The sequence below is a fragment of the Lytechinus variegatus genome, chromosome 2 (genome assembly GCF_018143015.1).
Source record: "Lytechinus variegatus isolate NC3 chromosome 2, Lvar_3.0, whole genome shotgun sequence".
Classification (NCBI taxonomy): Eukaryota; Metazoa; Echinodermata; class Echinoidea; order Temnopleuroida; family Toxopneustidae; genus Lytechinus; species Lytechinus variegatus.
The window spans coordinates 65,475,769-65,750,923 of record NC_054741.1 but is presented as its reverse complement, the minus strand read 5'-3'; the positions used below and the strand labels follow the sequence as shown (position 1 = coordinate 65,750,923).

Genomic DNA, 275,155 nt, shown 5'->3' with positions numbered 1-275,155 from the left:
TTCGATCTTTAAATAATTCAGTTTCTGACACGCTAGGAGCACCCTGCATCTTTTTTGTTGGCTTACACAGACTGTTTTCATATCAGTTACCATGTGTGTGTGTATATATTCAAGATCAAACATATGTTGTAATATGTAAATATTTTGTAAAATAAATGAATAATGTATATTCCAAAAATAATAACAGTTATTTTCACGTTGTATTGTATTGAATTTGGTTATTTTAAAAGCTTTATGAGAGTCAGTAAAAAAAAAAATGCAGTAGCATAGGCAATGTATGAAATGGCAATCTGAAATAATAATATAATACTGTCTTGAATATTGTTTATTTAGATTTTTTTTTATATGAACAGTGATCAGTTTTACTTTGTCAATATGCAACCTGAGACATGGCTATTTTTTTAAACGTTCAGTAATACCTGATAAGGATGATGATTAAACCAGATTGCAGTCTTGGATATTAATTTTTGGAATCATTTCAGATTTATGGAAATAAAATGGCCATATTTGTCACACATGGGTAGAAAGTAAACAAGGAAAAATATATCAGTAAAGATATTAGGTCTTCAGATTTTTTTATTGTTAGAATGTTTTATCTATGATAGTTTTCTTAATTCTACTGCTATGTGTATTAAAACCCTCAATTTACTTTTATGCCACTAAACATAAACTATGTATATTTTTGTAAAAATAATCAAAATTTGTATATCTGGCTTTTTAAAGTATATGTATTTAAATGTCTGGGCAAATGAGTAATAGTTTTAAGTTGCAACTTTTTTAAGTTTGCAACTTTTTTCTTTCTTGTTAAAACGAGGCCAAAACTTAAATTGGGTATTTAAAAAATGGCATTCAAATAAGAATAATAAAAGTAACGTGTCAGAAATTTTGCCAAATCCACTCTGTATAGAGTACTCAAGATGCGAAGAGAGTATTAAAGTGAATAAAAAGGGTGAAGAGGTAAGGATTTTTTGTACAAATACTGTGAATGCATGTGAGAATTTGAATATGATGAACAGATTTTGGGGGCATCAATCATTTTTTTTTAGTGTTTATGAAGGTTTATGTAGTAAGATGAGAATAATCAGTCTTTTGTTTAGTTTGGTGGGTAGAGGCGTTATATTTGCGGGCTGTGTGCCTGTCTGTTTATCCTTTATCTTCTTTAGAGTATTATCTGGTGGTTTTAGGAAAAAAAACAGAATTTGAGATGATGGTTAGGTATAACACAAAATAGACCTTACTGCTGACGTGGAAAGAAAGTGAAAAAAGTCCAGACATAATCTATAAAAATTTGTACAAGAGCAACTAGAGGTATATTTTATTGTCTATTTTGGGGATTAATCATATTTTGGATAAATTACAGTAGATTTCAGAACATAAACATTTTTAGTTTCCATAATGAACTAATGATGATAGCTCTAATCCCAATCTGGAAGGGTGTTACATCAGATTTGCCCCCCCCCCCCTCCCAATCCAAGTTGGCAAAAATATGTTAAAATATTCAAGAATATAAAGAAACAATGGAGCAAAGTGATATGGCTGATTGCAGGTTCCTTGTTGCAGTTTTATTAAAAATCAATTATTTGTTGCAATATTTGGGTGAAAATCTGTGAAACACATTTTAAACCCACTAGCAGTATTCTACATCGACTTTGAACAGCGCCACCAGAAGATCTAAACTCTCATGTTTTTATATCTATCTATATTGGGGTTGTTTTTTTTTTTGGTGGGGGGGGGGGGTATTCAAAGGATAAGCAAATGATCGATATTAAGATGCTAGAATAAGTCTTCCTTCATGAAATAAATCATAGTGCATCGCAGCCCACATGATATCACAATATGTATTTATCATGCTTCCAGGTATCCATGTTATTTCATTAGAGAAGAATTGACTCGTATTAAAAAAAAAAATCACATATCTTATTCTTGATGAAGGATACAAAATATCCTGTAACATACATATACCTATACATCAGAAGATTCACTGTGCCCCCTCCCCCGCTGATCGGCCATTGCAAATTTTTTTTTTTTTGGGGGGATGTACACACAAAAAAGGGTACCTCAAGATTTTTCCCCTTGAACAATTCAAAGACAGGATGAATCATTATGCCATGAAAGCGTCCTTACATCTGGTACACTTTCGCTCGGAGCTTCAGTGAGTTCTGCTGGCGGCTAGTTGGAAACGGCCGTTTTCATTTGTATACAAATGTAACTGGTACAAAAAATGTTAAATCGGTTGTTCTCGACTTGCCATACGGCCACCGAAGGGGAAATGTGACTGCGCCATTAATGTGTCACCTCGGGTGTCGCCCAGGCCAGTAACACTACGCCCTGCTAAAACTGAAACTAAAACATGAAACCAGGGGAGGACTCGATAAGTGGCATTTAAAGTTTGCAGTTCTTTCGTGGATATGCTCTTCATTTAAAAAAAAATTCCTCCCTTTTCTTCTCCCCCAGTCTTCTTCCTCCATATCAGTCCTTTTCCTTTTGAATTGTACCCCTGAAATTGTCACCCGATGTATTGTCCCTAGATGCGACTACATAGGCTAGCGGCCTATAAGTGGCCCACGTCTTTCCTTTTTTTTCCTTCTCACTAACTGCCGGGTAACTAGATAGACATTTTCTCAATTTCTATAGGCCCCCACCACCATAGGCGGTTCCAGCCCCCCCCCCCCCTGCCTATTGGTGGAGCAAAAGAAGGGAAGAAAGAGCAGAAAAAAGGATGAAACATGAGGAAGATGAGTGAATAAAATATGAGGGGAAGATTAGCTTATAAAATATTTTTTTTAATCTTCCATCTCATAAAATTTGCGCTCGCATTGTCTTTTAAGTGATTTATTCTTCTCTGAGCGGCTTAATATGTAGCTTAAAATATTAAATTGTGAAATCAGACCATGAAACATAATTTTTCAGCTCAGAAATTGAACTTTCATTATTTTGTTTTACTTACAAATTGATTTTTTAAAAGGACTGTGTAACAGATTTGTTTTATGGTCTGAATACTAATATTCTGCTCACGCTGCGCACTCGCAAAATTTGATTTTTCAGGTACCTAATATATTCCTGCATGTATTCCATAAAGTTCTCAAAATATCTCTGTTCAGGACTGTTTGTCAAAACGTATCAGCTATATAGCGCTGCAGGCTCGCATTTTGCTGGTGAGTTATGTACATGTATATCTCAATGATAATATAATAACAAACTACTTAAAATCCCAATTGCATGACAGTTTATCAAAAATTTGGCTCGCAATTTGCGCTCGCATTGATTGTTGAAAATGTATGAACTGATGCATCTCATTCATTATTAAAAAGGTACTTAGATTCCCAGTTTTCAGGTCGTAATATGAACAGATTTCGCGCTCTCATTGGGCCTATATTAGATGAATAAGATATTAATTTATATAATAAAATTGTCCCTTTTTTCAGGATGTAATATCGACATGTTTCATCTCGCAGTTAGGAAGTGGAATAGGAGATACTCATCATTTTCATATGATGACATAACGTTCTTAGAATATTCCGGTCCTATGTCAAAACTCAAAGTAATAATCAGCATTTTTTTAACTGTGATCCATATATCCACCTCACAATTTTCAGACAAAGTGTTTGAAATAAAGAGCTTAAATTGACTCTTTAAGATCAGAATATCAAATATTTTAATATTAGAATAGGCCTAAGGTATTTAGAATGCCCACTAAAGATTAAAAAATCTGAAAACACGTGCGCTCATGTTTATTCAGATACGGCTATACATGTATAACTTGCTCTCTATTTAAATCATCCAGTTTCAGAATTTGGGCTCGCGCTTTGACCTCGCATTATGTAGGAGAATTTCCAATTAATCATCCTATTCATGGTTTACAGAATTGAGTGTCACATTTTTAGGTGTAAATCTCCAATATTTCCACTCGCGCTTCGCGTTCGCATCAATTGTTTAGTTCTGTACTTATCCTTTTCATGATTGCAAAAAGTGCTTGTAATTTCCATTTTTCAGTTAGAAATGTAAAAAAATTTCAGCTCGCGCTTCGCGCTTGCATGCATTATTTGATCGTTGAAATATTTTAACGTCTTCATGGCAACTGCAAGCAGCCGTTAACAGATCCCTTTTTGATCAGATCAAAACGTATATTAAAAATTTCTAATCGCGCTTCGCGCTCGCAGTAATTATTTAGTTGGAACATCTCGTTTAGGATCACAAACATTGCCCAATGATGTTTCAGGTTTTTGACAAAATACATGAAAATCACTAGAAGAAATAGCTCGCGATCGCAATATAGGCTTCTGGGATTATTATACATTTATGTTGATTTAGAATAAAACTTAGAAGTGACAGGACCACCCCTTCAAAGAAACAAACAAAAATCAACTTCGAGCGCCCGATCCGGGAAAATGTGGCTGACAAAAATCCGCCCCTGCCCGCCACAAATCCCTTTTGTAAGACACCCTTGGCCCTTGCCCACCCCCCCCCCCCAAAAAAAAGAGAAACCTGTGAATCTAGACCTGATCTATCATAAATTGAATAATATCTAGAAAAAGGACGCGAAGGCCTGAACCCCGCGGGGGCCGGGAACACCTGGGGGACACTATACTACAAAAATAATGTAACTAAATCAAACTGATCTGATTGCGAGGGCAAACCATCCTAATGGTTCTTCGTGATCGGAGTTTATTCTCGAGAAGGAAATATTAAAATATGTATAAATAATTATGAAATTCAGCGAACAACCAATACCAAGTTCTTGGGTTTCTATTTAGATGAAAATGATATTTGTTCCAAAATTTCCAAAAGTATTGGTGCAATGAATCGTCTTAAGAATGTAGTACCCAAACAAGTACCCAAACAAGTCTTATTAACTTCGTATTATTCAATGATCTTGCCATATATCTCTTACTCTTGTATTGTATTTTTTAAGCGGTCAAAGCCATTAAGTGTCAACCAGAGTGGGATACCTTCTTTAAGTGTGTGGAGACACTGTGCCGATTACCTATTGGATCGTGTTTTAAAATTACAAAAACGTGCAGTCCGTATCATTAGCAACGAAAATGCATTTTCGCACACTGCTAATCTTTTTAAAGTTCTAAGGATTCTTAAGATCACTGAATTGTATGAACTACAGGTTACTATATTCATGTTCTCATATTTTAAAAACATCTTGCCTTCAAATTGTAATGAATCTTTTAGGCTTAACAGTTTTTTCCATTTTTATGATACAAGGACCAGTAGCCATTTACGCTTGCCGTTTTATACAAATATCAATTTTCTCGTACAACTATATCTTTTGTAGGAGCGAAATGTTGGAATGACATACCAAATGATGTAAAAAAATATGCCCACTTTATCGTCTTTCAAACGTAATTATAAAATGTACCTTTTCTCTCAAAACAATGCACTTAAATCTCAAAACAATGCACTTAAATGATTTTTTTAACCAACTAAAAAATATCGATTGTTCGTTTGTCTGTTTTGTTTTGCTATTTCCTTTAAAATATTAATTCACACATGCAACTCAATAATTTTACTGATATCCTTTCGGGGACTAGCCCGTGATAGGCCCTTGGCCTTTGCTAGTTCCATCATACTCTCAATTGTTATGTTCATGCTACTGTTTAAATTTTGAATACTCTCGTTTGTACTTGTTTTGTAAATTTTGATTGTATTTGATGTTTTTTATTGAGATTATGAAAATAAATGAACTGAACCGAGCTGAAATTCAAACAGTGCACTGCGTACCCCCAATTTGTCAAAAAACAGAAAACAGAAAAAATACAGTACTTGGGTTTTTCTTCCAAATAACGTACGGACCCTAGTATTGGTGGAATGGTGAAGGCATGGAACCAACTATACTACTAGTTGGTTCCATGCCTTCACCATTCCACCAATCAGTTACCAGCACTCAAAATTGGTGCTTTGTTGTTCCTGATGCTTGGTAGTAATTCCAACTCCATTCATAATAAGAATAGTCTGCATATTCAAACTCTGAGAAAAGATATATATTTTAAAAAAATGTTTTTTTCCGATTTGCTTTATGTTGATAGATAATTAGAATGTCCCAATATATTCATTTACATTTTCTTGTAGAATATCACATTTGATGTCTGAAGAGTTTGAAAAAAGGTGCTTATATATTAACAATACGTACATGCATCATATAAATCTAGACTAGATACATCAAGGAAAAAGCGTGCCTTTCGCTCGCCTATAACCATGCATGCCGCGCCCACTCGTTGTATTACACGGTAACTTGGGCAGGTTTTTATCCATCTTCAATGGATATTCACATTGAGCTTTGCCTTTGAGTATAACACATCACATGGCCTGAAATCGAAACCATCTGGGATTCCATTAATTCTGTACAGGTAATTCTTCCATTTGTTTGAATAATTGGTTTACACATTCCAAAAAATCGGGTTTGAATGTGGTTGAATAAAAACGATGGAATTGTCATAATAATCTTACAATACCCCCCGGGAAATACTTCTGCTGTCTTGCCTTAGCAACATCACTGTGCACCTGTATGTGTATGGAACTTGGAAGCCGCGCCCTTACTTCTCGGCCGGCCTCGCCTTGTACTAAGTTGTAGAAGCTCCTTAGTCGCACCATGGACTACAGCATAGATTAGATTTTAGATATCTAGACTAGTAATACCTCAGTCATATTTGCTCTACAGCAGCAGTTTTAACATTTTTTGTACCAGCTACATATTATAGGTGATTGAAGTGAAAATGAATATTAAATATTGCTGTTTTTGACTCACCGTAGAGCAAATGTGACCGAGGTATAAAAGTCTAGGCCTAGATCTATACGATTTTGCGAATATTCAGGTTGGGTGGCCCAGCCAGGTGAATACTCAATCATGTAATCCCATGTATATGTGTATATAAATGGTTGTTAATGTTTATATTAAATGTGAATGATTGTGTAAACAATCACACCAGCATTGGTAGTTGGTACATACACTTTTTGCCAGTGTTTGTGTCAATTATAACACCAAACATAAAATGAAAAGTCTGCACTCACTAGTTGTTTGGTTGTCAATAATAACGTGATCTTTATCAGTTATACAAACTCTAAATATTAAGTTTTGAAGCAAGGGGAAGCAATTCAAATTTCAACACCAAGGGCAAGGCAACACCAGACTTATGAAATCGCCCAGTGGCGTGTCCAGCATGTACATGGTGCAAATTGAAGTAGCAAATTTGAAGATAGACATGATGATCAGCAAGAGGCTGATCGATGGGCGTAGAAATCCTAATTTGCAATTTTCTTAGATTTTGTTGTATGGGCAATTTTCCAAATATATTAATATACTAGGTGGCTTGTGCCTCAATCTAGATGCACCGCTGCAGCTGCAGTGATAGACTGAATATTTTGTGGTAACGATCTCAAAATGATTTCGAACAGAATCCAGTGAAATTATTGCCAAGTGTTTGTAAAAAAATATTCAAATAAAAACGTCCAGAGTATATAACTCTGGAAGAAAATGCATTATTGCCGAGGAATGAGCAAAATAAACACAGAATTCCATCCAACGTCTGGTATTTTTGAAGCAATATTTAATACATTGTCCCACATTTGCTTTTCTGTCCAGTGTTTATAGTGATCATCAGAATTGATTTTGAGCCAAGATTTCATGATTTTACGAAGTTGAGTTTACATCAATGTACAAGATCGAGATGTTGATATTTTGACAACCTTGATTTAAAACACTTTCACACAAAATAATTGTTTGCTGCAATTTCTGTCTTTTAACGTAAAGTTTGTTTAAAAATTCTGGTCTACTAGGCGCAACCATGTAGGCCTACAGCTATGACAGCAGCCAATGTCATAAACATAGAAAAATCGCAAGTCCACTCCAATAGAAAATGGATTGAATCAAAAGAAAGAAAAATGAAATGACCATTAGATCTAGATGCTGAAAGTTTCATTGAAATCGGATGCAAAATAAAATAATGACATTTGGAAAGATAGTTTTTCATAAAACAGTTTATACACAACAATTATTTAAATGTGATAGTGATGTCACTATTTCTTTTGTATTATTATTTTCTATGAAATGCAGGATATTTCAATTCATGCTGGTTTGACAATAGGCAAATAGCATCTTGATAAATAAGTTGCCACCATGGAAGTCTTACATATTCAAGGACATGTCAAACCTTGTTTCACATTATAATGAGTAGATAGTTTAGTTTACATACACTATACTTCTTAGGTTTGGAAAACCTGAAGTAGTAGATTTTAGATAAGTAACCGAAAATGCATCCCTTGATCATAAAAGATGATTCATGAAACCATAGGGGCAGCTGCATAGGGGTATTAGAACTCAGACTGCATCAAAACTTTGCTCAGGTACACGTGGTATGTATGGATATTCCAACCTTTTACATGCAGACCTGTAAAGCTTGCCAGAGGCTGTTCAAATGACCAAAATTATAGACACTCAAGCTTAAAGTAGAGAGAAGAAAAATCCAAAGGATCATTTCCAACAAGCCATCTGATCCTTCTACCAGAGGTTAAATTGTTTGTATGCATGGATGTATGAAATGTTTCTATCTTGAAGTGGATCACTCAATGAATTTCTAAAGATCACAATATACTGTTTTGTGTGTGAGTACAGTGAGTCACTGTACAAAGTGAAGGAGAAAACAATTACCCTGACTTATACCACTTAAAGTAGCAAATGTGTGTAAAAGACTTACAAGTCAACAGTAATTTCAATGGTGCAGGTACAAATGCCACTGCTTTCACCACATTGCGGAATGACACACCTGTCATGTCAATGATGTGGGTTCAAATCCCATTGCTGCCACCACTACATCAAGGAATGACACACCAGTCATTTCAACGGTGTGGGTTAAAATCCCACTGCTGCCACCACCACATCAAGGAATGACGCACCAGTCATTTCAATGGCGAGGGTTTTCATCCCACTGCTGCCACCAGTACATCAAGGAATGACACACCAGTCATTTCAATGATGTGGGTTCAAATCCCACTGCTGCCACCAATACATCAATGAGTGACACACCAGTCATTTCAATGGTGTGGGTTAAAATCCCACTGCTGCCACCACCACATCAAGGAATGACGCACCAGTCATTTCAATGGCGAGGGTTTGCATCCCACTGCTGTCACCACCAAATCAAGAAATGACACACCAGTCATTTCAATGGTGTGTGTTCATATCCTACTGCTGCCACCACTACATCAAGGAATTACACACCAGTCATTTCAATGATGTGGGTTCAAATCCCACTGCTGCCACCAATACATCAATGAGTGACACACCAGTCATTTCAACGGTGTGGGTTAAAATCCCACTGCTGCCACCACCACATCAAGGAATGACGCACCAGTCATTTCAATGGCGAGGGTTTGCATCCCACTGCTGTCACCACCAAATCAAGAAATGACACACCAGTCATTTCAGTGGTGTGTGTTCATATCCTACTGCTGCCACCTGTAAAAGCTGTTATTTTCGCGTACAGAATTTTTCGCGAATCGTGGGGGTCCCGACTTTTTCGCGTTGTTAAATTCGCGATCGGAAGATGTACGAAACATCTCCAAAGCATTTTAAAGAAGCAAAACTAGTGCAATTCATGTGCAAATCTACACTCCTCAAAGACACCATGCTGATACGTCTTTTGTACATAAATATGTCCCTGTAAAAACAGTTACAAATTGTGGAAAAAGGTGGCTTAAATTTCACTTTTTTAACCTTTAGTTCTAAAAATTCATCATGCCACAGGATCTATAGGGTTAAGCAATTTTTGGAATTTGTGTTTTGTTCAATTCATTTTTCAAAAAGTTGGTAAAAAGTGCAAAATTGTGGAATTTTGTGAACAGAATGTTCACCTCCAAAATTCTGATCATGTGACTTATGAATATTAATGAGTATGCAAATAGCTACCAATACGTGTGTATAGAGTCAATCAGATGACAATAAAATCAAATTATTTCATGGAAAATACATCTCAATATTACAGTGAGTGTATAAACATCGATAAAATAATGTTAGAAAATAGTTTAGGCCCTGATTTTGTTTGAGAAATTAAACAAAGTGAAATCCTAGCTAACTTTTTGAATCACTAACTGTACTTTTTAAGCCTTATTTTTTGTACATATAGAGGTGCAATTCTCCATTATTGCATTTTAGAAGATGGTTTCAATAGCAAATCTTTGGTGATGGGGGCATTGGCACTGACTAAGAAATGTGTCAATATTTTCGCGTGTTGTTAAATTCGCGGCCAATCGGCCGCGAAAATTACAGCTTATAGTATATCAAGGAATGACACACCAGTCATTTCAATGCTGTGGGTTCAAATCCCACTGCTGCCACCACCACATCAAGGAATGACACACCAGTCATTTCAATGGTGAGGGTTCAAATCCCACCTCTGCCGCCACCACATCAAGGAATGACACACCAGTCATTTTAATGGTGTGGGTTCAAATCCCACTGCTGCCACCACCACATCAAGGAATGACACACCAGTCATTTCAATGGTGTGGGTTAAAATACCACTGCCGCCACCACCACATCAAGGAATGACACACCAGTCATTTTAATGGTGTGGGTTCAAATCCCACTGCTGCCACCACCACATCAGGGAATGTCACACCAGTCATTTCAATGGTGTGGGTTTAAATCTCATATCTGCCACCACTATTAAGGAATAACACACCAGTCAGTGTGGGTTCAAATGGGAAACATCAAGATTTCTGCACTTTGTCAAACGTGCAATGACATGACATTCCCATGTCACCCTTTTGAAAGGTTTAGAAGAAAATCAATCTAAGCATATCAAGTGAAACATGACTTGAAGTAACTAGACATGGAAAACAAAACAGAATGGAAATAGATAGGTTGAACAATTTTTACCTGAATTGTGTACATGAATAACAGAAACGAAAAAGAAAATTCAAATTATTAAAGTATCAGAACTGAAAAAATGAAAATACAGACGATATTGGCTTGAGCAGAAATTGTTTAAAAACAGATAAAGTATGTAAAATATACACAATTGGAGGTGTGCAAGTGTATCATAAAAACAGTTACTTTCGTGGACACACACAGGCTCATTCAAATAAATAGCACTGCTATCTGTTTGTGCATCCTTTGCATAGAGCTACCTGCAGAAATGACTATAGCGTAGGGAGAATGGTTGATATTATTTCTCTAATATGTTTAGCTAAAAAGTCACTAGGTACATGTAATGTGAGTGGAAACGGTGCTATCCATGGTTATTTCTTTGGAATTATTAAATATGACACTGCTTTGATATTTGTTAATATAAAAAAATAACACAAGGTAACAGAAGTAAAGAAGACTGGTTTTGATTGGTTCCAAAAGTGTGAACATTGCTTTGTCAAGGAAATGGATGCAACATGTATTCAATCTGGTACCTGCACTTTTGTTATGTGCCAGGCATGCTAAAATAATAGCTGACTTCATTCCAACAAGACCAATGATCCACATTTCCACATAATTGCAATATATCTTAGTTAACTCATGTTTTGTAATCTGTTCATTTATCTCAGTTTATGTAGAAATTTTAATAGTCCATATGACTCAAAAGTTTAGCTGCCCAATTTAAAACTTTCCACTTATTCGACAGATGGACAAGAAATCGGGCGGATCCAGGATTTTTCGAAAGGGGGGGGGGCATATTTCCTGGGGAAAAAGCCCCCCCCCCCCAAAAAAAGGCATGAAAAATTGAAATAAATGAATGGTCTTCTCTTTAAAAAAAAAAGGGGGGCACACTTTAACAGCGTTTTTACGGCTGTACCCCACCCCCCCCCCCCCCCCCCCCCCGATCCACCAGTGGGTGAAAATATAAAGTATTTGTCAAAATAAATAATTTGGCATCTTTGTCAGATTTTTTTAAACAAGTGCACACGTAGTTACCAATAATGCATATAGCATTTCCATTTATTTGAAAGCAGGATAAGAGAGCATTGTAGATTAAATGCCTTGCTCACGTGCATAGGTACTGCGGCCAGGAATCGAATCCCGGACTTTCCATAATAGCCAGGCGCCTTAGACCACTCGGCCACGGCACCTCCTACCATCTTTGTCAGATTAAGAAACTTGTACAGGTCTGTCAAAGTTGAAAGTTTATCAAGACGTTTTTCCATGCTTAAGCGGGCAATATTTCCTGTCACTGTGACAGGAAGAAAAATATAAAATGGATAAGGTTCATTTTTTTATACTAAAAAAAGTCTTTGCCTTAACAAAGCAAGCAAAAAAAAAAAAAAAATGTTCCCACCTCAAGGACGGCATCCCTGTTCATCTCACCCCACTAATAGTTTTGGGAAATAGGCCCCTGGATGATAACATCTTCTGATGAACTCTCCTACAGTACACAATGACACCGTCAATGACACTGATATGATTGGTTCATTTCTGGTTATGTTTGGCGCATGTTACCAGCCAGATGTGATGTCACAATGTGTTGAGTCCATGGTGCACTCTGATTGGCTACTAGTATAAATCTAGGGGGAATGATATCAGCAGTAGTTGGTTAAAAGTTTAGCAATCACCTGTTAGCCCCATGCAAATGTTTGTTTTGCTTATCATAATGCAAGTGCACATGCATACATGTTTGTTCCTCCCCCTATTGTGTTTCCCTGTTGTGTAAACACATGGAAACAGAAATTGCATTGTAATTCTCAAATATTTACAAGTAACAGTTTTCCTGTAAACACAGAGTAAAGTGCAGATACATGTACTTGCAATCTAATTTCATTGTTTATGAGATGAAATGATGTATTCCTTGATGTCTGTAAAGTTTGTTCATTTCCATCTCTAATATTTGATCTCCTAAAGTTGATCTACAGTACCAACCAGTACAAATTTAGGAATGTTAAATAGAATACCCCCAGTATGTAAACATCAGACCAAAGTCCAGTATTCTAGGCATCATTATTTTTATCATTTCCTCTGTTATGGAATCCTATGTTTATAGAATCAATCCGTATTTACTTTAGGTACTTGATTGTAGGTTCTGAAATGCCTACGAGTGTTAGCATTGTCCTGTCGGCTTCTATGTTCTTTTGGATAGGCCTGCTTTGGGACATCAGTATCGTCCCTGGATATCACCCTTATTCAGTTCTGAAATAGATCAGTTTAGCTCGGAGCTTCTGGAAAGCAGGTTCAAAAACTGCAACTGTGTACCGGTATCTCCATAATTGCTTACATTTAATGTCCATTAATGTGACATATGATAATCTGCAGCAGTAGAATTCAGGAAACTATTGTCATTTGAGGGTCACAGGAAGTCTTGTATTTCCATCAAAATGGGTGAGAAAGGAGAAGAACATGATTTTGCGGTGGTCAATCCAGCTCTAGTTGAAGATGAAAAGGACTCTCATGCCACCAGGTAAAGAGGTTACCTGTGATTTTTTTTTAATACACTTGTAACTTTTTATTCATTTTTTGATATTTTTCAGGCACTTTTCCATACATTTCTTCTTTAAAAGATTATGGTACAAGAACTTTTAGTTCCATCTGTAAAAAAAAAGATTAACCATATATTTTATCTTAATTGTACGCTGATAAATTCGGATCACACATGGTTTAATTTTAGATAAATTGAATCAGCCTACACACATATAAGAATAAAAAACAATAGGTTATTTCCAGTTTTGATAGGTCCTTGCTATTTTGTCAGATTTCCTTCATTTTATTAACAGGGAAAACTTCGTTGCAAACCAAAGAAACTTTGAAGAAAGTCTTAGAAATACATTCCCAACAGATATTCAAAATTTTCAGTCAGTTGAAATAGTAAAATCGCTGTGCTAATTATTTGTGACCGTAGAACTCTTTAGTTGGTGAACTATATTTTTCCTTTCCTTTTGGTTTACCGGTACTATAAAATAAATTTGTTTTTATTATTCAGTCAGCTTACCAGTGCGATTTAAGACATCGCGTTCTTTGGATTATATATTTATTATTATGGATGATGCATTAATTTGTTATTATTTATTATTACCGTATTGTGAATTTCAGGAAGGAAGGGATCTTGCGTACATTATGCATATCTGTATATTCACACTGACATTTGCAAGTGTAAAAATTCTGTTGTACTGGAGTAATGCTGTTTCAATCTTTGCAGTGACTGGTCAGTAGTGATGTACATAGTGTGCTGTTTGCCTTGATTCTCAATAAACATTTGATTCATATGAGATATTGTGACGCATCATTTTGCAAATAATGTGTTGTAATGTTATGATTTGAGTTTCTAGCAGTAATACATGTCTTTTTGAGACTATGTCAGTATGTGGTAGGTGTAGTAGGTTTGCATTTGCATATCAAGATATACACTGTACAGTAGAAAACGAGAAATGAAAAATGCTGACTCATGGTGATGAAGCAATATTTCCTCCGTCCATGATCAAGAATTACAATTAAATGAATTCCTTGGGTTTCTGTTTCGTCTGTTTGCCAAGAGACAATGACTTTTGAGTGTTTTTGTGTGATATGAGACCTTTGGGTATCTTGGTGTTGATTTTGCACACAGTCCTCCATTCCATAAGCATATCGCTAGTTCCAAATAGTGCTTGTTCTCATGACGTGTGGTTGTGAATCTTTGAAATTATATTTTTTCGAGCGAACCAGTGGACCAATCAAACTGGGAAAATTTACTGTGAGTATTGAGATTGACCAGGGGCATTGTTGAGTAAAATACCATCCATATATGATCAAGTACACTGTTTGCTGAATGTTCTATTGTATAATCGAGTGATATCGCTTTGGTATAATGTACAATGTACCACATGCAGGGTCTGTTGCGTCTTCTATCTCCTTGGTTGCACAGTGCTACATCATAACATGTACATTTAGAGGTTTTCATATAATTTTTTTCATCAGGTTTTTTTCTCTCTCTCTTTGATCACTGTTTTGTAGTCCTATCAAAAGTCTACAAAAAATGGAAATTAAGAAAAAAAAAGAAGACTCAACTGCTATAACAAGTAAAGAGCTTTAAAAAACAAAAGATATGACCAAGGGTCAAGAAATTTAGTTCAGCTCAGTTATGTTGGTATTAGATACAAAGAAAGGACATTGAGGTATGGAATTTCATTGGGGGTTTTCTAACCCTCATTGAACATTTGTCCATATTCTGTCAGTAAGTCAAGCAATGCTCTAAACTTTTTTTTAAACCATTCCATTTATTTTCTGAAATTCCATGGACAAATCAATGTACATTTTATCCGTTGATTCTGTGACTTTATATTAATTTTTGGGGTATCGCTTTTAAAGAGGAATGTATGAATGTACAATAATGTTTACATGTGCATTTATTTTAAGTGTAAATAACTTGAGAAATCTGATTGGAATGTGTACAATTTTCTAAGGCAAAAAACTTGCATTAAAAATAAAAAAAATATTTTTCTTATTTTACTTCCGATTTTGATAAAACTTTCAACGTTTTGCTAGTTTGATTTTTCTCTTTTTATTCAAATCAAGTTTTTGTTGGGGTGCACTTGACCTTTAAAAAACTTGAATTCATTATTCCAGGTCAACCAAAGATAAGTAATTTTTATTTTAGATGGCATCAAGTTACTTAGTCATTTAGTCAGTTTTTCTTGTCTAAATATGTCAACTGAGAGTAGAGCTTTCTAGTCTGAATGTGTCTATAAGTGGATGATAGCGTGATAAATCATATTTTGGAGTGGTGTTTGAAGGGTTTATTTCCCATGCTGTACTTCATGTACTTCAATCAGAGCTTTTTTTAGTCTCATTGATCTGTTAGTAATTACTAATCGATTATGTTTCAAAATCAGAGTAGGCCTAGATAGTTTCACATCAAGGTTCAATTCTTCTGTATTATTCTAGAGCAAATCCACGTGTGTTTCCTTTTTGTTCTTTTTTGATAAATTCTCATTGTAGATTTAAAAATATATTTCTACTGAAATTGAAACTCTTGATAAATTATACACAAGTACATGTTAACCTGTTGTGTAGTACGACATATGCATTTTAAGATTGTGATTGCATTTCTTTTTATAATTTGTAATATGATACAGTGTAGATTGATTGCATTTTTTTTTAATAATTTGTAATATGATACAGTGTAGATTGATTGCATTTTTTTTATAATTTGTAATATGATACAGTGTAGATTGTTCTTTTTCAATCATTTTGTTCTGATTTCTTTCTTTCATTAGTTCCATGCTCTACAGTGCATATCAAAAGCAAGTTTACACTTTGAAAAAGCCCCGGGAATAAAAAAATACACAACATGTGGGTAATTTTTTCACATAAAATCTTGGGTTTGGGTCTCATCTATCCAACGAAAGTAAAAGTTTTGACAGAATGTTACACTTGAGTGAGCACTGTCCATTTTTGTAAAGCTCGCAGAAATCTGTTTGCGCAAAAATGCTTGTTTTCACGCTGTGTCGATGGGAAAGGCGAAATCAAACTTACCCAGCGAAACATTTCTCATACATTTCCCTTGCACTTTTAGTCAATTGAAATAAAAACAGATACATTCAAGCATTTTGTGACAATTTTGCCACCCAAATTGAAATTTCGACACTTAGTAAGCACAACCTTTACCCTTTTTGTGCCAGCTGGATCTGAGGACAACTGAATCTCAACAAAAGACATCTCCAGCATTTTTTCACTAAGTTTTATCATTTAAAGTGGGTTTACATTTCATATTTCATTTAATACTTGTTTCTCGACACTTTTTCCTAAGCTTGACAATGATTAACAAAATGAAAATCAAGCCTATGCCATTTCATGTAAATCACAGCTCAGTGTAAAGCAAATATCATCATGATGGCCTCAGTTTGTGGGGGAGTGGGGTTGGGCGGAATGTAATCTTTGAAGTGTTTAGGGCAAGGAAACAAGTTAAAAATGGTAAACGATATCTTCAAATCAATTTTACTAGCTAAATTCCATGTGTTCTTCATGATAAAGGTCTACTTTTATTCGCATAACTATTTCAATGTTCTGCGAAAATCATTTTTCACTAACTTTTCAAAAGTAAGTGGTGCTCACTCAAGCAGAAATATTTTTGGACAGTCATATTGTCATTTGATTAAATGGATCTGTACCAATGCTAAAATGTGGAAAAATCTTGAGGATATTACAGTATAAGATTACAGGTTTTTTTCTAAGCCATGTAAACTTTTTATTGATATGCACTGTACACGCTAAAAACTAAAATGTTAAATTTTAACATTTACTAAGTGTTGGATTCAGTAAGTGTTATTTTACACTTTGAAGTGTTAGAAAATGTGACCAGTCGTGGGTCCGGACGTCTTGAAACGATCGAATAACACTTTCGTAAATGGTATTTCAACATTACCATGAATGGTAAATCATAGTGCATTCTGATTGGACCGTAGTTTGATAAAAAGTGCGATGCGCGGTCGAAATCCTAGCTCGGCTCGAGGACGAGGTTATCGTGTGCTGCATGACTTTTTCAATCGCCTTTAATCATCGAATTTAATGGTAAGTATCCCCTCTTACTTGAAACAGTTTTATATTTTCATCAAAGTCTTGTTTATTATTACGTGTTTGATCCGAAAGTCTAGGGAGGGGGGTTTAAATACGTACCGGACATGCATGTTGTCTGGGCCTTACTTAACCCAGGGAGCTCCCGCCCGCGCAGCGGGCGGGAGCTCCCTGGGTACCGGTTAGGCCTTACTTAGTGTGCGGTACATGATGTGCATGTACTGTCAGTAGCACTAGCAGGTCTGTTGAACGTTTGTCATGCATATTATGATGGACGCCATTTCTGGACACTTGAGAAATACGCAATTTCATAGCACAATTTATAACAAAACAGAACAATTATGATTGGCGAAAATTTGATGAATAGATCGAGAAAATGCCTGTGTGAGAAGTCGGGTGCTATCTTGGTTAAATTAAGAGTTTATTAATGTGAATTTGAACGTCGTGCGTTGGACTTTGGAGTCTTTGGACAGAGTTGGACCAACTTTCACTGTTCGCGGGCCGGAGCTCCCTGGGACTGGGTTAGCTGCACCTAAAAGTACTTACAGTACTCTAATGTATGATGGGGGACACACCTAAAGCTGCACACTTTGTTTCCAGAGGCTTCACCCTTTCAATTAATCAAGTGAATTCAAGTGAAGATAAATAAAAAATGCCAGATGTGGTATTTCAAAATGAGTTTGTACAGATATCCAATATAATGAGCACCAAAGTGTCTGTGTATAAATAAAATTAAAAACATGTGCCAAAGGATTCTGGAAGAAATTGTGTAATTGCTGAGAAATTAACAAATTAGCATGGGATTTTGGTCAAGCGTCGGGCCGATATTCAAAGCAATAATAATACATTGTCCCACGTGCATTAATCTACATATTAAATCCCTGAAAAAAAATTATGACGGACAAATATCAGTAACAATTGAAGTCACCATCGACACCCATGTCAAATTTGGTTGTCGTAGTGAAAGGGGTCCTACATGTAGAACTGCGCACACGTATTAAATTAATGTAATTCTAAATCTTGATTATGAAGCTGACTGAATTAAGTGATTTTCACCTCGAGTTTTAAATAATGATAAATATCACCAAAAATAAAGGAAAATGACTCATTCTTTCTGGCAAACAAATGGCAATCTGGTTGCTATTCACAGCAGAAATTTTGCCCTCTGAATTCTTCGTATTGTGCATATTTTTGCAGGGTGCAAGGACCTGCACAGCTTTACTTTAGTTTAGGACCCCCAATATATGCAAAGTGAATGGGGGATCCTGGGGCTATGTAATGGGAAATATCCTTAATCTATGTTTATTTATTACTTATTGGTTTTATGCCAATTCGTCCAATTACCAACTCGTCTACTATCATTTGGTCTAGTGTCAGTTCGTCCACTATATCCACACGGTCTAATTGCCATTCGACAACTTACCATTTCATCTGGGCTAATTGGTCCATTATACCAGTTGGTCTAACTCTAATTGGACTCTTGTTAATCAGACAAAATGAATGAAAGGAAAATGGGTACCAACTGGTCATAGACAACCTGGTGATTAAACAAAGTGATTATTAGACCAAATGGATGTTAGACGAAATGTTGAACGAAATGGCATTAGACTAAATGAAGGTACTAGATCATGCGACGGGTGGACGATTTGGCAGTAGATGAATTGGTAATTTAACGAAAAATATGCATAAAAAGGCTTGCAACAGCATGAAAATTGATTTATCTAGATCTAGGTGATAAAGGTGCTTTTAAAGGAACTGGTATGATATCAAATGAGATATTGTATAATCCCAAAATGAAGAAGTTACACAGAATTCTCTCATTCATTTAGATCATTATATAAATTTATGCAAAATTCTTCATAAATACTGTAAATGCTACTTCTCTATTTTGCAGCTGATTTTGATCTTGTATGTTTTATTTGAAATGGCTTGTTTGGGCCTACCAAACTTCTAGTTCTACACAGAATTCTCAAATTCATTAGATATGCAAATTTCTGGAAATTTATTAAAGATTGACAAAGATGCTAATTCAGATTTTTATCCTGTTCTATCTAAATTCTAACTGAGGGCTTGGTGGGGGGGGGGGGCATCCAAACTTCTACACAGATTCAAACACATGCAAATTTATGAAAAATTATTCAAAGTTCATAAACAATGCTGCTTCTACATTGATTGGATATGCAAATTTAATCAAATTTATTGAATATTCACAAAAAATCTACTTCTACGTTATGCTGTTTTATCTAAATTCTAATAGAGCTTATTTTAATGGGGGCATCCAAACAGATTTCTCAAATTCAGTACAAGTAGATGTACAAATCTACGACACATTCAAAGTGCACGAAAAATGCTACTTCTACATTCCTTAGCAGATTTTTATTCTGTTTTATCGAATAGGGCTGGGGGGGGGGGGAGCTTCCAAACTTCTACACAGAATTATCAAATTCACTAGATATGCAAATTTATTTAAGATTCACAAAAATGCTACTTCTACATTTTTTTTTTATTCTGTTTGTTTTATCTAAATTCTAATACATGTACTAGGGCTTGGTGTGGCCATCCAAATGCTGAAGTACCAGCTTAACAAGGTGAGCCTTTGATCATGTTCTTGCATAGGGAGCTACATATGAGACATGAATTTGAAATGTTTTTGTGTCATATGATATTTTATGGTGTTTGTAAACTCTTTTCTCGCTTACATGTACATCATGCCATGCTTTGTTTGATGGCCCTGGACTGATTTTGTCTTGTAAACAAGGAGGATGCCCAACGAGGGAACGTCAGTGGTGGGTAAGAAGTGGCTTCCACTAGCAGCTCCCATGAGATCAATTCTGACAGCATAACAAAATGGATCTTCAAAGGTATGTGCCCTACCATCAAAGTGTTGCCAAAACTGACAAGTGTCTACTTTTCTTGAAATTATGATTGGATCATGTGGGGGATTTGTCACTAGTTAATAAACCCTTGTACTGGAGTTAAAGCATAAGACCTACTAGTCCAATGGAGAGAAGGCGATTCACAGAACACACACAAACACATAAAGGGTGAGAGCTTGGAACAACCTCCCCTATCCTCTAAAAGACCACAATAAATAAAGCTAGGCCATGTTATGAATTTTAAAAGAGTAGACTAATGCTGTTTTTTGCATTCACTACGTTGTACATCTTGTGGTCTTCAGGATGCAATTTACCTTTAAAGATGTGCTTATAGGCGCAATTTTTGACAAAATCGTTCAAGTGAAGTTTTTGATAAAATTTCTATACGTTCAAAATTGCGACACAAGCTGAAATTTGTTTATTTCAAAATATAAGCATTTTGCTATGCAAAACTGGGTAAATCCTGGTTTTACATTTCTAGGTTTGCTTTACTTTGTCTTAATATTTCTATGTTTGCTGTATTTTGTCTTGTATTTCTTTCCAGTGCTTCAATGTAAAGGATATTATCCAAAGGCATCCCCGTGGGAAAGAAATAGTATAACACAAACTCGACGATAACGACAGAAACCAGATGCCTTCTGACAACTATTGTGTTTGCGGAAATGGTCAAGATTTTCACCTAGTAAGTAGCTCCAATTTGCACATTTAAAACAAATTCCCCTACCCCTTTCTCATTATTATGATAATGCACTATCAAAATATCATTATACCATTGCAATGTGACATGTTATGACATCTACATGTGTGTTACTGTGCAAAAAGTTCGTCTCAAAGCAGTGAAAAGTTCAGAATGTACATATATTTTATTTGATGTTTAGATTCCTTAAAATAATGAAAAGGTATGCCTACGAAGTATTGAATAGCTCATTGAAACTCTTCAATCTGTTAGCATTTAGTTGTTCATTTCGTTTTCTTTATATCCCCCTATCATTTTGCAAGGCGAGATAGCACTGTTCTCATTCATCATGGCAATATACATGGTTCCAGCTCAAACAGCAAGAAGGAAGAGTTCACTGGCAGACTCCATGGGATACTTTTTGGTGACTAGACCAGTAAGTTTACATTGAATTGATAAATCAAAAAGGTTTTATAAACAATATTGAAATCTAATGGAAAATTTACATTTAAGCACCTTTTTAGCTCACCTGAGCTGAAGGCTCGAGTGAGCTATTGCGATTCTTGTCTGTCGTCATTATGTTTCTTTTACATTTTCATCTTCTCTACAACTGGTTGGTCATGTGGCCGGGGGGGGGGGGGGCAGGGATTGGGCTCCCAAGGGAAAAAAATATCCTCCAGCCCCAGAAGCATTACAGTCAAGATATGTTTTGTGTAGATACATTATAGATAAAGAATATGTGACAATACCTAGGTAAACCACCTTGGGGAATGGGCCCATAAAGATGGATGAAATTGGGAGGGGGGGGGGGGGGGGCGGGGGTAAATTACATTTTCATCTTCTTCAGAACCAGTAAGCAGATTGTACCCCAAAGTGGTGAGAATCATTCTTATGGTATGGGACCCAGTCTTTTGAAAGGACCATGTACCCCCAAGGGAAAAAGGGAGAGAAATAATTCTGTTTTATTATGACAGTTGAGCCATATTTTATTGTTGAAGAATATATTAAGCTGTTCATTGCAACTATGTAGGATGGCCCCCTTAGGTTCCTACAAAAGGGGGGGGTTACATTTCTATATTCTTCAGAAACAATGGGCAGATTTAAACTAAACTTTCTAGGAATCGTCATTAACAGGAGAAGGATCCAAAGTTACTTGTATGTTGGGGGAAGGGGGGGGGTTCCTAGCAATTATTGGAGTCCCCCAGTGACGTACGCCACATTCTTGAAAATGAATGCTGTAGAGGGGATTAAAAAGAATATGTTTACATGTACCTGTCTCCCTAAAGACAACATCAATCAATAAATTTCATAAATAAAAACAAAATTGATACAGATTTGGTGCCATCATAAGCCTGAAAATTTGAATAGGGTCTTCCAAATATAATAGCAAAGTGATGGGGAAATAATGTTTATTTTCCCCCTATTTTTGTGTGCCAGTGATAGGTGAAGATGCTTTGTTCGGAAATGAATTGTAAAGTAGAGGTATGCAGCAGTTTCGGATGAAGGGGCGGGGTCTTTTTCTTTTCCTCCTGCAAAAATTGAAATGTGTGTAATACAGAAATGCATCTCGATTTCTGATTTTGGCATTTTCTAGGAGCTCTTGCCTTTCACATTTGACTAATTGCTTTTTGTCTCCATTTATATTACCTGTATTATCCCCCTTTAGATTAGTACAAGTGTGGAATCCCACCTGGCTGAAGAGATGAATGACAAGCGGAGACAACCATACCTTTTGGGCATAGGAGATCACAACAACTCATCTCAGTTTTTCATTGTTGTGGATGATCTAGCTATCCCCTGCGAAGGTGACATCACAGAGACTGTTGACAAACTGTTTAAGGTCCAATTCTTGTTCAACATCCACTATGCAGATGAAGTCTATGGATTTTTTCTGGGGATTTTTTGCATTCATACAGAACTTTGTTTACGGCATAAGTGGACAAGAAGCAGTTCCAGCCCATGCCAGAGAAATGATGGCAAGCATCACTGCCTTGGAAGTGACGGCAAACAAATGACTGACTTCAGTATTGCCTGTCCTCAAACGAGCATAATTAACTCAAAAGGGTGTGGAGGTCACATGGTAGGATCAAAGATCATTTGTATTCATGAAGTGCTGGCTGATATTTTTTTCTGTTCCCACTTGGAACATTCTTCCCTGTTAAAGTTGATAGAGGATGTTCACTTTTTAAATGTACACAATTCCATAATCAATGGAAGATCACTGTTGAATAAATTTGGGTTTATTCATCCTCAAATATTCCAGGATATTCTCATATTTTTTAAAAGAAAAAAATCTTGGTCAGTAATGTATATGTTAAATAAATTTACCTTGAACACATCTCTTACAGTGCATATATATAAAAAAAAATTAAACCCTTTTTAAAATAATTTTCACAATCACATTTCAAAATATGGAGATGATTTTTTTTTTAATGGCTTTTGGTACTCTATAGTCTCTTCTATCAAATGCTGCTTGAGCGAGCGGTGACCATTTTTGTCCAGAGTGTCAAAAAGTGCTTTGTGCCAAAATTGAAAGAAAAGGAAAAATTAATTCAGCAGTCTGATTAGGATTCATACTCAAATCACTTGCTCTTTTGCATACATTTATGATCATTTCAGAAATGGATAACTTTCCTAACCTTGGAAGAATGGGGGGGGGGTGTTTAATTGAAATGATAACTTCATTTTAGGGGGAGGGTGTCCCACTTCTGACAAAGCCCGATATATTGAATAAAGATATAGCAAAAAGCAGTCATCATACATTCTTCCGTCTATTCACTAAAATGGGTGGAAAGGCTAAAGCTGTAACAACAAGTTGTGAAATACTTTGGGGTTTTTTGGGGTTGTTAAATACTTTCTTTTTTAGCTTATTGACCCTATACATGTATAGCATGGCTATTTTTGAATTGTTTAGGCAGGGATTGGCTGCTAATGGTCTCAAAAGATGCATAGACTTAAAAAGCCATGAAACATAGCGAGAGCTTGTTGAGGTTAAGGGCTACAGCCCCCCTCCCGGCCGGAGAGGGTTGAGTGGCAAAATGACATACCAGACGGGAGATAAATACACTCAATCGGTAGCATGGGTAAAAAGTTAACAGTGTTAGAGTTTTGGAGAAAGTATCTGAATGTTAATCATATTTATAAGGATATTTTCAACTGTTAGATTACTCTGCAATTTTGAAATGTAATGTGTTCAATTAACAGTGTTGAATGCATTTAATGTGATGGCAGTTACTAAATTTGTTATCTGTTAGATTAATGTGCAATTTTGAAATTTAATGTGTTCAATTAACAGTGTTGAATGCATTTAATGTGATGGCAGATACTAAATTTGTTATCTGTTAAATCACTCTGCAAGTTAATTATCTTCAATTAACAGTGTTTGAATGCATTTATATGATGGCAGTTAAGAAAGTTTTTTCTGGTGAAATGTATTGATCCTTACTTGAGTAGTATTTGTGTTGACATGTAATGGAGCATGTTCCCAGCTTTTCTGGTAATTATTTGGACCTGAATGGTTTGAAGGCAATATACTGTATTATGGCAATCCATTGTATTATGGTATAAAGATCTTTGGCTCAATGTAAGAAAACTCTTTCAGGGCATCAGCTCATCAAGGAAATCCCAGTGGCAAAATGACAGATAGACCAGGGCCCCGTTGCATAAAAATATGGTATCTCTCAAAACTATCGTAACTACCATCAATTATTTTTTAATTTGATTGGCTATGGTTGCTATGGTAGTTAAGATAGTTTGCAGAGATACCATATTTTTATGTAACAGGGTTCAGAAAGGAAACAAATATACTTTACACTCAATCAGTGGTATTGGTCAAAGGTTAACATGAATGTTAGTGGAATTTGTATAGTTTTCATGGTTTTGGTAAAGAAAACTTTAAAAATAGAACTTGGTCTACATTTGATAGGCTACTATATCCAAAGTATTCGGAACAATTTCCATTTATACTTTGAACCGAAGTTAGATAACAATGCATACACTATATAGATTTGTTCAGAGGCCCTCTAAACAAGATGCAGAAACGGTATATAATAATTATTTGTAAAGACTGAAACACAAGTTAACAGTGATTTATTACAAAAACTGAGTTTGAATACATTTGGAATCAGACGTAAATAACTCCAATTGTTTTTATAAACTTGTAAATGGTATATTCAGTTTTAGAAATAATCCTCATCTATTTATAATACAATTTTCCTTTCACAGTTTTTATGTTTATATTGTGTGTAATTATGTTTATGTCATACATTTTTATATTGTTATCCAGGAAGCAAACCTGTATGGGTTAAAAAAAAAACCTTTTTAGCTTTTCCAGAGACATGTATATATTTTACTTGTCTGAATTAATTCAATTAGTTTCAATTCAAACAATTCAAGAATAATTCAAATCAATTGTTTTATAATATTGTACATAATATGCTGTATTATTTGGACATCTATTACAGATTCAATTGTTAAATTGTTCCTCATTTGACTATGTATGTGAATTGCTTACAAATTAAAATATAATTCAGTGATAATACAGTCTAGTTGATCTATGCAAGTTAATTGTTTCTGTGTTATCAAACTGATTTTGCAATAAAGAAAATGAATTACAATTGCCTTGGTGCATTTAGGTTACTTCATTATTTCTCAATCATTCCAGTTGTGCATGTTTCAAGTTTAATTATTCCATTATAGCCAAAGGTTTCTTCATTTTAGTCAGATGTATTGTCAAGTTTGCATTTTGAAAGTGTTTGATTTTTGCCTTTTGTACGATTTCCCATCCCAAGTATAAAAAGTCTCCTATCAACCCTCGCAAAAGGCAAATCACAATTTAAATATGTAATTTCATCAAATTGCACGTGTTAATACACCATTCTGAAAATTTCAGAAAAGGAGGTCACCATGTGATAAATGCACACCAAAGCAACCCTTGGCAAGGTAAATGACACTTGTGGGAATGTTATTTTAACATATTAAAAATAATTTTTCAACATTTTCCAAATGTTATATTCAAGACTTTAAAGTGTTAGACTTGTAACATTTTCCAAAATGGTAAATTAACATTCAGTTAAAAACGCATGAAAGCAACCTTTCCGAATAGTAAATTACATTTTTAGAATGTTGTTTCAACATTTTACAAATTGTATTTACACATTTTCCTAATGTTACATCTAACACTTTAAAAATGTTAGATTCGTAACATTTTTGGAAATGTTGAATTAACATTTAAAAGGTTGTCACTCCTCCAACCTTTGCTAAATGTTAAATCTAACACTTAAAATGTTGGATTTAACATTTCAGTTTTTAGAGTGTATAGTGAATAAATTACATGTAAGTGACACTTTAATTGTATATAGAATGAATTGGAATAAAATATTTTTAATTTAATAGGCCATCAATAACAACGGGGTTATCTTAAATAGTCCACATTCTTTTCACACAGTATTTTTGCAAAGTGGACTAACCTTTCCTATACAGTGCGTATAAAAAAAAACGGGACAGATTTGAGAAGTTTTTGTAATTTTTATGTCACTTTATGATGTCTATATTTTGGCATTGATAAGTGCTCTAAAGTCCTATATGAAAAATGCGATTAAAAAAATAATTTTGTTCATGTTTGAGCGAACACGTAATGTTTTTCTCTGGGGTTAAAAATGAGGCTTGTGCCAAAATGGCATAACGTGATAAATATGATTATCATTTTTATCACAAAGGAAAAAAGGATTGCAGAGTTTAGGGTAGTATGGGGTACACGGAGGAGACTACTTAAAATTAAGAGCATTCACTCTTTGTGATATTTACTTTAGTTTCCTTCTTTATGTTTTTTCAAGATTATGTCACTGTGTCAAAAATCCTTATTTTCATCTATTACAGTGCAACCGGCATTGTTCGTTATCATTGTTACTTTTAAATTTAATAATTTTTATTATTTTCAGTATTGTTATTCTCATATACTGTCATTGTTCCTTATCATTTACATTTGGAAATCTGTATTTGTAAACAATATCTTTGCTTTCTTTTGGTGCAGTACCAAGGAGCTTGAAATCAACATGCCATCAATGTTAGTTATCATTGTTACATTTCAAATTTAATTATTTTTATTATTTTCAGTATTGTTATACTGTCATTGTTCCTTATCATTTACATTCGGAAATCTGTATTTGTAAACAATATCTTTGCTTTCTTTCGGTGCAGTACCAAGGAGCTTGAAATCAACATGCCATCAATGTTAGTTTTCATTGTTACATTTCAAATTTAATTATTTTTATTATTTTCAGTATTGTTATACTGTCATTGTTCCTTATTTACATTCGGAAATCTGTATTTGTAAACAATATCTTTGCTTTCTTTCGGTGCAGTACCAAGGAGCTTGAAAGCAACATGCCATCGTCAAAGGCAAGCTTCTCTCCCCTCAAAGGATCGGCGACGCCCAAGGCAGGTTACCCCGGTGCCAGCAGGGAGAAGTGGGGCAACAAGGCTCAATTTATCCTTGCGTGTGTGGGATATGCTGTTGGTCTCGGAAACGTCTGGAGGTTCCCTTATCTCTGTTATAAGAGTGGTGGAGGTGAGAAATATCAATCGCTTTCTGTTGGTCCCCATTTCATAAAATTTGCATATATGCACAATTTCTATAACAAGTTATTTTGGCTAATCAAATTGAATAATTTCAGTAGCTTTGAACTGTTATTGCAAATTTCTTATTTTGATAAGTTTTATGAAACCGGCCCCTTGACTTTACATATATAAATGCTACAGAGTACAGACACACCAATGAAACTAACTCCAAACCGATAAATGGTCTGTCATTGCATAACATTTAGCTTTTGTCAGTCTCTATTATCAGTTTTGGGAGTGTGGCTGTAATTACAAAATGATTTTGCCTTGATTGCGCAAGGATTCTTCCTTTTCATTGGTCAAAATAAGATATGGAGATTGATGTTTGATTTTAAAAACTGCCATGTCATTAATCACAGCTACCAGATTGACATTCAATGTAGCTTTATAAACATTTGTCTGTCTTGTGTAAACATGACGGCTGGCTCCCTCCCAAGAAACCTAGATCATGTGAAAGAACTTTACATGTTTATAAATTTACATAAATTTGTTTTAAGAACAGTGCTTTATAAAGAAAAAAAGAAAACACTTATATTTTGATTAACCCACTTAGCCTGTGCCAGAGATGACATGGGCTAGGGACTCAGGTCTATGGGAAATGTGTATTATACTGAAATTAAATGGTGGTCAACGGATAAAGGTCTGTACCTAACGGATATCTGATTTTAAACAGGATCTTTTTATATTTTTGTTGCCTGGTCCTAATTGAATTTTCTTCTTCCAGCAGTCGAGGATTTCCAAATTGTGACTTGGAATTTAAAGGACTTAGGTCCACCCCAAGAAAAGGTTGTTTTGAATAAAAAGAGAAAAATCCAACAAGCATAACGCTGAAAATTTCATCAAAATCAGTTGTGGAATAAGAAAGTTATGAAATCTTAAAGTTTCACTTTATAAATCACAAAACAGTTATATGCACAGCATCCTGGTTGGTATGCAAATAAGGAGACTGGTGACGTCATCCACTCACTATTTCTTTTGTATTTCATTATATGAAATATTCTAAATTTCTCCTCGTTGTTAAGTGATACGATTAATTCCTACCTGAACATGTTAAATTAGCATTGTTATGGTTTCAGTCAAGTTGGTCCTTATTGTCAAATCTATAAAAAAAATTTGAATATTGTATAATTCAAACAATAAAAAAAACAAAAGAAATAGTGAGTGATAGACATAATCGAATGACTCCCCTAGTTGTGCATAATCACTGTTTTGTGAAAAATAAGCACAATTTCAAAATGTCATAACTTATTTTACATCCGATTTTGATGTAAGTTTCAGCACTCTGTTAGTTTGATTTTTCTCTATTTATTCAAGTCAGCATTTTCCTTGGGCAGACTTGACCTTTAATTTTAGCAAATCTTGCAGAGGTATTTGCATGATCCAAATCTAAACCACATTCCAAATGCCTACAGTTTTGTACAGAAAAAAAAAGTTTTGAAAATTTAGAATAATTTTGAATGATTACAAATGTTTCTACTTTATTACATTCATGAAAATGATAATAAAGCAAGACAGCGGCCCATATTCTGAAGTCTGATTCAACTTAGACCATGGTATAACGCTGCTAAAATTATAAGGAGCAAAAAAAACTACTTTAAAAAAATTCTGCTCACGTTGTATATTTCTTTTTCTTTCCCTTTGCTGTCATCATGAAGACAATATTTCAGTTTATCATTCTGAGACAGTTATAAATGATTTGAGTGTCATATGGGTTAATAAATTGAACATGTGCTAATAAAGATTTGTTCCCCAATTGGCTCTCCATAGTCAAACCATAACTGTGTTTAAATTAAATCCGACTTCAGAATACGGGCTTCGGAGTTCCAATTGACTTTGATTATTCCAATGGTTCTCTGGTTTTTCGCTAAATTGGATAATGAATCCTTTGTAAAAATCTTATCAGAGTATATATTACTAATTCTTGTTTACATATGGACAGCGTTTCATAACCTTAAATAATGTACATACTTAAAAACAGATTCATTTGATTCAACTTTAATTTAATCCCTGCACACTCAGCAATGATACATCTAAGGTCGATTTCTTTTGTTATTTGTCATCAGGTGCCTTCTTGATACCATACTTCCTGACATTGTTCTTGACCGGGATACCTCTTCTACTGCTTGAGTTTGGTCTTGGACAGTACATACGCCATGGTCCAGTTGTAGCCTTTAAGAAGATCACCCCTTTGTTCAAAGGTGAGAATTCCAGGGGCCTATCAAGCCAAAACTATCTTTATTTAAAAAAAAAGAAGATTTGCGATTGATCCAATTAAAGAGGAAGTTCGTCCTTAAAGGAGAAATATATTGATTATGAATGTGGTCTTATTATATATCAATGGAAAGGTAATGATGTGGGGATCATCAGTGGGTCATTCAAAAATACCGAAAATAATACAAAAAGGTGAAAATCGCCGATTAAAAAATGCTAAAATGCCCCTCCGAAATATGCCTCGCATCGGTCTCTGAATTGACTGGAATTTGATGACGTCACTGTCTGTACGAGAGGCGTGATTGGCTCTCCCACGTGAAGCTCCACTTGCATGCAAAACCTGTTGCGTGGGTACGTTTTCTCCACACTGTCACTGAATACTTCTATCACGAAATGAAAGAAAACCCAGAATTTTATCTAGATTTGGATTTTCAAATTGATGATTTTAAAGATGAAGAGAATGATGATGAAGTGAACAACACAGTGACGTAGTTGGAGGTAAATTGGGGGAACTATGGCGATGATGATGATGATGATGAAAATTCAACTTGCCTGACGATCACAAGTCATGTACATGCCGATTCGCTACCAACTCATGCAGCTGCTGCTACAGTGGTTATTCATGTTCAGCATGAATTCAATTTGGCCTGCGCGGTGTAGCTACAGCACTTCCAGCAGCATGAATTGGTAGCGAATCAGCATGTACATGACTTCACTTGTGATCGTGTTGCAAGTTGAATTTTCATCATCATCATCGGCGTATTCCCCCAATTTACCTCCAACTACGTCACTGTGTTGTTCACTTCATCATCATTCTCTTCATCTCAAAATCATCAATTTGAAAATCCAAATCTAGATAAAATTCTGGGTTTTCTTTCATTTCGGGATCGAAGTATTCAGTGACAATGTGGAGAAAATGTACCCTTGCAACAGGTTTTGCATGCAAGTGGAGCTTCACGTGGGAGAGCCAATCACGCCTCTCGTACAGACAGTGACGTCATAAAAAATCCCCAATTTCGCAGACGTAATTCTGCGTGTTTGAAGCATTCAGAGAGAGAACTTTAAACTATCAATTAACTGAGTTTCATCGGTCTCCATGATAAATTATGTACACCATCGTGTTCTCCTTATTTTCTCCTTTATTGTGATATATGATTCTCCATTTTTACGATTTTCAATATATTTCTACTTTAAGAAAAAATACTAAGAAATATTGATGACGGTTTGGGGAAAATCCATTATTAAGTTTTGGATTTGTGACGTCATAAACGATCAAAGTAAAATGCATAAATTTCAGTTGTAGAATGCCTACGCTGCCGTTTTAAAATTTCATGCGAAAATTGTCACCCCACTGAGAGTGTTTCCATAGCAACATAATCGCTTTACATGAAGTGATTTTGAAAACCACATTCGTGTGATCAAGTGGGAACGCTAGCAAAGTGACTACCAAACTGGTTTCCTGAATCGGTTTCCAGTAAAACTAGTTTTAGAAAGTGTAATGAGAACAGCCTCGATAAAGTTATGTAGCACCCACTCATTTTTTTGTCTCGCCTGAACAAAATTTGGCAGGGACACGTTTACAAAGGGGCAGTACAGATGCCGCCTTGATTATTTTGAAATCAAATATGATGAAGAATTATGTTCCTGTTTGTCTGAAAGTATAATGTTCACAAATGAAGGTATAAAAATTGTAATGGGAAGATGTGGTATCTGTATTTAGTGAATGATATTGAAAGGACTATCCTCACATGACAACATTGAAATGGCGAATTTCGTTCATGTCTGTCTAATTATTTGTTTTGTCCTGGAGATTTCATTAATGAGTTTTTGAACATTTAATGTTCTGTGACTGAACAGACTAGTGTCGGCAATTACACCTGTTTTTGTCTCTGCTCCAGGGAAGAGAGAGTGCACCACATCTGCTGGTGCGAGGCACATATATGTTTCCTTTCATGGTTCCTCATTAAAGGGCATGTTTTATTAAAGATCTAGTCCACCTCAGAAAAATTTTCCAGTATCCATTCCAGTTTTCATTTTCCAGTATCCTTGACCTTTCTTATTTGTAGCCGTACTTATCGTCGGCATTCATCTGAACCGTCATATCAGTCAAATTTGGTTTAAAAAAAAAAAATAGATTTTGAGATTTTTGCTGATTATTAATGTACAAGTCCTATTCTATTCATAACTGAATTTCCAGGCAGTAGTTTATTTTAGTTTCTGAGATATGAGGGGATTTTCACAGCAATGCCACACAAATTTTTAATAAAATGCGCAAATCCCATTGGAAACTGTACTGTAGCAGAGCGATACGTTTTGACTGACCGTGTTTTCAATGCTCGCGGTCAACCAAACTGTTGTATTGGCCATCTGCACTGCATTGACTTTGCACATGAAAAGCAATATGACGTTTTGACTAATCGCGGGCATTGAAATTGCGATCAGGGTTGTTGTATTCCCTATGGCGTTTTTGTACAGGTTAAATCTAAACCGCTCAAACCGAAATTACAAGCAAGGAGCTCTTTTGCAATATTTTCAATAGTCCTTGGGTTTGTGTAATAAGGATACCATTGTCAAGCACAGCGTTCTCGCCAGTGTATAATACGCATGGTTCAAACACCATGCGTGAGGAAATGGAGACCAAGTGGAACCATGGAGCTAATAGCTCTATGGTGGAACCATGCGTAAAATTTCAGCGACATGCGTGGAAAAATTAAATGGAAATATTCAGAAAAAAATAATACACTCCATGAACTCCTCTTAGTGATATCAACTTCATTTATCGGGTTGCGCCGAAGTCCCACCAACTTAAGACCACTTGCAAATGAAAATCAGTGCAGGGCCCTAGCTAGCGCCGACGCTCGTTGGATGCGCATTTTGTATACTGTACCGCAGGCGCGTACGCAGGATTTTTGAAAGGGGGGGGTTTTCGAGCTGATTTTTTTTTTTAAATCTCCCGCCCAGTCTCTAAAAAGTGATGAGCGGGGGGAGGTGATGATTTTTTTAAAAAATTTTTTTTCAGCGCTGCAAATAAGACAATGAAATAAGACAATAACATTTAAGTGGGGATGGGGTATGTAACAGTGCATGCGGTCATGACCCGCGAGCGAGCAGAAATGTTCTCGTTTTTGCGTTGAAAACATAACCTTTTTGTCAATAGTTTGTTGGTATCATAGTCGATGCTACATGTCCTTCGGATCGTAGCACTCATGATATGGCCTTGATCAGAACACTAGAAACTTGAGAAATGTCATGAATAATTACGAGCGAGCGAGCCGAAATGTTTGCGTTTTTCCGTCAAAACATACAATTCTTCTCAATAGCTTGTTGGTAATGATTACATATTAGTTGATGATACATGTCCTTCTGCTCGTAAGTCTCATGATATGGCCTTGATCAAGAGACTAGAAACTTAAGAAATTTCATAAATGATTACGAGCGAGCGGAGTGAGCGAGCCGAAATTTTCGCGTTTTCCCGTCAAAACATACATTTCTTGTCAATAGTTTGTTAGTAAATCAAGTATTAGTCGATGCTACATGTCCTTCTATTCGTAACACTCATAATACGGCCTTGAACAGGAGACTAGATACTTATGGAATTTCATAAATTATTACGAGCGAGCGGAGCGAGCTAGCCGACATTTTAGCGTTTTCCGTCATTTTGTATATGTATGGCCTTGTTAATGGCGATACCGTGATCATGTCGGCGACATGCGGAAATAAAAGATATAATAAAATGGAGCGAGCGAAGCGAGCGGAAATTTTTTCTGTGTTTTTCATCGGAAACATGAGATTCTGTTCATTATTGCTGTCATATACATTATTGGGTAGGGGAACTGTCCGTAACCAGACCAAGGAGTTATCAGGCGCTTGCCCGATAACTCCTTGACCAGACCGACCTCTGGGGAGACAAGCAAAAAAAAAAAAAAGGGGGGGGGTTGAACCCCCTAACCCCCCCCCTTGCGTACGCGCCTGCTGTACCGTACATGTATGCACAGATCGCTAACTAGGTGCATGCACTATACGCGTGCGATATATAGACGATCGACGGAGCGGCAGACATGTTTTGCAGATCCAGCCTAAATCTAGAAACACGACAAAGCCCTTTGACTTCTCATGTCTGGTCCGACCAGGGCCCGACTCTTTTTTTTTCTCGAAAATATTTACAATTCATAAGCTGGAAAGCTGCACTTCTCTTTCTTTGGACTGAACGGCAAGTATCTGTGCATTTATGTGCATTTGTGTGGGCTTAAAAATACGCCACAATGGGGCTTCCTTAGCGTCTCTATTTGATGAAAAGGCCGTCGCTTCCGCGCTCCGCGCACCCACCCCCCAGCAGTGGCAGCACAAGTCCCCGACATGGGTGAATTTTTTTCTTGCGAGAACGCTGGTCAAGCAATATTGTCTTTGTCTTTGTCTTTCCAACCATGTATTTTTCTAGCAATGAATATGCTGTTAGGCCAGAGAAATAAGTGTGAAAATCATATCAATTTTCACAATGAATGAATCGCACAAAATGATAGTTCCTACACTTTCATGAGATTGGAATGTTGGATGATACGTTATTAGATTCAAAAGAACTTTCTAGATTCAGGAGAGTATGGTTGTTGTGCATATATCAAGACATATATATGGTACACTATTACTTCCTTAATCATTTTTCTGAGATGAACAGGATATACTTTCACACAATGTTCACACCAGACCCTAAAGATATGATAATCACTTCATAAGGATCATGTCAGGCCTGGTGGCTAGACACTGCATAATGCCATGGTCACATTTGTTCTACGGCGGCTGTACGGCGAGTCGAATACAGCCGTTTCAACATTTTTTTGTCCAACTACATATAGGTGGTTTGAATCAAAATTGATAAAAACACTGTTTTCGACTCGCCGTACGGCCGCCGTAGAACAAATGTGACCATGGTATAAGGGATCCTTGGTCAACAGTCTGATGGATGAATGCAGTGGTATATTGGAAGCATCATGCTCATCCATTCATTACTGAAGCACTTCGCAGTATGGTATGCACCTGTCCTAGTTAATTCTGTGTTCATCTTGTGAATAAAGGGTCATTCTTTCTGGGTCACGCATGTATACTCAAGTGTAAATGCACCTGCCCTCATCGAGGTGCTGCTTTTTCCATTGAAAGTGTTCATTCACACTAGTAGTAACCTTTATACAGTTTAATGGCATGCTGCTTGCTGGTACTCTTGCAGCATGCATGATTTGATATCCGTAACAAATTATATCCCATAACGATATAATAATTGATCAACTATGGAAAAAAAGATAGATGAATGAACAAATTGATGCATGTAGCTTATACAATTAATAAAAATTAAATGGTAAATGAATGAGTGGAAGAATATTCGACATGATGAGTTAAAATGTAATATGTGCAGAGAATTCCAGATTTTTGGTCATGTGAAAAATATAGTTTTGCTAGAAAACTGCTTCAATCTTCAAAACTACATTGTGAGGTGGTTTTCTGAACTGGTATGGAAGATCACTCTCTACACAGCTTCAACGTTCTCTAGTTTCCAGGAAAATAATTTTAGAACAGTGTCATTATCCTTGCAGCATCAAAGTAGCTTTAAAGAGAATTTATTGGATGGTTCTCCATGTGTTAAAACTCCTTGATCATTTGTATTCATTCAGGCCTTTGTGCAGTTTCATTGGTTATTTCTCAGATATATATTTGTCTGAGAATTCTTTGAACATAAATGGTAAAGGAATGTGAATGGTAAAGCACTCAACTGTAACTTTCCAGTTAGCTGTTCTTTTGTCACAGTCCATTGCTATTTTACACGGGAAGTACTCTTTTGTTGTTGTTCAAGAGGAACTTCATGCATTATTGCCATTGGTGTATAGCTCCTTTTCAATGCGATTTGCTGTGCAAACACATACTACTGTCACATTTGAAAACTTTTCATTGAACATGTGTTCATCTTGTAATGAAAATGGTGAAGGAATACTGGAAATGCAAGAACTTGCTTTGAACCCTGGCTAAACATTTGGCAAAGAGATTGCACTTAAAGTATATCATCTAACACGACAATCTCTCATAAGTGTAGGAGCTATTTAGTCTTTTTTTCAACCAATGATGCTTTGTGAAAATCATTGAAGTATTTTACTCTTATACCATCTTCACACTGGTTTTCAAATTTATCCTGGTGCTGTCTCGGGACGGCGACACCGCTATAAACCCACTATAAATGCATTCACAGAAGAAAAGTTGTCCTGGCACAGTCCTGGGATAAAAACCCAAATGGTGTCATGCTACCCCTCTTCTAAATGAACTACATTGGCTACCTGTTTCTGATAGAATACATTATCGAATACTTGTTCAAACCTATAAATCTCTGTCAACCACACTTCTTACATTTCTTCATTATTTCAGCAACAAAGATCTACATACTCTCTTCGTTCTGCAGCTGCTCCTTCCTATGTCATTCCAAAATCCAGAAAACAGGCCGGTTTCAACTCCTTTCAATCTCTTGCCCCCCGTCTTTGGAACAAACTCCCTCCATCTCTTCGAAACCTCTCTTCTCTTGACCTCTTCAAAAAAACATCTCAAAACATACTTATTTAACCATAAATCTTAACTTGTCTTATGCAATCAACAGTGCTTTGTATCTTCGGGGAAAAAGTGCTATAAATCCAATTATTATTATTAAATCTAATGTACCATGCATTCACACTGCAGCTGGTGATTTTTATTACCTTTGTAACGAAAGTCGAAGATCGTGACCTCATGAGTGATGCGACTCTGATATACTGAAAATACTTGAGGGCGGGGAATCAACCAACGTCCTTCAGATTGAAAGACGAGAGTCATAACCACTAGACCACAATGCCCCCACATTATGTTAAACATATCACAAGTGGTTTATTCTGGTGTTGCAGTGGATTGCCTTCACACTTAAAAGGACACTACAACAGTTGCAGGGCTGTCTCGCTGCTAATGTGCTATTACAATGGCTTGTCTAGAGATATAGTTTGTGGTAGAGTTATACCGGGGCAGGGTTATCTTATCCCAGGGTAGCGCTGGTTCGACAATTCACACCAAAGGCAATGCCGCTACAGTTTCGGGACGGTTCCGGTACTGAAGCGGTGTTTGTGGCCAGTTTGAAGACTGTATTATATATATGTAGTGCCCTCTACTAGTGATGCATTTATCAATCTTTTCAAAAATGATATTTGCGCAAACAAATTAATTCGTGTTTCATAGATGCAGGCTATGTTACAATGGAAAACACTCCGTCCCTCGGATAGGACGTTAAATGGAGGCCCCATGTAGAGGAGAGTCACTACCTTTGCACGTTAAGAACTCACTTCACTATTCGTATTTAAGAGTAGGGGGAAACCCCGGTGTAGTGGTCCACCTGCATTCCCCCCTATCGGTTATATCTGGAGGAGAGACCTGCCGGTCATAGTGATTCAGTTCGCTTTTTACCTCCCAGGCACAGGTGATGCCAAACAAATAATAATAATAATAGCAATTTGATATCAGCAGGACACAGACAAAGATCAGATCTCACAACACATTCCATGCTCATAGAATAAAAAATACACCAAGATACTTGATTGGGCGGCACCAGATCAAAGTACTACTTTTTCATGAAATATCACAAAATTCATTCAATAATCTCATTTTTTTTTATCCACCCCATGTACTTAGTAAATAGTAACATCCACTTAGGGGGATTTTTTTCTCCAAACTTTAATAAAAAAGAATAGGCTTTTTAATAGCCATTGATTCAATCTGTTCCAGCAGTGGTATCAAAATCTGGTACCTCATGGATATAGTATGAACAAGCTACATTGTTTGCCGAAGGTCAAATATACTAAAGGCTATGCCAGCTCAGATGAATAAAAGCAGTGCTGTGTGTGAGGTCAAGTTTTATTGCCCAGTTACACAGCACAGCACACAATGGCTGATACATGTATCAAGTGCAAATATATGTTTTCATAATTCGTGTTTGTGTGTGATTTACTGAATACACAATGACTGAAAAACGTGTCTTAGGGAAGAAATATAGGGCGCTTGGTCACTGTACAAACAAAACAATTGATGGGGTCATACAATATAGGCATCCAACCACTTGGCTAACTCCACTGTATCATGTTTATGTATTTATTCATTTATTTAAAAAACAGGGATGCCCATTCAATAATATGCTGGTCTTCTATGGGCCCTTATGCATGACATTACACTTGTCTACTTATAAATGTAGAGCCGGATATAGATTCATTCTAAAAAAATATACAGTCATTCTAAAAAACTCTTGTATCTTTTTTTACTGTAAGAAGATTAAAGGAGAATTACCCTTTCAGATAGACCTATTTTCTAATTCATACATTTTGAAGACCAAATTATTGAATGTTGTAACTCTTTACAGAGACTTTTCCTCGGCAACTTATTGGTTTTAGGATGGCTCGTTACATGTAGTATTATAGCCCAGGATGGTAGTATAATAGCCTAGGATAGTATACAAGTAATGAATGTTCATGACTGCAATGCACAGAATACTTCTTGAGGTGAAAGATGAAATGGATCATTCATTTCATTCCTCACTGAAATTAAGTATTCTGTCCATTACACAAATAAAAAGAACATTATTTGGTTTATATGACACCCCAAAATTTATTCTTTTTCATATATATGAATTCATGAATTTTGATGCAAAATATAATCATGCAGTGCAAGCTCGGTCTGCTAATTATCGCTTACATACAACATGCGCGCTTCAAACACGAGTGGTGTTGTGTTGCCTGCTGTCTCGATGCACGCGTGCAATGGAAAAATTGAATGGATCCAAAATTGCACAATGAATGAATCCAAAATTGCATAGTTGATGACGTCATTGTAAAATTATAAGGATCTATCTCGGTGTCATATGATTAATTATATGTTTTCTGGCTTCAGACTATTTTTCACACTGTCAGGGGCAGTACACCTTTTTTGACACCTTCCTCACAAAAAACTTGTACATGGTGTATAATAATTCCTTGATTTCCCTCCTATATTCTCCCATCATCAGGTACTGGTGTAGCAACTGTAATGATCACTTTCCTCTTGACAACGTACTACAACGTGATCATGACGTGGGCCCTCTTCTACCTGTTTGCATCGTTCCAGAGTGTCCTCCCGTGGTCTGGATGCAACAATACCTGGAACACGGACAATTGCTGGTCCCAAGAGGACTACCTTAGTCTGGGACCTAATGAGACCAAACCCAACGGAACCAATTCATCTACTCAGGAGTACTTTGAGTAAGATCATATTACTTCTTGAATTTCAGGCCAAGTTTTGAAGAGTGTGATGGGTTGGCAAATGCCAGGATTTTTCCGAATGCTGAATTCACAAATGAAGCTATCAATGGATTATAATCTCTCCTAGTTTTTATTTTATCTTAAAAGTCTTATACAATCATACATTTTCTGTGAGTATGCATTTATTTGACTATGGTTTTAAAGGGGATGTTCACTCTGACAAAAAGTTTATTTAAAAAAACATCAGAAAAATAATAAAAAGATATTGCTGAAGGTTTGAGGAAAATCCATCAAAGAATCCAAAAGTTATTCCAATTTTAACTATTTGTTTTGTGGCGTCACATGCGAGCAGCATTTCTACATAGCGAATGTTTAAACAAAATCAATGAAATGTCATTTTCTCAGAAAATGGAAGATGGTCTTTATGGAACTTTTATTCATTTTACATTCGATCATGAAAAGAAAACAAAAATAATTCATCAGGAACCATTAAAAAAATAAAATTCATGCATTTTGTACTACACAATTTGGGGCAGCTGCTCAGTTATGATGTCACAAATCCAAAACTTTGAATTCTAATAACTTTTTAAAGGACAAGTCCACCCCAACAAAAACTTGATTTGAATAAAAAGAGAAAAATTCAACAAGCACAACACTGAAAATTTCATCAAAATCGAATGTAAAATAAGTTATGGCATTTAAAGTTTCGCTTATTTTCAACAAAATAGTTATATGAACGAGCCAGTTACATCCAAATGAGAGAGTTGATGACATCACTCACTCACTATTTCTTTTGTATTTTATTATATGAAATATGAAATATTTTAATTTTCTTGTCATTGTCATGTAAAATGAAGTTTCATTCCTCCCTAAACACGTGGAATTCCATTATTTTAACATTTTGTGCTTCAGGCAAGGAGGTCCTAATTGTCAAATTCGTAAAAATTGAAATATTGTAAAATTCAAACAATAAAAAACAAAAGAAATAGTGAGTGAGTGACATCATCGATTCTCTCATTTGGATGTAACTGGCTCGTTCATATAACTATTTTGTTGAAAATAAGCGAAACTTTGAAATGTCACATCTTTCTTATTTTACATCTGATTTTGATGAAATTTTCAACATTGTGCTTGTCTGATTTTTCTCTATTGATTCAAATCAACATTTTTCTGAGGTGGACTTGACCTTTAATAATCTTTAATGGATTTTCCTCAAACCTTCACCAGGATTTTTATACTTTTTATTTTATCAAATTTCTGTTTTCAGGAGCATAAATGTGCTCGGCTGCGTGACCTGCCGAGCATCTCTAGTTCATCACTGAATTTCAAAGACAATAAATGATGAATAAATTCTGCATATATACTTGGGATATTATAGCAGCATACAGACCTGTCAAAGCCGTCTAAGCCTTATCTTGATACTGTTAGTAGTTCGGTTTTAAAGACTACAGAGAGAAAGATAAACCATCCAGCTTCAGCAAAAAAGAAAGAATTTACAAATCAAGCTTTGAATGTGCTTACTGTATAATCGGTTGTAAGTTTGAGTTTTTATAACTTTTTCTTTCATTGATCCTACAGCCACCGGGTATTACAGATCAGCGGTGGGATTGATGAACCAAATGGTATGCGTTGGGAGCTGTTCGGTCTCTTGCTCTTGGCTTGGATCCTTGTGTACTTTTGTCTCTTCAAGGGTGTTGCTACATCAGGCAAGGTGAGATCTAGGCTCATTTTGGCAGAACAGTAATTTATAGACGCGTTGGTCTAAAACTTTCAGTAACTCACTGTGTCCCAGGGGGAGCATTTCATTAACAAATAGTCTGTGACTTTCACTTTAAAACTGTTATAATCTACTAAAATTCTTGCATGTGATTGGCCCAGAATCTATTAGTCAATTGATATCACTGACAGGATGCATCATGAAATGCTCCCTAATTCATTGAGACTGATAGCCCAAAGTCAAAATGGCCACAAATTGTGCTGTTTGATTGGTGCAAACTTACATTTTCACAAGATTTTGTATTCAGAACCCTCATTTCTGCCTTTATTTGCTAGAATTTTACATGACCGGAATAATACCTTTTCTTGTACTTCACTTTTAAATGAATAAAAGAGATGGAGGGAGGAATAGTAGATCTACTCGCCTGTTGAACTTTTCACACGATTTTGGTTTCTCAAATCTTATTGCACTAAAATCACTTACAAATGAAAAAAAGTTTGCAAAGGGAGTTCTCCCCAAAAAAGATTGATCCATATCTCAAAGTATAACTATTGTTGGTTTCAAGGGTATCAGTAATTTTATTCAGGATTTGTGACTTTCGATATCTTGTATGAGCAAGTAAGACATAAATAAACTCAGAATATAAAATCTTTATTATTAAGTTATTAAAAACTGGCCCTAAATAATAGCCCCTCCCCCCCCAAAAAAAAAGTTGACAAACTTACAGATCTGAGGGGAAAATATATACTGAGTTTGAAGGTATAAGAAAGAGAAAGAGGGAGGCGTTATATTAAGAAATATGTGTGGTGGTGTGTAGTGTGTGAACTGATAACCTGACATGTTAAACAGTCTCTTTATTATCCATTTTCCTCTGCAGTTAATGTGTCTTTATAATCACAGAAACAGAGTGCTATGTGCTTCATCAACATTCATCATCACACCATTGACTCCATTCATTCATTCTGACACTCAATGAACACTAAATCCACCAATTAATCCTTTCGTTTCAATTTATCTTTCCCAGGTTGATGGCTCAACATTTCTTTCTCTGTACCATTATCGTTCAAAAATTATATACAACTCGAGCAAGTCTCTGATTGTATATTTGATATTCAACCCAAGCAAACTGATGGCATTTTAGATAATCAACCCGAGCAAGTCTCTGATGGCATTTTAGATAATCAACCCGAGCAAGTCTCTGATGGCATTTTAGATAATCAACCCGAGCAAGTCTCTGTAGACAAGTGGGATGATCAGCGCGAGCAAGTCTTTGATGGCAAATGTAATGATCAACCCGAGCAAGTCTCTGATGGCATTTTAGATAATCAACCCGAGCAAGTCTCTGATGGCATTTTAGATAATCAACCCGAGCAAGTCTCTGATGGCATATGTGATGATCACCCTGAGTAAATCTGTATTATGATGACTTACCAAGAGTCTGCTCAAGCAAACATTTTCTCTCTGAGTCATTGCTTGACTCTGTGAATTACCATTGATGACTTACACCCTCGTGATCAATGTGTACATCTTTCTTATCTACCTAACAAGGTGAAGACATGCTGAATCCCCGCATAAATCTCTTGCCCTAAAAAGTACGAACCAAAATCACAACCCTCAACCACCAATCATCTCTGCATACCCTCCAAATTTCTTTTTCATTTACATCGGGCTCAGAAAAAATGACCACCCCACCTCCCTCTCCAAAAAAGAAAGAGAGAGGGGTTGCAGCAAGAAATATTTTTGAATTATGTTTTTGTACAATCGATTTATCTAATGTTCATTAACATTTATCTAATATTCATTTCCCCCTGGAAATTGCATTGTTTCTTCAACTTGAGAATCGTGCATCCCCCCCTCAAATCTATTAGGATTTGTTTATTTCATTTATTCCTTTTCATTTCCCTTTCTATTGTTTACCCTTTCTCCCTGTTTTACATTTATTGATTTTTATTTGAATCCAGTTAGATTATATTCTCTGTATCACCTTTTGGTGATTTGAAGTCTTTCACTGGCTTATTTTTCTTCAACATACCTTTCCTAAATACATTAACATCCGCTCTAGTTATCATTCATTTAATTTTTAAAAAATGTTGCTTGTGTGAACCTTGTCTGTTCTACAAAGCATTTTCATACGTCATGGCTTCTGCCTCCTGTCTCCCCCTCCCCCCATTTCTGAATCACTCTTGCTCTACCTGTCTCTCGCATATTTCTCCCTGGCTAAAACTGAATCTTTATGCAATAGTTTGTGGGTTATCACAAAGTAGTGATAAAGATCAAGCAATTCCCTCACATTCAATCTGCGCTGTTTCTTTTATGTTTATATATTCAGCTTTGCATAAACCCATGATGCAGGTACCTGGCAGGCCCTGAAACCTCATTTGCTTCCATTAACGAGCGTCATTGTGTCATAAGCACATGTTTGGTTTACAGAAAAAAATTGGGGGGGAACAAAGGTTTCAATAAGGATTTTTCACTCACCTTTTTGGGTAATCAGTGGTATAATTCGCATACATTCGTAATTCCGAAGCTTCGTAATTCCGAAGGTTCGGTTCTTCCGAAGGTTAGTATTTCCGAAGGTTCGTAATTCCGAAGCTTCGTCAATCCGAAAACGAAATAAGGTTCGTAATTACGAAGGTTCGTCAATCCGAAAACGAAATAAGGTTTGTAATTCCGAAGGTTCGTTAATCCGAAAACGAAATAAGGTTCGTAATTCCGAAGGTTCGTTAATCCGAAAACAAAATGAGGTTCGTAATTCCGAAGGTTCGTCAATCCGAAAACAAAATAAGGTTCGTTAATCCGAAAACGAAATAAGGTTCGTTAATCCGAAAACGAAATAAGGTTCGTAATTCCGAAGGTTCGTTAATCCGAAAACAAAATGAGGTTCGTAATTCTGAAGGTTCGTCAATCCAAAAATTAAATAAGGTTCGTATTTCCGAAAATGAAAATTATTCATTTTGGTAACAAAAAACGGTGTTGTCATTACAAGATTACACGATATTATGCAATGATAGTAATAACGATCGATGATACATGCGTGTGTTGTGGCCAAAAGCATGTATTTCATTAAGAATAGGCGCCCTGATCAAGCATAGGCTAATTTTGATTTTATCTGAGCAATTGCTGCCTAAGCAAATGGTTTAAAGATGCAGGGGATCAAGTGTGTTGGTCGCGTGCATGTAACCTCTAGATAATAGGATTTGTATTGGAGGGGATGTCATTTTTAATAACAGCTTCTGCTGGTAATAAAAATAAAAATAATACTAATAATGATCCTTGTGAGATGTTGAAAGCGCTCGCAACATCTCACAAGGATGCCCTTTTAACAGTAATTGACCAAAAAGGCGAATTTTACATCTTCAGATTTGATTTCTTTCCCCCAAACCGCTTGCTCGCTACGCTCGCAGAAATGAAACATAAATATATAATTTATCAATCAGTGATCACTTAAAAAATTTTGCTCAATTCAATTACTACAAAACACACAACCTCTTTACACAGATGATAATCTCATGGTGAAAATATATGTTTGCACCAAATTGCCCCTATTAGCCCCTTTTTTGGCTTTGCCCCCCCCCCCCAAGGAAAATATGTTCCGCCGCCACTGGTTGAAACATGCATCGTCTTCATGGCTAACTGCAAAAGTTCTTAAAATGTCCCCTTTAGATCAGGTCAGAGCTTATATATTTAAAATTTCTGTTTGCGCTTCTTGTTCGCAGTTATTATCTAAATTTATTTACATAGGCATCTCGTTTTGAAGATCACAAACATAATTGCCCATCATATTTAAAAAAATATAGCTCGCGCTCGCATTATTTAAAAAGGGTTTATCATGTTATTACATATTTACTTTATTTTATAAGTATAAAGCTAATTATTAGGACTACCCTTTCAAAGAAACAAACAAAAATCAACTTCAAGCTGCCGATAGAGGAAAATATGGCTGAAAAAAAGAATTTGCCCCCCTTCCCCCCCCCCCCCTATCTGACGAAAGTTGGATTCGCCGGGAGGGAGGCAGGGGGCACTTGCACCCCAAAAATGAAATTAAAAAGTGAAGGGAAGGGAAGTGAATATTTTTCCAAAATGGGAAAGTTCCTTTTTCAAAAATAAATATGCAGTTTTTTCGTTTTTTTTCGAAATAAAATACTCTTTTTAAAGTATACAAGTTAAGTTAAGTTTTCATGAAGGCTGGAATATTGCAAATTTTCAGCTTGCGCTTCGCACTCTCATTCGATTGGTGAAATATGCATCCTAAAGGAGGTCACTAAATGCTTTCTTTAACAGGTTCCTTTTCTGGTCAGTATGTTTAAGCTCGCGTTTTGCGCTCGTGTTAATTTTTTAGTTAGATGCACATCTTTTTAATGACAGCAGAAATCTGCTCGGATTTTTAAAAACTTATTTTCATTTTTTATTGAAATACCCTAAAGTTTTAGCTTGTGATTCACGCTCGCAACACCTCGCAATAATGCCATTTAAAGAATAATTGACCCCAAAAAACGTTTTACAACTTCACCTTTGAATTTGTTTTACCAAGCCGCTCGCTCATATACTCTCTCCCGAAAAATAAAGCCTAAATAAACGTTTTGCCATAAAAAGAAATCACTTCAAAAAAGGTTTTTCTCTACTTAATCACTATCAAACACACAATGACTTCAAGCAGATGATAATCTTAAGGTGAAAATATCACCAAAGTGTCCATTTTGACGTATGAGTTTCATTTTTTGGCTTTACCCCCCAAACGAAAATTCGTTCGGCCGCCCTTGCCTTCCCATCCTCATAACAATTGAACGGCAACAGTGTCCCCTGCCCCCTCCCCCTTGCCTCTGCCTCTGCTTTCCCGGTTTTCATTTTTCGGATTAACGAACCTTATTTTGTTTTCGGATTAACGAACCTTATTTCGTTTTCGGAACAACGAACCTTATTTCGTTTTCGGATTAACGAACCTTCGGAACAACGAACCTGATTTCGTTTTCGGATTATCGAACCTTCGGAAAAACGAACCTTATTTCGTTTTCGGATTATCGAACCTTCGGAATAACGAACCGTCGGAATAACGCCACAAATACTCGGATTAACGAACCCTTTTTCGTTTTCGGATTAACGAACATCGAGGTATAGGCAATTTACGTGTTTCGGAATTACGAACCTTCGGAATAAAGAACCTTCGGAATTACGAAGTGTAACCGTATAATTAATATGAAAGACATCATTGTATACATTTTGATGACACTCGGTATTGATGCATCATGTTTTTAAGTGGTTTGCATGAGGCCAGTAAACCTTGCAAATTAAGCAATAACATGTTATTTATTGAGCTTTTTACTAATTTTTTTGAACAACCAGTCAAACCTTTATCGATTTTTTTTTTTTTTGCCATAGTTCTGTTTATAAAAGTTGACATGCTTTGCAAATTTTCGCTCTCTTCAAATGGAATGGCATCACCAACTTTCACCGAGTGCTATTTGTTTATAGTACTATTTCTAAAACTAAATATGATTTAACCCTATCTAGGCCGGGGTATTTTGGGAGTTCATATGGCCGGGGGGGGGCCTCCCAGGCCCCCCCCTAAGATCTCGGCCGTCGACCGCGCGATCGCGCCGAAAATTGGCATGCTGGTTGCCTGGGACATAATCTCCAAGATTGTATAGTAATTTTTTCGTGCGAGTCGCTATTAAGTGATTATGCTAATTTATGCGTAATTAGTATGCGAAATCATACTTTTTCCTCTAACTCCCTAAATAAAGCTCCAAATGTACTAATTTTTGGTATAGAAACTCTTTGTGGTGTTCTTAGCAAGTGTACATGAAAAAAATTGCGATATCAAATCATTTTCTTATGTATTTTATTGTTTTTGCAATTTCTTATGTATTTCTTTGTTTTTTGACCTTTTGTTTTTCATTGTTTTTTCAATGAAATTTGTTGGGTACTCTTCTGTGATCATAAAAAGCATAAAATAAATACATTTAGAGCAGCAAAACTAAAAATAATCATACATTTATGAATTTTGGTTGAAAACACAATTTGCATTGACTTTGTACACGAAATCACGTTTTTGAGCAATTTTCGGTCTGACATGCACTTACATAATGTTGCGTAATTTCGGAACCACGTACCCGGAGGACGCAAAGTTGGTCTCAAAAGTTGCACAAGACTTGAAAGTAAAAAGTCAGCGAGTGGCGCGGTCAAAAAATTTCGCGCGGCGAAAATATTGCGCGATTTGTTGAGGGGGGGCCTCCGAGGCCCCCCCCCCCCCCCCCGGCCTAGATAGGGTTAAACCTTTTTTGTTATTAATGCATAATGTACAATATTGAAAGTCATTTGCTTATTGTATTGATATAAAATCAAGCATATTTGAACAAAGTTCTTTTCTTTCTACTTATATTGTAGTGGAACTGTCAATATCAGTGGAAATTTCAAACTGAAAAATCTTATCCTTTTGGAAATTTTGAAAATTTTTGACATAGACAAATATATCTGATTTAGATTTGTTGTCAGAAAGAAGACAAGAGAAACCTATTTTTAGAAAATGTTTTACTTCTAAGTTTGACTGGCATTATGGTATGTTGATGCTCTTCTTATGCTTCACTCATTCTTATAAAATCTGGCTTCAGGTTCCATCCTCTTTTTTTCAAGTTTGTTTGTGCTTCTCCTTCCATACCTTGTATTTATCCCTGTGTTTTCTATCTAAGATCATTTTGAAATTATTCAACTACATTTTGTTTCCTTTTACATCCTTGATAATTTTCTTTTCTCGTATGATATGTTCTAATTTGTTGTCACATATAAGCCCCTTGAGTATTTATGCCATTCATTTCTTTTTCCTCCACAGGTTGTGTATTTCACAGCAACCTTTCCCTATTTGGTTTTGATTGTTCTGTTAATAAACGGTGCCCTGTTAGATGGGGCTGGCGATGGTATGAGTTACCTCTTTAAACCTCGCTGGGAACTCCTCAAACAAGCTTCGGTAAGCCAGCCTTCGTTTCATTTAAAAACATAACGCTTGCATACTTTCTGCAGTACATAAATTAATTTACACTTTAAACTGTGTACAGATAATATGAACTCAGTTTTAAAGTATTTTGTTATAAAGCTATGTTCTACTTTAATGTACATTTTATAAAGTTGGCGTGTAATTGATGACTTTGATTTGCTAGAAAAATTGCCTTTTGCACAGATATTAAATATATTATACAATATTTTTATTGAATGAAGTTGTGACATCCACATAGTATTAGAATGAAGATTTTTTCAACCTTTGAATCATTACTGAAGGGGTAGGATGTGGTATAATTATTTTGATAGCAATCATTTATATTATATATCATTTTTCTACTTCATAGGTATGGGAAGCTGCAGCTGCTCAGAATTTCAACTCCATTGGGATTGCCTTTGGTTCTATGATAGCACTGTCTAGTTACAACGAATTCAAGAATCGGTCCATAGTGAGGTATGGCATTCATTATAACCCTCCTCTGTTGTAGAATATAGACCTGTTTTATGCCATTGACTGAAGCCTAGCACATACTACACCATCCATTGCAGCGCGACTTTGAACAAATCACATGAAATATAAAGAGTCCCAAGAAGTAAAATCATTTTATTAGAAGTTCGGTAAAAATTCTAAAATTCTAATTCTACTTTACTTCAAGCCTTACGGTCAGAGTATAGTCCAATGCAGTATTCAAGTCGCAGCCGATGATGACATCATTATGATTTGGAATTGGATTTGCTTTTATCCCTGAAGGGGGGATAGAATTTTGATGTTAGTATTCATGTTATTGTTCAGAATTTGGTTGTTAAGAATTTATAGGTTGGATTGTTCATATCAAATGTCTAATACAATTTAATTGAAAATTGGATCGCAATGGATCTTCTAGTATGAGCCGTGCTTAAAGGACAAATCTCTAGGTATATACCTTCAACCCCTTACATGTTGGACGTTCCTGAAATAATTTGCCTGTGTTTTCATGTTCATATGATTTAACAGCAATTTGAAGTATTAAGTAAATTGAGTGAGATTGAGAAAAGTGGGGTTTAAATGTACAAATGTGTGGACTATTTTATGGAAATTTCACGACAATGACCAGTCCTCCAGTCCTGGGCTCCCATTTATACTTGAATAAGGAAAGGCAGCATCTTCCGCCAGCCCTCTACCATTGACCCCGAGGGGTGTTTCGTTCTGATTTTTATGCAACAGGAGTCTAATTATTTGACACCTGTAACAGACCAGACACTGTGCTTCTTTGTCAAACAAAATCAAGGAAAGTTGTGGACAAATTTTTTGATGCAACACTCCCAAATATCCTTCCAAAATTTTTTTGGCTAAAGTGGGCTGTAATTTCAGCCAAAATGCGCTGTTAGTTTAGTCAAATTTGAGTCGGCTATAATACGCTGTAATTACAGCCAGAGTCGGTTGTATTTTGGGGCCAAAATGTGCTGTAAGTATTAAAAGCCAAAGTCAAATCCTATATTTCTTGCCTAGGATATAGGCAATACATGTAATTAGCATGAAAAAGGATTAACCCTCATTGATAATTTCTTTCTGTTCCAACCACTACAATTACAGTTACTGTATTTATCTTGTTTTTTTTATTGCAAAGACATTCATGAATAGTAGAATTTTTAATCTTTTTCCTCAAATCTTGGCAGTGCTTTAAATTTTCAAATAAAATTTATAACTGCTACAAGTATCATGATTGGTGTGTGACGATTTAATGGTAGTAACATATGAAACCATGCCATAGACGTGAAGGGCGTTCATTTGGTGAATGGTGCCTGACCATTTAATGGTGGCAGCAGTGGGATATGAACTCATGCCATCACCATGAAGGTAGATTAGTATGATGATTGATGTGTGACTATTCAATGGTAGTAACATATGAAACCATGCCATAGACATGAAGGGTGTTCATTTGGTGAATTGTGCCTGACCATTTAATGGTGGCAGCAGTGGGATATGAACCCATGCCATCACCATTAAAGATGATAAGTATTATGATTGTGGCCTGACTATTCTAATGGTGGCAGCATTGTGATAGAATCTACACCAGAGAGGCCCATACACTGTCCATTTGAGGTCAAAGAAAGCATGGTGACTAATGCATACATCATCTCTTAATCACTTTACTAAGGCAAGATTCATTATGGTGATGAATTTGGCGATGCTGGTGTATGTTAAGGTTCACATGGATTTAATTTTTATTGTAATCAAGTTTTTCTGAAAACAAGATAGAAATAAATGTAGACATACTAGTGGAATTGGTGTTAACTTTTTTAAAGAAATAAGCATTTTGTTCAGAGATATGATTTGAATGCATTATATGAATGAATGTAAGTTGCTTGGAAAAAAAATGGAGATGTAGGATACATGGTTTTATTAAATGCCTGCATGTTTTGCTTCTTTTTTCCCCAGAGATACTCTTACTATATGTGGGATCAACAGTTTTACCAGTATATTTGCTTCTTGTGTGATCTTCTGTGCTTTGGGTTATATTTCCAAGATTCAAGGAGCTAACATTGATGATGTGGTGGTATCAGGTGGGTCGAATTCTAGCACATTCTTCTGAAAATTCTTTTATCTTTTAATCTTCATATTAATCCTTTATTCACAACAGATTTTAAGGTGTACCTGTGATTGGTTGAAGATGGCAAATTTTCCATTAACCAGCACGCAAGTCAAAAGTTTCTGATCACTATGACAAATAAAATGAAATAAGATTAGAAATTGAATATTTATCAGTATAGTGGTCAGGTTTTCATTAAAAGAGGAGGGTTGCAAAGAAAGTTTATTGGTTTTCAGATATTTTGACAAGGAAAAACAAATGTGCTCACTCTCCAATATCTGATACGCAATTATTAATTTTCATTGATCACTTCTTAGAAAAAATGTGTATCACAATTTAGAATTCACAATGTAGGGATGCCTTTTTCCCATTTTTGTCTCACCTTAGGCTAAAGGCCCATTTCATTTGGGGCTATAGAAAACATATTTTCATCTGTTAAAATATGCTCTTTGTTAATAATTATCAGCATTCATATATGATGGTGATAATGGTTTTTATTTTCAAATAAATTAGAAGCCAGAAGCTGAATCATAGAATTTACTACACATGAATGATACATATGAATTAATAAATAACCACATTATTTGGCAATGCTTTCTGTTTGTTTGCAGGTCCCGGTCTAGTATTTGTCACCTACCCAGTTGTATTCAACACCATGCCTGCACCTCAGTTGTGGGCTGTACTCTTTTTCCTCATGTTAGTCTGTCTCGGAATAGATAGCCAGGTAAATGGGATCAACATTAGAACTAGATCTAGTTTTATTTCAAAATTAGTAGCAGTAGTAGTAATACAGTAGTACTAGAGTAGTAGAAGAAGCAGCAGTAGGAGGAGGGGAGAAGTAGTAGAAACGGGAGTGGGTAGTAGAAGTAGAAGCAGACATAGTAGTAGAAGTTGTAGCAGTAATAGTAGAAGCAGCAGCAGTGGTGGTCATCAGTCACTTGTGATACGCTATTTATTTTAAAGTTGATAACAAAACAACAAAAAACATAAATGTATCCTAAAGATAGAGCAATTTATCTACTGTCAATGAAAACCCTCATGAAACCTAATCTTGTGTGTTTTATTTTACCCAGTTTGCCATGGTTGAAGTGGTTGTTGCTACCTTCAGTGAAGGTTTTCCTAAACTGCGTCAGTTCTACTTCAATCGAAAAGAGATCCTGGTCCTCTATATATGTGTTATCTCCTTTCTCCTTGGTCTTCCTAACATCACCAGGGTGAGTATGATACTTTTTGTCTCACCTGCGAAGCAAAGTGAGACTATAGGCGCCGCTTTTCCGACGGCGACGGCGGCGGCGGCGGCGACGGCGGCGACGGCGGCGGCGGCGGCGGCGTCAACATCAAATCTTAACCTGAGGTTAAGTTTTTGAAATGACATCATAACTTAGAAAGTATATGGACCTAGTTCATGAAACTTGGCCATAAGGTTAATCAAGTATTACTGAACATCCTATTAGAGTTTCATGTCACATGACCAAGGTCAAAGGTCATTTAGGGTCAATGAACTTAGACCATGTTGGAGGAATCAACATCGAAATCTTAACCTGTGGTTAAGTTTTTGAAATGTCATCATAACTTAGAAAATATATGGACCTAGTTCATGAAACTTGGACATAAGGTTAATCAAGTATCACTGAACATCCTGCATGAGTTTCACGTCACATGACCAAGGTCAAAGGTCATTTAGGGTCAATGAACTTTGGCCGAATTGGAGATATCTGTTGAATTCCCATCATAACTTTGAAAATTTATGGATCTGATTCATGAAACTTGGACATAATAGTAATCAAGCATCACTGAAAATTTTGTGCAAGTTTCAGGTCTCATGATTAAGGTCAAAGGTCATTAGGGTCAATGAACTTTGGCCGAATCGGGGGTATCTGTTGAATTACCATCATAACTTTGGAAGTTTATTGGGCTAGTTCATTAAACTTGGACATTAGAGTAATCAAGTATCACTGAACATCCTGTGCACATTTCAGGTCACATGACCAAGGTCAAAGGTCAATGAACTTTGGCCGAATTGGGTGTATCTGTTGAATTACCATCATAACTTTGAAAGTTTATGGATCTGATTCATGAAACTTGTACATAAGAGTAATCAAGTATCACTGAATATCCTGTTTGAGTTTCAGGTCACATGATCATGGTCAAAGGTCATGTAAGGTCAATGAACTTTGGCCATGTTGGGGTTTTTTGGTGAATAACCATCATATCTCTGTAAGTTTATTGGTCTAGTTCATAAAAAGTGGACATAAGAGTAACCATATATCACTGAACATCTTGTGCGAGTTAGAGTAGTATTCAAAGTCAGCACTGCTGCTATATTGAACCGCGTGATGCAGGTGAGACGGCCAGAGGCATTCCACTTGTTTTATTTACAGACTTTTATGTCGAACCTCGTAAAATCATTATATAGATTATATTTTGAATAGAGATTTATTTGCAGATCTTGATATAGGTCGTATCTGGAAACATATTTTATATGTAGATCCTTGTACAGAACCATAACAGATCATTATACCAATCGTATCTTGAATAAAGATTTAATATGCAGATGCTTATGTAAATCATATGTCAAATCTATATTTTATATGTAGATCTTATGTATAGAGTCATATATGATTTCTAAAGTATTGATGTTCAATAAGATTCTGATGACAAACTACCATTGCCATGTACATGTCATAAGTTCCAGTCTCATCATTTCCATCCTTATCACTATTATTAAATTATCATTATCATAATCATCACCATTATCATCAACATCCTCATCATTACCACCAATATCACCATCATCGTCTGCATCATAGTCCCCAATGCCAACATCATCGAGATAATTGTCACCATTGTCGTCATCACTAACTTTTTCATCTCTATCAGTATAGTTATAACATCTTTTTATCATCATAATCATCATCATTATCATCATCAGATAAGTATGATTCATACCGTGGACCTAAATACATGTCCTTTTTTATTCTTATTTTCATACAGGGAGGAATGTACTTCTTCCAGATCATGGATTGGTATACTGCTGTTATCTCTCTCTTCTTTGTTGCCATAGCTGAGGCTATAGCTGTATGCTGGGTTTATGGTAATTAATCTCTTCTACATATCATATAGATAATGGTGTTTAATTTGCACATTAAAAATTATTTGAAATTGAAACCTTAAAAAAAAAAGGTTAAAAATCTAGTCGATAATCAATTAAGGATAATTGATATACAATACTTTTTAATTCAATCTCGCAAAGGAAGTGATACCTCTGTCACATTTCCCTTGCGGCCTGCTGTACGGCCATTCAAAAACAGCAGTTTGAACATTCTTTTGTACTAGTGACATATGGGTTTATTTGAATAAAATTAGATAAAAATGACTGTATTGGACTCACCGTACGGTGGCCGTAGAGAAAATGTGACTGAGGTATGTCATATATGCCTGTCCTGTATTTTTCAAGGAATATATTTCAGAGATGTCATTTTGCAAAAAGTGCAAGTACATTGTGAAGCTCAGAACTGATCTCAAAGTGAATTTAACACTGTCTTACCACCATTATGATAATGCAGTACTTAAGATGATTGCCTACAACGTGCTTGTAGGAATCCAGTTGAAAGATGAATTAAAGAGAAATAAGAAAACTGCTTGTCTGTGTTATTTTCTCTAGGTGGGAATCGGCTGGCAAAGAATATTGAGGCCATGACAGGATCTTATCCAAACATATACTTCAGAGCCTGTTGGTTGGTCATCTCGCCAGTTCTTATTCTTGTAAGTTATCATTCTATATTGTGACATTTTAGCAATCACTTTGCAGGCGCTGTCTTTAACGCAGAGAAATCTCTTTTCAAAAGCTCTTCATCACAAAGCAGCCTTTGTCAAAATTTGATTTATCAAAACAACATAGTTCCAATTTTGTCTTGTCCAAATTTTAAGACGACGTGCTGTCCCAGTCCACCAACTCTCGACAATGACCTCTAATCTGTCCATTGTGATTTGACGGGCGTTTTCAACAGATTCTGAAGGTTGCGGAAAGCGTCTGCGAAGTGTTTGCTTATTTTACGCTATTGATGAGGACGATATTCTGATTGAGGGGAAAGGATTATCATGATGGTGGTGGTTGTGGTGGTCATGGTAGTGGTAGTGATTTTAGTGATGATGAGGTAAAGTGATGATGATGATGATGATGATGATGGTGATGGTGATGATGATGATGGTGATGGTGATGATGATGATGATGATGATGATGATGATGATGATGGTGATGGTGATGGTGATGGTGATGATGATGGTGATGGTGATGATGATGGCAGTGACGATGAAGGTAGTGATGTTGGTGTTTAACACCATGGAATTTGTTGTTGTTATATAGTGGATACGACAGCGGTGATGATGAGGATGTTAACATCTGTGTTCATGATGGCCATACTGATGATTGTTGTGTTGTCTGTTGGTGGTTAAGAATTGAGATACTGTTAGTTTTGATAGTGGTGATTGGTTTAGTCCTTGTTAGAATTTTAAACGATGCTGAACGGTAACAAACTGACGATGAATTCGATTTTGATGATTCAATATGGAGTATGATTTTCAGATGGTTATGGTATTATTGGCATCAACAATCGTGACAGAGCTCTCCGTTCTAGTGACAGCCATTATGAAAAGAACAATGCAACCATTTTGACCACTCTGTATATGCTTTGTATCCAGGCCATTCTAATCTTCACAATTGTGGACTATGAACCTGTGACGTATGGTAAATACATCTACCCCGCCTGGTGCCAAGGCCTCGGCTGGTGTGTGGCTCTCTTGTCCATCATGTGTATGCCCGTTGGAGCCATACATACATTGGCTACTTCCAAGGGATCTATGAAAGACGTAAGTGTGCACTGCATGTTATGCAGTCCCAATAAAAGCTGTTTTCACTTGATCTATTCATCCTCGCTGTTTCTAAATAAGCTATTAAATGAAAATATGTCATTGTTACTCAAAAGTATGAATTTGTATTATTTCTTCATTACTTGAAAACACATATCTCTTTCTAGGCTCACTGTGTTTAATGCAGAAAGTTCTCCTCAGTTTCTCGATATCTTCTCAAGGATAGTAAATGTTAACATTGGTAGCTTTTTGCATCATTTACACCCAGTTTTTCTTTGATTTCCTTTCATTTCTTTTTTCAACAGCGCCTGCTGAATAGCCTCAAGGCTGACTTTGATGATGAAACTCACATCAAAGAATGCGAAGGATTCGACTATGACATTGAGATGACCTCCAAACCCCCATCGTATGACATGGTTGTTGGTAATGGTAACGTTGCCTAGATATAGGGAAAGTGCTTTTACATTGTCTGGCCTGTATTCCAGTCTATAGTTTCACTTAAACCATATTCTAAGTCTGTAGTAATGTTATGGGTAGCCAAAGGTGTTCACACTGTCTTGAAAGATGAATACCAGTTGTGGTAACGATCTCAAAATGAGTTCAAACAGAATCCAATGAAATTACAACCAAAGTGATTGTATGTATAAATGAAAAAGATGTGCCAAATAGCTCTTGAAGAAAATGTGTAATTGTTGAGAAATGAGCAAAATAAGCACAGAATTCCATCAAATGTTAGGTATTTTATTATGCAATATTAATACATTGTCCCACATATGCTTTTGCATGTTAGTGATCATCAGAATTATCAATTTTTAGGCTAAGATTTCATGATTATACAATGATAATTTTACTCAACTTTTAATCAACTTTGATTTAAAAGACTTTCTCTGGAAATAATTTTTTGCTGCAACTAATGTAATCATAGAACCAAGTGTAAAATAGACCATCTACTCTTATAGGCTTGTGGTTTATTTTGGCAAACCATAGTTTCAAATCACAGATTTAGGCTATAGTTTAAGTTAAATCTGAGTTCAGAATATGGGCCTCCCACTCAGGGTCACATTGTATAAAGCATGGTACTGAATGAATTCAGTCTCCTCTCTTTGCACACTGAATTAATTTGGGGGATATTTGTTACAATGTTCATGTTTTATGTTATTTTCTTTAATTCAAGATTTCCGTATTGCACCATTGATACTTATGATTACTATATAGATGCTGTCCAAGAAGTATCACCTTTAATTAGCCTCTCTAATTTGAAGGTAGGGGAGAAAACTAATTATTGAAGGTAGGGGAGGAAACTAATTATTACTATTGTTGATTTTGATTGTACGAATGTGCAACATCAGTGCGCAAAGGGTTATGGTAAGCCAGCAGCGCCATTATTCATAACATCTAGAAGATTTATGCACTGTCCCATTGTGGGTACCACATATGAAGATGACATTTGAGTATCTTGTCATTGAATCCACAATGGATGATCATTAATAATATCACATCTGTCTCGTAATCTTGTCACATCTTGTAATGTTTGTCAAAATTGAGATTTTCTAAAAGCATGGTATTTGAGTTTTGTTGACAAAATGGGAGATGGTATATCAAGTTTTGCAATACGTAGTTGATGATAACTAATGATCACATAACCTTGGTTCTCTAAATAAATGTAACTAAAATGAGCATACATGTTTGGTTACGGTGATATAAAATAGTTGTTTAAAGACTAAAATTTTTTAGTGATGTGCAATGTATAGAATAGAAGATTAAAATAGAAATGTGAAAAAATATTAAGTTTTTTATATAACAATAAACAATACTTTAAGATTTTATCACTTGCAAGCCATTTATAAGAGGTAATTGAAGAAAAAATGATAATTTCATTCATTGATTTGTTAATCGGGAAATGATTTATATGCAACAACTCCGTATCTTTTTCAACAAATTGAAATACTGCGACAATATGATAATACTTATCGAGGGTGCATATCTTTTCATCATTATACCTGTAACATGAATAAATAATAATAATGATAATACACTACATGTAAGACTTGTATCGCACACTTTCCATCTTGATTAGATTCTCAAGGCACTTCAGAGCAGAACAACACCTAAACCAAACTACGTACATATTACATATAATACATGTTTGAACAATAAGTCGATGTCTGTCATAAAGCACTCTTTTACAGGTATGTTTTCAGGTTGCTCTTGAAGATGGTCCGATAATGTTTAATAATCAAACTGCCTTTGTGAGGCTAATGGTTGTTAAACTGTCATTCCAATATGACAGAATAGACACTTTTGTAATAGACATCTCCAAAAGTTATATAATTTCTTTTCTGACAATGCTTGTGCTGGTCTGTGCTGGAGGGATCCAAAGCAACATGGATGTGCTCTTGTCAAAATTTTTAAAGTATTTTATCATTAAAATAAAGCTCATGTTTTTATCTTACGCCTTCACAGCAGAGAGAAGTAATATTCATATCGTTCAGAAATATGTCTTTCATCCTCAAAATGCGAACGTAATTATGTGATGGAAATGAAAAAAGTGTGAATTGTATTCTTGTGTCGTCATATGACGTCTGAGAGTCTGAAGATCTTTCATTGTGAAATTTTCCCTGATCTTATTTCCATAGCTATTTTTTATAGAGAAGGACATTATTGTATTTTTTTATAAGTCTGCCAGTACAATACAGAAATCATGTATGAAATTCAAATAAGAGTTATAAAACCATGCATTTACCTTTTTATGGATTCGAAACTACCAGTAGAAGTTAACTTAAGGAACACCTGATGAAAAGAAATGAATTTGTGGAAAATAATTAATATACCTTGGGAAAGAAAACACTTAATTTTTTTTTATTTTAATTTTTTTTAATTTTATTTTTTTAATATACCTTGGGAAAGACAACACTTAAAGAGTTTCTTTAATTCATTAGAACTATGTACAGTAAGTTTTGGTTGATAATGATACCAATGTTTGTGATAGCAGAGTACCATAATGTTTGGATGGTTCTCAGAATTCAATTGTCACATTTTAGTCGGCAAGGCAATGATTTTCATTTGCCACTCTCTACCCTTTTGTGAATGGGCCCAAGGTCGATTGTTAATGTTTGAACTACATGTGGTTTTATCAACATTTTGAGCATTTGAGAAATGCAGTAGGAGCATAGAATGGTCCCCAGGGTGTGGAAATGTACACTGAACGTGCCGGTGAGCAAGAAAACATTCGCTATGTATAAAGTGCATCTGGGGTCCGTAACAAAAAGCATAGCAATGATCATAGATCATATATCTATGATTGATTGCATTGACTACAATGTACAATCAAGTGTATGATTAATTGTTAACCTTTGTGGTATACGGTACCCCAATACATCTTTGATGTATTATCTTATATGCCTAACAAGGCAGAGTGTAATTAGTTTTTGCATGATGAGATAGTTTTAAGAATATTCAGCTTAGAAAGCCAACTGAATTTGTTTTAGCACCCGGCCAACCATGGGTTGTTACTACATAGTCAATGATGGCCATATGTAGTGTTAGACTTTTTCTGTGTAGTCTTTCATGTGTATATTTTTTTTCTTGTTAGGATGTAATATGCACTCTAATTCAGTACAAAAGTTGACTGTGAAGTGAATTTGTAAATGCAATCGATTTTTTTTCTACAAGTGTTCAAGGTTTGTATATTTTCCTGTTGATGTAATCAGAGCAAAAGTTTGATTGTTGATGTAATGATAACAGGGTAAAATGTGATCAGAGTACACTGCACACACACTACATGATCAGATACGAGACCTTAGAGCTGTTTCATTGATAGTTAAAATTTTTAAATCATGGGAAAGTAGCTGAATATGTGTGAAAGTTATTTAGCACAATCTTATTTTTTTTTTTGCACAGTGGTAGTAGCAGAAGTAGTAGCAACAGTAGTAGCAGCATGCAGTAGTAGAAGTAGCATACCTCTCGGTCCTAGCTGTGCTGTGCTATTCTGCTTCCAACCAGGAATTTATGAGTGATTGTTATTCACGTTTAACCCCCCCCCCCCCCCCCGACTTAGCAAATGACAATAGAATTCTCTCATGTTAAGTGTAATGAAATCAAAAGATTGTTATGCAAATATTTTCAAATATATTTTTTAGTAAAATCGGCTTCAATCTAACCCTACCACATAACTTACACGACATCTTTCCACTTCAGAAATTAATTTTCATGCCAGTAATGGATCTGTGCAAGCACGCTCGCAGCTGCCTTTAGTCTAACTAAAAACTTTAAAACATCCATGCTATGATATAGTACTTTGACCAACGTAGTTTTCCATATTTGAATGTTTTAATTACAATGCTACATATTTTTTTCTAAAATTTTGGGTTGCTGTCAGATTGTGTAGTGTGTGGTTGGCTTTAAGTCTCTTTTTCTTTGTCTTATAATATAATGAATGATTTGTATATTTGCCTGTATCAGGCATACAGAGACCGGAGTTCTCAGGTTAATCTTTCTGTAAAGTTATTTGGGATTACAATCAGGGAAATCAATACTATTGTATGGTGTTGTCTGCTCAACAACTTTGTGTTGAGTTTGTGCATGCATTGTATGCTGGTAAGGCTGATCACATGTGATCAAGAAAATGATAATAATCCTTAAGTGCTTATTTACTATGTCCTTATCACCTTACCAATAAGTAGTTACTAAGAGCTGCGATTGATTCGAATATGTCTTGTGTATGGAAAGTTACACCATGATTAGTTTGTCTTTCGCACATCGTCTAACAAAATAATATGTGATGAAGATTTACAGTACAAATCATGTTTCAATGATTTCAAATTACATTGCATTTTGTTCTGGGATGTACATTTACATGTAGCTATAGTGGTGTGAGCCCATCTGACATACTATGCATATAGCCATCATCTTGACTTTAATGGGGCTGATAATGAATTCATGTGGTTCTGAATTGGCCCGTGTTGAAGCAGTTTCAGAAAAATTTGTGCTGTGGATGTTTTTCATCATGCTTCTCCTACATGTATTTAACAAAATATGAGGCAAAGCCTATGCAATAAAACATGTTTATGACATAGTACATATCAAAGTTAACACACTGTCATAAAGAACTAAATAGAGCATTAAGAGTAAAATCCACATCAGTGAGAAATTAAAGGCAGCTTCAAAGTATCAAATATTTTTCGTATTTCAAAGTTTTGGAACCATCAAAAGACATACTTGCATGATTTGAAAGCTATACAAACAATTTCAGAGGCTTTCCAAAGCATATTGAGATAGTGATGAAAGTGTTTATTGTATTGTTTTTCATATTTGATGACAATTTTTGTGCCATTGCAATCGGCTTGGGAAAAGATGGTTTGAAAGCTTCTCCAAGCATGATTTTGTTGATAACAATATTTGCTTGTAATGCCAAAAGGGCTCAACTCATCGAGTTGGTTTTGACAAAATGGAACTCTTCAAGTGATCAGGGCTCTGTAACCCAAAGATTAGCGATCAATCGCTAAATAAACTGACCAATCGAGATCAATATTACACCTACATTTGGCGTAAAATACTGACCAGGACCAATCAGAAGTGTTCTCTCATATTTGCTATTCATCGCTAGGCTTTGTGTTACAGGACCCTGGTAAGTTTTTCATAGAGCATCTTGTGGGTGGTTTGCACAGACACCTTTGCTCTGAGCTAATCAGATGCAAGGATTTCAGTAGCTTATAACAGTTGTCAGTGAATATGGATTGCTCAAACTCTGGGTCATCACACCTATAGAGATGCCAAACTAGTTTTGGGTTTGTGCAAATCAACTTTTGTAAACATAATTTAATCCCCTTGTCTTAGCACTCATTTGCAGGCTTGACATTGTTTGTCAAAATGAAATTAAAGAAACTTAGTGTTAAAAGTGCAAGAAAAATAATGGTTGACTATGTATTTTAGTGCATAGGCCATCCTATTTTTATATTGTTATATGTAAAGAAGTCATATTGAATCTGTAGTAATGTTTTGATCATTAATATAATATTATTACTTGAAAAGAAAGTTACAAATCATGCTATTTATGGATTTTGATAAATCCTGAAATATGACCTGAAATATGATTTAGTAATCATACCATTATGCATGCAATAACCTCACTTGATGGTTGTTGTGTTTATTTCTATATATCATATAACTATATTTTCAAGACACCATGTAATGATGAGCATTATTTCTGTGATCTTGTGGCGTAGTGGTGGTGACTGTAAAGAAAAAATCCCAAATGGAAAAGATGTCACAAAAGAATCGTAACAGTAAAAGACGGCAGGGAATTTGAATAAGACCACACCTTCTAAAACTACATGTATATTTTCCTTTATATGTTTTCATATGGTTTTTAATCATGTGCAGTGAATTTTGAAAACACATTTCTACAGCCAAAGGTAAACTTGGCTTCAGAATCATTCCTTATCAATTGTTTGGTGTCAGTCAAATGTGATCAACCACTCTTATTGTTAATATTTAGGTATCAGCTCAAGAATTTGGGCACTCAAAGTTCACCAATGGATGAGTCACCATACATGTAGATATAATTTCAGGATTTTTTTTTTGAAATGTAGGTTTCTACCCATTTTGTACTATTATTGTTTTCCATTAAAAATAGACAGTTCAACGTCACCTCTCTGGTTGTTTGGGGTTTTTTTTCAGATGTGTGATGTGTTCGGATGGAAGGTTTCATGTAAAGAGTTTAATGTTACTCATGAAGCAAGTTATACAATTGAAGAGAGATGCACCCCTTGAATGAATTATGGGAGGATTAGAAAGATGACAAAGAATGAAGGAATGAACAAAGAGATGGAGAGATAGAGATAACGCAGGTATCATAGAAAGAAAGAATTGAGACAAGAGGTTGACTTTGGGAAGTTCAATTTTTTTCAAATAGTATAGAAAAGAGAAGAGAAAAGAAGGAAATTGAATAAGAAAATACGATCAATATCAATGGTAGGTTATATAAGATGAGAAAATGATAAAATGAAATATTAGAACAAAACAGATATTCACAAGCACTAGGAAACGTAATGTAAACATTAAAATTTATATTTGTTGAACAGATAGAGATGTTGTCAATGGAATACTACCATGACTACTTTTCATCTTATTTGTTCAATATCGTGATAAAGATATAGTACAAAAGTAACTCTTTGAAAATACTTTTTTAATTAAACAAAATTGGTAAAAATAGTTTTGGATGAGATCGACTTCTGTATGAAAATCAGATCGATATGGTCAAGTCAAACACGAGCATTGACAAAGGTGGCATGGTCTCTTTTCAGAATGGACTATATCATATACATTATTATATGAGTATATTTTATCAAACTTTTATGGTTGGTATTCTGATAGGTTTAACCCTAGACTAAATAACAAATTTGTCCACTTCACTCCCTATGGAATACTACTCTTCATCTTATTTCTTCAATATTCGTGATAAAGATAGTGTACAAAAAATATTTCAAAAGTGAATTGTATGCTCTTATTATCACGCATTCTTTTCACTTGACAACTTCTTGCTTACTGAAGTATTTTGAAGAGAGAGGATGGGAGATGAGAGAGAGAGAGAGAGAGAGCAAATCGTAAACAAGTGGAACGCATCTGGCATATTTAAAACTGCATTCTAGCCAGGACACAATAAGACCTCAAACAAAAAATAATACAACTAATAATAAAAGACCGAGTATGGATAGAATGCAACATTTCTCGAGTGAACAAAGCGGGCTAGACAAAACTGACCCTTCCTTCACAAGTCTGTCGTAAAAGCATGTAAATCAGTTAAATTTACTCGAAGATAGAAAATAATTTTGTTGTCATTTATGTTGCGAAGTTATCTCACTGCTATCCTATCTAATAAGTCGGGTGTAAAAATGTTGCATAATAAAGAAAAAACATCAGAGCTCAGAAGATAGGTCAAAATTATTTCCATTCTTGACAATTCTATGTGTTATTTTCATGATATCAACAATATTATTAGCAGACGAAAGTTATGTTAAGTCTATTATGGTATTGTATCATTCAAACCTTTCGAGTCATTTTAAACACTTCTTTCTTGTGAACTTTCTTTCGTGGGCTTTTTTTTTACAGTGACATCTCAATCAATAAAAAACATCCTATTTAACCATACGGAATAGAGATATTGATTGATTCAAAACAGTGCACGCAACTTTCACCCAGACAATTTCTATTCCCATGTGGCCATCATGTTATTATTCTTCTTCAGCAAGCATTCCCATTTCAAATTAATGCAAATTATTAATAAAATTTTAAGGTATAGAGTAGTAACATTAATGACATCAATTATGATTACTGTTATACAGTAGGGTACAGATGGGGGATTGGGGCGCTTGCCCCCCCCCCACACACACATCCAAAAACAAAGAAACCTCGACTAAGGAAACAAATGAAGAGGTAAGAGAGAAGGGAGTATTATGACATTATTTTCTGAATGTTATGTCAAAAAATTATCACAACGTTGGAATTTTGTAATAAAAGTGACGAAATTTTGCTCACTCGCTCGCTACTTTTTAAAAAAATAGATTATGCAAAGAAACGCCATATCTTGCCCCTCAAAATTGTAGGCTGATTACGCCACTGCTAGTATATTTTTCTGGAAATTGTGTGCGAGGAATCACATTGATGCAATGTATACGTCAAAATAATGGGAAAACAATTCCACGATCGTAAGATAATTATGTTAACTTAATGGAAAGTTGAGTTAGGATGTTGATATTTCATGCTTAGATATAGGCCGCGTTTATTATAAAACGACAGTAGACCTAACTTAAAGTTTGTTAGATATCTGATGATGTTATCAAGAACTACTTTACCTTAAATTGCAGGGATAACACTTTTAGAGAATAACGAGGGAAGGGGAGAATTCGATTACACATTTTAGAGAAATTGGGGGTGCTGTTAAGTTGTTGAAAAAAACATCAAATGAATTATTTCATGGATGCGATTCAATTCAAGGAAACTAAAGGTCCACCAAAGGTGAAGAAGCAGCTATAGGGCAAAAGTGGTAGTGCGTTCCCCCTCCCTCCCAACCAAGAAAATCGATAGCAGAACCAAGACGACATCGAATCCGATCGATCAGAACGCAAACTGTCTATACTAGACAGGGAGGGACCCATTGTTGGGTTCCATGCCAACAGAAAACTTGCGGTGCTCATGGAATTTGGATGAAAGCGTGGTATGAAGCCAGGGAGAGAAAGAGGGGGAACAAAACAATCAACAAAACAGCTTTATATCAGTTTGTTAGCAACGGGTCGAAGGAACTTCCAAGTTCGCTTATCAATACCTTGGGGGTTCATTGTTTTCTCTTAAAGGCCCCCCCCCGTTTTTTGTATGTTTTAATGTCGTTTATTATTACACTTATTTTTCAGAACACCACTCAAAAAGCAATTTACTCAAATTCAAACAGTCATTTTCAGAGGGGCACTCGACAAAATTTAAATGAAAAGTTCAAGTAAAAAAAGGAACAAGGTCGCTTCAATCAAAGAAATCGGATCGAATCAATAAGAATCTTACATTTTAAGAGAAATTCCCTGGTTATGATGTTTCTATTCAAATTTGAATAGATTGTTTTCAGAGTGTAGATATATCATTACCAACCTTGATCACAAACTCGTTCAACATTTCAACCTATTCCACAGCCTCAATATACACATAATTTCTTGGAGTCACATTAGTTCCAAAAGGAAGTGACAACGTCTTAATTTACCATGATTAGATTTAAATATAAAAAAAAATCGATTAAAAAAATATCGAAGTTTTTATTTTAAATCTAATTATGGATTTGTTGACGCGACCCTTCGGGAGTATTCTAAAAGATGAAATTCAGAATGTATACCATTCATCACCATTATCACAACATCGTCATCATAAACACCACCGAATACATTAAACACTGTCAATCAATCTGTAACACTCTGAAAATCGTTAGCAGGACATACGATCTCACGCATTCAACAACAACAACACATTATACTGAAAGAAAATAAGATAAAATGTAATGTACTTTTCAAAGAAACAAAGTGGCCACTTTATTTACTAAGCAGAGATTTCATGCATAAATAAATATTGCGACATGACATAGCAAAATAGATTAGGGTGCGCACCACAACTTTCATTTACAAAAATATCAACGCATTTGAGGTAAGTACAAAACATATCAACATAATCAAAAGGAATGAAAGAATACACGTAGCGCTACAGAAGGAAAATTGAAATATACATCGTTATAATATATCAAGGTGTCTGGATGACAAACTTCTAAACGTCTCGGCAAGTAGCAACCTTAGCAACACGTATAGAAATTTCATTTTCTGAGATCTAAAAACAAGTACAGTTTTTGCTCGATATCGTTTTGGAAGGTTAAAAACCTTTACTACATTTATAAGTAAAACTCCAGCAGAATATCGCTCTTTGATATCAATCATTCTATTACAATGTGAAAGATGTTCAGTCACATAAATGGCGCGCCGAATTATCGCATCGCAGAGTGATCTCCTAAACCGTAAGTTTACTCATAAATACTTCCAAAGATCATGCACCAAACATACTGTTGAGTTTATTCAAACGATCTCTTTCACAGAAAATAAAAATATATATATTCATGTTGAGAGTGACATCATAATGAATACATTTTCTCTTTACCTACAGTACCCAGCTGTCCGATATTTTTTTTTGCCAGAACTATTATATTTCTTATAATTTTAATGCATACATTTGTACAAGAAAATTGCGGTTTGGAAAAACATGCATATATTATGTACAATCAACCAAGCACTATGGTGTACTCTCGAAAAATGTATGAAATGTTAATTGAAATAGTGAAGATAAAACAATCAACCACCTATATATGTTTTGGTTCATCTCGAATAAACGATCAATGTATATTTTTCTAACCAACTTTCTGTACATGTCTCGAGAGTGGACGGGATAAAGAAAATCCGTACATCTTTCCAAATTGACAGCTATCTAGTTGCATTTGGCAAACAATTATTTAATTACCAAACACATATAATCATTATCATCTATAAATGTTACCGAGGAAGTGAATGACTCGTCAATCACCAAAGTAACCGCTTATTGGAGCTGCTCCGACATCTTCAGCCGGTCCAACGTTCAAAGCAAGTTGCCGGCTCGAAAGAATTTCTTTATAGTTTTAAAAGAGTTATTGTTCTATGATGTTATATTTAATTAATGGTTGAATAAGAGACTGGCTACGACGGTAAGAAGCATGACGATTAGACTTGTCTTGATAGCTGCTGCTCCGCATGTGACGGAAATACAGATGTAGTTGTCACTTGGGGAGGCAGGGCGGGTCCAGTAGGAAGCTGACGCAGGTGCTACGCTGGCGCAGGCGTAGCCGAAGTCGTCACAGGTGACGCTGTCAAGGGTAAGAGTAACGGCGAGATCCTCGAATTCCACAGTAGAGCCGGGGGCGAGATCGGTGGTTCTCTGAGCGGAGGAGAGTGTGATGGTCTCAGTAGCGACTGCAGTGCCGCTCGTCTCGGCGTCAGACAGGTAGAGGCTCACCAACCAGTTGTTGCTGCCGACGACTTTGTCGCTTGATGATGGGTTTGAGAGAGTGATGTCGAATTCGAGGGCTTGACCGCCACCGATACGGACAATGTTATCATCAGGGTTAGTGATTTCCAATTCAGATAGAGTCACGTCGGCAACAGCTGTTGAGTAAAAAAGAATAAGGACCCATTAGTGTGTTGTCGAAAATATGACCTTCAACATGCAGTCATTTCATTCCTTTCAGAAGAGAAATCTTATGATGAATTATAAAGTTTTAAGTTTTATTACATGTCCATCTACATGATCTATATAACTTACGTAAGACATGGTAATTTGCTTCGCATATATCATGTTTTTGATGTGAGGTTTAGAAAGTTAGAATAGATTTCTATGTGGAAGCATGTAGCATTTGAAATATCTTATTATTTGAAGCCATAATTCCAAAGATTATTTTTAATGACTTGGTATACTTTCTTCAAGAAGCAGAGAGTGAACCTACCTTTACAGACGAAGCTGGTACACATGGAACTGTTAGAGGTGTCAACGCCGGACCAGGTCACTCCGGTGTATGGCATGAGGGAGACGCAGGCATACTGGTACACGGTTCCATTGCCGCATTCGATGTCGGTCAGATTGAGGGAGGTCTGAAGATTGTTCCACGTCACGGAGTCATCGTCGGTGAGGCTCGTAGTCTGTTGGGCTGAGGTGAGCTCGACGGTTGCATAAGCATCAAGATCTAACGTTGAGCCATCTTCAGAGAGGGTAAAGACGGGCATGAAACGGGTGGATCCGTGGGAGCCTTCGATGATCGAGGCAGCTCCGTCGGTCGGTGTGAAGGTGAGGTCGAACTGGACGGTGAACACTTCGCCGTCGTAGATCACGGATGGACTGTCGATGTTAAAACTGTCTACGTCGACGTACTGTGCGTAAGATGTGGCGACAAGGGCCATCAGGACAGCGAAACGAGTGAAAGCCATTGCTATATAGAAGAGTTGAATCTGGAAAAGAAAGGGGGAAATGAAGGGTTAATTTTGAGGAAACAGATATCTCAACAAAGGCACTGGAAGCATAATTGATAACAAAAACTTTAACAACATGTAATAAAAAAAGATGTAACAGAGCATAAATATTTCGACAGTTATTTCTGGCTTACACCAAGTTTTTAATAATAAAATCGTTAAGAAGTTGAATAAACACATGGTATGAAAATTCGAAAGTTGTAGTATTGTAGCCGGGCCAACAGCCCAAATAGCGTGTCGACAGGGGATGGAACAAACAATAAAGAGCATGCAAGGCATAAAAGGAACTATCGATCACCCCTCCGTATACGCGCCCTATTTACGACGTTGCCATGGTGACAGTATGACCACGCCGGTCATCCGGCATCGAAAACTTTATTAGAGAAATGCTATCTTACACAACATTAAAAACGAATTATTATCAGACCGACCAAAATAAAGAGTAAAATTGTGCTTATTTCTTTTACGCGTTGCATAACTAATGCCAATATGGACTTTAAAGTAAATAAAGTAGGATGAATCTCTCTAAGATGTGAATATACTGAACAACTTACTATGGAAAAGTTAAAAAATTATTTGAATTTTCTGCCACTTTACATTTTCAAAATAATGAATCACGACTGCCTAATACTCTAACGAAGCTGGCAATGTCGACCAACTAGCTTAAACCGTTCAAAAACTTCCAAAACTGATAACTGCGATAAAACACGCTTTTAAGCTAGAGTGCTAGCAATCAAAAAGAAAGAAAAGAATGACAAAATAATTTTGCTTACCTTTGTGAAATGCAGAAATAGCTGATGTATCCTTAATAAGGATGACACAGATCCTAAATTTTTAAGTTTCAGAAGAAGTTTGTGAAATGCTTTCAACTGTAATGATGATCAAAGTATCAGAGTATTCACAGACAGCTGGTGTCGCAGTAAGGACTATTTCTTGACTGATGCCAACTCCCCAAACTTCCCATGCTTATATGGATGCAAGCTGTGTACACCCAGTAACCATCAAACCACACCTCGTTGCCAGCCTTAGACAATGCTTGGGGCTAAAACCCGCTCTGTGATTGGTCTGTCTGAAGAGATCGATGGCCCCGATGACGACCAAGTGAGGTGTGTATGGGTGAAAGTGTTTTACCCCTACCATGGAATCGGCCGGAGATCGATATCAATATTGATGAATTTACGGGGTGATGGCGTAAAAGAAGAAAGATTGTGACGAAAAGAATGGAAACTATTTTGGATGGGTGGTCATAACAGTAAAGAGTAGAACCAAAGACATTGTAGATGAAACGAAAAATAGTTTATTAAAGAGCAAAGAGATCTTGGATACATTAACCGATAGCATAGTTTCAAAAATGAAGAGATCTTTAATACAAACTTTAAACCATATAATATATAGATGGGATTAAGCGGTATATTAATATTATGCAGCATAACCCCAACCAGAAATAATGCACTGTGGTAAGAAGTATTTAAGGATAGAAACGAACCGTTTTAATTCAATTCACTTAATGATTTTGTTTTAAATAGTGTTTATTTGGAGGGGGTCGCAATCATTATGCCTCTTAACTTAAGTAACGACATACAAGCTACATTTGATATCATTTACAGCGTGAATTATTTTATGATGCTTAGGATAGAAGTAATATTGCCACGAACATGATGCTTTATTACAGCAAGACTGTTGCATTAGAATTCGTTTTTAGAAAATGGGAAACGTTGTAAGGATGCGGATTTAAAAGATCAACATAATTAATAGAAGTTATGTTACTACCCTTGATTATTGACATTTATAATATTGCATAAAATCTTGTAAAGAAGGTTGCTTTGATTTCATCTTTAGGCTAAACCTACTATGAGAATCCAGCATGTCAAAGTGCATAACACATCATCCACTCACGTGAGCACCACATAGCTGAATTCCCATACACTCATGCAATCGCACACACGCACCCTCACCATCACGCACACACACACACTCTAATGCATACACATACTTTCGGTCAAACCTCACAAGTTCTCACACATCACGGTACCCACACACCTTGTCCTCTTAATGTGCTCAACGCAAATATCTGCACCCACACCCTCACCCCCACACTCTCCTCAAATACAACGCACACACCCCCACTCACCCTGATCCTTGTAAAGCATGTCATTTCATCAGTGTAATGCTAAACAAAAAAAACACCAACCTTAACGGCTGGACATATCCACACACTGGAACACACTCACTCCCACACATAACCCCTATAAAGACTGAACAAAAATAATTAATATTAAAATGAGAAGAAAAGGGAAGGAAAGAAGGAAAATGGGTACAAAAAGTGAGGCCTGGGTTATGTAACTCTATAATACCTCTATGATTCAGTTTAGAACCCCCCCCCCCCCCCACCAAAAAATCCTGACGCTGTCCCTGAGTCAACTTTATTATTCTGGTGACGTTTTGTAGCCCATGCATTGTCTTCTAATAATATTCAGGATATTTGCAAAAGATTATTTATAGCTGTACATAAAATAAAATAGTATTATTTTTAATATCTGAAGAGTATATATCCCTGTCAAAGATGGTGAATTTCTTTCTTATACCTGCCCCCTCGGGGTCGTAGATAAATCAATGCATTTTATTTTATTTATTGTTTTCTTCTGCATTCATAACATTCACATATAATACATTTTAATTACATAACAAACATAATATTGGTTATTGTTTTGGGGGTATTGAATCATTAAAAAAACACTAAATAAAATGTCGTTCTAAACAATTACAATTTGCAGGAGGATTGTTAGTATACGCAGATTGCTTGAAAAATTACTACCCCGGATTGAAAGTCATTAAAATAATTGATACATTTATGAAACAGAATGGTACTAATAATTGTTTATAATTTCAATGATGAAGATGGAGATGGTGAGGACGAGGATGATGGTAAGAATGGTGAATATGAAGTCCATGGAGATTATGATGATGGTCATGGGAGAGTATTTGGTGATGATTAAATCAAATGAAGAGTGATTTAATGAGTAACTGTGGACTGAAATACTAACACAGAAAATTTACATCAGATGTTCTGTCATAACATGGATTTGACTTTTTTCTTAAATGAGTAAAGAGAAGAACATATTTTTATATATAAACTCTGGTAGAGAGTTCCATAAATCGGGACCGTATAGTATCTTATGGATCGCTATGCCATAAGCAATTTGGGGAAATTGATTAAATCAAAATTTGAAGAGTTACGTGTAGGGTATGAATGAGTAGATGTAGTCATATTATGAAATTGTGGAATGGAGGTGGAAGCCATGATATTTACGGACTTGAACATCAGCAGTAAACTTTGAAGTGAATTTATATCATATAGAGTCTTTCGTTTATGGCATTATTGATCTTATGTGTGATAAATATTGCTAATCAGTACGAATTCGATTGGCCTTTTTCTGTTAAGTATATTGTATCAATTTTAGTTTTTGCGCAGGTTGCCCAAACTATATTGCAGTATGATATGAAGCTAATTTAAATGCATAGTACAGTTTGACAAGGGTAGTATGTGAAATAATGTTTTTCCTTTTGTAAAGTGTACCATTGGTTCTCGAGATACTAGTATTTATACAACGTATGTGTTCGTTCAAATTTAAATTTTCATATATTGTAAGACCTACAATTTTGGTATCTTTTTTTTAGAGGAACAATGTGTATAATTATATTGTAAGGAAATTCAGCAATACGTGGATTTGTATGTTTGAAAGACATACAGTTCTATTTTAGTGAAAGCTTATTACACTTAAACCACAAAGATAGTTAATATAGACTTATTAACAATGGCATCGGTAATGGGCACATTCACGCAAAAACTCATTATTTGTAAATGAGAGTGAAGTGGAAGTGAACAATTTTTTCAATATTGTTCAGTGAAACATGGTCCTGAGTACGAAATAAAAATATGTTTCGGATTTTACTCCCATGAAATATGTTAAGTAAGCCTGAAAACTCTTTCATATATTTCTCTCGAAAATTAATGAGAGTATTATCATCAATTTCAGTAGTAGTGGTAGTAGTAGTAGTAGTAGTAGTAGTAGTAGTAGTAGTAGTAGTAGTAGTAGTAGTAGTAGTAGTAGTAGTAGTAGTAGTAGTAGTAGTAGTAGTAGTAGTAGTAGTAGTAGTAGTAGTAGTAGTGTTCTTATTTTTATCATTTTTAATATTATTATCATTATTTATTATTTATTATTATTATTATTACATATTTTCACTGTTGTTGTTATCATCATTATTATTTTGGTTCACTGGGTACAATAATCATCACGACACAAATCACACTCGAATATCTTGATCCTACAAACTGGGCGGGGGAGGAGGGGGGTGGTACAAACCTCTTACACCAATGCACCATGTTATTCTCAGAGAGCATCCTAATCTCGTGTTTATGAATAATTGATAGATGAGCACAGGGCGTGTATTGTGTTTACCTGGAGTCTCGCAGACAAGCTCGACCTATTATGATCAACAAAATTATGTGTTGTGTAGGGGCCGGCTAAGAATAGGTCCACCACGGACAGTGTTTGGTGTTGCATGGTTAGAGTGAATACAAATAATAATTATGTTTTCACACTCAGAGTAAAACTAAGTTTGAGAATAACATTATCTTGGTGACAGTAATTTTATATATTTATATATGTACTTATAAGAACTTAGCAGGGGCGACGCCAGGGTATGGGGGGGGGGCAAGATGTCCTAAAAATGGATTGAATTACAGGGGTAATAGACGGCAAATATTTTATCTTTTCGTGATCTTCTCTCCTTTCTTCTATTTTTCTTCCTCTTTTCTCTTCTTTTGTTCTCCTTATTGAAATATCGTAGACGTGATCGATCGTCCCGTCCTTCTTGTAGCACCCTCCCTCGATCAGTGGATGGAAGAGGGGAGTAAAAAAACAAAACAAGATGGGAATAATTACATCAGCAATAACGAACTATACTCACTAACTTATCGTGGTTGGAATAGTTTAAGATCCTCTATATACAAGCAAATCCTTTTTAAAAAGAAGTCTGTAAAGACGCCAGAGTTATTGGTCTATGTACACTTTATAGACAGTAAGTAATCTACATATGACACCATAATCGTTGTATCTATAATAATCACAATCATTACTAGTTATTTTCATGATACATCATCGTTACTATGAATGATCATCAGTTTTAGTTGATTTTTTTAATTGAATCCTCACCTTCTTCTCATGAATATTATAGGAGGTGTGAAAATGGGAGTGTCTCAGCCTCGTTTCGTTTAATTGTGTATAAAAACCTAAATATGACCATCCTGATAGTATTTTTGGGCATTTCGGGGTACGTTTGTTATACAAAGCGACAATAATTACGCGGCTCTGAATATGATAACTTGACTGTTTTCTCTTTTATATTAGTATTATTATCATTATTATTATTAGTTTTGATATTATTGTTGTTATTATTATTACTATTATCATCATCATCATCATTACTATTATTACTATTATTATTATTGTTATTATTATTATTATCATTATTATTAATTTTATTAGTATTATTATTACTGTTATTATCGGTGCCAGGTAAAAATGGCAGAGGTAATAATGGCAGAGGTAAAAATGGCAAAGGTAAAAATGGCAGAGATAAAAATGGTAGATGTAAAATTGCAGAGGTAAAAATGGCAGAGGTAAAAATGGCAGAGATAAAAATGGCAGATGTAAAAATGGCAGAGGTAAAAATGGCAGAGGTAATAATGGCAGAGGTAAAAATCATGACATGCTACATCTACAAGGAAAAGACAGATCTTTTCCAATTAATATCAGTCATAATTATTGGCCTTGAATGGGATCCTATCGACCGAATGAGCATTATGAGCTGAAAAGATATTATTTAGTTTTTTTATCATTTTAGGTCAGCTCTATACTTTATCGTTGATATGATTAAACTCAAACATTTTCATGCCAAAATGATTTCATTTAGTGAGTGATGAAAGGATTTATCTTGGCATTTTCGTAGAGTAGAACAACACTTAATCAGTAACGTACCAAACGAATTTTAATGTAAACACCAAAATGTGCGCTACCATTAACACACTGAAATAGACAAATTAGCATAATATTGTACATGCCTCAGTTTATATTGCCTGTATAAGTTCATCGTAATTATTCTGACCACTTTACTTCTTTCTGTTGAACATGAAATAAATCGAAATTGAAATTAAAAAAAGAGAAAAACAATGAATAACATTTTCATTTTTTCATGACATTTCATTATATTTTTTATTACACCATACATGGGGAAAACTACTCGCAAATGACGTAACCATTAAAATATAGAATTCTAATATATTTTTAAATCTTTGATGAATTCGCCAAAACCCTCACCAATATTTTTTTCTGCTAGTTTCACAATAAACTTAAGTTTATGTCATGGTGAATGTCCCCTTTTGTGAATTAATTACAATAGACCCTACTTTGGATCCAAAATTTGCTTCAAATCAGAGGAGCGATTTGACAGTGAGAAGGTCATGCAGGTAAGTCAAGGGAAAAAAGAAATACCAACTCAAGTGTTTATCAATTTGGTGCAGAAGATTCACAGTGTGATTAAAATGTTACCCTTTCCATTAGTTCATTATTACAATTCTAATTTTCTTCGCAGAACAGTTCTTATTTAATCTACTGTACATGGAGGGGCTTTTAGATTTTTTTTTGCATGGGTTAAAGACTGGTCATATCTCTGTCATTTTACCGCTGTCATTTATACCTCTGTCATTTATACCTCTGCCATTTTTACCTTTGCCATTTTCACCTTTGCCGTTTTTACCTCTGCCATTTTTATCTTTGCCATTTTTACCTCTGCCATTTTTACCTTTGCCATTTTTACCTCTGCCATTTTTATTTTACCTTTGCCATTTTTACCTTTGCCGTTTTTACCTCTGCCATTTTTACCTTTGCCATTTTTGTCTCTGCCATTTTTACCTCTGCCATTTTTATCTTTGCCATTTTTACCTCTGCCATTTTTACCTCTGCCATTTTTACACCGAGCCGTTGTTATCATCATCATCTCATCTTCTTTTCATCTTTTAACTATTGACCATACAATGTGTAACGTATGATTATTTCACAATAATTATCAAAGTCTAAATATAATTATATACAACGTTAAGTTTACAATACTTAGATAGTGAGGCGGGAGCATGCACTTTTTATTTCCATGCACGCCAAAGGCTATTATTGTTTTAACATCATTATTATCATTATTTGTCACAATATTATTGTGGCTATTTGTCACATTTTATTCACTGTAGCAGGTATTGTTTGTTTGTATGTATTTATTTCCATATAAAAAGATAAAATATATACATGATCTATTTGACATAACATACAGATGGAGGATGGCCCATTTCAGCGGTATCAATAAGATACCACCGTTCTTCTATGGGGTCCTTAAAAATGGCAGAGGTAAAAATGGCAAAGATAAAAATGGCAGAGGTAAAAATGGCAGAGGTAAAAATGGCAAAGGTAAAAATGGCAGAGGTAAAAATGGCAAAGGTAAAAATGGCAAAGGTAAAAATGGCAGAGGTAAAAATGGCAAAGATAAAAATGGCAGAGGTAAAAATGGCAGAGGTGAAAATGGCAAAGGTGAAAATGGCAGAGGTATAGATGACAGAGGTATGTTGTCTTAACGGTCTCTTAATACCCACCATGTGTACCCCTGCGTTCATGAAAAGTACAATGGGACCTCTCCCAGGGGATAGCGGCTTAGCCCCACCCACTGCATGAATCTCTCTCGTGGACACGACCTGTCACCTTCACGAGTCGTTCTCCGCAGAGGATGTTGCAAGACTCTAATACCGCGTCTAATCTCTCAATGGATTCGAGCTACTGAATAATTGATGAGGTTTACTATTCTTTGTTTACCTGCGCTACAAAGCTGCAGCATGCGTTTCATTCTTTATTCTTTAACGCTATATTAATCACCTATACGTGGACTGCAATGATAATGACAATATCTACATTGAAAATAATCATTATACAATATCCATAACCATAATACAATATCAAAGTGAAAAAAACAGAATGGAAGAACGCCAGCTTATGCCTGGGGTTATCAAAAGAAATCAAGTTTCTGTTAAGACTCTCCTCGTTAGCTGGTGCTAAAAGGAACACTTAACATTAAAATACAGTTCAGCAAATAACAAATAAAAATGAAATTTGAAGACATAATTCGCAAATGCAGGTTTAGAAGAAAGAAAGAACTTAGAAAGAAAGAAGGAAAGAAAGAACTTAAAAGGAAGAAAGAAAGAGGGGGAATAAAGAGAGGAAGAAAATTTCAAAAAAAGACGAAGGAAATAAAAACAAAAGCTGGATGAAAGTGAAAAAGAAATGGTGAAAGCAAAGTAGAAGAGAGGGTGAGAGTTTGAATGGAGGAGAGAAATGGAATTAGTCTGCGGGGTATGCAATTGAGTTGAAGGGGTCATAAAAAAGTATTCCCTTGTCAAAATTTGCATGGAGGCCTAGACATATACTACTGTAGTATTGAATGCCAATTCCAAATAATTTCATTATTAATATTTTCAGGGTTCTCCCCCCCCCCCCCACACGTTTTCCCCGATGAAAGGGCAGACCCCGAAAATTTTGAGAATCCCGTGGAATACAAAATTATTTGAAATTGCCTTTCATTATCATTTTTTTAAGTAAGATATAGATAGATGTGAGAGCTGAGGAAACGCATCTTCAAATCGCTGGATAATTGCTGCATGGTTATTATAATCGATGTGTATACATCGTTAGCATACATGCATGCTTCTTTATTTCTTTAATTAGTTCTGCGAACCATGGACCTATATGTGCGAACTAACTTCTCTTATTGAAGAGGGTCATGCCAAATATTTGTCTTATGAGGGCGCAAACCTAGTAGGAGCTTTGCTCCAGATGAAGGTAATAATGACATATGAACCCTCTCATTCTGTCTCTCATCCCCCTCTCCCTCTGTCACCCTTCTCCCTTTCTCTTCATTCTATCATTTTCAAATTTGTTTTCTTTTCACCTGTAAACACACAATCATACAGAATTACTAAGGTGTCCTGATGTTTTTTCATAACACATTCCCACAAGTTACTTTCTCGTTCCCTCGACTAAAATTGGGAACAACTGAGGTTATCAGCCCAAGTTGAGGCAACTAGTCAAGGAAAAATGCCAAGTCAAATAAGGGGCTCTCAACATTCAACCATGTTCCTTCACAAAAATCAAAACATTCATATAAGCTATATATTTTTTAAAAAAATTTTTCAATAAATTGCCACTTTCTGCTTTATTTTCTTCTCTCTTTACTGGTCATACCAATTTTACAATTTCAGTTCTGAAAAAAATTAATAGATATAGGTAGAAGATATTATTCAAATTGAGCTAATAGGCAATGGTATATAAGAAGCATTATTACAACATTGGAAATAATAAATGACAGCATTTCTGTAATTTTATTACATAATTTGTATTTCTTTTAAATAAAAAGAGAGATTGTTAAAGCAACAATTCAATTATTGCTAGATTATTTGATCTAGAACAAATGGATTTGAACAATTCATGAGTAAAAATAGCATTGGTCAACATAGGATTTATCTGAACAACCATGATACAATTACATAATTTTGAATAACATTTATCCCGAATAACGGTAGTGAGCCAGATATGTTATTAAAAATAAGGAGATATCTAGGAATGAACAGAATTTAGACATGTCAGCTACTGATTTCAGGAAAGTAATTTTCTACAAGGAGTGTACCAAGGGCGTTCCTACCAGGGAAAGGAGCAGTGGGTAGAACCCCTCCCCCAAAGATGTTTCAAGTAATGAAGGAAAAGGTGGGAAATTTGATAAAAAAATTGGGTAGAAAGGAGAGAACAGAGTACAAACAAGAGAGGACTTGGCTATGCAACCCAGTAACATTGTATTATTCAAGAGGGAAAAATTACATCAACTTTAGGTAATGTTCGATCTTAGATCATCATCTGAACATTCAATATTCCATAAACATAAGAATTTGAGAATGTATTCATTCTATGTGTAGCATCCATAGAGTGAACATGCTGAAATAAAGTTGGTTTGATATAGCAGAAATTCATAAAACAGAAAAACATTAATGGTGGTTTGGTGAAAATCCACTGAGGAAAGTTAGGAGCTTTTGAATTATAATTTCATCAACAGTTATTCCATATATCAATTCCATAAAATCCTAATAAAAGAAATGATATACTTGTGCATTCAATATCATCATAAATTATATCACATGTGCTTCAATGAGATGAATATTCTGCTATCATTCAAAAATGTAAATATATGGAATGTATACATGAATGTGGGGCACCTGCTTTCAAGTGACCTCACAAAATCTAAAATAAAAAAACTTTATTTCACTATGATGGATTCTCTTGAAACCTTTAATATGTTTCTCTTCATTTTTTTTCCATTCATTAAAAAAGCTTTTTGTTCTGGTGAACTTCTCCTTCATCAAATTATAATCCCTGGGATCCGTTTTATAAAGCTGTTCATAAGTTAAGAGCGACTTTAAGAACAACTGGTGAATTCTTCTTACACGCTAAACCATTGCCAATTCAATATACCATTTACCACAAGAAAGGGTCACCAGTCGTTCTTAAAGTCGCTCTTAACTTATGAACAGCTTTATGAAACATCCACCTGGCATCTTATTAACAAATTCATTCCTTTCAAAATCCTCATTTGCTTATAGATCTTTAATCCTTCATCAAAAGACACATCTGAACATATGACACAGACTATAAATAATTCAAAACTTATGCCATCCTAAGTTAAAAAATCAAATGTCAATCTTTCTCCTGGTCCTCGACCTCCTTCTTTTGATCTAGTTTTACTTTGATCTCCTCCGGTATCTCCACATCCCTAAGATTCTCCATTCCTGGTAGCGGATCATCCATGATGAGGATATCAATCACCTGATGACAAAGACTCTCAACTTTCTCATCCTTCTCCCACTGATGATACTCCCTCAGGATCACATATGTTCTTTTCTCCTTCACGATCCGCCGTCCCTCCTTTGAGGCACAGAGCTGAAAGAAATGATATGCTTTTAATAATGAATTTTGTGGTAACCAAGACTTGCTGCATTTTCATTATGCATGAAAACAGATAAGACATAGGCCTATCCATTAACTTAAATCATATCTTTGAACTAAAGTAACCTGTTACATATACGTATATTTCAAAATTGAAAATGTTCAATATGAACTTGATTTCTCAATGTATTGTGTACTCTATTGAAGAAATTAAAGAGTCATCACTGGACCATCTAGTTTCATCAGGAAGTATAATAAACAAGTTATCAAATACTATGATATACTATAAGTAAAATTATATATTTCATGACTATGAAAGCCATATCCATACATAATTAGGTAGGTACTATTGGTGGGCCTAATCTTCTTTCCATCATTAGAACTTTTTTTTTTGTCCTCATCAGAGGTATTTATTACATCAAAATCAATAATCAAACACATACAATTACTTTCATATTTCACGACCTTTTGATTTCATTATACTGTTTTTCTGATATTTTTTTTTATATTGTTACTCTTTTACATTGAAATCAATAAACAAAACACAAACGATATATATATATAATTAGTTTCACATTTCACAGGCTTTTGATTTCGTTGTACTGTTTTTCTGTTAGTTTTATCTCATTACTCTTTTCAAGAAATCTTAAATTAATGACTAATTCTCTCTTGAAATCTGACAACATAGAAAAATAACTGAATTTTTTGAAGTGAACTGAGCCAACATATAGACTCTATAAATCGTATATTGTGCGAAAACCAAAATTACATTAAGAAAAGCCATGTTTTCATTTTCAACATCGTGGCCAATCAATAGTGTTTTCTCATTAATCCGAATATTGACATTAAACTGGATCTTGATAAAATACCGTAGTTTTTGCCAAAATAAATTCACATGTGGACAATACAACAAAACATGATCTAAAGTTTCAATTTGTTTACAATGGTTACAAGTCATGTCTGATGTGATATTCCATCGAACTAAATTCTCTTTGTACGGCAAAATCCGATGCAGCAATTTGAAATTATATTGTTTAACTCTGTTATTAAATAATTTTCCAAACTTAAATTTTAGCAATTTACTCCAATCATAATCTTCTGCAAGTGATAGACTGTCTTGCCAAAAATATAACACCGTTGGGTGTAAATTCTTTTTTATATCTACAAAATATGTGTAGAATTGCTTTGTTTTTGATATTGTAATGTCAATTGAGTCACCAGTTTTAATTTGAATAAATTTGTCGTTTTGCGTTGGTTGATCATGGTGATTTTCAAGCTGAGCAGTGTTCAATTTATCGAACCAATATTTTGGAAAAGCAGTTTTAATTTTAGCATATTGAAATAAGATACAAAGAGAATTCATCGACAGTAAGTCTGTAATACTTTCGGAGTTTTTCCATGAACCATTTTCAATTAAATGGTGTACTTTAACTATACCCTTATCGTACCATTTTCTGAAATACAGTAACTTGTTTTCATGTTTTATATTTGAATTATTCCATATGATTTCATTTTCAAATTGAGTTACTTCGAATATATTAAGATAGTGAAGTTCAGCCCATGAAGTAAGTAAGTCTGTATAAAATGTAGGTAATGAATATTTTTTGCATAATTTGATCATGTCTATAGGAGAACAGTTACATTGAATAGATAAAGGTATACCGCCTAATTTATGTAACCAAAACTCACAAATATATATCCATGGTGGTTCATCACCTCTTACAATTTTTGGTAACCAAGAAAGTGTGAGTGATTTCAATCTAGAATCTATATCAATCATACCCAAACCACCATATTGGGGTGAATTAATAATGTAAGCTCTTTTCACTTTTTCTCTTTTAGAATTCCATAAAAATGAATGAATTATTTTATTAAGTTCTTTGATATAATTTTTGGGCATGACATAGCATGTGCTTAAGTATATTAACTGTGATACAAGTAACATTTTTATAATAACTATTCTCCCATAGTATGTCAGATTTCTCATCTTCCAAAGATTTATAATACGTTTGATTTTATCTATCTTTACAGACCAATTAAGAACATTGAAGTCATTTATGTTCTTGCATAATACAACACCAAGATATTTAATTGGTTCATCAGACCATTCCAAGTTGCATATACCATTTGTTTCATTGTAATTTATATTAAGTGGCATAACTTTGGTTTTATCTAAATTAAGTTTTAAGCCAGAATATTCCCCGAACTTAATAACCTCTTGAATTGCAACATTTCCTGCCTGGACGGAATTAACAAAAAGAGCGGTGTCGTCTGCTAACTGTGAGATCTTTAATTCTTTTGAAAATGGTTCTTTGTGGAATGGAATCTTAATACCACTGATTTTCTTGTTTGACCTTATCTGTGACGCCATTACTTCAACAACCAAAACAAATAACAAAGCCGATAGAGGGCACCCTTGCCTTACACCCTTTTCTATCTTAAACTGTTTCGAAATCCAACCATTATTTATTACCTTTCCCCCAGCGTTTTTATATAATACTTTAACCCATTGGATAAATGAATCTTTAAAGTTCAATCTTGACAAGGTTTCGAAAAGAAAGCTATGTCTCACACAATCAAATGCTTGTTTGAAGTCTAAAAAAAGTACCAATCCTTGTTGTTCCAAGATTTTGCAATAATCAATAACATCTTGTACCAACCTTAAGTTGTCTGAGGCTGAACGCCCCTTAATATAACCTGTTTGATCAAACGAAACAATTTTTTGGATTACTCGTTGAAGGCGTTGTGACAAAACTCTCGCTAAAATCTTATAATCTATATTTAATAATGAGATTGGCCTCCAATTATCTAATAATCTACTATCCCCTTTTTTAAATAACAGTGTGAGTATACCTTGCCTTTGACTTTCTGACAAACCCCCTTGAGCGTATCCTTCATTTAGACTGTCGATTAGCAAATCTTTTATGTCTGGCCAAAAACATTTATAAAACTCCGAGCTCAATCCATTGCAACCAGGTGCCTTATTATTTTGCATTGATAGCAAAGCTTTATAACATTCTTTTTCTGTCACCAGTCCTTCACAACTTAGTGCATCCTTCTCATCTAATACTTTCAATTCAATATTGTTTAAGTATGATTTAATGTTTATATCATTATCGTTATAGTTATTTTTGTACAATTTACTGAAGTAATTATTAATAATCTTCAAAATTTCTGTTTTCTTTGTAAATGTTTTACCGTTTTGTACAATACAATTAATCTCTTTTTTCTTGCCATTTATGGTTTCTTTTTTCAAAAAATACTTGGACGACTTTTCGCCAGACTCCATCCATTTCTCTCTAGCTCTAATATACGCACCTTTGCACTTATATGTGTAAAGTTTATCTAATTCATTTCTAATTGTTTCTAACTTATCAATTTCTTTCTTGTTTGGATTTTTATCAGCCTTTTCACTTTGTTTATTGAGATCATCTTGTAACTTTGCAAAATAACATTTTCTTTCTTCTTGTTTTTGTTTAGAATATTTCACAGTGACCTCTTTTATTTTAATTTTACACATTTCCCATATAAGCTGTGGACTTTCATTCATGAATTCCATTTTTACTTTATCAATCACATGTTTAATACAGATTTTAAAATCTTGTTCTAATAAGTGTGAATTGTTTACTTTCCAATAACCTTTTCCTTTCCCAATACCACTCAATTTCAACTTTAGCGAAATGGCATTATGATCACATTTAAGTGCTGGGCGTATATCAGTGCTGTACATTGAAGGATATAGAGTTGTTGAAATTAGCCAGTAATCTAATCTAGAATAGATACCAAAAAACCTCTGTCTCCAAGTAAATTGTTTCTTTGTCGGATATAATTTCCTCCAAACATCAACCAATTCATTTTTTTGAATGAATTTCTTGAAATGATTGGGTGGTTTATAGACTCGAGATGCGCCACGAGAATCTAAATAAGTTTGTGTAGTATTCCAATCACCTCCACAAATTAATATATCTCCAGGTTTCTTAATTTTGTTAAACCAATGGAGTAGGTTTTTAAAAAATATGACTTTATCAGAATATTTTGTTGGCGCATAAACATTCAATAATAAATAGCAACAATTGTTATACATTAATCTAAGAGCAACGGTCCTTCCATCATTTCTGGCATAGACGTTTACAATTTCTAGGGGTAATCTCTTTCTTAATAATATTGAAACCCCTTTGGAGTGGTTAGACCCATTACTAAAAAAACATGGACCATTCCATTGTGATGAAATCTCATGTTCAAGTTCTTTCGTCCAGTAAGTTTCTTGTAAACAAACAATATCTGTCTTTTGTGCACGAAGCCACGATATAATTTTGCTTCTTTTCGTTTTATCCCGCATTCCTCTCACATTCAGGGATATAAGATGAAGAGAAGTCGAGTCACCATTCATTGATTTTGTTGATTTTGAATTAATTTCTTCCATTTCATAATCGACTTATACTTTTTCATTTCGTTCATTGTTCGCTTACTACTAGTGTTTTCCTTTGCACTCTGCTTTTTTGCTTGTTTTCTTTCCTTTCAGTTTCCTTTTCGTAGATGTTTTTCCATGTTGCATCATTAGAACTATCAACTTATTTTAATAAGGAAAAGGGGTTATTTTTTCAGTAGAAGTCTACATACATTCTTAACAATTTTTTTATAGGGGTATAATGCAAGAGGTTAGTTTTCTTTCAAATTTCAACACTATTTGAAATATTTTTAGCACAAAAAAAGAGGAATGAAAAAATACTAACTTGATAAATTGCTTCCAATAGCATAGCACGAATATCAGGATCATCCTCCCTCTTCTTTGTCTCCTCAAGATACTGAAGATCATCCGGTAATCCTTCCATATCCTCCTCACTCAGCTCTTCAGGACCAGCTAATGGAAGCAAGAGATGGGGTAGGATATCCACATCATCTCCTAACAACCATTCATGAGATGCTAAGTAATAGTTGAAAGGATATAAAAAAAGTTTGAAAAGGGATCAATTCAGAAAACATACTTGGTCCATAATCCATATATCGAATGGAGATGCTGGCAAATGTAAGGATAAGGATAAAAAATTATTATGAATGTATGTACACAATATTTATACTATAATTTGCAATTATATAAAAACATATTCATACTATTAGTAATAGTATCTATTTGTGCATCCATGTCTATAAATTCTCTCTCAGAAAGAATTTATCCAAGAATGTATTACTTGATTTTTCACTTCATTATTGATAGAAAAAGTAGAAAATAACAGATCATTGTACTTCTAAGAGAAAGCGTTAAGTGACAAGTGTCATCACCTAAAATAATATGCAAGTTATGGAAAACTTATATGAGCCTAAAACCTAAATTTTGCCATGCAGAATCACGATACAGCTCATTCATAGATCATGTAGATGAACAAAGACGTGACTAAATGCGAATAACACGACTGCTGACAAGGATAAGTAATAAATAAAACTTTTCTGAAGGTTTTCCCCCCTAATTCCAATCATTACCAGTTTCAAAACAGCAGTTCCTCAATGCTGTTGCTACTCCTCTTCTCCTGGCCATTGATAATTTATACTGAGTAAATGGAAGTAACCTCTGTACAATGCATCGCTCTCTGTTTAAGATATATTCTCTTGCTTCGGTAAGCTGAGTTAGGTTGGCTAATAAAGGTCCTACATAGTCAAGACTCGAGTTCTTCTTATTGTAACCTTTACAAAACGCTTCCACCAGTTTATTCATTCCAACAGCTGGACTTCCATCATCATCATATTGAAGAATTTTTAAGACCCGTTCTGCTCCAGCTCTGTTTCGAGTTAAGTTGCTAAGAATCATGCATGCTTGCTTGGCAAAAGGACTCGAAGGATTGATGATCGTCTGCAGCAAATGGGATATGTACGACAGGTCAAGGGCAAGTTTTTCTGCAAAGCTATCTTCAGATGACAAATTGACCACAATATGATAAGCCTGCTCTCGGTGGGATTCGTGTACAGCATCCGAACAGATAAGCTCCCCCAGAGTTTCGGCTACGGGCAAGAGCTGTGTCCCGATGGTGAGTCGCCCCTCTTTGCTTGCAGTCGTACCAGTCACATGCGCGAGTGCCGTGTCCCTGACATCGGGTCTAGTTGTCACTGATAAGAACTGAATCAGTTCTTCAATAACTGATGCATCTGCCATCATCAATATGAAGGGGAAATATCATATAATATGAGAGAGAAATTCATTAGAAGCTGAACCGGCGTGAAGTTGGTTGGATATTCGATATTCGATATTCAAACTGTGAAGTTGGTTGGATATTCAGGTTCGATATTCAAACGCGTGTGAAGTTGGACAGATATTCAATATTCGATATTCAAAAATTAGGGGTTTTGAAAGCTAGCTAGGGGTTTAAAAGGTGAAACACAACACGGGCAACCATAAAATAGCTGGCTTCCCCTAATACGAGGATTTTTTAGGGGACAAAAGTCAGGGAATAAAAGGGTTGGAAATTTCTAATTTAATTTTTTTTTCAAGGGGCCCCAAGGGATATCCCGACGGCCTAGCCCTAGCAAGGGTAACCACCTATCCTAACTTGTAGAACTTGATTCGGGCAACAAGATAAACACCTGCTTGACCCGGCGCATGCACATTAAGGGGGCTCAAATTAACAAAATTAAAGGGAAAAAAGGGCTATTTAGACCATTTTTTAATTAAAAAAAGTATTTTTTTTCAAGGGGCCCCCAGGGATATCCCGACGGCCTAGCCAGGGTAACCACCTATCCTAACTTGTAGAACTCGATTCGGGCAACAAGATAAACACCTGCTTGACCCGGCGCATGCACATTAAAGGGGGCTCAAATTAACAAAATTAAAGGGAATAAAGGGCTATTTAGACCATTTTTTAATTAAAAAAAGTATTTTTTTCAAGGGGCCCCCAGGGATATCCCGACGGCCTAGCCAGGGTAACCATCTATCCTAACTTGTAGAACTCGATTCGGGCAACAAGATAAACACCTGCTTGACCCGGCGCATGCACATTAAGGGGGCTCAAATTAACAAAATTAAAGGGAATAAAGGGCTATTTAGACCATTTTTTAATTAAAAAAAGTATTTTTTTCAAGGGGCCCCCAGGGATATCCCGACGGCCTAGCCAGGGTAACCACCTATCCTAACTTGTAGAACTTGATTCGGGCAACAAGATAAACACCTGCTTGACCCGGCGCATGCACATTAAGGGGGCTCAAATTAACAAAATTAAAGGGAATAAAGGGCTATTTAGACCATTTTTTAATTAAAAAAAATATTTTTTTCAAGGGGCCCCCAGGGATATCCCGACGGCCTAGCCAGGGTAACCACCTATCCTAACTTGTAGAACTCGATTCGGGCAACAAGATAAACACCTGCTTGACCCGGCGCATGCACATTAAGGGGGCTCAAATTAACAAAATTAAAGGGAATAAAGGGCTATTTAGACCATTTTTTAATTAAAAAAAGTATTTTTTTCAAGGGGCCCCCAGGGATATCCCGACGGCCTAGCCAGGGTAACCACCTATCCTAACTTGTAGAACTCGATTCGGGCAACAAGATAAACACCTGCTTGACCCGGTGCATGCACATTAAGGGGGCTCAAATTAACAAAATTAAAGGGAATAAAGGGCTATTTAGACCATTTTTTAATTAAAAAAAGTATTTTTTTCAAGGGGCCCCCAGGGATATCCCGACGGCCTAGCCAGGGTAACCACCTATCCTAACTTGTAGAACTTGATTCGGGCAACAAGATAAACACCTGCTTGACCCGGCGCATGCACATTAAGGGGGCTCAAATTAACAAAATTAAAGGGAATAAAGGGCTATTTAGACCATTTTTTAATTAAAAAAAGTATTTTTTTCAAGGGGCCCCCAGGGATATCCCGACGGCCTAGCCAGGGTAACCACCTATCCTAACTTGTAGAACTCGATTCGGGCAACAAGATAAACACCTGCTTGACCCGGCGCATGCACATTAAGGGGGCTCAAATTAACAAAATTAAAGGGAATAAAGGGCTATTTAGACCATTTTTTAATTAAAAAAAGTATTTTTTTCAAGGGGCCCCCAGGGATATCACGACGGCCTAGCCAGGGTAACCACCTATCCTAACTTGTAGAACTCGATTCGGGCAACAAGATAAACACCTGCTTGACCCGGCGCATGCACATTAAGGGGGCTCAAATTAACAAAATTAAAGGGAATAAAGGGCTATTTAGACAATTTTTTAATTAAAAAAAGTATTTTTTTCAAGGGGCCCCCAGGGATATCCCGACGGCCTAGCCAGGGTAACCACCTATCCTAACTTGTAGAACTCGATTCAGGCAACAAGATAAACACCTGCTTGACCCGGCGCATGCACATTAAGGGGGCTCAAATTAACAAAATTAAAGGGAATAAAGGGCTATTTAGACCATTTTTTAATTAAAAAAAGTATTTTTTTCAAGGGGCCCCCAGGGATATCCCGACGGCCTAGCCAGGGTAACCACCTATCCTAACTTGTAGAACTCGATTCGGGCAACAAGATAAACACCTGCTTGACCCGGCGCATGCACATTAAGGGGGCTCAAATTAACAAAATTAAAGGGAATAAAGGGCTATTTAGACCATTTTTTAATTAAAAAAAGTATTTTTTTCAAGGGGCCCCCAGGGATATCCCGACGGCCTAGCCAGGGTAACCACCTATCCTAACTTGTAGAACTCGATTCGGGCAACAAGATAAACACCTGCTTGATCCGGCACATGCACATTAAGGGGGCTCAAATTAACAAAATTAAAGGGAATAAAGGGCTATTTAGACCATTTTTTAATTAAAAAAAGTATTTTTTTCAAGGGGCCCCCAGGGATATCCCGACGGCCTAGCCAGGGTAACCACCTATCCTAACTTGTAGAACTCGATTCGGGCAACAAGATAAACACCTGCTTGACCCGGCGCATGCACATTAAGGGGCTCAAATTAACAAAATTAAAGGGAATAAAGGGCTATTTAGACCATTTTTTAATTAAAAAAAGTATTTTTTTCAAGGGGCCCCCAGGGATATCCCGACGGCCTAGCCAGGGTAACCACCTATCCTAACTTGTAGAACTCGATTCGGGCAACAAGATAAACACCTGCTTGACCCGGCGCATGCACATTAAGGGGGCTCAAATTAACAAAATTAAAGGGAATAAAGGGCTATTTAGACCATTTTTTAATTAAAAAAAGTATTTTTTTCAAGGGGCCCCCAGGGATATCCCGACGGCCTAGCCAGGGTAACCACCTATCCTAACTTGTAGAACTCGATTCGGGCAACAAGATAAACACCTGCTTGACCCGGCGCATGCACATTAAGGGGGCTCAAATTAACAAAATTAAAGGGAATAATGTGCTATTTAGACCATTTTTTAATTAAAAAAAGTATTTTTTTCAAGGGGCCCCCAGGGATATCCCGACGGCCTAGCCAGGGTAACCACCTATCCTAACTTGTAGAACTCGATTCGGGCAACAAGATAAACACCTGCTTGACCCGGCGCATGCACATTAAGGGGGCTCAAATTAACAAAATTAAAGGGAATAAAGGGCTATTTAGACCATTTTTTAATTAAAAAAAGTATTTTTTTCAAGGGGCCCCCAGGGATATCCCGACGGCCTAGCCAGGGTAACCACCAATCCTAACTTGTAGAACTCGATTCGGGCAACAAGATAAACACCTGCTTGACCCGGCGCATGCACATTAAGGGGGCTCAAATTAACAAAATTAAAGGGAATAAAGGGCTATTTAGACCATTTTTTAATTAAAAAAAGTATTTTTTTCAAGGGGCCCCCAGGGATATCCCGACGGCCTAGCCAGGGTAACCACCTATCCTAACTTGTAGAACTCGATTCGGGCAACAAGATAAACACCTGCTTGACCCGGCGCATGCACATTAAGGGGGCTCAAATTAACAAAATTAAAGGGAATAAAGGGCTATTTAGACCATTTTTTAATTAAAAAAAGTATTTTTTTCAAGGGGCCCCAGGGATATCCCGACGGCCTAGCCAGGGTAACCACCTATCCTAACTTGTAGAACTCGATTCGGGCAACAAGATAAACACCTGCTTGACCCGGCGCATGCACATTAAGGGGGCTCAAATTAACAAAATTAAAGGGAATAAAGGGCTATTTAGACCATTTTTTAATTAAAAAAAGTATTTTTTCAAGGGGCCCCCAGGGATATCACGACGGCCTAGCCAGGGTAACCACCTATCCTAACTTGTAGAACTCGATTCGGGCAACAAGATAAACACCTGCTTGACCCGGCGCATGCACATTAAGGGGGCTCAAATTAACAAAATTAAAGGGAATAAAGGGCTATTTAGACCATTTTTTAATTAAAAAAAGTATTTTTTTCAAGGGGCCCCCAGGGATATCCCGACGGCCTAGCCAGGGTAACCACCTATCCTAACTTGTAGAACTCGATTCGGGCAACAAGATAAACACCTGCTTGACCCGGTGCATGCACATTAAGGGGGCTCAAATTAACAAAATTAAAGGGAATAAAGGGCTATTTAGACCATTTTTTAATTAAAAAAAGTATTTTTTTCAAGGGGCCCCCAGGGATATCCCGACGGCCTAGCCAGGGTAACCACCTATCCTAATTTGTAGAACTCGATTCGGGCAACAAGATAAACACCTGCTTGACCCGGCGCATGCACATTAAGGGGGCTCAAATTAACAAAATTAAAGGGAATAAAGGGCTATTTAGACCATTTTTTAATTAAAAAAAGTATTTTTTTCAAGGGGCCCCCAGGGATATCCCGACGGCCTAGCCAGGGTAACCACCTATCCTAACTTGTAGAACTCGATTCTCGATTCTTGACCCGGCGCATGCACATTAAGGGGGCTCAAATTAACAAAATTAAAGGGAATAAAGGGCTCTTTAGACCATTTTTTAATTAAAAAAAGTATTTTTTTCAAGGGGCCCCCAGGGATATCCCGACGGCCTAGCCAGGGTAACCACCTATCCTAACTTGTAGAACTCGATTCGGGCAACAAGATAAACACCTGCTTGACCCGGCGCATGCACATTAAGGGGGCTCAAATTAACAAAATTAAAGGGAATAAAGGGCTATTTAGACCATTTTTTAATTAAAAAAAGTATTTTTTTCAAGGGGCCCCCAGGGATATCCCGACGGCCTAGCCAGGGTAACCACCTATCCTAACTTGTAGAACTCGATTCGGGCAACAAGATAAACACCTGCTTGACCCGGCGCATGCACATTAAGGGGGCTCAAATTAACAAAATTAAAGGGAATAAAGGGCTATTTAGACCATTTTTTAATTAAAAAAAGTATTTTTTTCAAGGGGCCCCCAGGGATATCCCGACGGCCTAGCCAGGGTAACCACCTATCCTAACTTGTAGAACTCGATTCGAGCAACAAGATAAACACCTGCTTGACCCGGCGCATGCACATTAAGGGGGCTCAAATTAACAAAATTAAAGGGAATAAAGGGCTATTTAGACCATTTTTTAATTAAAAAAAGTATTTTTTTCAAGGGGCCCCCAGGGATATCCCGACGGCCTAGCCAGGGTAACCACCTATCCTAACTTGTAGAACTCGATTCGGGCAACAAGATAAACACCTGCTTGACCCGGCGCATGCACATTAAGGGGGCTCAAATTAACAAAATTAAAGGGAATAAAGGGCTATTTAGACCATTTTTTAATTAAAAAAAGTATTTTTTTTCAAGGGGTCCCCAGGGATATCCCGACGGCCTAGCCAGGGTAACCACCTATCCTAACTTGTAGAACTCGATTCGGGCAACAAGATAAACACCTGCTTGACCCGGCGCATGCACATTAAGGGGGCTCAAATTAACAAAATTAAAGGGAATAAAGGGCTATTTAGACCATTTTTTAATTAAAAAAAGTATTTTTTTCAAGGGGCCCCCAGGGATATCCCGACGGCCTAGCCAGGGTAACCACCTATCCTAACTTGTAGAACTCGATTCGGGCAACAAGATAAACACCTGCTTGACCCGGCGCATGCACATTAAGGGGGCTTAAATTAACAAAATTAAAGGGAATAAAGGGCTATTTAGACCATTTTTTAATTAAAAAAAGTATTTTTTTCAAGGGGCCCCCAGGGATATCCCGACGGCCTAGCCAGGGTAACCACCTATCCTAACTTGTAGAACTCGATTCGGGCAACAAGATAAACACCTGCTTGACCCGGCGCATGCACATTAAGGGGGCTCAAATTAACAAAATTAAAGGGAATAAAGGGCTATTTAGACCATTTTTTAATTAAAAAAAGTATTTTTTTCAAGGGGCCCCCAGGGATATCCCGACGGCCTAGCCAGGGTAACCACCTATCCTAACTTGTAGAACTCGATTCGGGCAACAAGATAAACACCTGCTTGACCCGGCGCATGCACATTAAGGGGGCTCAAATTAACAAAATTAAAGGGAATAAAGGGCTATTTAGACCATTTTTTAATTAAAAAAAGTATTTTTTTCAAGGGGCCCCCAGGGATATCCCGACGGCCTAGCCAGGGTAACCACCTATCCTAACTTGTAGAACTCGATTCGGGTAACAAGATAAACACCTGCTTGACCCGGCGCATGCACATTAAGGGGGCTCAAATTAACAAAATTAAAGGGAATAAAGGGCTATTTAGACCATTTTTTAATTAAAAAAAGTATTTTTTTCAAGGGGCCCCCAGGGATATCCCGACGGCCTAGCCAGGGTAACCACCTATCCTAACCTGTAGAACTCGATTCGGGCAACAAGATAAACACCTGCTTGACCCGGCGCATGCACATTAAGGGGGCTCAAATTAACAAAATTAAAGGGAATAAAGGGCTATTTAGACCATTTTTTAATTAAAAAAAGTATTTTTTTCAAGGGGCCCCCAGGGATATCCCGACGGCCTAGCCAGGGTAACCACCTATCCTAACTTGTAGAACTCGATTCGGGCAACAAGATAATCACCTGCTTGACCCGGCGCATGCACATTAATGGGGCTCAAATTAACAAAATTAAAGGGAATAATGGGCTATTTAGACCATTTTTTAATTAAAAAAAGTATTTTTTTCAGGCCCCCAGGGATATCCCGACGGCCTAGCCAGGGTAACCACCTATCCTAACTTGTAGAACTCGATTCGGGCAACAAGATAAACACCTGCTTGACCCGGCGCATGCACATTAAGGGGGCTCAAATTAACAAAATTAAAGGGAATAAAGGGCTATTTAGACCATTTTTTAATTAAAAAAAGTATTTTTTTCAAGGGGCCCCCAGGGATATCCCGACGGCCTAGCCAGGGTAACCACCTATCCTAACTTGTAGAACTCGATTCGGGCAACAAGATAAACACCTGCTTGACCCGGTGCATGCACATTAAGGGGGCTTAAATTAACAAAATTAAAGGGAATAATGGGCCATTTAGAGCATTGGGAACTACTACCCCGACTTCCTCCCTATCTCTTAGTGCCGGCAATGGGAAGAGTAGAAAAAAAACAAAAAGGAAAGGGAGAAAATGAAATTAAAGATATCATTTATTCTACTCTTTTATATTACTTGTATTAATTATATTTGATTTTTTATACAAAATTATGAAAAAACAATAAAAACTTTAAAAGATAAAAGAAATAGAAGAGAGAGAAGGGAAAGGGACTCGGAGAGAGAGCAAAGAAAATGAGGGGGGAATAGAAAAAAAAATAGGGAGAACGGAGAGGTCATATTGTATGAACAGGATATTTTAGGATTGTGCCCCGAGCAACTTTGAGATTGTTTTAGACATGGTGTGCAGAAAATGAACATCATGTATCTTTCATCTTCCTTTCCTTTCTTTCCTTTTGTCATTTCTTTTTTGTTCCCAGTTTCAGAACTTTTTGGGGGGCTTGGGGCAGTGTTATCGGATGGGGTCCGGAACAATAATGGCACAAGGGTTTTTATCCTATAAGGAGGCAAAATAACATTCTCGGTGGGGGGGGGGGTGACACACAATTTTTTTAAATCGAGCGAGAAGTGCGAGCTAATTTTATTTCAAAATAATGGTGTCCCTCCTGACTTGAAAAGCGACCTGTTAAGGACTAGCTGTTTGCATTAATTGGGTCATGAAGATGATATCTCACCAAATAAATAGTGTGAGCGCGAAGGGATGATACCTGGACGTTCTAAGCACCTTTTTTGTCATCATGAACTGAATGGGTATCTAATTCGCTGAAAATATTTCAGTTATGAAAATTGTGGACACGCAGGATATGTATCTCGCTAAAACAAATAATGAAAACTCTAATGACATTGGATTTTTAAGACCCATGTAAATAGATAATTTACTTATTTCAATTATTAGTTACTGCGAGCGCGTAGCGCGAGCGACATCGTGAATTTTATATAATGACCTGAACATTGGCGTACCGTGGGTCACGGCGTTGGGGGGGGGGGCACCAGCAAAAATTTTGAGTCACTTAGGGAGCGCGCGAAGCGCGCTCAGTTGCCAGGTATACTGACCTAATAGAGACATTTTAAGGACATGCAGTGACATTAAACGAATATGTATCTCACTGATTAAATAATGCGAGCACGAAGCGCGAGCTGAAAATTTGTGATATTTAGACCTAAAAAGGGACATTATACGCAATTTTTTTGTAATCATGATACGTACCTCTCGCTAAACAAACAATGCGAGCGCGAAGCGCGAGCTGAAATTTTTGTGTATATTGACCCCAAACAGGGATATATTAAGGGCTATATTTTAGGAATCCATTAAGAGTATACTCATCATAGTCATCTAATGCTATAATGCTATCCTTTGCTGATTTTGTTAGAATTACATCTAAACACATGAAGCACATTTTGTTGTCATAGTCATACGCATCTCACTAATAAAAAATACTGCGAGCGCGAAGCGCGAGCTGAAAATTTAAGAAATTCAGACCTGAAGAGGCTTGTTTGCAGGGATTCACTAAGATCGTCCGTATTTCACTTACCAAATGATGCGAGCGCGAAGCGCGAGCTGAAAATTTTTCATATTGAGATCAGAAAAGTTAACATTTTAAGGACTGGTTTTAGGAATTTATGAAGAGCAGACATCTCACCAATCAACTAATGTGAACGTTAGCACGGACAGGAAATGTTTTATATTAAGACCTTAAAATAGGGCAATCACTTTAAGTGGTCATGAAAAGAAGCAAATGTCACTACATAAAACAATAACTCGAATTGCGAGGAAATATATTTGGTGTACAGAACGGGAGGTTTTAGTACAAAAGGGCTATAGATCTCGTTAAACAGTCTATGCGAGCACCACGAACAGTGACACAGGCCCTGAGCAAATAATGTTTCATAAAGTGATGAAAAAATGCTTTTTTGTGATATAACATTACATAATGTAATTTAACATATTATAATGAACAATAATTTATTCTTTCCCCACTACGTTTCTTTTCCTTTCTCCCTCTTTTTTCTCCTTTTACCCGTTTTTTTTTTTGGCCAGCCGATTGGGGGGGGGGGGCACGTGCCCCCCCATGCCCCCCCGTAGTTACGCCACTGGACCTGAAAGATCTATGTTAGTGACCAAAATTGTCGGGAGCTAAATGCTAACGGTGAATGGATGAGAAATGTTTGACAATGACAATGTTTACTGAACATTTTTTTCTTCAAAATTTCGGGGGGGGGGGGGCAACTCACTGGGCCTCATCCTTTGGTGCCACCACTGGTCTGGGGCGGAGCCCCCGGAACCTCGTGATATTTTAAAACTTTGCAGATGGCCAACATTTTTTTATCATATCGCGGGTATATACACCACATATTATATTAAAGGGATGGTCCGGGCTGAAAGTATGTATAGCTTAATAAATAGAGTAAAATTCACTTAGCAAAATGCCAAAAATTTCATCAAAATCGGATAACAAAGAAGTTTAAATTTTAGCAATATTTTGTGAAAACAGTATGGTCATGAATATTCATTAGGTGGACTGATGATGTCACATCTCCACTTGTTCTTTTGTATTTTACTATATGAAATTAGGTCTATTCAAATTTTTTCCTCCAAGAGCTAGAAAAATTGGATTGTCCATTGATTTATTGCATTTGATATTATTTTATTGCTGCAACTTATTTCACTATAAGGGAGACATTATTCACACAAGTATGAAATAACGGGGAAAAAATTATGTATTAACACGTTAAGAAAAATGAAAGTTGAGATGTAACATCCACAGCCCATCTAATAAATATTTATGATGATTGTTTTCACAAAATATTGCTAAACTTTAAACTTGTTTGTTTGTTTTATTTCATAACAATATACATAAGAGATACATACAATAACGGAGGATCGCCCAATTCAGCTGTATTTGCAAAATACTGCTGTTCTTCCTTGGGGTCCTACATTTACCAAACAAAGTAATATACACCATTAAAAATACTAAAAGAAAAACATTTCCAAGTAAAATACATTGACAGAAAAGTGTTAAAAAAAACTTACTAAAACTATGAAAACAAAAAGAAAGAAGTAAAAATACAAATGCTCAATCTAAATAATCATAATAGAGTATGAAAGGAACTTAAAGTTGGTACATTATGAATTTCATTGAGCAATTGATTATAAATTGATATCCCCGATAGAAAAATGTCCTTTTACAATTGTTAGAATTTGGCTTGGGTAAATTAATAACAAATACTGTAGTATTTGTTATCCGATTTTAATGAAATTTTTGGCATTTTGCTCAGTGAATACCACTCTATGTGTCAAAATATAAACATTTTCACCCCGGACCATCCCTTTAAGTTCAAAGCAGTTCAGTGCGGATAATAAACGAAATATATTAAAGCAGCAAAACATAGCAAAATTGGAAAATTTGTATAAGTCACCAGCAAGCGAAGCGAGCTAGAAAATCTTGGCCTTTTAAAAAGATTTTAAATATAAATTCAAATTATGTGATGGTCGCATTGGGAATTTAGCCGATCAATCAATCAATAATTAGTCACGCGATATCGTATAAAAGAGACATGTTAATTCATAATACAATTATTTTTAAGGGGTATAACTCCGTCCTTGTTAATTAATTGAATTGAAGGCTACACGTGCAATAGAAAATGTCTCCTGAGAATTATTTGAAGATTAGAGGAACGTTAAACTCATATTTTATATTTCAACAAGACGTTTTGTATCGATATACGGCCCCATATTTTCACGGTATGCCTATTTTCTGCAAGAGCATGCAGAGATGCCGATCTACAACAAAAGGCTAAAGATATTCATTCGACCCAACCCATAATGATTAGACTGATTCGAGAAAAAAAATATGGGTAACAACTAAACAAACTTTGTGCAAATAAAACAAAATACATGTATCACTCGGTTTTCGGAACTATGTTAGTGGCGGAGGAATTAGGACTGAGTGTCATTAATGAATAAAATCTGCTGATGAGATGCTTTACCGAGTTGCCCCTAAATGTGCATGCGCCGGGTCAAGCAGGTGTTTATCTTGTTGCCCGAATCGAGTTCTACAAGTTAGGATAGGTGGTTACCCTGGCTAGGCCGTCGGGATATCCCTGGGGCCCCTTGAAAAAAATACTTTTTTTAATTAAAAAATGGTCTAAAGAGCCCATTATTCCCTTTAATTTTGTTAATTTGAGCCCCCTTAATGTGCATGCGCCGGGTCAAGCAGGTGTTTATCTTGTTGCCCGAATCGAGTTCTACAAGTTAGGATAGGTGGTTACCCTGGCTAGGCCGTCGGAATATCCCTGGGGGCCCCTTGAAAAAAATACTTTTTTTAATTAAAAAATGGTCTAAATAGCCCTTTATTCCCTTTAATTTTGTTAATTTGAGCCCCCTTAATGTGCATGCGCCGGGTCAAGCAGGTGTTTATCTTGTTGCCCGAATCGAGTTCTACAAGTTAGGATAGGTGGTTACCCTGGCTAGGCCGTCGGGATATCCCTGGGGGCCCCTTGAAAAAAATACTTTTTTTAATTAAAAAATGGTCTAAATAGCCCTTTATTCCCTTTAATTTTGTTAATTTGAGCCCCCTTAATGTGCATGCGCCGGGTCAAGCAGGTGTTTATCTTGTTGCCCGAATCGAGTTCTACAAGTTAGGATAGGTGGTTACCCTGGCTAGGCCGTCGGAATATCCCTGGGGGCCCCTTGAAAAAAATACTTTTTTTAATTAAAAAATGGTCTAAATAGCCCTTTATTCCCTTTAATTTTGTTAATTTGAGCCCCCTTAATGTGCATGCGCCGGGTCAAGCAGGTGTTTATCTTGTTGCCCGAATCGAGTTCTACAAGTTAGGATAGGTGGTTACCCTGGCTAGGCCGTCGGGATATCCCTGGGGGCCCCTTGAAAAAAATACTTTTTTTAATTAAAAAATGGTCTAAAGAGCCCTTTATTCCCTTTAATTTTGTTAATTTGAGCCCCCTTAATGTGCATGCGCCGGGTCAAGCAGGTGTTTATCTTGTTGCCCGAATCGAGTTCTACAAGTTAGGATAGGTGGTTACCCTGGCTAGGCCGTCGGGATATCCCTGGGGGCCCCTTGAAAAAAATACTTTTTTAATTAAAAAATGGTCTAAATAGCCCTTTATTCCCTTTAATTTTGTTAATTTGAGCCCCCTTAATGTGCATGCGCCGGGTCAAGCAGGTGTTTATCTTGTTGCCCGAATCGAGTTCTACAAGTTAGGATAGGTGGTTACCCTGGCTAGGCCGTCGGGATATCCCTGGGGGCCCCTTGAAAAAAATACTTTTTTTAATTAAAAAATGGTCTAAATAGCCCTTTATTCCCTTTAATTTTGTTAATTTGAGCCCCCTTAATGTGCATGCGCCGGGTCAAGCAGGTGTTTATCTTGTTGCCCGAATCGAGTTCTACAAGTTAGGATAGGTGGTTACCCTGGCTAGGCCGTCGGGATATCCCTGGGTGCCCCTTGAAAAAAATACTTTTTTTAATTAAAAAATGGTCTAAAGAGCCCTTTATTCCCTTTAATTTTGTTAATTTGAGCCCCCTTAATGTGCATGCGCCGGGTCAAGCAGGTGTTTATCTTGTTGCCCGAATCGAGTTCTACAAGTTAGGATAGGTGGTTACCCTGGCTAGGCCGTCGGGATATCCCTGGGGGCTCCTTGAAAAAAATACTTTTTTTAATTAAAAAATGGTCTAAAGAGCCCATTATTCCCTTTAATTTTGTTAATTTGAGCCCCCTTAATGTGCATGCGCCGGGTCAAGCAGGTGTTTATCTTGTTGCCCGAATCGAGTTCTACAAGTTAGGATAGGTGGTTACCCTGGCTAGGCCGTCGGGATATCCCTGGGGGCCCCTTGAAAAAAATACTTTTTTTAATTAAAAAATGGTCTAAATAGCCCTTTATTCCCTTTAATTTTGTTAATTTGAGCCCCCTTAATGTGCATGCGCCGGGTCAAGCAGGTGTTTATCTTGTTGCCCGAATCGAGTTCTACAAGTTAGGATAGGTGGTTACCCTGGCTAGGCCGTCGGAATATCCCTGGGGGCCCCTTGAAAAAAATACTTTTTTTAATTAAAAAATGGTCTAAATAGCCCTTTATTCCCTTTAATTTTGTTAATTTGAGCCCCCTTAATGTGCATGCGCCGGGTCAAGCAGGTGTTTATCTTGTTGCCCGAATCGAGTTCTACAAGTTAGGATAGGTGGTTACCCTGGCTAGGCCGTCGGGATATCCCTGGGGGCCCCTTGAAAAAAATACTTTTTTTAATTAAAAAATGGTCTAAATAGCCCTTTATTCCCTTTAATTTTGTTAATTTGAGCCCCTTAATGTGCATGCGCCGGGTCAAGCAGGTGTTTATCTTGTTGCCCGAATCGAGTTCTACAAGTTAGGATAGGTGGTTACCCTGGCTAGGCCGTCGGGATATCCCTGGGGGCCCTTGAAAAAAATACTTTTTTTAATTAAAAAATGGTCTAAATAGCCCTTTATTCCCTTTAATTTTGTTAATTTGAGCCCCCTTAATGTGCATGCGCCGGGTCAAGCAGGTGTTTATCTTGTTGCCCGAATCGAGTTCTACAAGTTAGGATAGGTGGTTACCCTGGCTAGGCCGTCGGGATATCCCTGGGGGCCCCTTGAAAAAAATACTTTTTGAATTAAAAAATGGTCTAAAGAGCCCATTATTCCCTTTAATTTTGTTAATTTGAGCCCCCTTAATGTGCATACGCCGGGTCAAGCAGGTGTTTATCTTGTTGCCCGAATCGAGTTCTACAAGTTAGGATAGGTGGTTACCCTGGCTAGGCCGTCGGGATATCCCTGGGGGCCCCTTGAAAAAAATACTTTTTTTAATTAAAAAATGGTCTAAATAGCCCTTTATTCCCTTTAATTTTGTTAATTTGAGCCCCCTTAATGTGCATGCGCCGGGTCAAGCAGGTGTTTATCTTGTTGCCCGAATCGAGTTCTACAAGTTAGGATAGGTGGTTACCCTGGCTAGGCCGTCGGGATATCCCTGGGGGCCCCTTGAAAAAAATACTTTTTTTAATTAAAAAATGGTCTAAATAGCCCTTTATTCCCTTTAATTTTGTTAATTTGAGCCCCCTAATGTGCATGCGCCGGGTCAAGCAGGTGTTTATCTTGTTGCCCGAATCGAGTTCTACAAGTTAGGATAGGTGGTTACCCTGGCTAGGCCGTCGGGATATCCCTGGGGGCCCCTTGAAAAAAATACTTTTTTTAATTAAAAAATGGTCTAAAGAGCCCTTTATTCCCTTTAATTTTGTTAATTTGAGCCCCCTTAATGTGCATGCGCCGGGTCAAGCAGGTGTTTATCTTGTTGCCCGAATCGAGTTCTACAAGTTAGGATAGGTGGTTACCCTGGCTAGGCCGTCGGGATATCCCTGGGGGCCCCTTGAAAAAAATACTTTTTTTAATTAAAAAATGGTCTAAATAGCCCTTTATTCCCTTTAATTTTGTTAATTTGAGCCCCCTTAATGTGCATGCGCCGGATCAAGCAGGTGTTTATCTTGTTGCCCGAATCGAGTTCTACAAGTTAGGATAGGTGGTTACCCTGGCTAGGCCGTCGGGATATCCCTGGGGGCCCTTGAAAAAAATACTTTTTTTAATTAAAAAATGGTCTAAATAGCCCATTGTTCCCTTTAATTTTGTTAATTTGAGCCCCCTTAATGTGCATGCGCCGGGTCAAGCAGGTGTTTATCTTGTTGCCCGAATCAAGTTCTACAAGTTAGGATAGGTGGTTACCCTGGCTAGGCCGTCGGGATATCCCTGGGGGCCCCTTGAAAAAAATACTTTTTTTAATTAAAAAATGGTCTAAATAGCCCTTTATTCCCTTTAATTTTGTTAATTTGAGCCCCCTAAATGTGCATGCGCCGGATCAAGCAGGTGTTTATCTTGTTGCCCGAGTCGAGTTCTACAAGTTAGGATAGGTGGTTACCCTGGCTAGGCCGTCGGGATATCCCTGGGGCCCCTTGAAAAAAATACTTTTTTATATAAAAAAAATGGTCTAAACAGCCCTTTATTCCCTTTAATTTTGTTAATTTGAGCCCCCTAAATGTGCATGCGCCGGGTCAAGCAGGTGTTTATCTTTTTGCCCGAATCAAGTTCTACAAGTTAGGATAGGTGGTTACCCTGGCTAGGCCGTCGGGATATCCCTTGGGGCCCCTTGAAAAAATTACTTTTTTTAATTAAAAAAAAGGTCTAAATAGCCCTTTATTCCCTTTAATTTTGTTAATTTGAGCCCCCTAAATATGCATGCGCCGGGTCAAGCAGGTTTCTATCTTGTTGCCCGAGTCGAGTTCTACAAGTTAGGATAGGTGGTTACCCTGGCTAGGCCGTCGGGATATCCCTGGGGGCCCCTTGGAAAAATTACTGTTTTTATTAAAAAAAAAGGTCTAAATAGCCCTTTATTCCCTTTAATTTTGTTAATTTGAGCCCCCTAAATGTGCATGCGCCGGATCAAGCAGGTGTTTATCTTGTTGCCCGAGTCGAGTTCTACAAGTAAGGATAGGTGGTTACCCTGGCTAGGCCGTCGGGATATCCCTGGGGGCCCCTTGAAAAAAATACTTTTTTTAATTAAAAAATGGTCTAAATAGCCCATTATTCCCTTTAATTTTGTTAATTTGAGCCCCCTAAATGTGCATGCGCCGGATCAAGCAGGTGTTTATCTTGTTGCCCGAGTCGAGTTCTACAAGTTAGGATAGGTGGTTACCCTGGCTAGGCCGTCGGGATATCCCTGGGGCCCCTTGAAAAAAATACTTTTTTATATAAAAAAAATGGTCTAAACAGCCCTTTAATCCCTTTAATTTTGTTAATTTGAGCCCCCTAAATGTGCATGCGCCGGTCAAGCAGGTGTTTATCTTGTTGCCCGAATCAAGTTCTACAAGTTAGGATAGGTGGTTACCCTGGCTAGGCCGTCGGGATATCCCTTGGGGCCCCTTGAAAAAATTACTTTTTTTAATTAAAAAAAGGTCTAAATAGCCCTTTATTCCCTTTAATTTTGTTAATTTGAGCCCCCTAAATATGCATGCGCCGGGTCAAGCAGGTTTCTATCTTGTTGCCCGAGTCGAGTTCTACAAGTTAGGATAGGTGGTTACCCTGGCTAGGCCGTCGGGATATCCCTGGGGGCCCCTTGGAAAAATTACTGTTTTTATTAAAAAAAAAGGTCTAAATAGCCCTTTATTCCCTTTAATTTTGTTAATTTGAGCCCCCTAAATGTGCATGCGCCGGATCAAGCAGGTGTTTATCTTGTTGCCCGAGTCGAGTTCTACAAGTAAGGATAGGTGGTTACCCTGGCTAGGCCGTCGGGATATCCCTGGGGGCCCCTTGAAAAAAATACTTTTTTTAATTAAAAAATGGTCTAAATAGCCCATTATTCCCTTTAATTTTGTTAATTTGAGCCCCCTAAATGTGCATGCGCCGGATCAAGCAGGTGTTTATCTTGTTGCCCGAGTCGAGTTCTACAAGTTAGGATAGGTGGTTACCCTGGCTAGGCCGTCGGGATATCCCTGGGGCCCCTTGAAAAAAATACTTTTTTATATAAAAAAAATGGTCTAAACAGCCCTTTATTCCCTTTAATTTTGTTAATTTGAGCCCCCTAAATGTGCATGCGCCGGGTCAAGCAGGTGTTTATCTTGTTGCCCGAATCAAGTTCTACAAGTTAGGATAGGTGGTTACCCTGGCTAGGCCGTCGGGATATCCCTGGGGGCCCCTTGAAAAAATTACTTTTTTTAATTAAAAAAAAGGTCTAAATAGCCCTTTATTCCCTTTAATTTTGTTAATTTGAGCCCCCTAAATATGCATGCGCCGGGTCAAGCAGGTTTCTATCTTGTTGCCCGAGTCGAGTTCTACAAGTTAGGATAGGTGGTTACCCTGGCTAGGCCGTCGGGATATCCCTGGGGGCCCCTTGGAAAAATTACTTTTTTTATTAAAAAAAAAGGTCTAAATAGCCCTTTATTCCCTTTAATTTTGTTAATTTGAGCCCCCTAAATGTGCATGCGCCGGATCAAGCAGGTGTTTATCTTGTTGCCCGAGTCGAGTTCTACAAGTAAGGATAGGTGGTTACCCTGGTTAGGCCGTCGGGATACCCCTGGGGGCCCCTTGGAAAAAATACTTTTTTAAATAAAAAAAATGGTCTAAATAGCCCTTTATTCCCTTTAATTTTGTTAATTTGAGCCCCTTAAATGTGCATGCGCCGGGTCAAGCAGGTGTTTATCTTGTTGCCCGAGTCGAGTTCTACAAGTTAGGATAGGTGCATTACCCTGGCTAGGCCGTCGGGATATCCCTGGGGGCCCCTTGAAAAAAATACTTTTTTTAATTAAAAAATGGTCTAAAGAGCCCTTTATTCCCTTTAATTTTGTTAATTTGAGCCCCCTTAATGTGCATGCGCCGGGTCAAGCAGGTGTTTATCTTGTTGCCCGAATCGAGTTCTACAAGTTAGGATAGGTGGTTACCCTGGCTAGGCCGTCGGGATATCCCTGGGGGCCCTTGAAAAAAATACTTTTTTTAATTAAAAAATGGTCTAAATAGCCCTTTATTCCCTTTAATTTTGTTAATTTGAGCCCCCTTAATGTGCATGCGCCGGGTCAAGCAGGTGTTTATCTTGTTGCCCGAATCGAGTTCTACAAGTTAGGATAGGTGGTTACCCTGGCTAGGCCGTCGGGATATCCCTGGGGGCCCCTTGAAAAAAATACTTTTTTTAATTAAAAAATGGTCTAAATAGCCCTTTATTCCCTTTAAAGGGATCGTTTAACTTTGTGAGAAGCCGATTTAAAAAATTCTCAAACTAAGATGAAATATGTTTATGAGTTTATGTATTTGTTCCAAGAAACCCTAGAAATCATCTTTATTTCGGATGAAAAGTTGTTAGTATGTGGGAATATGTGATTATATTGGATCGCGTCTACTAGACGATTTTTCAAATCACTGAGACTTCGGGAATTTGAACGCCTCCCTCTGCCGTTGAGATCGTACTAGTATTAACGGCTACGCAAGCGAGAACTGTCAATCAACCAACAGTGAATAGTGGGGGGGGGGGAGGGCCTCTACGGCCGGTATCGGCGGCTGCACTGAGAATTGTAAACATTACATGCAGCGCATGTTCCGCTGGCCCGTGCCGTGTAATGTAGCGCCTTGCCGGTTCTTGGGTGTCGAAGCAGAGAAATTCACTTTCAAAGAAGAGAAACAGAATCTGAGCGCAATACAAGATACGTACAGAACCCTTTTAGATAAGAAAAATTGCGGACTTACTGATTCCTCGCCGGGATGATAGTAACGTGGCAAATTTGGGTCGATGTATTACTTGAAGATAAATCTAAAGTGTAGCATAAGAATATGTGCGATCCAAAACATATCATACATGTACTTGCGAATGGAATAAGGACATGTGGCCTCTCGAGCTCTGTGTAGTATGTCGTGAACTGAGGGGAGGATCCGGGGCCGGGGGGAGAATGCCTTCATCCCATGCATGAACGTTTCATAGTTGATGTGGGTATGCAAATTACTTGGTATTACGTAAGACTCTTCTCATATCGCTCGAAAAATGAACATAATGCAGGACATAATGTTTTCATTTCTAATGCATGTGCAGTCATATGATTATAATATTTCATATATTTAAGACTGAGCTCTGATGGGCCGAGCACAACTGCGCTGGCTGGTCAAGGAGGGGAGGGGGGGGGGGGGGGCAAATCCGACTTGCACCCCCTTTTTGAGAGTAGTAATCAAAACTTGTGAGGTAAATATGCCATACATTTTTCCCACGTGTGCACCACCCCACCCCCCCCCCCACCCCTTGAACGGGAGGTCCTTTCCTCTTCTTTTTTTTGCTTGACAAATTTTTGGCGAAATACCTTTTAGATGAAAACCTTGTTATTTTTTTTTGCCGTGTCAAAATTTTCTCAGGAAATGGTGCCACACATAACTGCACACAGCCAAACAACCAATGTAATGTGATTCCTAAAAAGAGTTAGTAAAAAGAGTTCGTGCAGTATAATATATATATATAAAGGTATATCTTGGGCATAAAAAGGACATAAAAATAATTGCATTCTGCGGCCGGCGGCGAAAGTATAAAAATATTAGATTCTGGATTGGCAGCGTTGAAGTATAATCTTCCGCCGCCAGTGTCAGAATGTATATTTTTAGGTCCTTCGGGGATGATAAGAAATATTTCCATCCACGTTTCACATCAGCAGATACAATACTTATTATCATTTAGGAGGGATGTCCCGCAACTAAAGTCTGATTTTTTAAGTACATCGTAGCTTTATTTTTATAATCATGGACCTACTATGGCCTAAATTAATGATGCGAGCGCGAAGCGCAAGTTAATGTTCACTCTTATATTTCGATTTGAAAGGAAATATAGGAGCGCGAACTGTTTTATGTACATGTACATCTTAAACGGGTCATTCTACTCTTGGTAATCAAGCAGGGTATGGATATCTTAAACATTTTGATTTGATTTGGTTTGATTTATGTTCTCGCGTATAACATTGTTTAAAATTTTGGCATGAATCATAGAGTGTAATTAAACATTATGATTCAACCCACACACACACCAAATTATCCATATCCAACTATTACGATAAATTAAAAATTAGCAAGATCGAGGATTGTCATATTGTAAGCATATTGCTTTTAAAAAAATGACTGAAAGCCGAGATTCAAACTTACTATTTAATTTGCATTGATTATACAACAGAATGGTGCGAGCGCGGAGCACGATGCACAAGTTGAAAATTGTTAATATTTTGACATGAAGAGCTGAATCGGGTCATTCTAAAATACGGTCTTATGGTAAGTGTAAAGATTATACGCTAAGCGAGCTGAAATTTGCTGAACATTGGATAAACTGTTCTGTAATATTGCATATTTTCCTAAATAATGATAAGAGCGCATGTAGAACGCAAGCTGATTTTTTTTTATATATTCGCGATTGAATTTTTTTGTATAATGATTTCTATTTTTCTGTTTTTCAAATCGTTCCTCTTTCCTTATTTCATTCACATTTATTCTGCTTCCCCTTGCTCTATATAGGCATAGGTAGAAAAGCCCAAGAAACTCCAGAATCCTGAGACGTCAAGATGGTATTTTGTACCAAAAAATATGAAGTCATGCACCAACCTAAAAATATCAATTCAATCGGATTTAAAAAAAAATGTGGAAAGACACATAGTGTTCGGCGACAGGGCATATAAAGTTAAAGAATAAAATAAAGAAATGCTAGTAAACGCAGAGAGTTGAGTTTTAAAAGTTCCTCGATCTTATATTCAAACCCTATATTTTTATTTCAATAGCATTTTCGTGAAATTCCTTATATAAAATTGCATTATAAAGGGTTATACATGTATAAAGCTATTCCCGGGATGCACGGTTTCAAATCTCCCGAAATTTTCGGAATTTCGGGAGATTTGACCTTTTCCAGGAAGGGTTCTGAATGAAACAAATCAAGGAAATTTCGGGAAATCCGAAGATTACAAGTAAACAATAATTAAACATAGCAACTATCAACATTCATGTTATATTTTTCAAAATTGTTTGCTGAAAATTTTCTGTTCGCGCTAACGGATTTCGTAATTATGTTGATCTTTCAAAAAAGGGCATGAATAAACGGGTTTTAAGTCCTTAATTTTGTTTCGGCTGGCTACATTATTTGTACGATTTTTTAAAAATATCAAACTAGGAATTCCAGGAAATGTCTATAAATTCGAGAAGTTTGTTTTGGATCTGTGGAAACACCGATGCACATGACCCTGGGAAGCGGTGGTGCTAAATCACCTCCAAGATTTATATGGGGGTACAATGCTATAATGTACTGGTTTGATCCAAACACCTTCATTTCGAAGGGGATTTTTTTTATATATATTTTTGATTGTATGATTATTTTGCTTTAAATTTTAATTGTTTTCCTTTGTCAAAACTGCTAGTTTGGTATCATTAGTAAATCGTAATATTCAACTTTTTCTTATTTTATTTCCATATTTATTCTTTCTTTTCTTTTTTTCTTTCCCTCTTCCTTTTTAAGGGGGAACTGCCCCACTTATTTAAATTCAGGAGGGCGTCCCCCCTCGCTTCCATTTATCGATACCTTTCCCATTCCCTTCGTTGGTCTGCAAATCTTATTTCGACGTCAAAGTGTACACTATTATACAACACATGAAAGAGAGAAAATTGGGAGAGAGACGTAAAATGAAAGGACAAAAACGATAGTGTGACGTGGTTGAATTCTCTAATTATTCACAAAGTGCAACCCTGGACATGGAGGAATGGGGGGGGGGGGGTCTGAACATGTCGTGATTTTTGAAATCTTGAAATGAATATCATTACATCATTATGGGATATAAACAGGGGGAAAAGACACACAAGAACATAGCAGACATTTTCGTTTCTAAAATCAAAATGTGCTTTATTTTTTCTCCTTCTTCAATTTCTTGTCTTGTCCGAGGTTGGAGGTTGGTTGCCAGCGACCCCCTCTCTTCACGCCAGCACATTTACACACTGACGAAGCGGATCGGAGAGATGAAATCGTATATCTCCATGAAAAAATTAAAATTATTGAAAGGGGTAGCGGGAACGGAACGCTACAGATTAAGCCAACCCGCGGCCCCCTGAAAAAAATGGAGACGAGGGAATTGGAAGGGGCAAGTAGCGTATTTGTTCTAAATAATGATAATGATAGTAATAAAATAATATCAGATTTATATAACACACGTGTCCATCTTGTTAGGTGCTCAAGGTGCCAATGTATCATTTTACTGCTTGATTCGTGTGATCAAAACGAACATACCTATAATCCTTTATTTGAGCCCCTCGCCCGCGCAAACGAAAAACACTATACGAACTTCCACAACCATGCAATAGAGAGGGAGAGAGGGGGAGGGGGGAGTGGTGTTCATTTTCAAAAGTGATTATTTTATTTTATTTCTTTATTCATTTATATTTTTGCTTACGAGCTACACTCCATCGTAAATGTTCAAAATGTTTGTCGGTATATCCCTTGATTCTACAAACGTATACTACCGGTACCGACGTCAGACGACCATGAGTCTTGGAAGTGTTCGACACTCTCAGTCACATTTTCTTTCGCCATACCAAGGCCCAAGGGGCATTACCAGCTTTCTCAGTTTTGGCATTATTCATTATTCATTCATTTATTTATCTGTTATATATTGGAGGGCTTGACGTACTACTAAGGATCGAAGTTCTAATACAGTCTTATCTTACCATATCTCATAAGGTCTAAATATATCACATTTCAGCTCATTTTATTGTATACTTTTTATTTAGAACTGAGAGTTGAATATTCTGGGCAGTTATTGTAGTCATGAACAAGATGCGTATCTATGATTCATGCATGCGAGCGCGAAACACAGAAGTAATTTTTTAACATACTCACCTACAAAAGTATCCATTTTGCAGTGACTCATGAATAAATATGTCATACAAATCTCACCAATCAATAAAATGCGAGCGCGAGTTGTACATTTTAAAAACCTCGGACATAAAAATGTATATTCGAATCACATTTTCAACCAAAAATTGGATGGATATATTATAAGCATAACTTTATGATGCGAGCGTGAAGCGCGAACTGAAATTCTAATTTTCCGCCCAAACTCGGACATTCTAAGCACTTTTTCTGTTATGTACAATAATTTTTTTATGAGTATTATTGAGAACTGAACATATTAACCACGTTTTTTGAAGTCATTAATAGGATGAGTAAGCAATCAATCAATGTGAGCGCGAAGCGCGAGCTGATTTCCCCCACCCCCCCCCCCTCTCTCTCTCTATATATATATGTAACTCGACAATCGATGCGAGCGCAGAGCGCAAGCTGATATTTTTTCCGACATGAAAAGTGGACTTTCTTACATGGCGTATCTAGCAGGGGCGGCAAGGGAGGCACGTGCCCCGGGAGCCACTTTCAGTGGTGCAAAATGGAAAGAGGGATGCTAAGAAAAAAAAAAGAAAAACAAAAAATGAAGAGAAAAGACAAAGGAATTAAGACGCAGAAAAGGAATATCGCTGACGGTGTGATTAATATACCCCCGTCCTATGCACCTTTAATGATCTTGCATGTCCTTACCCAGAGATGAATATTCGTGACAACTTTTGATTAGTGATCTACTTATATTCTCTCCTTGAATTCTAACAAACACTCCTTATAAAAATAAAATCCTTTTTCAAACGCAAATGTCATAACTTTTAATCTATAGCTACGAGTTTGCATAATTTTTTTTATACCTTTTCATTAATTCTTGCAAACAGTTCGGAAGTATATTTTTTCTGGTTTGCCAAAAGGGAGATAAAAACTCTCCATTAGTTTTACAAACGATGATTAAAAGGACAATTTTAGGTGAGGATATACATGTTTGTGTAAAACAATAATCAGCTCGCGCTTCGCGCTCACATTAGGGCCTACCCCAATGAGATACGTATCCTTTTCATGAATTCCTACAAAAGTCCTAAAAATTATCGATGTTTTGATTTCCATTCGTTTAGATTTATCAAACTCATTGTTCTGTAACCTCCCACAAAAAGATTCGACGAAACTTTAACGTCTACAAAACTCTGCTGCCCGTCTCCTAATGTACACTGAAACGTATGACTCCATCTCGCCAATCCTTCAGTCCTTACATTGGCTGCCTGTTGATAAACGAATCACCTTCAAAATTCTTTTACTTATACATCATTCAATCTATATTCTCTCTTCCCCATATATCTCCGAAGCTCTATCTCAAAATATTAGCATTCATTTAGCTCTGATCATCATCTGATGCTCTATTGCTCCCGACACCCAGAACAAAACACAAATGGGGGACCATGCATTCTCTGTTATAGGACCAAAGCTATGGAATCAATTGTCAAATTTTCATCAACAGAAACATTCAAGTCCCAGTTGAAAACTAAATTTTGATCTCCCACTAACATTCAGGAGAATTCGAAATCTATACCCTTTCGCTTTATATTGTTGGTGTGTGTTGTGTTTATTTTTTTTTGAAGCGCCATGAGCACCGAAAGGTGGACCTGTGAGCTATATAAGCCATCATTATTATTATTATTATGAATTATTATTATTGTTAGTATTATAATTATTATTATTAAAATTTCCCCTCAATATATTTTTTCAGCTCACCCTCGTGCTTGCATGAGTTGCTTAATTATAGATACGCATCGTTAAGAATCATTAAAAATGTCCCGATTGTAGGTCTCAATATCAATTTTCGGCTCGCGCTTCGCGCTTGCTTTCATTGTCTGGATATGCATTATGTTAATCATTACAAAAATTGCTTAGAATATTCCTTTATACGATCTTAATAGGCACGTGCTTAGCGCTCGCATACATTGTTTACGCTAGATACGCATCATTTGCATGATTAAAAGAAACGGACTAAACTATTATTTTGTTTTGACTGGTCAACTGCCGAGTATATATATCATAGACCTACAATTTGAAAGGGGTGCGATTTTAGCACTTGCCTGGGCTTCGTTTGTTCTAGATACGTCACTGCTGACATGGGGGATATTCATTGAAACAATGCAAGCGAATAGCGCGAGCTGAAGTTTTCTATATTATGACCCGACAACTAAACATTCTAAGTAGGTTATTCTTTAAATGTAAATATCAAATTCGATGTACCTCAATAAAAAATCATTGCAAGCGCGAAACACAATAAGCTATTTTATCTACACGTATATACGAAGGTTATCATCTCAACAATATATTTTGTGATATAAATACTTGATCACGACTGGACGTTGTACAACAATAAAGAACAAGCTGTCTATATTGCGAACTAAATTTACTGATCTGAAAGGGACTATTTTAAAAGTGCTGCCCAACACGTATATAAGAATTTTGTGAATATATTGAATACTCTAATTGAATGACGACAATTTTCGCGACTGGGACCTACGGCCGGGCAATTTTAATCACTGTACGTAAAAAATGATGGGCTTAATTTTAAGGGATTTAGACGTACAACCTATACATTCAAAGCATTTTATTAGAACAGCCCTGTGTGCCTACATTACACTGATGGTATTTAGCCTATATACATGGAGTAGAGGAACATTCCTTCGTGACAATCAGTTCTATCATTTTTCCAGTAGGCGTCAGTCCGACAACCTCTTTTCTTTTAATTTTTCCCCCTTTTCCACTTTTCTTCTTTCTCTTCTTCCCCACCCTTTTCCCTTCTATTTTCCCTCTCTTCCCTTATCCCGACAGTCACGCATATTAACCGACGATAAAATATCCAGAGTGGTGGGGGGTCTTACCCTGTTAGAGATGGCCTTTCAATATTGACGGAAATACAATTATGCTCATTCACAAGCATTTGTTTTAAAATACACGAATTCAAGTGTACTGTTACTTGATGGTTGTGGTGATGATGGACTAATTATTCCATGGAATCTAAAAATTACAGTGATTGGATCGAGCAGAAACGGGAACTTTCGTGATTGACGGTGTGACTAGTTTTGTTTAAAATTCTGACTCAAACTAAGATTTTTACATTGTTTCATTTTTCATTATTTTCCTAAAATAAACATGATATGATGATATATATAAACAATGCCAGATTGAAGGTAAAGGATGCTTCATATACGCTGAAATAATGAGGGGTTTATAAAAAAATTGGATAAAGAAAATCAATAACCAATTTACAGGTTTTCAGGTATTACGAGCTAGAAAAGAACACAAAAAACTATCTTCACGTAAGGTTCATAGGATTGTGTAACAAAAATCAGATTGCGTCTTTATACTGTAAAGAATTTACGGAAGGAAGAGCGAAGGGAAGCAGAAGCGGGAAAGAAATGGAAATTGAAAAAGAAATGTGATATGATTTGAAAGGTGTCATGAGCGGATTATATGGCGGAGAAATGTAAAGAATTATTGACCCCAATCATGGATAAAATTAAATACGGCTACCCCTTCCAAAAAACACACTGTCATACATGCAAATCAAATACACAAAACAAACAAACTTATGCATAATAATTTGTAGGTCTTATACAGTCATGATATTCCAGGGTCTCGGGAGTTGAGATGTTTGGGTTTGCAAATTACTACCCTATATCTAACACGTTCCAAAATAGTCTAAAACGGATAGGCCCCGATCGATCGGAGGGGGGGGGGGGGGGGGAGCAACAGGACCCGGGAGTTTCTCACAAGTATCTTACGTGAAGATATGCCTATACCGAAGATTGTTGATGGGAACATAGGCGGCGGAAGGGGGGGGGGGGACGGCCCCCCTAAATTTTTTTGTTGATAATCTTTTTTTTTTTTGCTTGTCAATTTTTTTTCCTGCGTGATCCCCCCTAAATTCACGTGGACCCCCCTGAAACGTGTGTTGCCCCCCCTAAAATTTAGGTTGATGACCTTTTTTTTTTCCTTGTCAAAAATTTTAGGTAAGCAACTCCTAAAATTTAGGTTGATAACCCTTTTTTGTGGGCGCTTGTCAAATTTTTTACCTGTGTCCATGAAAATTCAGGTGGACACCCCCTAAATTTTTTGGCTTCCGCCGCCAATGGATGGGATGATCTTTGTTGGGGGAGCTCGTGGAGAACGTAAACACACAAACACGATGGTGGATGATGAAGTTTCCATGTCAGGGGCACGGGGGGGGGGGTGGAGGAGGGGAGGTCACTGCCTTTCGGGTAGTCCACGTCCTGGACGATTTTTACTGATTGGGCAAACCATAACCAACACACACACGCCCGGGCCCGCGCCCTCCACTGATTCACTTACCCCCAGTGATTCACCTTACCCACTGATTCACTTTCCCCGAAAAAAATGTTGTTTCATATGACTATTCAGGGTGTGTGTATGCGTGTACTGTTATGGGGTTGAAGTGTGCTGGGTGTTTGGTAGTCGTGTCGTACAAAATAACAACAGTCCAGGAGGTGGACTACCTTTCGGGCTGCCTTTATTCCCAGCTATGTTCCGTGCATGTAAACATGCACATCGACATATCATGACAAGAGTTGCGCTCGGATACATACATGGAGCTATATTCAGTGCATTCGCCTCTTTTATCGTCCATATCAGTTTATCTCGATCGAACCAGTCGACGGACGTTTGCTATATCGTGACCAGGTAAAAGAGAATAATCAAGAACCACAAGGACGTATTGTAGTTTATGCAAAGGTAAAGCAAAGAACAGAAAGGTAATTTTGGGGGGAGGGGCACAATATAGCTTCTGGAAAATCACACTCCATCCCTCCATGATCCACATAACCAAAACAAAAAAAAAACCTACTCTACACTGTACGCAGCTCTGGGATTCTTCATGTATTTGTAGACCTGGCCGTTATTTAGCGTTATTTTCTGTTGCCGTTTTATTTGCTACTAATTTATGTCGCCAAAATATAAATTCATCAAAATCCCATGGTCTATCCATAGAGCTATTGGTCTATCATTCGAGGCATAGTGTGGCTTGACCCAGGCTATAGCATATACAAAATGTACAGACCAAAGGCGGAATGGACACTCACGAGTTCGACACCTGACAGTACATTAGATTCCCCAATGAAATGCGATACACACACAACTAAACCCTTTCACCATAGAGCTATTACAGACTTCAAGGCACATGCGCTTATCACACAGAGCGGACACCGAGAGAACACAGACCCCCCCCCCCAACAAACTTCGAACACAACAGATCACGGAGAACTGAATTCCGCCGTGGTAAGCTCCGCCTACTTTCTTACATGCATCACAAGGTGGCGCTATATAATATCGATTTAAATTGGACACAGAATCATGAATCAACCGTCGAGAAGTGCATTTTTCTCTTCAAACATTGCCTCAGATTTTCAGTTTTTAAAAACACTTCCCGAATATGTTATGATCCCAAACTTTCACATGGGTATTTTTGAGTTGTTAGTCGAATGTTCATAACATTTTCAAAGAGCAATATGATAATTTTTTAAATTGCTCACAAAGTTAAATATTCCCTTTAATTTTGTTAATTTGAGCCCCCTTAATGTGCATGCGCCGGGTCAAGCAGGTGTTTATCTTGTTGCCCGAATCGAGTTCTACAAGTTAGGATAGGTGGTTACCCTGGCTAGGCCGTCGGGATATCCCTGGGGGCCCCTTGAAAAAAATACTTTTTTTAATTAAAAAATGGTCTAAATAGCCCTTTATTCCCTTTAATTTTGTTAATTTGAGCCCCCTTAATGTGCATGCGCCGGGTCAAGCAGGTGTTTATCTTGTTGCCCGAATCGAGTTCTACAAGTTAGGATAGGTGGTTACCCTGGCTAGGCCGTCGGGATATCCCTGGGGGCCCCTTGAAAAAAATACTTTTTTTAATTAAAAAATGGTCTAAATAGCCCTTTATTCCCTTTAATTTTGTTAATTTGAGCCCCCTTAATGTGCATGCGCCGGGTCAAGCAGGTGTTTATCTTGTTGCCCGAATCGAGTTCTACAAGTTAGGATAGGTGGTTACCCTGGCTAGGCCGTCGGGATATCCCTGGGGGCCCCTTGAAAAAAATACTTTTTTTAATTAAAAAATGGTCTAAAGAGCCCTTTATTCCCTTTAATTTTGTTAATTTGAGCCCCCTTAATGTGCATGCGCCGGGTCAAGCAGGTGTTTATCTTGTTGCCCGAATCGAGTTCTACAAGTTAGGATAGGTGGTTACCCTGGCTAGGCCGTCGGGATATCCCTGGGGGCCCCTTGAAAAAAATACTTTTTTTAATTAAAAAATGGTCTAAATAGCCCTTTATTCCCTTTAATTTTGTTAATTTGAGCCCCCTTAATGTGCATGCGCCGGGTCAAGCAGGTGTTTATCTTGTTGCCCGTATCGAGTTCTACAAGTAAGGATAGGTGGTTACCCTGGCTAGGCCGTCGGGATATCCCTGGGGGCCCCTTGAAAAAAATACTTTTTTTAATTAAAAAATGGTCTAAATAGCCCTTTATTCCCTTTAATTTTGTTAATTTGAGCCCCCTTAATGTGCATGCGCCGGGTCAAGCAGGTGTTTATCTTGTTGCCCGAATCGAGTTCTACAAGTTAGGATAGGTGGTTACCCTGGCTAGGCCGTCGGGATATCCCTGGGGGCCCCTTGAAAAAAATACTTTTTTTAATTAAAAAATGGTCGAAATAGCCCTTTATTCCCTTTAATTTTGTTAATTTGAGCCCCCTTAATGTGCATGCGCCGGGTCAAGCAGGTTTTTATCTTGTTGCCCGAATCGAGTTCTACAAGTTAGGATAGGTGGTTACCCTGGCTAGGCCGTCGGGATATCCCTGGGGGCCCCTTGAAAAAAATACTTTTTTTAATTAAAAAATGGTCTAAATAGCCCTTTATTCCCTTTAATTTTGTTAATTTGAGCCCCCTTAATGTGCATGCGCCGGGTCAAGCAGGTGTTTATCTTGTTGCCCGAATCGAGTTCTACAAGTTAGGATAGGTGGTTACCCTGGCTAGGCCGTCGGGATATCCCTGGGGGCCCTTGAAAAAAATACTTTTTTTAATTAAAAAATGGTCTAAATAGCCCTTTATTCCCCTTAATTTTGTTAATTTGAGCCCCCTTAATGTGCATGCGCCGGGTCAAGCAGGTTTTTATCTTGTTGCCCGAATCGAGTTCTACAAGTTAGGATAGGTGGTTACCCTGGCTAGGCCGTCGGGATATCCCTGGGGGCCCCTTGAAAAAAATACTTTTTGTAATTAAAAAATGGTCTAAATAGCCCTTTATTCCCTTTAATTTTGTTAATTTGAGCCCCCTAAATGTGCATGCGCCGGATCAAGCAGGTGTTTATCTTGTTGCCCGAGTCAAGTTCTACAAGTTAGTATAGGTGGTTACCCTGGCTAGGCCGTCGGGATATCCCTGGGGCCCTTTGGAAAAAATACTTTTTTATATAAAAAAAATGGTCTAAACAGCCCTTTATTCCCTTTAATTTTGTTAATTTGAGCCCCCTAAATGTGCATGCGACGGGTCAAGCAGGTGTTTATCTTGTTGCCCGAATCAAGTTCTACAAGTTAGGATAGGTGGTTACCCTGGCTAGGCCGTCGGGATATCCCTTGGGGCCCCTTGAAAAAATTACTTTTTTTAATTAAAAAAAAGGTCTAAATAGCCCATTATTCCCTTTAATTTTGTTAATTTGAGCCCCCTAAATGTGCATGCGCCGGGTCAAGCAGGTGTTTATCTTGTTGCCCGAGTCGAGTTCTACAAGTTAGGATAGGTGGTTACCCTGGCTAGGCCGTCGGGATATCCCTGGGGGCCCCTTGGAAAAATTACTTTTTTTAATAAAAAAAAAAGGTCTAAATAGCCCTTTATTCCCTTTAATTTTGTTAATTTGAGCCCCCTAAATGTGCATGCGCCGGATCAAGCAGGTGTTTATCTTGTTGCCCGAGTCGAGTTCTACAAGTTAGGATAGGTGGTTACCCTGGCTAGGCCGTCGGAATACCCCTGGGGGCCCCTTGGAAAAAATACTTTTTTAAATAAAAAAAATGGTCTAAATAGCCCTTTATTCCCTTTAATTTTGTTAATTTGAGCCCCCTAAATGTGCATGCGCCGGGTCAAGCAGGTGTTTATCTTGTTGCCCGAGTCGAGTTCTACAAGTTAGGATAGGTGCATTATTACCCTGGCTAGGCCGTCGGGATATCCCTGGGGGCCCCTTGGAAAAAATACTTTTTTAAATAAAAAAAATGGTCTAAATAGCCCTTTATTCCCTTTAATTTTGTTAATTTGAGCCCCCTAAATGTGCATGCGCCGGGTCAAGCAGGTGTTTATCTTGTTGCCCGAATCAAGTTCTACAAGTTAGGATAGGTGGTTACCCTGGCTAGGCCGTCGGGATATCCCTGGGGGCCCCTTGAAAAAATTACTTTTTTTAATTAAAAAAAAGGTCTAAATAGCCCTTTATTCCCTTTAATTTTGTTAATTTGAGCCCCCTAAATGTGCATGCGCCGGGTCAAGCAGGTGTTTATCTTGTTGCCCGAGTCGAGTTCTACAAGTTAGGATAGGTGGTTACCCTGGCTAGGCCGTCGGGATATCCCTGGGGGCCCCTTGGAAAAATTACTTTTTTTATTAAAAAAAAAGGTCTAAATAGCCCTTTATTCCCTTTAATTTTGTTAATTTGAGCCCCCTAAATGTGCATGCGCCGGATCAAGCAGGTGTTTATCTTGTTGCCCGAGTCGAGTTCTACAAGTTAGGATAGGTGGTTACCCTGGCTAGGCCGTCGGGATATCCCTGGGGGCCCCTTGGAAAAAATACTTTTTTAAATAAAAAAATGGTCTAAACAGCCCTTTATTCCCTTTAATTTTGTTAATTTGAGCCCCCTAAATGTGCATGCGCCGGGTCAAGCAGGTGTTTATCTTGTTGCCCGAGTCGAGTTCTACAAGTTAGGATAGGTGGTTACCCTGGCTAGGCCGTCGGGATATCCCTGGGGGCCCCTTGGAAAAAATACTTTTTTAAATAAAAAAATGGTCTAAACAGCCCTTTATTCCCTTTAATTTTGTTAATTTGAGCCCCCTAAATGTGCATGCGCCGGGTCAAGCAGGTGTTTATCTTGTTGCCCGAGTCGAGTTCTACAAGTTAGGATAGGTGGTTACCCTGGCTAGGCCGTCGGGATATCCCTGGGGGCCCCTTGAAAAAAAAATTAAATTAGAAATTTCCAACCCTTTTATTCCCTGACTTTTGTCCCCTAAAAAATCCTCGTATTAGGGGAAGCCAGCTATTTTATGGTTGCCCGTGTTGTGTTTCACCTTTTAAACCCCCTAGCTAGCTTTCAAAACCCCTAATTTTTGAATATCGAATACTGTCCAACTTCACATGCGTTTGAATATCGAACCTGAATATCCAACCAACTTCACAGTTTGAATATCGAATATCGAATATCCAACCAACTTCACGCCGGTAGAAGCTGAAACTAGTTGCAGCAGAGCAGAGCACGTACGCCTATAGCTAAATAGGCGCGCTCGCAGGAGTTTTATTTTGTTGACCTTTTTTAGCACGTTGATATGTAGGCTTATGTCACTAAAAACGACTGGTTAGAAATAGTCTACTCATTAAAAAGCATTCCACTTCCGGTAGCGTGACAACCTAGACAGTGACGGAAAATCTTCCATTTAATTTGATTTTATTGGTAAATTATTTGATTGAACAGATTCTGAAATCATATTCTGCACCGAATCGAAACAATGCCATCATTTAATCATGGTTTTAGAGCCGCGAAGCTCTTAATTGGAGTTTCAAGTGGGGTTGCGTTTGGAGCAGCTGCAATGAAATATTCCCAGCGAGAGCGAGATGGATTCCTCCCCACAGCTCTGGCGGCGTGGACTACCAATCACAACCCAAGTGTCAGATGGGATTCCAACTGGGACAAGTCAGTTTTGTGTTCTATTCTGAATTTTTTGTGGGGAGCTTAACTGAATATAAAGTTCATTTACAGATTTCTTATCCTTACTCTAGAAAGTAGAATCCAGAGGTAGAACATTCATAATTAGATTTCAAATTAAGTTAAATTTGAAAAATCCTTCTTTCGCTAAGACTAAGTGATACAAACTAGCAAAGCATTTATTCTAAACTTAATTATAAAGTTTGAGAAATTGAGGAGGAGTTATTGAAAGAAACTCAGAAAGACTCGGCCCCATCTCAAGCCTAGCCCCACCACAAACATGACACATGATCCAACTGCAACTAGGTAATTAAAAGAAATAAAGCAGAGGCAAAATAGTCATTTCTGACTGGTTACCAGCCAAATCAAACAAATGAGGAAGAGAAGAAGGGCTTTGTGTCTATCAAACCAAAAGTTTACTGTTAATATAATCTAGGAAAAAAAGAGAAACCAACTATAATTTTTATTGATCTTGTTTTCTAATGAAAAGGAAAGGTTTGTGCCCTATTTTGTACTTGCCACAAATTGGAAGGCCTTACCAAAGTATGCTAAAAATTGTAGTTTTCAAGCTCACTTGTGCAATATTTCTCAAGATTACATGAATATTGAAAATCAGATCACAAACAAATGGAGTTCATAGAACTGATACTGAACAAACAAAAAGATTATTTGTGTTTTGTATGTTGCATAGACTCGATGCAAACAGGGTGGTTGTGGACTTCAAATGTGTTAGGCTAGAGACATTCTGCTCTGCAAGAAATATGTGTTATAAAAATCCTTCACAAAGTCAAACTTAATACATTATATGAAGTTTAGATTTAATATTTAAAGCTTGGAAGTTCAATTGTAAATGAGCATTATACCAGATGATTTCTTTGAATTATTAGTTGGCCTTGTCCTAGCCCCTAATTATTCTGGGACTGATATTCACTTATTAAGCTAGACTTTGCATGCATGCTTTATTTCTGGATTCTGAGTATGGCAAGTTGTATTTGTAGGGTGATTGCAAGTGCAGGCTCCCAGGGCTTTTCATCTGCATCAATTGACTGGGCTCTGTTGTTCAGTTGACTGGAACTATCATGATCTTCACCAAATTTCTGATTTTACCAGGAACATGCAGAAAAATAATAATATTTTTTGTGCAAAAGTTCATTTCAAGGGCAGGTCCTTTACTAACTTTGTAAACCAATTCTATATTGCTAGACCCTATAATGTTTCTGAATCGTTTAATAAGCAATTTCAATATTGTCATGTCATTTACTGTAGCCTACATGTAAAAAGGGCTTTGCCTAAGTTTTCCTGATAATTTATTGCCCACCCCTGAATCAGGGGGGTGTTTCATGAAAGTTGTCAGCACTGACTAAATTGTCAGTGCTGACAATTTCAGTGAAATCCTTGGTTTTGATTGGCTGAGAGGCACTTGCCTCTGACTGTTACTATGGTAACTGTCGGAAAAAGCCAATTTGTCAGTGCTGACAACTTTCATGAAATGCTCCCCTGAAGAGTTATTTTTCCAAGCAAAAACTACAATGATTAATTTCAAGAATATCCTTATTGTCAGGAGAGACCCAGAAAGCTTGATAGATCCATCCAGGACTGAGGTTGACTCTAAGGATCCAACAGCCAGACTGTCTGGAGCAAAACCAACAGCAACCAGGCATCTGATCCTCATCAGACATGGACAGTACAACACTGATGGGATCACTGATGATGTCAGGATACTCACTGCATTGGGTAGGTACTTCCTGCTTCCTAGAATAATTCTGCTCTAGTTGGAAGCACAAAGTGGAATGTAACAACAAGGTGTCACATTTTTTTTTCATTTAAAAAATATAAAAGCAAGACTCTTATCCTGCACTGCCTCAAGTAACTTACTTTTGATTTGTTTATTTATCTATTCATTTGTTTGTTTATTTTTTATGATTAAGAATAATAAAGTGCAGGTATTTACCCCTGTAATACACTAAGGCAGATTGGATTACCTGGTAAGCACATTACAAATCCCATCTATTATTATTATTATTATTACTGTGTATTCATTCAACCAAAAATACTAACAGATTGAAAAAGATTTAGTGTCAATGATCCTTGTTTCTTGAATTTAAAAAAAAGAAGACTAAACCTTTCAAAGTTTGCACAATGACAAGTCAGTGCATTCTAAATTTGCAGGATTAGGATTTTAGTAATTTTACATTAACATTTTGTAGTAAATATTAAACGTTATGAAATATTTCAGGACGGGAGCAAGCCGAAATGACAGGAAAGCGACTGAAGGCTCTGAACCATCCCTATACTACCATCATCAACTCTACCATGGCCAGAGCTATAGAAACGGCAAACATTATCTGTGAACAGCTACCAGATGTACCTCGTGAGTCATGTGAGCTCCTGAGAGAGGGTGCACCAATACCCCCTGAACCACCAGTAGGTCACTGGAAACCGGAAGTCAAGGTGAGATCATTATTGTGTTGATAGTTAAATCGTTTCGTCTTTTCTATGTATTTTTATGTAATTATTAGTTTTAGATTTTTTTCTTGTAAGATAAGATTATCAATGACAATGAGCATTTGCAGTTTCAGATGCTATACTGAATAGAATGAAGATAGGAATGAGAATCTCTTTTATTAGAAAAAGGTTTTTTATTGTAATTAATGAAATATACCATTAGGTATTTAGAATTAATGAAATACATGTAAGTTTGCCTATCAATGAAGTTGAATCGCTTAGGATGAAAGAAAGTTGTTTGACTCGGTCAAAGATTTGTGAGTTAAATGCTTTTCACAATATAGCTTTATGTGAAATGTAGACTCAAATGGAAAGTATATGTACATATATTCTTGAATGAAAAATGACATCCTCAAACCTACCCAAACAAAAAGAAAAATTAGGTAACTGATGGATGACATCACCTGCTTACTACATGTATATCTTTTGTGTTTTATGATATGAATTATGAAATATTTTAGATTTCTCATGATCATGAGAAGCAAATTTATATAACATGTGGAATCAGTATTGTAACCTATTGTGATAGTCTCTTTATTGTCAAATCTTTAAAAAAATGAAAAATTGTATTATTCCAATACAATATGAATTAGATAATGACATCATCAACTCTTTCATTGCATAATATTGTGTTGTGCATGTAATTTTTTTGTGAAAAATAAGTGGAATTTTAGAATATGATAACTTTTGTATTTTACATTTGATTGTGATAAAATTTGTTTTAATTTCTCTCCTTATTTCATTTTTTTTTTTTTGGGGGGGGGACTTGCCCTTTGATAACTGGATGCCTGTTCTTTTTAATGGAAGTTGGTTACTAGAGGCATTATTTTCTTATTATGTGTTTTTTTTTCCTAGTAGAGATCTTCATCACAGAAAACTTGACTGTCGTTCATTACCCTAATTTCTGTGCTAAAACGTGTGATATTTCTGTATTTGGTTTGTTGTTCATGTTTTCGCTTTCCTGTTTGCACCTCAGTCTTATAGATTTAGAGAGCTCTAGAGAGTGTGTCTATGTGTGTGAGGGAGAGAAGGAGAGAAACAGAGAAAGAGGGAAAGGGGACGGGGAGGGATAGAATGAGCAAGGAAGTGGGAGAGAGGAAGAAAGGCAGGGAGAGAGAGAGTTGAACTTTGGGGAGAAAAGGAATGAATGAGATTGTCTGTATTTCTGTAAAACTGCAATGTCTTCTTTTCGTTGCTAACACTTTCTGTCTTATCTGTTTCCTTTAACACTCCCTTGCCTCTTGCTGACACCCTTGTCTTGGCATTCTCTAGCAGTTCTATGAGGATGGAGCCCGGATTGAGGCTGCATTCAGGAAATATTTCCACCGAGCTGACCCTGAACAGACGAAGGATAGCTTTGAGGTCATTGTATGCCATGCCAACGTCATTAGATACTTTGTATGCAGGTAACTGGTCTGTTATGATCCTATTTTATGACACGTCAAGCCCAACAGACACTCAATGACCTGGGGACCTGTTTCATAAAGCTATTTGCAAGTTAAGAGTGACTTTAAGAATGACTGATGATCCTTTCTTATGATAAATGATACTCAACATTGAATGTCCATTGATGATAACAGTATTAGGCACGTAAGAAAAGTTCAACAGTCATTCTTAAAGTCGCTCTTAACTTGCGAACAGCTTTAGGAAAGACCCACCTATTTGTGATGTATGTTTTAACAAAATTGTTATTTACACTCCAATTTAAAAGTTCTTCAAATAGTGGAATGCATAAGTCAATATTCCAGTCTATTATAAGTCTCCCTGTATGAATAAGTGCAAATTCAATTCTTAATAAAAGTGACGGCATAGAAATCTTGCCATCAGCTATGATTTTAAGCTGATTTGGATTTTACCACAAGGCTTGCAGTAAAGCAGAATTTGACGAGTATTCATGGCATTCCTTCGAACTTCAAATAAAATTGTCTTACTTTTAATAGTCTATTTTAATTCAAAATGTCAATTGTTAAAGAAAATGTTACCTTTGCATAAATTGCGCTAACCCAATGAAAAGATTAAATACATAAAGACCTGGGAGATTCTTAATTGCAAATGTAATCCTTTTTAATACTTTTATCATAAATGACAAGATAGTAACAGAAGTTTAAATTGAATATAGTTTGATTACTTGCATGCCTGTTAACCATATTTCAGAAATTAGATTTTAGATAAGTTCACTCCATTCTGAGATCATCTTCAAGATGAATTAATCTTTATATATCGTGGATGGCTTGAACAAAAGAAATCATGTTAACATTTTAGTATGAAAAGCATTGTACTTACCCGTAATTATTCAGTCTCTTCATTGTGTTCATTTAATGACTGTTTTCATAGTATTTTGTTAAAGTAACCTATAGGCGAATGATTAACAAAGTAATCGAGCTATTTTCCCATTTTCTTTTCACATTGCAGAGCAATGCAGTTCCCGCCTGAGGCTTGGCTTCGCATGAGTTTGTATCACGGTAGTATAACATGGCTTTCACTGCGTCCCAGTGGGCGTGTCTCACTTAGAACGTTAGGTGATGTAGGTTTCATGCCAGCTAATAAGGTCTCTGTTGCATAACTATCGTCCTTGCCAGGCCAACTAGTCTTTCAGGAGGATATAGATATTTTAAAAGCTCTATCCCAGTTGGGTTGGATCTAACAATGTGAGTTACTGTACTGTAAATGCAAAGCCACATTGTGTTTTTTTTTAAATGATGAATATGAAACAATGAAATTCAACATACATTCAATATTTCGTCCTTGTTTGGGGATGAAGACACATCTGGGGCCCATAACACAAAGGTTAGTAATTAATTGTACTTCAGTCATGACAATCAGTCTTACAATCATTCATGAAGATTTGTGTTGCTGCCTTTGCTGATTGTGAATCGAACTACCTTAAAGGCAGAGTCATTAAGTTGATTTGAACTAAATAGAGAAGAATCCGTTTCGAATAGTACCAAGAATTTCATCAAAATTTGATGGAAAATGTGCAGTTTTTGACATTGTACATGTGCTTATTTTCAAAGCTGAAAGCAGAAATAGTTGTATTTGGTATTCATTGAATGGCCAATGTGTTGATAAGCTTTATTTAAACTGCTCCTAAATTTGAAACATCACACTGCATTGAAAACGGCTTCTGAAATCTAGCATTCTATAAAAGTACAGTCTGAAATTCTTGCTTAGTTTGGATTTAAACTCAAGTTGATTTTTTATAATACAACCCATGAGTCAATGAGTAAAGCAAAATACATTGAAAGCCATAACTTTCAATGGAGATTAAATTTCATTGTACTTGCAAAGAGAATGCTCATTTAGATATTATTTTTTCCTACTTATTTTTCATTTTTCTTGTATCTTATATGTACAAGCACTTCAAACGATTTCTTACTGTTGTAGCATTTACTTATTTTTTATACTAAACAGTTTTTCATCAAGATTATGCTGACTTAAATGCTATTTAAAATACATTTTGTATTCATGCATGAATTTGGCTCAACATTTCCCAGGTAAAATATGTGCATGTAGTTTGATACTCAAAGCTGAAATATCGAATTGTTTCCTACTGGTGTACAATAGTCCCCGTACACATTCAGTAGGAATTCAGTTGTGAATGGGTTTTAAAGAATATTCAGTAAGTTTCTGTAATACCAAATGTGTTTCCCTGATTTATTGCATATTAAATAATGATCAGAAATGTTGAATCAAGAAACTACTACTTTTTTTTTCTTAGAGGAAAAACTGCATGTAGTGATGTTAATAAGTGATAATGAAAAGTACAAGATAATTAACTGTTGGTTACCCTTGATAGGAATTAAATAATTTGAATATTGTGTGTATTTTACATTTGTTTGATTCTGTCATTTCTGTGTGTGTTTGTTTGAATGTGAACTAGAAAAGGATTGTTGACAGTTTACATTGTATTCAGATATTGATGATAATGTTAATGCAACTAGGGTGTCCGTACCTTCTTTGCAGAGTACTTAAGACATTCATTGTCATATTATCAAACAAAAGTTTACAACCGAACTTATCACCTTTATAATTTCCATGTACTGTATGTGTCTAATAATGCATATGCTTACTTCATAGGGGATGTGGTAGTGATGGAAATATCACTGGAAAACATTTATGTGGAATTACCATGATATGTATAGAATTGATTGATTTGTATATGGATGGATCTGATTATAGGGATCGCTGTAAGTGGTTTATTTGTAAACATTCAAAGCATTATTAGATTTCTTTTTCACAAAAGTCATGTGAACTAGAGATACTTTATTTGAAAAGGTTAGCCTGCGGGAATTTAAAATAGTGGGGCCTATTTGATGGACTGACAAATGAAATGGCCACCAAGGTTTTACATATTTTTAAAAATTGTGCATAGTCCCGGGGCCTGTTTCATAAAACTTGTTACAATTACAAATTTGCAACAACAATCTAAAGCTACTGAAATCATTCTAATAAATTGATCTATATTACGGCAAACTTGTTACTGAAATTGTACATTATTATGTGGAGCGTTGTGGCCCAGTGGATTAGTCTCCGGACTTTGAAACAGAGGGTCGTGGGTTCGAATCCCAGCCATGGCGTAATTTCCTTCGGCAAGAAATTTATCCACATTGTGCTGCACTCAACCCAGGTGAGGTGAATGGGTACCTGGCAGGAATTTATTCCTTGAAATGCGTGTGCGCTGTAATCTTAGTAATTACGGCTGCCAAGCTACAGCTGGGGTAATAATATCCAAGTCCTTTGGAAGCGCATAGAGACATCCATAATTGTGATATGAGCTATACAAGAACTGTTTATTATTATTATTATAACAACTCTTTGTGAAACAGAATACAGGAAAGACTGTTCATTTAATGTTATATATATTGATATTATGAATGTATGCCAAACTGTATTTTGTACCATTATAGATTTTTATAAATAAATCATTAATATCTGTTTTAAGTGCATGAACCTGGGGCTGTTTTTATAGGCTGTTTGTACCCTGAGTTATGCATGACTTCATGCATGACAAGTGACGTTCTTGTGCAAATATTTCAGATTTTAATATAATTGGAGCAAACTTTCAATATTTATCTTGAAATTTTGGCAAATTACAAAATTTTGCATTCAGATGCTTGTTAGTGGAAGCATTGTGGTCTGGTGGTTATGACTCTTGTTTTTCTATCTGAGGGACGTGGGTTCAATCCCAGCTATGGCATGTTTTTTATCTGCAAGAAATTTACCCACATTGTGCTACACTCAACCCAGGTGAGGTGAATGGGTACCTGGTAGGAAGAAATTTCCTTGAATGGTTAAGCACCTATATGGGAAGCGCAGCTTAGGCCGTGGTAATAGCGGCGCTTTATAAATCCAGTTATTGTTATTGTTTTTATTAGCAAGAAGAATATCATAATAAGATTAGATTTTATATTATTGAAAATGTGATTTAGTATAAGACAGTGTCATGGATAAAGTTGTGTGTAATTCAGAACACCTGTTATTCATTATTATTCAACTTGCCAAATGTGCTGTTCCTTTAGTCATATACAGAAATGCAGGTTTTGTATGAATACTGTACAATGTACATTCAGAGTGTGCATATCATTTTGGCAGAATAAGATTTGTCCTTAATTATACGGGTTTATCTGTAAATATTGACCTCATGCAAAAAATAAATTGACAAATTTTAATGTGCTTTATTCTCCATCATGAAGTGCAGTTAAGTAAGGCAAATTCCACCGTACTAGAGAATGTATTTAAGATTATGAGACTGATAATAAATAAAACCTAAGAAGAATTAACTTTTGAAAATGTAGTTTTGTCTCAATAATTGGATGTTATTTTGCAGTACAGTATATACATGTACAAGCTACGATCAATGAGCTTATAAAAACTCATGTAGATTGATTGACCCAATGTGCTGCATAGTAAAGCATAAAATTTGTTTATTTTGTAGATTTATAGAAATAGATTTCATATGTGGCAAGTGTGGAAAGAGGGGTAAGGTAAAATTAGTGCTGTGTGGAAAACGTGGGAGTTGCACAAAGATAAAGAAAGTAAAGGTATGGTCACATCGGCCAAGCGTTGTTGGAGCGGTCGTGGAGCGGAGAGAAAAATCATCACCGCTCGCTACCATTTTCAATTTCGATTGTTGTTTTTTGTTTTCAATATTTGTTTTCGATTTTTTCCCCAATTTTGAGAGCGAAATTCGACCCTCTTTCCCTACCGCTCCACGGCCGCTCCAACAACGCTTGGCTGTTGGGACCATGCCTTTACCCTGAGGCTGGCATGGGTTTTTGTTTGTGGAAAATGTGAGAACAGACCAGGACAGGAGAATATGTTGAAAGTTGAGGGACACAAGGTGGAAATGGTGAAAGTTTTCATACTCGGGGGACAGGGCAAGGGCTGGTAGTAGGCTGGTTTGAGCATGGGGAGGTGGCACTAAAGTGGTATGGGGGGTGCACATCTTGGGGAGGTGGAATTAAAGGGGAATGAAACCCTTGGAACAAGTGGGCTTGTGTGGGAAAAAAAATCAAAGAATAAGATCAGACAAATGATGAGAAAGCTATGAGTATTTGAATATTGCGATCACTAATGCTATGGAGATTCTCCCATTGGCAATGCGACAGATATGTGTGATGTCACATGTGAACAACTTTCCCTTTGATGGACTATAAAATACCCCCAAAGTGTATCCTTTTTGCTCTTTTTTATGATGATACAAACTCTTTATCCATAATATATTCTTTGAAAATCTGTATTACAAGCCCTCCTATACAAAGAATTAATGATCTACTTATAGATGTGATAAAAGAGGCATTTTAAGTGAAATATATATAAAAGCAATGGGAAAGTTGTTCACATGTGATATCACACATCTTTGTCGCATTGCCAATGGGAGGATGTACATTACAATAATGATCTAAACTTTAAATGCTCATAACTTTCTTATTATTCATTCAATTTTTCCTCAAACTTTCTTTGATCTGTTTCTTTGATTTTTCGGTTTTCACGCAAGCTATCTTGTTCCAAAGGTTTCATTTTCCTTTAAAGTTTGGAAAATCAGCTGTTGAAAGCAGAAGCCTACACCCTTGCAAGGTGAATGTGGGTGGAGGGTGCAAGACAGCTGTGACAACGAAGAGCGAATAAGATTAGGATGGATGAAGTTTTGGGAATGCAGAGAACGTTTTGGGACAAGCTTTCTTCTGAAGATGAAAGGATTAGTTTATGGGATATTGTATAAGAGCGAAATGTGGTGTTTGAGTGAAAACGAGATGGGGATATTGAGGACTGAGCATAGTTTAGCATGTATTTAACTCTATGGGACTGAGAAAGCTATGGCAAGAGCGATATGTGGTGTGAAGCTGATGGATAGGAAGAAAACTGAGGTTTTGATGTAGATGTTGGGTGTGGAAGAGACGGTGGATTGGATGGCGAAGGCCAACGAAGTACGTTGGTATGTGCATAATGTTGAGGAGGGTATGGGCACTCGAGTTTGAGGTGGCTGGTCTGGGAAAGGGGTGACTGAAGAAGACATGGACAAAGCACATGCTGGATGAGAGTAGGAAGGTTGGGTTGAGGGAGAGGGATGCACTGAAGACAGTGGAAGGAAGGGACGAGGGTAATCTCTGTGAGTGGGAGGCGAATCAAGCCACCCTCGTACCAGATTTAAAACCTTAATGACTGAATGTGACACCTTCACCCCTCTTCTTTTCATGCTCTTTCTCCTTTTCATCTCCTCTTTTTCTTTCTATCTCTTTCTATCTCTCTCTTGTCTCTTTGAATTTCTTCTGTTATTGCCCCTTCTTACCACCCATAGAAGTCAGAACAGAGCTTTTCGATCTGGTCTAGGCATTAAAAGATGAAAATTCTTTAAGCGTATCATAGACATAAAATACAAAGGTCCGTATTCTGAAATCGGGTTTAAGTTAGACCACGGTTTGACTCTGTGCTAAAATTATGGAGAGCCAAAGTTTTTAAAAATCTGTTTGATTCCTTTTGCTTTCATGAGGAAAAATGCCTCAAAATACTTCAGTTATCATTCCCATACAATTATGAACAATTCGAGTGTCAAATGAGTTAATAAATTGGATGTGTACTGTTATGGATTCGGGCCTCAATTGGCTCTCCATAGTTGAACCACAACTTTAAACCAGGGTTTAATTTAAACCTGAGTTCAGAATACAGGCCAATGAGAAATATGGATTTTCTTTGAGTTTCAACTAGTTTACTATTTTTCTCAGCATGGTATGTAATACATACTATGTATGGAATATTTTGTGCAGTATGCTAGAAATACTATGATTCATGTAATACACAAAATTTTCCATACATACGTGAAGTCCAACACTAAAACAGCTCACTGACCAAAGTGGGATATGACAGGAAAATTGTAATGTAAAATTTGGTCATTTCTTCCTGCTCTATAGAAATATTTTTACGACAAAATTTGATTACTAAATTAAACAGATTCCGTACCCATACAGTTCTACTTGGACAAAGTTTGGGATTTGAAAATATTCGTATTTGACAGTCTATATGATTTGTCTTGAAAATAAGCAAGAATAGCTTCATAACTCTGCATGAATGTCATTGCAAAATTTCATTTATTTTCATACATTTCAATTCATAAGAATGATAGATCTACATATCATTGATAAAACATGCATCTATACATACATCTGTACATACAAGAAATAATAACTCTACCAAACCTGGGGGGTGTTCCACAAAGATTTAAGTATGACTTAGAGTCACACTTAAATGCCTAGTTGTGTGTGCTATAAAAGGCATAACCGCATTGGTCAGATCATGCAAAGAAGACGTGCACTACTGCTTAATGATCAATAAGATTGCGCGTTGTAATTTTCAAATACGTGTCAGCATTTAAATGCGATTTAAATCATACTATGTGAAACACCCCCTGTTGTGTCCATTCACATTTAGACCTTGTTACATACAAAAAAGTTGTGTTTTACAGACAATATAATGTACATACAAAAGTAAAATCATCCTTCACTTCTTTTTTAGAAAAAGGATTGCAGTTGGTTCTAATAAATCTTTATCATGGAAAACTGACGTTTCTAGCACTGGTTGGAATATGTCATACCTGCATTGTGTGACTAGAAATATGAATCAAAGACTTTATCAATTATGGTGCTACTGGCTTCCATAGATGAGATTAATAACAATCAATCACTCATCATCAGTCATTAAGTATCTACTCAAAGCTGTTCATGGACAATAATGGGGCCATTTAAAGTTGGTATGTAAATGACATGCCTTAACAACATTAAACCAGTAATTAAATACCCACTTTCTGTCTACTTTTAGTTTTCTTTCAAAATGAGACATTCGAGGGAAAGGTTTAGACCCCTTGGAGCAAATTAAAACAAATTTAAACAAACAAATGCCATGCATGCTCTTCTTTCAAGAAAAAAATTGAAAAGGATTTGATGTGATCATACACTTTCAAAATCCCAAGAACAGACATATAACTTTCCTTACAATACATGTTGGCAATTGTATTGGAACTCCTTAATTTTAGCATTACGTCACATGAATTGATTTAAAGTTGAAAAGCAAGAGTATACATTCTTGAGAACATAAGCGTCTTTCTTACTTTGATCAGGATTAAAATTGGTTACTTCACTTGTCCTCTCTTTTTCAATATTGTGAATCGACTGTTTCATCTCAAAAAAGCTCCATCCACAAATAAATAAATTTACCTACTTCACATTTCATTTCTTATTTCGAACACTACATGTACGTGGTGAAAACAAATTGCATTAATTACAGACCTAATAATTAAACAGAACAAATGAAATTTATGCAAACCGCCATTCAATTATCTGCTTCACATAATATTGTAAGTTTACAAATACCGGTACGCTGCAGCTGTGTTATAAAAAGATATCTACATGTAGGCGCTTTAGCAGCAAATAGCAACTTTATCATAAATTTAGAAATTCACCACTCTGAAATAACAGTGACTTAGAGTTGCGCTTAAATTTCAGTTGCATGAAGAATATAACGCATCACTCCATTGGTCAGATCATGCGCAAGGGACACACACTACCAGGTATCCATTAATCAGATTACATGTTACATGTGCATGTTGGTGTTAAAGCACGACTCTAGGTCACACTTAATTTGTTTGTGAAACACCCTACGGTCTTTAATCCAAGAGGAGCTAAGTTAAAGAATACATGTACATTTATTTCTCCACCTTCATGACCTCATTCGCCAATATACGATGATAAAATCTGTCTCACAAGGACCTTGTTACTGGCGCAGAAATACAAATTTAGAATCAATTGTAAATCTATCAAAACGGCTTACCATAGATTTACGATTACAATTGATAAGTAGAGGTAACTCCCCACTGCAGGTATTACTAGAGAGCACATCCAGTTTGTGTTTTAAGATGTCTCAGCAAAGACCTGGGGCCACTCCTACAATGAGTTACGATTGAACGGATCAATCGCAACTATGGAAAGCCAGCAAAGTCAACATAAAAAATGCATATTTGATCAAAAACTTTTCTAGATATGAATGTATTACTATAAATTCATTGATTTCTTAACAATTTGGTGTGTTCTCCTTTGTTTACAAGGGCCATTTTGCAATTTTCTGTATAAAAAATTATGACATTGATGGATTTCCTTAGTTACGATTGATTGGATCAATTGTAACTCTTTGTAAGATGGGTCCTAAGATGGTGCTTCACATAGAGTTAAGACCGATATTTGTATGGGTAACAACATGCCCATGTTCTTTAAAACGCAATCTAACTATGATTCTGAGAACACTTTCTAGTCACACATACATTTTATTGAAAGTCTTCCCTTGTCAGCAAATCTGTACACGAGGGTTGAGGAGCGATGGAGCCCCATGAATACCTCCTGTATTAATAAAAGTTGCATAACAGATGCAACAAACTGCATTGAATCAAAAGGGTAACGATAAATGAAGGTAATGATTTCATACAGACAATACCTCATTCATACTGATGGGAAACACTTTAAACACTCAATACTGGTGTGTTCTAATGATTTGGTTGCTCTCTGCCGTCATCAAGCAAATAATTCATGCGTGCTCACTGACTGTGGCAACAGACCAGAACGAAGATGAGGTAGATAAGGGGGTAAAACCTGTTCTTTGTTCTATCAGGGACAGCATGACGTATACAATCACCCAGATATTGCTCCATCAACAACTGATCCAGCCTTATTATCCAGAAGTCGTAGGGTTACCCATAAGGCTGTGATAGGATCTTTGTTCAAGGATAATGTGATGATTACGATTATGGTTAGATTTGGATTAAGGTTTTGTGTTGAACTGAACACTATGCCCAAGACAACTCAGGCTAGACTCTTTGTAAAATCAAATCAAATCCTTTGAACATGTTAACGTGTAGACTTCCAATCGTGGCAATATCATCAGAGCATGTATCATGGAATCAGGCAGTGCCATAAAGCCATGTCTTAACATATTAGTCCACTGTTATATATTACATGCACATCATATCAAGTCATTGATATGTTGCATCCAATCAATGACATACCATGAAGTTGTCACGGCCTGCCTGGTCCGCTGCCCTCGTGTGTTGCAGGCATGCCAGGGTGCATTGGATCTTGACGAGCCTGAGAGAGCGCAAGAAAATAGAAAGGAAGTAAAACGTTAATCAGATGAAACAGGGTTGGACAAGTAAAATTGTCAAACATTTATGTTTTAATTCACCATATGTTAGTTACCCCACAAGAAAAATAATGACAAGTCACAAGCATATCTTTAATCTGATAGTTCAGAGTGCTTCCCAAACTGCATAAGAATCACACACACATATCGTTGCATGCATCACGAACCGTCCTCTCTGCGCACTTCAATGCGAAAGTTAGTTTTGCAAAAAGCGCATTTAAAGAAAATCTTTTTTACAACCAGCAATAAGTGCACCTACAAGGAGAGCAAATTATTTTCCGGTGTCTTCGTTTGATAGTTCAGGTCCCAAAGTACCGTCCCGTATCTCAATATTTTCTTGAAGTGAATTATTTACGCTACAGTGGGCATCGTAACAGAGCGGACGGTTCGTGGAGAAATCACGAGGCGCGATAGCGCACTTTATCTATTCCAGAGAGGACGGTTCGTGGTGCGTGCGACGATATGTATATTAAAGGGTAATTTACAATCATATCATTTTTATTTCACAATTAGAATATTATAACTTCAGGCAAAATTCAACTCTTAAATATAATCCTGCCAAATGCGAGTGTTCTAGGGCGCAATACATCAACGCTCGTTATCTGACAACTTTCCTTGGTTGTGACTGGCCGAGGCACAGTTCCTGTGGTATCTGACAAATAAAGCATACTTTGTCGGATTAAGCAGTTCCATGACATTTGCTCTGGCGACAACTGCTCCACTCTAAATTCCACACATTAATTGCATGACCAGCCTCACTCCTGGGTTTAAGACAATACCCTAGCCGAAACCTAACATAAAACCCTATTGCAACCCTAACCATAACCCACATCTTAATTAATTCATTAATTAAGCCTGGAGAGATTGTCCCAGAAGCATGTCATGTCACCAGATAAAACATCTTACAAGTCCTTTCATACAATGCTCTCCATTAGACATATCTTACCACAGCAAGACCAAGATTATTGTGATCACCACCAATATATCATTAAGTTTATTTCTATTTTTTATTTTTTAAAGAATTTAAATTGATGGGAATTGAGATCTGTCATAACATTGCTTTTAGCACATACCAATCTTTGAACAAAAATATAAAGTTTACCTATATTTCAAACAGTTTTAAAGAATGAAGCTTTCAATTCCATTTTACCCTATATAATCGCACAAATTTGGTAACCAAGGATTTTAATGTTTCCATTGAAGACAAATTGGATAATGCTAATTTGGGGATTGAACTAAATAGCAAAACAATACCTTCTTCTTTTTCTTCTTCTTGTCTCTTTTCTTTTTCTCTCCATCTTGATCACCGTGTTTCTTGGTTTTCTTATGTTTCTTCTCATGGCCATTGTCCCCACCAGCTTCTGCTCCTAGTAAAGAAGGAAACAAAAGAAAAAATCTTTACTAACATCTTTACTAAGTATTTATCCCCAAATTCATTAAAAAGAACACAATGAGAACTCAATTATATATATACACAAAGAAAATGTCATTCACAACAGAAACAAAAGTATCAAAAGAACATAACCACAACAAATAGTGATAATGGTAAAATAATGATTGGCACATAATTTTAAGAATATCAATGAACAAAATAGTGAATGGAAATGGGGCATGCACAAACTTGTGCAGATGCAGTAATATCAAGAGAAATTCTTAAAAATCAAAAGAGTTTGTACCATTCCTGATGGAGTAGGTTGTGATATAAAGCACTGTGAACTAAAAATGTTGGTATAATGAAAGCTATGCTGTAAACTGAGTTCACTTAAAATTGTCAACACAGGTAAATGTATTGCATGTTTGGCTCTTATTTTTGACCAATTGCAACATTTCTACATGAATCATTTGGCAAATATATTTTTCCATTCATACTATAAACTATGCACTTCTGATTGGGAGAAAAAAAGACTTGTAATTAATTGTGACTGTTTGTGCAACAGGCCCTAGTATTCTGAGGAAGTCTTACCTGCACTCATTGGTTCACTGAGTTCAGGTATGCGATGATCTCTCTTGTGTTTCTTGTGCTTGTGTTTCTTTGCAGGTTGGTGGTGTAGCAGCTTGTACTGGTCAGGAATCTAAGATAAATATAGGAATAAACCGACTAAGAAGTGATTCCATTCTCAAGACGGTCAAAACTTAATGCATGCTTGAAAACTGACATTATGTAAGCTCAGCAGTGTCTTGTACAGTCTTATCAGTAATAACTTCCAATTTAGTTAGTGAGTTATCATTGCAGATGGGAATGAAAACTCTATATGATGAGCATGACTCCAATTAAGGACTGTACAGTAATGTACAATCAATTCTTTTGGATGAGAGTGTATAACGCAGAGCAAAAAAAAAAGAAATACGGTACATGTAAATTATACATGGGTTACAATACATTGAGCGGACATTCGTCTGTCTTGATACTTAAATTCAAACAAGTCCGACACGTGTAAAATTGAAGAGCTGAGCCCTATAACATTAATATACCCCTTGAAGGTAGCAACTATTAAGTATACTTACTGATCCTGGATGGAGTTTAAATCCCTGTAGCATGGCTGTGGTGAAGGGAGCGATTTCCTTTGTAATTGGAGGTTTCTCTATCACAGACTGAAGACTACTGTTGTCTTGTGAGCTTACAGTATCAATATTGCCTGGAAAACAGCCAAAGGAAAACAAGATGGTTTGTTTGTGTAAATACAATTACAATAATGATCAAATAGGTGGAAAATATAATTAAAGAACCCAATGTTACTGTTTTTTTTCACCATCTTTCCACTAACAGTAGATTAATTAAAACATTTAGCCAAATCAAGTGAAATGTTTTATTTGATTTCACTCAATATTCTTGTTAATAAAATGAGTCAGAAGTTTGTGTAAGTATGTAATATCAAATAGTGAAATGTTCTTTTACAAAGTACATATTTACTCATTAAACTTTGTGTTGTTGTTCTTGTTAAAGGGGAAGTTCACCCTGACAAAAAGTTTATTGTAAAATTAGCAGAAAAATTATTGAAAAATATTACCGAAGGTTTGAGAAAAATTTGTCAAATAATTAAAAAGTTATTAGAATTTCAATTATTTGATGCGAGCAGCATTCCTACATAGCTAATGGTAAAAAATCAATGAAATGTTATTTTCTCAGAAAATTGAAAATGGTTTTCACTGTAACTTTCGTATATCAATAGACAAATCGTTTCACACCTGATCATGAAAAGAAAACAAAATTAAGTCATCAGGAACCATACAAAATTTGAAATTTATGCATTTTATATTACATAACACATGGGACGGCTGCTCGTTTATGACGTCACAAATCCAAAACTTTGAACTCTAATAACTTTCTTACTCTTTAACGGATTTTCCTCAAACCTTCACTAATATTTTTAACTATTTTTTCTGCTATTTTTACAAGAAAGTTTTCTTCAGGGTGAACTTCCCCTTTAAGAAGCAATTTCTTTGGTTTGTTTTCTCCTCCCCTCCCATCTTCTATTCTTTCTTCTTTCTTCTTCAAGCAATGTCAGACCTTACGTTATCATGAATTCCGGGAAAGTGTTTGTAATGGGTGACTGCTAAAAAAAACAAGGCAAAAGCAATTTTGTGTCTCGCCCACTTATGAAAATAACCAGAAATATCGTGATTTGCGAGGGCACGCAAGAGAATTATATCGAAACTTCATTGTGAAATGACTGGGATGGAATAATACTTGTCATAAGAGCCTTGCACGTAAACTTTAATTTTGATCTTACCATGTGACTGCAGCATAACATGCAGGTCGCCTAAGTACATCTACAATTGAAGTTTTGTTGAAAAGTAACTTACGGTTGCGGAGTTAGGTGTCATAAGAGAGTCTTGCATGTCAACTTTAATGTTGACCTCAAAATGACCTTTGACCTAACCATGTGACCTCCAACTGCAGCATAACATGCAGGTCCCCCAAGTCCATCTACCATCCAAGTTTGGTTGAAAAGTGACATACGGTTGCGAAGTTGGGTGTCATAATAGAGTCTTGCATGTAAACTTTAATGTTGACCTGAAATGACTTTTGACCTTACCATGTGACCTCCAACTGCAGCATAACATGCAGGTCCCCCAAGTCCATCTACCACCCAAGTTTGGTTGAAAAGCGACTTACGGTTGCGGAGTTAGGTGTCATAAGAGAGTCTTGCATGTAAACTTTAACATTGACCTGAAAATGACCTTTGACCTTATCATGTGACCTCCGACTGAAGCATAACATGCAGGTCCCCCAAGTCCATCTACCACCCAAGTTTGGTTGAAAAGCGACTTACGGTTGCGGAGTTAGGTGTCATAAGAGAGTCTTGCATGTAAACTTTAACGTTGACCTGAAAATGACCTTTGACCTTATCATGTGACCTCTGACTGCACATCCAAGCTTGGTTGAAAAGCAACTTATGGTTGTGGAGTTATGTGTCATTACAAGTTTGTGACGGATGGACAACGGACGGACGACAGACGGACGGACGACATTCGGATCCCTAAGACAAAAAAATGAATTTCAAATGAGATAAAATCAATTCTGCAAGGATATAACTGATAAATTAAATTTTACAACTGATTAACATTAGATCTATAATCATTGCTAAGATTTGTGTTATTACTATTAGGCAAAGGTCAAATATTGGATGTTCTAAGACTCACTAACCTGGAAGGAGAGGCAAGAATGCACTGAGTTGTTCTTTGAGTTTCTTGGTGGAAAATTTGTTGTAGCTGTGCTCCAATCCATAGTGACCAATCATGTGAGTTTCACCTGTCACCTCAGAACCTGGTTGAGAAAGAGAATTCATTTAACAATTTCAAAGGCCTGCATGTTCCTAGTAATATTAGTAGAATTCAAAAGACGCAGGGATAGTGTTAAAGGAGGGATATATTGATCATGAATATTGGCTTAATTATATATCAGTAGAAAGGTAATATTGTGGGGATTATCATTTGGTCATAAAAAAAAATAATAATACATCAGGTGGAAATCGCCAATTAAAAAGCGTTAAAATGCCTCTCCATCACAAACCTTCCAGATTGTTTACAATTGCATGCGAGCTAGGCGGATGATCTTTTATATCTAATTTTAATTTACGTCAATTTTTTGCTTCAAAAAATGTTTAAACGTAATTTTAAAAAATAGTACCAGGTGTTACTAAAAAAAATAAAAATAAATAATGAAAATAAAAATCAAATAAAAAATTCACGACCAAGAAAAAAAAAAAGAGAAAAAGGAAAATAAGAGTGTCGCTAAGGCAAGCACATTATACACCCACCTGTGGAGTTATTGGTCAAGCAAGCGCAAGAAAAGTGGAAGGTAGCGACTTCAAAAACAATAGGCATCCTGAGATCTATGCTAGTATCATATACACCAAATTACATGAGCCTACGCTAACGGACGGACAGACAGACGGATGGACGAACATGATACCATACTACGTCCCATCTAGAACTATAAGAAAAAGAATGGTGCTTAAAATCAACTCATGTCAAATATTGACAGAGATATTCTTGTTTAAATTGGAGAATGTTCCAATTTTTTTACAGCAAAAGTAGATTTATATTTAAATAAGAAAAATTACAAGATGAATTGTTACACATCGATTGAACCTTCTCTCACCTTTCCATTGATACCTAAATTACTTCATAGGGCTCAAAAACAAAGAAGTTAGAGCCTGTTGAAGACATGGGTTCAAAATGGTCACAAAAATCGGTTCTGCACTCCATTGACTTTACATTAAGACAATGACCACAAATTTGGATGAATATGCATGACTTAAATTGGAATAGCTTTATAATTTCTTGATGAAAATTAAAGTTCTTGGTATCATTTGAAAGGTCTTTTTAAGAGCTTTCAAGTGATACCAAAGTTATTCATATTTGATGATTTTCATTTTTTTGTCTCATACCTAATAATAGGTGTAATGGAAACTGTCAGTGTAAAAAAATCAAGCATTTGCCCCAAAGAAAAAAAGAGAAAATAAGCCAAACATTGCCACCCTTATTTTGCCACACATGGAGATATAACTGAGAACAAGGTCATGAAGGTTATATTATAACCTTGTTCATTGAATGAGTGGGTGTGACTGAATAAAGCGCTGCTGTAAGCCTGTAAGGCTGTATGAAGTGAACGGTGGTTCCCAATATCACGATAATGCCAATAAAATGATACAACTTTACGTGATTTCTATCTTCAAAGATGGATTTCCTCTGGAAATCCAAGTTTGCTTACAGCCTGTGGAACATTCATTCAATGAACAAGGTTATGGAAGGAGTTTCAAGGCTTCTGAAGAATTAGGCCTAGGGCTTATGGCAGTGTATCCTATTGCTGGAAACCTTTATTTCAGTGATTTAAAAATGACAACTGGAGGAAATACAATCAAGAAAAATTATCAATTGCTATTCCAAATATTCTGAAAATTATGAATATGATGATATTATTTTATATTCCAACCGTTTTCTTTGCACCGCACTTGCCGCATACCACTCCGCGAAAAACAATTATTTTCGTGCGTGACAAATTACATCATAATTCCGGACGCGCGCCGGACGGGTAAAAATATTCTTGATTATAATGATGTAAGAAAGAATTGGTGTGATTTTTTTTCATGATATGTCATATCATGAGTAAATTCTAAGTTTTTTGTGTGCTTTCTTATATCGATTCTGAGCAGATCTTTGTAAATAATTTTGTTTGCCAGCTAATTTCTTTTTTTTTTTTCAATTGCGCGATCGATATGGCACTTTCCAGTATTACTGCTTGTTCATATCGTGACCCTCACTCAGTCATCAAGTTCTATAGATGCGCTGTCGATCGTTGACAGCTGTCTATCACGGTAAACCTTGCGCATGGCAGGGGTACCGAGTACCTTGAGAACTAGCCGTCAACGATCCCGGCGACGATCTGATCGATGGAGTGGACGAGATTGAATTTCGGCAATTATCAGGTCCGTATATTTCCATCAGAAAATAGATCAATTGTTAATGCAAAACTATGTTATATGCACTCATTCAATGAACAAGGTTATGATATAACCTTGTTCTCACTTATATCTCCATGTGTGGCAAAATAAGGGTGGCAATGTTTGGCTTATTTTCTCTTTTTCTTTGGGGCAAATGCTTGATTTTTTTACACTGAAAGTTTCCATTACACCTATTATTCATACAACTTGACTCTTATTTAAATTTGATTCTTTAAATTATTTTTTTCTTAATTAAAAATAGAGATAAAAAAATGAAAATTTTCTTGCCATATTACTTTCCACCAATAGAGGGCGTACAAAAAATATGCCCAAAATTCAAGTTTTTGAGCGCTCTGGTGAATACAAAAATTATTCCCAAGTTACTAAAGAAAAATAAATTGCAACTGCATGGAATTAGTAAGTTTGGTCACAAAAGTGATATTTTAATGAATTTTTAAAGTGTGTGCTCTGTACAACATTAGCATACCATAGTCCTACCTGTAGTAGATTCCCCACAGGCAGGGTGGGAGCACTTGTTCACTGCTACCATCTGGCCTGTGGAGAATCTACAGGTAGGACTATGGTATGCCAATGCTGTATAGAGCACACACTCTAAAAAATCATTAAAATATCACTTTTGTGACCAAAATTACTAATTTTCATACAGTTTCAATTTATTTATCATTAGTAATGTGGGAATAATTTTTGTATTCACCAGAGCGCTCAAAAACTTGAATTTTGGGCATATTTTTGTGTATGCCCTCTATTGGTGGAAAGTAATGTGGCAAGAAAATTTTCATTTTTTGATCTCTATTTTTAATTAAGAAAAAATTATATAAAGAATCAAATTTAAATAAGAGCCAAGCAGTATGAATTAACAGGTCTAATGGAAACTGTCAGTGTAAAAAAAATCAAGCATTTGCCCCAAAGAAAAAGAGAAAATAAGCCAAACATTGCCACCCTTATTTTGTCACACATGGAGATGTAACTGAGAACAAGGTTATATTATAACCTTGTTCATTGAATGAGTGCTACCACCCTGCCTGTGGGGAATCTAGAGGTAGGACTATGATATGCCAATGTTGTACAGAGCACACACTTTAAAAATTCATTAAAATATCACTTTTGTGACCAAAATTAGTTATTTCCATACAGTTGCAATTTATTTTTCATTAGTAACTTGGGAATAATTCTTTTCATTCACCAGAGCGCTCAAAAACTTGAATTTTGGGCACATGTTTGTGTACGCCCTCTATTGGTGGAATGTAATATGGCAAGAAAATTTTCATTTTTTGATCTCTATTTTTAATTAAGAAAAAATTATATAAAGAATCAAATTTAAATAAGAGCCAAGCAGTATGAATTAACAGGTCTAATGGAAACTGTCAGTGTAAAAAAAATCAAGCATTTGCCCCAAAGAAAAAGAGAAAATAAGCCAAACATTGCCACCCTTATTTTGTCACACATGGAAATGTAACTGAGAACAAGGTTATATTATAACCTTGTTCATTGAATGAGTGCTACCACCCTGCCTGTGGGGAATCTAGAGGTAGGACTATGATATGCCAATGTTGTACAGAGCACACACTTTAAAAATTCATTAAAATATCACTTTTGTGACCAAAATTAGTTATTTCCATACAGTTGCAATTTATTTTTCATTAGTAACTTGGGAATAATTCTTTTCATTCACCAGAGCGCTCAAAAACTTGAATTTTGGGCACATGTTTGTGTACGCCCTCTATTGGTGGAATGTAATATGGCAAGAAAATTTTCATTTTTTGATCTCTATTTTTAATTAAGAAAAAATTATATAAAGAATCAAATTTAAATAAGAGCCAAGCAGTATGAATTAACAGGTCTAATGGAAACTGTCAGTGTAAAAAAAATCAAGCATTTGCCCCAAAGAAAAAGAGAAAATAAGCCAAACATTGCCACCCTTATTTTGTCACACATGGAGATATAACTGAGAACAAGGTTATATTATAAGTTGAATATAACCTTGTCCATTGAATGAGTGGGTGGGAGCGGTGAACAAGTGGTTATATGGTATTTTATTAAGCATTTTCTGTCATTTTAAAGAAAAATAAGGTTAAAATAAGATTTTTTCGCCTTGTTTTGGCAATCTTGTTCTTTGAATTGATCTGTGAAATTGAACTGCGGAAGCTATGTGCTACGAAATTGACTTCGTACGCAGTAATATGTGCGTCCGGAAATATGATAGTGTCCGGTAATACAATACGTGACTATAAATTTATAATTATGTAAAAAATGTTATAAAAAATCATGACATCATTTTATACGGGTGGGTCTCTGTTTATTTTTTTTCCGACTTACCATTGGATAGTGGTGGGTCTTTCAGCAGATAAAACGGTTCTGGATCAACGCTAGGTGGACTCAGGAATTGTTTCGTTGGCATTGGAGATCTCTGACGAATCGGTGTCGGCATTTTTGGAGGAATGCCTCCGTAGTTTGAAGAAGAATCGGAGGGACTTCGCTTGAAAAGCGACATTTTTTCTTCTTCAACAACTTGGTCTCCCTGAAAAACAAGAGAGGGCGCTGTAACATTTTTGGAGACAGAAGAAGACCATTAAATATTCATAGGGCCTATTTATCTGATTGCTGGTCCCGTTTATTATTTATTAAAGTAAATACATTTCTTTTATGAAAAAAAAATTAAGTATGACAATGTAAAATTTATGAAAATATCAAGTTTCAATGTACCGGTACTTATACCTTTTTTATGATGTAATGAATTTTCAATAGAGGGGGAATTATTATTCATATATTGATTTGAATATTTACTTTCAAAACATATATATTTTTTAATGTTATAATCTTCCAGCAACGGGCCCCTGATCAGACATGTTTGCAGAAAGCAATATGCCTTCGATAATTCTGATCGGAGGGCCACGGCTCATTGCCCTGGGAAGTGGGGGATGCTGGGTACGTGATGGTCGTATTCATAAATTTCTGCAATATTCCCTCATCATTAGGTCCTGAAAATGGAATATTCCATTTACAGGTCTTATATTAGAATTTTTAGCTCAATCATTTTATTTAGTGAGTTGTACTATGCTTGCAAAAAATAAATCAGCTCGCGATATGCGTTCGCGTTATGAGATACGTATCAAAATTATCCATGCACGAATACTGTCGGCGCTTTAAAAAAAATATAATTTTCAGGTTTCAGCTGTTGCTATATGCACTCGCATACATTCATTTAGAAATACCTTATCTTGTTTGTGAACCTCCTATTCACAGTTCACGGTAATTATAACGAAGTTTACGCATCCCGCGTCGCCCCTCTCGCTTAAATTACCAAACCCAGCTCCCGAATCGAAAATGTGGAAAATTTATTAATTTTTTCCTTCTCAACCGGCCCTTTTATAGGAGAATGCTGGATATGCTCTGCTGAACCGCTTATCATTATAATAAACGAAAATGCTAAATGAGGCATAGGCCCTCATTAATTCCATCGTGAGTGTTTAAATGTTCACCATGATTATTTTAATCAATGGTTATGTAAGAAGAACCATCCAACTATACTCTCAGAGAGAGAACTCTAAAACTATCAATTAACTATATAAATTTCATCTGTCTTCATGATAAATGAAGCACACCACCGTGTTCTTCTTATTTTCTGCTTTAATTTGATTATAATATATAATTCTCAATTTTTGGCTTGGTAATATACTTTAATCAAATATAAATTTTAGTACCATCAATATTGTGCTCAGATTTCATACCCAATTTATGAAAAAAAATTGTCAAATTTATCCTATATAGTGTGTGTGGTTAATTGAATATGATACTGGAAATATCATTTTGAAACTTGAGATTTTAGTTAAAATCTTGAAACTTTAAAACAAAATTTTGAATATGACAGATTTCCCCCAAAACAAGCTCCACATGGACTGGGGCAATTAAATTCGGATAGAGGAGGTAGTGTCTTATTGGCGTAATTATTTTTCAACACCGTTTGGACCTCCTCATTATTCTTTCCGACGATAATTTTATCACGGCACATAATTATTCTCTCGAGAGTCTCACTCTCTCCCTCCTTGCCCCCCCCCTCTCCCCCTCACTCGCCCCCCCCCCCTCAGTCTCTCTCTCTCTCTCTTTCTCTCTCCCTATCTTTCTATATATCTATCTATCTATCTTTCTATCTTCCCCCTCTTCCTCTTGACTCATCATATTACACAAAAGATTGACACTCAAGGCGAACATGAGATGACTTGAACAGGGTATTTATTATACATCAACAGTAAAAATGTTGTTTTCCATCTTTTCTGCGAAATTTGCCCACTGACTTGCTTGAAGAATAATGGGATGATGTTTGACGACCAGTATAGATTTTTTGAAGATAGTTGTGGACTGTAAACAAAGAACAAAACAAGCTTGCCGTCAGTTCATGTGCAACGTACAGCAAAAAGATAACGTATACTTTAAAGAGTAATAATATCTTGTTATAAATTTATTTGCAGAGCCGGAGTGCAAAATCAGTATTTAGCTAAAAGGTAGGAGGTCCGGTATTGGTTAGTTATCTTATATTGGAGAACATTTTATTTTCCATAACATTTTGTGTGACTCGACTGGACTTCGAACCAGCATGCAATCTCAAGTATAATGAAACCGCCGGCCCGGGCGGCCAGGGGGGGGGGGGGCACTTCCATTGACGGGTGGATACCATGCGCGACCATGGGGTCTCGAAAAGCACCCTAAAGTAATTTCAATATTCTGAAAATGCACCCCTCAACAAGTATTGGCGTGTGAAACCCTACCCTTAACAAGTATTGGAAACAAAACGATACCCTTGGCAAGTATTCCCTGAATTGAACCCCTAAACAAGTAGAGGGATATTTTAGCTATGCCATGGACGTCGATGGATGGTCGGTTCATTACCTTTACATGCATCATTGGGTAGAGTACGGCCCAATCTCCACACTCCCGCAAATCGGAATCTGAACACATATTGTTGCATGACAGGGCAAAAAGTACATCCTTTAATTTAGTCTTTTTTATACCCTCGCAAATTTGATCCGAAACACGTAGCTTTCCTAGCGAAATAGATACCCTTTTTTCATTATTTTAGTGTTAATTTTTACCCTTATTACGTTACGTACGTAACGTGCCCTATCTTGAAAAAGACATCCTTTTTGCGTGTTTTTTTTTGGTCGCGCATGGTATCCACTCGTTAATGTAAGTGCCCCCCCCCCCCCCGGGGACTGCCGGATAGAATGTTCTATATAAAAATACTGTCACACCCTCCCCCTATACAGGACGAGGGGGTATTACCTTTTTGCATTTAGACATTCACTCTAAAAACAAACACCATAACTGCTGGGTGCAATATAGTACCATGCAATATTTTTATATTCCGGTTAGAAATCATTGTGTCCTATATTCAAATATAAGTAATAATGATAATAATGATTGCACATATTGACCCTTTGTCTAGTTATTTTAGTTTGTATCAGTGGTGTTGCAATGGGATGATTCAACTATAAAAGTTTAGGGAGATAATTCCCTTATGAGTGTAAAGCGAGACGGCTGCGCTTTCAGAAATATTTAAACATATTGCATTACGAATTAAGATATAATATTATATAATGAATTATTTTGAATTCAAATTCTTTTAATCATTTCTACAGAAAATAATAGTAAAAAATACATAGCATGCATGATGCATGCATCCCTTGCAATTGCAGAACAGTAACTTCGAATAAACAACAGTGTACAAATTGTAAATCATCGTTTCGATTTACAAATTGTATTACATTTACATTGTATTACATTTTCATTATTTTAGTGTTAATTCTGACACCCTTATTACGTTACGTATACGTAACGTGCCCTATCTTGAAAAAGACATCCTTTTTGCGTGTTTTTTTGGTCGCGCATGGTATCCACTCGTCAATGTATAAGTGCCCCCCGGGGACTGCCGGATAGAATGTTCTATATAAAAATACTGTCACCCCCCCATACAGAACGAGGGGTTATTACCATTTTGCATTTAGACATTCACTCTAAAAACAAACACCATAACTGCTGGGTGCAATATAGTACCATGCAATATTTTTATATTCCGGTTAGAAATCATTGTGTCCCATATTTAAATATAACTCATAGTAGTAATAATAATGATAATAATGATTGCACCTATTGACCCTTTGTCTAGTTATTTTAGTTTGTATCAGTGGTGTTGCAATATGAAATTCAACTATGCAAGATTGGGGAGATTACAATGAGTGTAAAGTGAGACGGCTGCGCTTTCAGAAATGTTTAAACATATTGCATTACGAATTAAGATATAATATTATATAAGGAATTATTTTTAATTCAAATTCAAATTCTTTTAATCATTTCTACAGAAAATAATAGTAAAAAAAAATATAAAGCATGCATGATGCATGCATCCCTTGCAATTGCAGAACAGTTACATCGAATAAACAACAGTGTACAAATTGTAAATCATCGTTTCGATTATTGTATTACATAATTTTATTTAAATATGAAATATATAAATCTCTGTAGAAATGAGTCCGAAGTGAGAATGCTTCGTCTATATTGTTTGGATTTTAAGTTGACTGATTAACAATGCCCCTATTTCCCCTATTTACAGGCAATGTAATTAGATTTTTTTCATACCTCTTCTGAATTATTTATCAATCCATGATAAAAATGTGCATGTCTGTAGTCTGAAGTTTAAACGGGTGTTCCTTTGTCGGCTGGTCTGCAGTTGACATAACGTCTCCTACTGTTACGTCTGTATTTTCGATCACAGACACAGTTATCACCGTTGAGATTCTTGCAGTCTGAAAATGGAACAAAATGTATTTTATATCAAACGAGTGTAGGAATTGTAAATCAATTATAAAAAGATATATATGTACATCAAAAAGGCATATTGCAGTAATCGAACAGAACTAAAACAGTTTAAAAAAAACTTTTAAACAACTATATACTCTAAAGTGGATAGTGAACAAAAATGAATTAAAAAAAAGTTTTTTTAATCCTATATACTATTTTATTTCTTACTCACATTTGAATCGTCCTCTCTTCACCATTGGCTCGCTTCCATAGGCCATCTCTTCCAAGAGATCTCCTTCCTCCATCGATCGCTTGTCCATCATATCGAAGAGATCGTTCTCCTCCTCCATGGCGACAACGGAGGCGACGACGACCGCGAGAGCGAGGAAGACGTAGAAAACCTTCATTTTTAAGTTCCTGTTCGAACGAAATATTTGGTTGATTTGATTTTTATGACAACTGTTTTAATATGCTCCTCATATATAATTATGAATCTCATAATGCATTTTATTACATTGAATAAACATCAGTGTGCATATACTTTTTCAGAACGGATCCAAAGGAAAATCAAAGTGGATTTTGATCCCTTTAAATATATTTTCGTTGTCCTCCTCGCGGTTTGGGGTTATCGATAACTTCGAACATACAATAAGTTTTTTTCTGGACCTCTCCAAGGCATTGACACAATAAATCATGAAATACTTCTCTACAAACTTGAAAGTTCGTCGGATGACCCGGATGTTCATAAAAGAAATGTATAGATTAAATACACCCCCAAAAAAATCAAACAAAAGTTTACATTTGCCAAACATAAAATTTTCTGTATCTCATATTTTGTGCTATCATGACGAATTTAATATCAAACAAATGAGTATGGCATGCCCCTTCATCACATTGCTCACCATGCAGGAGCTGAAAATATTTGGGTGTCGTTTTTCCCCTAAAAATCTTCATATCTTATACATATTAAAAATAAAAACTTGACAAAAACATTTCATATTTGTGATAATTGCTTCTCAACGCACAAACATTTCAGAATATTATTTTTTTGTTCAGTGGTGACACATTATGATAGAAAATGTAATATGAATTATAATTTTGATATTTATATATTTCTATGAAACAATGTTTGAAATACAAACAATAGAATACATTTGGCACGAATATTTTTTTTAAAAAGAAAATTCCACCTAAAATACACTTTAGTCCCAACGGCATCCCAATCATGAGTGATACCAGATTGGTCATGGTAGTATTTTATATTTCTGAAGATATAGTAAATTTCACCGAATTCCATGGGTGTATATAATGTAAATTTCTTGCCTCATCGGATATTAATCACTTTGATATCCAATTGAAATTATAAAAAAAATTTCATTAGGCCTATATGCTTTAAATACGAGCAATATGAATGAATAAAAACGTAATTTTGGAAGGAAAAACAGCCAAATTATCAAATGAATTACAGGTATATAGGACTTACATTTATATTTCCCCTTTTAATTCAAAGTGTCAAGCCGTTTTCGAAGAAGTATACATAATGCATGAAATACAAAACTTCACTAAAAACATATTATACAAGATTAAAAGATTATCGAACATTGAGAATTCTAAAAAGTTATGGTAGTGATGGGGGTAGAGGTCCATCCACTGAAAGCGCTCTGAAAGTTGTCACGGTATAATATCCACATTTTCTGATAAGTATGCACTCTTAAAACCAATCAGTCAAATTGACTAGACCAGTAGTCAGCTGGGTGCAACTGATATGGCAATCACTGATCACATTTCTGACGTATATTCTAGTCAGAAATAACTATGTTCTAGTAAAATGACTATAAAACAGTCAAATTTGACTAGAATAACAGTTGCATCCAGCTGACCCTATTAACCAGTCATTTTTGACTGATTTGTTTTAGAGTGTATAGGTCTATTTAGCGTTCTGTGACTTTTGTCGTTTTCGCCTATTTTATTTTCTTCAGAACTTGTTTGCAGCACTCCTGTTTGTACAATATTATCGTACTGCATTTAATCAAATTGGCAGAATATCTTTTGACACAAGTAATACTTGATTGTGACATGCATATAAAACTCTCAATTAAATTTCTAAAAAAGGAAGATAAAACGGGAGTAATTTCAGCTTACCTGAGTAACGATATGTTGCACTACAAACAGCTGAGAGGCCTGAAAGCTGATGATAAAAGAACGTGCCTCCTTTTATATACTTTCTCCATCGTATACTATCGTATGTGTCATACTTTTCAATAACACATTTTAATCCCAACCTTTCACAAATGGACCAAACAATAAAGGGATTCGCACCGAATACTTCCTTGGACAATCAAGATCATAGTTTCATCGTTTGTGTAACCTCCACACATCATCACGGATTAGTTCTTTCTGGAAAAGGAATTAATCTTTAAGATATTAATTAATATAATTCATCTACCTGTAACGTGGTGTTGTTTTTTATTGCAGTGATGCGGATGAGCATTATACCTTGGTAACTGCATGGCCTTGGGCATGCCTGTCATCTCTTGAACAATAACTACCAAGTAATAGAGATGTGATGACCGGCTGGTCCAGGTGTAACCGAGATGCGTGGAAGGGTGGAAGGTGGGAATTCAAGGCATCTGGATGCTCGATCATGAGTGACGTCCTATATGTCGTGACGGAAGTTCGGGGGGGGGGGGACATTTCATTAAAAATCCATCTGACAACTTCCTTGATTTTTATTAGCTGAAAAGACAATAAATAAAGCATCCGATAAGTCATGTTTATTATTCGACAGTTATGTATGATAACAGTCAATAAAAATCATGTCGTCATCCTTGAACTTGTCGGTCGGCAAAAGGAACGCTCCCTAGTTGTTATATAAAAGGGTCATCAAATTTTATGGTTTCAACCATAAGTTATTAGAAAACTTTGATCATGATAAAAAAATAAGGATACTTCCTTAGAAGTTACAATGCTCGAAAATTTTCATTCCTATAACTAAATTAATAGACAAGTATACTTGTCTATCTATCTAGTATCTTTCTTTGTTTTTCTTCATTTTTTAGGCCTATATATCTACATGTACCTGTCTATCAATCATTTTTTAATGTAGCAAGATTGTGTATAGCGTTTTCATTTATTGAATACAATTGCAAGATATAATAGATTGATGATTAAATGCCGCGGTCGGGGATCGAACCCGGAATTTCATGTTAGGCGACTGAGACCACTCGGCCGATCACAGAGATACGATCTTACGTATAATTAGCTCCCGAAGGAATCTGCCATAGCGCCATCTATAGCTAGCTGGATGTCAATATTGCAGTGTTAATATTTTTGGATCGATGGCCGTCAAAAAGTCATAACAAATTTGGAGAGGACGTGCGATAGTGAAAGAAAGATTTATGGTAAGGCAGCAATCTTAATCTTATTATTTCAAGTAGCGTATTAAATTATAACTGTGATATTAATGTCTTGCTGTGAAAGTATGATGACTTTTGTGAATGGATTTGAGAAGGAGTAGAATTAGTCGATTTTTTTTGAGCTGGTCCTTGAATGAGAGCTGTTCGATGCGCTCGTGAAGAGTCGACTTTGGCAGTGCAGTGGCAGTGTAAATTTTGTAAATCAAACAAGTGGTCATGGTGGTCATATTTATAAATAAGCTCACTGCACTCTCGACAAGGTTTGCTGCATTCTTAAAAGAATACGACCCCGGGCGATCTCACCCCGAAAAGGAGCCAGAGAAACCAGTGCTATTTCTGTAATGTTAACCCGGGGGGGGGGGGGGGGGGCACTCAGTATAGTGAGTGATTGTATTACCGACCGGCCTTTTATTACCGAACATGCGCATCATATGCGTCAGAAAATAATCAAATACGCTCAAACCTTTGCAATTTCCTTCCAAAGGGAACTTAAATAGAAAAATGATGAAAAAATATCAAAAACACAATTTCGAAGTCTTTATATCCTCAAAACAATAAAATATGGTCAAAATAGCTCATGAGTGACTTTGTTGTTTTCCCAACTTTTCCCATAGAAAACACACGTTCGGTAATACGATACCTTTTCAAGTGACCAAAATATTTCACTTGCGAAGAGGGGTCCGATTGGAAGCTGATGTCGTAAAAATGAAAAACAATTTCGGCAAAATTTCTGCATGTTTATATTTTGTAGGTATTTGTGTATTTATGGTGAAAGTTTGGAGAATTTTATTGGAATAATGTGTTTGATATGATCAAATTCATGAAAAGTGTTCGGTAATACGATCCACTACCATATATTATAAGGCATAGTGGGTATGTGCCGCGGAGGGGACCCCCATTTTACACTCAAATTTCCGTTCCAAGGCATAGCATTTTTGTCTTATTGAGAAAAAGAACAAAGAAAGCCGCTCCAACTCCAAGGCATACCATTTTCTTCTTATCAAGAAAAAAATAAGACAGAAATCCGCTCCAAAGCTTCGCATATTTTTTGTTTTTCCATTCCGGTCGCATTGATCTGCTGCGATTTTGGTGAAAAGAGGCCGCCGAGCGCTTTTTGACCATCGTCTCTGTGCGAGTGCACCCGGCGGAGGCCGCGCTAGCTGCATCATGCACGCTTGCCCGTTCCATAGGGGTACATACGCACGTACTCACTTGCTGGCGATCCGTTCCAAGGACCCCCGTTTTCACAGAATTGTAGTTCCGAAGCCCGTTCCGAGGACCCTCCTTTTTACAATAAGCCCGCTCCAGGGCCCCCGTTTTTTGTCTTGCCCGCGGCACTACCCTACCACTTATGTACATGTAGTAGTACAATCTACATCAGTATGATTAGCCAGGCGGCTTCTAGAGAGTAAAAATAATTTACTAACGTAAGGTTACTCTCATACGAAGCCAGGTCACCCTTCTCATTGACCCACACAACGGAAGCTAAAACCTGAAACTTTCACCTCTGAGATTTCTACTTTCCTTAGAAAAGATCTAGCCCTAAATGATAATCATGTGCATGGGATAAAACTTCATTTCCGATATTTCTACGCTCTAGTTGTTATTTTTGAACAAGAATTCATAAAAAAATGAGAGAAATATTGTGAAAAGACGGAAGAGACTTGCCCGATGTTTACGCCGCTATCTTGTTTCCTATTGTTCTTCGCCAAAGTTACAGATGCGTGCGTCGGGTAACGTTGGCGAAGAACAATGGGAAGCAAGATGCCGGAATGTCTCCTTTTGTAAAACGATGTTCTTGCGGGATGCAGCAAGAAATTTTTTACAATAGCCTCCAACATCTTGTTAATTTGACTGTATTTTCCAAGGAAGTTTAGTAGCAGAATGCAAAGATAAAGAGAATTTGCAGAATATTTTTTTATGTATATCCTAATATGTTATCTTGCACACAGAGATATGCATCGTTTTTTTTTTACTTAAGTTTTACACATTATAGCTCTGACATGGGAGTGTCAATAGCCTTGATTAAATTTTAGGGTCTTGGGGCCAAAGGATAAAGGTTACGATTGACAGAGGTCATTATTTGACTATGTAGAATTGTATCTTATCTGCCAATAAATTTGTACTTAATTACTTTGTTTGACTGCATGCAGTAAAGAATCCATTTACCGGTAGTTTACATTCTAAATTCAGTCTCATGTCTCTGGGATTCAGGTTTAATCTCTTACTCTTTGTTATGTCCCTTAAATTTACTTGGGAAAATACACATCTGTATACAGTTATCACAATTTGCAAATTCACCAAATGTGAGAGTCCCAAATCTCTAAACCTGGGCATGGATGCAGAATGCAATTTTGTGGAATTAAGTTTCTGTAAATCTTTGCTCATTTTCAAAGTTTATACATTGTCAAAAAATATTCTTCATAACTTGAAATGCAGTGATGATCATCTAAAAGCTTGCATCTATCTACCTGTAGATAAAATTGACAGTCTTCAAACATTTGTAAGAATAGAAAACTGGGTAGAATACATGAATGGTTAAAAAAAAAGGTCTCTGAATAATATAGTCTGTGCTAGAATTTGCCCTTTGTGCCCATCTAAATTTGTTGTAAATCTTTGATAGTAGACCTTGGAATACTAAATCATTGATTGTAAATATTGTGGAACCATCTGTGAAGTATTTGTGCATATTATAGGTGTGAAGGAATTCTCTATTGATTTATCTGTGAAACTTGAAATTTGTACCACAGAGGACAATCCATACGTATATATAACCAAAATTGGAAACATCGCACGTTATCAGCTTGTTGGAAATATATTAGGACTATCATTCCTTCATATTGAAATTTTACATTTTACATCTCTAAAAAGTAAGTTATGCTGAACATTATCCAACAAAATGATATGATGCGGCAATGGTGACATATCTACATATAGGCGAGTAGCAGACACTGATTCCACCTGAATATTGTCGGAACCTACACTTCAGTATTGCTTTATACAGTATACATGTGTTTGTATATATGTACAAATACAGGATGGGAGGAGTTATGGAGTGTTAGATGTAACATTTATGTGAAGATTGAGTGTAGAAATTGTTTTATAATCCAGACTTTATGTGTAGGCCTACATTGCATACATTGCTTGATCAAATGAATATTTATCGGATCATTGGGGTACATGTATGCCTGATCTAAAATGGGACTGTTTTACTAATGACTTGATTTTGCACCTAAATTCTGAATTGCATGTGTATCACAATATCGGCCAGCATCTGACCCTAATCTCCCACACTAAAATGAGAGGTTTTGTACATTGTGATGTACATACATACACGTACAGTGTAATCTGTACGTTGGATATTATATCACCCTTATGGATAATATGTAACCCATGCTTACAGGCTAAGTACTGTGTAGCCAAAAATTTGTGACATTGTTTTAGTTTTTTTTTGAAGCTTAGACAGGGTCTGAAATATATTTTAGGTCTGTGTGATTGATAGTCTTGCATACATGTACTACCTGGACTGTATAAGGAATACCTCTTTTGAATGAATATTACATGTGCACTTTAGTTTCCTCTGAATAATTTTCTTCATTGAAACGTGAACATGTATGGATCTGTCTATTTATAGACCACAGGTCTACTTTGAAGGGATGCTCCAGGCAGAAGAATTTACATGTATATTTCAATAAATAGAGTAAAATTCACTGAGCAAAATACTAATGATAACAAATAACAAATTATTGAATTTTAAAGATTTGCATTATTCTGGTAAAATAGTTCTGGGCATGTCATCATGAATATTCATTACAATGTAGGTGAGCTGATGATGTCATATTCCTACATGTTCTTTTGTATTTTATTATGAAATTTAGGTTTACTCAAAAAATTTCTATTAAGAACTAATACAATTGAATTTACATCTGATTAAGCACATTAATTTCTGCAACTTATTTCACCATAATGGAGACGCATCATTTACACAATTATGAAAAAATGAAATAATTATTATTTCATGTACATGTAACAACATATTAAAGAAAAAGCAAAAGGGGGATGTGACATCATCAGCCCACCTATTGAATATTCATGTTGATGTGCATAACTGTTTTCATGAAATATTGCTAAACTTTGAATAATTTCATTAATATTTGTTATCTGATTTTGATAAAATTTTCAGCATTTGTCTCTGGGAAATTTACTCTGTTTAATATCTTAAGCCCGGAGCATCCTTTTTATTGTTTCTTCTGCTTTGATCGTCAGATGATCGTACATGAAGTAGACTTGACTGGATATGACAAACCCTACTTGTATTGTAGAAAAGGGTGTTTTCTTTTTTCTGCAGTCTTCTTAAACTCTCCATTCTGTTTCTCTTTATTTTATAGGGGATGGTCTTATTTGCCCCCACATTATTAAGTGAGAAGGATTACTAGTAATGTCCCACGAGGAAGCCAGCGACCTGTCAGCATTAGACTCTTTGTTCAGTAGATACGGAGCCCAGGGAGTACGTGGGCTGTCAGATGAACGCAAGAAACAGATCTATGCAGGCACACAACAGGAGGTAATTTATAAGTGATCAATTACATACCATTTGTAGTGTGATTATACTCTCTTTCACTACAGCAGAGCTAGAAATAGGGTACATGGGTTTTATTTCATGTACATGTATGTACATACTACATGTAGTATGTACATGTACACTTGTTTGGTTAGAGTGTACATCTTTGGTACAATACAAAATCGAATACTAATTATAAAAATGTGAACATTTATGTTTTTATTATCAGTGACTGAATACATTAAAAAGAGAGAGAAAATGATTTTTTTTTATCTAGTGTTTACCGTAGTGATTGATTGATTTATTCATTTACTTATTTTTTTAAAAATTTAATCACTGTATTTATGTTTTTCTTATTAAATTTGTTCATTTATTATTTTATAAATTTTATTTCAATTTTTTATTTCTTTATTTATTTTATCATTATTATAATTTTTTTTTTTTGGGGGGTATCTAATGAAATATGCAAATAAAGTTAATGGATGAAATGGCCCATAAACAGCATTTCAAGGACATTTTAAAGTTATTTCACTGAATGCAACAATTGTTCAATTTCTAGGAAGTTCCAATTTACTGAGTGTGAAAATATACCAAAACATTTTGCAAAAGTATGTAATTCATATTTTTAATGTAAAGTTTAAAAATGAAAAAAAAAATATTACCGTATGTATGGGACAATACATCTGTGTTCCATTTTGGAATTGTCAAAGTCAATGGGGAAATATATATCAAATCTGCGTGCAAAGTGAATGGAGAAAACCAAATTTTCCAAAAAGTAAAAACGATAGGAATATTTAAGAAATTCATGAAACCATAAAAAACATGAGGGGGAAAAATGGTTGAAAATAAAATGGCTTTTTTCTTTTTCAGTCCTATCAAATCTGTTTCAAATCAATAGCACAATTCATAAAGGCATTTTGTGTGCCTACAGTACAGGTGTATACATGTATAATACCAGGATAGAAATGAGTACAGTACACTATGTACATGTACATGTATGTATCTTTATAAATGCATACTGTATCAAATGAGCTGGCATAATAATATGTATGAGTCATAAAAATAAACTGCAACAGATTGTTATCAATCAGGACAGGAAATACCTGGTGATTTCCCCACTGATATTGATAGAAGTTAACATTTGGCTTAAGTGCAAGAGATCACACATTGGTTTGCTTGATTAAATATTAGTAATGGAGGAGGAATTGATTTTGCACCACATTGTCGTTGTTTAGAAAAAACGAAACAGTTCTACAAATTAAAAGTTGAAAATGTTCTTGAAAAAGTGGAAAATTTTCCTTGCAGAAAGTTCAGGATGTACTTGTTATTATTTCAAGTGTGATTTTCTGCACAGCTGTGGATACAATCTCAAGCCCTAATGGTAGTGATTAATGCATCAATTTTATATGACCGAAAAAGTAACAAATATCACCAAGAAAGACTAGATCAATAACTTGGTGAAGTTCAACAACAAGTTCAACTGAAATTGTCCATTTCAAATCTATAAAAGTACATGCACTGATGCACACATGTACATGTATGGTAAGGTATTGCACCAAGGAGCTTCAAAATGATTGCACTCAATAAAATCTCACAGTACATGTACTGTGCTTCTGTCTCTTGATTGAGGAACAATTACAAATTCACCCCTGCTCTCGGTAAAGGACAAGAAACACACATTCAAAAACAATCCATGAACATTAGAAAATATATAGGCCTAATCAAGAAAATGTGTTATTGCTGTTGTCTGTGACTTACAAAAGCATAATTGAAGCATTGACCTTGTTTTTAGTTCATCTGTTTTTGTTTTTTTGAGTCCCAAAATTAAAAAATAAGAGTACAAAGGTACGTGGATACACAGGCATTTTGTACTTAGTAGCACTATTTTGTGTGCCTCGGACTCTCTGTATTTGTTTGTTCATAGCTAGAACCACCCCCTTATTGATAAGAAATTGAGGACAGACTAAATTGGAATGAGTGAATTGTACTTGATTGAAGTTACCCAATCTAAGAACCAGGATATTGCTTTCCTCATGACATGCTTCAGTCATTTTGAAGGTGTGGCAAAGAAACATAAGAAAGAACATAATACGTATTGCTGTTTGCTACATTGAGTGAGAAAGCAAAATTGGCATTCTTAAGAGCAATGGAGTTGTTTGTGTTTGCATTGGACTGGTTAAATACCAAGTCAGTTGATTTGTATTTGGAAAGTTTGGTTTATTAAGGACTGAATTTGAGCTACATGTAGCACATATGTGTACACGTAGAGGGCCTAGACGATCCTGCATTGTAAAGTATATTGAAGCTTCTTGAAAATGACTCGTCGTAAGTACTTTAATATTCAGGGTGGTTAAATGAAAAAAAAATCGATGGATATATGGATGCCTATTTTGTGCATACTCATGTATTTTCTGGAAAATTTTACTTTGAAAATCATGTATACCTGCACAATTGTACTTCATGGAGATTAGAATTCTAGGGTATACAGGTGTACTGTATTGTATACCAGGAAATGTTTATAAAGCCTGTATTTACTATACTAAAATCTGTTATACTGGACATGTTTCAGTTAGGCTACATGTACCTTATGATTTATCCTCAATTTTATGTTATACATGTATAATTGGGATATTCATGCTAAAATATATTGCTGTATATTAAGAATTAATGTTGAGTTTTTAAAAAACCTGAGATTGTTTTCATTGCTCTTGTATCAATTGGCAGGATCAGGAAAGTAGCAATCCTACTCACAAGACATTGAAAGCAATCCTTGATTACGAAGAAACCATTCCAGATCAAGAAGTGGTAAGTTCATCTCTTTTCTTCATTTGAACTTCTTTGCTTTTTATTTCTTTACTATATTTGTCCTTTTATTTCTTTCCATCTTGTTTTTTTTTTCCTCTGATTTTATTTTCATTGTTTATCACCCTTTTTGTGTCTTGCGTGAACAAAAGTTTGCAGAGACCTGCATAACACTGCACTGTTTTTCAGTTAGTCTATTTGGTCTGATAATGTTTAATAAAGATTTTGGTCAACTTGCTCCCATTTCTTTATTTCTGCATCAATTGTGTTCACACTTATTACTGATGATTATTGGGTAATACCACATTCATGGGGAGATGGTCAAAGGTCATCTAGGCTAGGGGTTAGAAGACCATATTGCATGATGTTTTTATTGATTGCAAAATCAGGTGGTTCACAAACCACATTCTCTTTGTGTGTTTCTTATTTCTTCTATTATTTTTTTCTTCCTTTGTTTATATGAAAAAGGTTTGTTTCCTTTCATGATATCTATTTCAGTTTTAATTCTTTTTTTATAGTTTTATTTCTACAATCCTCTGTTTGTCTATAGATATATTTTGATGATCACTTTCTGAGAACGATTTTTCTTTCGAATTTAAAGAATTTTTTTTTTTTGCACACTTTGGTCTCCAAATGATGAAAAGTAATTATAAATACAGGAGAGGTCTGTACAACAAGTGAGCTTTTGTACCTGTCCTGTATACATATATTCATGTACATGTACAGCAAACAGATCTCTCAACTGATGTGAGAACCCTTAAATACTATTTTGTTGTTCCGAACATGAATGTGCATTGACCTGGCTGTCAGTTTCCTGAATGAGGAAGAGGAGATTTTTTTTTAATATTCTTCTATATTTATCAACCAGTTGAGTTGTTACCTGATATATGTAGGCTTACATGTACTATCTGAGAATAAAAGACTTGATACATTAGATATTAAGATGCAGTTATTGGCTTTAAAAAGTCATATTCTATAGAAATTTTGCTTTTCCTGTGCCTTTTGAACTAATATGCCAGACATGTTGCAATTAAAAGTAGTGGTAAAAGGGGTTCATACTAAATTGCATAGCCGATATCAAGCGATGTGAACCTGTGATACCAATAGAATATCTGATTGAAGTCATGGTTTATGACGTACATGTACATGTACACTTCTGGCACTGCAATATCACTAATGCTTCGAACATGCATAATGCATCAGTTGATCTTGTAATGTCAAACATTGTAAATTCTGAATATATTGGAACCTCTTGTTACATGGGGAGGGTGGGGGGGATATTGATCGACATAATGACTGGTTTCTGAAAATCTCTGTACAAGTGAAAGAAATGTTGCTACCACTAGTAAATGAAGGAATGAACTTGAATGAAACTCCTCCAGGAAAGCCACAAATGTTTTCTCTGTTTCTTTTCCACACTTTCCGCTGTACTTTGACCACTGGAATTGATACTTCCCATTTTTTCTGCATTTGGTATTAAATCAGCCCAGGCAGACACCCAACATTGGATCACTGCCCAGAAAAATCCCATTTATCAAAGGTTTCAACAATATTCTTGGCCTAAAGATCGTGATGTCATGTTTAGTTAGAAATGTATTATTATTTGCGAAGTTGTAACAGTATAAAGGAAGCTTAATCTTCAGCATACCCAGACCAATGCTAAAAGCTTAATCCGAAAAGCAGAAAAGTCACCCAGTGTTTCTGTGTGTACAAACCTTTGGAATCACAACACTTGGCCTAAAGATCGTGATGTCATGTTTAGTTAGAAATGTATTATTATTTGCGAAGTTGTAACAGTATAAAGGAAGTGATATCTTCAGCATACCCAGACCAATGCTAAAAGTGATATGCTAAATGGAAAATAAGCTACATGTACATAGTACAGCAATGCAAGTTTTATGCATATTCACTGCTTGACAGCTGAGTAAAGTATTTTGCCTAAGGTTTCGACAATATTCTTGGCCTAAAAATCGTGATGTCATGTTTAGTTAGAAATGTTTTGATCCTGTAGTTTTGTACACAGAAATTGGGAGATTTTCTGCTTATGAACTCATTTTTTTTCAATCAAGCAAAATAAAATGGAATGGACAATTCATTACTTGAATGGATGGAAACCTTGAACTGTTCACCATTTTTCTTTTTTTTTGTGGTGATTTCCTTGTTTTGCTCTTATTGGGCCTAAATTGCTCTGTCAGGAAAATTTGATACACAAAATTTCAATACAAATATAAATGGAAAGCTGTGCCAAATAAAATGTGGCAGAAAACTTGTCCAAAATTGTAGATTTCATCAATTCAAGCTCTCAAGAAAATTTGATAGAAGTAATATTAATAAAAAGCTTAATCCGAAAAGCAGAAAAGTCACCCAGTGTTTCTGTGTGTACAAACCTTTGGAATCACAACACTTCTAATAAAACATGACGTCACGGTTTTCAGGCTGGTGAAAAGCACAAGAAAGTCTCCTGTCGAAACCGGACAGTTTGAATCTTTTCTGAAGGAAAATACTCATCTGGAAAGTGGTGAAAATGCATAAAGCTTGCATTTCTGTGTTATGTAGTTTATAAGCTTTCGATTGGTATATGATTTGTCAATCTCATTTTTGGGTCCAGTCTGGGTCTTTCATTGAAGAAAGCGTGCATTCAGAATCAGAAGTTTACTTCCCAAGACATCAGGGTAAAAGAAGAAGAGCACCACAGGCTTCCAGATTCAGACAGCTGTATGCGAAAGGGAGAATTAGGAGGCAATGGGAAAATGTACAAGTTCTGATTGAACAATATGAATTTTGATACAACTTTGTGTTGATGTCAAAGCAGTATCACTATTCCACTTTCATGGAAACACTGCATCTGCTCCTCAGATGTGAAAGAAAGAAATTATACATTCACATACAATGTACATCATAGGGAATGCCACTATGAAGAAAATTTTAGTCCAAATTTTATAATCAAAACATTGCTCCATAGATAGTACTTTCATGTTCTCTATACAATGTATGGTGGCTGTACCGGTAATTTGTTTTTTTTGTCCCAGAATAAAAGGTCAGGAAAGGTGGATGAAAATCCCATGAAATATGCTGGTACTTGTCTGACGCAGATCTATAATGGATGCCTATATTTTATACAAAACATATAGGCCTACCCCACAACTGATGGATAGAGTTTCATGTTTCATATTTTACTGAAAAAGTTGTGCTATCTGGTGTCTGCTATATGATATCTTTGGAACATTGAGTGGCTCATTACAGCTGTAGAGTGCAAGGTTGGTATTTATTTTTTCCCCACAACTACATTACATACATTTATATACATTACACCTGTCTCTGTAGGCCTGCAATCATGTGGTTCTGTGAGAACTTCTTATTTTTATGGTATGGTGGTTGAAGAACTTCACTTGTCAACTGAACATGTACAACTGGTACATGTTTCAGAAGGCCTACATATATTTACTGTTAAATTGTTTTTAATCTAAGTGTAAAAAAAATCAAAAGTTTTTTGTGGTCCATAACATGGAAGGAAGACTTCAATGTGCAATATTATTGGATTGCTTTGAATCTTGATTATCTTCTGACTTTGCATAGTAATTATTAAAGTGCATGCTGCAGTTCACAATATTCAAAGGCAGCATTTTACAAATATACATGTAGGCCTACATGTAAGTAGACTACTTGCTTCATTGGTTTCAAATCCTTTGGATTATTGTTGAGAATGTTTGCATAGCTTTTTGATCTCTGTCTAGTTCTTTCACCAACTATTTTAAACTGCTGCATGGTGTTTGTTGGTCCATGGTTGAACTACCCTTGCCACCCTGTTCATTGCTAGGACAATTCACAGTCAAACTGGATGGGTGTTTCATAAAGCTGTTCGTAAGTTAAGAAAGACTTCAAGAATGACTGGTGATCCTAATACTACATGTATATTGAATTGGCAATGGTTTAGCGCATAAGGATCACCAGTCGTTCTTAAAGTCGCTCTTAACTTACAAACAGCTATAATGAAACGGACCCCAGGCCTGTATTCATCAGCCCAAGTTTGGAAAGACACTGCTTGTTGCTGATAAAACCGGGGTACCGTGACTTTTGCTCCAGCGACAATTGCTCTGCTCTAAATTCCACACACAATTAATCACATGACTAACTTCAACCCTGATGGGTTTGATAGTTTAACACACATTGTACAAGTACCCTTCCCTAAACGTAATATGATATTCTATCGCAACCCTAACCCAACATTTTTAGACGAAATTAAGCCCAGAGCAATTGTCACAGGAGCATACAGGAATTGGAGGATAAGTCCTGACTTTTACAGGTGTCATTTGTAGAGTGTATGATCCTGTTAATAGGTCCTGATCATATGTTACTTTGTAGCAGTGAATGCAAAGATTATCAAGATAGAACAAACATGCTATTTTGTCGTTTCAGCTTGGTTTTTAGCTCGTTATTACAAATTACAGGGCCTTTTTACAGAACACCTTGCTATATCATCTCAGAATTACATCCCTTATTGTGTGCTTTACTGCTTACCCATTAATTATGTTCTTTTCTTGAGAACACCCACTCTGGTTCGGCACATACATGTAGGTTATATTATTAAATTCATGGGATCATCACACGATGTTTGAAACGTTGAGCCTTTATGTTGGCCTGCTTCATTATGTATATTACAATAGTCATGATAAGTGCTTTGTTTTAAATCTCAGCTCTGAGTTTGAGGAGTAAAATTGGGTTGAAAGTAAGGCTGATGGAAATCCTCCATGATAGGGAGACAGGGAGTACACTATAAAGTACAAATAGGAAAAGTTCGCAGGAAGATTCAGACATCACAATCACAAAACACAGGAAATGTGCTACAGTTGTGCCAAGAGTAATAATAAACACATGTTTGAATGTAGTGTGGGTGTTAGCCTTAGAACTAGGATTAAAACCAATAAAATGGTAGGTGTTTGTCCTAATTTTATGATACAGAGAGCTGAACTCTCAGATCTTAAATTAATTACAGGTGAATAAATAAGTCAGTATTGAATACATGTATATTTGAATCGTTTCAAGAGAGCACTTCATGCAAAGTTTTGTTAGTGATTTTAATTACCTGATTTCCTCATGGCCAATTGAATTAGATGCAAGGATTGACAGTAGCTTAAAGCAATTAATTAGTGAAAATCTGTGATCATTATTTCAGGTGTTTGTCCTAATTTTATGATACAGAGAGCTGAACACTCAGATCTAAAGTGATTTACATGTACTTGTGAATATATCTAGACAATAAGTCAGTATTGAATATATTTGAATTGTTTCAGGAGAGCGCTTCGTGATAATTTTTGTTAGTGATTTTAATTGCCTAATTTCCTCATGACCAATTACATGCAAGGATTGATATTAGCTTAGAATAATTAGTCAGTGAAAATCACTGATTATTTGCTTGATGAAATGCTCCCAGGTATCCATTTAATGCCTGGGTGAGGAGAGACAGTTGCAGGTGACTCATCCTTTGACTGCAGGTGTATCCATTTTTGTGTGTGTGACCCCTTTGGGAAAATGTGTTTGTGTATGGGGACCCCATTTTCCTGCTTTTATTATTCTTTCCAAGTAACACACTATCTGTATTGAACCATCTTTTGAGGCCAACTTTATGTAAGGTTAGTCTGGGGGTCAAGAAACTAGTTTAAAGATTAGAATACTACAGGCATGCACAGTATTTTATCATTTGTTGTAGGTAAACTGTACATGTATTGCGTAGCCTACATGGTTCATGTAGCACTACATGTAGCTTTACTTCCCTCCAAATTTGAATGTAATCTTTTAATTGCCATATACCTCAAACAATTCAATTATTATATTGAATGGACCCTCCCTCAATGTCACAATAGGGCCGTCTGCACCATCCCGAGTTTTCAAATTAGCGCGCTATTTCTGATCCGGCAAATTATCCCGATCTGAAAAATCTCGAGATTGTTTGTAATGCAGACGCAATTATCGCGCTAGTTCGTAGGATTAATCTCGAGATTGCAATCCCAAGTCAACTCGGGTTTATTTGCAAAATAGCGCGCTATTTACGAATTATCGCGCTAATTCGTAGGTGCAGACGCACTCGGGTTTGGACTCGGGTTAATTTATTCATGACCTTCAGTCCATAATGCAATTCACGTTCCATTTCCGCCTTGGTCAAAACATAAACACATCGCGATTGTACCGAACGCATGCGAAAGTCAACTTTATCGCGAATAGCGTTCATCAATTCCCCAATCAGCAACGATGGTGTCCAGTCCCCCAGTGAATGGATTTTGGGAGAGACCATGCAGACCGATGGGGAGGCGCTTATTATCGACGATGGTCATAGTCAATAACAATACTGACACTCAGCAGTGTCGTCTTATTCCTTCGCAAAATGTGAGCAAATAGCATTTCTTTCCTCCTCTCTCTCTTCCCCCCTGTCGTTGCCTCCTCCGCCATCATATTAAACGAAGAATACTTCACTCGCTTATAATTATAGCGCGGCTGAGCTGAGAGGATTGTTGCATAACAACGGTCGAATTCGGCGAAAGTGCTAGTGAAAAGAGTACATGTACTTGATTGCATATCGCGGGAAGTTATTCAAAAGCGCGGGCCGTTGAAACTCCAAGATCGAAAGTGCGCATGCTCGGAATATCGGGCTTGTTGCCTCGCTCGAGCAAGAATCGCTCTTCGTGCGATGGTGGAGACGGGGTTTCTTGAATCTCGAGATTAATCGCGAAGAGGGCTGATCGGGCTAAAATCTCGAGATTGAGCAAACTCGGGATGGTGCAGCACCGCCTAATGAAAGTTTCTCTATAGGTGGTTTCAAACCGCCTCGATCATAAGAATCCCCAGATTAAATTACGAGAACCCTTTTTAGGCTAAAAAATACCCATTAATTATTCCTGCATTCACACCGCCCCGAAACATACATGTACCCTTCGGGATAAGTTCCTGAAGTCACGAGCATGCGCAGTATGGTCTGATAAGCAGGCAAGGCGCGAGATTCAAAATCACTAGCCACCCACGGTGCCTGCGCCCAACGACACGCTGGGCTAAAAGTTCCCGTAAATTGCTTTCACTTTGCCAAAATACCCGCGACCTTGGAAAAATGCCCGCGAAAGTTCTCGTAATTTCGCCAAGTACCTACTATTTAGCGGGTATTTTCTTTCGGGGAAATTACGCGTAGTTTGCTTTCACATTACCAAAATACCTGGAATTTTCTGATCGGGGTAAAATCAGAGAATACCTGGAACTGACGAACTTCGAGGCGGTCTGAAACCACCTTTATAAGACTATAACCCCTTCCCCCTTTTTTTTTTTAATAAATGGAGATTAGATTGACTTTCAGACCTAGAGATGAGAGAGTAATGAGCTGTTTAGTCATTCTTCCAGGACGATCTCCACATCACCCTAGTTAAAGCTAAGATCAACTCATTTCCTCTTTAAAAGTTCCACCCATGTACTCCTTACTATGCTAATCATCTGCCTTTGTATGAATTCTGGGAGCAGCATTCATGCTTATTGTCAAAGGCGGACAGCACAAAGGCAGACAGAAAATCACTGGATTGAGTATAGTCCAGGATCTCTAATGAACTTTCAAAGCAAATTTTGTGAATTTCAGCAATGATGGCATGAAGATTTTTCTTTGTATGATTAAATTTGTGTTCTTTTAAAAGTAAAACGGCTATTTAATTTCCTTTCTTGTCAGAATCATAGTGCAAATACATGTAGGTCTTCAATATTTTAAAAGAAAACAGTGTACTTTTACATCTACTGTACATGTACATTTGAATGTTTATGAAGAAAATTGTTGTACCGGTATATTTCCCTCATTGTACAAGCAAGGAGGTGAAATCCTTGGTACATGTATGTTAGGCCTATATACATTTCTGTTTTTATATTGTTATTTGGAGTCTACTTTGAAATATACAGGAAGGTCCAAAGTTGCCTCCAAGAAGTGGTTCAATCTTTCTCTTTCTGTGCAAAATAGTAAGTTTTTGCTGAACGATGTACAATGTACAGGGCTTTCAGTGATGTGGGTGTATGGCATGCCCTTTCACATTCATTCCTATTCCTTGGTCGGAATAAATGTTGAGAGGGCTTGCCATACACCCACGTTGCGGAAAGCCTCCTATGTCACTGACTGAAAACTCTGCAATCAAGGGGGAAACAATTTTTTAATACTTGTGCAGAACTTTCTAAAGGCAATTACAACATGATAAGAAACAAGCAATTGCTCTGTGTATGATACAGATAAAATGCATTAAATGAATATTACAATATAAAGTGCTGTATCAAGGCTCTGATCTTCTCAGTTCACTTGTCATTGCTGCGTGTGACAATAAGGAAGTTTATATTTTTGTGGAATGACTGTCCACTTCCATAGTGACCAGTGAAGAGCAGTGATACTGTACCTACTGGTGTATGTAATAGTGTAGGAAAAGAGGAAGATAATGGACAGTGACCTGATTATCTCATGATTTCATGGTCCTTGCTTGAATAGAATAAGGAGTAAAATCAATGTATAATAGACCTACATTGAATAAACAGGTATTCAGTTTGCTATGATATCACTTCATGCCCTGTTCAGTTTTGGACTCTTGGCCATCAATCGAGCAATGTCTCCTCTCTGTTGATATTTTGAGATAGCTAAATTAGATCAAAAGATATCAAAGGTCATTTGTGTATCAATCAGCAGTTTAAAGCCACATAGCTTTTGAATAAAAATGCTGTGCACTCACAACTATCATTTCCTCTATTAAATACCTCAGTTACATTTGCTCTACGGCGGCCATATGGTGAGTCAAAAACGGCCGTTTAAACATTTTTGTACTGGTCAGCTACATATAGGTGGCTTGAGCCTTGAATAGAAATGAATGAAGTGGCTGTACAATGTATTTGACTTGGCGTACTGCCACCGTAGAGCAAATGTGACTGAGGTATAACTGAGTGACAATCTGAAAAGACTTAAAAAAACATTTTTTTTTTTTTTTTAATGGGAGGGAACAGGACCAAAATGCCTTGGACTTAAAGAAAGTCTGAGAGATATCTCATTGTCAGGAGGGTGTTGCGGACTTGCAGTTGAGTATTCAAAATATGCACTCTTTTATTGTTTCAGTACAAATGTTTTATGCAGATTTAGTCTCCAAATTTGCAATATTTGTTTTAACACTCTCTGAATTTCTGAAATCATATTGTCTTTTTGGCTGTCTTGTATAAGATTGTGATACATGTTACTCTGTATCATAACACCATCTTCAACTCTCTGTATCAAGTCCCAAATTGAATATTCATTGTTATTACTGGCAAATGACAGTAATTTATTGCTGAAAACCAGTCAACTAAACAAACAAGAATACAAGTAGACCATAAATAAAACCTAAACATTCAAGTCATTGTGACGAAACTACATATTCACCGTTTGAGTTGACAAATGCTGTACAGGGATACTTCCTGTAATTGATTGATCTGCATTTGATTGCAGGGTCCATGATTGCAGTAAAGCGCACTACATAAGGCATATTCACTCCTGCCCATTTACAAAAATACCTGTAAATTAGTCGGTGTAAAAACACCCTTTAAAGTACAATATATTTTTCCAACTCGTATTTCTGAGCCATAGTAAATTCTTAAAGTTTACATTTATGAGCCTGCCAAAGACATAAAAAAAATGTAGTATTGTACCTCTGTCAAAACTTTCAAAAATCTTCTAAAAACATTTTTTATTTAACTCTTAGCTCTTTATGTGCCTTGAGCACTCTACAGAGTGGATTTGGCACTTTATAAGTTACCTTATTATTATTATTAAGATTGGTGATTAGCGATAGGCCTATACTGTACAAACAATGACATTTGTGTTAGGCCTATTAATTAATCAATTTCCCACGTCGACTTTCAGGTTGATTTTCTGATTTTTTAAATACAAAATGTACATGTACAGACATTTTTAAAGTTCATTGAATATTTCAAGAATTTCCTATTCAAATTGTGCAATATATAGGGCAATTCGATTTCATTACATTTATTATGAATCTCTTGTTTGTTTTGTTTTTTTGTGACATTAATTTTAGCTTGCAAGGTAAATACAGATTGCAAATTTTGATGTGCAGTCAGGATTCCTATTCCATATCAGAATCCTGATTTGTCCATCTCATTTGTTCATGACTTTCATGAATTCTTATGAACTGATATCTTATTGCAAATTGATATTCTGATGTATCATGGTGCAACATTTAGCATTCATTGAAAAATGGAAAAAATAGTAATAAACTTGCTTCCCCACCCCTCATTGAATAGATTGATCGGGAAGGGGGGGGGGGGGGGCTACGCGAATTATAACATGATACTGTACCTACATTACATGTATGTGCAACACCTTAGTCGAAAATAGGGGGATCTGGAACTAAATCTTGGTCTTGACTTTATTAAAAAATTGGTGGTCTCTGGAACGGCTCTTGAATCAACAATTGCTAAAAATGCAATGAAGGGAAACTGACCACATAAAAGATGGGGGTCTCCAGCACTTGTATAACTCCATGCCGATCAAGCTCACTGCCCTGACCAGCTGATCAGTTCATGATGGGCACGCACTGGAATGACTAAAACCACAAATCTGAGGGTCCCTGGAACAGGGAAAATTTTGAATTTCTATGGCTGTGGAATGGACATTAAAGGGGAATGAAACCTTTGGAACAAATAGGCTTGTGTAGAAACAGAAAAATCAAAGAATAAGAATAAAGAAAGTTTGAGAAAAATCGGACAAATAATGAGAAAGTTATGAGCATTTGAATATTGCAATCACTAATGCTATGGAGATCCTCCCATTGGCAATGCGACAAGGATGTGTGATGTCACTGATGAACAACTTTCCCTTTGGTGGACTATAAAATACCCTCAAAATGTCTCTTTTTGCTTTTTCTTACGATGATACAAACTCTTTATCCATTATGTATTCTTAAAAAATATGTATTACATGCCCTCATGTAGAAAGAACACATGATCTATGGATAGATGTGATAAAAGAGGCAATTCAAGTGAAATATATACTAAAGTAATGGGGAGAGTTGTTCATCAGTGACATCACACATCTTTGTCGCATTGCCAATTTGCTATCTCCATAGCAATAGTGATCGCAATATTCAAATGCTCATAACTTTCTCATTATTTGTCCAATTTTTCTCAAACTTTTGTTGATCTGTTTCTTTGATTTTTCTGTTTTCACACAAGCTATCTTGTTCCAATGGTTTCATTCTCCTTTAAGCTGTGGAATGGACATTAAGCAGAAAATGGGGGTCTCGACCGCAGCAAATTTATCATACATTTATGCTAAGTAGCCCCCCCCCCTGAATTGATAATTTTTTTCCTCATACAATGTTTATTTACTGCACATCCTTCTGGCCTCATGTTATAAACAAATTTCAAATATCCCTATGACCTTGGAGAAATAACTGCAAATATCTTATATTAAAAAAAAACAACAACATTGATTTCCATGAATTTTCTTTTGGTGTTTTACCAAGTACTTTGCTTTCACAGAATTCTTGTGATCAGACTGATGTGAAAGCACCTACTGTGGCCCAGATACAAAAATAGATCTTTTGTTATGGAACCTTGCTGGGGTGTGAAAATGAATTTCCAGCTTGCTGTATTATAAATCCATATTTAATGAAATTACTGATCATGTTTGTAGTCCTGTTGAATGTTACCAATGCTTACTATTGGGAGTGAAGGGGATGAAATCAAACATATAAATTGGTGCTTTGTCATTATCAAATTAATGACACAGTATTAAATAAAAATTAAGAAGATAATGTTTTATTAATTGCAGACTTAATGGTGACCACAAATTATGATGTTAATAAGATAGTCAGTTTGGCCTGATTACATGAGCTTGCATCGGTTTTGAATGCATTTTACAACCAACAATAACTCCTGAAATATATATAATTCTGAAATATTATGTCTAATACACCCCCAAAATACATGCATACCAATTTATTCTGATTACAAAAATCTAATTTAATTTATGGTACAACTGTAGTCTTTGTAGTATGATGCAAAGTGCAGTCTCTACTTTCCTGTAGACAAGCAAACCAGCCAAGGATTTTTTAGCCTGATTTGAGTCCATTGCGGGTATGTATTTCCTCTCAGTCTTGATTCTTGTATCTTTGAATAAAACAAAAAAAAGATTTTTTTATTCACTTCCTAATTCAAAGTTGTATTGTCAGTCAAATTTCTGAAGCCAGTACAGCCTTTTATTAAAACTTCCCCTATCAAACAAAAACAAGCATTACCATGAGTAATTAAAAAATATTCTATTATCCTCCCGTCATGACATTCAGTTTTGAAAGTTGTCTGGAAACGAAAGCATATCTCGTAAAAGGGCCCTTCTCATTTCCTTTGATTTGTAATCCATATAAAACCTTCTGTCAATAATTTCCTGACGATCACTGAGTGATTGGATTTGATTAATTTACCATCTTATGGCGCAAACCAGTGATCTGTCTCCACATTTTGTCTCGAGCTGGATTCAATTTTTCATGCAACCATCATTCCAGCTCTCTCAAAACCTAAGCATTTTGATGATATGATTTCTTCCCATGAAGTTAGTTTTGGTATTGATACAAGCACATTGATTAAAGTGGTAGTAAGCACACTACATTCTGAGGATCTGCAGGCCTTTCTAGTCATCCTACCGACGACGTTGTCTTTCTTTGATCCATCTGTCTGCCAGAGGAATCATCTGGGACAAATGTTTCATTTGAAATGAGCTAGTCTTTCAGTGACTTTATTCAAAACCAGAGCTTTCCTGTTACTGTAGAAGTGTAGGAGGCTTTCAGGAGCCATTTTTCTTGTGTTAAAGATATGCAGTACATCTATACAGCTTGCTTGTTTGCTCAGTAGAAGTTTGGATCATTCCTTTCCAGAACACCGTTTCCTCTTCAGAAGTACTGAAGGGAAATATTGACGATTATTAAATCTTGTTCCTTACCTGCAATCTTAATCAACAAATTGTGCGTTTTTGAACAGTTAAAGTACGATTCTTAATACTTATTAATCTTCAGAATTATCATTCGATATGTTTTTATCAAAGATTCATGCCTGTATAATGGTAAGTCTATGATGGATGACAGTTACCTGGTTTTAACTGATTATTACTTGATTGAATACTTATTTGCTAAATTAACCATTGATTGACAAAAAACACAGAACCAACTAAATTAGAATGTCACCTTTAAAACCTCTCTTACTGTGTGCGTCATTTTGAGGGGCAGGTCCATTGTATGGAACAGAAGTAGCTTTCAGAGACCAATTAGTCTTGCATGGAAAATCAGGAAGAAAAGAAAATGAGTTTGCATGCCCTTTGTTCAATCAATCCTTGGCCTCCATGCACTGGCAAATTATGAATGTTTGCTGATTCAGTTGCTTAGGACTGAATCACCATTGCATTTGCACTGCTGATGTGTTATGTTTATCACACTAAATGTATTATGCTCACTGTAAACTTGCCATTTTGTTTATAATCGTTTTTTTTTACATTTGAGTACCATTAAGAAAGATGTTTGTATTATTTGTAGATTGATGATTATTTTTCATGAAAATAAATCAAGAGCCTCCATATATAGCATCAAGATTTTTGTTGTTAAACTTTTCCTTTAAAGAAAGAACTTCAAAGATGGGCAAAGAAATATGAATATTGCAACTGTATGTTCTACATTAACACATTTTTTTTTCTGTTGAATAGGATATTCACTTTGACTTTTGTTCTGTTTGTTTATTTTTTGTTTTGTTTTAAAAGATTTTATAATGACATGCTTTTTCACGTTTGGCTTCACGCATCACTCATCCATTGCACCAATTACCTTTGCAGGATGAGTTTATAACCAAGATCCGCGATACACGGCTTCTTGACGATTACCCCGATGACAATCTAGACCCGCCAACCACTCCAGCGTACAACCCTTGGCCCCTGGATGACGACATCTCTCCCGTCATGGCTGACCCTTTGAGCGGCGAGATCTTGGTTACGGACTTACAGAACAAGGACACCACTAAATCTGATGACAATGAAACACTTGACACAACAGATCAAGAAGTGGATGACCCCACTTCATCAGATGACGATGGCGGCATCGATGATGAGGAAGCTGAAGATTTAACAGAGGAGTTTGAGAGGGAGAGAACGAAAGAAGATGTGTCTGCAGATCACCATGGTGACGGAGATGCAAAGAAGGATGATGATGGAGATGAGGCATTGATCCCTAGGATAGACGATGATGTTGATAAAGAACAATTGGTTAAACAGGAAGATGATATACACATAGAGGAGGAAAAGGATGAGGAGGATGATGATGATGAGGAGGAGGAGGAGGAGAAGGAGGAAGAAGAAGAGAAGCTAGATGACAAGACAGAAGATAAGGACGAAAATGATTCCAGTGTAGATACCAAAGACAATGATGTTGAGTCAAGAACATGCCCTGTGCAAATAACAGTAGACTCTAGTGAAGAAACCCCTGATAACACTGATAGCACCATGGATACAGAAGGCGCCACAGTTACAGATGGAAAAACAACGCAATCAGAGGTATGCCACATGCAGTTAAATCAGATGTATGCAAAATGCATATTTATCAAGTATAGAAGCATTTTTCATTGTAAGTATTGGATTTTGTCTGAATTTGTGCTGCAGCACTGACCATTGTAATAAAACAGAAAGTTTAATATTTTCCTCCATGCAAATCTGCCAATAAACCGCTGCAAGTATGAATGGTACATATCTGGCATTGATTTGGGGGTCTAAACTTTCAGTTAACTTTTTTGCATTGTTACAGTTAATGATTTGTTGAAATGTACACAGCACCCCACAAATTGAGCACAAATTGCATGATAGGATGCACAATAAAAAGCTAACCCAAAAGAAAAAATAATAATAATCTTGTTTAATGTCTGTAGATTGATTTTGTATTTTGTTTTATGTGAGAACATGGTGAATATTTTTAATGTAGAGTTTAGTGATGATATTTATATTTCTTGTTTTGTGTAATTTTACTTATTTTAGAACAATGAAGCAGGTAAAGCAGAGAAAACACCACAAGAAAAGAAGAAGGAAAGTGTTCCCGATTTTGAAACATTCCTAGCAGAACTGGTAAGATTCACGACTTGTTTCTTTTTTGGGCAATAAACCTTTTTTGTCCATCTGATTCAAATTTTTCTCTTTTCTAACTTCATCACTTCACAATGTGCTCATGCTATGATAATTTGAGAATTTAGAACTTTTCATATGAAATAAGGCAAATAATTTCAAGAAATTATGTAGGGAATGAGACGTGCATTGCCCTTGTTCATTTGGAGCACATTTGCATTTTTTCAATAATCTGATCAGGGAATTATGATCCGATGTCATGTAGGATATGGCACACTTTAAAGGACAAGTCCACCCCAACAAAAAGTTGATTCGAATAAAAAGAGAAAAATTCAAAAAACGTGACACAGAAAATTTCATCAAAATCGGATGTAAAGTAAGAAAGTTATGAAATTTAAAAATTTTGCTTAATTTCACAAAACAGTTATATGCACATCCTGCCGGTATGCAAATGAGGAGACTGATGACGTCATCCACTTACTATTTCTTTTGTATTTTATTATATAGAATAGGGAATATCCTATTTTTCTCCTCCTTGTCAAGTGAAACAACAATTAATTCCTCCCTGAACATGTGGAATGAGCATTGTTTAATATTATGATTCAGTCAAGTTGGTCCTTATTGTCAAATCTATAAGAAATGAAATATTGTCTAATTCAAACAATAAAAAACAAAAGAAATAGTGAGTGATGGACATCATGGACTGTCTCATTTGAGTTGTACATATCACTGTTTTGTGAAAAATAAGCAAAACTTTGAAATGTCATAACTTTCTTATTTTACATCCGATTTTGATGAAATTTTCAGCATTTTGCTAGTTTGATTTTTGTCTATCTATTAAAATCACCATTTTTGTGGGGTGGACTTGACCTTTAAAACATTCTATAAACAATTACCACTGCAGTGTCACCTACACTTTACAGGTAGCCATTGTAAACACTAATGCAACATAGCAACTGGTTGTTAGTGGGATAGTAACATCAATCCTATTTTTAGAGTGAAGACTTTTTTTTCGAAAAAGGGGGATTAGTCACAGATTAAAGAGAGATTTAGAATGGTGTGATTCATATCCCTGGTTCCATGGCATTCACAAACGGTATTCAGGAAATACTATGAAACCAAATTGAACCAAACTAAAGTGAAGTATTACGTCTCCTTTACAGACCAAACCAGTACAATGTCAATTTGAAATGATGCACATGTGGGTTTTTTTTTTTTTTGTGGGGGGTGGTATACAATATTCTATTCTGCAGTTGTAAATTACATTTTTCTTTTGATTTGTTGTCTAATAATGTAGTATATGAAGTATTCTGTTTTAGTTTCTTTGATAATTGACTGATTTGTTCAATTATGTTAGTGTCTCCTAGTTGTTTTTGTTCCATAAGGGTCTATAAAACTCAAAGTAAAAACTATTGCTTTATATAATAATCTGCATGTAGAATTTAAAGGGGAGGAGGGAGGGGGGGAGGTAATGTTTCTAAAGTTCTACATGTACCTGTATGCCTAAAGTACATATACCAAAGTGACATTATCAACAATGACCATGTATACAACCAACTGTGTGTGTTCTACTTTGACATGTAGCATCAGGTAATATAAGTTATGCAGCTGTTTACTCTTCAGTTCTGTATTTCAACCAACCCTACTGTGCCAACAGCAGGATAAAAACCTCTTTACAGTAGATAGGATTTCCAATTATAGTGTTGTCAAAGTGATCATGTGGGCGTCGGGGGATAGAAACAAAATATTGGGTTGGCTGTCTCTTTTCAAGCTGCACTATCGATTCAGTTGCTGATCTTTTGTGCTTGTTTTCAAATTAATGATCACACCACGCTCCTTTTTTATTATCTGTTCCTTTTGCAGGAATTAGTTATATTTATTTTTGGCACAAGAAAAATTCTTTAGAATGCATTTCTATGAATGCACAAATGGGGACAATTTTCTTAAAAGCACAAAAAATATCCAAGGCTACAAAAGGGCACTAAGGCCAATCATTAATTTGATGGCTCTTCTTTTATTATTCTCTTGGAGTAGCCTATATTTGATGATTTTTTAAAACCCATTTTAGTAAGCCCTAGATTTTGAGACAATATCATAGTACATTAAAATGTCATACATGTATCAATTATAATCAGTCTCAGAAAACAGTTACAAGTAATTTACACATCATTATAGAGTACTGAAGTGTGATGTCATCCATTTTAACTTTTTGCATTTCACCATTTTTTATACCATATTTGGTAGAGCATGATGAAGGACCCCCACAACCCAAATATAGTTGGAATCTGTCCCTGGGGCCCCAAGATATGACCTCATGAATACATAATTAGCCCCATTGAAGTCAATTGTATTATTGGCCTGATTCTAAAAGTTCTAGGCCAATAATACATTGACTTCAATGGGGCTAATGAGGTCATATCTCAGGCCCCCATGGACCGATTCTCACCAAATTTTGTAAGTTTGTGTTTTTCATCATGCTCTACCAGAAAATGGTCTAAAAAATGCTGGAATGCAAAAAAGTTTTTTTGTGATTTCATCACTTTGGTACTCTATACATGTAGTTGGCTATTAGTTTTTGTTTGTTTGAGGAGCTGGATCCGAGAGAGATGCTACATGTACTTGTAAATCAAGGCTTTAACATCTCAAGAAATAGTTAAATTTTGTGGTGGTATTTGTATACCCGCTACATGTACATGTATGTATGCTTTCTTGATCCTCCTAAATTTGTGCGATCATGTACACTGTATGTTCATCAATTCAAGAGGTGAAAAATAATTATATCAAGGAAATGATGAGTCATGATAAACCTACATAATGTAACATTGTTTTCAGTGTTGTCGTTCCAGGTTGTAATCAACGGATAAATGCTCAATTTGTAGGCATGGAAGTTTTTACAGATGGGGCCTGTTGCATATCATGGTAACTTTATCATCCAAGGCTAACTTCCATGGAATCTTTTGTGTTGATTAGCTGATGAGCATCGCTACTATGGTATTTTCAAGTTACCATGGACTAAATGCTGTACATGCAACAGGGACACTCTCTTGTGTTGTATTTCAGTCCCAATCATGATTATGCTCCTTGTTGATCAGCCCTGCTATGAGAAAGCTTCATGTATGTGTAGTTAATCATGTTTTGTGATCAATATAACCACTTCACCATATTTTCCTTTTATTCCAGGGGGTAGATCCCAAAGATACACTGGACATCGAGGCCCAGAAGTCTCGGGCTAGACTGAGTAGAGTTGGTCCCCTGGCCCAGAGAAGGCCTAAGACAAAACGTTCTTCAGGAGGGGATGAAGACGGATCTAAATGGATGTTCGTTGATTCAACAGGTGGGTCTTTATCATGACGAAAACCTCTGTTTGAGAACACTATACCCCAGTTTTTCCATGGACCTACTCCATGGTTTTTCTCAATCAATTACTGCCCCAAGTAAGTATCAAAACACCTGTTTCTTGACCTCGGTCCGAAGATAACATACATGTAATAGCCCGAGCGCGGTCCCCGGCAAAGCATGCCTCCATTTTTTATTCACTTACTTTCCTTATTTCGAGGTCGATTTTCTTTGTTCGAAATTGAAAATGGACTAACATTGAAGGTCCTACTGCAGGTAGAGAAGTCTTACGTAATAGCACAGCTGTTGTTTATCATTTCGTCCCTGGCCCAATGCTCATAATCTGGCCTGTGGAGACAGCGGGGATTACCTGGCCAAGCGGGGTTGATCAGGCGGGTGTTTCATAAAGCTGTTCGTAAGTTAAGAGCGACTGGTAATCCTGTCTTGCGGTAAATGGTACACACCATTGGCGATGATCACCAGTCGTTTTTAAAGTCGCTCTTAACTTACGAACAGCTTTATGAAACGGCCCCATGATCTCAAACACGATTTGGGGTCTAATACCGCAGTTTGCAGTCTGAACTGCGGTCTTTCTCCAAACGGGGGTTTGACGTAATGTTCAAAGTCAGGGGCAGTGCTAGGTATTTTGATGGGAGGGCTAGACAGCTGGAATCATAGGTTTAATCATTTGTTTTTCCTCAATTGAATTATAGGGCTTTTATAGAGTTGCATTTCCCAGACCACTTTTTTATATCCTTGTTTCTTCTTTTCCCTTTTCTTTTCTTAAGTTTTCACCATTTGAAGTCTGGTGGTCTTCCGCAATTCCCCCTCAGCTCTGCCCCCTATTTACAGTGATTTGTTATCTTTTAATTTTAATCAAGACAAACATTATGAAAGAATTTTTTTTCATTTTTAGAGACTGAGTGTACAGAATGTACCTTAAAGAAGGGTTGAATCTGTAAAATCTATTTATACCAACTAGAGACGGATGTCATTATGTTGCATCCTGTAGAAATATTTTCTGAATTTCATCCCAAATGAAATTCATTTTTGTCTCGCCTGCAAAGCAGAGCGAGAATATAAACTGTCAGAGGCGCTCCTCTTGTTAATTTTATTAATGTGTTTTTACTCTTTGGTAATGTTTGGGCAATTCCATGAAATGATCAACCTTTTTATACATCTGACCTCCATTTTTCTCAAGCTTTACTTCACTTCATAAACTGACCAAGTCATGGTCCTTTGAGTACATATAGACTGTCAAAAGAAAAAGAAATCAGACACAGAAAATTTCATGAAGGTCCCACATATAGGGGGTCGGACGTACATATATTATTTTTAAAAATTGATTCAATATCTGTTTCACTATATCATCATCATCATCAAAATGTATACCTTTTGTATCACACATGTCACATTCTATGTCAAGTTTTGTATATTAATTGCAAATGCAGCAAAAGAAATAAAATAAATACCTTTGCTCAAGTGTGATGTCTTTGACATTGCAAATTAACTCTTCTCTTTCATATTCTACTTGCGTTTGACAGAACCTAGACCGCATAGATTAAGTATAGATGAAGAGGAGGAAGAAAAGGTAGAGGTAAAGACCCCGGTCAAGGCACCTGCTCCTCAACCGGCCAGTAGACCCGGTGTGAAGAAACCTCCAGGAGGGATAGGACTAGGTCCCATGGTGCTTCCAGGTCTTGGATCAGTTCTCGGGGGTGCCAAGCTTAAAGTAAGCCAATTTTGATTGGTCAGGGGAAAGAGGTACATGTAGCATATGGGAATTCACATCTGGCCTTCAAACTACTGATGTCTATCTGGTAATGATAACTAAAAAAATGAAGTTATTCACCATTGGACCAGGTTGAGATATAGCAGTAAACATACATGAAAGAAATATGCAATGGAGTATATACCCGGTATATAATACAGCAAGACAATAGCTATAGGCTTCAAGTGGTCTGTGGGTAGATTCTTGTACAACGTAAAGGCCAGAAGACCCCCTTGTACATCAAGGTCTTTAGGTGACAAATAGCTTTTTTTAAGCAGTTGTATGTAACAAAACTGCCAACTTCTTGCAAAATTCCACTTATTTATAGAAGAATCATTATTCCACAAAATATTGTACGACAGAAAATGCATCCATCCCTTGCCACTTAATCAAGTTTTATGTAGTTCAAATAGAAATAAAAGAATCAAATTTCACCTGTCTAATCCATTGATATCAATAGGTGGATAGAGCTACCATACGCTCTCTTGAGGCCAAAAAGTACTCCAAATGGTCAAGCGCACACAAATTTCCTGTTGCGTGTGTGTACGTAGATTACTTTACGTATTGGTATGGCCCATATACTGTTAATTATGTGCTTGTACTTTTCTTTTGCTTCAAGTTCATGTATGCGGAAGTGCACAACAAGCTCCATCCAGCTTACGGATATTGATGGTCTTATCTGAGATGAAAGGATATCTGACCTAGGTCAAATTGTGATTGATTATAAAAGTATAAATTGCATGTGTTCTTGATATCCAGTCAAATTCTCTTTTTGTCTATTGTGTGGTAAATTCTAGAAAACACCAACCAGTACACCAAACAAGACCTTCCAGAAGTCTATAGAAGAATCCAAAGTGACTGCCTCCAAGTCAGAACCAACGAGAACAACACCTCTATCATCTCTGAAAAAAACACCTCCCCCTGCTGCATCAAAGGCTCCTCCCCCTGCAGCCTCTAAACCCCTCCTCAGTAAACCTAAACCACTGGCTAAGCCACGCCCAGTATCACAGGCCATGCCCACAAAAGAACCTGCTCAGGTATTAAAGATAAATTCCAGTTTGGTAACGATCTCAAAATGACTTTTTACAGAATCTAATATAATGACCACTCAAGTGTCTGTTTGTATGAATAAAAAATATGTACCAAAGGATTCTGGAAGAAATTGTGTAATTGCTGAGAAATAAGAAAAATAAGCGTGGATTCGGTCACTTGTTTTATTCAAGCAATGATAAAACACTGTCCCACGTGTGCCTATCTGTGTTGGTGATCTTCAGTGTGAACATTTTTCAGCGTTGATTTCAAGATTTTACAAAGTTCAGTTTATGTAACTTTACCAGATCTAGATCCGCGATGATATATTGACAATTAAGCCTGGCTTTACAGACTTTCTCATGAAATCAGTGTTTACTGCAGCTACTGGCATTTCTCTTTAAGAAGCATTCACTTGAGGTTTTGAAGAAAGTATAGAATTGAAAATGATGTGTGTGCCCTTTATTATATGGTTGTACATCTTACAATAAGTCAGAACGAGAGCCTCAAAGTGATAAAACTGTTAAGTGCAGGGAAATGCTACATGTAGATCCCTATACTACCTGTAGGTTAAAAGTATTGTGGAACCAACTGGAGGTTCTAAACTTCCCCTCATCCGATAACAGATTTGTAGGTTGTTCTAGATAAAAATGGTTCAGGATAAATTGACTGTTTTCAATTCAATTTAGTTTATATATTTCCAGTAATAAAGAAGGTAATGCATTGATATTTCCAATCGACATTGAAATATGTATAACTTTTGTTAAGGATGTATACTATGATATTTCCGCAAGGACATTGGATATTTGTTTTTATCTTGCTTGATAATATAAAAGTGTGATAAAATATCATAAAATGTCATAGGATGTGAGATTGGGCTATCCTGTAGTGCTTATTCAGATAATCATTTGATATACATGTTTGGTATTTGTAGCCTGCGTGGTTAAAGGAACTGAAGTCCAAACCAAAGCCTGAAGTGAAGGAAACGTCGAAAGAGGAAGAGAAACCCAACTCAGATATTCTCCATCCTAAGACGACATCCTCGGAGACCACACCCAAAACACCATCCTGGATGGCAAACAGCAAAACAAAGAAACTGCCTCCCATTCCGTAAGTCTAATTCTTTATCGTATAACTAGTCTATTCATTGAATTCATTGGTTAGAGTGTGAAAATGATAAATTTATTTGTTGTCCGACATATAGAGGTGTTGTGGCTCAGTGGATAAGTCTCCAGACTTTGAACTACAACTACAAGGTCCTGGGTTCAAATCCCACCGCAGCAGTCGCGTCCTTTGGCAAGGCATTTATCTGCATTTGCCACTCTTCACCCAGGTGTAGTAAAGGGGTACCTGGTAGGAAGGAATTTTTTAAAAGCTTGAGCGCCCAATCAGGGTAGCCGTGCTAAAGCCAGGTAATAGTATGCAGCCCTTAGAAACATTTGTATAAAGCACTATATAAATGTTGCATATTATTAGTATTTATTGTTCAGTGAGAAAAGTTAAGAAGAAGATTGAATAATGGAGGTTCTAGTCTAGAATAATGTCAGGTTGTGGATGTGTAATCCCAAGGATTCTCTGAATGAATGTGAATGTTCTCTGTGATTATATAGGTCATGCATAGATGATTAATTATATGTGATCCTGTTAAATATCACTTTGAGCTTATATCCACTGAGTCTACTATTGATGTTCTAATTCTTAGATCATCTGATAACGTCATGGCCACTTTGGCATCTATCAGAATTGGTCCTTTTGTTGTTTGGTCCAATCATCACGTGGTCTTGCTGTCTAATGCCCTGATGGTCAAATTTCCACTTCGTCAACTGACTTTTTCTCACTTTCTCAAATAATTTTTTTTTCATAAACGGTCAATCCAACCCTATAAAATAAACGTAAGATCAGTTTATTTCCACCTGGTCAGCTGCCAATTCGTCCAATTACCAATTCATCTACTGTCATTTGGTACACACTTAGTTCGTCTACTATCCACATGGTCTAATTGCCATTTCGTCTAATAACCAGTAGATCCAATAGCCATTTAGTCCATATACTATTCGGTCTAATTAGAATAAGTGTTAATTGGGCAAAATTAATTAAAAGAAAATAGGTTTTAGACCAACTGCTTATGAGACGAAATGGTATAGATGAATTGGTGATTAGACCAAGTGATTATTGGATCAAATATCTGTTAGATGAAATGTTGATAGACAGATTGGCAATAGACGAATCAAAAGTTTACTGTTGGATTAAGTGGATATAAGACAAGACAGTAACTGGGCTAAGTGGAAATTGTCCAAATGGTTAGTAGACAACTGGTCATCGATAAAATAGATTTATACCATTTAAGATGATGAGATCAAATGAAAAGTAGATAAAGTCTATAGAGATCAATTTAATGTATTTTAGGCATACTCATTTATGTTATCTACAAGTAATAAAATAAGAATTAATAAAATTTTGTAATTTGGTTTTCATGATTTTGATTCGTAGGTCTTCATCTAGTACACCCAAGCAAGAAGGAGAAACGTCAACACCAAATGTACCTCCATGGAAGCAAGAATTAATGAAGAAGAAGAAACCGCCAGCACCCTCACCGCCAAGCAGTGAGTCTCGATTGTCCCCTGGGGCATGTTTCACAAAGCTGTTCATAAAGTTACACAGGACTTTGCAAATGAATAGAACATGGTCTTCGGTTGTAAATAAAAATTTCCATGTGATGTTCACCGACTGTGTAATCAGATGCAAAGATTTTCAGGAGCTTATAACATTTGTCTGCAAAAATCAGTGCCAAAACTTAATTCCCTTCAGCTATAGTTGTTATTTAATCTTCTGAGATTGAAATTCTTGATGTGATTGTGAACAGTAGTTGTCTAAACTTTATTAGGGTATTAGGAAATGCAAACAAACTGTGTTGCACATATTGTTTTATTCATTTGGCACAAAATATGTTTTTTTTTTAAAGTCATGTATAAATTGCAAACAGCTTCTTTACTTGTCGAAAATGAATATTATATTGCAATTGATTCATGCTCATGGGTGAAATTAATACAAGGTGATTTGGATTTTATTTTATTCACACCTTTTTTATCTAAACTAACCATTCTTATTGACAGTGATACTTTAAATGTACTTCCTTGTATAGTGAAGACAGGAGCCTTCAATAAGCCTCAAACTATTACGATTTGAAACATGATCCTATGGTAGGGTTTCGTGGCATGTTCAGATGAATTGATATTGTGCAGCCCTCTGTATTCAATTATACAGTATTATTTTTGGCACAAATCTGTAAGTGTGAATGAGCTCGCTGAGGGAATTACAAAAAACATGCAATTTTGTGGATGCATTCAAATTGTTAAGAGAAAACATTGAGAGAGAACATTTGGAAAGGAGTAAATTTTTCTAATGTACTGTATATTGGAATAAATGAAATTGCTTCCCTATCATTTTTCTCTCTTCAATTTCCTATTTCATTGCCTCATGATTATGCTATGAAAGACAAACAGTCCATATTGATATTATTTTCTTGAATTTTAATGTATGACTTTTTTGTTTCATATAAAGTGAATAAAAATATGATGAAATTGCAAAAATTAAGCTCACTGTTTCCCATCATGAAGAAAATTAAGTAATCTTATGTACACTTAATATATTTTGTAAGAAATAATAAAGCAAATTTATATAGAAAATATAGAGCAAATTTACCTAATGTAACTCAAACTGTTCATCATGTTTGGTCTCCGATGTGGATAATCCACCAAACAATAGTTATATTGCAATAGTGAATGAAAGGGAGATAGGATAACAGAATGAAAACCCTTTTTATCCAATTTCTATGGAAACTGAGTGATTGCCATGTGAAAATTATGGACATTGCTAATTGAGAACTCAACCAGGTTTAATACAGGCTGTTTATGAGTGTTCCCAGTCTACATAGTCTATCTTAATCATGTATGAATGCAGCCCTCTCAAATCCTAGGATTCCTAATCACATTTAGTGTCTGAGGAAGTATCGCATTATGGATATAAAGAGCCCTTTCGTTCTCTTCATTATTAATTACTGTCAATTGTTTGGTTCATTAATGGTTATATCCTGTTATGGGAATCTCAGTGATATTAGGTAGGTTTCTTAAAGTTGTAGTTCAGAAATGTTGACCCTGTTTACTTCCGTTCATTGTGAGGTCTATTTTACCTACATACATTCACAAGCGTGGTGAGGTGATATTTGCTTGTGCAACAATTGCTCCTAGAAACCAAGCGTTATATATTTTGTATTTTATTATTTTTTTTTTTACTAAATTCACATTCTTTTATTGCATTTTTTTTGTCAATGCTTGTTTATGCCTCTTTATTTTTAGGGTATATCCATGAAAACATACTTGACAGGTGCAACACTTACTCATTTTTACTAAAATGACTCTATTTTATTTTGATATTTTTTTTGTCATGCAACCAATTTGTCCAAGCAATTTCCTCTTTTTTTTCAAGGAGACTAAAGTATATTGATCTATGTAAGAAATGATTTTTAAAGCTCAAAATTATTTTTTTAAATACTTTTCTTGTAACAGAGGTTTCCCTTTAATCCTTCATCTTTCTATCTCACTTTGTAGATGTGAACAAGTCACCAGTCAAGTCTCAAAACCTGCCAAAGTCACCTACCAAAACTCCACCTGCTAAAACTCCAGCAAAGCCCCCCATTGCCAGAAAACCAGGCCTTGCTGCAAAACAAGATGAGATCGTGGATAAGGGCTCTCCAAAACCATCCAATGAGGTTAGCACAGATAAGGTCTCTGCCAAGCCAACACAGAAGCCTAGTTCAGACAAGAGCTCAGTGCTTAAGAGAGAAGATGAAGGGAGGGACGAGATGGACTCCAAGAAAATCAAACTTTCTCAGGTTTGCATCATTTTCCTGTGTAATTTACAGACCTAAACTCTAGCAATTATCTTTTGGCTAATTTTCCATGTTTAGTGTCACTCAGATTTCCACTTCTGTTTCTTTTGCTTCACATTAAAAACAACACCATTTTCCTGTAACACAAAGCTTAGTTACTAATCATGTGAATAGTTATGATTTATTGTTTCCAATGAAGGGTAAAAATAAACGTTGCTGAGTGGGTGAAAAAAACAAATATAAGGTGACTTTGTTTTCAAAAGAATGTTTTGTCTGAGGCGCATGTTGGTCTGCACTTTGACACTTGAAATCATTCTTAAAGATATCGTTCTGAGTTGATGAATGTTCAAACTTCCACATAATGAGTTTTTAAATATGCATCAGAAACAACAATGATGATGGTAGTAGTAGCATCAGCTATGACAATCACGTAGCCTAACACTGCAATAGTTTATCAGAAGTCTCCAAGTGTTCTTGCAGTAATTCAGCAGTATTACATTGGCTTTAGGAGAGTAGGTAGATATTACTCGCTCTGCATATCAAAGAATAAATTCTTGGAAAATCCCAGTTCACCTCACCTTGGGTTTTGTGAAGCACAATACAGAGGTATTATCAGGGCTCAGGATGTGCACACATTGTGTGCGGGAATGACTGATTGAATCCGATGACCGGGTAATAATATATCTGTAAAGCGCTTAGACAGGTCGTTCCGATGTATTAAGCGCTATATAAAAAAGCGGATTATTATTATTATAATGGGTGTATCTGATGATCATTGCATTACTATTTAGATTTAGTATTGTTGTTTGTGTGTTTCAGAGTATGGATTCTACATCAGATGAGGAAAAGATGGAAGTGATGCAAGAGGTGACAACAGAAGAAACTCCGAAGCAAAGGCTGGAGGATAGCGAGGAGAAGGACGACTGCCATGGAAAAGATGTCGAGATGAAACCAGAAGAAGAAGAGAGGGAGAAAGAAAAAGAAGAGGAAAAGGAGGAGGAAAAAGAGGAAGAGGTGAAAGTAGCAAAAACTGAAGAAAAGAAAATTATTATTTTAACCAAGGATGAAAATTCTGAGACAGAAGAAAGCAAACCATTAAAACCCAAAGAGCATAACGAAACCATAGTTACAATGAATGGCAACAGTAAAGATACTGTGAAAGAAAAGCAGGATGAGGAGGAAAATAGGAAGGGAGGGGTAAATGTAGAAAGGAAGAAAGATGAGAAAAATGTCAAGAAACCTGCTGTCATCATTCCAAAACCAAAAACAGATAAACCAAAAATTGAAAAGGAAGGTACAAGCCCAGTGAAATCTGCTCTGAAAACAGACTCTAAGAAAGAAGAGCTAAAAGAGGAGAAAACGCCAGAGAAGAAGGTCACCATTGTGACGAATTCCGATAGCAAGGTGGAAAGTACCAAGAAAATAGAACAAAAGAAGGTGACTATCGAGACCAAGACTGAGGATAAGAACAGTGATGACTCAAGCATGCCCAAGTGGAAGCGGGAAGCACGGGAGAGGATGCAGAAGCGAAAGATGTCCGGAGGCAGCATTGTTGTGAGTCTCTGACTATACCTTGGCACGGTGTTCTATGGTTCTTCTATCTCCCTTTGCACCTTGACCCCTCTGTCATTCTTTTTCCATACCACCTTGCTGTTGTGGAAACTCTCTGTTTCCTTGTGATCGGTCTACCTTTATGGATTGATTCTATGACATGTGCTCTGGTGACAATTGCTCCTTAGGAATATCAACAAATCTGCAAAATTTTACCAAATGTAAAACTTACCTTCAGACCTTACACTAGCTTCTGATCATTATCCTCAATAATATTTTTGAATCGAAAACCCCAATTCTTGTCTTGGGGAAATAAATACTGGAGTAATTGTCAAAGGAGTGAGTGTCACTTCATCCCTTTTTTGCCTCCAGACTTGCATGTCTTTGCACTGTATTGGTTGCTTGTGCTACTGTGCTAGTCTGTCTGTCGAAATCTTTGCCTTCTTGATTTTATGATTATGTCCAATCCTTGTCTTCTCCCCTCTTTCACTCACTCTCTATCTGTTCCTCCCTCTTCTTTCTCTGTCTTCCAACTCCTCGTGTTCCCTCACATCTCCTCCACTGCCTCTCGCTCTCTCTCTCATTGTGTGTCTAAATAGTTATGTATGTTAAACTCTGCCATTACATCATTCATTACATTTCTTCATGTGTCTTCAGCCTATTTGCTGTGCCCTATCCTATCTTCCAAGTTGATCTTCAGTTGCAATAATCCTGTCTGCAAACTTATATAGCACTTTCTTTCTGTCCATAATATTACTCTCTCTCTCTCTCTCTATCTCCATCATGTTTTCTAGTGACATCTTTCCCTTCCCAACAGTCATAAGCATAATGGTATCACAGTCATCTGTATATATTTACCTCATTTGCATGCAGTGGTCTATTTGGGGAAGTTGATGCTTGGGGCATGGGCAAAAATCCTCCTCCTCCCCCCCCTCAACATGGGGATGGTGGAGCAATCGCTGGATTTGGTGATACATATTGTCTTTTGTTGTTCATGTTCACTGGAATCTGTTAATGGGAGTGTTGGGTGGCGGGTGCTAGAGAACCCTGAATAAATTTTCATTAATCTTGTATTTTTAAAATAATTGCATTGTATTTTTTTTATATCTTTCTATTTACATAGCAGATTTATGACAGAATTATTGAAATTTACTTTTTTTTCTGATTACTCACTTGCTTCACTCACCCACAATTTGCAGGGATATTGCACTGTATTACATGTAATAAAAGCAGATCCAGCAAATATTTTTTATTTGATTTGCTACTGTCTGTGCTTTACAGTTAAAAACATGTATATTTGAAATAATTTGCTGATTTGCCTTTTTTTACCCCTAAAAGTGGCACCCCCTCATGCCCCTCTTCAATTTACCGCTGTTTGCATGTGAGATTTTTTTTTTTTGCATTTTGCATGCATTCTCCCTTCTAATTCTTAGTTTTTACGATGAGGATAATGAAGAATAGAGTGTAGAAATGTGATGTCACAGTCATTTATACCCGTTGTAACTCGGCCTGGACCGTTAAAAAAAAACAAAAAAACACAGTGTCTCAGATGGGTTACTAACAATCAGTGCTAATGCACTACTACATGTCTTGTGCAAGGATTACTTGTTTGGCCACTGTGCTGTAAAAAATAGTGACATCATCACCTCCACACTCTATTCTGATCACAACATGTAATGCATGCCATTTTCAATTCTCTTAATTTGTAATAAACCTTGCTCTTTTGCCTGAGAAACTTTCCACTTTTCCTTTTAAAAAACCTGGTGTGCCTGTTTTGCCTCCTCGGTCCATTTGTTGTCCATTCGTCTGTAAATCCTCTTTGCACGTTGATGTTTATACAGCTCAAAGTAGGTTTCAATACTATTAATGCTTTTTACATTAGTCATGTACCTTGCCACCAGCTTTATATGTCAATCGTACAGTATCTGTGGACATACTTTTACTCCCTCTAAAACTTGTTTTCTTTGACTCATTTGACATTCTTTTGTGTGCCAAATCTTGGATATCACCATTTCAAGTGTGTGGATTTTCAAGTGAATGCCTATACATTTCCCCTCGCCTTTTTCTTGGTCATCCACAAGTTTGTCAAACTTCTGCACATCATGTGTTGTGTAACATGGGGTATGTCTTTTTATACTCTTGTTGGTTATTTTCCTGGTATTTAATGTTCTGTGGATCGCACATCAATATCATCACACTCCCTCAAGATGAAGTTCTGTTGTTTTTCATGATATAAATTGCATAATCACATGTCTGTTGAAATAGTGCACCTACATGTATGTTATAGTAAATTACTCTTTTCTTTTCCCCCATTTACTATTCATTTTCTTTGTTCTGCACTGGGCATTTGGTATCTTATCATTTTGTCTCCATCTTCTGGTAAAGTTTTATCATCTCTTCAATTTGCATTTTGCTTTCATATGCACTGTTGTCTTGCGCAAAAAAAATGGTAGTGAAGTTGGTTTACAACAAAAGCTGTTATTTTTGTCACTTTCATTTTCTAAATGTTGAATAAGCTTGCACTTTTGGATAATATATCCAGAACTGTAGAGCAAATGAAGCAATGCTAGCTAGTAATGTATCAACAACTTCATTCATTGTATGATACAGACTGTATGCCATCAACATTTTCATTAGCTTATGCAAGATTAAAGTTGTGTTAAGTAGTTTCATGTTGTTCTTGATAGTTTTTCTTTTGCTCAAAATCAAGTGATAGTTTGCTTTCCAAATGTTCTGTTATTTTGTACAATGAAATTACATTGGGTTGAAAATCAAAAGCTAAACATTGCTTTGAAGCTATTGCAAATCATTGCAGAAATTTTTGCTTTTATTTGATTTGAAGTCAGTTGTATTTACCAATGCACAGTACTGCTATATAATATTTTTGATGTTTCCTGTGATGCTCAGTATATAGTTTGCATTTCATTGTTGTGGTAAAGATCTGATTTTTTTTTATGTGAGTTTTATTCTGTTTCTCAATCTTTCATATCATTATTGTATTTGTTTGATTGAATTTGGTCCTTTCTGATTTGTTAGATATATGTAATATGAAATTTAAACTGTTGCATTGCTCTGAATTCAAGAACATAATATTCAAAGATAGATATGAAAAGACAATTAAAAAAAACTGATGGAACTTCCTAGTGGAATATTAAACAGTGCACATTTTATACAGCACAATAAGTACGCAAAGATAGGATCAGCACAGTTCAGGTTATTTTGCCAACGAATTCAGTAAGATGTGTCTAAGATGTTCAGGAAAATTAAGTATCTCAACTGGTTTGTACTCAAAAAATAAATTCTTCTTTACAGTAATTAACTAAGTAAATAATTTATTTGAAACATAGATATGAATATTTGTTTACACATTTTGAAATGTTTATTCTTGAGTTATTTGTTTTTTTTTTCTTTGGGGGATGTAGTGTGAATGAGTTGTATGATTAAGGCTAATTTAGAATTTACAAAATTCATTATACGACAACATGTCTCATTCATGTATGAGTATAGAAAAGTGCATTGTTCTTATTGTGACATTTAATCTTTGCCCCTTTGCAGCCCTTGAGGTCACCCAAAGAAACAATAGAGACCACTAACAACAACACTCCACAATGGAAGAAAGACCTGGTAGAAAAGAGGAAACTGTATCCTAGGATGCCCTCTCTAGACAGCGAAGAAAAGGGGACTGTAGAGTCACAGAAATCAGAGAAGGTTCTCAAGAGACACACAATAGCAGCAGGTAATAAAGTTGAAAAAAATATATATCAAAAGATTATTAACATTGATAACAAATTCTTCCATGAATGTACACAGGATCAGGAGGGGAAGGTGGGGTAAGTTGTGACACTTTTTGCATTTTGCATGTTAGAATTGATATGAATAGTACTATTGTAGAAATAAGTACCTTGCCTTTAAATTTGATTCTTGGGAAAGTTTTTCACCTACATATAACTTTCTACCCCCACACTGAAAATCATCGTGACCTTTGAAAAAAACGATGTCAAATGGCTCAACTTGCCCCATATATGGGGTAAGTTGTGCCACCGTCTGGGGGTAAGTTGAGCCACAAAAACTATGTACAAAATGAATAAGGGAGAACCAGCATGTCAATTTTTTGTTTAAAGTCTTTTCACTTGCTAATTCTCTATAATACTAACATCCTTTAAAAGGAAAAGAGCAGTCATGTAAATTTGCTCCTTTCAGCCTGCATTTCAATCGATTTTTATGGTTTGTTTGCTTTTAAGATACATTACCATAAGAATTATCATGGCTCAACTTGCCCCATGCTGTTTGGCTCAACTTACCCCAGTCCGAACTTAGTGCGATAATTTTGTATCCACACATTTATTATGCATCTATCATATAAAAGACTATGACAAGAATGAAGATCCATACCTGGACTAACAATGTTGTTATCATGTCTTTACTATATTTAAAGGCGTGTGTGTGAATAAAGTACTTATCTATTTCACACTCTTTTTTACTTTTTTGGCTGAAATTCATACTTTTCCCTCTAAAAACTACTTTTTGTTTCAAAGTGGAAAACAATGTGGTGGGGTTAGGGTTATGCTATGGGTCATCAATACATGACACCACCACGTCTGACTCATTCATTATTGGCCTGGGGCTGGTGGCTCAACTTGCCCCTATGCTCAACTTACCCCGCCTTCCCCAACACCTCAGTTATTAACTAATCTTCCAGTGGGCCCTGCAGTTTTGGAAGAAGGAAAATGTCCCATGTGTAAAAGTTATTTGGGATTCATCTGTTTGGGATGGAGTCCACGATGTCTAAATCATGAGGCAATCATACTACCACTTGTGTACCATTGTTATGTGTCTCTGAGTTACCTTGGCCTGTGGTCAGTGGTTCTATTCTTTAATTATTATACAGTGCATCCCACAAAAAAGGAAACCCGTTTTCAGAGATAAATTTCACAATTATTAAATATGTATTCATTATAAATTAGGCATGTCTGGTAAGAGTGAAATCTCTTCTTTAATTTTAGACAAAAAACAAAGCAAAGTGTTCGTGCATAGCAGAATTACAAACAATAAATATTTTGGCATATCAGAAACCATTTGCGCAGAAACTAAAGTGTGAGTCGTAATACACTCTCCTTTATAGGTCAGTGGTAGAAATCTAACAAAGAATACAAAAGAAATGCTAATGACCTAATGTCGAATAAGCATAATCGTCCTATCATTATCCAATCTTGTTTCCTGCACAACCTGAGTTTGATATCAAAATTCCAAACTCTTATTGCTCATGAATGCATGTGTGTCTCAAAGTGGGTATCAAAATATATAGGAAAAACCCAATTTTTGTAATGTGACTGAAATATTTAATTGATATTAGTTTGAATGAAAAAGACCTGTGAATCCTGGTTTTCTTTTCTGTGGGAGGCTCCATATACTATGATTGTACATCATTACTTTTTTAGAGTAAATGTTGCAATTAATATCTGTAATAAATAGCTTTTGTATGATCTATGAATAAACATAATCCATTTCATAGAGGGGTTGATTGATTAATTCATTTCCTAATATATCATTATGTCAATTTGTGAACATTAAGGTATTTCTCTTCCACTGTTTGTTATTGACTTTTCATTTGGTTGATATAATACAGATGTTCCAACCATCAGCGTGCCAGTAGGTCATAAAACAGGCACTCCAACATGGAAACAAGAACTTGAAAAGAGGAACGCTCGTCTGGCCAAACATCTCGCAACCAAGGATGCAGGTAATTATTTCTCCCATCCCCGCCATCGCTTAATCTACCCCCAATGCACCCCAGCCCAACGTTTCTGAGAAAGCCAATAAATTCAATTTCCACTCAAATTGTTGCTCTCCTTGTCTGTGCACCCAATAGCTCTTTATTGTTGAAGAAAATGTGCCCCTTATTAAAATCTACATGTATGAATAGTCACGTCTGTTGATCTGATGCTTCGCAAGTATCTTCAGGCAAATAAACTACATGTTGGGCTGTGTAATCACATAACCCAACCATTCAAGAAAACAGACCCTTTCATGCTGAAAAGTTGCACTATGTGAATAAGGTATCCCACAATGGTGTGATGTAAGCGGTTTGAGGGGGGGGTACTTTCAATTCTCAACCTATCTTAATGTTTAAGGCACACTGATAGTCTATTGGGAGTCATAGGTTGCACATCTAATGCTGCACTCTGGGTTATCGAAGGCAATACCAGAGCTACCAACCATTAAAAAAAGGTCATAATTTTTATGATTTTCATGTTAAATTACGCGATCGTGCCATTGACCGTAATTATTATGCTTTTGTGGTAGAGTAGGTATGTACACATTTAATACACAGTGATACATTGCGCAGTGGCAACATTTACTTGCCTGACTAGACAAGCTAGTGCTTCACAAAAGTTATGCAGCACTCTGGATCAATATTCCTGACAACCATCCTGTAGAGTTGGCAAGTTGGCAAAACTTGCAATTTATGCGCATTCTGCATCTGTTCTATATATTTATATTACCTCTTCTAAGAAATTCAAAATACCGTGCAGAATTTATGAAATTATCTCAGAATTATGACTTTTGAGCTTCTGGATTATTACTTTTTCTTTTAAAAGGTTGGTAGCTCTGCAACACTTGCATTTCACTCTTTTCTAGTCTTATGTCACTTGCATACCTTTCTCCTAATAACTTGATTTTTCCCATGTGTTGTTGAAAAAGCATTTTGCTCCAAGTTATGGACTGAAAAATTGGCATATAGAAGCATCTCAACTTTTCTAAAAAGCAGCTTCATCAAGTCATATAGAAAACACCATTGATGACTTAATTTAGTAGTGAGGTGTTTATCTTTTGATTACTGATAGTTTTGTTAGGATACTGAAAAGAATATAGCTATGTTAGATATACATGGAGTGGTAACTACTTGTGATTCAGAAAACCAAGTGTTGTCTTATTTATATAAGTAGACTCGTAAATAACATAATGTGAATGATTTTCTCCTGTTTCTTTTTTAATCTCCAACTTGTCTTCTCTTCTTGATTGTTTCTATCGGTTGAAGAAACTAAATGATTCTGCGCATCCTGTGAAAGCTAATTACCTTTGCTCTTTTCAAACTTTTCCTCCTTTCCCTTCACAACCATCCCTCTGTGCACCCAACAACCATCATTGTTTGTTTTTTTTTCATATTCATTTCATTGTTTATTTGTGCTTTTATGTATTTGTTTATGTTTTTACATATTTATGAATCTTTTGATTTGGAAATCATTTATTTACGAAACCTTAATTATTGTTTACATCATTCATACTTTGTACATGTACTTATTCTCATTTCTCATGCTATGTTTTTGTATGTTCATTATCATTTCCAACACAAAACGTGCACTACTAATCCATCTTTATTTGTGTTGATGATTCCTGACCTATGTCACATTACTGTCATTAATACTACATCTTCCATCATGACGTCATTCATTCCATCTGTTTGCAAAATAATTTTCTGTTTAATACCACACATCTGTTTCTGACCACACCCGTTCCTTGCACCCCTAATCTGCTTTCTGTTACCCTCATTCACGGACCACACCCCCTCCTATGCACCTCTCACCCACCTCCGCCGCCATTCACCCTTATCCCCAACCATCTGCACCACATAACCTCCCTCGTTAGGTCCAGGGATCAAGACTCCTATTGATGGTGTAAATCAGCAGCCAGTTCCTGAGCTCTCTAAATGGTATAAAAAACTCTTTATTTAAAGACCCAGACTGGAGCTAAAAGAAAAGTTGAGAAATGGGAAATATATCAGCTACATAGTACAGCAATGTAAGCTTTATGCATATACACCACTTGATAACTGAGTATTTTGCTTATTAAAAGAAAAAAAACCCCTCAAATTCATGGGTTTTGACATGTCTAGATGGCTTTATTGTGCTTTCACCAGCCTCTAGACCTGTAACGTCCTGTTGGGTTAGAAGAGGTTGTGATTATCTTGGTTTGTACACAAAACTGGATGAGTTTTCTGCTTTTCAGATTATGAATTCAATTACTTTTTTTCAATTTGCAGAAGAATATGGCACTGAAAATTATTCAGTGCTCAAATGGATGGAAACTTACAACTCTTCACTAGATTTTTGTGATTTGTTTGTTTGGTTTTATTGGGCCGAAATTGCTATGTCAAGAAAAGTTGTACACATAATCTGAGTGCAAATACAATTGGAACCCTGCGCCAAATAAGCCAGAAATGAAATAGCAAAAAGTAGTCAAAAGCTGTAGATTTCATCAATTCACCCTTGTAGGAAAAGATACTTATTATACATCTATGTGATATAGGTGAAGAATATGAAATGCGTAATCTGAAAAACGGGAAACCCACCAAGTTTTCTGTGTACAAACCTATGAAATAACAACGCTTCTAACACAACATGATGTCACAGGTTTTGAGGCCTGTGAGAAACACAAGAAAGTTTTCTTTTTCTTTTCAAAGCCCAATAATTGGAGCAATTCTTAAGCAAAATGTTCAACTGGTAAGCGGTGAAAATGCATAGAGCTTGCATTTCTGTGTTAGATAGTTATTTAATAATTACGTAGTTCATAAACTTGCGATCAGTAGATGATTTGTCAATTTCACTTTTGGTCCTGTCTTGGTCTTTAAGACAAATATGTTGTATCATAGAAAAGGCCTTCTGTGCATCATCAAAAAAAAAAAATATGTGTACTGTAATATCAAATCTGTGATGGTAAGCTATTGGGCACTGTTAAGCAACTAGCAAAAGATAAGAAATTATTGAAATACACCGTACATGTTTACTTTTAAAAATTGACCATATCAAGTATTTTAGGGCCAAAATTTCCTGTCTCATTTCATTTTTTCCCCTATTAGAAAAAGAAGTGGGTGACCTTGTGCCTCACAATTCAATTCAAAAGAATTTGATTTGTTTGACTTGTGTACTAAAATACAATAAACCATGAGAAAAGAATAACAAATTCCCATGTTACTTTTCACTCTTCCATCTTTAATAATTCCCATCTCTTTCCCTCTTCCTGTTGACAGAGCGAGACAAGGATTAGTACAAAGCTACATGGATTCATGTCTTACACAAGAAGCGGAAGTATCCCCACGCAGGAATAATGGTTTGATCCAGTTAATGTAGCAAAGTCTGAGTGTGGCATGATCCAAGTGCAAGGTGGGGGTGTGTGGTCAAGGGAAATTATTCATCGCTCTTAGAATATATCTTTATAATCATTGTTGCTGTTGATTGCAGTGAGCTGCTTCAAGAGTTCCATTTGAAAGACAAAGATTTCAAGGAGTTGCAATCAATTTTAAGGAAATGAAATTGATTTGAATTAATAGTATTTTAAGATTGATGAACACCCATCCCAGTTGTAATGAAAGAAATGATATGGGAACCGAAAACTGCGCTGTTAACCTAGCTTTGTTAATTAAATTTCTATTGATTCATTCCTTTATTTATTCCTCACATCTTATGGACAGCTTCTTTATGTATATGTCATTAAAAGAGAAACTATTATCATAAGAAATATTGGAGGGACCAAAACAGTTCATATAACAATTTATCAGAAAAATATTTATGATTAAGTTAGTATGATTACTGTAAATCAACAGGAAAATGATGAAACCTTGAGAATATAGACAAATTGCACCATTGATATCTTAATGTGCTCGTACACTGTGTTATCAAGGGTCAATGTGAAATGCAACCAGATTACCGAGTATTATTATTTTTTGTTACCCTTATGTGGGAATGCAGTGTGGTTTGGCAGAAAATCATAAGGCTTGTGTTGGTGTGTAGCTTTCAGTGTTTATTTTGCTCTGGGAAAAATGAGCATTTTGTGATTATGCAGGATACATGTTGACAGCTTGATGTGATTATTCCTTGGGTATCACCTACAATGGATAACTCGTTGCCTACTGGTACCAGATGGTCGTTGAACAAAGACTAGGGGGATTGTTCAGTAGTCAACCAGATGATGCCTGTACAAAGGCAATTGAATTCTGGACTTCACTAGTGAACCGGTTTAGTTCTGAGCTCTACAATTCCTGTGATGTATCACAGAGAAATGGTTGCATAAACAATGCATTGCCGACAGAGGATATCCAGGGGTGCAGGAGGTATCCCTTTAACCTTGTACATGTCACTGTATGACCTTGTATTATTGTGTATATTGTGCTAGAGATTATATTGGAATTCTTCTCATGGTCCTCCAGGGATTAGGTCAGGGTCAGAAATGTACAAAATGTGTATAGATATATTATGCATCAAGCCATTTACTTGTAGTAGAAGTCCATCTCCAGTTGAAAAAAAATGAATTTTGCCTGTTCAAATTTGTAAAGATGATTATCTTCTTGGTGTCACCTGTGCCTGGGAGGCGAAAAGTGAACAATGACACTGACCCGCAGGTCTCTCCCAATATAACTGATGGGGGGGTGCAGGTGGACTACTACTACATCGGGGTCTCCCCCTACTATATGAATAGTGCAGTGGGTTCTTAACATGCAAAGGTGGTGACTCTCTTTTACATGGGGCCTCCATTTAATGTCCAATCTGACGGACGGATATCTATACGAAATTCAATTCTTTTCTTCATGTTGCAATGCAAGAAGTGAAGAAAGACAAAACAAAAATATGTTGAGGTATTATATTTCTGATGTCAATTTTCTGAATAATGGGTATTACACCTTTTGTATTGTAACATTTTCCATACTGGACAGGACCATGCCCCTATGATATAGGACCCCTGATCACATTACATTTAATTTTTTTTTCTTTCTTTTAGGGAGAGTCAGATTGTCAGGTCCAAATATAGCATTTTTCTGTATTAGGTTGTTGTATTAACTGTTTTAATATTCTTCATTTATTGTGTTTTGGGTGTATTTGCCATTTCTTCACTCTGCTGCCAGTGTTTTTTTTTCCTCAAATCAAATGTAAAAACTCCTGCCATTGACCTACGGAAAACTGAGCTGTCTTTTTACGATATTGAAAGGAAATTGAAAAGCACTTTTAAGAAAAATACCACTGCCTTATATTCAAGATAAGGGGCTGAACACCATAAATCAATTTTCATATTTTTTAAATTACAAATTGTTTGGTATGTCACTTCTTTTCATCATTGATTGGTAGCAACACTGTTTGCATTTTTCTTGTTATACCTGTTCTCTCATTTGTCACTTTTCTTAAATTGTCAAATTTACTTATTACTTTGATAAATTGCAAACTTTGCCAGAAGCATGGCCCCACGTGTTCATGTAGACACACAGCACTAAATGAATTACTGCCAGTTTATATCTGAATATTACATGGTGTGTAGAAAAAAATGTATCATCTACATGTAGTATACTGAGTGTATTAAAAAAAACATCAGAACTTCAGTGTCTTCGGGGGGGGGGGGGGGGGGGGGGGGGAATGAGATTAGTAGTGACATGAGAAATTATATCTCAGTTGATTACATCTTATTAGCATTTAAATGGAACATTGGTCATGTTTCTCAGACCATGCACAACTGAATGCCATTATTTTGAAAATATTGTTGGCAAAAATAACATGAACACTGGATCAAAGTAAATTCCCAAGAACAGCTCAATTGTATCTGTGATTTTACTCTGTTTTTCTTGTAAACTTGCTCGTCTTTTTTCTCAACTCTGCATGGTCACTTATGTTTTTTTTAAGTAATGGAACAACGGATATTAGTATTATCATCTGTGTCCTAAATGTCATGTGCCTTCATGTAAATACATGGAAATGTGTTGATGGAAGTCCTTGTATTAAAGATATGTGGGAGATGTCTCGGTATGTTCATCTTCTACATGTACTTGAATGTCAGTGCCTTAGGCAATATTTAGAAATTCATGTCATTGTGTCTCTACATTAAAAAAAATATTTTTGGAAGTATTCCATCTATTTAAACAATGGAGTCTTTTTATTCATCCATTATTGTTAAAAAAGTAACAAATTTAAGTTGTTACTTTCAGTGGCATTTCTTTTCTTTTTTTCTAAAAGGGCATTTGCATTGTGCATTAACCATGTGAATATCCTTTACATTAATTTGATTCCAATTCAAAAAAAGTATTTGAAAGCAGCAACTGCATACCAATCATTTTGTAATAAGTGATTGGAACAGTTTTGCTGATTGCATTCAGGCAGTTTTACATAAATATAAAATTGGTCATTTTGCCTCCGAAGAAGATTCTGCTAGGATCGAAAGCTTAGGCCCCTTTTGACTCTCTAATTTACTCCATTGGCTGTTTTTTAGATAAGCAGTTTTCAGCAGCTTCTTTTGCCAAATATAAAATTGGACATTATAACTTATAAACTTACTTCTCTGCAAGTCTGAAAAGCACAAAAGTTTAAAAACAAAGTGAAAATGAAAACCAGCTTCTTATGAACATTGCTAATGACATTACTTAATCTTACATTAAATATAGATCCCCCCCATTTAAGTTGATGTACATGTACTGTTCGTAACCCTGTGGTAATTTTTTGCTGTTTTTATTTTCCCCATATGCTTCGTTTATTCAGATTTTAAAGGGAAAGCATCTCTTTGTGTTTATCCGTATTAACCGATTTACCATGAGTCTGAAGTAAATATAAGTAGAGTACAGGTACATGTAGGCAGGGTTAGCGTTACAGGGACGGGCAGTGAGTTGGCAACTTCCCCTCCTAGTTTTCAAGCAGTAAAAGAAAAAGAAAGAAAGAGGAAAGTAATGAAGAAGAGTTTAAAAAAGAAAGGTCCGATTTGTAGTGTATAATGTGTTATTTTCTTGCATTGCTTTAACAGATTCTGTGTATATTCCCCCCCCCCCCAAAAAAAAGAAGCTAGAATTCTCAATCTCTATCAATTTTACATTAATTTCCTCAAAAATATTTCTCCACAAAAAGAATATTTCCATTTGGTATCATTGAAACATTCCTCTTATACATCTTATACAGTTGATTACAAATAGCTCTATATATTGTAAATTTCAGGTTGTATAATTCTCTCAACATTCTCCTCATTGTCTGTATATTTTTGCTCTGTGTGTGATTCTAATGTGTCCGATCTCTATAGATGCTTCTCTTCTTTAGTTTTATGATTTGTGTATATTTTATTGTAACCCATAGTTCTATATACATATATATGCTTTATAAGTAGATGCTTCTGAACAATTATTGTAGAACTTTATTGGAGATTATATAAATTTATGAAATAATTATTGCTGGGTTATCCAAAAGTAATCAAGTATTTGTGTTAAAAATGATTATGTGAGAGATGTATGTGGCATGTAGCCTTGCGGAGTCATTATTTTGATCACTTCTAATAACTATGAAATTGACACACCTACAATAACAAATACTTTTTATGAAAGGGCCTCTTCATTAGGTCTGTACAGTGCAAGAAAAAAAATTTAAGGGGGAAATATGTCATGAACTCCAAATCATTATGTGTGGCTGGAGAGAGTATCTTTTGCCAAATAATTGTTACCACAATTATGTAGTATGTGCTAGTACTTGGATGATCAAGAGGTATTCTTTACAGTGATGTAAATTTTGATTTGCGCCAAAGTAAGGCATGAGTGCAATGAATGCAGATGTCAATGTCATAATCCTAGAAGGTTTGTATTAAAATGAATTTCAAATCACTTTTTCAATAATTTACATTATAGTTGTTTATAAACACTTTTTAGTATCAATTCTCAAGTTTATTTGATCGAAAATGGATTTGCAAATATGGTTACTAAACTCATGTACGATTACGACATCATTGGCATTTGGAATTATTCATTATAGTCATGCCTTTACTTTGGCACAAATCAAAATCTACATCACTGCAAATAATACCTATTGATTATCCAAGCATGAAGACATTCCACAGAAATTTGGTATTCAATAATTTTTGAGAAGATACTCTTTTTAGTCATATAAAATTATAGTCATGCCTTACTTAGGCACAAATCAAAATCTACATCACTGCAAATAATACCTATTGATTATCCAAGCTTGAAGACATTCCACAGAAATTTGGTATTAAATAATTTCTGAGAAGATACTCTTTTTAGTCATATAAAATTATGCATTCATGACATTTTTTTCCTTAAATTGGGGATTTGTGAGGTGTCAAGTTTTTTTTTTTACGCACACGGTATATTAGCTTTCTGTTATTTGTTTTTACATTTCATGTCCTTTGTGTGATTTCACACTTTTCCTTGTCCTAATTATACATGTAGTGAAGGAATGTGTTTATAAGGATATCCGTGATCCAAATGAATATGATGGTAAATTATGTTGACATGAGTAAACTATTTTCTTTTCATTCCGAAATCCAAATATCTTGATGCATATTTCTTTCTTTATCATTCCTATGATGCCATTCCAACTCCTATTATTTTTTTCTTTATATAATAGCTTTGTGTATTTCAGCACGCTGAATCATTCTTTCTCAATTTACAGTACCTCATGTCTTACTTAAGATCATAATTGTGAAGGTGGAATGAAATAACCATTTGATTGAAAGCATTAATAGTGATTTTCAATGAAGTTGCCGTATTTACATGTAGCAAGCAAGATCATGTGTTATGCAGTTTTGATGTAGTGTAATGTGTTTTATGAGTCATATTAGTATTATGTAATTTAATTGTTGCACATTGCACAAGAAGACTGTAGAGGTTACGATACATGTAGGTCAAGAATGGAAAAGTGCACAGGTGTTGCCATAAATATTTACTCGCTAGTTATTGGCCAATAGGGGGTGCAAGCGAAGGGCACCCTTATTGCTTGTAATAAGACACCTCTACCAATTTGATAATTGGAGGGTAATCTTTCAGATTTTCTAAATATTGAAATTATGTGTGATGGGAAAAATGATACATGTATATTGTTTCTGCTCAAGACTAAGGACCGAGTAACATTCCCAGAAAATTATTCAATCTTTTATCAGCTTTGCTTTGTTAATTAAAGATTTTTTATCAGTTCTATTCGAAAAGTTACTGAAATTGCACCATTTCATTGGTAGTGGGAAAATTTGTTCTAGATTTCTAGTTACCGATTACAAGTTTTATCAACAAGGGTCATTATCGTCACGAGTTTCTGAATGGCCCACAGAGCAAAAAACAATTCCTGTCACATTTACCTTTGATAGTGCATATTTCTTACTTTCATCGCATCGTGAAGGGGATGATCATATAAAATCGTTGCCTCTATCGTATTACCTCTCATGAATATGTGTAATTCATATACTGTAGTAAGTGATATCATGTTAAAGACATAATTGTATATGCATCTCCATGGTAGTAGAGTGATACATGTAGTCTGTTTAACTACCTTATCGGATCCAGGCGTGGCCTTCATTTCTTACGTGTTGAAAAGAAGTATTGTCACATCATCTTTTATAAGAAAAAAATAATGGTTTTTTGAAATATGCTTCAAATTGTGCACTTTCAAAAAAATAATAAATTTTATAACTGTAAAGTGTATTTAACTGGTGTCCTTGTAATTCTTCTGTATGTATGTAATTCTTGTTTCAATGTCATTCTTATTGTGGTTTTGAGACCTTGTTCATTAAAGAGTTACACATATGCTAAATTTGCCATTGTGGTAAATTCTATGGGATAAAATCTTAATGCACATTCAATATTAAAAAACGATTTGTATATCTTTCTACTGAGCAGCCCTTCGATACTTTTTTACACCCACATTTTTAATTTTTCTTTTTCACCCACATTCTCTTCTCTTCCTATCTCTCTCTCTCTCTGACTCTCAAAGACAATCATACCTTTCTCATTGCCCAGCCATCTTTTTCTTGTTTTCCGAGACTCCTATCTGTCGCAGCAGATTTTTCTTGTGAGTTTAACGAATGATATAATGAATGTCTTCACAAGTTACTGGAAGTTCCATAAAATATATATTTGTGATGATGCATGTAACAGCAAGTATCTGTTCATTAAATACAATTGACTCATTCACTAACAAAATATCTGGATTTTTTTTCAGCATGAAAGGCAATTCATGCTTTATCTACTGACAATGACATGATGACATCATATTACATTATGTCATGAATGTTTCTTTGCAACTGTAGTCTAGAGACGGTGATTTTAAAAAAGGCCATTCTTTTCCGTTTCTACAAATCTGTAATTCCGTTTCAATTTGATCTAAAAATGAAAATTATGTTTTGTCACTGAAAATGTACAAAGTAAAAACCTGAATTCCGTTTTGTGCAAAGGTGAATCCCATAAATTTTACATGAAAAGCATAAGAACCAAACGGAATTTACATTTTATTTACCGGTAAAACGAAACATCACTGCCCATGGTAGTACACTTTTTGGGACTAGGAGCAAATAATACATGATTACATCATACATGCCATTAGTTGATTTGTTTCATGTCTGAACAGTGAAAAATTACTGAGCTTTGTTGCACCATATCTGAAGGAGACAAAGTATTTCTAGATCACAATGGGAGAAAATGTAAAGATTTGATGAATCATAATTTTTGCCACTAGCAGTTAGGTCTCTTCACAGCCTTTGACCAATATGGTAAAATTATTATTTTCAGGAAGTTACATAATCATGTTAAATCTACTCCCTGCATTCCAGTAAGGCCCATGAGAGGGAAAGGTTTTCACTCTGTCATAATATTGATGATGCAACCAATCTACATTTGGATCTTTCTTACAGTCTAGCATAGTGGTTCAGGTTGGGGACTTACTTCCATGGGATGGGCGGGGGGGGGGGGGTGCTATGTTACTAAGCGAATGAAAATTGACAAATCAACAATCAACAGTATGAAATTATGAGTCGATTTCCCTTCCTTGGCTTTGATTCTTTACTACAGACCTCATCTTCACAGAATAAAATTTTTCCAAATGGGGCGATACAATCTTTTTTAAAATTGAGAGAATAAACTTGTCGATTCTATTTTTAATTGGAAAGTCTTCACTGCATATAAAGACCAGCTTTCAGGTGGACTGCAATAATGATGGTGTTTAGACTGCACAGCCAATTGTGAGAGGACTGCACGAAGCACTTTACACCAGTTTTAAATTCTTGGTGTTAGTTCAACACTTGTGTTTTTATAACACATTCTGTTTACCATACCTTCACCATTTGATGTTGTATTCAAACTCTTTGGTGTATTCCTAACACTCGAAGGTGAGGTCTTCTCACAACAATTACTGGTGTTGTTCTTTACACTACTTTATCCAGTGTAGGAGAGTAAAACACTGATGTCCTCTTGATATCCTTGTCAAACATCCTTTGCTGAATCTCTAGTGTTTTCTGATACAAGATACCAGAGTCCATAATTACATAACAGTCTTATAATAAGGTATTATTGATATTGGTCCTTCCTTTATCCTTAAGTCCCAGTCATCTTCTTCTTTGCTTTCTGTTCCTGGTCGTATTTCAACCTCTTCTCCTTCAGTTTCCGGACCTGCAAGATGAAAATAAAAACAGCTTTGTCAAGATATGTAAATCATCCATTTTTCATCTGTCACATCCACTTCTTGATTACACTGGCTGATTTCATGTTTTTTGTTGACCTCTTGGCAGGGTCGGGTTCAATTACTTTCTTCAATTACAATCATGTAATTGAAGAAATGTTAAATTACAAATTACATGTACCAATTACTTTTGTCAATTACAATAATTAAATTTATTTGAGTAATTGTACTCGAAGTTTTAAAAGGGATAGTAATTGAATTGAAAAATTAATTGACCCCAATAACTGTCAATTACTTTAAATACATTCAATTATTTTACAATAAACATACTTAATTTGTGATTTAATATCATGACCTTTTTCATGTCAACTGCTTCGGCATCAATGCGAGTAACATGCAAAATCAGTGCTCTTTAAACTAAACCTTCATCTCGCCAGATTCTCTGTGACTTAGAAATTTTTTGAAATAGGAAACAATTTCAATTACTTTCTTCAAAAGTCATAAATGAAACCAATTCTTATTCTGTGCATAGTACCACCTATTTCAAAATAATTCTAAGTTACTTAGAATCTGGTGAGATGAAGGTTTAGGTTAAAGAGCACTGATTTTGCATGTTACTCGCATTGATGCTGAAGCAGTTGACATGAAAAAGGTCATGATATTAATCATTAACAAAGAGGGTGTTGCAAGAAAATATTTGTGATCAATCGCAAATATTATAGATTAGTAATCAATCAATTGATTAGCAATCAATCGCAACTTTGCAATTAATTGCACAGCATGTGCTTGATTTCAGGAATGAAAATAGACTTGTGATTGATCGCAAGTTTCTTGCATGTTTATTGTAAAGTAATTGATGTATTTAAAAGTAACTGAAGTCAATTACATTTTTTCAATTACAATTACTCTCCCATTTAAAACCTAATTTACAATTACTCATATAAATGTAATTAATTATGTTATTGATCAATTACCTTGTAATTGAGCCCTACCCTGCATTTTGGTGTTTGTGTTTGGCTAATTTCGGCACAGCACCAACCTTGCAGAAGCTGGTGGGCATTTCATAAAGCTGTTCATAAGTTATGAGAGACTTTACCAAAGACCGCGGTGATTCGCAGAGGTGCCAACTAGTACTGATTTTCAGTATTTAGTACTGAAAAATGAGAATACTGATGGTTTCATACTGTTTTTTAGTTTCAGTTTTATGTGTTGTCCTATGGTATTTCTCTGGAAATACTGATTTCCTCACCAAAATACTGATTTTCTACTTTAAAAATACTGAAATGCTCTTGTTCAAGTTGCCAGCTCTGCTTCCGTAGAAACTACATCGACACCAATGAAAATCTGGTGTATCACCACAAAAAAGGGTTAAGAGTTGCACGTAAAGTAGCCCATGACTTCCAAACAGTTTGTGAATGTGGGTTTACAGCAATAAACCCACACGGTCCGGGGCATGCTGGGATGAATTTCGCAAGGTGTTTAGCTATCAATAAAACTCTCATAGTGTGTTGGAGCAGGCAAAGGCAATCTAAATTGCGCTTCCAACACCAACACTAGCGCAAGCACCAAAATTTAAGATGATAATCAAATTGTACGGAAGATGTTGATCATCGTGGTAGCTGAATCTGAGTAAAGAAATAAATAATCTGTTGTCTCACGATGCGGCAAACTGAAATTGCGACGTTTCGACTGCTCCTGCTAGTCTTCGTCAGGCAATGAAGTGGACACTCGCTGCGCGCGCCTTTTATACCGTAGGCTACGGGCCGTCGGTGCCGGAACCGCCGTGGTGTGATTGGTCGGCGCAACCGACCAATCAGAAGCCGCGGACGGTGCGATCGCCGTGGGGCTTGCGGACGTCGGGGAAAACCCGTCGGCTGCAGTCGGCGTAGAAAGCGGGCAATTTGCGGACGTCGAGGAGTGAACCGCGGTAGCTGTGCAAAAACTAATGGGGTTGGATGCGGACGTCGGAGGGCGGTCAACCGGTGAACTACGGGCGGTCGTAGGGGGCGCATGTCGGCGAATGGTCGGAAGCCATTCTTCAGGGATGTCAATGCCGTTATCCCTGTTCACATTATTGGGATGAAGACGAATTTGGATAGCCTCTTTAACACGCCGTGTGTACCAGTGCTTATCCCGCGCTATACAGCTTACCTCGTCCCAATTGGGAGGGTGATCTGCATTCCAAGCATGCTCTGCAACTGCCGAACTATCTATGCGTCGGTGCTTGACATCTCTGCGATGTTCTAGCATTCGCTCGTTAACGGGTCTGCCCGTTTCCCCGATGTAAACCTTGTCACAAGCCCCACATGGTATCTTGTAAACAACGCCATCGAGTCTGCCGGGCAGCGCGGGGTCTTTGGGGCGCACTAACTGTTTACGGATAGTAGTGTCGGACTTGAAAACCGCGCGTATGCTGTACTTCTCTAAGTGCCGGCGTAGTTGGCGGGAAATAGAATCGACAAACGGAAGTACGACGGTAGACTTGCAGCGCACAATGTCTTCTTCAGCGACGTTCTTTCTCTTAGTTACACGGTTGAGAAAGGAGCGCGGGTAACCATTGGAAACGAGTGCAGAAGCAATGCGTTGCTTCTCAGCGGCGGTGCATTGTGGTTTCGATACAATGCGTGATGCTCGGTCATAAAGGCATTTGACTACCCCGCGTTTGACGGACTGGGGGTGATGCGAATCGTACGCTAAATATTGATCTGTATGCGTAGGCTTTCTGTACACTGTAGTGGTGAGGCGGCCCTCATCATCCCGGTGTACAAGAGTGTCAAGGAAGGCAATGCGGTTATTGTCTTCTCTCTCCATAGTGAAACGGATAGACGGTTGCTGCGCGTTCACGTAATTCAATAGGCAATCGGTTGTAGACCTGTCGGTAACAATGAAAGTATCATCAACATAGCGCTTCCAAATTCTCGGACTGAATTCGGGTGGGCAAGCGTGAAGCGCATCCTCCTCAAAGGATTCCATGTAAAGGTTAGCAATAACAGCAGAAACAGGGCTACCCATGGCCGCGCCTTCTTGCTGTTCATAGAAGCGTCCATCGTACATGAAATACGTGGACTTCAACACGAAACGAAGAAGTTCAGTGACCTGGGTAGGAGAAAGATCGGTACGGTCGGGTAAGCTAGCGTCGGCCTCCAGGCGCTGGAGGGCGACATCACATGCTGCTTCAACGGGTACATTGGTAAACAAAGATACCACGTCGAAAGAGACCATGACTTCATGCTCAAGTACGGTCTGATTGCGCAAGAAATCCACAAAAGAAGCGGAGTTACGGACGGCATGTTGATTATTACCAACAAGCGGCGCGAGTATGTCGGCTAGTAATTTAGAAGTGTTGTAAGCGAAAGAGCTTATGCATGAAACAATCGGGCGTAACGGAACATCGGGTTTGTGAATTTTCGGTAAGCCATAAATCCTAGGAGGCTGTTTTTGCGTGGGTCTAAGTACCCTGTAGGTCGCATCGTCGATATCACCATTCTTGTGTAAATCGCGGAGAATGGTTGCAAGCTTGCGAGCAAGACAATCGGTAGGATCCTTTCGTAAGGCGCGGTAAGGACCCGAGCTAATAAGTTCGGAAATCTTATCACGGTAAGTACTGGTATCCATTACCACGCTAGCGCGGCCTTTGTCGGCTGGCAGAATCATAATGGTGCTATCTTCCTTGAGCGCTTTCAAGGCTTTGTGCATGCCGGGTGTAACATTGGATTTCGGTGGTTTGGCGGAGGCGAGGATCGCGTTGACCTCTCTGCGAACTGAGCCGATGGTTTCGGCATCACGGCAACGGACGGATGATTCGATCTTAGCGATAATCTCAACAGCCGGTATGCGCTTGGGAGCTATAGCAAAGTTGAGCCCTTTGCTAAGCAGCGCGGTCTCGTCAGCAGTCAACACACGCGAGGACAAGTTGACTACTCTAGTGTCGGAAACGGTACACGCGGAATCAGACTTACCCTGCTCAGTGAGCTTGTTATACCAACTACGCCGGCACTTAGAGAAGTACAGCATACGCGCGGTTTTCAAGTCCGACACTACTATCCGTAAACAGTTAGTGCGCCCCAAAGACCCCGCGCTGCCCGGCAGACTCGATGGCGTTGTTTACAAGATACCATGTGGGGCTTGTGACAAGGTTTACATCGGGGAAACGGGCAGACCCGTTAACGAGCGAATGCTAGAACATCGCAGAGATGTCAAGCACCGACGCATAGATAGTTCGGCAGTTGCAGAGCATGCTTGGAATGCAGATCACCCTCCCAATTGGGACGAGGTAAGCTGTATAGCGCGGGATAAGCACTGGTACACACGGCGTGTTAAAGAGGCTATCCAAATTCGTCTTCATCCCAATAATGTGAACAGGGATAACGGCAATGACATCCCTGAAGAATGGCTTCCGACCATTCGCCGACATGCGCCCCCTACGACCGCCCGTAGTTCACCGGTTGACCGCCCTCCGACGTCCGCATCCAACCCCATTAGTTTTTGCACAGCTACCGCGGTTCACTCCTCGACGTCCGCAAATTGCCCGCTTTCTACGCCGACTGCAGCCGACGGGTTTTCCCCGACGTCCGCAAGCCCCACGGCGATCGCACCGTCCGCGGCTTCTGATTGGTCGGTTGCGCCGACCAATCACACCACGGCGGTTCCGGCACCGACGGCCCGTAGCCTACGGTATAAAAGGCGCGCGCAGCGAGTGTCCACTTCATTGCCTGACGAAGACTAGCAGGAGCAGTCGAAACGTCGCAATTTCAGTTTGCCGCATCGTGAGACAACAGATTATTTATTTATTTCTTTACTCAGATTCAGCTACCACGATGATCAACATCTTCCGTACTATTGACCTTACGTATGGGCGCCCTGCCCTAAGGCTAGCACGTAGACACGAGCGCTGTTCGAAGAAACTCGCGAGATTCACCAACCACCTGACGTTCCTTACGCGCTGCATCAAGAACTCCGTCATCCCGAGAGACCTGAAGATTCGCCCGCCAGTTCCTACCAAGACAGCAAGACTCATCGCTTTGAATACCTCCCGCCGCTTTCTCCGAGAAAGAATCCGCCTGACTCGCATGACTCTGAAGAGCATCCAATCCGAAGTAGAATCTACTACCGCGAAAATCAAGGCCATACTCAACAAGGAACTTTGCGACATGACCCTCCGTTACAATGGCAACACTTACCGCGCCGAGTTCGAGAAGTGCAAAGCCCGCCAACAAGGCAAGTATAACAAGCTCACTGAGCAGGGTAAGTCTGATTCCGCGTGTACCGTTTCCGACACTAGAGTAGTCAACTTGTCCTCGCGTGTGTTGACTGCTGACGAGACCGCGCTGCTTAGCAAAGGGCTCAACTTTGCTATAGCTCCCAAGCGCATACCGGCTGTTGAGATTATCGCTAAGATCGAATCATCCGTCCGTTGCCGTGATGCCGAAACCATCGGCTCAGTTCGCAGAGAGGTCAACGCGATCCTCGCCTCCGCCAAACCACCGAAATCCAATGTTACACCCGGCATGCACAAAGCCTTGAAAGCGCTCAAGGAAGATAGCACCATTATGATTCTGCCAGCCGACAAAGGCCGCGCTAGCGTGGTAATGGATACCAGTACTTACCGTGATAAGATTTCCGAACTTATTAGCTCGGGTCCTTACCGCGCCTTACGAAAGGATCCTACCGATTGTCTTGCTCGCAAGCTTGCAACCATTCTCCGCGATTTACACAAGAATGGTGATATCGACGATGCGACCTACAGGGTACTTAGACCCACGCAAAAACAGCCTCCTAGGATTTATGGCTTACCGAAAATTCACAAACCCGATGTTCCGTTACGCCCGATTGTTTCATGCGTAAGCTCTTTCGCTTACAACACTTCTAAATTACTAGCCGACATACTCGCGCCGCTTGTTGGTAATAATCAACATGCCGTCCGTAACTCCGCTTCTTTTGTGGATTTCTTGCGCAATCAGACCGTACTTGAGCATGAAGTCATGGTCTCTTTCGACGTGGTATCTTTGTTTACCAATGTACCCGTTGAAGCAGCATGTGATGTCGCCCTCCAGCGCCTGGAGGCCGACGCTAGCTTACCCGACCGTACCGATCTTTCTCCTACCCAGGTCACTGAACTTCTTCGTTTCGTGTTGAAGTCCACGTATTTCATGTACGATGGACGCTTCTATGAACAGCAAGAAGGCGCGGCCATGGGTAGCCCTGTTTCTGCTGTTATTGCTAACCTTTACATGGAATCCTTTGAGGAGGATGCGCTTCACGCTTGCCCACCCGAATTCAGTCCGAGAATTTGGAAGCGCTATGTTGATGATACTTTCATTGTTACCGACAGGTCTACAACCGATTGCCTATTGAATTACGTGAACGCGCAGCAACCGTCTATCCGTTTCACTATGGAGAGAGAAGACAATAACCGCATTGCCTTCCTTGACACTCTTGTACACCGGGATGATGAGGGCCGCCTCACCACTACAGTGTACAGAAAGCCTACGCATACAGATCAATATTTAGCGTACGATTCGCATCACCCCCAGTCCGTCAAACGCGGGGTAGTCAAATGCCTTTATGACCGAGCATCACGCATTGTATCGAAACCACAATGCACCGCCGCTGAGAAGCAACGCATTGCTTCTGCACTCGTTTCCAATGGTTACCCGCGCTCCTTTCTCAACCGTGTAACTAAGAGAAAGAACGTCGCTGAAGAAGACATTGTGCGCTGCAAGTCTACCGTCGTACTTCCGTTTGTCGATTCTATTTCCCGCCAACTACGCCGGCACTTAGAGAAGTACAGCATACGCGCGGTTTTCAAGTCCGACACTACTATCCGTAAACAGTTAGTGCGCCCCAAAGACCCCGCGCTGCCCGGCAGACTCGATGGCGTTGTTTACAAGATACCATGTGGGGCTTGTGACAAGGTTTACATCGGGGAAACGGGCAGACCCGTTAACGAGCGAATGCTAGAACATCGCAGAGATGTCAAGCACCGACGCATAGATAGTTCGGCAGTTGCAGAGCATGCTTGGAATGCAGATCACCCTCCCAATTGGGACGAGGTAAGCTGTCCGCATCCAACCCCATTAGTTTTTGCACAGCTACCGCGGTTCACTCCTCGACGTCCGCAAATTGCCCGCTTTCTACGCCGACTGCAGCCGACGGGTTTTCCCCGACGTCCGCAAGCCCCACGGCGATCGCACCGTCCGCGGCTTCTGATTGGTCGGTTGCGCCGACCAATCACACCACGGCGGTTCCGGCACCGACGGCCCGTAGCCTACGGTATAAAAGGCGCGCGCAGCGAGTGTCCACTTCATTGCCTGACGAAGACTAGCAGGAGCAGTCGAAACGTCGCAATTTCAGTTTGCCGCATCGTGAGACAACAGATTATTTATTTCTTTACTCAGATTATAATCAAATTGAAATGAAATAGCAATTAAAGCAAAATCCAGTCAAGGCTGCATAACTTGGCACAACCTAGTTGACTTCAGCATGGACGTTGTAACCTGGGAAGCGTTTCATCAACATTTTCAACCTAGAAGTTGTCATATAGATACATCTTTCCCTTATGTTGATTGACTGAGAGGCACTGTTTCTATGGTAACTGTCAGATAAACGTCTGACAAGTCCTTTCATTAAACTCCACCCAATAGTTAGAGCACTTAGTATCATAATGCCCTACATCAACACCACCTTACCTCTTTAGCTTGTTCTTTCTTCTTCTTCATAAGCCTGTCATACAATCTCTTTCTTTTCTTTGGTATCATCATCTCCTGTAAACCCCTTTCCATTCTTGCTAGCTTCTCGGCTTCCCAAATAGGATTAGTCTTCTCAACCTCTCCTGCTGCTACAGAAAGCTTCATCTTCTGAGGGTGTAACAGGAAAAGATATAATTGTCTTTTTTTTGTACGTGACTTGCCATAGGCTTACCATTTGTGCTATAGTATAATTGTATTTTTTATGGGCCCTGCTAATACAATTGCAAAGAAAGGAGATTTTAGAACCCTGTCTCACAGAGAGTTGAAATTAAATCAATCGATTTCAACTATGGATTTTCATAAATGTGATAGCTCTTCCAATAGGAAATGTACACAACAGCCTTTTGCATTTGGGAGTTTAAATCATATTAAGAAAATACTCTGAATGGGCATATACACTTTAGATGTTGGAGTTGCAGGCTTTGTACAGTTTCTAAGATGGGGGCCAGGGCCCCGTCTCACAAAGGGTTGCGATTGATCCAATCAATCACAACTATGGACAGCCAGCAATGTCAACATCTATTATGCATGCTTGTTTAAAATATTTTTTAACTATGATGTATATTCATGCATTCATTGTTTTCTGGAAAATTCACCTAGCTTCTCTTTGTTTACAAAGCACATTGTGCATATTTCCTGTAGAAAAAATTATGACATTGATGGATTTCCATAGAGTTATGATTGATTGGATCAATCGTAACTCTTTGTTAGACTGGGCCCAGATGTACATTGTTTTATTTATCCCTTTCATACCTTGAATTACATTTATAGAGCATTAGATATATTTTGAGGGTATAAATATTGACCTATCCAATACACATTTCACTATGATACTATTTGTTACTGTCACAAAAAGAGAGTACAGGCTCAACAGTAACTTGTCATAATTCCATGAAGAGAACTTTCCCTTTAAACCTGCAAGGTGTCTTACCTGTTTTTGTGCTTGTTTGCTGAGCTGCTGTAACCTCTTCTTCTCGGCCTCCTCTATACTTGTCTCATCGTCGTCGTCCTCCTCGTCACTACTCTGGCCTTCCTCCAAATCCTCTTCATTCTCACTCTCACCGATGATCTCTTCCTCTCCTATCTCCTCTTCATTGTCCTCTTCATATGTGGAATTTTGAATGCATCATAATACAGGCCTGTGAGTGGGGTTTCAAAAAAATAGCGGAAAAATCTGAAAATTTACCTTACTATTTACTATCGCCAAGCCGCTGCATTTGCCCATCACGATTCACGGTGTATTCTAGACCAAAAGCTTCAGTCTCTGTATTTTGGTTGTTCCGCTGAACTGCGTTGGCTCACTCACCAATACATAGACTCATAGACTGAAGAGCTTGGAGGCCCGTACGTACAGACAACGTATTTTAGCAGTAACGTTAGATCTAACAGTGGAAACCCGATTTTCCGATCGTTTTTTTGTACATAAAATGTCACATTATGAAAAAGAAATCACATCCATATTTACGAAAAAATGTTTAAAATTCAGAAATATCGTACCTTGGACCGTAGTAACCGCTAATTCCTTTGAAATAATGATTGAAAAATCCTCATCTTCGATCCTTTCGTTGGTCAACGTAAGTTGCCATCTTGGATGACGTCATCATCCTTACAGACGTATTTACCAGTCGCAAAATATCGCGATTTGAGCCGCTGCTTTGCGCTTGTATGCCAACAACGGCAACGGTGCATGGTGTGATCCGCAGCAGTTTTATAGAGTTACATATATACTAAAAATATGAAACTTTGCGAAGGCAAAATACAAGGCCCCATAACGTGTATATTCACAACACACACATTCTGCTCGCATCCATTTACCTAGACTTGTTTTCCAGCCATTTTGGATAAAATAGCGGAATTTTTTACTAAGAAAAAACGGAAATGGAACACAGGAAAAAAGCGGAAATTGAAATCGGTCTTGAAAATGAAAATAGCGGATTTCTGCTAAATAGCGGAGATTTCACAGGCCTGATAATAAAAGATCATATGATTAGGGCCACAAACACAAAGATAGGCCAAAAGGTTGCTTTTAACACTACATTATATTTATTGTTATGTAAAATCAAGTGTTCAAATCAAATGTATGACCTATCACTAAGCTTTTTCTTATGGGCTCCAAGTTTCAAAGGACCTTATTCTGAATTCAAGTTTTATTTCATTTCATAAGTTGTGGCTTAACCTAAATAGACTGGGCTATTTCGACGCCTAAGAAGACTGGGGGGGGGGGCTGATTCAGCCCCCCCCTTATGATCTCGGCTGTCGATCGCGCGATCGCGACGAAAATTGGCACACGCATTACCCATGGCATTATCTACAAAACTATAACATCAAATTCTGCAAAAAATCTCATGTCTCATTAATTATGCTAATTTATGCGTAAAATCATAAGTTTGCTCTAATTAATAAAATAATGCACCTGAAATGCTAATTTTTGTTTCACATACTCTAGATAGGCATCTGATCAAATTGATTAAAATAAAAATTCAAAATCACATTTGTTTTCTTATATATTCTATTGTTTTCTAAATCTCTTATGTATTTCTTTGTTTTTCGACTTTGTTTTTTATTGTTTTTTCAATGGAAATTGTCGGGGACTTTATTTTGACCATAAAAAATATAAAAATAATTGATTTTAAGCAGTAAAAGGAAAAATAATGATACATTTATGAATTTTGGCTAAGAACACTATTTGCATTGGATTTGTACACAAATTAACGTTTTTGAGTAATTTGGGGTCTGCATGCACTTATGAAATGTTGCAAAATTTTGGAACCGTGTACCCGGGGGTCACAATTTTGGTCTCAAAAGTTGCGCGAGACTTGAAAGTAAAAAGTCAGTGAGCCACGTGGTCAAATACTTTCGCGCGGCGGATTTATCGCGAAAAATGTAGAGGGGGGGATGAATCAGCCACCCCCAGTCATTTTAGGGTTAAATGTCACATAAATTTCTAACATACAATTTCAATTTATCAGCATGTTTTGGTAACTAATTTCTTCACTGCTTACGCACGAGGAACACAGCAAGAGATGCCCAATGTAAATATGTTTGATATTTAAGGCTTCTCATAATCTTAGCACAGCTATAGAACATGGTTTAATTTAGACTGGATGCCAGAATACAGGCCAAGAGGACAATATGGTTCTAAAAATTGAAAAAAAAATACATATCTGCATGCATTCCTGTGTGACTGCCAGTCTTGAATCCCAAGATTTTATGACTACATATGTCACCAATAGAAAAGGAGAAATAACTGCATTAAACAGTGGCTACATATGTCACCAATAGAAAAGAAGAAATAAACAGTGGCTTTGTGGCAAATCGCCTGATGCCCCCACTATAAGCTATGCACTGGGTTAATTGATTATCAAACATACCATCTGATTCTGTTTTCTTGGTTTCATCCTGTCCAGCGAGCCTTTCAGGAGGTCTGTAAGAACCTTCTTTCTCTTCAACGAACGGTGAGAGATGAGGGGGTAGGGAAACTCCGGGGAAGTAGTCTTCTAATGGGACTAGACGACGAGCATTCACACAATCAAACACCCACTGGGGCTGGATGTAATACCTGCACATCAAAAAGTTTTACACAGTTCAAAAATAATATCACATTTTCAATCTGCGGAGGGATTTTTCTACTAATAATCATTCCAACTTTCATTTTTGCATTGAATCCAAGGCATTCCATCAAGTTTTTTTTCTACAATTCACCATTCTTTTTTAACTCTTCAGGGCCAATTGACAACTGCCCCATGTATGTTTGTATTTAAGAACCCAAACATTTTAAACAGTAAGTATTTAGTATCAACTGAGTGGAATGCCATTTGTAAGTTATGCACAACTTTTAGCATGACTGGTCACCCTTCCTGGGTGCTAAATCAGATTAACAATAATCTGACTTTAATTCCCATCAGCTAAAGTTGAATCTTTGAAGGTTACAAATCTCAGTTTTAACAAGAATCCAAAATAAATATTTGATATCATTACTCATTTGATAAGGATTATAGAAATGCAATCCATTACACTAAAAACGGGAAGTTTGGTGGTATCTTAAGCACAAGATATGGTCACCAGTTGTTTGCAACTTACAAACAGCTTTACAAAATGGCCCCAAAGATATTTTGCAATTAAGTTTTGGAAATTACTAATCTCAGTTTCTATACAAACTATCCTGAGTGTTGAAATATCAGTATATCCTGTGCATTACAGTACAACAGAAAAAGAAATGCTCTCAAAATATGGTGCTAAAACAGAATGCTAAGAATCAACTGGGTGATGAAAATTAACAAGGAATTCCTTAACAGAGCACACAAAAAAAAAGACTGATGAATAAAGTACACAAGGAAAAATTATTAGACTTTCATCATGTGATGAGGGATGAAAGATTGAAGATCTTGCAAGAATACATGGAAGAAAGTAAATGGGAAAGGGGTAGAGGTGGACTGGTCATAGTTATAGAGAAGTTAGAACATGGGTTCATGACAAAGGGAAATGGAAATGCACAGCCAGCATCCCCTTTCACAACTCCCATTCAAACCTCTTTTAAGACAAATAAATGAAGATTTAATACCCACCTTGATAAATACTGTTTCTCTTGCTGAGGTCTATCTACAATCTGATGTGTGATGGTCTCGTCTGACACTTCGTATGGAGCTCCAACAAACATTGTCTTGTCCCAAGAAACCTGTCCTCCGAAACACCTGAAAATTGGGGATGTCATGAAAAGTTTATCCATGATTTTCATAGATTAATTTGCTTAACCAATCAGATGCAAGGGTTTGCAGTAGCTAAAAACATCTGTTAGTGAAAATCATTGACAAACTTTTTATGAAAAGCTCTCATGAGTGTAATACAACCTGTTGTCAAACCTCAAAACCCCTTTCATTGTTTGAATTGTTTCAAAGTCATCCAAACTCGAGATTCCATGGAAACAAGATAAAATTGGATGGCACCAGACTTGTGAGAAGCAAATAACGATCCCTTTATTACAGTTGCATCTTTGGGGTTAAGCAAAATGAAACTGTACATGTACCATTAAATTGAATCACACACATTCATGTGTGGGGGGAGGCAAAGATTGGTGGCAAGAAGAACGAACAGGGCAACTACAGTACATCTCTTGGTGATATAACTTGATTCCACTCATGTTGAAGGAGAATATCCTATGGAGAACTGAATTACGACGCACTTTTTTTGTGCATTAAATTCAGGCAGATTTCAATGGGGCTAGTAAAAAGTCATGAGACCAGTTTTGGCTTTGTGTATATAAGACTAAAAAGGGGAGCATTTCATAGTTTGTCAGTAATTTTCAAAGACTACTTTGCTATCAACCAAGCAGATGCAAAGATTCCAGTAGATTTTAACACCTATAGGGGAAATCACTGACAAATATCTTCATGAAACAGGTCCAAGAAGTCCCTGTTGACTATATTTACACTGTGTGCTTGCTTTTGCCTATCCATCCACCTACCTACTAATCATAACTCATAAAGTTCCTCTTTTCTCACCTTATAACAAACGTGATGGCTTCCCTGGGTACCTCTCTTGAAAGAAAGAACTTGCATCCTTCAAATAACTTCTTAAATCTCTTCATCTCATCTCTCTCTTCTCTTGCTTTCTTCACAGTCTCCTCATCTACAGTCTAAAGAGTGGAGTCAAGAAGAAAGAACTTGGTCAAACAACCACAATAACATCACAAAAATGCTACAGATGCATATTAAATAATTTCTCTTTACTTTGACATACATGAAACATTGCATTTTTGCTTTAATAGAAAAGCCGTCAAACACTTTTACAAATGAATAGCAGTAAAAATCTGCCCTTTGAAATTTACATGAACACATTATTAATTTGGTAGCCTATTTCTCTTGTTCCAAAAACACATGAAGACTTCATAAACATAATCATCCTTAATATCATTATTGACACAGCAATAATTGCCAACACCACAATCACCATTATCATGATCATCAGTCATTGTCATCAGCATCACTGTCATCAACTCAACAACCACCACCAAAATCATCACAAATATCACTATCATCACAGCACTATCATCGTCATCACCATCATCTTCAAGGTTCTCCTCCATTACCACCATCATCACAGCACTATCATCATCGTCAACACCACCGACACCATCATCACCATCATCTTCCCATCCTCCAGACCACTACCTCTATTCTTAATTTTTTTTAAATTATTTATTTGATTACCACTTGTGGGATGGAATACCCTATCAGCAAATGATGATGCATAAGTGAATGCTCTTTTCGTGTTGACCAGCCATGCCAAACAAACAATAGGTAGCCAAAAATAAATTTGGATTTTTTTTTTTTAGTTTGAAAAAGCACATCCTAATCTTTAAAATGTTATCCAAATTGTTGAAATTAATCCAAAATAACCCACACCTGTCTTAATTGCATGCAAAAGTAACTAACCAAGGTTAAAAAAAAGTAACCTTTGAAGTTTCAGGTTCACTCAAACATGAGATGTGCAAAGTCTGCAATGTAGGTGAACTTCAAAGCAGTTCGGAAAAACTTTTGTTAAAGAAACTCTTGTATCATGTTTTGTATTCACTTTACTTCTTGAAATGTCAACAGTATGAGGAACAATTACTCTGTCCTTTTAGCCTTTAAAACAATATTTTTGCTATTAAATTACTATTTTTATTTAAAAAGAACCTTCCCTGGCAACTTATTGCTGGTCTTGGGGTGGCTGGTTACATATTATCATCATTGAATGTATCAATTCATATTCATGAGAACTCACCCCACCAGCAATAAGAGCTTCTTCCTGGTCTTGATCCTGTTGGTTAGCTTCATCTTCCTCATCATCGATACTTGACCCCTGGTTGACCTTTACAAGGTCATGTACAAAGGAACCTATAAGGTCGTCTACCGTCTCGTCATCTTCGACCTGGTCGGCTTCTGATTTAGTGCTCTGTACTACTGTTGACAACTGTGGGGGAATAGATATGAAATAGCATTTTCATACACTGCCAACTGGATAATTTTCTTTCAAAGTTTAATTGAGGCTCTTGTTGATAGATTGAATGTAGAAAGTGATTGGGAGATGGTAATTATATAACATAAGAAGGAGTGCATGTTATAAAATTTTTAGAAGACCAAAATTCTACACACCAACTAAATTACTGTAAGACTCATAGGCAATGCAAACAGATATACATGTATAGGAATAGTATACACAAAAATGTTTGGCCCAAACATTACAGCTTTTTTTGAGTTACGTTGTGAAAGTTTGGGCATCTGAAAAATATCCATTGCAGGGGGTCATTGTACAAGTACATTCTTCCTAAATGATATCAAAAGAATATTAAAGTTTTGTAAAAGGCTGCGGGGCTAAAGCCAGGGTAATAATATCCAAGTCCTTTGGAAGCGCATAGAGACGTTATTTATAATGTGTTATGCGCTATACAAGAACTGTCTATTATTATTATTATTATTAAAACCCACAATGATTGCATTTCATTTTTCCAGAAACAGGAATTTCATCTCAAAGGTTAAGATGAATGTGTTGTCTGTGATTCTTAAGACAAATTTGCATTCAGCCAAGAAAGATTAGAATAATTCAGAAACTTGCATGTATGTGTTTTACACAGTACAAAATACAAAATCACAACTACATCGATGTTGTGATCACGAGTGCATTGGCATTTACGACTTTGATCCATGTGAAAAATTTCTGTTTGTGAAAATAACTAATGAAAGAACTGAGCCCCCTAAAGAATTTAAGTATGACATTTAATCCTTAAATCTATAAAAAGGCACATCCAAGAAAAATTTAAAAGGGATACAAAATATATCACAGACTTATCAGAGGAGCATTGATGCTTATCAATAGACCTTTAGGAAATGTTGTCGATATCTCATAGCGCCCTGCCTAAGAGGATATAGAAATACATGCAATCGAGTTGTCAGAGATGCACCAGCTGCAGATCACCAATGCTGGGAAGGCAATGGCTTGTGCCTCTAAGATGGCGTCTCAATGACGTCAATGCACTAGGTCCATACATGTAGGTCATGCATGCATGGCCTTGCTGAACCCACTTCCATCTTACCTTGGGAGGATAGTGAAGGTTAAGACTTGTGAAGAGTTTGAAGTTGACAAAACCTAAGAGAGTGGTGTAGAACTCTGTGAATGTAGACATGATCTTCAAATCAACATCACCGGGCACCTGTCACAATGAAAACAAAGATGAAACAGTGAAGATCAAAACATGGCAATGCAGACTTTTGAATACAGAATCAGAGTTTATTACATCTAATTATCTAGTAACTGAGTCAAGAAATCATAAGTAAACATAGGAATGCTGCAATGTCCCATAATTTTTTTTTAAAACTTAATTTGACCAGTTTTACTTTTCTAATTAGTGACTTACCGGTAATTAGCCCCATTGAGGTCAATGCATTATTGGCCTGGTTCCTAACGTTAAGAACCAGGCCAATAATACATTGACTTCAATGGGGCTAATTATGTATTCATGAGGTCATATCTTGGGGTCCCATGAACCGATTCTCACCAAATTTGGGTTGTGGGGTTTTTTCATCATCATGCTCTACCAAAGTATGGTATGAAAAGCGATGAAATGCAAAAAGTAAAAATTTATGACGTCACACTTCGGTACTCTATTGTACTTTCCCCCCAATCCCTGTCCTCCCATCTTCAGTTGGAAAAAAAAGGGGGTTTGCACCCCTGCCTCCTGCCCTGCAGCCTATGGCAGACCCTCTCACATTTCATAAACAACATTTGCCAAAAGGATCTTTGAACACAGGTTCCACTGTACAAAACACCTTGTTGTTAAACGATAGCAAGAAGAAATACCAACCGAATATCCAAAGTTATACGGAATGAGCCATGTTAACAGCTGTCCCTCGATCTCCACCTGGAAGTAGATCCCTTTGATGGACAGGAAAACCTACATAGAATGAACAACACATCAAGATAAAACAGATTTTACATATTTTATACTTGCCATCTATTCAAGTTAGCGATTATACCTATTGGCTTAATGCAAGTTAACAGGTAAGTTAGGTGACTTTACATTTGACTGGTAACCTGTTTCTATGCTACATGGCATACCCAAATTAGTTTCCTGTCAGCACTAAGTGCATGAATCCTACTAGATACTATCTTACTACACCTGGGTCATGTGTGGCAAATACAGATTAATACCGGTAAATCCATTTTTAGCGGAAGGACCACTTGATTAACAGCAAGGGAGATTTCTACTGATCCACAAACCTTCGTTTTTGTCAGGGACTTTGTTCAAGAATCTCACCTTTTTGAGTGACCTTGATGCGATGACATAGTTCATGAACTCTACGACGAGTCGTCTACAGAGGGGGAGAACTTCGCTCTTCACCTTGGCATTCTTACGAAATGTACTGAACAATGAGCACAAGGTCAAAGGGTCTTCAAGGTCACGGAGGGCATCAACGAACGTTGGGTATCTGTCAAACACAAAGAGCAAGAAAAATATTCCAATCCAATGATTCCAGTCCAAACTTCCTTAAAATACAATATTTAAACTCTTTGGGATGCCTGATGGTTCAGAATGGGACACTAATGATATTCAACAACTTAAACAATACTGAATGAATCATACAAGAGTGTAGTATTGGCCCTCAAAAGTTGAATATTTGTATGAGGAAAAGTCATTCAATACTATCATTCGTATCTTCAATTATTTTCTATTAGACCATATACATCAAAAAGATTCAAACCCAAGATTTTAGTTTGTCTTCACATACCTTGATTTGTATTGTTTGTATACATTTCATTTGCAAATGGTATTGTAATTATTTTCGACCACTTTACTTTGTTCTGTTGAAAATGATACAAAGAAACCGATATGAATTGAATACCTCTCTTTAACAATGTGATCGAGCTTATACTTGGGTTCATTTCGATTAAGCCTGTCCAATGATGTCCATTCTCGCTTGGCCTTAGCTTTCCTCACTTTCCTTACGAAAACCTGAAACACCAGAAAGAAAGGAGTAAAAGGAAAAAAAATCGAAAGATTAAGATTAAAATCTGAATTCTACTGAATACATGTACCTTAAAGGACAAGTCCACCCCAACAAAAACTTGATTTGAATAAAAAGAGAAAAAATCAACAAGGATAACACTGAAAATTTCATCAAAATCAGATGTAAAACAAGAAAGTTTAGACATTTTAAAGTTTCGCTTCATTTCACAAAACAGTTATATGCACATCTCAGTCGTATGCAAATGAGGAACTGATGACATCACTCACTCACTATTTCTTTTGTAAATTATATGAAATATGAAATATTTTAATTTTCTCGTCAATGTTATGTGAAATGAAGTTTCATTCCTCCCTGAACATGCGGAATTCCATTATTTTAACATTTTGTGCTTCAGGCAAGGAGGTCCTAATCGTCAAATTCGTAAAAATTGAAATATTGTATAATTCAAACAATAAAAAACAAAAGAAATGGTGAGTGAGTGACATCATCGACTCTCTCATTTGGATGTAACTGGCTCGTTCATATAACTATTTTGTTAAAAATAAGTGATACTTTGAAATTTCATAACTTTCCTATTTTACATCCGATTTTAACGAAATTTTCAGCATTATGCTTGTCTGATTTTTCAAATGAACATTTTTCTGAGGTGGACTTGACCTTTAAAGGACAAGTCCACCCCAACGAAAACTTGATTGGAATAAAAAGAGAAAAATTCAACAAGCATAACACTGAAAATTTCATCAAAATCGGATGTAAAATAAGAAAGTTATGACATTTTAAAGTTTCGCTTCATTTCACAAAACAGTTATATGCACATCTCGGTCGGTATGCAAATGAGGGAACTGATGACATCACTCACTCACTATTTCTTTTATATTTCATTATATGAAATATTTTGATTTTCTCGTCATTGTCATATGAAATGAAGTTTCATTCCTCCCTGAACACGTGGAATTCCATTATTTTAACATTTTGTGCTTCAGGCAAGGAGGTCCTAATCATCAAATTCGTAAAAACTGAAATATTGTATAATTCAAACAATAAGAAACAAAAGAAATGGTGACATCATCATCGACTCTCTCATTTGGATGCAACTGGCTCGTTCATATAACTATTTTGTTAAAAATAAGCGAAACTTTGAAATGTCATAACTTTCTTATTTTACATCCGATTTTGATGAAATTTTCAGCATTATGCTTGTCTGATTTTTCTCTATTGATTCTAATCAACATTTTTTTGAGATGGACTTGACCTTTAAGGTTCAGATAAACTAAGATTTATCACAATAAAGAAGATACAATAAAAGACCTCAACAATATATTAATTTGAAAGGAAATTTTACTGTTGGAAAAATTGAATATATTCAATGTGAGCTTTCATGTTGTTTTCACTTCATTAAGGAAGAATATGATGGTAAAAATGTCAAGCCCTGCAGATGTCCTGATATTCAAAATATGTTTGGGCAGAACATTTGTGTAGTCCCATCCAGCCAATACTAAGTGTAGGTCATGTTAATCAGCAAATCCTATCGAACTTGCAAAGTTCAGGGCGTTGTGATAAATTAATGATCAACCGTGACCAGTTTTGGTTGCTGAAGCAAATTTTATTGAACTTTAATGCATGAGTGAACACAAAGTACACTTTTGGGGCAGCATTTCAACTTTATCATTTGGATCTCTATTTGGGCAGCATTTCAACTTTATCATTTGGATCTCTTTTTGGGCAGCATTTCAACTTTATCATTTGGCTCTCAAATCATTCATAAGTGTCTAGGAAGTATAAATAGATGATTGTCTTCACCATCGATGAATCAGGAAAGAGCACAGTAAACCATAAGAAACATAAAACTTAATACAAATTTTGATACTTTTGGCTTTCCATACTTAAACCACAACTTTAAACCTGAGTTTAAGTTAAACCTGCTATAAGAATACGGGCCTATGAGTTTCAAAATTCTGTGTAGAAATTTTGAATCCCCCACGTAATGCTATTATATGAAGCAAACAGAATTGAAATCAGACTTGAAATGATGAAGAAGCATTTTGAAGTCAACAAATAAAGAAGAGGAATTTTCTGTGATGTATGAATTACGCATAAATAATTTTATACTCCAAATTTAAAAATTCTGTGTAGAAGTTTGGTGAACCTGATAAAGAACCAGACGATGGACACCACGCCACGGCATAAGCTCATCTGGCCCTTCGGGCCGGATGAGCTCATTATCAGAAATAATATCACCTTTTTTCCCCCCTTTAGAATAAGATTGAAATTCATCATTCTGTGAATATCAATCAATACATTCTTTGACAAGCATACATACCCTATGATCCCTGAACTTTTGAACGATGGGTTCATGAGCCAAGAACTGGATGTCTTTGAATCTGAAGTAGGTTCTGTGAAGTTTCTGCCCCTTTCCAGCTTTCTTGATACTCTTTGGTTCAACCGGATACACCCCTTTCAGAATACACAGCCTCCTGTAAAGAAAGACAGAAAGATAAAGAAATATAGCAACAAAAAAAAAAATAAATTTAATTAAAAGTCAATTAAAATATTTCATTACCAATCCTTGATTTTACAAGGATGTAGACTGATCAAATTATATTAATGTCAAAGTACCCCCCCCCCCCCTCCTCCACCAACAATGAATTATAATAATTTTTAAAAGAGGTATGCCCTACCCAGCGCAACTTTTAACAATCTTCATAATGCAAGATTGGTCAGCTCAAATAAGACTTTCCTTACAGGGGCCTTACTTCTTTCATGTCTTGTATTCACTGTATGTGTACCTAACAGTTTATTACTTCCAAGGGATATTCTTAACAATCATATGGGGGGGGGGGAAATGGCTGATAGCCCTCATGTTTTTTTTTTTCAATTTTGGTTTTGCAGATATTCCAGTTTCAAATGTGGCTATCCACGATGGATCAAACATCATCATTCACTTTATTCAAATTGAAACATTTTTTTAGTTACATATTATCTTGGCTATTTTTTTAAGTAACATAAAAAGTCAAATTAATTGACTCTTACCTGAAATTGACAAGATTTAACTGGAGTCTCTTCACAGCTGATGCTCTTGTTATGAAGCTAGTTGCTATACCACTCTTGAACTGTTGTAAAGATTAAAATACATGGTGTGAAAATACTGAAAAACATTTTGATCACAGATTTGACAATCTGTTTTTCACATTGATCGATTGTACCCAACGATTGTCTAACGCTCAACGTACGCTTTGCTTATTACACAACACCATCCAGCCATGATGGCAAGCTAACTTATGAATGAAATTATAGAAAGCATGTACAGTGCAAGCCTCCCCCAGGGGGTCACTGCCATTGAAGAGCCAGTGGACAGCATCTGCGGATTTTGTCCTGAAAAGGTACCCTAAATGAAGATTCAAGGAAAGGGCAGACCACAAGGACACTCGAAATGCAGATTTTGTGCAGACGTCCAAGCTAAATAAACAAAGATTTCATATAATAATTTTTGGAGTTTTTGACACTGTATTAATGTTCTATGCCTACCAGCAAAAAGCACTCCCTTTTCCACGGATGCTGTCCACTGTTCAATGGCAGTGACCCCCTGGGAAGCCTCCCAGTGCCCAACGCAGCATTCCATCAAACAAAGGCTGCAATTCTCTATCACCTTGCGCCAAAATTGAAATAGAATTTCATCCCTTGTATATTTTCCATTATTGAATTATTATTTAACAAATAATGAAATCTAATATGTGATTATAAATAATTATTATTATTATAATTATTTTTAATCCAGTTTCAAATTTCATTATCTGTTAAACAATAATCTTTATATATAAATCATTCTTTGAAACGGCATTTTGTAACATAGTTAATCAAAAGTACATCATACATAAGCAGTTCAAGGGTCAAGCCTACTGTATTTGCGTTGTGTGCAAATGGATCAAAGGATCTACACGAGATCAGTCTGGTAAGATACCTCAAATTTTTTACCTTTTTATTAACAAATTTTTTGGAACCTTCATATGCATTAGGCGTATGAAGGTGTATATAGGTATGTGACAAAAAAAATGAAAGTCCTCAAATCTCAATGAATTTGGTATCATTTGAAAGCCCTTTAAAAGACCTTTCAAATGATACCAAGAACTCAAATTTTCATCAAGAAATTATAAAGTTATTCCAGTTTAAGTCGCGCATATTTATCCAAATTTGTGGTCATTGTCTTAATGTAAAGTCAATGGAGTGCATAACCAATTTTTGTGACCATTTTGTGACCATTTTGAACCCAAGTCTTCAACGGGCTCTAACTTCTTTGTTTTTGAGCCCTTTGAAGTGATTTAGGTATCAATGGAAAGGTGAAAGAAAACTCAATTGATGTGTAATCATTTCACTTGGTAATTTTTCTTCTTATTATGTGTAAAATAATTTCTTTTAATTAATTCTAATTAATTATGCAAATTACAATTACTCGCCTCTTTTTTTGCCAAATGAAGGTGATAATGAGAGATAATTTGTATATAATTTAGTTGGCATCAACACAGCATCATGTAGATAATTTCCTAAATGAATTTGTTTAAAGTATTGTTTTTGTAATTTCTAATGTATTTCTTTGTTTTTCTGATATAAATTACAATTAGCTCTTTTTCAACTTTAGTATTGTGTACATGTATGTATGGGGTCTTTTTTTTTACAAATGAAAAATATCATTCCTTTTGTACATGTACTTTGTATGGTATAAAAATACAAGTGTGCTTTTCTGATGTATTTGATTGTTTCACCAATTCTTTATGTATTTTATTGTTTCAACAATTTGTTTATAGATGGATAATGTAGCTTTCATTTTGGAGACCGTGGGCATTCGATTCCAATTTTTTTTAGGAAGGATGAGCAGCAGAGTCTGAGGGTGTAAAGATGTAGCATTGCATGTAATTCAAGTATCAAGAAGGAAACATAAAAATTAAGCTTTAATATATGCATTTCTTAGATATGTATGATTACAACAAAGGCCATGTTCGAGCACTCCTTTTTTAATGAAAAATAAGTTCATATTCTAGCATGAAATCACTGCACATAAATAAAGCTCTGAACAGCAACAAAAACAGGCATCAAAGCTCCAACACTCAAAACAAGAGAACAAAAGTGACACAAAAACTTATACAAATCCCATCCCCATTTCAACTTATGAACACAACCCCCCCCCCCTCCTGCACCCTTCTTGAAAAAAAATAATAATTATAATAAAATAGAAAAAAAAATGAATATAGAAAAAAAATAGAGCCATGTGGAAGTGAAATATTTCCTCTGAGAGTGAAAAATTAAACAACAAATTTTTTGCATATTAATCATGGGCGGAAATTGGCCCCAAAGGTAGGGGGGCGCTGGCATCGGCGGCGAAAGCCAACAATTTTAGGGGGGACCACCAAATTATTTTGATAATCAAAAAAATACACCAAAGGTTATCAACCAAAAATTATAGGGGGACGCAGAAAACTAAATTTGACAAGCAAAAAAAAAAAGAAAAAAAAAAAAAGGTTATAAAAAAAAAAATTGAGGTGGGGGGGATCGTCCCCCACCTCAAATTAAGGGGGGGTACACTTCCCCCAGCTTTCGCCGCCTATGGATGCTGGCAACTCTGACAAGTTTAAAAAAAAAAGTTTATCCCCAAACTGTTCATTTTAACCCAAAAAAGTTTGACCAAAAAAGAAAAAAAGAAAGAAAAAAAAATGTATTATTGTTACATGTCCCCCTATTATTTTGGGTAGGGGGACGTGTCCCCCTGGGATTTCCACCCATGAATTTAATTTTAGAAAAGTCAACATTGATATTCCACTGTCAAAAGCAAATCCAATTTCCAAATGAAACGATAATCAACCACCTAGACTCTTTGACTTGAGTCACATAACCTTGGGATGATAAAATCTTTCTGTGACAAATGTATGTATTAAAATCAATATCAGAATAATTATCTACGGTATAATGACAGAGATTTCCCAAAAAAGGCACAACATAATCATCAAGTAAGCAATTGACGATCTAGTTCAATCCAGCATGAACGACTCACTATCGACCGCTCCCATCACCCTGCCAACCGCAGGCACATCGGGCAGCTCGACTGCCGAGAGACCGGCTGTGACAAGGGTAGCATCACCCTGCCAACCGCAGGCGCATCGGGCAGCTCGACTGCCGAGAGACCGGCTGTGACAAGGGTAGCTGGCATCTCTTATATCTGGACTGCGCAACGTCAGAATCACGTAAGTTTGGATTTTTTGATAATTCAAATATATTTCCAGTCAAATTGTATACCTAATCGGATTCTTGTTTTACTTACCATAAAAAAATTTCGAACATTTACGCGTCCAAAAATTTGATGAACTTTCAAGCTCCGATATCCACACTTTACAGGCGAGTTTCCACATTGAAACTTATATGTACAGAAAGAGCACATCTTCAGCTGTCTGTTAAAAGGCACGAGATTGCACCTACTATGTGCGCATGCGCTTTAAACCCCATTTTCAATGAGCCTCCCAGACAGAGGCGATGCCACTCGCAGCAAAACCCGCGCGAAAACCGTGCCACCAAAACCAGCGCTCGCGATGCCCCGTATTCGCACATAGCTAGTGTATAGATAAGTAAAATCACAAACATATACATGAGTACTTTCTTCTACATGTGTCTCTAATATGTATATGGGAGGCAGTTCAAGGCTTCGTGATCAAATGAAAATATCAAAATCATACAAAAATATGATCACGGAGTCCTCAAGGCTAGTACAACGTCATCAATTGAGTGTGGGGTTTTGGAGCATTGCATGAATATGCATGAAATTGCAGAATCTTGATAACTTTCAAACAATAATTTTGGGACTGTTTGGATCATGAGCAAAGACCATTTTGCGTACATTAGTCATTAAAATACATGTAGTCTTGTAAAGAAAGCTGCCAAGAATTTGACATGTTAAGCTTTTCTGCAGTCTTTTCACAAAATAAATATTGCCTCAATGTTTGTAGACCGAAAGCTTCGGTCTATGTTATATTGGTTGTTCCGCTGAACATCGTTCTGTACAGGGTCTTAATGGCCATACGTTTATGTTTAAGTTCGGATAAACCAGGAAGTGGTAGTTGCGCGACAGCCAAAGTAAATCACTGATTTTTTTCTTTTAAATTATCCAGTTTTGGTGCATAAATTTCAGGCCAAAAACAGAATATCTTTATTTTGTTCTAGTTATTTCCTATATTCATTTTTATGAAATAAAGACAATAGTCGACCCTGTTGGGAGGATTTTGCATTGTTAACCCCCTTACGGCTACTGCATGATCACAAGCCATGCATGTACATGACTCAAGAAGTAGTAAAAAAAATTAAAATGTTAAAAAACTCCTCGAAACAAAGACGGCTGCCACTCCAGCTGTCTACAATATTTGTTTCCTCCTTCTTTCTCAATATTTCATAAAATCTTGAAATATATCGCCTTGCTTTGACTCTTAATAATTGAGCCCGCCACTCGACAGCCTTGGCCCCCTCCCAACGTTCGAAATAGTCAAAATAGCGCATCACACTCAGTAAGTCAATGGGCTAGATACTGATAGATTTGATTTGACACCTTTTGCATGAAAAGCCATGAATTATTTTGGTTATTGTGTGATAATGATGTGATCTACGTGACGATCTAATCAGTGGTCTCCCAAACACCTCCACTCCGGGCCAGATTCAGTGACTGAAATCCGCCTCGCGCTCGCCTTGCCTTGTCTTCGAAGTTCGAGTTCGACTTCGGCGCGCAGCCGGCAGAGCAGATACATGAAATATATCATGTGGGACTAGGCCTACAACTTTCAGCAATTTTCATAAGAATTATTTACAACCATTCGTTCAAATAAAAGTAGGCTACCTTATAGTGAAATAAAATATTTCAATCATACCTTCTTTTTCTCCTTCCCCATTATTAAACTTTGTCAATAATTTCAGATCTGATCAAATTACGATGAATTTCAGAAAGTCAGAAATCCCACACTACAAAACTAGAATGGATGCACGTGTGCATTTCGCATTTTCGCAAGACTCTTTAAAGAATAGTCTTTTCACTAGCCCTTAAATTAAAAATTCAATCGAAGGCCATTATGAAAAAAAGTGCTAGGACTAGGAGAAAAAATATGAATAATACCCGCACGGAAATGACTTTACAAAATGCACTTAAGATCTGATTTTCAAAAACTCGTCGTGAATTTTAAAGGTAAGATAAACAGAAGAACAACTATTAATCATTAAGGACTATTAATCAAAGACTAAGGACCACGCAAGGATGTTCATTTATACGCATATTATTCATTGTTGTAAATATGATAATTTTCATACGCAAATTCAGTATTGTAAAAATATGTTCTTGTTGAGAATCTCATACTTCCAATCGGGGGTCGATGGAGTTTAATAAAATCCTATCTTATCTGATGAATATAGGAATTCAGTGGAAGTTCACCCCCCCCCCCAAAAAAAAAAAAGTTTATTATAAAAATAGCAGAAAAGGCATCAAAGAATTTAAGTTATGAGAATTGTACTGTAAGACGTCATATGCGAGCAGCTTTCCAGCTACATATAGCGAATGGTAAACAAATCAATGAAATGTAATTTCTTCAAGTTCAGAAAATTGTATATGGTTTTTACTGTAATATACAAATCATTTGATCATGAAAAGAAAAAAAAGTCATCAGGAACCATTGAAAAATGAAATTCATGCATTTTTTTTATTACATAGCATATGAGACAGCCATGCGCGTAGCCGGGGGGGGGGGGGCGGTGGGGGCGGTCGCCCCCCCCCAAAAAAAAAACGTCACCAGAAAGAAAAAAAAAAGAAGGGAAAAAAGAGAGAAGAAAAGGAAAAGGGAAGGGAGGAAGGGGAAGAAAGGTAACTTTGTGTTTTTTTTCTTTTCATTCTTTATTTTTTCTCAAACTTTTTTTTCTGAAACTCCTTCACTCTTGCTCTAAATTTATATATGAATTTTGCTTCCGCGCTGCGCGCGGTTAATTATTGAAGATCTCCATTTTCCCCCCACCCTTTCTCTAAACCCTGTTTTTCCATCTCAGCTATATGTGTTTCTTGCCAGTTTCAGTTCAATGTATGCATGGAATTAGAGTAAGGTTAGGCCGAAGTATATGAAGTAATCTTGTTTTTTTAATTGATCGCGGAACTTTTGGTCGGGTCGGCTCTGGGGGGGGGGTAGTCTTTTTATCAATTTCTGCCGTCACCTACATAAAGTCAACTTCTCCGCTTTTCATCTCATTACTAAACAACCATAATTTTGGGGCAAACAGGTTCCTAATTTAAAAAGAGGAAGGTATAAAATTCTTGTATTAAATAAAAAAGTACGATATCTGTTCATCTCCTGTCCTGTTTTGCGCCCTCAGTTTGAAATTTTGAATGACACGTAAGTTTCTTTATACATGTAATTCAAAATGAAGGATAAGTCAAAGAAACTAAGGCATCCTTTTTTATCTAATTTCAATAAATCACAGAAATTTAAACTTTTTGCGCACCATTTTTCTCGTAATGAAGTTCAATAATCCTAGAAAATCAATTGAATTAGAGCCGATGGGGGTATTGGAGATATCTGTATTTGATGAAAAAAGTCCGCCCTTTGAAATTTCAGAATTATATTGCTCTGCGCGGGGAGGAATATCTTCCGCCCGGCATATACACTTCTTCTCCTCTGTTTTGCGAGGTAAAGATATGCACTGTCGCTAAATTGTTCATAAAATCTGATCTTTCCCAGGGAAGTATTCAATTTGTCTTTGAGAACACCCTTTTCTCGGGATCCTTTTCTCAGCAAAAAAATTGACAAAACGCTCTAGCTTCCACGCTTCGCGCGGGGTTATTATTATATGTATTTCCTCCATTGTATTCCTTTTTTGTGCGTTCACAATCAATTTTAAAACAAGGTTTAAAATCACAATAAAGGCAACTGAATTGGAGCTGATATACTAGAGACAAGAGAGACGGCTCCTTTTCATTTTTAATGTATGAAACCTCGAAAGCTTCGCGCTTCGCGCGGGAGGGGGAAACTCCCCCTCCCTGCACCCACCCCCTAGGGAACGCGCCCCCTCCAAAATAATACGCGGTTGGAGACAGCTGCTCGTTTATGACGTCACAAATCCAAAACATAACTTTCTTAATCTTTATTGGATTTTCATCAAACCTTCACCAATTCTATTATTCTGTTATTTTTACAACAAACTTTTCTTCAGGGTGAACTTAACTTCCCCTGAGAGGTTCAAATTAGCTGTAAATATATCAAATGTTTATTGCAAGTCCTATACTTGTATGATTACTGTACGTCGATCATATATACAATTAGATAATGAATTCACTTTTATTCGACCAAGAAAGGGAACATTTTAATTATCACTGATCTAAAAATAAAATAGGGCCTATTAGAACATATGATAAAATCGCGGGACGCAGAGAGAGACCAACGTTAAAGGCGTCCCGTGGGTACTTGATACGGACCTCGAGTCCGGGATGAAATTAATTGGCCTATCATGGATCTATAAGAAGTATATAGGGTCCATGCTCAAATTAACCAAGCAAAACGTTGGAAATTCCTTTAAAATCTGATAAAAAAGCTACATAGTTATTGAAATGCTATGTGCACGCCGTCATGCAATAGTCGGGCTCATGGTCGCTATAGGGTTTCCAGGGGGGGGGGGCTCTAATCGGTACCTATTACCGATCCGCGGCGACCACGTGTCATGGTACGTAAGTCCCCCATTCTCCTTAGTCCCATTTTCTCTCACCATACCCAGGGACAATCCCAGCTTTCATCAATTGGGGGGGGGGGGCGAAAAAATATTTCATTTATTTCCCCTTCGCGGCCACCCAAATCTGATATTTTTATTTTTTATTCTTTTTTAGGGGTTAGTCCTATCTAAATTTTCATTCTTAGAAACACGACAAGGCATTTCATAATTATATGGCCTGGATTCAAATTACCATCATGCGAGCGCGGCTGAGGGAGGGCCCAATTTTTTTAAAATAGATATTTTGTATATTTAGACCTGAAAGTTGAACATTTTGAGCAGCTTTTGTGATCATCATGAACTATATGTGTATCTAACTAAAAGTTCCATTTCGAGTGCAAAGCGCGGGCCCACTAATTTATGATAGACAGCTCGCAGTGATCCATGAAAAAAAAAACATATTTCACCAATCCTAAAATTGTGAGCGGAAAGCGGGAGCTGAAAATGTTTCAAACATTGATTTCTACCTGAAAACCCGACTGCAACCATGAAAGAGATATAACATTGACCAAACAATAATTTGAGAGCTGAAAATTTTGATTTCCGACCAGAAAACTGGATATTCTAAGCACTTTTTGTATGACTAATGCGTATATCTAAGCAATTCATCCAAGCGCTAGCTGAAACTTTTAAATAACTGTTCTGAAAAACAACATATTAATGTTTGCAGTGACTCATGAATAGATCGAATTTATCGAATAGAGCGAGCGCGGAGCTGAAAAAAAATTGAGATATTCGACCTGGACTGTTTGCTAAATTTTTCATATAGATTTGTAAATAAAGCTAAATTTGAGACTTAGAATTAATTAAACCGGGACATTCTAATCACTGTCGATAAAGAAGTTCCTTCCTCTTTCTTTCTTTATTTCTTTCTTTCTTTCTCTCTTTCTTTTTTCTCTCTTTCTTTCTTTCTTTTTTTCTTTCTTTTTTTCTTTCTTTCTTTCTTTCCTTCTTTCTCTCTTTCTTTTTTCTCTCTTTCTTTCTTTCTTTATTTCTTTTTCTTTCTTTCTTTCTTTCTTTCCTTCTTTCTCTCTTTCTTTTTTCTCTCTTTCTTTCTTTTTTTCTTCCTTCTTTCCTTTCTTTCTTTCTTTGTTTCTTCTATTTATTTATTTATTTATTTATCTATCTATTCATTCATTCATTCATTCATTCATTTATTTATTTATTTATTTATTTATTTATTTATTTATTTATTTATTTATTTATTTATTTATTTATTTATTTCATTTATTTTCTTTATCTCTTCTTTCCTTTTTTACCCTTCTTTTTTTCCTCTCTTCACTGTCTTTTCTTCCATTTTTCCCGACGGCAGCGCAGATTTACCGACGATATCCAAAGTAGTGTGTATGTGTTTGTGGTGGGGGCATAGGCGGCGAAAGCGGGGGGACGTCCCCCCCCCTAAATTTTAGGTTGGGGGACGATCCCCCTAAATTTTGTGTTGGTAACCTTTTTTATATTTTTTTGCTTGTCAATTTTTTTCCTGCGTCCCCCTATTATTTGTGATTGATAACCTTTTTTTTTCTCTGCTTGTCAAAACATTGTGTGGTGGTCCCCCAAAAATGTGTGGCTTCCGCTGCCAATGGGTTGGGGGGTGTCGCACCCCCACCCCTTAGCGACGGCCTTGGATGGGCTGATGATGTCATATCCCCACTTTCCCCTTTTTATGTTATCACGTGAATTATTTCATATTTTCATATAATAAAATAAAAAGGAATAAGTGGGATAATACATCATCAACTTGCCGATTACGTATTTCGAAGGAACAGCAAGAACGTTGCCCCGCCACTCTTCAGGTACACTGAAGTGATTTGTATGGATTATACAAGTTCATTTGTGAGAAGTTCATGAAGAACTGTGACTATCATGGCTGAGAAATGATGAGAGAAGAAAATAAAAGAGATAGAGTCCGGACATAGAGGAAATAGAGTCTCGAGGGAGGGGATCGGAGATAGAGAGGGAGAGATGGGGGAGGGGGCATAAGAAATATTCTTTTTTCCAGTTTCATTATGATAACCAAAATCAAAGATGAAGAGTGACTTTTTTAATACGAAGTAAATAAAACAGTAAACCATTTTCTTAGGTCCGAGTTTGATAAAGAGTATCAAGAGTGAGAATCAAAGGGGATGGTGGAAATAATTTAGCACACTAAAAAAGACAATATATTGGTGGAAATAATTTAGCACACTAAAAAAGACAATATATTGCATAATCATATAGAATCACTTCTAAAACAACACCAGATTTTATTAAGGTACGGCAAACAAAAATTCCATAGAGTACATACCTGTATTTACAATCACAGTTGGAACTATTTTTCAAACTCCATTTAAAAAAAAGGAATTAATGAAAAACTATTCTAAAGTGGACGATAGAGCACGTAACATAAAGAGAAGAGCGTGAGTGGCGTGTTCTCACTTGAAAAGGGGGTAAAGTTCTGTTAAAAAAGAGAAGGTATTGCCAGGTAAAGTTTGCCTTTGAAGGGTTTTTTTTTAATCATTTTTTTTATAAAGATACTTGGGCTGGATGGCTAAGGTGAGGTTAAAGGTCAAGTCCACCTCAGAAAATGTTGATTTGAATCAATAGAGAAAAATCAGACAAGCATAACATTGAAAATTTCATCAAAATCGGATGTAAAATAAGAAAGTTATGACATTTTAAAGTTTCGCTTATTTTCAACAAAATAGTTACATGAACGAGCCAGTTACATCCAAATGAGAGAGTCGATGATGTCCACTGATCTCTCCCCTAAGGGAGAGATCAGTGATGATGTCACTCACTCACTATTTCTTTTGTTTTTTATTGTTTGAATTACAATATTTCAATTTTTACGAATTTGACGATTAGGACCTCTTTGCCTGAAGCACAAAATGATAAAAAATGGAATTCGACGTGTTCAGGGAGGAATGAAACTTCATTTCACATGACAATGACGAGAAAATAACAATATTTCATATTTCATATAATAAAATACAAAAGAAATAGTGAGTGATGTCATCAACTATCTCATTTGGATGTAACTGGCTCGTTCATGTAACTATTTTGTTGAAAATAAGCGAAACTTTAAAATGCCATAACTTTCTTATTTTACATCCGATTTTGATGAAATTTTCAGTGTTATGCTTGTTGAATTTTTCTCCTTTTATTCAAATCAAGTTTTTGTTGGGGTGGACTTGTCCTTTAAGATCTAGAATAGCCCCTAACCAAATCCAAAATTCAGGATCAATTTTTTGGATGGGGGATGGGGAGACGAATAGTGAAGCCAATAATTTCCCTCGATTGAATAAGTTGGCTAAGACGATACATTGTTCGTTTTTTCTCATTTGTCTTCTTTCTTATTTTTTCCTCTTGTCCCCCTTTCCTTGCACTTAAAAAGTCATAGAGGTGGTCCAGAACCTAGCCGTTCTGTGGTTCAGTGAATTCAAATAGAAGTGCAAAATAGACTGTGAATCAAGAAACGCACACGAAAACCATGTTAAACTTATCTCCCCCTCCACACACATTTATAATATTTAAATATCTAAAATAATGGACTTTGCAGTAAATAAATACATGTTTAACAATATATGGCGAAATAGTATGAACATGTTTACTCATAAAACTGCCATTAATAGGATTTGAAAACGTGTTTTACACCAACTCCTTACAAACTTACACAAATACACATACCCAGTAATAAATATTGTCCATGTCGGTATAGATAGTTCTTGATAACATTTCAGTACGGTAAACTACCAACGCAAACTATTCATATTTAGTTGCATTCGACTTTAATTGATCATACAGTACAGATCGGGTATTACACTTTCAGCGCAGCACATCTATGAATACATTGAAAATAACAACATATAACATTCTAACAATGATTGAACATAATAAGTTAATAGCAGTGACATCAAAGTAACGGATTGTTTCATTAATTTCGTTAGTTACGAACGGCTTCAATAACAGACAAAATATGTGATTCTAAATCATTTTGATCCCATAATCTTTAATCGGAGTTTGATAGCGTACATTTCCGGTACGAAATATTTAATTGTGTTATTCAAACGAACTTCAATATCATAAGAGAAAGTCATGTTTTGTAAAAGCATTTTAGAAAAAATGGGTTCAGATAAAAATGTAATAATACAGTCCATTCAAAGTTACTCGTTACTTTACGGAAATCAGAACAAAGTACATCGAGGTTTTTTTTTTCATTTTACAAAAACCAAATTTAAATTCTGATAAGGATTTTAGAAAATTAAGAGAAATCAGATGCGCAATTAATCACAAACCTGCAGCAATAAAAATTGTAAAATAGAGAATCTTATTGCAGCAACATAAACCGTTAAAGATAATTTAAACAACGCTATTTACTATATGAATCGCACAGTAGTTGTTAAAACAATTAAAACACGTTTTTAAAATCTTATACATCAAGCTTAAATTATTGATAATTAAATATGTGAATTCAAACTTTGTTGTTTAAGATATTAAACAATTGTTTAAATGTTTAAACAACAACTGTGCGAGTCGCATATAGTACATGACAGCCTTGTTTAGATTATTTTTTAACAGTGTATTACTAACATTCAATACATCGCTATATGGCAGCAAACAATTTCAATGACCATGGTGACATCCAGGTATATAATATATATAATACATAGGTCAATTTTAGAATTTGAATCAATAAAATATATAACAGTAAACAGGAATCAGAATAACAAAACATTATAGAATCGAATAGATAATGACGGATTGAAACATCATTCACACAAATAAATGTAAACAATATCAAATAAATCAGGTGATCGTAGAATAGAAAAATATCGAAATATATTAAGATAAAGACATTTATTTATATATCTATAAATATTAAAACATATATATACATATAAATATTTATTGGAACATTTTAACTTTTACAAGATAAAGCAAAAAGCAAGAGTTTCGGCGCTATAAAATTACAACTGTGAATGTTCGTCTTTATTATGGCATTCATTTCAATTGCCCAAGGCGGTTCATAAATGTCGCTGACCAAAACTTTTTTCTAAGTCGACTTCTCAGATCGAATATGCGATATTATTTACTGGCGAACACAAACAAAATATTTAAATTATAAACTTCTAACAACTTGAGCAATTTATGTGTATATATCAATGTCGAATCTTGTGGCACCATGGAAATTTGTTTGACTCAGGGAAAAATGATATCAGTGAAAAATCTTGTCGAAGCAACATGATACATACAGCACATCACTAGATGGCAGCAAACAGCATAATCATCTCACAATGACATAATATACAAAAGTAGAACATAAAATGATAGAAAAATTAACAATATACATGAATCAGAATAACAAATTCATTATAAAATTCAATAGTGACAGATTTTAACAATATTCACACATTATACATGCAAACATAATGTAAACAATATCAAATAAACCAGGTGATCGTGTACTAGAAAAAAATGTCCAAATATAAAGACTTTCATTTGATTCATGTGTTCTGACTTTTACGATAATAAGCAAAAAGCAAGACTTTCAGCACAATAAAAATACAAGTGGAATGCCTCTGGCCGTCTCACCTGCATCACGCGGTTCAATATAGCAGCAGTGCTGACTTTGAATACTACTCTAACTCGCACAAGATGTTCAGTGATACATGGTTACTCTTATGTCCACTTTTTATGAACTAGACCAATAAACTTACAGAGATATGATGGTTATTCAACAAAAAACCCAACATGGCCAAAGTTCATTGACCTTACATGACCTTTGACCTTGATCATGTGACCTGAAACTCGCACAGGATGTTCAGTGATACTTGATTACTCTTATGTACAAGTTTCATGAATGAGATCCATAAACTTTCAAAGTTATGATGGTAATTCAACAGATACACCCAATTCGGCCAAAGTTCATTGACCTTTGACCTTGGTCATGTGACCTGAAACTCGCACAGGATGTTCAGTGATACTTAATTACTCTAATGTCCAAGTTTAATGAACTAGACCAATAAACTTTCAAAGTTATGATGGTAATTCAACAGATACCCCCGATTCGGCCAAAGTTCATTGACCCTAAATGACCTTTGACCTTAATCATGAGACCTGAAACTTGCACAAAATGTTCAGCGATGCTTGATTACTATTATGTCCAAGTTTCATGAATCAGATCCATAAACTTTCAAAGTTATGATGGGAATTCAACAGATATCCCCAATTCGGCCAAAGTTCATTGACCCTAAATGACCTTTGACCTTGGTCATGTGACGTGAAACTCATGCAGGATGTTCAGTGATACTTTATTAACCTTATGTCCAAGTTTCATGAACTAGGTCCATATATTTTCTAAGTTATGATGACATTTCAAAAACTTAACCTCAGGTTAAGATTTCGATGTTGATTCCTCCAACATGGTCTAAGTTCATTGACCCTAAATGACCTTTGACCTTGGTCATGTGACGTGAAACTCATGCAGGATGTTCAGTGATACTTGATTAACCTTATGGCCAAGTTTTATTAACTAGGTCCATATACTTTCTAAGTTATGACGTCATTTCAAAAACTTAACCTCAGGTTAAGATTTGATGTTGACGCCGCCGCCGCCGCCGTCGGAAAAGCGGCGCCTATAGTCTCACTTTGCTTCGCAGGTGAGACAAAAACTGAACGTTCGCTTTTATTATATACATGGCATTTTTCCATTGTCCAAGGCGGTTCAAATGTCGCTGACTAAAACATTTTCTTAACCTAGTTTACAGGTATATGCGATCTCAATTACTGGAACATGCAAGAAATATTATTTACATTTTTGATATACCATGTATACACTGTCAAAATCGCCAATCGCAGTGTCCAATTTACACTAGGAAATCAAATTAGACCACTTTTACCATGGGCGGAAATCCCAGGGGCCCGTTGCATGAAACTTTTTACCTGAGCAAAACTCAGGTTGTTTTTACTAGAGTTTTTGCCCTGTGCTAAAGTCAATGACGGAAATCAGACTAACCTTAGTTTTCATTTTTTACCAGAGTTTTCTCAGGTAAAAAGTTTTATGCAACATGCTTCAGGTGGGACGTGTCCCCCTACTAAGGGGGGGGGGGAACAATATCAAATGTCCCCCTACTAGTCCTATTTTGGGGCCTCTTATGATGGTAAGAAATACATCATTCAAAATCGAAATAAAACATGTATTTTGGGATAATTACAATTTTTTTTTATTTGCTGGTCAAATTTATTTTCGTCGAAATGACCTTAAATTTGGGGTGATCACATTTTGGGGGGCTTGTACAAATTTTCCAGCCCTCGTCCCCCATACCTTTTGGGAGAGATTTCCGCCCCTGACTTTTACAGTATAATCTCATAATCTTTCAGTGTAGTTTCCTACACTGACACTGATTTGTTTGAGATTTTACACCCTTTTTGCAATGTAAATAATGAGATGTCCAAAGATGCCTTGATTTCAATATAGGCTGATGAAAAGTGAATCTTCAACATGCGCATACATTCGTAATTCCGAAGTTTCGTTATTCCGAAGGTTCGTTATTCCGACAGTTCGTATTTCCGAAGGTTTGTAATTCCGAAGGTTCGTTGGTCCGAAAACGAAATGAGGTTCGTAATTCCGATGGTTCGTTAGTCCGAAAACGAAGTGAGGTTCGCAATTCCGAAGGTTCATTAATCCGAAAATGAAATGAGGTTCGTAATTCCGAAGGTTCTTTAGTCCGAAAACTAAATGATTAACGAACCTTATTTCGTTTTCGGACTAACGAACATTCGGAACAACGAACCTTATTTCGTTTATGGGTTAACGAACCTTCGGAACAACGAACCTTATTTCGTTTTCGGTTGAACGAACCTTCGGAACATCGAACCTTATTTCGTTTTCGGATTATCGAACCTTCGGAATAACGCCACAAATGTTCGGATTAACGAACCCTTTTACGTTTTCGGATTAACGAACATCGAGGTATATATAGGCAATTTACGTGTTTCGGAATTACGAACCTTCACAATAAAGAACCTTCGGAATTACGAAGTGTAACCTTCACCATGTTTACACACTGACGACAGATGAGCTATCAAACGATGTTTTATGATCCGGATGCTCCTCGGGAGAAGTTAACCTTCGAATTCTCTGAAGTGCAGGAAAAGAAAATATGGCAAAATAGATTTAAATAGGAGTAACATGTATAATGATGTTTATGGTTCAAGCAAAACCGTACGCAACGGGGCCCTGTTGCACCCACAAATGTAATAACGCCCACAAATGTAATAACGCCCACAAATGTAATAACACTTTACCCACAAATGTAATAACGCCCACAAATGTAATAATGACTTTACCCACAAATGTAATAAATTTGAAGGGATTTTTGGCAAATCCGTTCTGAACTAAAATCGTATAGTAATGCGTTCATATAGCACAAAAGTGCAAAGTCTCTTTTCCTGACCCGGTTAATCAACAAATTATAATATAAATCCAAAGTCTTTATTCCAGACCCGGTTGTTTCAAAAATTATAATATAAATCCAAAGTCTTTATTCCAGACCCGGTTGTTTCAAAAATAATAATATGAGCCAAAAGTCTTTATTCCAGACCCGGTTGTTTCAAAAATTATAATATAAATCCAAAGTCTTTATTCCAGACCCGGTTGTTTAAAAAATAATCATATGAGCCTAAAGTCTTTATTCCAGACCCGATTGTTTCAAAAATGATAATATAAGTCCAAAGTCTTTTCTCCAGACCCGGTTGTTTCAAAAATTATAATATAAATCCAAAGTCTTTTTTCCAGACCCTGTTGTTTAAAAAATAATAATATAAGTCCAAAGTCTTTATTCCAGACCTGGTTGTTTAAGAAATACTCATATGAGCCTAAAGTCTTTATTCCAGACCCGATTGTTTCAAAAATAATAATATAAGTCCAAAGTCTTTTCTCCAGACCCGGTTGTTTCAAAAATTATAATATAAATCCAAAGTCTTTTTCCAGACCCTGTTGTTTAAAAAATTATAATATAAATCCAAAGTCTTTATTCCAGACCCGGTTGTTTCAAAAATTATAATATAAGTACAAAGTCTTTATTCCAGACCCGGTTGTTTAAAAATAATCATATGAGCCAAAAGTCTTTATTCCAGACCCGATTGTTTCAAAAATGATAATATAAGTCCAAAGTCTTTTCTCCAGACCCGGTTGTTTCAAAAATTATAATATAAATCCAAAGTCTTTTTCCAGACCCTGTTGTTTAAAAAATTATAATATAAATCCAAAGTCTTTATTCCAGACCCGGTTGTTTAAAAAATGATAATATAAGTCCAAAGTCTTTATTCCAGACCCGATTGTTTCAAAAATGATAATATAAGTCCAAAGTCTTTTCTCCAGACCCGGTTGTTTCAAAAATTATAATATAAATCCAAAGTCTTTTTCCAGACCCGGATGTTTAAAAAATTTAATATAAATCCAAAGTCTTTATTCCAGACCCGGTTGTTTCAAAAATAATAATATGAGCCCAAAGTCTTTATTCCAGACCCGGTTGCTTAAAAAAATTATAATATAAGTACAAAGTCTTTATTCCAGACCCGGTTGTTTAAAAAATAATCATATGAGCCTAAAGTCTTTATTCCAGACCCGGTTGTTTAAAAAATAATAATATAAGTCCAAAGTCTTTATTCCAGACCCGATTGTTTCAAATATTATAATATAAATCCAAAGTTTTTATTCCAGACCCGGTTGTTTAAAAAATAATAATATAAGTCCAAAGTCTTTATTCCAGACCCGATTGTTTCAAATATTATAATATAAATCCAAAGTCTTTATTCCAGACCCGATTGTTTCAAATATTATGATATAAGTCCAAACTAAGATACGATAATGATATTCCGGTGGAATAAAAATGAGAATCGAGCCTAGACTTCTCTCCAGACCCAGTTAATTAAAACTGCTGGAATCAAAGTCTTTGTTGTTGTTTTAAATTATACTGAACGTATTGTGAATATACGCGCTATGAGTAAATTGAGAATCAAGCATAGTCTTTTCTCCAGACCCGGTTATTTAAAACTAAAAACTAAAACCCTATAGTAATGCCTTCATATAGCACAAAAGTCCAGTCTTTTTCCAGACGCAGTAGTTTCAAAAATTGTAATGTGAGTCCAAAGTCGTTTTTCCAGACCCAGTTATTTCAAAAAGTCCAAACTAAGATACCATAATGATATTCCAGTGGAAAAAAAGAAAATCGAGCTTAGCCTTTTCTCCAAACCTTGTTATTCAAAAATTGTAAATAACAATACAACAACAACAACAACAAAAACCGTATAAAGACCCCATAATCTTATTAATGCTGGATAACATGGACATATAGCGTAGTCTTTCAGCCAGACCCAGTCATTTGTTTTTCAAAATAAGGCTAAGAGTAAAAATATAAATAACTCCAAATCTAATACCAAGCAATCCTTGAACCTAAGAACATGTTTTTACAAAGAGGTTTAGAATGTTGTCTTTATTCCAGACCTAATCATTACAAAAATTACGAAAAAAAAATCTTCTAACATAAGACCCTATCATATTCTCTTGGAATAACATGAGTTGTAAAACGTACTCTTTCCTCCAGACCAGGTTATCTAAGAAATGAATTAAAAAAGAAAATCAAATCTAAAACCAATTTTTTAAATTTACACCCAGTAAAAAATATGTCTGTACCCCACACCCAGATTCTTTTGTATAATAATACTAAGACCCCTACAAACATTGTAATTATGCATTTGCAAAGAAAACGTCCATTTTCCAGACTTGGTTATTATTTAAAAATAAAATTGTCTAAAACAAATACCCAATAATCTAACTACTGTGGAATAACATGGAGATCGATTGTAGACTTTCCTCCAGACACAATTATTTCAAGAATAAAAAAAAACAATAAAACCCAACCCCCAACAACGAATCTAAGAACCAACAATCCTCCAAATTAAGACCAAGTACAAAAGCACATGTTTAGAGCGTTGTCTCTATTCCAGACCCAGTCATTTACAAATTAATTCAAACAATCTTAAAAACATAAGACTTTGTCATATTCTTATTCCTGTTGAATAACATTATTATTATGCTTAGACCTTCGTCTAGACCTAGCTATTTATAAGATAAACAAATATTGAAAAAAATCAAAGCTGAGACCAATATTTAAAATTAAACCCAGTTAAAATGCTTGGGTTTAGAGAGTTGTCTTTACCCCTCATCCAGTTCTCTTAAAATACAAATTAAGCAAAAGATTAATCTAAAAACTTAGACACCAGCATCTCCCAAACTATAAAACCCTGTGATAAGGCATACCGTAAGTTGGTATACAACTTGTTTTTGGTTAATGGAAGTGAAATAAATAAAATTGAATTGAATTGAATACCACAAAAACGTCAAATTAATAAAAGGTGTAAATATTCAGATCTGAATGGTACGCGCCTTAAAAACCCAAAATAACAACAACAACGTTATTCTACATCAATGATATTGTGGCGTCTTTGTTAATATAGTTTGTCTGTTTTTATCGTTTCTAATAATTTCCTATTTTGAAATAACTGCATGGGTCTAGAGCAAAGACTACACCATATTTAAAGACTGGGCGTTGTGGCGTGCGCCTGTAATCCAAGCTATGTGGGGAAGTTACAAATTGATGCAGAGGTTCGAGCCCTGGTCACGTCTTTCGGATGGTGACGTTAAAGGTCGGTCCCAGACGTAAATAATCATATCTGATTGAGACACGTCTGACAAAACTCAAACACACACACACACGTTTGCCCCCTGGAAAGATTAAACCTCAAGATGTTGATGGACCTGAATCCATCGACGGGACAGCCTAACTCCGTAACTCTGGTACGGGTGTGGGAGGGGGCTCTTCTTTCTTTGCCTGTCTCTCTTTCAGTCATTTCATATAAGTTTTTTCCTATCTTATCACTTCTTGATCACATAAATCCTCTCTCTCTCTCTCTTTACTTAACGGGTCAATATAACCCCAGAAAATATATCTTAGGCCACTGAGATTATTGGAATTGTAACTAATAAAAAAAAAATGCTGAATATATTACAAATGGTGCTTGGTACACTGAAAATTTAAAGTACCGAAGAACTTGTTAAAACTTTATCCCCTCTTGCTAGAATGATTTTCTTTTATACATGTATAATATCTCATAGATCGTCGATCAACAACCTTATCGTTTACGGGAAGTAATCCCCATATTGTGTGCTGATATCTTATTCCTCAGTTTTTTGTTTTATATGTATTTAAAGGTTTTGTGTGTTTTTTTTTCATAAAAAAAGGAATGAATATACAAGAAATAATAATAATAAACAAGTGGAATGCCTCTGACCGTCTCACCTGCATCACGCGATTCAACATAGCAGCAGCGCTGACTTTGAAAACTACTATAACTCGCACAAGATGTTAAGTGATACTTGGTTACTCTTATTTCCACGTTTTATGAACTAGACCAATACACTTACAGAGATAGGATGGTAATTCAACAAATACCCCCAATGTGGCCAAAATTCATTGACCTCACATGACCTTTGACCTTGATCATGTGACCTGAAACTTGCACAGGATATTCAGTGATACTTTATTACTCTTATGTCCAAGTTTCAAAAGTCAGATCAATAAACTTTCAAAGTTATGATGGTAATTCAACAAAAAAAAACCAATTCGGCCAAAGTTCATTGACTGTAAATGACCTTTGACCTTGACCATGTGACCTGAAACTTGCCCAGGATGTTTAGTGATACTTGATTACTATTATGTCCAAGTTTCATGAATCAGATCCAAAACCTTTTTAAGTTTTGATTGTAATTCATCAGATACCCCCGAATCGGCCAAAGTTCATTGACCCTAAATGACCTTTGACCTTGACCATGTGACCTGAAACTTGCCCAGGATGTTTAGTGATACTTGATTACTATTATGTCCAAGTTTCATGAATCAGATCCAAAACCTTTTGATTGTAATTCATCAGATACCCCCAAATCGGCCAAAGTTCATTGACCCTAAATGACCTTTGACCTTGGTCATGTGACGTAAAACTCATGCAGGATGTTTGGTGATACTTGATTAACCTTATGTCCAAGTTTAATGAACTAGACCAACATACTTTCAAAGTTATGATGGTAATTCAACAAAAAAAAAACCCAATTCGGCCAAAGTTCATTGACTGTAAATGACCTTTGACCTTGACCATGTGACCTGAAACTTGCCCAGGATGTTTAGTGATACTTGATTACTATTATGTCCAAGTTTCATGAATCAGATCCAAAACCTTTTTAAGTTTTGATTGTAATTCATCAGATACCCCCGAATCGGCCAAAGTTCATTGACCCTAAATGACCTTTGACCTTGACCATGTGACCTGAAACTTGCCCAGGATGTTTAGTGATACTTGATTACTATTATGTCCAAGTTTCATGAATCAGATCCAAAACCTTTTGATTGTAATTCATCAGATACCCCCAAATCGGCCAAAGTTCATTGACCCTAAATGACCTTTGACCTTGGTCATGTGACGTAAAACTCATGCAGGATGTTTGGTGATACTTGATTAACCTTATGTCCAAGTTTAATGAACTAGACCAACATACTTTCAAAGTTATGATGGTAATTCAACAAAAAAAAAAACCAATTCGGCCAAAGTTCATTGACCCTAAATGACCTTTGACCTTGACCATGTGACCTGAAACTTGCCCAGGATGTTTAGTGATACTTGATTACTATTATGTCCAAATTTCATGAATCAGATCTAAAAACTAGGTCTATATATTTTTTAAGTTATGATGATATTTCAAAATCTTAACCTCAGGTTAAGATTTTGATGTTGATTCCCCCAACATGGTCTAAGTTCATTGACCCTAAATGACCTTTGACCGTGGTCGTGTGACGTGAAACTCTAATAGGATGTTAAGTAATACTTGATTAACCTTATGGCCAAGTTTCATGAACTAGGTTCTTATACTCTCTAAGTTATGATGTCATTTCAAAAACTTAACCTCAGGTTAAGATTTGATGTTGACGCCGCCGACGCCGTCGGAAAAGCAGCGCCTATAGTCTCACTCTGCTATGCAGGTGAGACAAAAAGAAGTAATAAAAATAATACTAAATAAAATTGTTACCCTACTTCTCATACAGTGGGTGGCAAAAATAGTCAATCATGACTTATTGCCAAATAAAAACATGGAATGGAATTGTTATCCCCTCTTGTTAGAATGTTTTTCTTTTATATAATATATCATAGATCGTCAATCAACAACTTTATCGTTTTTGGGAAGTAATCCCCCTATTGTTTACTGATATCTTATTTCTCAGTTTTTTTCATATGTATTTTAATGTTTTGTTATTTAGGTGTTTTCAAAGGAAAAAGGAAGGAATATACAAGAAATTATTTTTTTTTAAAGGACAAGTCCACCCCAACAAAAACTTGATATGAATAAAAAGAGAAAAATTCAACAAGCATAACACTGAAAATTTCATCAAAATCGGATGTAAAATAAGAAAGTTATGGCATTTTAATGTTTCGCTTCATTTCACAAAACAGTTATATGCACATCTCGGTCGGTATGCAAATGAGGAACTGATGACATCACTCACTCACTATTTCTTTTGTATTTTCTTAAAGGAAATATGAAATATTTTTATTTTCTCGTCATTGTCATGTGAAATGAAGTTTCATTCCTCCCTGCAACACGTGGAAATTTATTATTTTAACATTTTGTGCTTTAGGCAAGGAGGTCCTAATCGTCAAATTCGTAAAAATCGAAATAATGTATAATTCAAACAATGAAAACCAAAAGAAAGAGTGAGTGAGTAACATCATCGACTCTCTCATTTGGATGTAGCTGGCTCGTTCATATAACTATTTTGTTAAAAATAAACAAAACTTTGAAATGTCATAACATTCTTATTTTACATCCGATTTTGATGAAATTTTCAGCATTGTGCTTGTCTGATTTTTCTCTATTGATTCAAATCAACATTTTTCTGAAGAGGACTTGACCTTTAATGGTTGCAGGGTCTTTGTTTTGTTGTTGTTGTTGTGTTTTTAATGACTTTTATAACTGGGTCTGACAGAAAGACTACGCTACATTGCCATGTTATTCAACATAAATAGGATCGTGGGTCTTTGTTTTTTTATAATTATTATAATTTTTTAAATAAATGGGTCTGGAAAAAAGACTTTGGACTTATATTATAATTTTTTAATTAACCGGGTCTGGAAAAAAGATTTCGCATTTTTGTGCCATATAAACACATTACTATAAAGTTTCAGCTTTTAGTTACCGGGTCTGGAGCAAAGACTATGCTTGATTTTCAATTTACCATTAGCGTCTGGAGAAAAGACTAAGCTCGTTTCTCATTTTTATTCCACTGGAATATCATTAATGTATCTCATTTGGGACTAAAATTATAATTTTTGAAATAACCGGGTCTGGAAAAAAGATTTTGGATTCATATCATGATTTTTGAAACAACAGGGTCTGGAAAAAGACTTTGGACTTGCATTATTATTTTTTTAACAACCGGGTCTGGAATAAAGACTTTGGACTTATATAATCATTTTTGAAACAATCGGGTCTGGAATAAAGACTTTTGGCTCATATGATTATTTTTAAACAACCGGGCCTGGAATAAAGACTTTGGACTTATATTATTATTTTTTAAACAACCGGGTCTGGAATAAAGACTTTTGATTTATATTATAATTTTTGAAACAACAGGGTCTGGAAAAAGACTTTGGATTTATATTATAATTTTTGAAACAACCGGGTCTGGAGAAAAGACTTTGGACTTATATTATCATTTTTGAAACAATCGGGTCTAGAATAAAGACTTTTGGATCATATTATTATTTTTTAAACAACCGGGTCTGGAATAAAGACTTTGGACTTATATTATTATTTTCTAAACAACCGGGTCTGGAATAAAGACTTTTGATTTATATCATAATTTTTGAAACAACCGGGTCTGGAATAAAGACTTTGGGCTCATATTATTATTATTGAAACAACCGGGTCTGGAATAAAGACTTTGGATTTATATTATAATTTTTGACAAAACCGGGTTTGGAATAAAGACTTTGGATTTATATTATAATTTTTGAAACAACCGGGTCTGGAATAAAGACTTTTGGCTCATATTATTTTTGAAACAACCGGGTCTGGAATAAAGACTTTGGATTTATATTATAATTTTGACAAAACCGGGTTTGGAATAAAGACTTTGGACTTATATTATAATTTGTTAATTAACCGGGTCAGGAAATGAGACTTTGCACGTTTGTGCTAAATGAACGCATTACTATACGATTTTAGCTTAGAACGGATTTGCCAAAAATCCCTTCAAATTTATTACATTTGTGGGTAAAGTCATTATTACATTTGTGGGCGATCAAAAATTATTACATTTGTGGGTAAAGTGCATTATTACATTTGTGGGTGAAATTATTACATTTGTGGGTAAAGTGTTATTACATTTGTGGGCGTTATTACATTTGTGGGTAAAGTGTTATTACATTTGTGGGCGATTATTACATTTGTGGGTGTAACAGGCCCCCTATATAGCAATCCCAAAACATATTTACAAATTTTCACAAAAAGTCAATAAAAAATTGATCCTTCAAATTAAGTATATGAAAAAAGAGATACCCTCGTGATCAAGTCGGTTGCTCCAGTGTACCACTCACTTGCATAAAATATTGTTGTAGATATACTCACCCCCCCCCCAAAAAAAAAACCTGGGACAAAAATCCCGAGTTGACAACGGTCTTCAGTTGGGCGTCACGTTTAAGACAAATGGCTGTGAATGAGAACTCAAATAAGCCTTCGCTCAAGAGATGTCATTTTTTTCCAATTGAATTAGAAAGGTAACGTTGGGTAACACGACTCATACCTCTTTTTTACATTTTTTCCCCCTCCTTTTCTCATGTTTTTTTCTGTCTCTTTTTCTCCTTTAGTATTTTTTTGACCGTTTTGGAGAGTCATATGGGGAGGTGGTTATCCTGCAGCCCGGGAAGGGGGATGGGCAGTTTCATTGACGAGTGGATACCATGCGCGACCATGGGGTCTCGAAAAACACCATAAACACGTATTTTCCATATTCTGAAAATGTACCCCTTAACAAGTATTGGCGTGTGAAACTCTACCCTAAACAAGTATTGGAAACAAAACGATACTCTTGGCAAGTAGTTATGAAATGAACCCCTAAACAAGTACAGCGATATTTTATTGTTAGGTCGTCGGTTTTACCTTTACACATCATTTGGTTTGGTACGGCCCCACACCTCGCGCAAATCGGACTCTAAACACGTAATGTTTGGTACTAAATGACATCCTCTGTAAAACATTTTAATTTTGTTTTATCATCCCCGCAAATTTGACCCTAAACACGTAGCTTTCCTAGCGTAATAGATACACCGTTTTCAATATTTTTGTGTTTTTGACACCTTTATCACGTTACGAAAGTAACGTGCCCTATCTTGAAAAAGACATCCTTTTTACGTGTTTTTTGGTCGCGCATGGTATCCACTCGTCAATGTAAGTGCCCCCCCCCCCGGGTTCTGCAGCGCTAATTTGCATTTGAGTAAGCATCATTTGGTCTGTAGATACCTCCTTCAGAGTTCCCGGTGTGACGATGAACTTGTAGAGAGCGAAGACTGGCACACAAGCCATGGTAGATACGGTGAGACACCATCCAATGCCTATGGACCAGGCAGGAAAGCGTTCTCCTTGGTTTCCAGTCAAAGGTTGATACATAGCCAATCCAAATACCATAACGAACTACCAGGGAAAACAAAGAGAATAAATACAGATTTTCCAAACAATGGTTCTCGCACAGACTGAAATGCTCAAAATGGTATACTCCTGTATTGGCGGATCCAGGGACCAAAGCGGTAGTACCCCCCCCCCTCCCCCCATTGGCGGAGCCAAAATAAGAGGAAAAAGGAAGAGAAAATGGTTAAGGGAAAATGATTGAAACATATCTTGTTCAGAAGAATTACGTGGCGCTTGAACTGTTCAGTTCAGGTTAACATACACATATTATTTATCTCGCGTTTCGAGCTTCATAAGTTCGAGATATGCATCCTGTTCATGATTTTAACAAATAATAATGAATTATCAATTATCGCACTAGGTTGTGTCTCGGTAACGTCAACAACCAAACGAAAGATTAAAAGGAATTCTTTTGTTTCTTTCATGATGATCATTCACATTCTCATCTCATTATATTGTTCTCTTTTTACTGTGTTACAGATCTATTTTGTACCATGATTCTCATTTATTGCACATAAATAACAGGGAAGGATGCTAGATATAGACAAAATATGAATATATAAGTATTATATAATAAAATGCGAATTACGATTATTATCATTTGTTTTTTCTAATTATATCCAATATTATTTAGTACTTGATATTTGCTTTTTCTCTTTCCGCAACCGTTATTCAGAGAATCAGGTTGAAGCTAACACTTGTTTACTATTTTGCTTTCCCTTGCCTTAAGTGAGTTGCTGTTTTTCTTTTTAGTCGGCTATAAATTTGTATTTATAGTGAGTTCAGAACGACGTTTGTAATGATAATCTTGATAAATTCCTTCAATGTAAGTATTATTGAAAATTTAGTCAAAATTATCCATACGTATGTATAAATGTCCTCCCAATTTAGATCCACTATAGATAGAAAACTCTGGTTAAAAACAAGAAAGGAAATTAAATGTCGATATGCAGAAAAATAAGGAAACACACTCTTAAAATAAGTTTCCTTATTTTTATCCACTTCTTTATAATCTTTCCTTTTTTAATTTCCTAGTTCTCCTTCATTGTGCTTTTATTTTAAAAGACGCTTCCATATTTGGTTCCCTCAAGGCTTGTTTACAAACCTATTTATATGCTTATTATAGTATATTTTTCCATATCCTTTCAAAATGTCTGTAGTTGTTTGTCTACTTTTAATGTCTCTTCTAGCAGTGGCGTAATGAGCCAAAAACCTTTTTTGAGTCAGATATGGCTTATCAGGAAAAACTGATTTTTAAAATTGTGAGCGAACCACCACGTCAAACAGACGTGTTTTCTTCTTCTTCTTATCATTACCATAATAATTACTATTTTTTATCATTTTCTTATCTAAAAACTTTTTTTTTTCATCCGTCCATAACTTTTTTCATTGAATCCCTACTTTAGAGAAACCCTACAATTCCTTCTTAGAAAAAAATATGATATGGCTAACTTGATTGCATTAAATAAATCAAACTGACCTCAAGCAAATTTTATCTTTTTAGTGGACAACAGTGCTTCTAAGAAAATTCATTTTTGGATCAATGAAGGGACTGCGCTACAATAAATTCAGGCATAAGTTTTAAAAAAGAAAAAGAATAAAAGAGAACAAAAAAAGAAAAGAAAAGAGGGTACTCACGAGGAGCACGGCCGGACTAAGAATACTCCAACACAGTTGCCAGTAGACGCTGGGAGTTCGGCCTATCATCGTGCGGATGTCACTGGTAAAGTTACTAAGTCCGTAGAACCACGTGACTGAAATAGCTTCGAAAACAACGACAAGAAGGAGGGTGGTTGAGGCACCATAACCCTCTAATAACTGATATACATATTCGCCGCCCTGTGTGATAAAAGATAAAGAGAATTCAAGGATGTTGGATGTGAGGTGCTCTTATCATGAGCTTTCGCCGAAAACTGAACATTCTATTGGATATGTAGCTATTTTTATCACCCTAACATCTTGGTATAGTGTACTACAGATATTCGATATTTTCGGTAATTCAACTGATATTTTCTTGTATGTCGTGTCCAATACATGAAATAATTTGTTCAAGATAAAACTGTAGCTGTTGTGATAGCCTTGGAGGTAGGGGTAGGATGGCAGTTACACCTATATATCAACTCCTACATTTAACAATATATGTGAAATATTCACCTGCATCCCAATGTTCAGGTTTAAAATGCATCCTTGTGGACAACCCGGATGTATCATTTTGCCTCCAAAAAAAAATCCTAGTCAAGGTTGTTGTGGCCTATGTGAGTTTAGGAGAGATGTATACAGGTTGTTTCCTAAAGGGATGGGTGAACCAGCAAACCCTACAAGATCACCCTGAAAAATGTTCAACAAACATTCGATCTAAATAATCTAATTAAGCAATACTACTTTGTCAGGAGAACTTCGACCATGGTTAGAGAACTTACGTAAGTCACTGTTGTAAGTGAACCGAGAAAGATAAAACACACGACGCCTAATACGAAGATCTCCCGATGTTTGCCGATAGTCTTCGGATTCCGATCACACCAAGCTGTAACGATAGACTCTAATCCACCGAACTGCAAGAACAATGAAAAGAAAATCATATTCATCTAGACCTAGTATAAAATAAACCATTCAAGCAATCATTCCCAGCAGTTGATAAAGGTAGCATGGGCGCCACCAGAGTAGTGGGAAATGGGGGGGGGGGAGCGACACAATCGAAGGGTGGCCACAAATTCCCAACCTATACTACTTTGCTCTTCTTTTTTTTTACTATATGAAAAACAATGGGAGGCAATCGCCCCTGCCAATGTGCAATGCCACCTCTGGAACTGAAACCGTAATTACAATTTTAGTCATTTAAATGATTGGCAAGGTACAGTTTTAGAAAAAATGATTGTGCTATCACGAAGTAAAGTACGACTACGCAGAAATAAGGCAAATACTTACGGTGCTATCAAGGCCTAATGATATGATCATTATGAAGAAGATAATAGCCCACCATGTTGAACCAGGTAACTGACTAATAGCCTCAGGGATAGCGATGTAAATAAGTCCAGGTCCTGATCACAATTAAGAATAAATAAACCTTTAAGCCGGAAGTGGTCCTAAATAATCAACATGCACCTATTTCTGTAATATCAAGTAAAATATATATTTTGTAGGTTTAAAAACAAACATAACTGTGAACATTTATCTGATTTTTTTTAATTCGATAATGTTTTCTTGGTTTTAGCAATGTAGGCATATATAGAACAAAATGATTTACCATACATTCAACAGAATACATTAAAGAAAAGAAACATATGAAATATTAACATTGTAGCCTATGCTATGTTTCATAATCATAATCTAATTTGTAAAGAGAGAGAGAGCACGACGAAGAAACTCGAAAACATAAATGAGTATGAACCACTGATCTCTCCACTAGTTAGTGGAGAGATCAGTGGTATTAACACGTCATCGCTGCCATTGCTAAAGCCCAAATCTGCTAGTAAAGTAAATGTAAGTATAGGCACTAATTTTCTTTAGATAATTGAATGAGAAATTTTATAAAACGGAACCTCTATACAATGCTGGTCGAAGTTAAGATGGACGTAAGCCCACATTTCACCAATGTTAACTGAAAAACAAACCAATATCCCGAGGACATTTTTTTAATAATTCTACTGGAATTCCGGTAATTATCACTATTATTCTGTCAGTATCGTCTATTATAAAGAGGTGGTGTCGTGTATTCGTTGATCCGACTCGGTTGATTAATTACCTTCCGGCGTAACGTCCTCGATACTTCGCCCCTGCTGAACAGACATGAAACCCAGCACAGAAAATATGGCGAAGCCAGCAATGAAACTAGTGAAGCAGTTGATACTACTCGTGATCAGTGCATCCCTGTAAACAAAGAAGGGAAAACCCTTCCATTAATTTGTAGGAATAGAATAATTTGTATGGTATCAACATTTTAATCCGATTCAATGAAGCTGCATGTATGGTTGGAAAAAACAAGATACGGAGATCGAATATATTTACTGCTGAAGTATTAAGAACACAATTTTCCTTGATTCATGATAAACCATTATGCTTGTCAGGTCATCGCAAGTAATCGTTCGATGAAATCATTAAAATGATACATAATAAAATCATATAATTAATTATTCAAGTGTTATGCTCAATTAAATAGAATTTCACCCCAGTTCACTATAAGCTTTTACTGTGTATTCAATTTAATTGTTATCATGGACGAATAAAAGACGTTTTGTTTACGTATTGTTTCAATCGTAAAAATGTCCCTTTATTATTCAGAGCATACAGTCTCAAACTTCAAGGAAATCACTATATCACTGAAATGCAATCTGTTAAGCGCTTTAAAGACCTCTGTATATATATATATATATGGGAAATTGTTGCTATCAACATTAATATTAAACGGTTGGGTAAATATGACTTACCTGAAACAATTGTTATGGAGTCTATTGTAACTGGAGAAAGCAAGAATCACACCAAAACCTGGACCGAGAGAGAAGAATACTTGTACAGCAGCATCAAACCACACCTAAGAAAAAGTTAAAAGGAAAATGATCTGGTAATGTATAAAGTATATTTGTTCATGCTCGGTCCTATACAATGTATTATTATCAATGTAGCTCTACATTTTTTTGGCTGCATTTTTGTTTTGCATGGTGAAGTGAAATAAACAATATATTGAAAGTAATAAAAAAAGCTGCCGTTCATCAATTTGTAAGTCAAAGTCGAGAAAGCATGCTTGTGAGAAAAAAAAAACGACAAGTAAATGAAACATCCGAGGAGGTATAAAGGTTACCGACCTGAGCATTGAGAAGACGATGCCATTTGGGATTGAGATAGTAGATAATGCCCATTGAAGACCCTTCGAGTGTAATGCCCCGGATGAGAAGGACGACCAGACAGAAATACGGTAGTGTAGCCGTCACCCATACAATCTTAAAAAAAAAATAACACGACCAAAAATATCACTACAATGATTGGTCAAAAGTAATCACGCAACAAAACAAAGTTGGTCAATCAGTCACCCACGAAATAGCTCGACAGCTTGATAATTCTTTAATTCGATCGCTCTATTCGATAACTTGATTCATAGATATGATAGAGCATGTGTGAAACAATAGTACATTAATTTTTAATCGAAGTTGACTCAGTCGGTTCAGTGGGGGCGAGTCCATCTCCGGCGGATGCCCGAAGGATGCGTTGTGTAAACGTCTCTCCCCTGTTCCATGGATATAGGCTATGTTACAGTGGAAAACACTCCGTTCCTCGGATAGGAAGTTAAACATTAAATGGAGGCCCCTGCACTATGTTTATCTATTATTTCTTTTAATTATTTATTTTATATCATTATTATTATTTTTTTTTTTTTGGGGGGGGGCTTGTCAATCAATTTCAAAAATGCTCCCCACGAGCAGTTCGATTCTTTTGGTTTGTTTACTTGACAATTCTTTTAATGTCCCCCGATAAATGCTGGATACGCCCCTGACTGTAACTAGGGCCCTTAAATAAGTATGACGTGTTATATGCTACCTTTCCTGAAGCCCTAATGCCTTTCCAAATACTGAAATAGACAATGGTAAATAGGAGAAGAAGACACAGAGCCAGCTCCCATTTCAATCCACCAAGGTCACTGATGCCGGTAGACAGGTGAGATCCAAGAACTTGACGTCTGAGAATGGTGAAAATAATATGAAACTAAAATTAATCTAAAATGAGCTTAAATAATAACATTCGATGAAATCTTACATTCATCAACACAATATTTACGAATGTGGTTATGAATGAAGTAATGGAAAATGAATGAGCTTTGGTGTTTTTAATGGTGACAATTTCTGAAATTGTTGTATAATGCAGCGTTCCTCCTAAAATAGCACTCTGAAACAGCTCAATATTTTTAGTTTTAAAATATGGAATAGGGTCTTGGAGGCCTTTCTTCAAAAAATTGTCGTCTTTGTTTGGATTTGATTTAGTACACATTATGTACTCTTGCCATGGTGTCGGATAACGAACTTGTCTATATGCTGACAACTTTCATGAAATAGTCATTATAAGGGTAAGATCAACAACAATAATGAACTCACTGAAAGAACTCCGTGGCCGGCGTTACACTCGTGTTGGTGAAATTGCCTTCAAATGGGTTTGCACAAAGCTCGGTATTCCAGGCGTTGCCACAGCTGGTCCATGGGAGGGTTGTTGCGAAGGATGCGATCAAGTAATAGACAGACCATGCAGTAATGGTAGAATAGAAGAATCCCACATAACAGTTTATGATGCAGATTGCGTATCCAATACCTATAGTAGAAATGATGGGTCGAAAAACATGACTCATGACAACTCTTGACTCAAAATATGAAATAAATAAATGATGAATAAGATCTTTCACGAAAGTGGTATCAACATTGTCGAGTGGTCAAACAGGGGCCGCTCCTGAAAGCGCGGGGGGGGGGGCTGACCATGCAAAAAATCACATTCAGGTGGTAACTTTAACGTTTTTTTTATAACCACCACCACCATTGCCATCGCCACAATCACTTACATCAACACCATTACCAACATCATCATCACCACCATCACCATTACCATCATAATACCATCACCACCATCAGCAGTATCAGCATCTTCATCACGGATGACTTTTTACTTTCCTTGCTTTGGCATACTGCGCCAGAATGCAGTACATCCTGATTTTATTTTAACTATCCTCAAGCCATTTCCATGTATAAGAATGGTATATTTCGCATCATTATTGTAATCATCATCATTATCATCACTGCAGTACATCCTGATTTTATTTCAACTATCCTCAAGCCATTTCCATGTATAAGGATGGTATACTGCGCATCATTATTATAATCATCATCATCATCATCATAACCATCATCATCATCATCATCACTGCAGTACACCTGATTTTATTTTAACTATCCTCAAGCCATTTCCATGTATAAGAATGGTATATTTCGCATCATTATTGTAATCATCATCATTATCATCACTGCAGTACATCCTGATTTTATTTTAACTATCCTCAAGCCATTTCCATGTATAAGGATGGTATACTGCGCATCATTATTGTAATCATCATCATCACACCACCACCATCACCTCAATCACCACCACCAAGAGCGTAGGCTGGTTTGGGCAAGGGGAGGTGGAACAAAAGTGGTATGGGAGGGGGTGCACATATTGGGGGAGGTGGAACTAAAGTTTGGAAAATCAGCCGTTGAAAGCTGAAGAAGGGGTACAAAATTCGTTTTGCTTGCCAGTGTAGGAACTCCTCTGCCTCAGCGGGAGGGTGCAGGTGCACCCCCAGCCTATCACATTCATAACCATCATCATCACCATAACCACTTTCACCGTCATCATCGCCAGCAGCATCATCCTCCTCATCACCGATGGATGTCTTTACCTTCCATGATAGGGCATATCCTGCGCCAGACTGTAATGCACCCTGTCCTTTGAAACTGTCCTAAGGCCATTTCCATGTATAAGAACGGTACTCCGCCGAAGATTGCCATCAACGCATACGGCACCAAAAAAGCACCTGCATGGAAACCCGATAAACCGGCGAAGATGATTTAGAATGGCTTCATATCGGTGGTATAACAGGGGCCGCGGAACGGTTTTCAGAGTGGGAGGAGGGGGGCTGACCATGCAAAAAATCACAATCATATGGTAATTTTTACTATTTTGTTCCGCTGCCCCTGTGGCATAATGTATCCTACAAACTTAATTTATTTCATTTAATTCATCGATGTTTATGTCTTACACAATTTCAACACAAACGATATATATCCAACTTAATAATGGTAAACAAATTCGAAATGCACCAAGGGTATGAATAGTAAATGAATTGTAAATCAAATGTTAGAAATGGAGGGATATGCGAAAATCTGATTTAAAACGCTGCACTACATTCGTGCATGCATGAAAAAGATCCATTTTCATTTGAATTGATACATGATTTGAGAGTAAAAATGTTTTATTTAATTGTGTTGCATTAGTTTTATTGCCCATTTTTTCCTAGCGATACCGTTTTCGGGTTATACGCATACTGTGTGTGTGTTTGAGTTTTGTCAGACGTGTATCAATCAGGTATGATTATTTACGTCTGGGACCGACCTTTAACGTCACCATCCGAAAGACGTGATCAGGGCTCGAACCTCGAACCTCTGCATCAATTTGTAACTTCCCCACGGCTTGGATTACAGGCGCACCCCACAAAGCCCAGTGTACGCATACTGAAGACCTCATACATTATTTAAACATCTTTTAAACATTTTCGGTAAAAGTTGACACTATTTTTATAACGAAATTCTTGGTAGAGTATACCGTCTAACATATACATCAACAAAAATCTTTGAACTTCGGAATTACAACATGGTTTGGCAGGAAATTTAATTTCTAAAAAGATAACTTTGAAATATGATGCATTTATACTTTTAGTTATTTTTATAGCCAAAATAGCCAATAGAATTTCAATGAGATACATAATGTACTAGCATAATATTTACATTTCTTGTATGTATACTTTAATACCGCTGTGATTTAAAAGTATATAAAATATATTAGCTCTAAAGGGAACCTTGATAGGGATTTTTTTTCGCATCGCGACGCAGAAAGAATTAAAAGGTTTAGTAAATGTATCTAAAATGCCCATCAGATGACAATGAACAGCTGGGACGTCTTTGTCGAAAAATGGTGAACCAGAACAGAAGTTCCGTCCTAAGTTGTCCGGAGTCTGCGATGAAACCGCTGCTTTGGTTCCCCCAATTTCAGACAAAGACTTCTGGGCATGTTCTTTGTCACGAAGGACCTTTTGAAAAATATATTTTTAATGTTCTTGAAAGCGTTGTGAAATTCTCAAATAATCTTAATAATCCCACCTAACAAACTTTAAAGGAAATACTTATATCTTAGCCACACCAACAAAAACAACTCAGGACTGGAGTGGTTTCGAGTCGATTTCGTTGGTGTGCACATGATAATGGTAAATATTCTATCTCTGATGTACGTAACTTGTGTAAGATGCCAGAAGACGGATGCCAAAACCGACACTGTGTTAATTTCGTTTTCCACATAGGTATAAAACATACTTGGACTTTGGTTTCCAACAAGCTATATATATTTATGCTTTATAAATCAAGATTGTTTTTTATGAAAAGGACAAGACCACCCAAGAGAAATGTTGAATTGTATCAGTAGAGAAAAACCAAACAAGCATAACAATGAAAATTTCATCAAAATCGGATGTCAAATAAGGAATTTATGAAATTTTTCTGTTTTCACAAAACAGTTACATGCTCAACTCAGTTACATGCAAATGAGGAAGTCGGTGATGTCCCTTATTCGCCAATTCTTTTGTTTTTTATCGTTTAAATTATGAAATATTTAATTTTTACAGATTTGACATTAAAGACAAACTTAACTGAACCATATAATGTTAAATCAATGGTAATTTTCTTGGAGGATTTAAACTTTTCTCATATGACATCTCACATGACAATGAGGAGAAAATACGATTATTTCATATAATAAAATACAAAAGAAATAGTGAGGAAGTGATGTTATTAGTTCCATCATTTGCATATTGTCTCATTGCATGTCAATGAATTGTGCATATTACTGTTATGTGAAAAATAAGCAAAACTTGAAAATATCATCACTTATTTACCTCAGATTTTGATGATATTATTTGCGCTTGTTGGATTTTCTCTTTTTCGTCAAATAAACTTTTTCTTGGAGTGGACTTGTCCTTTAAATAAGTAACCTGGATCTCGGAGATTGCAATTAAGCCCATCCGCATGGCAGATTGTTCTATAAGATTATAGTCGTTTCAATTGCACTTCTGAGCAGGCCCTTGATAGTAAACGTTCGAGATTCATGTACAATTTTAATTGGGATTAATTACTGTCGGGGGAATTGTAAGGTTGAATGCGAAGGGCAAAAAGAAACAAATCAACATATTCATTAAGAGCAGTAAATGCTTCAATTAGTACGGAGTTTACGTGTCCACGTTGTTCCCATGATTAGTGTCCATGGCATAAGCATAAAAAGTAGAACAAATTAAACAATAAAAAACAAATAGTTGATCAGTGAGTATAACAAAGACTACATTACCGTGGTAGATGTTACGAGATTAGCGAGTTTTCGAAATCGCAACGGGAACGGATTCTACAAAATAGAAAATCTATTGAAAACGCCCGTGAAATCGCTTTGAACAGCTGAGAGGTCTTTGTCGAAAATGATGAACCGGGACGACTTATCGTCCTAAAGTTCGAAGCTGACAAAAATGCAAATAAAAATGTTGTAAGTCCAGAGTCACGGACAAAACTGCTGTTTTGATTCTTCGATTCAAAGACTGCTTTATCAGGAAGGGCCTTTGACAATGGATTTTTCTTGTTACACATTATCATGATTCAGAGTGCAAATAACCGTGATCATCCACATTGAAAAAAAGAAATATGACATGCATTCCTTGAATTTCACAATCCTTGAATTTCACACATTACTAGTATCAGAAACTGCTTAAAGGTATGGTTTAACTTTGTGAGCAGCCGATTTAGAAAAAAATCTCAAACCAAGATGAAACATGTGTACAAATGCATGTATTATAACTAATAAACCTGAATATGTAAAATTCATTTCTCGTTTGTCAGTTTTTGAGGAGCCCACAATATACAAGCCTAGCTTTTTAGTGGGATCCTCCATTTTCACAAATTATAGATCACAATTTCTTTACACATGATTATTTTATATGTAACTGTTTTATAACATGTCTTTCTCAAGTTGATTTCATGACATTGATATATATTTTTATGATGTTGACTTGTTATGATTGTACTTATTTGATTTATATTTTGTTGAAAATGAAATAAATGAAATGAAAAATGAAACCCCGAAAACAACCATTATTGAGAATGAAAAGCTAAAACTACAAGGCAAACCCCGATTTTGTAAATAAGCGTCTTATAGACACCTAAATAGTACACATAAGTGTATGGGATGAAATTAAGATGGTATTTCCGGTCACTTTATATTTCAATTTTTGAAGCACTAAATAATTATTTTCGAACGCAATTTTTTCTGGGCTTCATTTTTTTTAACATATCACAGACACAGGTGACAAGTGTGACCTTCTAGCTCAGATTTTTTAAAAGTCAAACCAATGTTAACCAATCACTTTACGAGCAGAATTTTTAATTCTAATGCACAATCGCACTTCGTCCGCATATCTTAACTTTTCATTTGTTTCTTTCTTTTTAATGATATTCATGATAGGCCAATACAAAACCTCTGAATTCTAGTTAAAGTAGACACCACTGAGAGCAAAAAAATATGGTCAAATATCCAACTATTCAGCAGTGTTTGGGTGATAATTTAGTAAAGACTTTTACTACAACCTGAGAAGATCTCGGCGCTGCATACTTAAAAGTGTAAGAGAATTTATTGATACTCTCAGAATCATGGTCGTCACGATGCGAAAGTTGACAATAATTATCCATGTGATGTGGACGTTACAAAAATTGTAAAATATCATATACTATTACGATGATCACTTGTGTTTGCTTTAACTACCATCGACGTCTTGCTTAGAAACTATTAATCTATTCCAATTTTAAATAACAAAATACGGCATAATTATTATCTTATTATCAATTTTATGGCTTGTGTATTTCTGTCATCATATTATTTTTCACCATTACTCATCCTTTTTTCTCTTATTTCTATAATTCTATCTCAACATATTTTATTTTTTATTTTTTATTATATCACATATGTATACAAAATTAGTATTCATTATCAAAATTCTTTGATATAAAATGATAGGGGATCCACGCTCTACAAGCAGTGCTTCTTAGTGGATTCCCCCATTTGCATACAAGCTATTGTTATTTTTATTGTACATCTTTTTTATCTGAAGTTGATTTGTAATTATACTTGATTTGTTTTTGTATAATTATGTTTATGTATTTGATGTATATGATGGAAATGGAAACATAAACTTAAACTTGATCTATATTACAATTTCTTGATTTTTACTCTGTTCTGAACTTGTTCTAAAGAACATCAATATTTGAAATGTAGTATATCGACTTACCTCCACCGTTTTTATAGCAAATGTACGGAAATCTCCAAACGTTTCCGAGATCGACTGTGAATCCGATGACGGATAGAAGAAAGTCCACTTTCTTTCCCCATACCGCTCGTTGACGCGGTCGTCCATCGATGTCATCCCGTGGTTCGTTGGTGTCGTATGTGACTCGGTTATCACCGTTCAATCCGCAGTAGCCGTTCTCGGCACGTTGGGGCACCGCTTCCACGTTGACGACTGGTGGCGGAACGCCGGGTACAAGAACATGCGTCTCTTTGCCCGATTGGGGCCAAGTTTTACCTGGCATGTTTGGTTGGCTCTCGCTTTGATCAGACTGGAGGAGATAATCTGGGCTGGATGGTTCGATGAGTGAGCAGAGAGCAGTCTCCATCGTGTCCATTGTTTGGTCCTTGATCAGCGACAGGTCCGTGGGGATCCCGTTGATTGCTATCCTAGTGTCTTCTTTCTCGCCTTTGGATGACAAAGTGAGAGATGTAGCGCCTTGCGCGTTAATAAGCATCGGCAGCACGTCTTCATCATCAGAACATATCCTTGATGACTCCGCCTTCTTCTTGTCTCTCCAGCATACGCCATCATTTGAAATGAATTGAAAGGTTTCATTTTCCATAATTTTTATGCACTCAAAGACGACCCCCTTTCACGGCAACTTTAACCTATGAGAATGAAACAAAAGATGCATTAATATTTGTATGAATACAGAATGATGGGTTTCTACAAATATGTATTTAAAACACACCCTACACGTGTTTGTAAATGAAAAACAGAAAAACAAATCCAACATACATGTAACTGTATTATCTGTTTCTGTTTATGGCAACTCCCGTAGGAACTCAGCAGGACAGCATTTTGTTGGTAAACACCAAGCTGATGTACTACGAACTACCTAGGAAACATTTTACCTCTAGGTTAATCAGTCATAGTGGCTGAATTATAGACGACAGATATTACTTTTGGGCCTTTTTTCAAAGTGAAGACAATGGCAGAGTGGAGATTAGAACTCACAACCTAATGTTCTGACCACTGGACCACACGACCCGCTTTAGGGGACACCCTATACTTTTTTCTTTTGTTTCCATACAAATTAAAATCGGCCTACAGTATAATTCCTAATCATCAATTTGATTCATTTTCCCTTTAGAAAATTGGGGCTTTGGGGCCCGAGGTGGTGTCATTCTGGTGACATTCTGAGATCTTCACAATTTCGTCGTCATTTTTTTCTCGATATTTATTTATGCTTTATTTTGAACTTTGTAAATCGTATTTAATGTTCCATACATATCACTACGCGATTAAGCGATTAGAGATTGCATGCTGTCCAATAACGTTATCCTGTGGGGTTATACAATTCAAAAACGCTATTTAAATTGAAAGACGTTATTTTAATCCGTCACTCTCACGACTATTGTTTAAAGAATGTAACGAGTTGTGCGAAAGAATTAAAAAAAAATCAAAAGTTTAAAAAACTTGTTGTTCGACTTGCTAATTCTGACTGCATATAATCAAATGAGCGAGGCGAGCGAGCATTAAAAAATTTACTCGCGTTCGTACAACACTGTAAATAATGAAGTGCTATTTTAGCACTTACAGTGCTTGCATAGTGATTGCACTACGAGTGCTGATTTTTTAGTTCAAATTTAAACTATTAAATTAGCACTCATAGTGCAGTCACTATACAAGCATTTTAAGTGCTAAATTAGCACTTCATTTTTTACATTATAGGGGAAACCGGGCACTTGTAAAGAACAAACATATCACTTCATGACAGCAATTCACGCGATCGGTCGTATTTCAGAGCAACGATACATATACCTACACAACTACAATAAAGACGATTTATTTGGAAAATCATGTCAAGTACAATTTATATAACTTCCTGTTATTGAAATATAAAACAAGAAAAAAATTGTCATTATAATTATCTGCAGCTGAATTCGATTTGAAGAAAAACATGCAATCAAGATGGGCTTCAATGTTCAATTGTGAAAAAAATATATAAGCAGAGGCCTATCAAACTCATCATCATCTAACGTATTCCCCTAATGAGTAATTAGGGAAGTGTTTAGAGATCACCCCCATAGAGCTCATGAATTTCTCACAAATTGAACGTCCATACGTGTTCTAAACAAAGCATGTAATCACGATGCGCCCAAGTGGATCAAGGCTTTACTGCCAATGTAAATCCGAAAGCTATCAGACTTGTTGAAATATCGAATTGCTTTTTACTATAAATGAACTGTTTCAGTTAGAAATTCACACATCAGATGAAGGTAAAGGATGTATAATGCTTTGCCAATCTCGTACCACAGTCACCCCCCCCCCACCGACTCTCTGACCGAAGGTATGTTGTTCATCAGTTTCTTATGTGTGGCTGTATACACAGTAAAAAAAAAATATACAACGCTGTTTATACTATATGAACATTACAGTAATTGTTTAAACAGTTTAAACAAGTGTTTAAATCTTAAGCAACAAAGTTTAATTTTCAATATCTAATCTTCAATAAATTAAACATGATTGTTTAAACGGTTAAACAATAGTGTAAGGTTCATATAGTAAAAAGCGTTGTATAAAATCTTAAACAGCGTTTTTACTGTGTAATTAGATATCTTCAAGGCAAAAAACGCATTTTGGGATAAGCTTAGAGAATTTTTTTGTTGTTGTTGCTGATGGTATACATTTCCATACCAAAATTACGTCATGGAATGTCTTTGATAGTCTTTGATATTTCTTTCTTTTTATTTCTTTTAAACTATTCATTCACATAGATTTAATTTCAAATTTCTACCATGTTGTATTTTTTTTTTACATTGTTCATACGAATATGTTATAGGAGGCTGCATCCTACAAGCTTCGCTTTTTAGCAGCTTCCTCCGTTTCCGACCTGTTATCTTGATTATTATACATAATAAGTTTTTTTTTGTTTTATTGATTATAATTATATCAAGATGTATGTAACAAAACTATTGTAAATGTACATGATTGTTGGAAATGGAAAAATAAATAAAATGAAATGATAGAAAAAAGGGGTATTTCTTTTCTTGATCAGCAACAGCCGAGCACTTCAAATTACTTTGAAACCCAACGGTCATTCCTCTCCCTATAGCATTTCTTTAATCTGTAATTTGTATTAACCTTATCATTATATTTTTTCGTCCATCCATCTATTTATTTTATCTATCTATCTATCTATCTACCTACCTAGCTACCTACCTACCTACCTACCTACCCACCCACCTACCTATCTACTCATCCACCTACCCACCCACCCACCCACCCACCTACCTACCCACCCACCTACCTACCTACCTACCCACCCATCCACCCACCTACCTACCTACCCACCCACCTACCCACCCACCTACCTACCTACCTACCCACCCACCTACCTACCTACCCACCTACCTACCTACCTACCTACCCACCCACCTACCTATCTACTCATCCACCTACCCACCCACCCACCTACCTACCTACCCACCTACCTACCTACCTACCCACCCACCTACCTATCTACTCATCCACCTACCCACCCACCCACCCACCCACCTACCTACCTACCTACCTACCCACCCACCTACCCACCCACCTACCTACCTATCTATACCTACCTACCCACCTACCTACCTACACGTACCTACCTACCTACTTACCTACCTACGCTGTTAAAAAAAACGTGATTTTACACACACACAAAAGAGAAGATTTTGCAGAAAGCAATAACAGAATCATTCTGTAAATTCATAAAACAGGAATTTTTCTGCAATTTAACAGAACAGGTCTGCTTAAAAAGGGGAAAAGGGTGTTTTTTTAAAGAAAATTTGTAAGATCCCATCCATCAAATACCAATTTCCTGTAATATTACAGGTGTTCTCGAGACTCTGCTGCAGGAACTTATTTTATTTTAAGGATAAATTTTCTAACATTGTACCTATACCTATCGCTCATGGTGGTTACGTTTTCTTATTTAACATTTCAAAACAAGCACAAGACGATAAATTGGTTGCATCATGGGAGGTCGAGTTTCGACTTTGGAATGTAATAAGAATTCGTCATTCCATTGACTTAATTTTGAAAATATGCATATTGATATCAAGAGATATCGGTAAGAGAAAGTCCGCTAATGGGTTATTGGCAAAATCGTCTGCTTATCATCTTTTCAGGTCCCCATGACATACGAGAAGTGTCTTTAACAAAAACCAAGAAAATATGAAAGCCCCCTTTCCCATATCAGTTCCAAACCATACAGTCCATGCAGTTATGAAATTTACACATCAAAACGTTGTTTAAAACTTCATTATACAACCTTGTTTATTAAACGAATAATTTAACAGTTTAAACAACAATGGTTAATTCATTGAAGATTAAATATTAGAAATACAACTTTATTGTGTAAGATTTTCATAAACAAAAATTTTTGAACTGTTAAACAACTACTGCACAGATATTACACAGCGTTGTATAATACTTTATTACAGCGTTTTTACTGAGAAGTGCTCATATTATATTAGATTGAACATGACTTGTGAAAGGTATGGATGGTTTTATACAATCATGCTGAAGATAATTGTTTTATGGCTTCCCATTTTTCTACTTTGAAATATAAGAGGACGTATTTTTTTTCATTTTTTTATGGCTTCTCAAAAAAAATGTATTGACACGCAAAGTTGATCCAAGTAACATGAAGTAGTGTACAAAATAGTGGACGATATAAATGAAATGAAGCCATTGCACGCGCGTAGTTGCCCCATCTACCAGAATGATGTTTTTAACATGATTTTTACCCGCTTAGATTTTTTGGGGCATGATTTTGCTACATCAACACAATTTTGTAAGGGCCTGGTATAAATTACCTACCTATACCTACCTACATACCTACCTACCTACCTACCTACCTACCTACCAACGTCCACTACCGACCTACCTACCAACCTACCTATACCTGCCTACATATACTACCTACCTACCTACTTGTCTTTAAAAAAAAACCCAGAAAATATGAAAGCCCCCTTTCCCATATCAGTTCCAATCGATACAGTCCATGCAGTTATGACATTTAGACATCAAAACGTTGTTTGAAAATTCATATACAACCTTTTTTATTAAACGAATAGTTTAACAGTTTAAACAACAATGGTTAATTCATTGAAGATTAAATATTAGAAGCACAACTTTATTGTGTAAGATTTTCATAAACAAAAATGTTTGAACTGTTAAACAATTACTGCACAGATATTACACAACGTTGTACAATACTTTTATACAGCGTTTTAACTGAGAAGTGCATATATTATATTAGATTGAACATGACTTGTGAAAGGTATGGAAAATGGATGGTTTTATATACTGTAAAAAAAAGTGTTATTTTTAGCACTTACAGTGCTTGCACAGTGACTGCACTACGAGTGCTGATTTTTTAGTTCAAATTTAAACTAGAAAATAAGCACTCGTAGTGCAGTCACTATACAAGCACTTTAAGTGCTAAATTAGCAAATCATTTTTTACAGTGTACAATCATGCTGAAGATAATTGTTTTATGGATTCCCCTTTTTCTACTTTGAAATATAAGAGGACGTATTTTTTTTTCTTCATTTTGTTATGGCTTCTCAAAAAGGACGGTCTCCTGCGTTCTGAAATTTAGTCAAATAATATTTTTTATATACTTTTTTATATTCAGAAAGAGATTGTAAATGATACGTGTGTCTAAAATGTATATATATGTAAAATCTATGTAATAATTGATTATGTTGTATTATGTTGAACATGTGGAACGCAGAAATAAATTTCAAGCAAGCAAGCAAGCAAGCAAAAAAATGTATTGACACGCAAAGTTGATCCAAGTAACATGAAGTAGTGTACAAAATAGTGGACGATATAAATGAAGCCATTGCACGCGTGTAGTTGCCCCATCTACCAGAATGATGTTTTTAACATGATTTTTACCCTCTTAGATTTTTGGGGGCATGATTTTGCTACATCAACACAATTTCGTAAGGGCCTGGTATAAATTTTAGGACTTAAAAGCGCAATATTGAAAATCTAACAACATAACTTGGACTACCAATAGAGAGAATCTAGTGACTGAATATGACGAGAACATTTGTTTTTGTTTCTTTCAGAGAATCTTGTGAAGAAAACAAAAACCTGAAAATACAACTGGCGTAAGTTTGACCAAGCTATAACATAACTTAAGACTAGACTTAAGCATAATATCGATTTTAATAGTGGCTTCGGTTTTTATGTTTAAGCCCAATTGTATAATGCTAATCCCAATTTTAGATATTGTCGAATCCAAATTGTGATATGAAGAAAAAATTATAATTGAAATCGTCCTGGACCCAGTAACACAAGCTGAGCGACAAATGTTAGGATTGATTTTTACACGTTATTACATTAATTATCATATGCAATCTCGACAAATCAATTGTCCATGCACGGATCAACATGGCTCACTCAAACCAAACCTACCTATGATATGCCATTAACGTAATAAATTATGTCAGTCAGAATGAGAGTTAATACGTTTCACAAATGATACTAATTTTGTGACAGATTATGAAATAAGTTAAAAGAAATAATATCCTTATTCATCTCCTTTTCTTTCTTAATCTCCTTTTTCTGTTTCCTGGTCGTGGAACCTTGTAGGTAAGGTGCCCAAGCCCCTCCATCTATACGCCAGTGATGATTGATATTATTTTCAGGAGTATTTCAGTTTAAAAAAATGATTGAAACAATATAGTATTTCACAATAAAAATACAGAGTAAGGTCTATACAAAGTGAATTATTATTGAAGCACGAAAACCAATGGGAAGATGGCGCTGTTTCGCAAAAGAGAGAAAAGAAAACCCTGTCTTGCATGGCTTCTTCGGACTGACCGGAATGCATAGGGGTGGATAAAATAAAGCTTTTTTTATTCCTCTATTATATGCAGGAAACACACTTCCAGTGCAACGCGTGAGGACATCGTGTAGTGGGTGTGGGTAGCGCGATATGTGCGCCTCCACCCATTGCCTTTTCGAAGTTGTGACGTGCTTTCGACGCGGCTGAAAGACCATAATAACATCCGATTTGTTTCACTACACACACTAACAATTATATCAATTTATTTCAATGTCATTTAGAATTATTAGTCAAAACAATGATAAAACTATTAGGTTTTAACCGCATATTACTAAACTTTCTATTATTTTTATGATACCCATTTCCTGTTACCAATCACTAAAACACCATATTGGGCACATAGCTTTCTTTGGTGTTTTCCGCAAAAATACACTTTCAAAGAAACTGCAAATTTAAGATTTTGATAAATGAAATGAACATCCTGCAATATCGTATTCCGGAATATTTTTCCAATGTAGAACCTATAATGTACTTGATAATTATTTTTAAAATGTACAGAACAACTCAGGCCCTGGAAAGCGGGGTGCTAAAGCACTCCCAAGATTTTTCTTGGGGGTGCGTGAGTTACTTTCCATGTGGGCAGCACCTCCCTGAAATCTGGTAGGAATGCTAAGTGGCCAAAATGTAACCAAAATGACCTAATCTTTTTTTTTTAGGAAAAGCCCTCCTTTTTTTGCTTGTCAATTTTCTCCTGGAACAAAATCCTTTTAAAGCGAAAACAAATTTTGCTTGTTAATTTAAACCAGAACCCACGTAAAAAAAAGAAAAGAAAAAAGAATCGTTCCCAGGGCTCAGCAACTCAGTCAGGAAAAATCAAATGAAGCAATACTTACACACTCTATTATTATTCCATGTGATGCTCAATGAGGAAAACAAGCAGAATACAACAATGAGAACGACAATTTCAAGATTTTCCTTGAAATTGTCTCTCAATTTTTCTTTGTAAGACAGTGATTACTCATTTTGATGTTAATTCACAGGTTGAAAGAACAGTCTTTGAAGTTTAATCTGATCTTTAACTGTTTAACCAGTGGCGAATTTAGGAGGGACCCGGGTCCTCGACATTCCCCCTCAAGGAAAAAAAAATGTGAATAAAAAAAAGATCACAGAAACATGAGCTTAACAAATTTCCTCCAACACTGTCGTCATGAAGTTATTTTGGATAAAACACCACCCTCCCCACCCCTTTCTCAATCAGGGATCCATTGCAGTTTGTAACTTTGCTTGTATGACTTTCAAAATATCTAAACAATTTTTTTTTAATGGAGGAAGAAGCGAATTGTACAATTCAGTGATGCATATAATTACTTATCTTTTCAATGATCACCTTAAATTTTCAATTGACACGATCATCACTAAAATTCATATCATATCATGTATATGTTATATGGATTCTTAAATAATTCATGTAAGGTACTGTAAAATAAAAGAATAAAAGCGAAAATTGTTTCTTTGCTCTATGAACAATAACGAATTCATTTTATTTCAGTTTGCCGTAATATTAGAAACAATCACAATAATAAACCACTTACCTGTGTTATTCAGCTGGCTAAGTGATGATAGTATCCGAATAACGAACCCAATATGAAACTTCAAGACTTCTTATTTCAACTTTTAAAATGTTATGCAGTAAATTAAGGAAGGTTGACTACTTTTATATACTTTTTAGTTTGTAAGAATGACAATGAACTTGAAGAGTTTTAATGGAAATCCAGTTCAAGCTCTCATATCATGCCATTCTTACAAGGTTAAATTAATAAGAATCTAGGTCAATTGTTCTACTGAACTAAACTACTTTAAAAAGTCGATAGTAGTCTCATATTTCACACAATATTATCGTAAGAGGAATGCTACAATTTCCCTGTGATGATACAAATCGGTGATAACCAAAATGATAAAAGTATAGTAATAGTGATAATGATATTCTAATGCCAATTGTAAAATAATTAAAAGTGCGCACATATTAGTTAAAGGACGAGTCCACTCCAATAAAACGTTGACTTGAAAAAAAGAGAAAAATCCAACGTGTATAACACTGAAAATTTCATCAAAATCGGTTGTAAAATAAGAAAGTTATGACATTTTGAATTTTCACAAAACAGTTATATGCACATCCTGTTCGGTCTGCAATTGAGGGGACTGATGGCATCACCCACTCACTATTTCTTTTGTATTTCATTACGTGAAATATGATTTATTGCCATTTTGTCTTCATTTTCCTTCAATCTTCCCTGAACACATGGAATTAACATCGCCTTAAAATTTCATGGTTCAGTCAAGTCGGTCCGAATTGTCAAATCTGTAAAAACTGAAATATTCTATATTTCAAACAATAAAAACAAAAGAAATAGTGAGTGAGGGACATCACCGTCTCTCTCATTTGCATGTCATTGAGTTGGTATATAACTGTTTTGTGAAAAATAAGCGAAACTTTAAAATGTCATAACTTTCTTATTTTACATCCGATTTTTATGAAATATTCAGCATTATGCTTGTTTGACTTGCAGGCGCGCCGGAACACTTTCAGTTTTGGGGGGGCAAAATCCCGAAGGGGGCACAATATTTTTGAAAGCGTGAGATACGGAAGCGATTGAGCGGGAGAGGGTGTGGGACCCCCACGGTAAGAACTTTGTGTAAAAATTGAGTGTAAAAGTTGCGTTTCTAAGAGCATTCAAAAATAAATTTCTTGAGAATTAAATTGAGTTCTTTTTGCTCCTTCTGTTTCCTCCCTTCTGACCCAGACTGGTGTTTCTTCGTGATCAGGGTCGCAGTTCCAGCAAATTACAAGCCTTATTGCAAACTCAGTTGTTTCAAACCAATGTAATATATGCCTTTTAAAGACTTTAAGATGACAAACATGACCGTACGCATCCGGGGGCCGCCGATCGAGAGGGCAAAATTAACAAAATTCACCAAAAGTGTGCACGAAATCTTTCAATTTTATTCTAGAAAATGCAAAAGCTCCCCCATCACCATGGGCGGAAATCCCAGGGGGACAGGGGGGACGCGTCCCCCTACCATTTTGGAAAGGGGTACATAATATCAAATGTCCCCCTACTATTTGTGCTCTTTTATTATGGAAAAAATACATAATTTAAAATCGAAATTATACACATGTATCCTCGAATTTCGAAATATATATAAACAGATAGTTTTTGTTAAGAACTTGGTTAGGAAAAGAAAGGGCATACCGGCCCAACTATTCTCGAACTCTCATCTAGCCATATATGCCAGCCAAAGAGTGATGACATTGATGGCCATTGTCAATTTCATAACTAATAAAAATTACGAAAAAAGAAAATCGCCTCTGGATACTTATAAGTAAATTTAGTGCGTAGACGGTTAGATCAGTAAAATCATACCTTTGTTAAGCCAATTCACTTTCCCTTTATTCCAAATTTACTTGGAATATAAGAATATTTTCATTGTTCGCGTACTCAGTATAAAGAATAGTTTTCATGAGTTATGATTAATCCTTCACAGTGAACTTTAACTATGTTTAATCCCCCAAAATTTGTTTTTAAACACTCTATTAACGAGACTTATACTCCATTTTTACACAAAATTCCTGCCGTGGGAGGGGTCATCATAGGTAGATCAAGTGGGCGAAGCGGCGGAAGGTGAGGCGAAAAATGAGAAGAAAGATAGGACCGGGAAGAAAGTTGAATGATGGAAGGGAGGTGAATAATTGGGAAAAAAAGAAAACTTTCAGGTCACAGTATAAAAATAAAAAAAATCGCTCGCGCTATGCATAAATACACAGCCATCTTTTTATTTCAAAACGTGCTTGATTTTTTTTCACTTTTTGGATCGAAATATATAAAATCAAATCATTTATCTAAGAAGATATCCATCTTTTTCATAATTTGTAGGTTTAGATATTAAAGAAAATTAGCTTGCCATTCGGTTTTAGTCTGAAATGTATTCATTAAAAAGTTAAACGTTATCACACTGTAATAAGATGGAAAAGGGGCTTATCAAAGGTATGTTTCACAGAGAAACTGTTCGTCAAACGACGCGAGGCTTACTATGATAATGTAATTGCCCCGTCAGGGGCAAAATTTTTTCATTTTTGACAATGGAAATGACAATTTTTAGGCAGAAAAGTGCCTTCATCGTTTACTTTTGTCCTTAAATAATTTATCAGTTTTCTACTTTCAGGGGGGCACATTGGGGGGGGGGGCAAAATCTCGTTTTGCCCCCCCCTGCCCCCCCGCTTCCGGCGCCCTTGTTGACTTGTCTCTATTGATTCAAATCAATATTTGTATAGGTGGACTTGATCTTTAACAAGAATGCGTATATAGCATTGCCTTTTACTTTATTGTAGGATAAAAGAGCACTGGTGATTTAAGAAGAAGAAAAAGAAGAAGAAGAAGAAGGAGGAGAAGAAGAAGACGGAGAAGAAGAAGAAGCGGACAAACCAGAGAAGAAGTAGTAGAAAGGCAGTGAAGTAAGGCAGGCAAAAGAAAAAGGAAAGAAAGGGGAGAAATGGAAATAAGAGATAAAGAATCCATATAAGGTTACAGTCATAGTGATTCTCGGAAGTGGAGGTGAAATGCAATGACAGTCTGAATAAAAAAGACTATGAGATAATAAGGTCAGATTTTCAAACGGCAGTCGTGTATCCTGTGCCCGTGACCACTTATGAACCAGATACATCTGAATAACAGAAAAGGGTTCAACATTTCCCTCTTTTTATTGACATTTGAAAATTAATATAATACACAGAAGTTTCCTTCAGCTATCCTCCATGAGATTCTAATTATTTATTTATCTCTATTTTATTTTACTTGGGAACATGCATGGTTAGAGGATTGGACGAGAAAACAAAACAAAATAAGTGACGGATCGGTGGAATAGAAATTGGTAGGAAGGCTAGGAAAGAAAGAAACATAAAGCTTTGTTGAATGTAAAGGAAAATTTAAAGTTTTTGCAAGAAAGATTGTGAAGATGGGAAAGAAGGAGGTAATGAGAAAAAGCAAAAGGAGAAAAGAGAGATGGATAGATGATTGGGCGGAAATGGAAAGACACAGAGAGTGTGTGTGCGTGTGGGTGTGGATTTTCTGCGCGTGTATGTGGTGAGAGAGAGAGAGAGAGAGAGAGAGAGAGGGGGGGGGGGGCGGAAAGAGATTGCAGAGCAAGTAAGAGAGGGAAATGGAGAGAAAAAAACACGAAATTGATAAACATAGGGGGAGAGAGAAAGAACAAATGAATCAGCGTTTGAGTCGGAAGGTACTGTTTTCTATCGGCTTCTTTAGTATAAATAGATAATAATACTTGAGATGGAATTCTTAAGATTAGATCTTATCTGGTATCTGCTGCTCTCTCTTGTCAGGTCCAGGAAAGGGAAATCATGTGTCAGTGTGTGGACTCTCTTGTGTTCCAATTGCATTAAACAACTGGCCGTTTCGAAGCACGTTCTAGGATGTTTTCCGGGGGTGTTTAAAAATGTGTTCCCAAGTTACTTAAAGTTGCTCTTAAAGGAAAAGTCCACCCAAACAAAAAGATGATTTTAGTAAAAGAGAAAAATCCAACAAGCATAACAATGAAGATTTCATCAAAATCGGATGTAAAATAAGAAAGTTTCTCCTCATTTCACAAAACACATCCTGCATGCACATCCCGGTCTGTATGCAAATGAGGAGACTGATGACGTCATCCACTTACTGTTTCTTTAGTAGTCCATTAAATGAAATATGAAATGTTCTAATTTTCTCCTCATTGTCAAGTGAAACAACAAGCATTTCCTCTCTGAACCTGTAGAATTATTATTGATTGATATTATATGGTTCATTTAAGTTGGTCCCTATTGTCAAATCTGTAAAAAAAGAAAAGAAATTGTGTACATTACAGACAATAAAAAACAAAAGAAATAGAGAATGAAGGACATTATCTGTCTCATTTGTATGTCACTGAGTTGTGCATCACTGTTTTGTGACAAATAAGCGAAACTTTAAAATGTCACAACTTTCTTATTTTACATCCGATTTCGATGAAACTTTCAGTGTTATGCTAGTTTTATTTTCCTCTATTCATTCAAATCAATTTTTGTCTGGGGTGGACTTGACCTTTAATTTACGAATAGCTTAATGAATTTAAGTATACCCTTTTGGCTGATTTATGACAGTCTGTTACCTTTCACCGACCGTACAGTCCTATCGTAAAAAAAGAGCACATTTAGATTTAAAAAAATGCTTTTATCGACGAGTGATGGCAATGCCACCATCACTCGGGGAGAGGGCCTCTATACACAATCATGTGGGCAAGAAATAAAATCAACATTACCACCAACTTGACAACTCTCTATATATGATCACAAATTATTGAGAAACTCAAGGGGGTATACCATACTCCACTCGGTTTATCCAGGGGAAGCGTTATGGGGGGGGGCAGAGGGCGACTGCCTCCTGTGATTTTGAGTAGTTGAGAAAGAGGAGAAAAAATGAAAATGAGGGGAGGGGAAGAAAAAGGGAATAGTATAATTGAGGCCTGTGTCTTGTAACTCTGTAATGCATAGGCTACACCCCTCAAATCTCAATCGACAGCCACGGTGGTGCACCACCTCAATCGGAATCTAAGAATAGATCCATGAAATATACAGACAACAACAAACTCTCCAGTCTAGGGATTCGACATACCTTGAAGCAGGGGCGGAAATCTCTCCCCAAAGGTAGGGGACCAGGGGCTGGAAAAGTCTGACAAGCAAAAGAAAATTATCACCCAAAATGTAAGGTCATTCCGACCAATATAAATTTGACAAGCAAAAAAAAAAGGTTGTCACCCACGACCAAAATTTATGTTTTATTCCGATTTTGAATGATGTATTTCTTACCATCATAAAAGACCGAAAATAGTAGGGGGACATTTGATATCGTGCCCCTCCCCTACTAGTTTGGGTAGGGGGGACGCGTCCCCCTGTCACCCCTGGGATTTCCGCCCATGCCTAGAAGAGTCGTACGACCATGACTTGGGCATTTCATCACCTCTGCGAGTCTTTCAAGGTATACCACCCTCTTCTAGTTTTCAGTTTAGTAGGGGGAACTCCCTGTAATATATTGTTACGTTTTTACTTGTGAGTTACAACGTGAGAGGAATTCTGTTGTCATGCGGATACGCTTTTATAACCGAACCCTTTCTACAAGATGGTGAAAAGAAGACAAAAGGATATTAATGTTTGTGTCAATTAGAATCAAGGATCTTTGGTATCGTCAAAGACAGTTTTCCAAAGTGGATTTTAAAGGATTTTCATTTGATACCTTGTATTGTTCAGAAACATTTCAAGTTCTTCGAGTATGAAGTCGCTTTCAAGATGGAGCTTTGATATGTGTGAAATACATAAATTTTGTTTTAATTACCTCATCCTGATTGGTTTGGTTTATTATACTTACCTTGGAAAACACCGGTAAAACCTGGTAAGAACATAGTTATGAGTGTTGTTTATTTTGTACTGCGGATATAAACAATTACGATCTAAGAAAAGAGGGGGGTTACAGACAATTCATTTAGCAATGCCATACTGGCATGACGGGGAGTACCTTTTCAATTATGTTCAGGTGTAATTTTGCACCATTGCCGTTTAAAAGGTACAAAGTTGCACCTACAATGGTGCCCCAAGGCGGTGCTTCAAGTATGGCATTGGAATTTACCTCTCGAAGGTGCAAAGCCTTACAATGCTATCTGGATATGTTCAATGATAATCGCATGTATGTACGTACATTTTCTGCTTTATGAGAGTCAAATCATTGTAAACTACGTGACTACATATTTTATATGTTTTTGTTTTTAGGGTTAGAATGTCCATGTTGCAAACAATTGGTATCTGGAAAATGCAATCTTGCAGAATACTATATCTAAATTCATAACAAAATACAAAAATGTAACTGAACTTGGATAACTTGAATACAGGAGGCTATCTTTATTCTAAAATTGTTGTGATTGAAGGAACAGACTATACTTCCCATCCCACAGGTTAAAAAGAAATAATGAAGTTTCAATAAAAGGATAGCAATGATTATAGGGCGGATCCAGGATTCTGAAATAGGGGGGGGGGGCGCGAGCGGCGAGAGAGCGAAGCGACCGAGCGGGGGAGGGTGTGGGAGGGGGGATACCCCCCTCCCACGGCAAGGACTTTTTCAAAAAATCATGTCCAAAAGTCGTATTTTGAGAGCGCCTTTAGAAGAAAAATGCACACTTAAATCACTGTAACTTCATGAATAAAAGACACATACTGACTCATTTAGGAGCTGGTTTCCAGTCACACACCGTGTAAGCGGTCATTCAAAACATACATTTGGCAAAGGCTCTTCACTAGCTTGCATCGTGTGATTGAAACGTCAAATTTTAATGATACGAAAC

At 36.3% G+C, this 275,155-nt stretch overlaps 8 protein-coding genes and 3 long non-coding RNA genes across 18 annotated transcripts; 4 read left to right on the top strand and 7 right to left on the bottom strand.

Moving 5' to 3' along the window:
* The first annotated feature begins 6,246 nt into the window (after positions 1-6,246).
* On the top strand, positions 6,247-55,916 carry LOC121408685 (sodium- and chloride-dependent GABA transporter ine-like). 2 transcript variants are annotated; one of them, XM_041600233.1, is made up of 14 exons: positions 6,247-6,356; positions 27,382-27,587; positions 29,701-29,835; positions 38,895-39,126; positions 40,705-40,837; positions 47,670-47,804; positions 48,181-48,287; positions 50,253-50,377; positions 51,015-51,127; positions 51,477-51,617; positions 53,398-53,497; positions 54,068-54,168; positions 55,105-55,272; positions 55,578-55,916. In XM_041600233.1, the coding sequence occupies exons 2-14, from the start codon at positions 27,404-27,406 to the stop codon at positions 55,713-55,715; spliced, it is 1,812 nt and encodes a 603-aa protein (XP_041456167.1). In that variant the 5' UTR covers positions 6,247-6,356; positions 27,382-27,403; the 3' UTR covers positions 55,716-55,916. The 2 variants fall into 2 exon arrangements, with proteins under 2 accessions (XP_041456167.1, XP_041456166.1); XM_041600232.1 differs by lacking the exon at positions 6,247-6,356 and adding an exon at positions 13,029-13,382.
* LOC121408686 lies at positions 17,243-24,642 on the top strand. 3 transcript variants are annotated; one of them, XR_005969075.1, is made up of 5 exons: positions 17,243-17,464; positions 20,229-20,328; positions 20,888-21,025; positions 21,343-21,455; positions 22,686-24,642. It is a non-coding gene; the product is annotated as an uncharacterized LOC121408686 (long non-coding RNA). The 3 variants fall into 3 exon arrangements; XR_005969077.1 differs by having other exon boundaries at positions 20,226-20,328; XR_005969076.1 differs by lacking the exon at positions 17,243-17,464 and having other exon boundaries at positions 19,954-20,328.
* A 1,299-nt stretch (positions 55,917-57,215) lies between the features above and the next one.
* On the bottom strand, positions 57,216-62,085 carry LOC121408684. Its single transcript, XR_005969073.1, has 2 exons — positions 58,170-62,085; positions 57,216-58,103 (listed from the first exon to the last, which is right to left on the bottom strand). It is a non-coding gene; the product is annotated as an uncharacterized LOC121408684 (long non-coding RNA).
* Positions 62,086-65,311: 3,226 nt separating this feature from the next.
* On the bottom strand, positions 65,312-68,804 carry LOC121408683. The gene is made up of 3 exons (XM_041600231.1): positions 68,618-68,804; positions 67,325-67,823; positions 65,312-66,986 (listed from the first exon to the last, which is right to left on the bottom strand). Exons 2-3 carry the CDS (start codon positions 67,800-67,802, stop codon positions 66,499-66,501), a joined length of 966 nt encoding a protein of 321 aa, XP_041456165.1. The 5' UTR covers positions 67,803-67,823; positions 68,618-68,804; the 3' UTR covers positions 65,312-66,498.
* Positions 68,805-78,480: 9,676 nt separating this feature from the next.
* On the bottom strand, positions 78,481-85,128 carry LOC121408682 (protein HGH1 homolog). Its single transcript, XM_041600230.1, has 3 exons — positions 84,410-85,128; positions 83,665-83,855; positions 78,481-78,925 (listed from the first exon to the last, which is right to left on the bottom strand). The coding sequence occupies exons 1-3, from the start codon at positions 85,077-85,079 to the stop codon at positions 78,683-78,685; spliced, it is 1,104 nt and encodes a 367-aa protein (XP_041456164.1). The 5' UTR covers positions 85,080-85,128; the 3' UTR covers positions 78,481-78,682.
* A 32,199-nt stretch (positions 85,129-117,327) lies between these two features.
* LOC121408681 (serine/threonine-protein phosphatase PGAM5, mitochondrial-like) lies at positions 117,328-123,475 on the top strand. 2 transcript variants are annotated; one of them, XM_041600228.1, is made up of 5 exons: positions 117,328-117,647; positions 119,221-119,393; positions 119,896-120,110; positions 121,440-121,570; positions 122,577-123,475. In XM_041600228.1, the coding sequence occupies exons 1-5, from the start codon at positions 117,463-117,465 to the stop codon at positions 122,725-122,727; spliced, it is 855 nt and encodes a 284-aa protein (XP_041456162.1). In that variant the 5' UTR covers positions 117,328-117,462; the 3' UTR covers positions 122,728-123,475. The 2 variants fall into 2 exon arrangements, with proteins under 2 accessions (XP_041456162.1, XP_041456161.1); XM_041600227.1 differs by having other exon boundaries at positions 121,437-121,570.
* A 5,597-nt stretch (positions 123,476-129,072) lies between these two features.
* LOC121408680 (mediator of RNA polymerase II transcription subunit 19-like) lies at positions 129,073-141,332 on the bottom strand. Of its 2 annotated transcripts, none has more exons than XM_041600225.1 (6): positions 141,128-141,332; positions 136,492-136,611; positions 134,349-134,479; positions 133,807-133,915; positions 133,098-133,210; positions 129,073-131,788 (listed from the first exon to the last, which is right to left on the bottom strand). In XM_041600225.1, the coding sequence occupies exons 1-6, from the start codon at positions 141,300-141,302 to the stop codon at positions 131,720-131,722; spliced, it is 717 nt and encodes a 238-aa protein (XP_041456159.1). In that variant the 5' UTR covers positions 141,303-141,332; the 3' UTR covers positions 129,073-131,719. The 2 variants fall into 2 exon arrangements, with proteins under 2 accessions (XP_041456159.1, XP_041456160.1); XM_041600226.1 differs by having other exon boundaries at positions 133,098-133,204.
* A 1,692-nt stretch (positions 141,333-143,024) lies between these two features.
* Positions 143,025-147,837, bottom strand: LOC121409598. Its single transcript, XR_005969180.1, has 4 exons — positions 147,746-147,837; positions 145,836-146,020; positions 145,442-145,608; positions 143,025-143,167 (listed from the first exon to the last, which is right to left on the bottom strand). It is a non-coding gene; the product is annotated as an uncharacterized LOC121409598 (long non-coding RNA).
* Positions 147,838-148,897: 1,060 nt separating this feature from the next.
* Positions 148,898-193,997, top strand: LOC121408678 (titin-like). 3 transcript variants are annotated; one of them, XM_041600222.1, is made up of 16 exons: positions 148,898-149,004; positions 153,408-153,583; positions 156,305-156,385; positions 170,241-170,954; positions 171,429-171,515; positions 174,693-174,846; positions 176,393-176,580; positions 177,417-177,656; positions 178,583-178,758; positions 180,139-180,251; positions 182,256-182,539; positions 183,356-184,090; positions 187,643-187,823; positions 189,714-189,827; positions 191,735-191,798; positions 193,116-193,997. In XM_041600222.1, coding segments are annotated over exons 2-16 (3,258 nt in total). In that variant the 5' UTR covers positions 148,898-149,004; positions 153,408-153,457; the 3' UTR covers positions 193,117-193,997. The 3 variants fall into 3 exon arrangements, with proteins under 3 accessions (XP_041456156.1, XP_041456157.1, XP_041456158.1); XM_041600223.1 differs by lacking the exon at positions 191,735-191,798; XM_041600224.1 differs by lacking the exons at positions 191,735-191,798; positions 193,116-193,997 and adding an exon at positions 191,127-191,233.
* A 6,948-nt stretch (positions 193,998-200,945) lies between these two features.
* On the bottom strand, positions 200,946-227,266 carry LOC121408677 (pescadillo-like). The gene is made up of 14 exons (XM_041600221.1): positions 227,146-227,266; positions 222,281-222,360; positions 221,571-221,724; positions 219,125-219,234; positions 218,539-218,710; positions 218,086-218,175; positions 217,318-217,434; positions 216,009-216,197; positions 214,745-214,878; positions 213,812-213,937; positions 212,618-212,805; positions 210,178-210,347; positions 209,187-209,354; positions 200,946-201,488 (listed from the first exon to the last, which is right to left on the bottom strand). Exons 1-14 carry the CDS (start codon positions 227,164-227,166, stop codon positions 201,414-201,416), a joined length of 1,794 nt encoding a protein of 597 aa, XP_041456155.1. The 5' UTR covers positions 227,167-227,266; the 3' UTR covers positions 200,946-201,413.
* Positions 227,267-237,968: 10,702 nt separating this feature from the next.
* LOC121409597 (sodium-dependent serotonin transporter-like) lies at positions 237,969-260,533 on the bottom strand. The gene is made up of 12 exons (XM_041601508.1): positions 259,888-260,533; positions 255,196-255,330; positions 253,868-254,078; positions 253,317-253,455; positions 252,587-252,721; positions 252,212-252,315; positions 251,530-251,654; positions 250,713-250,825; positions 250,208-250,339; positions 249,426-249,626; positions 247,623-247,793; positions 237,969-238,133 (listed from the first exon to the last, which is right to left on the bottom strand). Exons 1-12 carry the CDS (start codon positions 260,507-260,509, stop codon positions 238,053-238,055), a joined length of 2,169 nt encoding a protein of 722 aa, XP_041457442.1. The 5' UTR covers positions 260,510-260,533; the 3' UTR covers positions 237,969-238,052.
* Between the last annotated feature and the right edge of the window lie 14,622 nt (positions 260,534-275,155).

Bases quoted from the DNA above. Each gene is read 5' to 3' on its own strand.
- LOC121408685 (XM_041600232.1), top strand. From the start codon at position 13,300: ATGGGTGAGAAAGGAGAAGAACATGATTTTGCGGTGGTCAATCCAGCT. The intron at 50,378-51,014 runs GTGGGTCGAATT...GTTTGTTTGCAG, and splicing joins TGATGATGTGGTGGTATCAG to GTCCCGGTCTAGTATTTGTC. The intron at 51,128-51,476 runs GTAAATGGGATC...TATTTTACCCAG, and splicing joins GTCTCGGAATAGATAGCCAG to TTTGCCATGGTTGAAGTGGT.
- LOC121408683 (XM_041600231.1), bottom strand. From the start codon at position 67,802: ATGGCTTTCACTCGTTTCGCTGTCCTGATGGCCCTTGTCGCCACATCT. The intron at 66,987-67,324 runs GTAGGTTCACTC...TTTACTCAACAG, and splicing joins TACCAGCTTCGTCTGTAAAG to CTGTTGCCGACGTGACTCTA.
- LOC121408682 (XM_041600230.1), bottom strand. From the start codon at position 85,079: ATGATGGCAGATGCATCAGTTATTGAAGAACTGATTCAGTTCTTATCA. The intron at 83,856-84,409 runs GTAATGATTGGA...ACTATTACTTAG, and splicing joins GAACTGCTGTTTTGAAACTG to CATCTCATGAATGGTTGTTA. The intron at 78,926-83,664 runs GTTAGTATTTTT...CATTTCTTTCAG, and splicing joins TATTGGAAGCAATTTATCAA to CTCTGTGCCTCAAAGGAGGG.
- LOC121408681 (XM_041600227.1), top strand. From the start codon at position 117,463: ATGCCATCATTTAATCATGGTTTTAGAGCCGCGAAGCTCTTAATTGGA. The intron at 119,394-119,895 runs GTAGGTACTTCC...GAAATATTTCAG, and splicing joins CAGGATACTCACTGCATTGG to GACGGGAGCAAGCCGAAATG. The intron at 121,571-122,576 runs GTAACTGGTCTG...TTCACATTGCAG, and splicing joins ATTAGATACTTTGTATGCAG to AGCAATGCAGTTCCCGCCTG.
- LOC121408680 (XM_041600225.1), bottom strand. From the start codon at position 141,302: ATGTCGCTTTTCAAGCGAAGTCCCTCCGATTCTTCTTCAAACTACGGA. The intron at 133,211-133,806 runs GTAAGACTTCCT...CTTCTTTACTAG, and splicing joins CAGTGAACCAATGAGTGCAG to GAGCAGAAGCTGGTGGGGAC. The intron at 131,789-133,097 runs GTATTGTTTTGC...GCGCTCTCTCAG, and splicing joins AGAAGAAGAAAAAGAAGAAG to GCTCGTCAAGATCCAATGCA.
- LOC121408678 (XM_041600222.1), top strand. From the start codon at position 153,458: ATGTCCCACGAGGAAGCCAGCGACCTGTCAGCATTAGACTCTTTGTTC. The intron at 180,252-182,255 runs GTGAGTCTCGAT...CTCACTTTGTAG, and splicing joins AGCACCCTCACCGCCAAGCA to ATGTGAACAAGTCACCAGTC. The intron at 184,091-187,642 runs GTGAGTCTCTGA...GCCCCTTTGCAG, and splicing joins TGTCCGGAGGCAGCATTGTT to CCCTTGAGGTCACCCAAAGA.
- LOC121408677 (XM_041600221.1), bottom strand. From the start codon at position 227,166: ATGGGGAAGGAGAAAAAGAAG. The intron at 213,938-214,744 runs GTGAGAAAAGAG...CCCAATTTTCAG, and splicing joins GCCATCACGTTTGTTATAAG to GTGTTTCGGAGGACAGGTTT. The intron at 210,348-212,617 runs GTATGTTTGATA...CCACATATGAAG, and splicing joins CAAGAAAACAGAATCAGATG to AGGACAATGAAGAGGAGATA.
- LOC121409597 (XM_041601508.1), bottom strand. From the start codon at position 260,509: ATGGAAAATGAAACCTTTCAATTCATTTCAAATGATGGCGTATGCTGG. The intron at 250,340-250,712 runs GTAAGTATTTGC...TTGTTCTTGCAG, and splicing joins CATTAGGCCTTGATAGCACC to TTCGGTGGATTAGAGTCTAT. The intron at 238,134-247,622 runs GTATCTACAGAC...CCTGCACTTCAG, and splicing joins CACCGGGAACTCTGAAGGAG to AGAATTCGAAGGTTAACTTC.